Source organism: Falco biarmicus, chromosome 8, assembly GCF_023638135.1.
Source record: "Falco biarmicus isolate bFalBia1 chromosome 8, bFalBia1.pri, whole genome shotgun sequence".
NCBI lineage: Eukaryota > Metazoa > Chordata > Aves > Falconiformes > Falconidae > Falco > Falco biarmicus.
The window spans coordinates 1,071,275-1,286,052 of record NC_079295.1 but is presented as its reverse complement, the minus strand read 5'-3'; the positions used below and the strand labels follow the sequence as shown (position 1 = coordinate 1,286,052).

At 41.4% G+C, this 214,778-nt stretch overlaps 10 protein-coding genes across 48 annotated transcripts; 6 read left to right on the top strand and 4 right to left on the bottom strand.

Moving 5' to 3' along the window:
* Window positions 1-17,400: 17,400 nt before the first annotated feature.
* On the top strand, window positions 17,401-27,744 carry BZW1 (basic leucine zipper and W2 domains 1). Of its 2 annotated transcripts, XM_056349730.1 has the most exons (12): window positions 17,401-17,541; window positions 17,913-17,986; window positions 20,148-20,324; window positions 22,698-22,792; window positions 23,046-23,111; window positions 23,390-23,525; window positions 24,110-24,219; window positions 24,339-24,509; window positions 24,847-24,993; window positions 25,292-25,430; window positions 26,279-26,401; window positions 26,622-27,744. In XM_056349730.1, the coding sequence occupies exons 2-12, from the start codon at window positions 17,923-17,925 to the stop codon at window positions 26,651-26,653; spliced, it is 1,260 nt and encodes a 419-aa protein (XP_056205705.1). In that variant the 5' UTR covers window positions 17,401-17,541; window positions 17,913-17,922; the 3' UTR covers window positions 26,654-27,744. The 2 variants fall into 2 exon arrangements, with proteins under 2 accessions (XP_056205705.1, XP_056205706.1); XM_056349731.1 differs by lacking the exons at window positions 17,401-17,541; window positions 17,913-17,986 and having other exon boundaries at window positions 20,247-20,324; window positions 22,698-22,703.
* Window positions 27,745-28,055: 311 nt separating this feature from the next.
* On the bottom strand, window positions 28,056-38,248 carry CLK1 (CDC like kinase 1). 3 transcript variants are annotated; one of them, XM_056349716.1, is made up of 13 exons: window positions 38,106-38,248; window positions 33,376-33,530; window positions 33,004-33,199; window positions 31,773-31,863; window positions 31,266-31,332; window positions 30,355-30,471; window positions 30,053-30,219; window positions 29,883-29,977; window positions 29,663-29,792; window positions 29,448-29,530; window positions 28,787-28,866; window positions 28,478-28,568; window positions 28,056-28,376 (listed from the first exon to the last, which is right to left on the bottom strand). In XM_056349716.1, exons 2-13 carry the CDS (start codon window positions 33,528-33,530, stop codon window positions 28,164-28,166), a joined length of 1,485 nt encoding a protein of 494 aa, XP_056205691.1. In that variant the 5' UTR covers window positions 38,106-38,248; the 3' UTR covers window positions 28,056-28,163. The 3 variants fall into 3 exon arrangements, with proteins under 3 accessions (XP_056205691.1, XP_056205690.1, XP_056205692.1); XM_056349715.1 differs by lacking the exon at window positions 38,106-38,248 and adding an exon at window positions 34,241-34,350; XM_056349717.1 differs by lacking the exon at window positions 38,106-38,248 and adding an exon at window positions 34,295-34,316.
* Window positions 38,249-38,392: 144 nt separating this feature from the next.
* PPIL3 (peptidylprolyl isomerase like 3) lies at window positions 38,393-44,708 on the bottom strand. Of its 3 annotated transcripts, XM_056349738.1 has the most exons (8): window positions 44,634-44,697; window positions 44,227-44,288; window positions 43,842-43,889; window positions 42,566-42,640; window positions 41,685-41,778; window positions 40,953-41,020; window positions 40,374-40,492; window positions 38,393-38,803 (listed from the first exon to the last, which is right to left on the bottom strand). In XM_056349738.1, exons 3-8 carry the CDS (start codon window positions 43,842-43,844, stop codon window positions 38,677-38,679), a joined length of 486 nt encoding a protein of 161 aa, XP_056205713.1. In that variant the 5' UTR covers window positions 43,845-43,889; window positions 44,227-44,288; window positions 44,634-44,697; the 3' UTR covers window positions 38,393-38,676. The 3 variants fall into 3 exon arrangements, with proteins under 3 accessions (XP_056205713.1, XP_056205715.1, XP_056205714.1); XM_056349740.1 differs by lacking the exon at window positions 44,227-44,288 and having other exon boundaries at window positions 44,634-44,708; XM_056349739.1 differs by lacking the exon at window positions 44,634-44,697 and having other exon boundaries at window positions 44,227-44,401.
* A 166-nt stretch (window positions 44,709-44,874) lies between these two features.
* Window positions 44,875-55,635, top strand: NIF3L1 (NGG1 interacting factor 3 like 1). Of its 5 annotated transcripts, none has more exons than XM_056349735.1 (6): window positions 44,875-45,422; window positions 46,147-46,312; window positions 46,760-46,886; window positions 47,263-47,401; window positions 48,741-48,824; window positions 55,469-55,635. In XM_056349735.1, the coding sequence occupies exons 1-6, from the start codon at window positions 44,999-45,001 to the stop codon at window positions 55,531-55,533; spliced, it is 1,005 nt and encodes a 334-aa protein (XP_056205710.1). In that variant the 5' UTR covers window positions 44,875-44,998; the 3' UTR covers window positions 55,534-55,635. The 5 variants fall into 5 exon arrangements, with proteins under 5 accessions (XP_056205710.1, XP_056205708.1, XP_056205709.1 ...); XM_056349733.1 differs by lacking the exon at window positions 55,469-55,635 and adding an exon at window positions 54,600-55,199; XM_056349734.1 differs by lacking the exon at window positions 55,469-55,635 and adding an exon at window positions 51,804-51,948.
* Window positions 55,636-56,332: 697 nt separating this feature from the next.
* On the bottom strand, window positions 56,333-130,016 carry LOC130154051 (hyccin 2). 9 transcript variants are annotated; one of them, XM_056349700.1, is made up of 26 exons: window positions 129,974-130,016; window positions 129,401-129,444; window positions 108,628-108,729; window positions 106,400-106,478; window positions 105,239-105,340; window positions 99,561-99,740; window positions 97,495-97,575; window positions 96,735-96,850; window positions 95,868-95,963; window positions 94,003-94,119; window positions 93,216-93,303; window positions 87,546-87,705; window positions 71,560-71,646; window positions 70,151-70,240; window positions 69,350-69,381; window positions 68,045-68,102; window positions 66,985-67,169; window positions 66,270-66,368; window positions 64,542-64,651; window positions 62,904-63,036; window positions 62,391-62,487; window positions 60,102-60,248; window positions 59,337-59,508; window positions 58,941-59,002; window positions 58,111-58,229; window positions 56,333-57,472 (listed from the first exon to the last, which is right to left on the bottom strand). In XM_056349700.1, the coding sequence occupies exons 4-26, from the start codon at window positions 106,448-106,450 to the stop codon at window positions 57,386-57,388; spliced, it is 2,469 nt and encodes an 822-aa protein (XP_056205675.1). In that variant the 5' UTR covers window positions 106,451-106,478; window positions 108,628-108,729; window positions 129,401-129,444; window positions 129,974-130,016; the 3' UTR covers window positions 56,333-57,385. The 9 variants fall into 9 exon arrangements, 8 of the variants coding, with proteins under 8 accessions (XP_056205675.1, XP_056205677.1, XP_056205678.1 ...); XM_056349702.1 differs by having other exon boundaries at window positions 129,351-129,444; window positions 129,974-130,013; XM_056349703.1 differs by lacking the exon at window positions 129,401-129,444 and having other exon boundaries at window positions 129,974-130,004.
* An 88-nt stretch (window positions 130,017-130,104) lies between these two features.
* On the top strand, window positions 130,105-134,769 carry NDUFB3 (NADH:ubiquinone oxidoreductase subunit B3). Of its 2 annotated transcripts, none has more exons than XM_056349741.1 (3): window positions 130,105-130,365; window positions 131,764-131,899; window positions 134,513-134,769. In XM_056349741.1, exons 2-3 carry the CDS (start codon window positions 131,766-131,768, stop codon window positions 134,667-134,669), a joined length of 291 nt encoding a protein of 96 aa, XP_056205716.1. In that variant the 5' UTR covers window positions 130,105-130,365; window positions 131,764-131,765; the 3' UTR covers window positions 134,670-134,769. The 2 variants fall into 2 exon arrangements, with proteins under 2 accessions (XP_056205716.1, XP_056205717.1); XM_056349742.1 differs by lacking the exon at window positions 130,105-130,365 and adding an exon at window positions 130,534-130,709.
* Window positions 134,770-140,739: 5,970 nt separating this feature from the next.
* CFLAR (CASP8 and FADD like apoptosis regulator) lies at window positions 140,740-161,047 on the top strand. 6 transcript variants are annotated; one of them, XM_056349720.1, is made up of 12 exons: window positions 140,740-141,216; window positions 141,747-142,153; window positions 144,090-144,234; window positions 147,110-147,541; window positions 148,381-148,486; window positions 148,922-149,057; window positions 149,229-149,326; window positions 150,390-150,441; window positions 151,192-151,241; window positions 152,422-152,500; window positions 156,896-157,409; window positions 158,218-160,660. In XM_056349720.1, the coding sequence occupies exons 4-12, from the start codon at window positions 147,246-147,248 to the stop codon at window positions 158,354-158,356; spliced, it is 1,470 nt and encodes a 489-aa protein (XP_056205695.1). In that variant the 5' UTR covers window positions 140,740-141,216; window positions 141,747-142,153; window positions 144,090-144,234; window positions 147,110-147,245; the 3' UTR covers window positions 158,357-160,660. The 6 variants fall into 6 exon arrangements, with proteins under 6 accessions (XP_056205695.1, XP_056205696.1, XP_056205693.1 ...); XM_056349721.1 differs by lacking the exon at window positions 141,747-142,153 and having other exon boundaries at window positions 151,195-151,241; window positions 158,218-161,047; XM_056349718.1 differs by lacking the exon at window positions 141,747-142,153.
* Window positions 161,048-161,203: 156 nt separating this feature from the next.
* LOC130154053 (caspase-10-like) lies at window positions 161,204-174,636 on the top strand. Of its 6 annotated transcripts, XM_056349711.1 has the most exons (11): window positions 161,595-163,145; window positions 164,976-165,102; window positions 165,448-165,787; window positions 165,931-166,030; window positions 166,598-166,733; window positions 167,527-167,612; window positions 168,835-168,871; window positions 170,068-170,156; window positions 171,588-171,699; window positions 172,453-172,957; window positions 173,482-174,636. In XM_056349711.1, exons 2-11 carry the CDS (start codon window positions 165,036-165,038, stop codon window positions 173,642-173,644), a joined length of 1,635 nt encoding a protein of 544 aa, XP_056205686.1. In that variant the 5' UTR covers window positions 161,595-163,145; window positions 164,976-165,035; the 3' UTR covers window positions 173,645-174,636. The 6 variants fall into 6 exon arrangements, with proteins under 6 accessions (XP_056205685.1, XP_056205684.1, XP_056205687.1 ...); XM_056349710.1 differs by lacking the exons at window positions 161,595-163,145; window positions 164,976-165,102 and adding an exon at window positions 161,204-161,515 and having other exon boundaries at window positions 170,068-170,138; XM_056349709.1 differs by lacking the exons at window positions 161,595-163,145; window positions 164,976-165,102 and adding an exon at window positions 161,204-161,515.
* A 1,116-nt stretch (window positions 174,637-175,752) lies between these two features.
* On the top strand, window positions 175,753-198,310 carry CASP8 (caspase 8). 7 transcript variants are annotated; one of them, XM_056349728.1, is made up of 9 exons: window positions 175,753-176,614; window positions 177,610-177,644; window positions 179,500-179,829; window positions 180,058-180,163; window positions 181,194-181,332; window positions 182,784-182,872; window positions 183,480-183,591; window positions 184,605-185,094; window positions 185,856-186,797. In XM_056349728.1, exons 3-9 carry the CDS (start codon window positions 179,519-179,521, stop codon window positions 186,004-186,006), a joined length of 1,398 nt encoding a protein of 465 aa, XP_056205703.1. In that variant the 5' UTR covers window positions 175,753-176,614; window positions 177,610-177,644; window positions 179,500-179,518; the 3' UTR covers window positions 186,007-186,797. The 7 variants fall into 7 exon arrangements, 6 of the variants coding, with proteins under 6 accessions (XP_056205703.1, XP_056205701.1, XP_056205702.1 ...); XM_056349726.1 differs by having other exon boundaries at window positions 175,753-176,693; XM_056349729.1 differs by lacking the exon at window positions 177,610-177,644 and having other exon boundaries at window positions 175,756-176,693; window positions 185,856-185,986; window positions 186,635-186,797.
* A 1,375-nt stretch (window positions 198,311-199,685) lies between these two features.
* Window positions 199,686-210,731, bottom strand: LOC130154295 (casein kinase I-like). 5 transcript variants are annotated; one of them, XM_056350271.1, is made up of 6 exons: window positions 202,632-203,105; window positions 201,334-201,397; window positions 201,050-201,076; window positions 200,603-200,678; window positions 200,289-200,437; window positions 199,686-199,811 (listed from the first exon to the last, which is right to left on the bottom strand). In XM_056350271.1, the coding sequence occupies exons 1-6, from the start codon at window positions 202,661-202,663 to the stop codon at window positions 199,803-199,805; spliced, it is 357 nt and encodes a 118-aa protein (XP_056206246.1). In that variant the 5' UTR covers window positions 202,664-203,105; the 3' UTR covers window positions 199,686-199,802. The 5 variants fall into 5 exon arrangements, 3 of the variants coding, with proteins under 3 accessions (XP_056206246.1, XP_056206244.1, XP_056206245.1); XR_008823677.1 differs by lacking the exons at window positions 199,686-199,811; window positions 202,632-203,105 and adding an exon at window positions 210,441-210,731 and having other exon boundaries at window positions 199,849-200,437; XR_008823678.1 differs by lacking the exon at window positions 199,686-199,811 and having other exon boundaries at window positions 199,849-200,437; window positions 202,921-203,116.
* Window positions 210,732-214,778: the final 4,047 nt, after the last annotated feature.

The window sequence follows — 214,778 nt, the reverse complement described above, 5'->3', positions numbered from 1 at the left end:
GACACAAACCGCAGCTGTATGCTCCACCAGGCTCAGGGCAGAAATCATTCATGTAGTTACATAGCTATATATCTCTACAAGCGTGCAGACACCTATTAGACACTAGATAACCATGTTTATCTTTCCTATTCTCCTTCACAATACCTAGCTGTTCTCTCATCTCCTGTTAGGTCAAATATTCTCCAGCTTCCTCTCCTATATCTCTCTTCAGACATTCTCTATCCTCCTCTTTTTTGCTTGTTAATTGCAACAAGGCAAAGGTTGTGTGTAGCTGGGTGACCATGACCTGATTTATGTTACAATCAACTGAACACTGAATACAGGAAAAAAGGCATGGGAGACATAAGGCAAACATCACTAAGGTGGTTGAAGATAATTATAATAAATCCTGTAATACTTTTGAGTCATGGCCCAAAGTTTCCCAGCCGTGAGAAGAGACCAAAGGCATCCCGCCCCTGGCTCTGCTGCAGATCTTTGTTTAAGGCTTTTGAGTTTTGTATACTTTTGTGAATTAATTCACAGTGGTCACTCAGATTCATGTAACACATCCTATCAAAGTCTTCACACTTGTGTCCCTGTGCTAATAATGAAAATCAATAGCAACTCGGTTCTGTAGCAACATATGATGGACAGAATCAACATCTGTTAATAAGCCAGAAAAAAAAAGAATAGTATTTGTAGTATTACTTTGTTTAGCAAGCTAGCAGCCTAATTTACTAAGCAAGTTAAAAGCGTGTACTATTCTTACAGAAGAGATTAGAGAAGCAAAAATCTGTTATGCTGCATTCCAGAACTCAGCCTGAGAATTACAGTCTGCTGTGAGTTCTGCGTTACAATCATTTGACACATGTTGGGGTTGCGATTGTGAAAGCTGCCCGTTTACAATTTTCATTGACATTATCACAGCTAGTTGTTTTAAAAGCAACCCTTGAGCTTCCTGATGTTCGACTTGTTGCAAAATATTCTGAAGCCAATCAATCAAGTTAGTATTACAGTTAGTGACTCTCTAGGACCCTGCAAGACTGTGGCAAGACTCCCGCATCCTGACTGCCTTAATAGCCATTCCTTCATTTGCAAACAGCTGTCCCTGGGATACCTTGCCTGAGTCACAGAATCGGCACAGTTATTTTCTCCAGCCACCTGCTCATAGTTAACAGCAATTCCCCGATTAAGGTTTTCAATCAAGGCCACTGCACTTAGCTCGCAAAAATCAGATAACCACATCATGCACTGTGTCGGAGTTAGTACCACACAAAGCAAAGACTTCCAATAGTCATGCAGTGTGAGTGTATAAGGCTCTGCCATCACTTCAAGAAGGGACATAGCAAATGTGCTATGAATCCTCCCTTCCCGCACTGCTTTGTTTAACTCTTTAACAGCCTCGTATTGCACGGGCTGCCACTCTGCAGGTTGATTTGTCTGACAAAATACTGAACATGCCATAGCGACTCCCAAAACCCATCACTTAAGTGTTTCCCACTTGCATTCCTGCCACCAATCCCTCAGACTCCCTTTCACCCTCCCCCAAAATACAATCAATGCATCAGGAGAGACAAGGGGGTGGGGGAAAGGTCTAGCTCCTTTTCCAGATCTATAGGACCTGGATCAAAAGGTTTATCAGTGTCAATAAAATCATTGTCCGAGTTGTCCTGTTCCCGTGCTTGGTCCTGTGTTGTGAGGGTCGCTGCAATCAGTGGCAGAAGCTTTGGGGGCAGAGGAGGTGTGGACGGAATCGCCATCGCTGACGGTGTCTTGAGAAGAGTCGCGCTGTCGGTGGAATTTACAGCCTCCTCTAGTTCAGTGCTTACACTGTTGGCAGAATTTACGGCTTCCTCTGGTTTAGCACCATTAGTAGAATTAGTCCACGCTTGGCAAAGAGTAGTCAGAATTTGCCACCAAGGTGCTAAATGCATTCCCGACGCAGAGTCCCCCTCCGCGGCAGCATCATACAATTGTCTGCTGACCGCTTTAATTTCTTTCAAAGTCTCTAAAGTTTCTTGACTGCTCGCCTGTCTCAATGAGTACAGGTTTCTAAAGCTTCTTAAAATTTCTCCAAATATTTAAAATCTCTAAGGTTTCTTGGCTGCTCACCTGTCTCGATGAATACAGGTGTTATCCGCGGGGTTTAGGTTGTTCGCCTGGTCCAGACAGCAAGACGATCGTTCAGCCAAGCCGTCTCCTCCGGAACGCAGCCCTCTTCCACGAGCTGTCTTTTTTATCGACCAGTTCCGTCCTTATTCTTCCAAGGCTTCGGAACACCACCATAGGGGTCACCATTTGAGGAGATTGAGGCACAGACTCCTGCATCTGATTAGAAGACCCTTTATGAGTCCATATACGTCTCTTTCTGGGGACGAAGCCTGATTCCCCGTTACGGATTTCCCACAGCTCACCTCTCAACTCCAGAGGGATTTCAGGCCGGCTCCTGCTTCCTTTCAGCAGATCATTCAAAGTTCTGTGGGATTCGCTGCATGTCGCTCAGATAGGCGATTCGAGAGCCCTTCACGTCAGATCCTTAAACGCATCACGTCGGGGTCACCAATTTGCGGCGAATGAAGAGATGGGACGCTGCTTGATGCAAGCAAATGTTGATTATATTATATAAATATATATATTTATATATTTTTATATATATTTATATATATATTATATATAAAACATTATATACGTTTCTACCTTCTACATGTTAGACACTGATTGGTTAAATCTTAAGCGTGAACTACACAGATTGGTTATCTTCTAAGACGCATCATTTAAACAATAGGTACTGATTAGTCTATCTTATCTTAGCATCAATCTTTATTCTAAGATTAGGGGGTTTCTTTCTACTTGACTTTCGTGAATAACAAAGTTCCTTATCAGCACTATCCGTTCCCTTATCTTGCTGTAAGTCCCTCTTTTGTCCTTCGGGTTGGCATCTCCACTGCTATGGCTCAAGAGTCTGCTGTTAACTTGTTCCTTTGTTCCCAGGGCTTATGCCCTACAAGTCCTAACACGTCTCAGTTCATCAGGCTAACAGTGCTCAGACTCTCGTCCTTGAGGCCTTGCCCTACAGCTACTGACACATTAATGTGCACTGTACAGAAACACCTGAACTAGCGATGGTTGAGAACTTTCTACTCATTTTCTTCATGAAACAAGTGTTTCTATAACTATCCACCCTCGGCACTCCCATTCTGTGTGTGTGTAAGCTTAAACACCTAAAATAAATACCAGGTTCTGTTTGGAGGCCTAGTACTCTGAAAACTAGATCTTGGACTGCCCAAATCTCATATTGCATCTGGTTCTTTCTCTTCTTAGTCCTTTGAACCTGTATCGTACGTATAACATGTGAAATACTACAGAAGTGCTGTGGTTGGCAGGACCTATTCGGGATTTTGCCTGTGGGCCCTAGAGACTGGCATCACTTCAGTGCTTGCATTGTGGTAGCTCTCAGGCATACGTTAGGGGCTAAACCATGAAAGAAGTAGCATATCTGCTTAGAATCATTTTCTTTCCTTCTAATGGGGATTGGTAGAAGATTGGGGACTGATTATGCCCTGCAGGCCTACACTGGCGCTAAATGAAATACAGAGACCTTTGCTGTGAAAACAGCAAATGAAACAAAAGACATGCATATACAAAAATTGAGACTTTTGAAAGACATATACATATAAATTAAGTCTCCTTTTAAAAAAAAAAAAGGCTGGCTGTAATAAAGCATTTAAAGGTTAATGATCTTGTTTCTTGGATGTGCATCCACAGAAATAGATAAGAATCTAGAATCCCAAATCAAGATTTGGCATTTCTCTCTCTAAGAACATTGTAAATCTAGAGTGTGGTCATCTTCTAATGGCACCCACACAGGTCAGGGTTTAGAGCTGTCATGGCACGGGGATAATCAGAAGGAAATTTTAAATGTGAGTGTAGTAATAATCTTGATGCTGTTAAAACTTCATCACTCAGCAGGAAAAAAAATATAGAGAGTTTAGGTAAGTGCCAAGCTAAAATGAGAAGCACTGCTCCACAGCTTAGCATTTGATACCCCACAGAAGTAGATAATGTTGCATGCCCTGGGTTTTAGCTTCAGGAATGCCTATGTATTCTAAATTCATCAGTTACTGGATAATATAAAAAGCCCAGGCCTGGCAGTTGTTGCTCAAACCCAGAAGTCCCCCTCGCAGTTAAGTGCCTTATTTGTTAGGTTACAGCAGGGGTCCTCAGACTTTTTATCCAGGGCGCCGGCGCGGATGCAGTGGCAGTCAGTCATCTGCGGCTGCTTGGTTCCCCCCCACCCCAGCCCCCGGCGGGGGGGCACGGGGGGGTTCTGTAAATACGGGGGGCGGATTTCAATCCGTATCCAGCCCGCGGGCCGTAGTTTGAGGACCCCTGGGTTACAGGGTTAAAGTCAGAGGGGTTCAAATTGTTTCCATATGATTTCTGCTCACCAGAGAAGAGTTGGGGTGGGGAGCAGGAGTAGAAAGTTTGGTGCATTAGCATCTCAACATGCATTAATAGCTGAGAAACAGCATACATCATGCTGGCTCCTCCCCATCTACTTAATTTGATGCTCAGTCTGAAAACAAATACTGTGGAGCAAAGCAAATTCAGTTGACCTTCAGGAACATACAGGGTTTCACTAATTTCTCTTGATGTGTAAAGCTTTATTTTTCAGACCTTAATGCAACAGCATGGCTTGTCCCCAACAATCAGATGAACTTGTCTTTTTTGATTGGCAGCAAGGTAAGTTTTTCAATGCCTGCCTTTTTTTTTTATTTTATTTTATTTCTCCCCCCTCCCCCCGAACAGCAGTGCTTAGATGTTTTCTGTTCATATTCAGAAAAGCTGTTATTCTGGAACAACAGTTAATTAATGGATAATCACTTCTTGTCTTTGATCGTCCTTATAGCATCCTGCTTTTCTACCACAGTTTTTACATAGTCGTATCTATGATATTTATATATCACAGAACTTTTAGAATTATAATTAGTTATCTGTATATACTATATATACATATATATATATACTATCTGTATATACTATACTAGTATACTTCTAAAGTTGATGTAGTTGGAGTAAATACTTCACTAGTAAAAGAATATGCTGCTTACAAGTACAATTTCAGTAATTCACCAGAAGTAGTAGTTAATTTTTTTCTGTTCTTGATGCCAAAAGCTCACATTTCATACTCTTCATGGTCCAAGTGCAGGGGTTTGTATGCTTGCATATCCTTCTCCCCATATCTTTATGCTTAATCTGAGCATTTCCAGATTAGCTGGAGTAAATATCCTTTGTTTCCTCCTCCACGGACCTTTATGACAAAGCTATTTAACACCACAGTTCTTCACACCTCAAAGACATCGTCCTGCCAGCTCCTGCCTTCTCCCTATATGCTCACTGCATGGTGCTGCTGTCACCACTGTGGAAGGGGTTGGTAGCATAAAACCCAGGGTTCATCCAGTTCATGTGAGAGTAAAGTGGACTGTGTAGGGCTGTAAGATAATGAGGTTTTCCTGTCCTATGTCTGTAATGAAGCTGGGATCTGTAAGAAGGTGCTGTGTGTCTATGCAATGTAGAGTCTCTGAAGGGATTCTAGAAACTCTGAATTTTGTCTGATCTTTTTAGATGAACAGGTGTTTTTAGGAATTAATACAGCAATTGCTGGGTGGTAATTGGCTGAGTATGGAGCATAGAAGATACTCCTTCTAATGTACTACCATGTAGGGAGCACATCACAATCTCCACAGCACAGGGCTACCCAACCATATGCCGTGTAGGATGTCAGCTTTCAGAAGGGGATGAGGAAGAACAAAAAGCATCAGTTTCATTTAGTCACCAGCATGGCATCTGGACGTCTCATTGAGGACAACATACTGCATAGGTTGTAGTAAGGGATGAGTGACTCCAGGTGGCAACCAGACTTGAGGTATCAAATTAGACTAGTTTTCTCTGTATGCCAGAGATTTTCCTTGGACTAGGTCAGCTCTTTACTTCCTCCCTTCTGGCTTGTCCATGAAAAGCACAGTCTGACCACATAGATTTAAGAATGTTTTCTAAACGTCCTCTTTTTTTTCCCCTCAATATTATTTTGCAATAATATTCTGGTCTGTGCTGAAGCCCTGGTTAGGGAGACGTTCTTTGTTCTGTCCTTTGTGGTTAGAAATATTTAACATATGACTGATGTCTAAACTGAAAGTCTTGGGCCTTATTCTGTTCTCATATCAAAGAATTAGGATCATGAGGCTCTAAACTGGAGTGAGTATTATGCTTTAACTACGTGATTGCTCTGAGCATGTTCCTCATGAATGGTCATAGTGGGATAGTTAAAAATATTGCTACTGGCCTACAGCTGGTAGGTGACATACCTGAAGATGTTCATTCAGAAAGCCAGTGGAGCCATACCCTGGATTCAGGGCCTGTTCTGTTTTGTTCTAGGAAAGGCTGGACAAGTGCATGGCTCCCAGCGTGGCTTCTGCACCCCTGGAATGGTGATGTTCATATATGCTTTACTGAGAAACCATCTGGAACCTTCCACGGAGCAGATAATTTCTGCTCTGGATGGCAGGTTTCAGACAGTAGATTGTAAAAGGTATAATAAAGGGATACATGTTCGATTGCCAAGGTCATAAGTATGATTTGACTTAAAAGAGCAGTAGATGATGTTCCAAAGTGGTATTTTGTCATAGCTGTAGTGGTTTAAAGACATCCTAAAATCACAGAAAGGTCATTCACACTGGAGACTTCGTATGGTTTATATCAGGTAATTTGTGCCGTTGCACAGGATACAGGCCAATTATAGACAGCTGCACATCTTTTGCTAGGGTAGGCCAGTATTTTCAAGTGCATTTCTTGTTTTGGGACAGTTGGTAGTATCTGAAAAGGCTGAGCCTGCTTGAAGTACCTACCGGCAATCTAGCTTCATTTGGAAATTCTTTTTGGTTAAGCCTTCAGAAGATTTGGCTTTTTTAGTTTTAAGTGTGCTGTTGCGACGGAGGGAAGACACAGTCGCTCAATATGAGTGATCAGCAGACTTCCTTTATTGTACCTTACAGTCACCTTTTATGCCTTGTTATAATTAGCTCATACACATTACAAAAGTTAAGCTCATTATTGGTTAGTTGCCTAAACGCCAAGCCCGCCCCTAGTGTCTCTTCTGTAGTTTTCTGTTCCCACCTGCAACATTCTTTTCCCACCGCGATCTTCCTGTTACTGTGTAACAAGGACAGCCAAAGACAGTGTATTTTTGCTTTACTTCAGATAAGCTGAGAGCGATGTGCATTTTTGTCCAGCCAGCTGGACTATGTCTATGAGACCTTTTTCAGCTAGCCAGTTATCCACAGTGTGCTGGGCACTTACAACTGCCACTAGCTTTAGGGTTACACGTACCCTTGCAATGCACTTAAGAATCCTTTGCATCACTTCCAAAGACTTGATCCATACACTACTGAAGTAATTTTGTGTTTCTGTCCTTGGATTCTTTAGTATGCAAAGGGAACTCACTCCTAGGGGCCCTATGGTTTAAGAGGCCTCCTGGAGCAACTTGAAATGACTGAACAAATCTGCTTTTGAACAGGAAGAATCAAAACATTAATTTACAAATAAATCGCAAAGCTGCCTTATTGCTCTTATAAAGTAGAATATGACTTCTTTAGAAGCCAACATGTTGCCAGCTCAGAGGAATTGGACAGTGTTGCTTCCATCAGGAAGAATGTGTGTGTTCATCTTCTACAGGAGGTCAGGTAAGTTATGTTAGTGGGGTGGGTGGGTGGGTGGTGTCCGTTATCTCCTGTTTGCATTATAACATTTGTAGAAAAGGATCATCTTGAACTATGGCAGCAGCTGCTTTCCTGTGCTTGGGCATTTAGCCCAGACTGAACTCCATGCTCTGTGCTCTTGATGCTGCAGAAAGGTAGCACAAGTGTATCTGCATTGTTGTGTAGTCAGAATGCAGAGAGGTTTGACCTATTTATTGACATTTTCCAGTGAGAGTGTGAATCTCAGTATTGAACATTTAAGTCTACTTTGTATTCTAAAATCATAAGTCTGGCAAAGCTTCCACAGTTATTATGTATAAGGGTATACATGGCAACTCCAGTACACATAAGGACTTCAGAAAGGTCCTCCATTCCCTGTGTACATCTCAGAACTTGTTGTCTTCATCCACCTGCAAGAAGAGGCCATAGTGCCCCAATATGACTCCCATCTTGCTTCATGATGAGGAATCGAACTCCTTGGACAAATTTGCTCTGACTGAAAAACTTCAAGGAGCCTCTAAACTGGAGGAAAACTTGTTTGACAGTGAGTAACCTTAGAGCCCCAAGGAGGGTAACTGGATGTGTGTGTACATGTGTATTATCTCAGCCCCTTTAAGAACTGGAAATTACTGGCCACTTGATGCCAAAGTTGTTTGAAGCATGGATCTGGCAATGCAGCAGTTGCCAGTTACAGAACAGCACTTACTTTGGATGCTTTCTTATTTCACTTTCACGGATTTGCATTTCTCATAGTTGCTTTCATCCAATAGCTGGTGCCTAAATATTGTGAAGATCTAGGGAGACCCAGAATTTTTTGCCATTTCATCAACAGAGTCAGTCAGCAGACTAGGTCATTCAGAGCCAGATCTTACCATTACCATGCCATGATCTGTTCAGGGAGAGCAGAGATAATGACTGTTTGGGGAAGGGATAAGAGACTTCAAACTAGGATAGGTCAGTCTCTTTTCCTAGTCTATATACTTGAGACCTTTGCTATCTGGTCTGATATGTTTTTGATTCTGAAAATAAATCAGTAAGGCAGAAAAAACTAACCAGTACTGGTAACACAGAATATCCAGTCTCCTTTCATGTAAGCTCCTGAAAGCTCAGAAGATGCATAGCCTCACAAGAGGCCTCAGCAGAAAAAAGACATCTGTAAACAAGTAGAAAAAGCTAATTTTTATGTTGCACTGTCACCATTCAGTTCTTGCAGTGCTTATGCAAGGGTAGAGAGGCTCTCCTTAAGCAGAAAAGAAGTCTTTCTGATCAGCTGGACTGCTAAGTTCTTTGTTGTCATGTTAAACTCTCTGTCAGAAAGCTCCTTAACAGGCAGAGTTTATGAAAAGAACATAACTATAGCATCCAGCACTGCATTTTGACACAGTATACATTTTACCCGATGTGGCTGCTACACATCTGCTATGACCAGTTTCAGGAAATACTGCAAGATCTTTCTTCAGGCTTGATGCATTTCAAGCAAAGGCTTGACAGTCATTAGTATGACTGTCTGTTGTCTTTAGAGTAGTTTGTGGATAGGTATAACAGAACTAAATATGAAAAATCAATTTGGGCAAGTTGAATTTTCTAATGCAACTCGGCCTATGCTGTCTAAACTCAATGTCACCTGATGAAAGAATCTCATCTGTTGACGAAGACTTGCAACTTAATTCTGAAAATATGTGTTCTCCTTCCTGCCCCCTGCCCCCCCCCCCCCTTTTTTTTTTGCGGATTCTTTCAGGTCTTTACAATCCAGAAGAATTCCCACCTGCGGATCCAACACAGGAATTTACATTTCCTCCTGAACTAATGCATGACTGAGTTTCTGCAGATGTTTAAAATATGTCTTTGTTAAGCTGAAAGATAAGCTGAAAAGATTAGTTTTAGTCAAACATAATGAGGCATTTCAATGTGGATAAACTATATGTTGTCAATGAGGCATTTCAACGTGGATAAACTGTATGTTGTCATTACAACAAATAGCTCATATTTTCAAAAAAAAAAATGGTTTGCCTATCCAGAACCAAAACTGTTTCCAGACTTCTCCCAAAAGAAATTCTTACTCAGAACCATTTCATTTTGGACCATATTTTTTGTGAAATACAGTATTTTCTTTGAAAGTTCCCCAATGAGCTTCTCCGTCTTTTCTGTCTTGTAATTCTCTGCTGGATTCAAGTGACCACAGGACCCATTGTTTCCTTCCAACTGGTACATAGACCCTGGCAACCTGGGAATGGACTTACACATGGGAAATGCTGCAGGTCCACAGGAAAGGCAAATGACTTGAAGAGGAAGGAAGAAGAGGGTTTATTGCAGTAGTTATTGGAGAGTCACAGAAGGACAGATGGTAACTTGAAAGGAAGACGCTGGCAGTGCCCATGATCTGCAGAGAGGCAAGAGAAGAGACCTGTGAAAATGGTAGTGCAGGATTTACCCAGAACAGACTGAGCAGAATCCAAGCAGGCAGGCCAGGCTGTTTTTTTTCAACAGCTTCTTGCAAAATTGTTTGCACTCCTTTTGCAAATGCTCGTAGGCACTTCTTGCTGCTATTACACAATCATCCCAGAGGCACAAAAGTTAATTTGAGTTCTGGGAAAGCATGGCATGGTTCTTTGATTTGTTACTGCATTACAGAATGCTGTTTGCAGCAAGGCAGTTGGCTTTGTAAACATTTGTCATAGAGTACAGTTTACTTGTATAATGATTGCATCTCGGTGCAGAACACACATAGTAAGGCATAAGCTCCTTTATGAAATCACAAAGTGGAATGCAGATTTGCCTTTCTGCTACTTGACCTGCCTTTGAGAAACTCATGCTCTAAGAATGCAAGTATTAAATGGATAGTTTGCAACTTTTATACTTGCATTAAAGATCTTGGCTAAACTGCTGCTGGCTCAAAAAGCTGTTCAGCCGGGAAGGAGATGCTGTCATCTGCTTTACATGTTCCAATGTCTGGAACTGCCAGGAGGAGTGAACAACTTCTGCAGGCTACACAAGGTCTTTAACATGACCTTGATTGGTTATGCTGAGCTTGTTCAAATCCCATTGGAGTCTGCTTCAAGTTATGAGTAGATTTAAGCGGGATGGACATTAAGCTCTCTGTTTAGAAATCAAACCTGCTTGGTGAATATGCTTAAATGTCTGGAGTGCTGGAAAAAACATGTGAAATGCAGCTGTGAAGGTATCTAGGCAGTAATGCTTAGTGATGGATTCTTCTATTACAGGAAGGGTACTAACACCACTAAAATAAGACTGATCCCTCGAACACATAGCTCTTTTTTTTTTGTGTTTCAGGCATGTCTTTTACCTGAAAGGCCAGTCCACAGTTGCAACAGTTCTCTGGCTTGTCCGCTGGTCTGTTGCATTGCCTGCAAAGACAGATGTTTCTCAGTGATTGCTTTTGCATATTTTGAAACCATGATTCTACATGGCACTTGTTAAATACAAGAACAACATACATGGTATTCTCAGGATAAAAGGATATATTCAGTCTTGTAAGACAGGAGGTGCCTGAAAAACACTTTGATTAAACAAAAATTTCAATACCGACCAACCGTCCCAAGGACACAATATTTCTGAACAGATTATTCCTTGCAGACAAATGGGAAAGTAGGTGCTTTAATTTTTAAAAACATTTTACATATTGTAGAAACTAGTCTGGGTCTAGTATAGTGGATACATGACACACAGAAAATGAGGATAAAGTGATCCTCCCCGATTCCTACACTTCTTGTTTTCTGTCACATACACAGTGAAATTTTGACATCCTGATTTCCCACAAAGTCCAGTCACTTTGCTTTATTGTTTACATCATATACGAAGGGAGTCTTCCAGTATCATCAGAGCAGGAGCAAGGAAAATATAAGACTGATCTTCTCCTACCGCTCATTTAGAATGTCTCTTACTAAGTCATTTAGTTTGTTCTTGTCTCAGCTTCTTGAGCAATAATATAGCCCTATTAGCCTATGTGGGAAATCTTTATTTTGATAGATTTCCTGGTCTTTCAGGTGCATATGCACTCCTTGTCCTCAGGGTGATGTGCAGCATCGGGCTGCCCTGACACAGCTGAAACAGGGGCATAGCTTTCAGCTATGCAAGAGCTCAGCAGAATTTAGTTAAATTGTCAGTGGTCCTCAGTACAAATAAATGGATTAACCTACTGCAGTATCTCTGTGATAGTTCAAGCCTTAAAGATATTATTTGCAAAGCTACAGTATGAAACAGAGAGGTGGTTGGCATGTGAAAGTTTGTTCAGTAGAAGATTTCAAGTAAAAAAAAATTCACATTTCATCAAGAATTTTCACCCATATTTTTGTTTTGTTGCAAAATTGAAAAAGTTTTAAAATCAAACTTTTGCTGCTTCTTACCAGTTTTCCATCAAAAACTTTCAGCGTCAGCCAAGAATTTGTGGTGTTCTCCTTTCAGAGACTAAGAAGATATGTTTTACAGAGAACTCTTTACTCAGTAAAAGACGAACCAAAACATAAATGTTGGAAGATTTTCATGGTCCCTGATAATAGTGTTTCAAGTTAATGTGAATTATCAGCAACTCAGCAACAGAAAGCTGTATTTTCATTAAGTATGTCTGAAATGCTTTTAATTCCAGGCTGTCTTTGAAGTAATAGAGGGGGTCTCTATTTATTTAAATTGATGGGAATTTAATTAGCAAAAACCTGGATGAAACCATTTTTTAGTCTACTCAACACTGGCCAGAATATTATTTTACCTGTCTCTTTAGGAAGATGTGCAAGAAGGAATTAGAGTGATCCCTGAATACATTCCTGATTTCAGATATGTTTTCTCTGAAGTAGACAGGCTAGCTATAAGATCCAGAAGACTTTAGCTCTCCTTTGTCTGCTGTCATTCCACTTTGTGAACTAGTCATTTTGTCCCTTTTACCTCTCTTTTTCTTGATTTTTATGTTTTTCCTATTAATTTAGTGCAGTCTTTCCACAGAAGAGACTGCCATTTACTAGAGACATGAATGGTATCTAATGCAGTATATTTCTCAGACCTCTGTCAGGACACCTTGGTGCCAATATAGTACAAATTCTAAAAATGGAATTAGCCCTTTATAATGTGTCCCAAAAATATTGTCATAAAATTTAGATGGTTTCCACATGGATTTTATGATCACAAAATATCCTCAGAAAGTGGTTTGGTTAAAGCTTTCTGTAATTACTGTTCTGGCTTGAGGATAACCTGTTCCTGTTCTGCAGGATGTTGGCCCAGGACAGTCTCCGGACAATCCTGTGGGCTGTCCTGTCAAGCACCAGTCTGGAATTAAGCATGCCACTGGTGAGTTAGTTTACATGGATGACATTTGTCCAGTGGATGGAGAACTTTCACTGGCTGTGGTCACCGTGCAAAGAGTATGTAAGTAAGAAAAAACATAAGAGCATAAATACATTAGCAAGTATTTTCTATTCTTACTGTCTGGTTTGGCCATATTAGGGGGTATGTATTACAAATGAGGTAAGAATTTCTTTACTGTGTGCTTTCAGTAGTGTCAGGTATGGACAGAACAGTCTACATTAATGCCTTCACCCCTTTTAGTACAAAGAATGTACTGGAACTAGAATTTAAAGAGCTGTTTTATGCCATGCACACACTGATGCTTATGCCTCCATTTATTTTTCCTCGGTATGATAATCAAAACTTTTCCACTTTCTTCTCTGTGTAGATATCTGAGGTGAGAATACAAAGTGGCTTATGTTTCTGTCCTAAAGTTCAATAAATGACCTGTACTAGAGATATTGTACCATGTACTATACTTATTTATGTGCATGTACTACTTTCTAGATCAATTGATGCATCAGAAGCCCTTCAAGTGCCAGGAGGAGTTGATGTAGTGACAGCAAGAGATGTTCCAGGGGAAGATGGCAAGGATGAGCAAGCATATGCAGAAGATAAGGTATTTCTTGCTCCTGGAAGAGTGTCTGGACCTTTTGCTTGAGTTATTTACAAAAATGGAAACTGAGTTTGCAAGTATCATCTTACTGCAATGAAATGAAAATAAATGCAAGAGCTATTAATGCAGTGCCAGGCAGGCAGGGCTGAACAGAATTATCATTCCCTAGTGAGAGAGAAAGGAAAAGCTGTTCTAACTTAGGGTTTAAATGAATTATCCATGATTCCTTAAGGGCTGATAAATGACTGATTGTCATGGATTCTGAGAAGGTACAAAATAGCCATGGCATCTGAGATTTTCAAAGGTGAGACAAACAAAATCAGAACTGCCCAGTTGGAACAAATATGAAATTAATTGTCAGATTATACACTAGAATATGGCAATGGGAGACAACACTGTTTCTTGTTGAGCATCAACAGAGCTAAGAAATTTGTAGGATCTGTGCAGCCAGCATGACCGTACAGAATGTCCCAGGCCTCAGGCTGTATCCCTTGCAAATGATACTGTTGTGCGGTATTTGCATCGGGGCAGAAATAATTCCTTATGTGTTGCTCTTACCTCTCCATTTCTTCTTGTCTGAGTTTCCTTCATTTCTCAGTACAGACAAGGAAAGCAATCTGTGCCAGATGGGGTTTTACTTGACCAGTATCTGGCCACCTCAGGATGAACACAGGGGAAATGTTCGTGACGACTGATGTCAGCAGCATTTCTAATGCCAGAAATGTTGCAGCAGATGAAAGATGCTATTAAATGACTTCTCATCTAATAAAGGTAACTCTGCACTGGGATATTATTTTTGGGGAAACAGACTATAAGCAGATTCTATTTCCACAATATGCTCTCTGTACAGGAACTTAACTGTTCCTGTGGTTTTTTCTTTGGGTAATACACTGGTGTGTTGCAGGTGATTTGTGTTGGTCAGGTAATTGTGCTGTGGTTGCAGAGTCAGGCAAAATGGAGGGCTGAAAAGGTGAAGATTGTATATGAAGATCTAGAGCCAATTATGACCATTAAGGTAACAATCGGTCCCTTCTTCCTTGTCTGATAGAACTCTTAAGTCACCCCACTCACTGTTTACCTGCTTTTACAGAGCTGGTCATCTTACTACCTCCAAGTTTTACTCTAGTTTTAACCTGTAAGGGTAGCGTAACTAAGCGAATGCTGGCTTGGGTGATTGCACCATTGCAAATGCCTGTAGTCCTGGCAAGAACAGGCAGCGGAAGGTAAGCAGCCTCACTGGAGATACGGCTTTACTTTAAGATGACCAATTGAATAAGACAGAGGGATCAAATGCAAGCTAACCAGTTATGCCTGGATGACAGAATTTCTCAGGTAAAAGCTAAGGTTCTTTTCAAGGCTTCAAATGTAATCTCTCATACCTCTTGTATGTATAGATAAGGAATGCTTATTAACTTTTCTAAACAGATATATTCAGCGATCAGGTTTTCAAAGCATGCCTACTGAAAAAAAGAAATACCGGAATTGTTGTGTTCCCCATATTGTGAGTGGCTGATGCAGATCACTTAGAATACCATGTAAGAACGCCAAAGGGCACTTCTCCTTGCTTTCTTCTGAAAAATTACAATTTAGCTGAGAGGTGTGACAACCTCTCTGCTAGGCCAGACAAGACAAAAGAAAAGATTCACATCCAAGGCAGTGGTTTATGGGGATAAAAAAAGAAATGGGGCTAGGGATGACCTTAATTCAAAAGTCGTGGTTATGCAGGTGACCCCACTTTCTCCTCCTGAAGCACAGTGACTTGCTCTCTTTATACACCTGATAACTGGTCAAGAGCTTTAGTCAAAGGAACATTATACTTAACACCTGGTGGAAATTTGGCAGCTGTGTAAGGTCTAGAGAGAAGCTTACAATCTCTAGGTTAGCTTAGTGGTTTGCCCTTTTGGGGAGCAAAGAACTGAGTTGCGATTGCATCACTTGTCCTGTGTCAGCGTGGAGGGTATAATATTGCACGTTCTCGTATTCAGTCCGATAGACATCACTGGTTACGTGCTGTGTGAGAGTTTGGCACCGTTTATTTTTTAGACAGTAGTTAAAGGACCTATGCTGTCTGCTAATAGACAGACTGCTCTACAGCCTGAAGATAGGATAAGGGCTGTTATTATCATTGCTAGTGAAAGAACTTGTGTTTTAACGGCAGAAGAGAAGGCCTGCACTTCTGGACCCAAGGAACTTTATCCTATGTCAGATGTGAGCAGCTTTTAACTGACAATTCTGTCTGTGCAGACAACGATACTGAAGTATTTATAAGGTTATCATCAGGATCTGAGGAAAGAAGGAATTACTACAACTGTAATAGCAAATCTAGGAGCTAACGGCACAGCAGGTATGGTATTGACAAAGGTGTGAGATTAAAACTGTGAAGCCTCATGAACTTTTATAACTTCCCCAAATAAGAGAAAAAGACACCTAGTAAACATACGGAAGCTCCGACAGTTACTGAAAACCAGGTTTATTTGCAGGAATGCACAAATGAAAGAAGGGTCAAATGTGCCTTTTGGAGTGATCTTTTAATATATATTGTGTATATATATGTGTACAGCACCTAACACAAAGGCTAATCAAGATGATAATAAAACCCAGACATTCTGGGCATAAATTTAACAGAGTCATAATGTTGATGATGTCTCCGATATACATATCAAGTAAATTGTACAAAACGGCTTGTCAAATCTGAATCTGGAATAATCTAATCCATTTGAAAGTGAGAACAGGGTCTGGGCTGGCAGATTTTCTGCCCGTTACTCTGTATTTAAATGAACAAGAATGGCTTGACAGCAGCTTTGTCTAAAGCTGTTCTGTGAGTCTGATTGTTCAAAACTTAATCGATTAAGACATCAGCCCTTCAAAAACAGCCGGTTTACTTCGGCAGGAAGCTGTACAGCTCTCACTAAGTAGCGATGATCGGGGAAGGGATGTAACGTATTGACCGGCGAGTTCCCCTCCAAAAGCCGTGTTTCCTTGCTGAACGAGTGATTCTGAGGCGGGGAGTGAAACCCTACAATACCGAGGCCAGGAGCCACGCTCCCTTCGGTGTCGGCGGGGCCCAGCTCCCACCCCGGATACGGAGCGCGGCCGGCGGTCAGTGCGCCCGGGGCCCGCAGCGCCCGCCTCGGGGAGGCGGGGACGGGCGGCGCCGCTCCCCCGAGCGCCGGGGTGCAGGGGGCCCGGCCGGTCGCGCTTCGCCCGGGCACATCTCACCGCCCGGCGGCGGCGGCAAGCACCTGGCCGGCCCTACCGCGCCGCGGCGGCCTGCGCTAGGGCGGGCGCCGGGAACGCCTTTCCCCTCCGGAGCGGCCTGCGTTCCGTCGCCCGGCTTTTGTGCCCGGGCGGGGCTGAACTCGAGCCCCGCTGAGGGGCTGCGCGCAGCGGGACGGTCCGCGGGCAACCGGCAGCGGCCACAGCACCCCACGCCCCGCCGGAGCAGCGGAGCGGAGCTGGGGTCGCCCCGCCGCCGCCAGAGGGCGCCGCGCTCCCCCGCCGGGTGCACCCACGGGCACCGCCGGCGCGGGGGGGGGCGCCAGGCGGCTACTGGCCCGTGAGGGTAGATGACGAACGCGCCCGCCGGCGGGGAGGCGGATCGGCCGGGCAGCCCCGCCGGCGGGGAGGGGGAGCGCCTCGCCGTGGGCCCGCAGCGCGGGGCCGGCCGCGGGGAGCAAGCGGCACCGGGGAGGGCCGGCCTCCTTCCCCGGCCCCTTTCCCCTCTGTCCTCACGGGCGGGTTGGTGCGTCCCGGGCGGGGCGGAGCGCGCCCTCCCGTCTTCCTCTCGCGTTGGTTCCGCCCGCAGAGCTCTCGTCGTCGCCGCTGCCGCCGCTCCCCGCCGCTGCTCGCGCCCGTCTCCGCTCCGGGCCGCTCGGGCGTTTTCTCTCTGCCTTAAAGTCGGTGAGGAGACGGGCCCCGGGCGGGGGGCGGCTGCGGCGCGCCGCCGGCGGGAGGCGGGGGCTGGCGCGGCCGGATGGGGCCGGCTGCCGCCGGGCCGGGCCTAAGGGCTGCGGCGCGGTCGGGGCGGCGGGGCGCGCTCCCCACCTTCCCCTGCGCGGTCGCGGGGCGCGGCGGCTCCGCGCTGTGCCCGGGCTGGGAGGTGCCGCCGCCGCCCGGGGAGGCCCGTGGCGTTACGGGGGACCGGGACGGGGCGGGCGCCCCCCGCCAGCCGAGCTGTGCCGCGGGGAAGATGGAGGCCGGGGAAGGGGGAGGCCGCGCGGCGGGCGGGCTCCGTCGCCAGCGCCCTGAGGCGTGTTCCTGCTTCCTCGCAGGGTGTCTTTTATGAATAATCAAAAGCCGCAGAAGCCGACGCTATCGGGCCAGCGTTTTAAAACCAGAAAAAGAGGTAAGCGATGGGCGGCGCGCGCCTGCGGCCCCGAGCGCCCTCGGTTTCTGTCGCTAGGCAAGCCGAGGCCTGTATGCTCCCCTGAATCTTTTACCGGAGACCGTGCTAATTGCAAGGGCTTGAGGCTAACTCTGGGTGCCAGAACGTTCTCTGCACTAATAAAAAGTATTTAGCAGTAAGAATTGTAGCTGAATTTACGGTGGTAACCTTGGCCTAATAGATGGTCACGCTAGCACTGTACCGAGTGTGCGCAGCCTGGAGGCAGAAGCTTTTAGTAGCCCCGATGTACGGGCAGCTCCAGCACAGGCTTGTCGCAGGTTAGTACTTGGATCTAAGGAGTATCTAACCTGGTAAGAATTTCAGCCTTAGCCACTGGGTAAAAGTTATATTGTGCCCTTAACGCTCTAAGAATACCTGATTTGAATTTAAAAAACCCTCACAAAACAAGAAACCAAAACCCCACATACCCACCCACTCCTCCATCCGTACAAACAAAAAAAACCCCTTAGTGTGGGATGTGCAAGTGCCTAGCTCTGTATGCACACAGTTATTCCTGTAAGAAGAGTTAATGACTGAAGAGGTGTGATGAGTAATTTGGTTTAGTATCGTGGTGGTGCTTTTCTTAAAGCTAAAGAGGAAGTAGGGACAGCTCTTTACAGTTCTGTTTAACACTGTTTTACTAATATGCTAGCAGTTTTCCAGCTCAAAACTGACAGCATTAAGGATGGCGTACATACCAAATGACTAATGAAGTTGTACAGCAGTACATGTACGTGTTTACCTGCAGAACCTATTATAATGTTAAAGCACAACCACCCTGAGAAACTGTTGAGAGAGTTGGATTTAGTCTGTCCAGCCAATTAAATGTTAGTGTCTCTCTTCTCTGTTTTTGTTTGTTTAAACATTTAACCATAGTTTGGCTTCCAAGCAGCTCTGTGGTAACAGTGAGCTTTGTGGATCTGTCCTGGAAGATAACTGATCGAGTATTTCCAGACTTCCCCCCTTTACCAGCTTGTTGGTACTTGCATTGAGTGTAGTTCCTTACGGAAAGGTTGCTAGCAGATGCTAACCAAGCTGGCTAGGCAATTGTAGACAGCACTCAAAGTAAGGTCAGCAGCCGAGTGCTGTTTCTTTGGAAGTCTTTCTTCTCGTGGCTTACATAGTCCAAGGACAGACTGAGATGAGTGAAGCTGAGGACCTCTTCTATTTAAGGCTTTCTGTTAGTTACATGGGTGGATTTGTTGCGTATTAACTATGCCTTACCTATAGTGAAAACAAGGCTATGAACAACTGATACATCTCAAATGTGAAGAAACGTGTTCTGCTTTAACAACAACAAAGGATGCTAAACAGATCTGTAGTTAATAGTCCATCACTTCATATTTATCTAAAAATAAGAAGTTGGCTCAGATTTCTACTTTTCTTCCAGGCACTTGAGGAAAATCAATTCTTTCAAGCTCATTTTACTCTGTATTTTGAGGAGGGGGTGGTCTTCATAGCCAGAAAGCAAGTAGTGTTGGTTAGCTGTAACATGATGATGGTGTGCAGCCTTTTGGTCAGAATATTTCATCCAAAACAGGGAGAGGCCCAAAGGGCTGGAAAAGGTACATGATTAATGGAGTCAAATGTACAAAACTGTAGGGGCAGGTATTAAGAATTGCCTTCTAGCAATGTAGCTCGGCCTCTGTTTTTGGAGGGAAGGAGTGATCTGACATGTGAACGGGGGTATAAAAATCGAACTGAGAAGTCAGATAAGCTTTATTAGAGCCAACCAATGATCATCACAAACAACTGTTCTCGGTGAAAGTACAGTTAAAAATTCGATTGGAGGTAACTAACAAATGGTTTAGCTTTTGATAGCCTTTCTTCAAGCCTTGAGTGAATAGGGGAGTGAAAGCAGGAAAACTTCTTAATGAATTTCAATGGCCCATATAGCTGTTTCAGCTACACTGTTAAGCCACTGTTTGTGCTCGTTAATACCAGTTGTCAGGCTCGTCAGGGCAAGTTTGGTTTAGGTTGGGGTAGTTTTTGGGGTGGGTTTTTTTTTTTTTTTTGGTTTTGGATGGGGTGTTCTTGGGTTTTTTAGAAGTGAGATTGAAATTACAAACTTTAAAAACTAAACAGCTGTTTATGGCAACTTAATTCAACACTGTCTTTACAGATGAAAAAGAGAGGTTTGACCCTACTCAGTTCCAGGACTGTATTATTCAAGGTTTAACTGAAACTGGCACTGACTTGGAGGCAGTAGCAAAGTTTCTTGATGCTTCTGGTGCAAAACTTGACTATCGCCGCTATGCAGAAACGCTTTTTGACATCCTGGTGGCTGGTGGAATGCTGGGTAAGTCCTGTTGATGGGGTTGCTGTCAGCTTTTATTCACTTGACTCTACAAAAGCTCACTGTTTTCTTTCAGTGCAAATACTCCGCTAAAGAGCCCATTGAGCATGTAGAACAGGGTTTAACTTATCTGTGGTAAAACTACCTGACCATCTTGGTGACTGACTGAGCATTCAGATTCCTGTAAGGAATACTCTGGTGTAGTTTTGCTTGAGTCAGTTTGCATTCTTCGAAGTGTAGACTGTACATATTGGGCTTAAAGGAAAATATATTGGATTTTAGTTTTGTGGTTTTGTTTTTTTTTTTTTTTAAACCAGGAGTGGAGCTTGACTCTGTAGTCAGGTTCACTTCTGCTGATGTGAAATGGCCGAGTGCTTGTTTGAGGTGTGAGATCTGTGGTTGGAAGACCAGCAGAGTTGCCCTGAAAGAATCTGACATGATCCTGTGCTTTGTGCACCCTGCCCTGTTATTTTGGAAAGCAGTATTGTTTACAGAAGAATTGGATGCGCTTAGTCTTAGAAATGCTATTACAAATCCTTTGTTGTTGACAATAGTGAAATTGTGGGCTCTAGCAGATATGGGGGAGAGAGAAATGAGAGGGCGGTTGAGTCGGCAGAAAACCGAGGAAGTGAAATGTGTGGTGGAAAGTCTTGTAAACTCACATGCCCGCTGTGTGTAAAGAGCAAAGAGTGGAACAGATGCTCACCAACCAAGTAAGAAGCAGATGAAACTAAACAAGGTAGAAAAGTAAAAAAAAAAAAAAAAAAAAAGTGGTACTTCTAGATTTTAGATTTATACTTTACATTTCCTGCTTGACTAAATGCTGTTTAGTGAGAAGTGGTTCAGATGGCAGGGACCCATTTAAAATGAGGCTGTGAAGAGGACCCTCTGTGGTGTTCGCCTGGACTGGGAGAGGTCTGTCTCAGATTGTAACATTTGTTAGGCAGTAGTTGGGGGTGAGGACTTTAAATGAGAAATTTAGCAGTTGTAGAAGGTTTTCTGTAACCTAGCAGAAATAGAATTCAAATTACCTAAATGCCTGGGGGGAGGAGAGGAAATACCTGACTGTGGGCCACAGTCAGGCTGTGAATGGCAGTTCTGTAGTGGGGGTGGCTGGCTTGGGAGGGTGCATCTGTTGCCTGTTGAGGAGGTTCTTGCACTGATACCATAGAAATGGCAGGGGACTTGCTCAAACAAATGCTGGAAAAGAAGGCTTTCAACATGGTTTAACTTACGTGCCTGCTTATCCCAAAGCTGTGTATTGGAACAGTGTTATGCAGACTGAAGTTAGCTGTGATGTTCCTTTTGGCAAGAGTCTCTTTTGCTGAGCTGGTAGTACAAGTAAGTAAACTTGTCTGACACGTGGAGCATTAGTACTTGAAACTGTCAATGTACAAGTCATTACAATCTGTGGGTTTACATTCAAGAGTCTTAAAGCAGTGCAGACTGTGTTAGGAAGTGTTCCTTCTAGGAGTGAGGCTGAGAAAAAGGGAAAAATGCAATGCTGCACTAATGGAGATACAGAGATCCTTTACTCCATTCCCTGACTGTAACAAGGTAACAAGTAGCTAAGTAACTAGCTTTGATCTTCAGACAAGGCCAAAATAAAAACTGGCATCCTGTTGCCTTACCACCTTTTAATATTATTGCCATTAATGCTTATCTCTATCTTTAAGTTGCATTTCTGGCTAATATATAACAAAAGGATCTCCCTTACGTGTAGAATGGCATAGAAATTGGTGATGAGATATTCTGACGCTGGAGTTGGTGACTTGAATTTACCCAAGTTAGTGAAGTAGCCTGGCTACCAGTCAAATGCTTGCATTAAACTAAAGAAGAATGGTGAAATAGCATTTTCTAATTAGCAGCTAAAAAGCTGAAGTGTCTTTCAGGACTAAAGTTTCAAGCTCATCTCTGGGGCACTGAATTTTGAACATGCATGTCTACATGTTTCATCTCTTGTTGTGACTTACTGTTTAAAATACACCTACTAACAAAGCAGCACTATTGCAGCAGGCACTAAAAGGACACTTGCTAGGATTGAGCAGCTTCAGTGGCTTCCTTTAAAAGGGAAGAGGAGCTCATACAGTCATGTTAACTTAATCCATACCTTATACAAGATGTGTTGCCAATCCACTCTAGCAGTAAGTAGGGGAGGCAGGATATTTAAATGTTCATGTCTAAGCTGCTGATTCAAAAGTTCCACTACAGCAGTGGAGCAGATGGAAATGTAGGGTTGTCTTCAGTGATCCAGTCATTCAGTTCACCGCGAAAGGACGATGCATTGCATGTTACAGGTACTGGGATTGTTAATGTGAGGAGCACTCAGTACTCTCACTGGGGAGTAATGCCACTAATGCTGAAACCCTTCTTTAGCCCCAGGTGGTACCCTGGCTGATGACATGACACGCACAAACGTCTGTGTATTTGCAGCACAGGAAGACCTAGAAACCATGCAAGCGTTTGCTCAGGTTAGTTCTGAAATAAGTACTATTTAACTTAAACTCTTCGGTGGTCAAAAATGAAATGTTTGTGTAGTTGGAAGTTTAGATAAAAGTAATGTATGGCTTTAAGCAGCTTACTAGAAGAGGTAGAGTAGCACTGTTGCAAGCTAAAGGTGCTCTAAAGAGTTCACACCAACTTTACTGAACTTGATTTTTTAAAAAAAATTTCTAATGAAATGATAGTTCAGAGCAAAAAATAATATAGTCTGTATCTTTTTAGGTTTTTAACAAGCTAATCAGGCGTTACAAGTACCTGGAGAAAGGCTTTGAAGATGAAGTCAAAAAGGTATGGAGTAGGTTCTTAGCAGCAGACAAAACAAACCTTGAAGTTCTGCTAGTTAATCACTCTGTACAGAAGAATTATATAATACAGTGGGTTATCAAAATACAACGCTTTTAAGGTTGTTAATGGAACAGCAGCTAGCTTGTATGATTAGTGGAGAAGACTACTGTGAACTAGTGCTTCTGCTAGTTGAATAGCTTGCCTGAAAGAAAAGTGTCTTAACATGGAGGCAGTAGCCAGTTTAGTGAGAGGAGGGTGGTTCCTCTTACTTCCTCTTGCAGTTGCTGCTGTTCCTGAAAGGGTTCTCAGAGTCTGAGCGGAACAAGCTGGCCATGCTGACAGGTATTCTGCTAGCCAATGGGACACTCAATGCATCGATTCTCAACAGTCTTTACAACGAGAACTTGGTTAAAGAAGGTAAGTGTTGCCCAGCTCCTCCTTTAGGGAAGGATGGTGGGGGACAGAACTGTGACAAGCGGGTGGAAGATGTGGTGACAGTACATTCTTGCAGCTCAGTAGCTTCATCTCGTGATAGTTACTACAGGATTAGCAGAAGTAAACGTTTTGCCTTGCGGCCTGGAAGGTCTTGCTAAGACTTCAGAGAACTAGCCATTTCCAGAAAGCCTGCGCGTAGGGCTTCTCTGCGTGACACTGGGGGCTGCCATCACTGGCCTTGCCCAGCAGGTACCGTATTTTGGAGAGGTGCCTTGCAGGATGCAGAAGGCGTGTCATGTCTTCAGGCTCCTGCCTAAATTACAGCAAGGAGAGTTGAATTTATTGCCAGGAAGCCTTCGTGATGCTGAGTGGTGGGAAAAGTCCAATGTGCCGGAGTCTGCAGTATCCTCAGGTGGAGGTACCGCAGCTTGTGTCGGGGCTGCCTCTGAGCACAGCTGCTGCTGCTTTGAGCAGGGGTGTGACAAACTAGGTGCCCGGTGCTCTGAGGCCTTATGATTCCCGTTGCTTTGAATTTCAGTAATAATAGTACTGTTCCTGTTACACAGGTGTTTCTGCAGCTTTCGCAGTCAAGCTGTTCAAATCATGGATAAATGAGAAAGATATTAATGCAGTGGCTGTCAGTCTTCGTAAAGTAAACATGGATAACAGGCTGATGGTGAGTACCACCAAAAGCGCTGATTTACTACTTAAGCCAGTTTAGTAAATGGCATTTACCAGGAAAGTACTCAACATGTGTTTCTTTTGTGAAAGAGTTGGTGTAAACTTTGTTTTCAGGAACTCTTCCCAGCCAACAAACAAAGTGTTGAACACTTCTCCAAGTACTTCACTGAAGCAGGACTAAAAGAACTTTCCGAGTATGTTCGAAACCAACAAACCATAGGGGCTCGGAAAGAGCTGCAGAAAGAACTTCAGGAGCAGATGTCACGGGGCGATCCGTTCAAGGATGTAAGTACTTGTAACAAGATGGAGGTGCTTTTTTTTTTTCTTTTTTTCTGTAGGAATTTGTCTCAAATCATCTGAAATACAATAGCATTTAATACTAATCTGAAGATACATGCCTAATTAAATACTGAACTTAAACACTGAGCTCTCCCTAAGAAGTAAAGTTATGATCAAGGTGTTTCGCTATTGGCTTCATAGTCTTAATGTCGTGAATCCTACTGTATGATCACAGGGGTTGTTTGTGGTTCTGAAGGCTTCTGGGTTACTCTTAGAACAAAGTTTTAATTTGGCTTTGTGTTGTATGTGGTCTGTGTGCTGACTCTTTGGTTCTAACTGCCAGATAATCTTGTACGTGAAGGAGGAGATGAAGAAAAACAACATCTCGGAACAAACTGTGGTAGCCATAATCTGGTCGAGTGTGATGAGCACAGTGGAATGGAACAAAAAGGAGGAGCTGGTAGCAGAGCAAGCCATTAAGCACTTGAAGGTATTGTAACTTGAGTGAGGACTTCAGCACCTGTTGGGTAGGGCTCGGGCTTTCCTCTTGTCGCCAGCTCCCTTTCTGAATGAGTTTGAACATACAGCCCCCCTCACACAGAGACAGCATTAGACAGGGACTACTACTCCTTGTAACGGTGGTATTTATAGTCCATGTTACTGAGGCGAAAGCGGTGTGACTTCTGCAGGGGCGCTCTGAGGGGGGGCAGGCATTGCTACATGAAGCCAGTTTAGGCAGGTGATAAATGTGGTGCTCTGTGTGCGCCAACCTGTCCTTCCTGTTACAGCAATACAGCCCTCTACTCGCTGCCTTTACTACCCAAGGTCAGTCAGAGCTGACTCTTCTGTTGAAGATTCAGGAGTATTGTTATGACAACATTCACTTCATGAAGGCCTTCCAGAAAATAGTGGTGCTCTTCTATAAAGGTAACTTCTGTGTGGGGTTCTGTGGGGTTGCTCTTGTTTGGTCGGGGTTTTTTAAAGCCTGTATTTGCAGAAGGCTTCAGTCCTGCTAAGACCTTTAGGGAAGGTCAGTGCTACACCATTGCACTTCATGGGCTGAAGAATTTTCTACCTCTGGTTTGCAGAGGTGGAGCAGTGGAACACAAAGGTGGATGCAGCTGTCCTTGGCACGTGGGGAAGCACTCCTTTAGACAAGGGTGCTGCCTGTCTCTAGGCTTTAAGAGTTGGGGTAGATCAAAGCTGAACTCGGGTTTTAGAGGCTCTTTGGCCAATCACATAGGGAAAGACGCATGACAGTGTGTTCTTCTTAGTGCGCTCTCTGAACATTGACTGTAAATAGCCAGAGATGGTGGCCACCAAGGTATTGTGGGGTGCTCTAGGCTCTCTTAAATGGCTGTTATAAGGTGTTGGGGCAAAACATGCTGTATGCCGGTGGGAACATCAGGAAACATGTTAAACTGAAGATCATGTTGTACTTGTAAAACTAACCTAAAATGCTTCCTGTGGTGTACTTTGGGCTTCAGAGAATTTGCATCTGTCCTTAACTGTTGCCTGAAGCTTTCCTTACGAGCGTGTTGCTGCAAATGGCTACAAAATACTCGAGCCTGTTAGGGGGCAGTGCTCGGGAAACCCCCAGCAGCCACTCTGAAATGGGTGCCGATTGTATGGGTGCAGGTGTGTCCAGCCGTACCCAGGGAAGGAGCTTGCGGTGCTGCTTCCAGGGGAGGAAGCAGAGGCTGCCAGTCAGGGGCTCTCACCAGCTGGCATTCAGTGGTGCGCTGTGTTAATTCTGCTCTTGGGACATATTACAGCTGAAGTTCTGAGTGAAGAACCCATCCTGAAGTGGTATAAAGATGCACATCTTGCAAAAGGAAAGAGTGTCTTTCTGGAGCAAATGAAGAAGTTTGTTGAATGGCTCAAAAATGCTGAAGAAGGTAAGCAGCAGCTCAGTTTACAAGCTCATTTTGGGAACCTCTGTGTGCTGATGCTTTGTTTTGGGCATGCAGGGTGGGAACTGCCCCTCTGGACTGGGGGGTGGTATCCCCCGCCCCATGCATTGACAGTAGGCGTTGTGCAGGGCAGCAGCTGAGCTGGGGGGGGGGCTGCGGGGGGCTGGGCTGCTGGCTGCCAGTTCCAACCGTCTCTCTGTTCCAGAGTCAGAGTCTGAAGCTGAAGAGGGCGACTGACCTGCAAAGCACTGTCCTCAGTAAAGCAAACAGGAGCTGTAGATAGTGTCATGTCTCACGTGTCCTTCTGATTCTTACATCCTACCTCCCTGTATCAAGCATGATATAAGGGCTCTCATGGCAATTTACATTAACCGTTTTCTATAGTTACTGAAATACTGGGTTTAGTTTTTAAAACTATGTCTTACGTAGCTTACAGGAGCCATTATAGATTTGACTCTTAGTCTGCATTTTGTCCTTTCAGTTATATTCTACCTCCTGTATTTTCTACTGTAATAATGTAATTTAAGGCCTTCCACAAGAAGATTAATTTTACCCTTTGGGTTTTCTATCTATTATTTCAGTAGACATGATATGGTGAATGAGATTTATGGCAGTTCTGTTTGCAAATTAAAACTGTAAAAAGCCTCTGAAGTGAAGAGGCCATGGCTTGTGTGCTAACTTGCTGTGATGCTTGTCTGTGCCACTCGCTCCCAATAACCCCATCCATCGGTGGTTGTCCGTCTCCCCAAGGACTTCATCTCTTACCCTGCTTCCAGCATAAAGCAGTCCTCTCTTCCTCCATTCCAGCTGCCCAGCGAGGCAGCTGCCCTGCTCTAGGGAGCTCTGTGTCCTACCGGAGAGAAGCTGTTCTGGTGGCAGCAAATGGCAATGATGGTGGGGGACAAGGGAGGCATGTCCGAGCCTGCCTTACAGCCAGGGGCAGTTGCGCCACCGCTCTCCTGGAGAGTTCCAGCAGTGCTGCTCCGCAGGCAGCCGCCCAGCAGCTCGCGGGCTGAGCAGCTTGCTTGTGACAGGGCTAGGTGCGTGCTGCTGGGGGCAAGGCAGGCACAATGCCCCCCTCTCCCTGAACTTTACAGGCTCCTTCATGCTGGTAGTTGACACGTCAAACCAAACTGTTTATCTACCCTGAAACTTTTAAGTTCTTAACTGAAATTCTCAGGACAGCTCATAATTCAAGGATAATTCATAATTTGGTAAAAGTAAAGAATATACTGTTGTAAGCTAGTAAATAAGCATTAACTGAATGATGGTAACCAGAATATGCCTACTAAAATTAAAAAAAAAAAAAAACAAAAACAAAACACACCCCCCCCCCTTGTGATCACAGTGCAATCTGTTCAGTACTACAGTGATCTTCCTTACTTTGTACCTTATTTTTAACCAAATAAAGGCCATCTTTACCCATTAAGGGCTGTGTCTGTTCTCTCACCCAAAAAGGAAGCATCAGCGACACTTAAAAGGGTGTTTGCTATTCCAGTGACAGTTGAATAAAACACAATTGGTAACACTTCCTTGCTGGTAAGTAGGCGTGTTTTCTAGAGGGTGCTCTTTTTCTTCTTTACAAGTGCACATATGCTGAGATCTGTGTTTGCTGAGCAAATGTAACCAGGTGCATCACTACCTTTTTCTTAAATAAGTTTTATGCCAGCAGCTGGATTTAACTTCAGTATCCAAAGAGTTACAATACAAAATAAGGCTCTTACAAAATAAGTGCACAATAAATATTTTAACACTTTTTGTGTTTCTTTGGTGTGCTGACATCTGTGTCAGCCTGTTCCGCTGCAGGAGACAGCGCCCTTTTTCGCTGTTTCAGGGGGGAGAAGAAAGGATGTTTCAGGGCTTCTTCAAGAGTGATGCGCTTGGCTGGATCATACTCAAGCATCTTCTGAATGAGGTCAAAGAGGTTCTCGTGGTCAGAATCATGGCAGGTCATTAATTCCTTCATGAAGAAAACAACAAAATGCATTTATTTTTTAATTTTACCTTTAACTGCACCTAAAGCTCCTCTTCCCCAAAAGCATTTTCCTTCTGTCAGCCTACCTTCAGTGGCTTACAGCGCCTTGCGACGTATCTGCCAGCAGAGCTGTGCTCATCCCAGTCCAGCCGGTCATGACGGAAATACTTGCGTTTCCTTAAACAGACCACAGTTTGTTACTCAGAGATTCTGTTCTGTCCCTTCAATAGAAGTTTATTAGCATGTTCCTTCACAGCTTGGGAACGCTCCTCAAGAGTGGACAGCTTGTTAAATAAAGCAAAAGGATGAATCTGAGCTTATTAAACTTAAAAAATGTGCTACTAAACCAAATCTGAGAGTATTTATAGCAGTCCAGTATGGAAAACCATAATTACCTGGTTTTCTTTATCATATGATTTGGCAAGGGCCCCAGTATTTGCTCCATCATTGCCAGGTGTTCTTTGCTGTCATGGGTCTGCAGGGAAATCAAGACAAAGTTGTAGTAACTTCTAACAGTGAGCAACCACCACACCCTGGCCTTGCTTCATTTTTGACTGTACTCTGCAAAGAGTAATCAATTTCAGATCAAGGAAAGAAGAGAGGCTGTAGTCATCAGTTCCTGAAATAAGTTACAACATACTGGAGGTTTTTTTCCCTTGGCCCTACCTTTTCTTTCTTTGCTAATAAATTTTGAGTTGCAGCAATACGGTCAAGATGACCAAATTCAGGTATTTTGAGTAGTGTTTGCTGGTGGTGACAGATAAAGCTGCATCTGTTACTAGTGTGTAAATTACTGTAAGTTACAAATGCTAACGGGGTGATCCTTCCTGTCAAGCTGCTGCCAAAATGTTTACTGAAATGAACCTGTAGGCACCTGCTGAGAAAGTTCCTTTGGGCCTGCGTCTTCTGTTCTCTTCAACTCAGCATTACAGAGAAATGCAGCTGAATTTCCTGCACAGACCATTCCCCTTAGTCCCCCCCCTCTCCATAGCAGATTTTCACCAACCTGAGGAGCATTACACATGCTGTGTCATTTTGAGGTTCACTGTTACCTACTGGAAATACTGTGAATCCCAGGTAGTACTCTATGAGGATGCATCCTATGCTCCAGACATCGCATGGCTGTGACCATCCCAGTGCTGTGAAAAAGATCCATGTTTGTACTAGACTGCGAACAGTTCAAGCAAGACGCACAACACTTCTGTGGCACGCTTCAATGGCACACAAAAGCATCTCGGGTGAAAAGATCAGCCTAAGAGGCTGCTACTGACCTAGGATCACTTCAGGAGCTCTGTAATGTCTTGTAGACACCAAGGTGCTGTGATACTCGTCATCGTACGTTGCGCTCCCGAAGTCCACAACTTTGATGTCTGGATTTTTTAGTGTGCGTTCATCGCATTTCTGAAATGAAACGCAGTAAGATAGATGCAAGTGACCAAATACACCCAGATAGTGGCTGAGGGGGAGGTGGGGAAGAGGACAGCAATTTACCAGTTTGGGGTTATACTCTTCTACGTAGTCAGATTTCACAAATAAAATGTTTTCTGGTTTGAGATCTGTATGTGTCAGCTTGTTCAAATGCAAAACTGCGAGGTAACAAGAGAAGAGTTAGCCAGTTCCACAAAGCGCATTTAACAAAGCAAGGAAAGAAACATACTTACAGTTCACAGATTTGCAGATCTGATACGCCATCTGTCTAATGTGGTCCAGCCGAAACGGCAGAAAGCCATTCTCTTTAATAAAGTCATAGGTGCTGAGCCCCAGTAGCTCAAAAACAATGCAAACATGTCCATAGTACTCAAACCATTCTAACATCTGGACACAGCGACTGCAAAAGCAGGAAAATGCATGAATTGCAACAGGAAGTTGCATAATGCTGAGCTACGTACGACACACGTTACAGAAGGCGATGTCACAGAACTTCTAAAGCCAAAACAAAGTACAGTCAGCTTTATACACTTACTACGTATTGTTGGGATCAGATGCATTTAAATGTGCCAGTACTTGTATTTCTGCATGAGCGGCTTCGGAGTACCTATCAACATTTTTTACAATTTTCACAGCTACATGTCTGCCTTCCCTGCAAAGACAGGTTTCAACAGTCATTAGAACAATGAGTAGTTTTAACTAATGATGTTCAGTAATCACTATATACATTGTTTAAAAGGGCAGCAACCTTACCAGGAAAAGGTCGGGGGGGTGTTTTAAGTACATACTGATGTGATATAACCAAGGTTCGTCAATGCACAAACAGAACTAAAATTTAATCTTTACATTTTTGAAAACATACTTGATGATACCTTATATATATTAGTATTACTCTCACAGGTTAAAAGCCCCATTTACCTCCCCTTTCTATTTACATGTACTGGGCTAATACTGGAGTAACTTCCACACCTCCACACCTCACAGCACAACACGACTGTCAAAAATGACAAGCCGCCTTCAGCCGCTCCAGCAGCACAAACTGAGGTGTCGGATACCCTGTGCAGTGACTACAAAGACAGCCTAGCTTCACACCGTTCTGCACGCAGTGAAACTGCCGTCCAGCACGAAATCCCTTTATTTGCAATATAGTTGCTGCTAGAACCCAAATGGCACAGCACCGTCAGAGATACTTTTAAGGCAAGCCACGGGAGGTCAAGAGACTGTACTGACTGTACAGACTGGGGGTGGTACAGACCCCAGGACCGCCCAGTGTTGGGGGTGCAGCTTCACCCCACGCTGTCTAGGCCACCCCCTCCCCATCAGCCCTTGACCTCTACCAGGCCAGGGGGCACCTGCAAAACCTGATACAATCCAAAAGCACTTCATGAACAACACTATGGTAGCAGCGGTAAGAAGAGTTACACGTGTTTTTAATTAAAGACTTACATTTTGTGATCAATGCATTCCACTACTTTTCCAAAAGCTCCTTCACCCAAAGTAGCAACGATCTCATCTATAAAGACAAGAACTCTCAGTCACAGAAGCTGTGAAGTTACTCAGGTATTTTTTTTTAAAAAAAGCAAACAAACAAAACCAAAACAAACAAAAAGATGAAGGACTATCACTGAAGCTATTCTAGACTGTGCTGCTTTAACTTGTCAATGTCTAGTTTGAGAGGTGTTGCTGGACAACTCTCATCAAGGTACATTTACAGGCATCTCGTTCTAGTAGGTTCATTAACTTCATTTACTACTTGGGGGGGGCAGGGGGGCAGGGCGAGGGAAAAAGAAAAAAGGAGTATGTTTAAGTTCTACAGAAGAAGAGTAACAATCCCCACCCCCAAACAAAACAAGTCAAGACAGAAAGAAAAGACTTCCAAAGCCCCCTCACATCTTATGCTAAAAGAACTTATTCTATCTGAAAAGTTAATAGATTTTGAAAAATATTCTATACATCTTGCACTTAGTACGTCTCCACTCTGACAGATCAGGTGACCCTCCTCATCATCCTCTACACTCCTGGATCTTTTCCTTCGATGACTCTTCTGGAACGGCACCAAGATCGTCCAGCCAATCAATAAACCCGAGTGAATTCAGGTCAGAATACGAAATTCATTCAGCGGGGAGATATTCAGGCATTCAGATACACGCCAGGCCACAAACAGTTGGCAGGAGCAATTTCAAATTCAGTCCCCGGAAATTCACAGGGCACATAGTTTATGTTACAGGAGAAAAACATGGCAAGGAACAGATTTTCAGATGAGATACTCAAAAGTGGCAAGGCAACAAAAAAATTACAACACAATTGTTTTTCTTTTAGAAGATTGGTTCACTGTATTTTACTCTAGGATTTCAGTGCCCGTATTTTCTTTTTTTAAAGCAAAAGGATTTAATAATTATCTTTTTTATATGTATGTATGTATGTATATATATAAAATAGCCTTGTGGCCAAATTAAAATACCCACGTTAAGTAATTGAGATTACATCATTGGTCGGAGTATTTCATACAAATCTTTTTTTTAAAAAATCATAAACAGCTTATACATTTACTTTAGGCTGTCTAAGCCAAAGGTCTTAAAACTATAAACCCTATCTTCAGCTTTTTTAAGAGTTAACATATATTTAACAAAGATCAGAAAAAATGCCCTGTTAGTGGGCAGGTATCATACATAACTGATTCCACAGATTTTTTCAGTGATACTTAACACATCTTACTGTATAAATAAAAAAAATAAGAATAGTAAGAACCTGACACTACCTCCTTGCTATTTCAGTGATACTTAGTCAAAAGCCGGTTTAAAAACTTGTGCTTGAATTTTTCAAGTAGGGCTGAAATAAATGCTTCTTGTAAGAAAAATTTTGAAAGCATCAAAGTGATGCCTGTATTTCAAGTACTCCAATTGATGGTTACGATCGATTGATCTGCTCAAATACACCCAATGAACGTATCGCAAGGCTATGTTCTGTGGTACCACAAGCATACCCGCCAACTACGTTTTCACTGAAGGAAATGAAATCCTAGCATAAAGAATTTATCTACTAGCACTAGCTAAAGGAATAAACTATCAATATTATTGACAGAATACCCCAAACCCCCACACTCAATTACTACCACCCAGATAAGAAACTATCTTCTTAAAATAATAATTAAAAAAATTTCCTAAATTAAAATTGGTCACACCACCTGTGAACGATGATGATGACAGGTAGTGTGATGTGTCTTGTATTTCATTTTGTAACTACTCGTCCCACTACGACCTGATGATTTGCTACTGTGATGCCCCATATCGCATCCTTGATTGTACTCGTTTCTGTATTCTTCAACATAGCGTCGTTCACGATGGTCTCTCTCATTTATAGATTTGGTTTCTGAACGTGTACTAGAAACAAAGGACCAAATAAACTTTATTAAAATAATCCTAGTACCCCTATAAGACGGCTTTTTGTTTTAAGCTGTAAGACACCTCCGAATACATTATCAGATGACCTGATGAGAATAACAGAAATCTTAAAAACATGTGTTTGCTGGCATCAGAAATCAAAAAGTTATAGTTACCTGTCAGGAAGCTGGGGAAGATCCTGTTTGCAGTGCCTGTTCTCCTGTGCACGACTGACCGATCTCCGACCCGTATCGGCACTATTGCACCTTCTGTGGTCCGGGCTCTCCCTGTTACCCCAGCCGGGATAGACAGTTCGCCTGGAATGCCGCATCTGTGACAAGGATGTTTTGCTCTTTGAATTATACCCCACAGACAAACGGTTCATTTTCAAAGCCATTAGTTGACAAATTGACACTACAACGAAGGCTGCGTTTTTCCTCAAATACCCGATTGTCGCTTTTCCTCTGCTCGTTCCACCACGCTATTTTTTACACCGCGAGCTTCTCCAGCTCGGTTCCCGCCAAGGGCGCACGGGTCAGCAGCCCGCTCCGTACCGAGGGCCTCACAGCCGCCGCGCCCGGCGCCCCGCGCTCCCGCCTCGTACGGCCCCCGGCCCCGCCCCGTGCGGCGGCCAGCGCCAGGCCGCGGGGCTCCCGCGCGCCCCGCCCCGCCCCGCCCCGCATCTCGCTCCGCAAGGCACGTAACGTGCTGCGCGCGCCCCCGGGGGCGCCTCCCAGCCCCGCGCCGATCGCAGCTGCTGGGCGCTCCCGTTCCCGCACGCCCCCCGCCCCCCGCCGCAGCCGCGAAGCCATTTTCTCCCCGCGCGCAGCAAGGCGCAGGCAGAGAACATGGCGGCCGCCCGGCGGCAGGAGCGCCCCGGCCGCGCCGCCCGCCTGCTCCGGCGGCGACGGGACGGGACGAGCCGCCGGCCGCCCCCCACCGGCGGCAGAGAGCGCTCGTGCCCCCGCACCGGGCGGCGCCCCTCGCCCCGCTCCGCTCGGCCCGGCGGCACGGGGCCGCAACAAGCGCGCGGCGCCCCACCTCCACCTCCGCGCCCGGAGGCCGCCGCCGCCGGCCCCGACCGCCGCCCCTCACCCCGCAACCCGCCACAAAATGGCGTTGCCAGGAACGTTCTGGAGCGCGCTGTCGCGTCACAGAGGCGCGTCCGCGGCGTCACCGGGAGGGCGGGGCCGCCAGCGCAGCGCAGCCCTGCCCGCGCCCTGGGGCCCAGCCCTCGGCAGCGGCACCGCACGGCCCTCGCCCCCGGCGCGGCTGCCCCAGCGGGCTGCGCGGGGCTGGGCTGTGTCGGGGGCCAGACGCCGGCCCGCCGTGCCGCCGCTGTTCGCCCTGGGGGATGGAGCACCTCACCCCGTGCTTCCCCGCAGGAGCGGCGAGAGGCTTCCAAAGCACGTAGTCGGCTGTAAATCAATAGAGCTTTAAAGGGCCACATGTGACTAAATTTCTTTGTAAATCACCGGCATTAAAAAAATCCAAATGGTTGAATGCCATTTGTCGTGTCATCTCATGTCCTGCCCTCCTGTGTTTTTTCCCCCATGTCTTGTATCTTTTACTAGCTCCCAGTCATGTTTTCAGATCTAAAACAGAACATAAATAAAACCAGACTAAACGCGACTCTTCAACCAAGCGCACATGTTACCAAAACCTCGGAATGAAGAACTTATCGACCCCAATGTGATGTAGATAAGCAGACACTTCTTTATTGACGGCCGGGTGCGTGAGCGAGTCCTCTCAACACACACCAAGCTTCAAAATCAGACACCATATATAGAACTTATTCACGCATATTCAATTAAGTATTCATGCATAATCATAGTATTTCCCGAAAATCATTAACATACTCTCCTCCCATATCCGATTCTGCGCAGTAAAGGTTAGAAAGGTCCGGAAATGGGTCTGGGGTACGATTTGGGTAGGTGGTATGTGAGTCGGTGGTCGCGATCTCCCCCTGCCGGAATTACCTGCCACTAAAGTTCACGATTTCTTGGCAGGTAACCACAAGCTGTGCCAGTCGACTCTCCCCAGTTCCCATTAATCCTATATTCTGACATTTCAATACACTTCCTACATACGGAAGACTAGTTAACTACAGAGAAACCTTTCAAACCCTAAATTTATTACCTAAGTTTTAAACACTGATTCTAGCCCCTTCTTCTGGCCTTGGTACGGGACTGTACAAAGGATTTCATAATAGCTTTTACTGTGCAACTATAAGTTTCATTAAAATGTTTCTTATCCCTCTATATTTCTATTAAAAATGATTTTATAAAATCAAATAAATTCAATCAATCTTAACTTATTAGCAATCTGTAACACACAGACCAGCCTTCTACACCCACAGAATGAAGAAAAACCAAGCTGCGGACCCTCCCGCAACACTACCGCCCTGCTGCTCACCACCCTGTCGCAGCTGCCCGTGCCACGCCACAGCCACCAGCCACCAGCTCACTCAGATGCAGCTCGAGCCTGCCAGCTGCCTCCAGGCTGTCACCTCTGCCGCCAGCACCACACATTATGCCTGAAGGTCGGCTCCCCAAAAACCCACAGTAAGCAAACATCTCACGTGCACTCCAATTCATGTGGGAAAAGAGCACCCAAGGGTACAGCAGTTCTGAAACACTGCAACAGCCTATACACATCAGTTCCCCCTACAACCCAATGATTTTTTTTTTATTCTGGGAAGGATTAAACCTACTGAAACACTTCCATCCCTGATGAATGACCCTCCTCTCTCTTTGTGCTGTTTTTAAAATCTGTTTCGCCACCTGGCCCTCTGATCAATGTACCTACATTACAACTGCAAGTTTGACACTGCCCATAGATAACGCACCATTATTTTCTTTTTGCCCATTGCTCTCCAGTTGAGATCAAGTACTGCTCCCACCAAAATGTATTTCAAACACTAGCCTTACCTATGTTTTTTCTAATGCCTGCAGAGGTCCGAGAATCTAGAACATACATGACGAGACCCTCCATCGCAGTCATAACGCAGGATTGTTGTGTTAACGTACACAGTTTTCTTTGCATGGGTAGATTTATTTTGCCAGCTCACCTTGTGGCTCTAGTGTTTGTGATAAAGGGCCAAACTGATGGAAGCAAACAGAGGATTTCACCAAGCACAAGCCAACACCACCAAGAGCAGTACTCTGCAACACTTTTGCTACTGGAAGGATTATACACATCACCAGAACTACCTTGCATGTATGCTGTACCCAGTGACTGCCCACAAAAAAAATCACATACTTGTGCAGCTGGGTTACTTCCTACTCTGTTTTGCTTTCTCTTCAACAAGGGCGTGGGACCAACCCCACCATTATTTTTCCTGTTGTATTCCAGGTTGTCAAGGAGATCCTGGGAGAGGTTCAGAGCCACAAACAGGAAAATAGGCATAACAATTTTTAGAAGTTGGGATGTAATCCTGTCCCATAAGATCACTCTCCTTTCATTACACAGCCTTAGATAAAAAAAGAAAGCATCTAAATTTAATGTGTCCTCCAGAGAGCAAATTGCATGGTGTCCCTGTATTTCACACATTGTATGTAATAACCTTCTTTTTGTAGAGAGGAAAAACCCAAATAGACCTGAAACTGTTCCCAGTTCAGTGCTAGATGTCAACATTTAAAAGTATTGGTTCCTTTGCATTGTAGGACAGTTTCCAGTATGTCCTTCTGCACAGAAGTGTCAATGTAACAGTTAAACACGCAGTTGCATGTTTCCGTCTACTTGCTCATTCCACTGGTTATATGGAATAGACAGAAAGCACAGAGATCAAGTAGTTAAATCCTTTACTTAACTGACTGAAGTATTATGGTAAAATGTATTAAGTTTGGAGCAAGGGCTGGGAGCTTTCAGCAACACTCCACGCAGAACACAGAAACTTTGTCCCAGAGAGAGTACTAACTAACTGCTCACTAAAGCCTCAGTAACCTGTACCCGGCGTACCTTCGCCCTTCTCTTGCAAATAAGTTCCCCTCTTTATTTTAAGCAGCGAAGTCTCAAGATGGGAAATATTTGTCTAAAGCAGACGGCAAGTCAGCTGGACCTGGACCTCCCCAGGATTACAAGGCATATATATGAGAACGGACTTCGCTAAGTGATGTTGACAGAGTCCAGAGAGGATTGGGGGAAGAAGTCCAGAATGGTATGAGGTGGATGCAGGAACTGTGGGTACTCTCTCCTGTTTGTCTCTCTCAGGCACAGTTGGGACTAGAAACATATCCTCTCATCTCTACGTATTGTAGTCAAAGTGAACCTCTGTGAAAACGCATAGATTTTTTCCTGCCTTACGAATATAAACTGATACCCAAATGCATTTTTTTCTTAAATTTGCAACAAAGAGAACATTCTTCTTTTCCCAGTACACCCAAAGTGGAGAACGGCTTTTTTGAAGTGTACAAATCACTCTGTTTTCCCTGCCTATGCCAGTTTATTTTATGCTTAGACTTGAGCATAGGATCACACACGTGTATGTAGATATACACGCACGCATTACGTATGCATGCATTCTATTCTTCCTTTTGACCGGTCAATAATCGGTATCTCTGTACCTCCTTGCAAGCTTTCTTATTTGAGTCCAACGATATCTGGTCTCAAACAAAGACCAAACAACGTACCTCTCTCGTTTGTTCAACATCATCGTGGCCACAGTATCTTTTATTATTTTGGGTACACCAGGATATTCTTGATTAGAAGTCTGACCACAGTCTTTTTGTCACTACTTTTTGGTGTGTTTACCCCCTATTGTTTGTGCAATAAAGTGATGAAAAACAACTTACAGTAAAACCATGGTTACCTGGTCTTGATCAACAGCTATGTTAAAGACACAAACACTTACTCTTTCATACCAAAAGCACTGCACCAGCGGCAGAAGCGAGTGTTTCTGACATACCTTTCGGGAAGGCTGAAGAGGTTACCATTCCACCACAGCAGTACAAGAGCAAGCACTCCTCTAAACATGGTCTTTAATCCTCTAGGAGAGAAAGGTTTCATCTATCTATGACACTGCTCCTCTCACCTAGGGGAAAAAATTGTATATCATACTTGGTTTTCTAAAAAAACCCAGGAAAGTAAGGAAGGTTAGGATTTACATGAGAAAGTTCCAGAAAACTGGTAGTATGAAATTGTAGCAAAGGACATTGTTTCAACACAGTATCACTAAGACAGATAAGGCAGAAAAAGATTTGCCAAAACATATGTATTTCTGACTCTCTTCTTATTTTACAAGTATAAAAAACAATGTTAAAAAACCCAAATCCTGGAAGATGCTCTGGAAAAACTGGCTTGTAAAGCACAAGACTCCTCTGTGACAGCTCCCAAACAATGCCAACACCTGAAAATCCTGCATTCAGTGAGCGAAGATATGATCCGGCTCAAGCAATCCTTCTTAACGACACTTTAAACCCCACACCCCAGCAGTTGGTCTGACCAGTCTCTAAAGAATGTGCTGAGGCACTCTGTGGCTACAGAGCAAAAGGGTTGGCATGAATTGTAATATCTTTAATGTGAACATCATTAAGAGGTCGGTAGGTTTTCTCATTCACAGGCAGCTTCTCCAGCTCATCCAGGGTCTCCAAGCCATCAATAACTCTGGAAGAAAAGCAGAAGTGCTAGGAATCTCCTAATAACGACGTAAATTTCACAACTGAGATAGTTCAAAGCTCTTTACCGTTAAGTATCATAGAACGAAGACTTTGCAAGCAAATGATACAAATAAGACAGCCAAAACAATATATACGGTATATAACATGTTTTCAAAGGAAATATTAAGCATCCATTCCAGATTCTGATAGAAAGTACAAATAATTCCCCCTGACCTGACAATACCGTATTTTATACCAGCCATAGCTGTATAAAGACCCTGGCTGCACTTCCTGGCAGGCAGGGCTGACCAGCCATAGGATAGGTGAGATTGTAATTTCTAACCTTCTGACTCAAAGGCAAGACTGGACAGAATAAGTAGTAACTGTGTAAATCTAATGGCACAAACATGTTTAGGCTTTCGGATTTCCTATTCAGGTGGAAGAAGTGGCAAGAGAGATTGTTCTAATGAACCTCTCACTTTTTGTTTAAATAACTAGCTCTGGTAAAACTTGGCAGTTTATTCCCCAGTAACGGACTTGGCAGAAAACATCTGCTGTTCACTGTTCAACTCAGTCACATTCATCAACTCTTTGAATCTAGGATGCCGGGTCGTGGGCCAGAAGGGGCTGCACATGCCATTCTGCTGATTCTGCAACTGAAGCAGGAGTATCTTAAACTGCCACAGAAAAACTGGCAAAGTGCAACTGTCAGAGCCTCTACTCTTTTCTAATAAACATGTCCTAAGAGCCTCCTTTCTATCATATTTGTAAACTAACTCAGAAATGAAAGGCACATCTATACTTAGATGCCTATAAACAATACAATTGCTAGAAAATAGTATTTTCACATTTCGATAGTTTCCTTTGAATATTTAACTTAAAGGCGACTTTTTCTCAGCAGATTCACTTCTACACTAGAGAATTCTTAACAACAAAGTGAAAGAAATTACCATGATTCTGAGATAGAAAAAGCAGCATCCGAAAGACTCAAAATTTAAAACATTTGCTTTAAGGATGATATATTTATTATCAGCAGTAACATAAGAGTGTTTTAAAATACGTGTATTAAACAACTTCATCTGATTTTATAAACTGTCAGTCCCATGAGTTTTATCTGACCAGCAGGAAGGTCCACCCAAACAGAAGCATGACCATGTCAGCACCGCACCCATCTCCATATCCAGTCCCAAATCAGATTCTTGCTTTTCGGTAAATCCTACAACTGTGTATCCAGCTATTCTGGAGTTTGCTTAAAATCGGGCTGCATCTGTTTGGGCATGGATGAAAAGGCAAGCTGGAATAACTGGGCGGGGGGATAAAAAAAGACAGAAAACAGCTCCATTCCTGAGGTGTGACTTTTGCCCGTTTCCACTGAATTCCCCACTAAGAAAAAAGGAGCAGCATTTTGGAGCACCTAATTCTGGTGACAGTGCAAGAGCATACATTTACATATACGCATCCAATATTTTAAAGCGTTTTAGAACCAGAAGCTTCTAAATTTGCATTGCATGAGCCCTGAAATATTCAGATCCCTCATACACCAACACTAAAAGGAGGCACGCAGCTGGATCACTTACTTTCCAAACACAGTGTACTTCATGTCTAGGTGCGGTTGCTTGCCATAAGTGATGAAGAACTGCGATCCATTGGTATTCGGACCATTGTTTGCCATTGAAACTACCCCACGGACACTGTGCTGAAAGAGGGGGAAAAACCTCAACCTGAATACACATCTGTGAAAGCAGGACTTTAAACTGTACAAAGTGCTCTGTGACTTAGTACTCTGCCTCAATACCATTATTAAGAACAGATCTTGGTTGCTAATACCTTCCATCACAGTCCATAACTAGCTCCACAGAATTGCTCTTACAGTGAAAAATTACTTCTTTGCCTTCTTCAGTGCATGAAAAATACTTTGTTAAAAATTCTTTCTACTTCAGTTCTCAGTGATGAAAAGCCTCAAACCTAACTTGCCAAGTACAGAAATGCCTGCTCCTATTTGAATAATAATCTTTCTGTCCCTTTACTGCAGCATTATACTTTGCTCACAATTACAAAAGAGATATTCGATACAGTACAGCACAATGCTGGTTTTCTCCAACCTGTAAAGAAAATTCATATGAAAACATAACTGCATACTGAGAGCACAGAAATACCTTTAGGTATTCACTGAATTCATCTTCAAACTTCTTGCCCCAGATGCTGTTACCTCCTTTCCCAGTGCCTGACAAAGAAGTACCACAACAGCTTACTGATTTTTGGACTGAAAAAATCCAGAGATTATGTAGTGTGGCAACATTTTACAACAAAGACCCCAGACAGCCTGTAATTTGTTTGAGGCAGGGACTGGGTTCTCATGTCTTGATACCGAGCAGAGACATAACTCTCTATAAGGTACACCTATTAGGTAGTGTAACAAAACATGACATATCCTCAAATTAAATTCAATACAAGTACAAACAGACACACAGCTGAATAAGATTCTCTCCCAAACAGCTGCCACTGTCTGGGACATTTTCCCCAAATGCTTCAGAGGGAGTGTAGCCTTTCCAGGCAGAAACCAGAGAAACCACAGTAGAAACTGCTACCTGTTCAACAGCTGCTAAGTCAGCAGAACCATTTTACTTAGTGGAAACAGCTGGAAAAACTAAAATTTGCAGAATGCTTTACTGCTGCATGAACTAGGGTAACAGCTGCTCTTCTGCAAGCTCACCACAGAAAACTAATCTCATCACAAAAAACTCTATCAACAATTTCTTTATTTTATTTTTACTTTATTTACGTTTGGGTTTAATATTCAAACTTATAATTTCTTTCTATTTCTATTATATTTATATACTATTTTTACGGACATTTTTCTACAGAGAGTCCTGGAGAGAAGAATTTACCTAATGGATCCCCTGTCTGAACCATGAAGCCTTTTATATTCCGGTGAAATACGCATCCATTGTAGTAGTTACTAGCACAAAGAGCCAGGAAATTCTAAGGAAATGAAGCAAACCATATTAACAAACAATTCAGAAACAGTACCCTTTTACTAAAACGACAGCATCGGCAAGACGAAGACTAACCCTTTTGCCTCTACATTGCACTGTGAGCATGTGAACTCCACAGAGTATTGCCACAAAATAGTCATAAATTATAGTTAATATGCTCCTTTGACACCATCACAGAGACAAAGGATTTTAAATAAAGCTTACAGCACAAAATTGTCTGACATGAGGAACAAACAAGAAGCCTGAGACATGCTCAGAAGTATCACGTCCAGTCAACATTTTTATTTTGTAAATGTAAATTTTTAATCAATAACTTCATGACTCAGCTTTCTTAGTTAAAAAGTAAATTATTTCAATTTAAGCTTAAGTTTACTGCAGAAAGGAAAAACTGGGGCCTCTGACAAACTGGGAGTGATTCTTACTCTTTTAAATTAAAATCAAATCTCTGTGCGTGTGAGCAAACCCAGGGACATCTAGGAATCCCAGGCCATGTGCCACATTTCTCCTTAGGGGCAAAGGACACTTTGGGAGATGCTGGAACCTGGAGAGAAGTGGCCCCTAACCCTATCTGGTGAGAAACAGGCTGCAGAGCTCTAGGCAGTGTGACAGCGCACAAGCTCCCCAAGCAGAACAGGCACTGTACCAGCTTAACATTAGCATTCCATTATGTGAAAAGAGGAATTGCAAAAGCCACTTCACCCCCTCTGTAGTCTTCACTATTTCTACTCCTTTGTTTCAACGTGAGGCAATACTGCTCCTGTTACTTGACTTACTTCACAAGTCTTTGGTGTACGCTCACAGAACAGTTCAATTTTAATATCTCCTACATCCGTATGCAGTGTGACAGCCTGAGCAGAAGGCAGAAAATAATAAACAAATCAGCAATGATATGCTAACAGAATCAGTTTTATTTCCCAGTCCCACCACGAACATAAGGAAGTTCCCACCATATATAACCACTGTTTCAATACATGGCCATAGGCAAGGCTACTGTCACAACCCTTCCACATATCCTGTGAAATCACCAGAAAGCTCTTGGTTTCATTTAGTTTCAGGACATACAAAGTTTGCTATGGTAATGCAGCAGCTCTGTTTCACACTGTTACACTCCAGAGAGACATTATTCATTTTCAAACTGGACCTACTCAGCCACTTAACTGCAAAGTTGAAGAACCAAGGCTGTATCTGTTTTAGACGACGGCGTGGTGCGCATACCTCACTGGTTTACAACCAGAGGAACAACTGATGCGTGTTACTTGCCTGCTGCCTTTTGAGTGGCAAGGCCAGTTCTGAATGGCACCATACATAATCTGCCTTCACAAACAAGCAAATCTACAAAATCACACACTTCTCTTAAGAACGTATAAATAACCTCCATAAAATTTAAAACTGTAGTTACCCAGCCACCTAAGCAAATCTCTCTCTGTAGGCCAAATATGTCACAGTGCTCCCACGAAAAGTGCTACGTTGCACAAAAACAATTACTGTGAGGCTATACTGGGGATGACTGTATCAGAAAACTAATCAAAATCAGCATCGCATTGATACTGGCATACTGTTCCGTAAGTATACAACTGAAGAAGAGAAGATAGTTGGCTGCGGTGTCCATGAGGATGCTATAAAAGGTGTATGCACGGTTTAAGACACACGGTCTTATCCCTGTTTCCCGATCTGCTAAACTTTCAGAAGCTTGCAAGCATAGGTTACATACACTCAAGCAGAGCTATCTGCTTGCAACTTGAATAATGCTTCTGTGGTAAAAGAATCCAAACTAGATTACGAAATATTTGTCAAGGCAGGATTAAAATTTAGGATCTCAGAACTGAAAGTGTAATTGTATTTTTGACTGATGTAAATGACCTATTTTCCTTTTCAAGGTATCTTGTTAGAAGTTTGAAATGAAAACCTAAACATTTCGTTACAAAGTCTTCACAGCAGAGTAAAACGTGTAACCGTTTGAGATGCAAAGCAGCTATTCACTTTCCATTTCAGTGAATTCTTTCCATTTCAGAAGGGATGAAAATATATAAAAAGGGTTACTGTTCTCACCATGACTGCTTATCAAAAAGCTGAGGTAGATTTGTACACAGCAATTTCCTGCAAAGAAAACATATGAAATTTGTTGGGGTTTTTTCCACAAATTTCCAAATCTTTTCAAAATCTGTTTCTAAAATATTTGTGCGGTTACATGCTTTTGCACCACACAGTTTTACAGTGCCACCCAAGTGACTGCAGATAAAGGTTTCACTCACCTTATCCAACTATGCAGCACGTAAATAACTTGGAAGAGCAAAACAGCTTACAGAAAGGGAGTGGTGACAAAAACCACCATCTTCCCAAGATGAACGGTTATACTAAGCAGTTACAACTTTTCCAAATATTATGGTTTTATAAATGACGGAAATTAACAGGCAAAAAACCCACACGCCCATACCTCCACAGAAGCGAGATCCGGAACCACCTTCTGACAGCTGCCTGCCTGCAACAGCCAGGCACCTGCATCCATGCGCAGAATTAAACTTTTTTTATCTTAGCAACGTTCTCAAGCAAAGCATTCACGCTGAGGAAAACAGAATCGCGGCTGTGTGGGATTGCACAGCGGTACACGCTAGCCCCCTCGCTAGCACCGCCGCCCTCATTCGCGCCCGGGCTGGGCCAGGCCCCTCACTGAAGCCGGGGAAGCCGCCAGCGCCGGCCCGGCCCCGCCCGCTCGAGCGCCCCAGGGGCCGCCTGCGCTCGCTGCCGCCCGCCCGCTCCCGGCAGCCCGGGACCCGCCGCTCCGCCGCGACTTCCACCCCCAACCCCACGGCTGTCGAGCGTGCGCCCCGCCCGCGTACAGACCTGCCGAGGCAGCGGCCTAGCCCCGCCACCGGCCTCGCCCCGCCACCGCGAGGCAGCGCTCCCGCGCCGGCAGGAAGAGGCGGGGCGGCCGCCCCAGCACCGCTCGCGCGGCGGAAGCGGCGCGGCCGCGCGCGGCTCCGCCTTCAGCCCCCGGCGCAGGGCGAGCGCGGCCCGGCCCCGCGGAGGCGCGCGCTTCTCCGGCGGGATCCGGCGGGCGAGGCTGAAGCCGCGTACGGCCCGAGCGGGAGCGCCGGCAGCGCCCCGGGGGAGGCCGGGCCGCGCTCCCCGCCCTGGGCGGGCGGCGCTTCAGCCGGTGAACGCCCGGGCTCGTTCCCGCCTGCTGCCGGCCCCCGGCGGAGTGCCGCATGCTGCGGGGCGCCCGCCGGCCTCTCTGCTGCGTCCGCGCCTGGGGCCGCCTGCCCTCGCGCTCCCTCATGGACCTCGGGGAGCTCGTTACAGCCCTGAACGACTTCGCGTCCCTCTCGCTGGCCGAAAGCTGGGACAACGTGGGGCTGCTGGTGGAACCGAGCCCTCCCCACGCGGTGAGCACCCTTTTCCTCACTAACGATCTCACCGAAGCGGTGATGGAGGAGGCAGTGCAGAAGAAGGCAGACCTCGTTCTTTCCTACCACCCTCCTATATTCGCGCCGCTCAAGCGAGTGACGTGGAAGACCTGGAAGGAACGGCTGGTGGTGCGAGCTCTGGAGCACAGGATCGGGATTTACTCTCCACACACAGCGTACGATGCCGTACCTCACGGAGTCAATAACTGGCTAACGAAGGGACTCGGTGAGATTCTGTTAAACAAACAAAAAAGGTTAAAATTATTCTTAAGTATGTGCTATTTTATGTGGGGACCTTCCCTCATTTCCCTTTCTTCCAGCTTTTACACTTAACGATTTCAGGGCTTTTTCTCTGCCCCCCTCCGTACTTCTAAGTACCCCACAAACACGTCTTTAGGGAATTTATCTTGGCGAGGCATACCGGACACAAACACTAGAGGACAGTTCCAGATGCATGACTGTACAATTGGCTGTAGTCAGAACCGGTGCAGCATATTTATTGGGCATCTTGGATGCAAACTTTAGGCACCTAAGTCACCACCTTTAATTTCTAAAGGGCAAGATCTCATTGTTTGCAAAGGACTTAAGGTATCTGAAAAGCTTTTAGGTTCTTACCCTGTATTGTGGCTCATAAATGAAAACAGCGATGTCTTTTCCAGCCTGATTTACAAACCAGACGCTATTTTGGTTTCATACAATTCTTAGGATAAAACGGATGGCGTTAAGAATGACAAATGTTATGTATCCATCAGCTTCTTTGCTATTTTAGTCTATTTTAGACTGTGCCTAATGGAGACAACAGAGCAGCAAGTCCTCAGTCCTGATAAGGGAAAATGGATTCAAGTGCAGCATTTGCATCTTTTTGTTGCATCTCTTTAGGATATGTGCTAAATCAGTATTAGGACACTTACCAAGCTTTATAAAACTGCAGTCTTGTACTTTTTTCTCAGGTGCCTGTACTTCCGTCCCACTGCATCCATCAATGGCGCCAAGCTATCCAGCTGAGGGCAGTCACCGGGTAGAATTCTGCACAGACAACACTGAGCATCTGGACATGGTGCTGGCCAAAATCAAAGACATCCAAGAGATCTTCTGTCTCACCACTCTCCCTGCCAGGTATCTGCTTCACTCTCTTAATGTTGGATTCTTTCTGTCATTTGACACACTAAGTCGCTGGAATGGTATTTTACTGTTGCAGTCACTTTATTTCTCTGTGTGTTGCTGTTGTTTCTTTTCAGCAACAGATCTAGAAATGCAGGGAATAATCATCCCTTTCTGATCAGTCTTTGTCATACTAAATGGTAACAGGAACTCAGTACAGCATCACGTAGATTAGGGGTAGTAAGGAAGAGTATTAACAGGAAATTTGATGAGGACAGTGGAGTTAAATTCCCCTAGGTTCCTTTCCTCCAAGAACCTAGACTAGACTAGGCTATTACAATGCTTTCTTTTTTCTTTCTCTGTGGTAGAATAGCCACTGGGATGGAATAACTTTGTTTATATTAATACAATGCTGAAATTTTATCTAGTTTCTTAGGAAGCACCAAGCATATCTTTCCTCAGGGTTGATGGTGAGGAGCAAACACGAGTCAGTTTGAATTGCTCTCAGAAAGCACTGTTGGAGGTGGTGGCATTATTGTCCCAGAACAGCCTTCTTTATCGCAAGACCGAGATTCTCCTATTACAAAAGGTAATATAATCATATATTACATCCAGTGAATGTATTGCGTGTGTGACCCAAGTGCCCCAAATGCTGGAATCCAGTAGTCAGTAGCATCACAGGTTTTCTATGCTACCCCATCAGTGCTCTGAAATACTGGCCTGTGGGGATTTGAAGCCACGCACCTTTTCCAGAACAATGCAGCAAATAGCTGTGTGGCCTGTACTAACTTTTGAATCAATTCCAATAGCTAGTATACTTAGTATGTTATATTCGAGATGTATTTTTTTTGTAAAGTTCAGAGCCATTCCTGAATGCCCAGCATACTCATCTTTGTACAGTATGAAAAACAATGCAAACTTCTGGGGTCAGCTTTCTCACAGTAATTTTAAATTTTTTTTTTCAGCCTCTTCTTCCCCATAATGGTATGGGACGTCTGTGCACACTGAGCGAGCCAGTCTCCTTGTCAGACATAATTGAGCGTATCAAAAGCCACCTAAAATTACCCCACATCCGCTTAGCCGTGGGAGCGAGCAAGACACTAGGTAAACAGGCCTTCAAGTGAGACTGTCCATTAGAACTAGTATTCCAGGAAGCCAAGGGGCGTGAGTGGGTACATGAGTGTGTGAAATACTGCTGCCTTGGATGTGTTTACTTCCAGGTAGTGTGAAGCACTGTTAAGAAACAGCATTTTAGAATTTACATGATAAAATCACGCAAAAAGAATCTCATCTTTATTTTTAACTGGAAGTTCTATATTATGCTGGTTATCACTGCGGAGCAGGGAGAGCGTAAGTTGAATATGAGACGTACTTTTTCATAATTTGTGTAACGACTAAGATTCCCCCACCAGATATCAGACACAAATGCGTACCATTTCACTGTACACTCCCTTTTGCAACTGAATGTTAAATTTCAAAGCATCTTAAAACAGTAAGACACTTCATGGTATCCTTATGAACATACAACTAGACATGTTTTGATGCAAGAGAAATAGTGGCAAGGAAGGTGAACTATCCTAGTACAAACAGTGGGTCACTAGTAAAACGTGGAACAAGCATCCTCTTATGCCTGTTACCTATCCTAATGTCCAGGAAGCACAACTATTAGTATTTTTGAGAGCAAATGTTGAGAACTCTTCAGAGCTTATGAGACAGAAGTCTTTTTAGAAGCCTCTGACACTATCAGTTGCACTAAAAAAACCCCCAAACTATTTTGAAGCCTCTCATTGTGGTGCAGGATTGTAGTGGTGTGACTCCACTTAAATTATCAGCAGTAATTACATGGCAATATACTGTAAAACCTTAACAGATATTTGAAACTCTGTTGTGTGTCCCCTCACTAGTGAAGTAATATATATGAAGAATTAAATTTCCTGTCACCATCGCATGTGTAATAGCTTAGAATCAGCAATAATAGCAAATGGGCAGATTTTTAATGGCATGGACCAGCTCTCAGCTTGCACCAGGACTGGCCACTTGAGAGCTAAAAGTTAGGAACTAGTGTATCTCAGAGGCAAAACACTGCCTTAAGTGGCATCATTAGTTGGAAAACTGGAACATGAGGGTCCTGGAAAGAGTAGCAGCCTATTAAAGGGTTCAGAAACCTAAGTTAACACCTCACCAGGAGTGACTACCTAGCAGCCAGCCTCTGTGCTGTCGTTTTCTGCAAACCTTCTACCCCTTGAAGAAAAAAAATCTACACGTCTATTTTTGTTATAGGCCTATGACTCTTTCAAACTGACAGATGTGTCTTTTCCTCCAGCAAATTTACACTGAGCCTAAAATCAAGGTAGTAGTTACTGCAAAACAATTTAACAGCAATACTGACACGAGGGCTGAGCACAGGGAAGGGAGTTTAACTGTGGCACCTTGCATCCTGCAGAATCACCAGTGAGGAAAGCTGCTCTGTGTGCTGGTTCTGGGAGCAGCATCCTGAAGGGAACAGAAGCTGACCTCTATCTCACAGGTAAAATACTATGTCGCTGTTTTGTTACCTTTATAAAAATAGTCACTAGGGGGAAAAAAAAGCAGGAGGGGGGGAGAAAGGAGAAAAAAAAAAAAAAAAAGTTGACTGGCTGTTGAAAGATTTGGCCAGAAAGAATTACCTGCCATCATCGAGAAACAAGCAGTTAGTTATTGGAATGATAAAAGAGTAACATTACAGTAGAGAGAACGTGGATCGATGGCTGCATGGCATAGTGAAGGTTATTTGAATGAAAGCATGGCTATACGTGCATTATTCCAGCACAAAATCGGTGTTGATGGCAGGCTATCGCAACCTTCAGTGTGTTTCTCTTTTGGCGAGATAAGAGTTCAGTTCCCTACAGAATTCCTTCATGGAAAATGGAATATAATGTAGTCTACAGAATCTTCCAAAGGAATGCCATGGTGTATCTGACCAAGGAGACACTTGGTTCATTATCCTCTTTCCTGACAATGGGACAGCTACTCCTTACAGCTTGCCAACAATGTGAAGGCTGCCTTGCATTCTGTAATACTTAATTCAGGCAAGTTCTTTGGTAAGGCATGCCCCATCTCCCCCTTGCATACAGCCCTGCAGAGCTGACCCTCAGACAGCTTCTTCGCAAGGCTTCCCAACTGCTATCCTCCGTCACAGCAATGCACGACACCCACGGTCTGCTTCCAAACCACTGCATACTCTTTATTTCCTGCCCAAAGTGGTAGAATCTACCACTATTTGAGGGCAAGGAATTTCTGAGGTTTTGTCTCAAGTTACACATGGGACGTCAGCTGGATGTCCTTCAAGGGGAACGGGAGCAGAAGCATTACATATTCTTATACCAAGCAGATGGTGTTGCATTCTCCCTTATGGGAGATAATCCTGTTACGTCTTCCCAGCTTGTAGCTAAGGTTCTGCATACGTTACAAAAAAACCTGGTTACCTAAACTGTACTGTTGGCGATCTACATGGCGTTTCTTTCTCAAAATGGCAGGAGAGATGTCCCACCATGATGTTCTGGATGCAGTTGCCAATGGGATAAGTGTTATTCTGTGTGAGCACAGCAACACTGAGCGAGGCTTCTTGTCAGAGTTGCGTGACATGCTAGCTGTCCACCTACAGAACAAAATCAACATAATCGTGTCTGAGAAGGATAGAGATCCCCTCCAGGTAGCATAGGAAACAAAAACAGTGGGGAGAGAATTCTGTCAAGAATTTCATGGTATCTTGCACAGACCTATCCAACTGCAAGCTTAATAGAGATGCTCTGAACTGGATCAGTACAGAATGATTGTATTGTATGTTCCCTCAAAGTCTGGGATATGTTTTGTCATCTGCCAGATAAATAAATGCTTGTTTTGGGCTACAGAGGGCCGATGTACTCAATTACTGGGCTGCGCTTAAATAAGTTACTGCGTCTTGTTAGATGACTTCTCTTCTAACAAGAATTTTTGTTAGATAAATTCAGTAACCGTGATACTCAAGGATTGGTTTGGGTAAAATATAAAATCTCGATTTATCTCCAGATTTAAGCTTACACAGCAGTTCCACCTACTGCAGTTATGTTGAATCACGTCCGTACAAGTCACTGATATTTTAGCTAATAAACCTCCTGATAACAGTTTATGAAAGGGTGTGGAGCATCCATTTGCCTTAACAGTTTTATTAAAGACACCACTGGTATGCAAATAGAGACCACAATTCAGGTACTCGGTTCTAGTACTCAACTGCACAATCTACCATTAATGCAGCTTTATGGCTTGTTAATAGAGGGACTCTCAATTAAATAAAAGCTTTGGAAGGTTAAAACTCAAAACAAAGCTGTAAATGAATTTAATGTGCTTTTATTACTTTCCTTTTTAAAACAGTTTATATAACTATGACTCAATTACAGGATTACTGAAACTGAACAAGTAGCATTTTCATCACTGGTAATGCCCGGGGTTTATTTTCTTGTGGGTTGTTTTTTTAATAAAAAAACCCAACATACCACGTCTGGATTATGTGCACACCAGAGTATTTGAACAAAATTAAAATATATCCATGGCAAATTGGTAGAGAACTTGGCACCATCCTTTTCAGTTAATAAAACTGGCTCAACAAGCAATGTCTCCACCACATAATTGCCAATGTCTTGTTCCACTTACATTTAAGTGGAAAGAGAAGACTGCGGTATTACCAGAAGCTACTGAGGCTATCACAGCCTATAATGGCCACCGTTCTTAGCGGTACCATGAAGACCTCTCAGTAAGCTGAGGAACAGGAAGTAGAAGGAAATTTCTTCTTTCCCCAGTAAAGGATTGTAGAAGCGACCCCTCCAAATCAAACAGTTCTGTGTTGCTACAGAAGACATTACCCTGCTACTGCTTTAGTACATACACAGAATTCAAGACACAGAAAATGAATGCATAGATGGGGTAAATGAAATTGGGATAAAATCCTTTTCACACACACACACACCGCCCCCTGGAATCAATTCACAGTCGTTCTCTTTAGCTTGCACCACAGAATCGGCAGCAGCCAAAAAATTATTCAAACTTAACCTTCTCTTAGCAGATGTGTGGTCTCCCCTGCAGCCCTCCTCTTGGCCTGTCTGGGCATCTGGTAGTCTGCTGTTAGTGGCTGACTCTGGACTCAGGATGATTAGAGCACTTCATTAAAGTAAATTTCACATCTAGAAAACCAGATCCAGTTGCACTGAAAACGCACCATGGTATCACTGGTTATAAACACATTAGGCGGTGTCTTCCACACGTACTCAGAATGTAATTTAAACCAACATCTTGAGTTTCACAAGAACTGGGGAAAGTCAAAGGACTGCAAAATAGGATATGGCTGCTGCTTAGCTAGAATACTTTTAAAATTTTTTCCAGAACACATCTTTTTCAAGTGGCAGAGTGTTGGGGTCTGCAGACAAATTAGTTGACTTCAAAGACTTAGCCGTGTGCCGTTAAGACAGCCACAAATTGTCAGGTATGTAAACAGGGTGTGAAGAATCAGAACTTAGAACCGAACCGCAGCATACGGGCACCTACAGCAACAGCAAACAAAAACCTCTCAGGGTCTGACACCTGCACTGTCTAAGATATATAAATAGTTTGTATAATCAATAAAGGCCATTTTGTCCGAACCCAGCCACGCAGACGTAGTGTTTCCTTTCAGTCCGCCTCGACTTGCGTCACCACATTTGGTGACCCCCACATGCCTGTATGATCCCAGTAAGGGGTATCAAAAAGAGATTGTGAGACGGTGCCGATGTGACCCCGGTAAGGGGTGTCAGGAGCGATCCCGAGACCGTGACCGGCGGGTTGCTGGGGAGGCGGAGCCTGGTGAAGCGGAGGAGCGCAGCGAGCGGCTGCCAGATCCCGGGAGAACTGACACCGGTAAGGTGAGCCACCAGGGACAGCACGGGGAGTAAGTTATCTAAAGAAGATACCATGGTGCTATCTATGTGGAAATTAGTACTAGAGAAGCGTGGAATTACTTTAGATGGGCTTCGGTTAAAAAATATGTTATTGTGGGCCAAAACACATGGAGTGGAAATGTCCCCCGCGACTGCTCTTGGTGTGTCGACCTGGGACAATTTAGGATCAACACTGTCAGAAGCTCTGGAGAAAGGGGGCAAAAAGGCGTCAGGGCTTTTGCCTACATGGGGACTGCTTAGACATGTTGTAGGGAGCTTCAAAAATCCACAAGACGCAAATGGGGGCTTGCAAAATCAGCAAAATGTGACTGGGGGCTTGCAAAATCAGCAAAATGCGAGTGGAGAGTTGCAGAGTCCACAAGACGCGAGTGGGAGCTTAAAAAGTCAGCAAAATGCGAATGAGGGTACATCGTTCAAACCTCCCCTGTATCCCCCTCCAGAATACAGACAGGAGGATGAGGGGGTGGGGGAGGGGGAGAGTCCGTGTCCCTTAGCAGGCGCCACTCCCCAATGCCCCGAATCCCCTAAATCTCTCCGACTGTATCGACTTACACTCGATACCGATTCCAGTTCCGAGGACGGCAGGCAGAAACCTCGGCGGACCGAGCCCAGCCCCCCTGACCCCCCCAACGTTTGTGCCAGCCCACACTCCTGCCTCCCGCGGCCGCTCCCGCCCCGCGCCCGCCCCCTCGGCTCCGGGTGGAAATGCCGAAAACCCGGACTCGGGTCCAGCTACGCCACCGTTATCAGTCCCAGGCAGTGAAGAAGCTGGAGGTGGTAAAAATCCAGTTTCCAGTGGTACAGTAATGACGCGCGACCCTCGCCGATTTTGGCAGGCTGAGAGGTGGGGCTTTAAGAGACGGGAACTGGGATTTAGTAGAGCAGATAGGCGGAGCGCTCCTTGATCCTCCTAGCCTTCCACCGATGCACCGCACACATATCCTGTTGTATTGGGAGATGCGGCTGCTGGTAATCCTCACCTTCACACACCGTTTGCTTGGAAAGTAGTACAGGACTTGCAAAAAACTGTTTCGCAGTACAGGGTGACTGTGTTCTGTCACGCGGAAAAGCCGTCTATAATCTACTGTATTACAGCGGTTGAAATGTATTTTGCTGTTAAAACAAACAAACAAAAAACCCAAAACAAACCCAAAACAGAACAAACCACACCCTGCCCCCCCAAAAAAAAAAAAGGGAATTGTAGAATTGTACAGAACAACAGAACAGAGACAGTGGGTTGGTTTGACATTGATGATGTGCAGTTTTGGCCTTGCTTTGAATGATGTGCAGCTGAGATGCTGCAGCAAAGAGTTAAATAACTTTAAGGGAGTATGAGAAGAAACTAGGATGAGACAGAAACAAAGGAGGAATGTGATCTCGCCTCTAGAAGATAAGGAAATGGCATGAACAGTAGAGAGTAGCCTAGAGTGAACAGCACCAAGGGAAGTGTTGCATGAATTTGACTGATCACTCTAACTCTATTCATGAGCAGCTCGCTGAGTTAAGAAAAAATGTACAGGCCATAAAGATTGAGAACGGGTTAACAGACTGGCTACAGAGTTTAGGAATTACTGGATGGTTAAAAGATTTGTTTCTGCACAGGACAACGGTATTAATTGCCACTGTAATCTTTTTAATGATATTGATCTGTGTGTGGAATTGCTTTATAAGAATTATGAACAGAATAATAAAAGGGGTCTGGATCGCTCAAAAACAAAAAGGGGGATTTGTGGAATGGCTGGAAGACAACGGACATATTATGAGCAATGCAGACCAAGTAACTGCTGTAATAGCAGGCCGAAGCTGTAACAAGCTGCAGGTGTTGTGAAGGACATACGCAAGGCCAAGGGAGACAAACAAACTGTATTCGCAGAGAGGTAAGAGAGTTGGACAGAAAGATGAGAAAAAACAGGATGCCTGCACAAGGGGGGAGCAGCGGGTAGGCACCACACCGGGACCAACCTTAGGGGAGATGGGAGTGTGTGAACGAGTAGTTTTAACTGATCACCTTTTAAATAACAAAGTCTGCTTAGCGTGTGTATTTTTAGCTGGGGGTATAAATTGGTGTGAGTCTATTAATAAAGTGGCACTAACTTTAAAAAAAAAAAAAGGGGGGGGGGGGAATGAAGGGAATGACCCCAGAGGCACGATTAGAGAAAACATGTTATGTTTTGAACTTTCTGAAAATCTCTGCTGACCATACGGTGCCTCCCATTGTCCAACATTTTGTGTCAATTGGTGACAGCAGCAAAAGCATGAAGGTGTCTTAGTACGCATAAAAGACCCTCCTACCGGGCATTGGTCGGGACCGCATGAATTATTAACTTGGGGGAGAGGTGATGCTTGTGTTTCTACAGATGAAGGTCCACAATGGATGCCTGCTCGCTGTGTGCGGCCTGAGCTTAGCGTGCCGGATCGTGGGAGCGCTGCTGCCGCCAGTCAACCCAACAACTGATGTGTGGCCTCCTTACTGAACCAGTCCTTGTTTGGTGTGCCCTTCCTTGAAACTGACTTGCAGAAATTGTTGCAAGAAAGTGAATGTATGTGGGGAATGAAGAATCTTACTAAAAGCCTTGATATTTGGGATAATTGATTACCTCTGTATAATGTTAATCCAAAAGTTGATATCGTTTGCAATTTGAATGTCGATAATTGTCTTTCTGTAGATGCTAATGTAGTAGGAGGCTATGATGGGACCATGACACCTGCATAAATCAACACGTGGTAATGATGGAGTTGATTTATGGAACTGATGGGAACGTATTGCAGTGCTTCTTCTCTTATTCGAACTAACAGCAGGGAAAGCATTACAAAGTCAAATCACCTTGTTTGGTAGGCAGTTAAGAATGTGAGTCAAATTTGCCACCATTACATACAAAACAGAGCAACTATTGGCTTTTTGTTGTTGGTTCAAGGACACGGCTGTGAGGATTTGGATGGTATGTGCTGCGTGGATTTTAGGCGCCCCATTGCAGCAACATGTTACCAAAACCTGAGGAAATCTCAGCCTTTTTGGCATCCATTCACTCAATTGGCAGTATTGTTTGTTTGCTATTACCTTGGTTGCTGTCATGTTTGCAAGGGCCCTGCAGAACATGGCAAACCTGGTACTAGCTGTTCAAAAACAAAAAGGGGGAATTGTTAGGGTCTGCAGACAAATTAGTTGACTTCAAAGACTTAGCCGTGTACCTTTAAGACAGCCACAAATTGTCAGGTATGTAAACAGGGTGTGAAGAATCGGAACTTAGAACCGAACCGCAGCATACAGGCACCTACAGCAACAGCAAATAGCAAGCAAGAAGGACACAAAAACCTCTCAGGGTCTGACACCTGCACTGTCTAAGATATATAAATAGTTTGTATAAACAATAAAGGCCATTTTGTCCAAACCCAGCCACGCAGACATAGTGTTTCTTTTCAGTCCGCCTCGACTTGCGTCACCACAGCAGAGTTCTTGAACTCTACACCTAACTTGGAGAACTCAAGAAAGACACAATGCCTTGATCTGTTTTAGTGATTGTGGTGGTAGCCTAAGTGGCAATAGGCAGGATCTGATGCATTTTGCAAAGTTTCAGAATTGCAGCCTGTAAAATGCAGATGCCACCAGAAGAGAATGTTAGTTGGAAAAAGTTCTGTGGGAGGAATCTGGAGAGTACTGCTGGCATGTACCAGTTTCCCCCATCAGGCTCTCCCACAAAGCTAGTTAGGTCCTATATTTGAAAGGTCAACTTGTCAACGGGCTAAGCAGATACCCTGTCTTTTCAAAACAAACAAAGGTCAGGCTGTAAACCTCTGTTGCTTCTCTCAGCGAGTGAGACCAGGTAACTATTATTCCATGTGATGTTTTGTTTCTCTTCAAAAGCTATATACTGGTATTAAAATGCAGGCAAACTATTTTTAATTTTTATACCTTATAAGAAACAATATAAAATACTTTTCAAACTAATAAGTTACTTTATTAACATGTTAGTAAAATCTTCTGCAAACCACATGAGGATCTGTACAGGTATTTGACATAGTAATGAAAGTGCCACAAGGATCTCTTATCTTCCTATAGCATAAAAAGGTTGTGGAAGACCAGACAAGCTAATGAAAATTAATAAAGTACTTTATTTATTATTGATTTGAACTATTACAACATTGAGCTGTAACACAGCTACCGAATATTAGACACAGAGTCCCTGAAGTCTGGCTGGCAGACTACAGTTGACGGAACTACAGGCCTTACCCCCACATACCTGAGAAAAAAAGTGAAGAAAAGCTGTCACACTTCAGCAGTCTCCCAACCTCTAAGGGCTTAAAAAAAGGGAGAGCTTATTAAGTGGCATTTAAGGCCTCCTCCAGGATCAGTGGACACTCCTGATGTAAAAAATACATATATACACTCAAGCTTTTAAAAAAATAAACCAAAAAACCTCACAGCCTCTTCATAGTCCTGGATGGCAGCTTGGAAAGTAGATAAAAGAAGCCCTCACCAACAGGTAATGACTTGAGTCTACCACAGTTTTGAGTATCTGGATCTTGTTATAAAAGGATCTGGGTTTGGGGCAAGTCCTTCCGTTCTACTGAGAGTTTAGTAAGTTACCCACAGCATCCCAAACCCACTAGTATTCTTCTCTCGTGCAGTCAAGGCAGGTCTCTCAGCATTATAAATCTTGGCTTCTTCATACACTGGAAGCTAGTCTTGTCTAACTGGCAGAGGAGTACTGGAAAGCACTCAGCTGAGAAAAGCTGCACCACAAGTACAAACTAAAGCTCTGACCATCTAGTGATTTGCACTTCCCAAGTAAACTGCTCCAATCAAACTGTCATGTCTGGTGGGGCAGAGAGCAGAAGGCACGATCTTACCAAGTTTGGTTTTCTGGCTTTTAAGGTTGGCTGCATAGATTATGAAGAAGGCAGCATCTGAGCTAAGAAACAAAGCAGACAAACCTGACTACAGAGCAACAGATGCCTCGCTTACAGAAGTCATCATTCCAAACTACCTGAAGCAGCTGAACAATGAGCATCATTCATTACCATTGTTACATTTCAGTAAGTAGTCCAGCAGCCTTGGGGCTGGAGGGAGAGAGATCTGAGTATAGGCCCCTCTCCAGCAGCCCTTGAGAGCAGTTGCTGTAGATGCTTTGAGAACAGAGACACGTTATACATCTTCATCCTCTTTCTCCAAGAAGTCGGTCAAGGTACTGTCATCTACAGGAATTAGTAAGTATTCCACACCATCAGCTCCCTGAGGACAGACATGCATACACATTCTGTTAACACCAGAGCACAGTGCAACGCAAGCCACTAGACAGCACTGCAATGCTAACATTTGCGGTCTGGGTGAGAGCTGGCTGGCATTCAGAAGGACTACATTGCCAAAAACCAGGAATATTTCACTAGAGCAACACGAAATGCACAAATACCAAGAAGAGTCAGTGTATGTGAAGTCTTCTGGTGGGCTATGCTAGTCTGACACCACACAGCTCCTCAGCATAGTGCTCCCACATCTGCTTCCATACTGCATTATTAGGGCTTAGCCCGCATTCTGCTCTTGTGCAAACACAGGTGACTACTGGAAGCAGACTGGCAGGCTCCAGAGTCTGTTACTTCTCAAGGTCTTCAGGAAGAAGAGACCTGCAGGTTGCAGAGTGACCAAAGCACACTGCGTTTTTACAGCCCCCTATGCACGTAAAGGGTGTTGAGAAATCAGAGGCATGGAAAGACCTGCAATTAACAGAATTTCAGCCTCTTGCTAGTTTCTAGGTGCTTCAACCAACATAGCCTTGCTGTGAGCTGTGAGTCTTGGGGATACTTAGCAGCAAGTAAGCATCTTTTTTGTTTAAGGTGGCTAATACCCAGAATTACCTTCTTCCCCCAACTCACCCGCTTGGTCCGGATGAGCTTGTGGTCCCTGAACTCTGTCAGCTGTGCCCTGAGTGTCAGGTCACTGTTCACAAGGAAAGCCTCTCGACACTGCTGGTAGAAGTCTTGGAAAGACAGCCCTGGGCATAGGAAAAGGCGAGAGCAAGAAAGAGAAGTGGTAAGATTGTCAGATTTTTCCAGGTCTAACAACATGTATCATCTCCACCTACAAACCTTGCTTTGGCTTAGACCACAGTGGCTACAGTAACATCACTTCTTTCAAGTACACAGCCAAGCTAATATTTCAGTAATTAATGCCAAACAGCTGAACTAACATTCCACTCACCCTGTCTGCCTAACGGAATTTCAATAGCACTTTAAATGCACTTCCCAGCATGGTTCCTCTCAATTTCTAACTCCTCTATCTTACTTCCAACTTTCTTTACCATTAACGTGTTATTCATACCCCCTGCAACACCTGTTTAGAGACAGTGACAGGATATTCCACACATATCCTAGACAGCAGGGACACATCAGAAGTCACTTGGGAGCAGCATGGGAACAGAATCTCCTGTCTTTCCCTGGTCCTTTAAGTGCTAGTCATGAAAATTCATATTCTTCCTTATTTTAATTTTTTAACTCCGCAGTCCCCCATGAATGGTGTCAGTCATGTCTAAACATCAAAGGAGACAACAGGAAGGCGAGGTCCTTCAGAACCAGCCTGCCTATTGACTTCCTGTCCGTCAGACAGTACCTCTACAAAGACAGTCTATGCTACTGAAGCCAGTGCTGCTGTGACCAAGCTGGCAATGGCAAACACCCCACACAGATGAGAAAAAGTAGGTACATACCTGGATAAGATGTGTTGTCCTTGTTCTCCAGCTGGTACCGAGCAAGCAGTCTGAATATCCCCCTAAGCGAGAGGAGGAAGACAGGGGAAAATGAACAGGAAAAAAAGAAACAGAAAACAAACCAAACCCCAAACTGAAAAAAACCCCACCATTAGGAAGTATTGATTTTTCCCTCAAGCACAAAGTTCCGGTCGTGAATCTCATCACTGGACAAGGCTTGCTATCCAAACACTGTTAATTTCAAGTAACCAATCAATTGGAATCCAGGTCCTACCATCTCCATCTTGAACACTGTTGTCAGAAAACAGGAATTGCTTCCTGCTAGGTGTAGACCAGAGTAACCCATTAAGAACTGGATCCTCAGCAAGTGCTGCTATGAAGTTTTAACAGTCTTACCTAGCATTGAGAGTGAGACTGCGCAGGACATGCGTTAGGGAGCTCAAAGCCAAAGATCCGGACTGTTGTCCTAAAAGTGAGTTCTCATAAGATGTTTCTTCCACGTAAGGATTAAATGTGGTTGTTTCATACCAAAGCCAGTTGTAGAGCCTTAGCTTTGCCTGATCCCACACTAGACAGAGGGAAAAGAAGAGCAGACAGAATTGGGAGATTCAGCTCTTCTAAGGTGTTAAATAACCAACATTAAAATGTGCTTAGTTCTACTGTAGGATTGGGGAAACAAGATATGCTTGTGAAATTCACAGTACATACAGCCACATACTTGCAGTTCAAGGAAGACAAATTCTGTGCAACAAAACATTTACATGCATCCCTTTTTCATACCAGCTTCATGGATATACTCTAAATCCTTCCAGAGTCAGTTGTGTGCAAAGCATTTCTGGCTAATAAACAGAACTGTTTAGATGCAATGACAGACATAACATTCAATCTCCATTTCAGTAAGCCCCTAAATCGAAGGGTGCCAGAAGCTTGGAGTCTATTTGTATATTATGATCAGTGACTGGTAGTTCTTAGTATCTATGGTTTTGGTTCAACACAGCCAGAGCCCCAGCTGGGCCTTCTAGCTGCTACCACCACACACACATTACCAGATCTGTTTTGCACAGTAACGGTACTAATACATGAGCTTATGAAACATGCTCAACAGCCCAAAGTAAAACACAGATTTTTCTCTCTTTGCTACATCGGCCCAAGGGGACTCACTGAGAGGAGCATTGATGTGATCGATAGAAGCAATGAGGTAAACACCAGGCAGAGAGGATAACTGTGCAAGGATCTGCTGACTTCTTTCTCCTCTCAACATCTGGCTGTCCAGGTTATGAATGAGCACATAGAGCTCTAAAGATGCATCTGCAAGATCAGAAAAAAACAGCAGAGAACCAATCAAAGAAACTGCACACAAAGTGGTTTTCCATTCCCAGTGCAGCCTAGAACAAGCTTATTCCATCAAGCCCCATATTAATCACTCCAGTATCAAATCACTTTCCCTGTACAGCTTACTTTGATGTCTATCCCACACGTAAGTGTTTCTGAGCACCTGAAAGGCTTTTTCTCAATTCACTATATTGCATTTCTCATCACAGTTACAGTTCTTTTTGCAGTTTAAGCTTTTCTCTTGTAATCCACTGTCCACTTGCTCATAGCTTTACCAGGAATTGCCGTTTTAGCTATGACTTTTAGTCCTGCAATTCAAGGTCACTGAAATGTATTTTAGGATGAAAATCTTAAACAGTTTGTTCAGCTTCTTTTCAGTTACATGACTAAGATCCTTAAGTTCCTCCTCACACAATGAAAATGCATTTTCTATTCAGGGTTGGATCCAAAGCATACCAACTTCATTGGAAATCTTTCCCACTCATTCCTCAAAGGAAGTTACGAAGACTTAGCTTGGATAATGAAAATGGTAGATGTTAAAATTTCCAGCTAACTCATTGCTGCTCTACTTATCCCTTGGAACAGCTATTTCCTGAATCCAAAAACAAATCTGGAATGGTAGCCAGTTTTTGTGCGAATGAATACATACTTGGCTGCCAATGGAAACCAGAGGTTCTTCAGACTCCCAGTCAGATCAGCTGTACTACGCAAGACTGATTTGTGTAGATTCAGGTGGGTACAGCCGTTAATCAGTCTTTTTCATTTATTCACACCAGAAACACTCATAAGGTAATGATGGAAAACAGAACATAAACACCAATGCCATGCACAATTTGTGGCAATTTGTGTACAGTTACACAAGTGGTAAAGGGATATTCAAAAAGAATCCAGCAAGCATTCCATGTGCCACACACACCTGTTTAATTTTGCTTTTGAACCCAGTTCTAACCTGCTTGTTTGACACTGCTGTCCTTTATTTCGTCCTAACGTATGTGCATATATCAAGACGCTCAATACGAGTTATGCATCTTGCTCAACTTTATTAGTTTCTAACACTACTTATATAGAACCGATACACATGCATATTCGTAAAGCAGAAATATAATTGGTTATTAGTCTCTAAACACGCGCGGTTCTCACACCCCTAATTATCATGACTAAAATAAGCATTCTATCCATGTAGCTAATTGTGTTGCTGTGCTTCAGCCTTGTAGTTTGTTACTCCCTATTTTCCTATACTGGGCCCTATCTTTCTTGGCCCTGCACCTGCTTTCCCAGCAGCTGTAGCTTGTTACAGCCACGGCCTGTTGGCATAACATTACTTGGTCTCAGGATTCAAGAATAGCTCAAGGCTACCTTTCTTGCTAACTTCAGCACAGCAACTTCAGTACAATTCTGATTACAGGCCTATTCTAATACCAGGCCTGGATTGTGCAGATCTTCAGAGATTCTAAGGCCATGCTTCTGCAGCCATTCTTCTACACATACATTAAGTTTAAATGGCCATTTCACCGAACCATGTACATTTAAGCCTTAATCCAGCCTATACTGAAATTTATGGAAACAATCCTCAGGCCACGATCTTCCAGGAGGAGCTTAAAGGACTTGGAATCTGTCAGCAACTGTCATGCCAATCGTTTGAGAGTTCTTTGTTCTGTTGATTTCAGTGAGGTTTGTATCAGGTCCTCAAGGAGCCACTAAGAACCATCCCGCATATAGCTGGAGTTTACCTATGCTGTCTTCCAGGGAATGCATGGCTACAGAAACACCATGTGAAAAAAGTCCAAAAGCACTATGCTAAGTGCAAGAGAGATGAGCATTTCAGTTTGCCAAAAGGTTCAGGAACCTCTGTCTTGTTAGAACACTCATGTCTTCCTCAGTCTCCTTCTAGTGTGTGAAATAGTGACTGAGGTTAACAGCTTGGGATCACGTACACATATATTCCTAGTGCATATATATATTTTCATATGCGGTATAAATTACAAGCAAGAAAGTACACTAGTATAATAAACTATGAAACTAACTGCACACATGAAAGCTATGAGGAAAGATTATGTCCAAGCTCTCCTAACAGTAAGCGGACTCTAATGTTTTTATGTGTAAAGTTAGTCGTTTTACCTTCTTTAAACCTTTTATGGATGAATTCAAGTTGGCCAAGGGGGCTGCGGAAGCTCCCTATATGGTCCAGTACCTCCTCTGTGATGGAGTTGAGAATCTGAAAAAGAAGACAGCAGACCCTTCTGAGGGGCTCTGGCACTGAAGGACCTAGTGCAGAAAATCTGAAACTGAACCCTTGGCTGTCATGAGGGAGTTAACTGATTTTTACCATCAAATCCCCAAAACCGTCAACACAAACCAAAAATTTCTACCCTTTTTCAAAACAGTGACATAAAATAACAAATAAGGCTTTAGACTATATCTATTAGCAATGGGAATTACTGCAATTCCTTTGAAAATACACGGGCTAATTTATTTAAACTTTTAAAGGAGAGACAGGAACTGCTCTTCATTCAAGAGTCTGCTGCTATAGGATGCGGCAGGTTTCCTTAACATTTTGCACTGCAAGACTTCAGAGGTATCTGTAGTGCAGAATGATCAGATAAACCCATAAGCTTTTTTCCCCACACTTACAGATCTCACAGTGATGCTGGGGAAGTATCCATTAACCACAAGGTGAGCAGAATCCTGGAGCACAGAGGTACGAAACTTCTCTAACAAATCACGCTTTGAACCCAGTCCATAAAGAATGATATTGAAACCCAAGCTGCAGAAAAGTGAGCAAATGTACTTTTATGATTCAGTGTAACTCCCTTTTTGTGTTCATACGTTCATTAAGCAAAACAATCCACTGCAATCTTGCCTGTAAAAATTTCATGTTTCATCAATACCAGGCTTACTTTCAGCTCACAGCTGACAAATAAGTTTAGCCGCAAGGAATCTGAAATATGGATGTGGCACACGCATCCTAGTAAAAGCGTTTTAGCAGTCTGGAGGCCCATGAATTTAGCAAAACATCTAGGGACAAAAATGGTGTAGTCCAAGAATATGAGACTAGATCTGCAACTTCAGATAATGAAGAGAGTAGCCAGCGTTCATGTTCACCCCCTCACCAGTGACTAGATTAAATGTTTACCATGGGTCAAAGCAGTTAAAAGGAAAAAAAGTAAGCCTTCACAGTGGTTTTGTACTCTGATCCACAGGCACAATTTCAAAACAAAATTATTCTCATGTCTCTTTCTTATCCTAACTGTTGCACAGAGAAAGAGGCAGGAAAGCATAAAGAGAACATGGTAGGGAATCACAAAGCTTTATTTTTGAGAAGCAAGAAAAGCATCATCTTGACCAGAAAGAAGAACGTCAGGTCACTCAAATAGCACTGGGCAAGGGTAAGGTGTTCAAGAACTGTCACTGACTTCAGTCGCCTACAGATTTGTTCCTTCTACCCTGCCACATACATCTCTAACCACTTGCCCACATCACTGGGTCATGGCTAACTCCTCTTGCAGCTCTTCAACTTGCAAAGCTAATGTCTTTTTCATATACTCTGTCACGCTCCATGGACCTGAAATTTCTTTATATTCCACTCCCTCGCAAAGCCTCGGAGGGCCTTTCTCCTCGTCAACATCTACACTTGACTTCAGAGTTGGTGGCCTGCCTTCTCTAAGGCACTTCAGAATCTTGCAGTTCTCTATAGTTCCCCATTTGCTCTCCTGGATGCTTACTCTTTTCGCCTTTCTACGAAGATACACACAAACCCCAATAAAAGTTACACTGCTAACGTTTCCAACAGCAGTAAGGTTTCTTCGTGCCTAGGTCATTAGGTACTGTAGGCATTCAAAGTTAACAGCTACGACACTGGGGATAGCCACATACTGAAGAAATTGGCGGTGGGCTACTCACTGCCAACTACACTGCTGTAAGCAAAACAGATTGTTCACAAAAGACAAAGGACATTCTCATCGTTCACATTCCCCGTTTTCTTGTTATTCATGTTCCCTGTTTGCGACTGCCCTTCTAGCTTCGTTTGCATAGGCACAGAAAAACTAGCCAGGCAGAATGCAACTTCATCTCATTGCAGGCATTCAGTTCACAGTCAGCCAGGTATGATTTGATGCACAGGAAACATTGCGCTAAATTAATGCCACCTAATTTTAAACTTAAGTAATCAACCAAAGAAAAAAAACAAAGTCGCTCCTTAACATGATGTTGTGGACATGAGGGTAGTGTCTGTTTACTAGGCTTCTTCAATGACTCTCACTGGATACTTACTGTAATTGCAGCATCCACTTGGAAAACAGGGATTCATGTTGCTGGCTTAGCTTTTTCATTTCAGCAGCATAGGCAAGGGGAGCTTTTTTCAAAAGGTCATGCAGTGTTTTCTGTGTTGAGAAAGAGATAAGAGAACAGCTGAGAAAAAGCAAGACATTCACCTGGAGTCCTTACAAATATCCCTCTAGTATGCTCTCCAGCTAGGAAGCAGAATAGATTTCACTGCTGGTGCACTCACTTTGTGTTTTTTTCCCATGAAGACCCCTCTAAGCACAGTTTTGCTACTGGAGAAAAAAGCAGAGATTAAGTAACCTTGTTATGGGCAACTGCAGCCAGACTAGGGCTAGAAATGGCATCACACTGTGTTTTATCTCTTCCTGCCAAGTATGGGAAAACCACTACTGAAATAACGAACACACTAAGAGCTTACACAGCACCAAGCACTGTACCAGGAAGATACCAACATCACAGCCCTGCTCACAGGAGCAAGTGCTGCAATCACCGTGCTTAGCAATGGCTCAGGTGTTTGTCACTGCAAAAGAATGCTCACAAGCATCATCTTAAAAAAGAAATACAGCAGAAAAGAAATAATTTGCAGCTGACACCTAAATGTAGTAGTATTTCAAAAGCATCAAGAATCAGAAGATTAATTCAGCTTTAAAGATATGCTGGGATGTTGATGTTTAAACTGCACAGTAATGCATGACAAATGGCATCACGTCTACACTGGCCTCCCTGGCTCTTCAATTTTAACAGCTTTGCTTTCCACTCCCTTGCAGAAGATGACAGTTTACTCTGGAAAGCACACAGGCAACTGCAATGTATCAGACAAACATAAAGCACCAAGAGACAACATTTCTTTGGAGCCAGCAGTAGATTTAATACTGAAAGCCTTGATTTCCTTCCAGAGCTGTTATGAAAGAACTTGTTAAGAATCCAGATGTTTTTCTGGGTAGCAATTCCAGACAACAGCAGGCATCAGGCAATCTGCATATACGCCACCTTTCAAAACACAGATGGGTGCAAAAAGCAGTGATAGACATGAGAGCTCCAAGTATTTTACATGCTTCCCCAGCACCTGTCCTTGTGTACATGTCTCTGGAGGGTGCAACTGCTCACTTTGAGCTGTCTTCTAGAAAAGGTATACAGGAAAAAAAACAAATATGATCACCACAATTAGACCACTCCTGTCTCCTAGGAACTGGAAGAGGACAAAGTGCATTTCACAAACTAGGTGACAACATTTAGAGCTGTCCTAGTCCTGCACGTGGCTTGACCCAGTAATGCTCAGATGAAAAGGGCTCTCTCTATTTCCTGTACACATAAATAGCCAAGACAGCTTGTAATTCCCCTAAGCCTTTCTTTGACAAAAATGCTGGTTTGGTGGTAATTTTTTAAGGCAGGTCTCTACAACTCGACTTCTCCCTCTTTTCCTCCCCCAAAAGCAAACTTCAACCTGTTCTGGTAACTGCAGCTTTCAACGATCTGCTTACCTGATACCTTCTCCCTGCATTTTCCCTACTGTTGGAGGTTCAAACAACTGGGCACTGTCCCTGCTCAGAGCAGCAGAAAACTTAATGCTCAAAATGCTACCTAAATCAGCATCGCCACCAAGTATGTAATCAACAGAAAGAAAGTGAAAATAACAACATCAGGAAATTTTGAAGAAAATTTCTTCATCAAAGAATCAAAAACTCCAAGAGTTGTATACTTCACTGTGAGGCGTACCTGATTCAGTCTTCTTGTCTGCAACTTCTGCAGTGTTCGGTTCGAAGTGAGCACCTTGGAACTACTGTGAGCTTCAAAGTATTCCTCCACCAGATTGCTCTAAAAAGGGACAGCAAGATCAGCCACACTCCTCCTGCTGTCCAGTTACCCCTCTCCCTTTGCACCCACAAACATATCTGAAGATGGCTGATATGAGACATAGAGCAAGGCTCAACAGAAAGTCAGAAGATATTTGCAAAAATGGCTTCTACAGAAGCATTCTGCCAAAGTTAACCTAGTCAAATGGTTCTTTCCTTAAGACAGGAGACAGAAAAGAGATTCTGAGAGAGCAAAACATAGCAATAATTCTAAGGGGGTGCAGGGATCCCTGGTGCTGGAAGGAAACCAGACAATGCAGCTGAACACCAAGACGGAGAGTGCATGCTTCTTTTGGTGCTACAGGAGTCAATTTCTTCATCCTTTCTCAATACCAGGTCTCCTGCTTCATGGACATCTTAGAATTTCTGGAGCTGCTGAGGACACAGACTGGATTAGCCCACATGATGCCTGTCCAACAGGAATTGCCCCGAGGTACAGCAAAAGCCAAGCCAGCTGGTTTGATTTGAAATGAGTCTCGCAGATCTTCCCCATAGTTAGGTGTGGTCAGTGACAACCTACTGTCATGATGTATCCCATCATTCTTGCTAGCTCAGGGGTGTATTTTCTGCACACTCACCATCTTTTCCTCCTTAATTTTTTTGGCTAGGGTGTTTCTGGGAGGAGATGTAGCTGCAGCTGCAGCTTTGGCTGGGGTCTTTTGACCTGATAAAACAGTGCTGACTTCTTGCTGGTCTTCCTCATCATCCTCCTCTGAGCAGGAAGCAGAATATTCACTCTCACTTTCTAAACAGGAATCTGGAGCTAGAGCGTAAATTTAAGGTTAAGCTAGTAACCACACCTTCTACAGAACACATTTTTCACCATCTTGCTCTCTCACATACATTCTCTAGATGTTTTTCAAGCATATGATTCCTAAATGTATCTCACAGAAAAGTAAAATCAATGCTTAAGAGGACCACAGACACGCATAGCTATTCCTTTCCCAGTTCTAGGCTCAGGAACTACAGTTTAATAAAGCTTGCTCCTTGATACCAACTAAGAAACATATCCTACCATAAAAAGTGACTAAAAATGGACAGTGGAATTCCCTGTTTCTCTTAGCATCTCTATGTCAGTTTTCCCAAACACCAATTGTGCAAGCCAAGTATCTTTTGGGTCATACTGCAAAAAAAGGTTTTGTAAGACTTCTGTTAGCAACGTTGATTGAAAAGCACAGACAGAATCTGGCTCAGTCTCAGTGTCTCAACATAAAAGAAGAAACAGAACACAAAATGCCATACACTGATCTGCATTCGACGTGAGCCAACCAGTTATTGGAAATACTTTACCATGAATGTCCCAGCCATCATCAAAAAGTTTTATGCCTTGGTTCAAGCAATTGGGCCAGACTTAAGTGTCAGTATAGGTTAAGATTACTGAAAGTTTTGTCTCTTTTGATCACGTTACTGAAGTTTAACAACTTGGTGCTTCTAACCCTTCCACTCCTTATATAAGCAGGAATCTGTTGTAGGGAAAAGGACTACACAGACCTAAGGACATTTCTGCACTCTGCGGGATGAATCAGATTACTTCAGTCAGATTGCCTACTACAGGCAGAAGCCCACCAGCAGAAACACTCTCCTCTGAACACAGCGTCTCACTGACTGTGGAAGCTGACTGCAAAGGTTGACCTTTACCTGCTAGCCTCTTTCTGAGTCTGTAAGGTGTGGTCGACAGAAATTCTTTCTTTTTACTCTGTAACAGCAAAGAAAAAACATACATTAGAAGAAGAAACACATATATCCTCAAAACAGCCTTCTGCCAAGCAAAAAGTAGAATCAGGTTACATTTCCAAGCTCTTTCAGCCACAAGAAACTGGGAAAGCAGAGGCAGTAAGCATGGAGACCTCTTGTTTTGCCTTTTAGAGCTAGAGGGGGGCAGGATCAAGTTCCAAAAGGGGCTTAATTCTTTCAACTAATGTCCCGAGAGGGAGGGTAGAAAATCATGAAATCTCCAAACAAGATGCCAATCTTGGCCACTCAGGAAGAGTCAAACTGAAGCAATGACAAACTGAAAATGCTTTGGCTCCCCAGAGCAGTCATCTTCCACATCACACTGTCTACTCAAAGCAATTTGGAAGTTCACTATAAGAACAACTACTGGAATGACAGAAGACCACTCAGAATAAGTACAGCAAAGGGAAGCCAGGCTGCCTGGGCTCATCAAGCTGTACTGGTGTATCTTCCTTACATATGTGTAAGGCACACACCTGACTTGGACACCAGATCAAGTCTGCAATACTTGGGAAACACTTTTGTTAATCCTGCCAAAAGAGATGTGAAATCATCAAGGAGTGAACACAGCATCCCCAAACAGCATCTCTTACAGGCATACCTCATCCTGGAAAAGCTGTGCACACATTTCTAGTATGAAATGGCTTTTCATGGGTTTTAGAAAGCCAACTGTTTCACAGCACCCCCTTTATAAGCACCACAACTGGCAATTCTGGACTGTATCTCTCTGTAGCATCACAAGAGACAACATCAAGTTACAACCCCCCATTATCACAGATTATTTTTTACAAGCCAATGCTAAAGTAAAAAACCAACCAGCACCACAGTTCTTGAATTCCTGTTCTAACAGCACTCCTTATGATTAAGGCTGTTTCCTCCTTCGATGAGACACAGAAAGCTATGAGTTTAACTGATTTGTGTGATGCATGGAATTAGTCTCCACCTGTGCTAATTAAGCTGTCAAACCCACTATTTGCCCACTGACTCTAAATCCCACAGGCTTGATTAATGGTAGCTCTGGTTCTCACTTGATTTACTCCTGCCTGGTCAGATTAAGAGAGACATATGTATTGCAAATGAGGCTTTGCAAGGTCCTTCCTTTCCAGAACTGTAGTTAATGGCTAGTTCCAAGTTTTAAAAGTGGGGGGTGGGGGTGGGTGCGTGTGGATGTGTCAAAAAACCGCCAAGCAAAGCAGAGACATTACTTACCCTCTGCTGCACTTTGTTTGAACCTGAGCGTTCTGCAAAGCAAGAAAAAGCATCGTTCAAAGTACTGCACATTTTCAACAGTGGCACAAGATGGTCCACTAGAAAAACAGGCATTCACTATTCAAAGGTACACTGCACTAGAATAACAACTCCCTGGGTGTTAATCCTATGAGGGAAGCCTCTAGTTTTGCACAGGTAGGCAAGGAGAGCACAATGACAGTCGATGTCATTGCCACAAAAGGCAGCTTTTAATTCTGGTCACAGCTTTGGGAGGCCATCAGCAGGAGGGAAAAGGCTGAAAAAATGAGCTAACACCCTCTCCCTGAGCACATCTGACCATTGCTGAAGTGCAGAGTAGCATGCTCTTGCCAATGTTGACCTGCATTGACTCCTCCCACCTGTATTTCTCCCTACAGCATTGGGTGCTTGAATATTATTATATAAATAGCCTGAATTTACACATGAACATCCACACAATCCTATCCATTTGGTGCTGCTCAGCACATCATCCCAGCTCATAACTCTCTCAAGTGCAAGCACTTCCATTGAGCGCGGAGGAAATCATGGAGGAAAACAGGAAAGTTCCTGTTTTCTCATCTGTTCCTGGGCAGAATAAAAGATCTCATGCCAGGCAAACCAGAGGCCATGCACACAAAGCAGTTCAGTCTACAAGGTTAAGCTGACTAGAATACTGAAGCATGACAGAAGCAGGCACTCAAGCATCCACTCCACCACCCAAACAGAAACATAACGCCCCGCCATTCACTCAGCTTCAGTTCCCCAAAGCATCACAGGACTTACTGCTGCTTTGAGGAGTTTTGGCTGTCTTCTCAGGGCACTTGAAGTGATCAGGTGCAACACTCTGTCCTGGTGTCTGAGCTAATTCAGAGGCTGTAGGAAATAGGGTCAAGGGAACAAGGGAAGAAGTTTCGTATACCAGGTATAAAACATCCAGCTCTGGCTAGCCAGCCATGGAGCCATGCACCTGAAACACTAAGTATTAATTTCCTAGCTATTTCAGGAAGTGGACCAGACACTTCCATTTTTTTTTTCCTAACTCTAATGGTGAATGTATTCCTCAATAAAGTTTTCAAAGCCTGAACTCCTCAGTTAATTCGTTTTACAAGTATAGCTGAGGCAATGGCAGAGCACGCTTTGCTTCCTGGGAGAACACTTCAAATCAGAGCAATGGTTGGTCATGCTCACTTAGTCCTTTAAAATTGCTCAAGTGGACATAGTAGAGCATCAGGTATAGCAAACACACCAGTTCCCCAGGAGGTGTGTTTTGGTATTCTATTTACCTCTTTTTACTACTTAACAGCACAAGCTGAAGTGGAATCACTGATCTGAATATGGAAGACCTCCATATCCTGCTAAAAGTCCCTCAAGAAAACCAGCCTTCCACTGTATGACTTGTCTCAGTTTTCAAACTGAATCACAGCTCTGGGAAGGAGCACCAGTGAAACCCACCCTGCTGCAGGAGGAGGTATAAGAAACACTTAACTTCCCAAGACACAGAAGGCCAGAGAAGTAAAGAGGTACAGAAACCAATTTCTCTATAGCGAGCGACACAGAAGGATGACTCCTCTCCCTTGGATCATCCTTTGTAGGATATATCAGTAGCTGTGACAGCTAAACACTAATGAAGTTCAGATGATGCTGGGCACACAAAGATTCATTCGAGTGAAGCAAAACATAGAGGCAGGAGGGCTCAAGAGCTCTTATTTGAACCACTACAGCTAACAGAACTCTCCAGAACTGCCCCTTTCTGCTTGCTTCTCCTAAATTCACAGTTAGCCTAGCAAGCACAGTCACAACTTTGCGAAGGAGAAATCCCCTGACATGCAAAGGTAATACTTACCGCCTTTTTTTGACTCTTTGCTCCATAATGAGCTATTCTCACATACTTTTAAGTTACACAAGTAAAACTTCTGCCAGCCTTTGGCACTTCCATGCAGACTTTCTCCCAGCATTAAGAAACTCTCTTACATGTTAGTTTGTTATCCGTATTGCTTACCCCCATCAAGCCTTTGCTTTGTCCTAGCCCTGTACTTTGTTTCTGAGGAAGGCTGATTCAGAGGCAGATAAAAGCTACTGAAATACTGCAAACATATCTTTCGAATAAACAGAAGTCACAAATCACATTAATAGAGCACTCAAGAAGAGACCATAGCCACAGCAAGAATGAAAGAAAAAAGGGGAAAACATACCCAGCTCTGCCATTTTGCTGGAGCATTTCGGGGTCTGGAATGAGTAAACTTCCCCACCGCTTACACCTGAGCCGTTTCCCACCGGATCTGTGAAAAGAAGCGTTACTTGTAGCTATTTGAAAAGCACTGGTATGTTCCCAACCCAAGGAAGAGGGAATGCAACATTTCACTATTTGGCTCAAAGCACTCTTCATCTTGCAGGTGTTAGAAAATAAACATCACAATGAAACCCTAGAATCATTATTCTCTCCTCTACCTGTTACCGCAAGCACAGCCAGAGCTGGTCAGCCCTGAGATGCAATTTCATCAACACTGTACAACCTCAGCGCTGCAAGAATCTCCTGAAGTGACAGCTGTGTTAGGTTTTCCCACGCCAATACCTTGGGCACATGTTCCAAGAGCAGCAACATAGTTCTCCTCTGCCAGGATCTCCTGAGCTTCGTCATCTGAAATATTCTCAAGCTTCTTCGCAAATCTCTTCACACTGACTGCCAGTTGAGCCTTGTCCTTCCGTACTTTAATACCTGGGATTGCAATAGAAGCTTTAACCGCCCCCCACTTTGTTATTTCTATCTCAGTAGTACACAGACACCCCATTCAGCGGCCAAGTTCCATTTGTGCAAATCACTGAACAAACACGAAGTGAGAAAAGATGTCTCGCTAACGACGGCCAGCTGACCCCACAGCCGTTCGGCCCTCCCTCACCGCCGAAGCCGGCCCCTCGGTTCTGCCGAGGGTGCGCACACGCACCGGCTCCCGCGGTCTGGGAGCAGCGGCAGCGCCCCGCGCAGCAGGCATCGAGCGGCGTGCAGGCGGCGGCGGGCGGCGTTCGGCCTCCGCAGCGACGGGGAGCGAGCGGCACAGACCGCGCGCAACCGCCCGCGCGCCGCGGCGGGGGCAGGGCCGCACCTCGGGGGAGGCAGCCGGCGGCCAGCGAGGGCCCGGCCCGCCGGGGCCCGCCTCGGGCGCTGCAGAGGGGGTCCCTGCGCGGGGGGCGCCGGGGCGGACGCTGCCCCAGGCCGGCCGTACCTGCGTCGTCAGCAATGTGGCTCAGCACCGCCTCGTCGGGGACGAACTTTACCTCCAGGGCGCCGCTGACCTTCCCCTCCGGCTGGCTCATGGCGGGCGCCCCGCCAGCGCCCGCGGCTCCCTCACGTATCACACACCGCCAGGGGGCGCTGCCGTTGGCGCGCGCGCGCGCGCGCACGAACAGACGGAACCGCCCGCCTCCTCACCGCGCCGCCCCCTCGTACCCGGGCCCGAGCCTCGGGCTCCTACAGCCCCACGCCGCGCCGCCGGCTCGCCGCGGGCTCCCGGGCACCCTCTGCGCCAGTGCGGGGCGGCAGCGGGGTCACGCGCCGGAGGCAAGCATCTCCGTCGCCCTCCCCGATGGCGAGCGGGAGAAGGAGGTGACGACGACGACGCGGAGCCTTGAGTGACGTGTACCCCCGCCAATCCGCGACCCTGTTTTCTGCCCCACCGCCCGAAGTGGGAGCGGCGAGGGGGCGGGACTTCCGCTGCCAGTGAGGCGCGCCCACGCCGGGAGGGCGCCCGCGGTTGCCGTGGCGACACTAGGCCGCCGCGAGCACCGCGCCGGAGCCGCCCGCCCCGCCCCTCGCGCTACCCCCGCCTCCCGCCCACGCACCCTGACGCTGCGCCGCGCCTTGCACGCCCCATCGGCGTAAGGCAGCGTGTAAAACAAACCCCAAAACCAAACTCGGTGATTTGCTTTTCTGTTTAGAAACAGCACAATATTTATTTAACATCTTTATATATTTATATTCTTTCTTCTGCATTGCAGATTGTGTCGAGTTTTATACATCTCTATTTACAACGATTTAAAATAATCATCTTTCATCTCTGGCAGGTATTTACAGAGTCAATAGTAACTACATTTCACATTTCAACAAGTCAACAGCGTTAACCAGCTCGGCAAGACGGTCCAGCTAATGGCTTACATGCACCAGTAACGCCACCTCCAGCACCTGCCGCCTCCGCCCCCAGGGCGGACCCGCCCCACGGCAGCGCGCGGGCCGCCGCCCCTTACCCCCCCGGCCGGCCCCCGCGGCGGGCCGCTCGCCGCCGGCGCTCTCCGGCGGCAGAGGTAACGGCACACAATGCTGGCGCAGTGAAAATCCTCAGAAACCTTAGTTCAGAGAAACAAACCTGGTATGACAGAAAAAAGTAAGAAAATAATCTCTCGACCGTTGCGGAGTGTTTCTTTTTGCTAGTAAAACTGACGGCATATCCTGTATTCTTACAAGGACGAAAACTGATCAAAAAATTCATTGTAAAGTACAGGAACCACAAATTTTAAAAAATGCAGCATGGGGTACCTCAATTTAGTTGTTGGGGTTTGTTGTGGGTTTTTTTTAATAGCAAATAAAAGCTACCATAGTAAATCTAGGAGCATCTGATTTTATAATTAAAAACCTTTATTAGCTTTTTCCTGGAATCTTCAATACGGAAGCAATACTAAATGACTCCATTTTATTCAATCATGTGGTACTTTTCCCATAAATAACCAGCTAGCAATAGCTATCCCAGAAGTGTTCACTATCTGCAAGAAACCTATAAGAAGTCTTGTTTCAAAGTAACGGTTGAACACTGACACACAGACACAGACACCCCAGGTACAAGGAATCTATTAACACTTCAACAAGGTGGGTTTATCCTGAGTGATCATTAACTCACATCTACTGTATACGTGAAGCCACAAAGTTTTTACTACTTGCATTTCTCATAACCTAGTAACACAAAAGTCTAGCACAATAACAAAGCCCGAACAGAAAGAACAGCGTCAATAGCCAGTACTTCTGTCACTCCTGAGTCCTCCTCATTTTAGAACAGACAGTAAATGGTTGCTTCATTCACACTGCTTTTCGTTTCGTGATCAGTTCGGGGGAGGATGAAGACACACACAGGCAGGATCCCATCTGTATGGAAGTCTCCTTGACAAAGCACCACGGAGTCACTTTACTAGGGGGATAACTCCTGAACAGAAGTCTCCCCTGAACATTTCACGCTCTAAAACCAAAAACCTGTGTGAACTCTAAACCCCGTTTTAATGAGTGATTAATCGTCAGAAAGCAAAGACACTCCACTCTAAATTGCTTACATCTCACTGACTGTAAAACACTGGGAGCTCACAACCAAGGAACTGGTTAATACAACTTGATCTCATCGTTTTGCTCATCATGCACAAGCTAAAATATAGGACAAGGTTTTACTGTACAGACACAAAGTTTTACTATACATCTGTTCCCATCAACAGCTCCTCACAGGAATAGCTTAATAATCCTTTGTGAAAGGAGGGACAATTTATGGACCCATTTTAAATTCATTTGGTCCCTCAGATGCTACCTTTGGCAAAATCTGATGAACACATTGAAAAAAACCCAACACCTCCCCCCCCCCCCCCCCCCAAAAAAAAACCCAAAAAGCCCATCAACCAAAGAAACACATGGGGGGGGGGGGGCGCAGCCTAGAGGAAAACTAATAAAAGAATGGAAGCAAAAATTGTTAATTTTTTTACCCCACTAAATCTCAAATGCAGACAAATGGGTCAGATTTTTACTAAATCTATTTCTGGAAGCTGTAAGGTATCCTTAAGACTTCTACAGCTTGCTTCTGAACTTTTAAAAGTCACAGTCCTTGACACTTGCCAAAATTACTAGGCAAGTTTATCTGAAATGGCCAGCTGTTTTGTTTTGAAACCTTGTTCCAAGATTTGTTTTATTTTAAATAAAATTTTGTAATGACTATGTGGAAGTCCTCAAACGTATTGGTCCTGCAAAATCCACTTATTACTTGTTTTCTGGAACCACTGACAAACCAAGTCTCGCTCACAGCTCTCCATCATCCTTCCACCACTGCGTCAGAGGCAGGTGAGGTTTTGGCTCTTCAGCTGGTCATGACATGCAAATTTTGACACACTGATACATGTATTCACCAACACAAACACCCATGTCATGATCTGTTACCCTGAATGACCTATATAGAAAAGCTTTCCACAGCAAAGTTTATCCAAGTGCCAGTGGGAAAACAAACTAAAAAAAAAAAATCACGAGAGATTAAGGCCCATATGCTAGAAACAAACGGCATTTAAAATACTGGAGAAAATATAAAATATTGAACAATTTGATATAACCAAGAATGCAATGCAAGTACAGAGGATCTGGCTTCTTTGCTTACCATGCTTGGAACTGAGTGGTATTTTTCCAATTTAGTCCTGCAATTACTGCAAACAAAAAATTTAAATAAAAAAGGGGCATGTTTACTTTTCTGATGCAAACTATTCCTAGGCTGTAAATGGTTTTTACAAATGAGACCTAGCTAATGGCTTTAATGCTATATAATATTAAACACGCCAAGGTAGCAGTATCTTTGGCAATGAGAACCGCAGAATTTAAGGATGATATTATTAGATTTACTAATATCAGAAACATCTTTTTCCTTTTGTGTGCAGTATGTACATTTCATTCAAACATATTCCATTATATTTTCCACACCTCCTCCAGGATTATGAGTACAATACCTCATCTGCCTCCAGGATTATGACTACAATACCTTATCTGTACTGCTTGATTTTTATGATTTTACTCAAAAGGTTACTTCTTGGTTCTTCTCACTTAGTCTTCAACTTAATTTTGTAAGCCAAGATAAACAAAAATTTCTGGTTTGTGACTGAAGTTACAATGCTGAACACTTAAGAGAGAGCCACTGGTTCATCATAAAATAGGACAAGTTCAAACTCTCAGGTTAAAATACAGCCATAGCATAGAATTATCTATTCAAAAATTAATTTTCCAAAATATAATTCTCTGAACATGTTATACATTAAATATTGAGGACAATTTCCCTGGAGTGAAAATTTTTCAAATACTAATAATCTTCATTAAAGGAGTAAAACAAACTACATTCTATCTGGAGATGAAAAGGGGTTAGAGTTGGGGTCATCTTACTACAGAGTATCTTTACCACCACCAAGATGCAGGTTTCTCCTTTAATCTTGAAAAATATGTTCATATTTACATACAGTATACACACAGTTGAGGCAACTGATTGTCAACACGTGACAAATGTACCTCCCCACACACAAGTAAACCTCACATGGTGAGAAAAAACCCTGTCCCAGTAAACTCCAGTATTCATAAGTAGTGCAAATAAATACTTCATCAGAAAACTATTTTCTTCTCACTATTTTGATGTTAAAACAGATACATTTAAATTACGTTAAAGCTAGCAGAAGTATGTTGGAAATGTTGTATTTAAGACCAACACACTTGCAAACTACAAATATCAGATCTAATGCTTACTGGCTGCAACATCATGTTCAGCATCACAGAACGAAGTATGCTGTTAAAGTTTTCCGAATTCACATCAGAAAGGGTGTTCAAAGAAATCTGCATTTAGAACAGACAGCTGACATACAAAGTCTCCAAATGAAAACTAAAAGGATAATACAGCAATTTAAACTTCCATCTTGCAACTCTCATTTAAATAGATATTTTTACTTCATGACTTTGCTGCCTGCAGGATGAAAAACTGGCTCACTGATCAAACAAAAGGCTGCTCACAATAAATCCCTGAAAAGGACAAACAAGTTGCAGTTAGCAATTCCAACATTTCCTATTTCTTAAAATTATAAAGCCCAACAAAACAGAGTTGCAAAATGGCAGCATATTGTGACGTGGTAAAAATTGTATCAAGGAATAATTCATTTATCCCTACTTAAACGTATATATACACACACACATCAAAACACAGTACCCACAGTTCCTCACCTAAGAATTACATGAATGTGCATGCATGTGCACATACACAGGAAAAAAACCATAGTGTTCGTGCCTTTCGACCTTTCTATTACAATGCTGCAGTTGCACTGAAATACTGCAGAAGTCTAAATCTAGCGCCTCGTGTCAAGTACCAAATGTTCTAAAACAAGACACAGCAGAGTGAATTCAGGATAAAGAGATTTTAAGTCTAAATATTTGTCACAGGCGTCAGAAAATTTAAGTATGTTTTGCACTTTGTTTAGTACTTAGCATAAATCAACAGAAAGCCTGCAGATTATTCCCTCAACCCACATCCCAGACACTTTTTAATTTTATTTCTGCCACCATACTTTGAAGTGTAATGAACTTTAGTGTGTAAAATTTTGCTACAATCTTAATGCACCTTGGCATAGTCTGAGACACATCTAGAAGCACTGATGATAAGACACGATACACAGCACTGGCAAAGCCTGTTACCACAGCTGGTTTGCAGTTATTTATGGTGACTCATTTTGTAAGATAGATGTTGAACAGTACTTGTCTGAAAAAATGACAAAACAAGCTCCCACAACCAAAACATTGCACTAAAAAAGTAATTGAGAAGTTAGAGATGTACCACATCCGCACATAGCAAAAACTCTCCCCCGCCCCCCCCCCCCCCCCCCCCAGTATGAAATCAAACTCTTTAAAAAGCCTTATATGTGGTAGGTACATATACACAAGAACCAACCAAAATACAATGGATGAAACAGTAACAAAAGGCACATCATCAAAATGAGAACTGTAAAAATATCTTAAAAAGGTAGTCTGAAGTTTTAACCAATTTGAATTTATGCACATACATTTTACTTCCCTAACTGAAGTCACTGAACTGTCTCACTCTCCTGAAACAGTTTAATAGTGCGGGACCCCACAGATAAGAGTGTTTAAAAATAAAAAACACAAAAAAAATTTTTAAAAATCAGATTACATAAAAAGGGGCTTAAAATCTGGCCTGATACCAATTTAAGTATCCTAAAACTTCTGAAGGAATGCTTATAAAGGCAAACGTAGAAAGTAGAGAACCTTGCTAATGAAGAACTCTACTTTTTAAAATACTATAATAAAGTCATTCTTAGCTGACACTCCTGACCTTTTCTTTCCCAAAGGTTTAAGCAAATTATTTGGTCCTTTTCAATCTACAGTGACAGCTCTTTAATAGAATTTCCTTTGTGATGTCTCTACAAAATATAAACTTTGTACTTTCAGCCACTACTTACCAATTGTCTCCACTAGCAAAACTTTAAAAAACAGAGTCCAGTCATATACAGCTTTTGACATTTTTACAGAAAATGTCTTTTAGCTTAATCTCAACTTTGCCGTAGTTCCATCTGCGTGTAACTGATGGTCCTTAAAAGATTAAATTCAGTTTAGAAACTGTATGGTTTTCTTTCCGATGATGATTCCATTTACTCTTCAATCGAATATCTGCATCAGTCCAGATACCACTTAATTCACTTCATGGATGTAAGATACAAAGACTAGACTACTAAAGTGACTCGTCGAACCACAAAAAAACCCCTTCAAATATTTCAATGAATTTTAACATAACTTTGGGAAAAAAGTTCTATTTGAAATAAAGAGATTCAAACCACCAAACTCCAAACCAGCTACCAGCTATGCAACACCATGTCATTGTCCTGAATTTCTTAAAGACTATCATTCAAAGATAGCCTGCTATTTATAACTGCTTATGTTTATCCTTCACAGTGACAACGAAACCAAAGTGCCCACATAAAAATAGTAACTCTTTCCTGTGCGTTTACAATCTGTAAACATCCAGGATATCATATAGAACTTAAGCACAGAGGATGAACTTTCCCGTTTTCCCTCTAACAATCCAAAAAGAGAGAGAGAGAGAGAGAGAGATGGAGAGAAAACGACATTTCCTTGCATAACCAGAAATGTGCCTCTAAGCAGTGTTCTTTAGCATCAGTACCAGTCAGTGGCCATACACCAGTCATACACATTCAAGGCTTGGCTCAATGCCACAAATTCTGAGTTTTCTAGAGTAGGGCCAATCCACTAAAATAAAGAGTTAAAAAACCCTCAATGGATTATATATATCAAGGCAATGAAGTGTGATCCTTCATGGAACAAGGACTGTCAGTACCCCTTTGCACAAACCATGCTTCCAGAAAAGCATCTCACATTGAAGCTTCAGTCTTTCTAATAAACTATTGTTGCTTTCCCCAAGACAGCCCCTTAAGAGTATGGTCTGTCTGGGCTGCAGGATTCTCCAAACGACTCCATGACTGAATTCAGGGATACTGAGAAAGCAGCGAGAGGGGTGGCGGTGTCCAACAGCCATGATACCATATAGAAAGCAGCCTGAGAAATACTCTACCTGAATACACCTTTCAATTCAGTGATCAGCACCTCACAAGAACAACAACAAAAGAGGAGCAGAGCTAGCATTAGTTCCTGGGAAAGTAGTGCTTCCCTCCCACTTACAAACCAAATTGCTTTAACAGCAGCGCGTGATCTAAATTTTAGTCTATGTCCAGAATGACCCTGTGTCCTGGAGAGGAAGACATGTAACATTATGTATGGCTACAACACCATTAGAAGTGCATTGTAACCTACATTATCCACTTCGAATCCTCTCTCTGAGGGGAAAACCCCAACTTGTTAATATGCATGTCTTGGTTGCTGAACATCACAAGATTCTGGGATGAGAGACTGGGGGCAGGCAAAAAAAACCAACTACTCTCATATTTTAACCGAAAAGAAAAAAAAAAAAAAAAAAAAAAAGTGCTGTAGGCAGCCAGGAGCAGCAACAACAATCCCCTCCCCAGAACTGATTGCACAAACTCAGAGAGGTCCAAAGTCACACTAGAATCTCTGAGGCACTCCTGGTTCTGAGAAAGAAAAGTCATGATCCAGTAGTCTTGCAGTACTGTACACTAAGAAAACAAACCCGTTTCTATTTCTTAACAAAGCCAAAGCATCTTCTCATAGGGATCACATTCACCATTTCCGCCGGTGTCTCCAGTCTCACAGTGTTGAAATGGGACTGATCAGCCTACGATGGATTGCACATCACCCAAGGAGAAAGGAAGGCATGGAAAAAGGCATACAGTACATTATATACTGCTTCACAACCATGTTTACGGGGGAAGGGGGGGGGGGGGAAGGATGAAGGTGAGGGAAGAATTATTGCTGTTTCAGTAATACAATATGATAGCCAAACCAAATCAAACAAGATCACAACAGTCAGTATTTTCACACTGCGGGAAGATGGCTCATGTTTTGCCTAAGGATGAACTTGCCTGGGGATTAAGGGGAAAGAAGGAGTCCCAAGGAAGGAAGTCAAAGTTACACCTGGGAAATCAGCTGCATATTGAAACTTGGAGATCGAGACTGTTTGGTTAGGGGAGCTCCTGGAGGAAGGAGATCTTTACCTTCCCCAGCTTGGCCTAGTCGGTCCTCCTGTAGGCTGATAGTTGAAAACCGATTGGTGTTGCCAGCTGCTAGATTGGTGACAGACTCCGAACCTGCTCCAACACTGGAGCCTGTCTGACTGCCATTCACGTAGTCAAATGATTTACTGGAGGAAGCACTGGCGGTCCTGATCAGGCTCAGACTGTTGGCTTTTGACACCGCCTGCCCAGCAGGCAAGCTGAGGTGTTTCTTAGTAGGTGTCATCTCAATTATGTCTGCACCAAGGTCAGTGGATTGGTGCACGTACTGCTTCCGAGCTACTGAATCGCGAGGGCTCTCATTAGATTTTGCTGTACAAGAGGTTTCTTTATCCTTAGCAGAACGCCCACTTGCCGTTTTCCTTAAGCTGCTCTTCTGGGACACAGATGGTAGAGGTTTGGTCCCAATTGGCTGGCTGCTGAGGGAAGCTCCTGATGAAAATCCTTCATCAGCATCATTAAGGGTCACAGATTCCTCTCTTCCATTTATACCTTCAGTATCTATTAAGAAACAACCAAAAAAAAGCCCAAACCAATCAGAACACACAGTAAGCATTCCAGCTGCATGAAGATGATGTGCACAGAATGTTAAACCTCGTTTGCTAATCCACCCGGTTTCCACTTGCTTAAAAACTTCTGATTCTCAGCCAATGATCTTCCCATCATATTTAACGCAATAGTGGAATCTAACAATAAGTACTCCCTGAGCTTGATTTGCCTTTCTTCTACATAACTTTTATCAGCCAGAATATCTCCCAAACTTTGTCTATAAACAAGAAAAATTAGGCCCCATTTGGTTAATTTGTTTCAATTCTGTTGGCAGGTACTGGTGCCCATTCTCCTCCTACACATGGTTTTTCAGAAAAAGTTAAGGGGAAAAAAAAAAAAAGGCTTTCAGACTATTTTTTATCCTATTTTGAGGCAAGACCTAAGCATGTTCAGGATCTCTTCCAATCAGAGTAAGTTCCAGCAAGTGCTTGGTAAGCTTCAGAATTAGGCTACTTCCTAGGCCAGCAATCACAACACTGCCACAAGAGAGAAAAGGCTTCTGTTGTGTGTAGCTGGCACTTCAAACAATGTGACTGTATTTTCTGTTGCAGATTAACCTAATTCCTAGATGTCTCTCCTCCAGAGCTCAATCCTCCCTGCATTTCCAGCAATCCTATCCAGGTACTTCCACCATATTTCCTTTTATCTCAGCGTCTAGATTTTTCAGAGAAAAAACCCCAACCATTTCATTAAGAGAAATTTAACCTCTGAAACACTTCATGTTGTAGAAGAGGCACTGTGTTTTTGACTTGGAATCTCAAATAGAAAAAAACCTGACAAACTGCTTTCTTAAATCCTTGTTTTCAGGCCTATAATATGGTTAGGGTTGTAACAGACTTTTTTCTTCTTCTTCTTTTTTTTTTAATCTTTCTCCAGTACTTTTTCTAAGCTCTAGGTACTCAAAAAAAGTTATCATTTTAGTAGAAAACTGAACAGCATTCAAATTTCAATGGAGCTTGAGTTTTTGCTCCATATATCTAATTTCAGTGGGAAAAGGCCATAAAGTTTAACAACGCTACCAAAAAAGGAGACATCCAGGCTGTAAGAATTTTGTTTTTCTTTATAAGAGCGGTGGATTAATTGCTGGGTAAAAGCTGATTATTTGAGAGAAATCTGCAAAGCCTGTGGGTCTGTCCCAGCTAAAGCCACTGTACTGCTCCACCGGCAGTTCGTTCAACCCAGCTTTCCACCAACCAAACATGTTTAAATCTCTTGTGGAATGGGAAAAAAGTGGTGGCAAGGATCTAAGAGATTCTAACATCTGAGCGGAAGCTCATCCTTTCATGCTCATTGTTAGCAGAGCACTAAGGAACATATTACATCATGACAAGCAGAACAAACACAAAGCTTTCAGTGTTGCCACCTCTGTGTAGCAGGAATATAGCCTGATCTGACTTCACGTTTCTGAAGCGTAAAGCAAAAAGAAAAATTTACAGGGAGTTTTTATTGTTCTGTTTTAAACTTACTACTTCTTTTCAGGACAGGCCTTGGAATTATCATTACTGTGTATCAGCCTACAAAGGATGTTTAGCCATCTCCAAATCAAAACCACTCTCAGGCCTCTCTCAGAACAATGCAATGTGAGATTATTCTGTATTTTTGTATTGTTCTTTTTGACTCATCAGTCTCCCTGAAGCAGAAAGGTAATATAGTTCACATTACTGCACTTCCCTGGTAAAGACTGTAGCCTTAGAAAAAGAAGCTTCCTAGGTTTCAAGGAAGGGCTGTTATTAAAATCAGAGTGTGTTACTTGCTTTAACTTCCTGTAACCGTATTTGAAATACATACACTTTCCCTCTCTTCTGCCCACCCCATTTGGTCAATGTAGGCCTTCCATCTTCTCATTGAGACATAAGTGTATTTCCTCACACTAGACAGCCATACATTTTATTCACAACCCACCACATCTCCATTCCCTCCGCCCCCAACCTTCCCACACATAATCAAAGATGCTAATAAAAACATGACGTAACTGGAACATACTGAAAAGCAAGAGCACTTTTTCAATAAACCAACATTTATGTTTCTTTATATAATCATGCAAAGCTGGATGAAAGCATGTTTGGTTACAAGCAGCAATAGCAGCAGCTGAAGTCCCCTCTCAAGCCCTTCTTAATTCAAACAAAAGATGTGTCTTGCAAGTATGTCTCTCCAGACAATACTGCTAAGCTTTTTATTATTACAAGAACATTAGTTGTCTTCAAAGTTTATGTTAAAACGCTGCGGAGTAATAGGATGCTAAAACAGATATTCCTATTCAGGGACAGCGAAGCAAGAGAGTCATGCTGAAAAAGTGGCATTTTATCCACAGAATTTAATGGCAAGACTGAGAGGGGTTGTTGCAAGCTTTTGGATGCTGCAACTATACAGAGGCCTAAGCAGCTCAGCAGTGCTCAAAAATTAAGAAGATAGAGAAGACAACATGCAAGAGAATTTCTGTTTAGTCAGACCTATATACCTATAGGAGTTCTCAGTGGGACTGATTTCAGCAAACATTCTTTTCCCAACACACATTCTTCCTCCTCTAAAAACTGCCCTCAGAAACAAAAAATATTTGAGTCCTTACATATTCTGTTTTGGGGGAAAACCAGAATGAAGTCATAAAGCTTTCTCCCTGTAATAGACCAGTAACACAATTAAAAAAGAAAACTAAAACTAGAAACCTACTCCTCCCAAGCACTCTTCTACTGTAAGGTCAGAAGTGAAAGAGACAGTGCAACCTGACAGAAACCGTACAATTGCACTACAGCGTGTATTCAGGACTCTCACTGTTCCTTGTCAGCGTAAGTCTGTCCCCAAGTAATTATTTATGCCTGTATGTGATTAATCCAGTAGACATGGATACAGGATCCTCGACTAACACAAAATGGCGCACATAACCACAGCTGCTACCACCCAAGTGGAAATCTTTGTAAAGCATTACTGAGTCATGCTTGAAATGTCTTTTTCTACTTATTGGCTCAAAACACCGATCTGAAGAAAGAGGTTTATACCACTTTTTAAAGTTACTTTTATTCTGTTTATCCTTCCCATACTTGAAGGTTGAAAAGTCACTAGAAATGATCAGTCTCTCATAGTATTTGGTATCAAAAATATATTTGTGAGAGAGAATTTGCTAGCTGAAACTTTCTGTGAAATCAGCATCAGTAAAGTAATAGACCACTATGCATACACACACAACTCTATACTGATAATCAAGCCAAACTCCATTCCTTGGTCTTCTCTCAGATGCTGTCAACTGGCAGAATTCAGTTTGCCCAAGCATGTAATTATATATTGCTACTGTTACAGAAGTAAAGGGTATTCAACCCACTTCAACAGAAGTAAAGCATGTGGAGTGACGCCTTATCCAAAACCCATGCCAAATTATATAGATGTCTTAAAATCAATTAAGAGTAGGAGGCCAAATTTTATCAACTTTTTTCCCCCCTTCCTGTCTCTCCCAGAAGGTTCTCTGCAGCTGAGGACCTCTTCCATATCCTTCAGGTCATGCACATGCAAAGTTTAGTAAAATGGAGTAAGACCAACTGAACAAGTGAATATAGAAGACAGGACTCATTTACGGAGCATGCTCAAATTGAATATGCACCAAGAAGTACGTTATAAACCACACTAAACATTTTTATGCAACTATCTTCTACAGAAGGATGATGTCTTAATCACTGTTTGTTAGCAACTCTGATTAAGGGTAAGGATTCTGTGATAACACTACATTAAATCTCCAAATTCTCCTGATTATTGTTTCCAGAAGACCAAATCTGAAACCTATGTATGTCATATCCAAATGTGTAAATAAATCTCATTTATGATCAGCTGATATGCTTATAGAGGCTGGAAATACCAAAGGAATGTTCAGATAGAAAAGATGACTCAAGATAGGAGAATACTTGAAAATATGTTTAACTAAATTTACAAGAAATTGGTTCTCATCTCCAAGGAGAAATCATGATTCAAATTCAGTACTCAAAACCACATCTTTTATACAGTAAAGATGAGAAAATTAATAGATGAACTTAAGTGAAATAAATTTCTACCAGCTACTCTACCTGCCATTCTTGGCTGCAGAGCGACATACAAAGTCCTGCAGCATTTGTGGGGACAGCATGACTGAGAAAGAAAGCAGTAACTGTTTTTAAAGTTTTTAGAAACATGACAACTTGATTTCTTCTTGAAAACAACACGTGCTTTTTTGGTACTTGTCTTTAGAGCAGCCAACTCGTTCATATAAATGAGTTGTATGTGTATGAATTTTCAATTAAAGGATGACTGGCAAATAATATCAGCAGTTGTATATCTGTCTTAGATATGCTTGACTTTTAACGGGAACAGGAAACTTCATTCTTGGAAATTTAAAGACTGCAGAGTAACAAGACACTATTGTAACTAAGTTGTAGCCAATCAATTTATAGAGTCTGCTTTTCAGGACTAGATTCATATTAGTCTGGTGCATTTTTTCTGTCTGAATATTAAACATGCTCAGTAATAGAAAGTTTCCAAGCAATCCCAAAGCTCTTGGTTATTACCCCATCATTCGGGGGGGTGTTGTTTTTTTATTTCTTCCCTTTTTTGCCATGCCAAGCAGTCTTTCACCACACAAATGCAAGCCCCAGGCCAGCCCACATGATAACAAAAGGTAGTACCTGACCTGATGTTAAGTATATAGGGGATGCGTGTATTGCAAAGAGAAGCTAATACACCCTGGGATAGCGGAAACAGACACTAGAATGGAAAGAAGTTCTGCTTGGGGATAGGGAGCCAGGATCCTCCTCCAGCAACTGCCTCACTGACTTCTGCCTCCTCATCTCTGTCCTACCCTCTGTTGTGGCTGCTGCCAAGGTGGGCTCCGGGAAGCCATGCTCAGGGGTCCTGCGCATCGGCACCTCCCCCTCTTGCTCACGTTTGATCCCTAGGTCTGTGGAGCCGTGTTGGATCGGTGAGCCAGGTATGCTTGAGTCAGCCTCGTTTGAGAAGTCAAAGCCATCTGGGATTCAACATATAACATTTTAGTGCTTTTCTATTCCATTCTTGGCATTCCAACCCAGGCAGGGAAAATAGAATATTTACGTGGACATGGAACAGACACAAAACACTACCCATGCTTAGTTAAAAGTCGTGAGAACATCCACAGAGAGGGACAGGTGGGCTACACTGTAGACCAGACCAGTAAACAAATATAATGGCAACTATAGTGAAGACAAACATGACCCACAGTCCTGAAAACAGAAGACAGCTACTTGTCCTGGACATCCTAATTCAGCTGAAGACCAGAGGCCGTCAAATCCTTTTGTTCATGCGTCGGGGGGAGGGTGGGTGGTGTGGTGCACGCAGTGGAAGAGAGTACCATAGGAAAATATGCAATTCTTGTTTTCAGACTCTTTTACCCTCAGTTTAATTTTAGGTTATTCTACTTTTTACTTTCAGCCATTTATGCAGCTTGTTTTAGTCAATGTTTTGTACATGCAGCAACAAAGCTTTACAAGTATGACAAACTGATTTCAAAGCAAGCTTTTTGTTAACACCTACACTGAAGATGTTATCATATCAAGGTGAATATTTATTATATACTTTTCCTTCATAGTCAGGCACACTTCCATACAACCTAAGTACTCACAGAGGAAAAATATGGACTAATTCTAACCTATCCAAAGATATTTTATAACATGGCCCATCTCTAAATTGGGCCATATGGTGGTAGGAGTCTGATGTTCAGCTAGTCCCTCTCCCACTGCCTTCAGCAGCTTTAGGTATCTGGAACCCTATCAAGGTCTGGATAGTAACATTCATTCTCTGAGCTATTTATGATAGGAGGCAGTTGAGTTTTAATGTGTATTAAAGAAAGCACTCAAATTCTAAGCCAAACTATCTCTACAATGTCATGCCACGTTACATGGAGGAAAAAAAAAAAAAAAGCAGACTTATTCAACATTTTCCAGCTTTTCCATTTTCTCACCTACCTCATGGGTTATCACCAAATCAAAAACAAAACAAACACTCCAAATGTTCATGTTCATGCAATGCTCTGAAGATGTAAAATACTATACATAGTTATGGAGTATCACTTTTCAAAAAACAAACTAAAAAAAAAAACAACACAAACCCAACCAACTGTTCTGCAAACATTCAAACTCAAAGGCCAGATCACAGTGATGATGATGAATACAGTCCACTACAGTACTTGCTCTTGGCAGAGAAAGCTCACCTTCTCTTCTCCAGCGATGACGACGGATTGAAGCTGTTGTAATAGCAGTCCGAGAAATCCTCGGCACTGTCGGGGTAACTTCTACTTTTAGTACCTTCTGGCCTTCTTGTGATGCATCAGGAGCATCAAAGGGCAGTGAGTTCTTCATGGCATTTGCAACCTAAGATAAAAGTAAAATGCTGTACCTCTAACTGTCCTTGATTGCGCTAATGGCAATATTAGATCTCTGGCTGAATACAGAAAGGGAAATAACCAGGAATTGTTAATTATGCCAAATCCCCTCCAGACGGACGGCCCAATCCCCATGAATCACAGTTGATAACTCCATTGAAAAGTTCATCACAAACCTACTCCCAAAAATATAGCTGAATTGTCTCCCCCCCCTTTTTTTTTTTTTTTTGAAGTAATTTATTTTGTCCTATGTTTGCCACCTGTACCGACAGAGGTAACAACCTACACAGGAAGGTGTCCATCCAAAAGAGACTGCAAAACTACAAGAAAAATACCATTTATGTTTTATGACAAGAGTGTCATAAAACTAAGTCACAGGCCAAGCCAATGTGAACAGCATATAGCCTTGTGCATGGGGGAGACAGGGCCAGTTTCCAGCCCACCCTACCCCGTACTAACACACCCCCCGCACCAAAAAAAAAAAAAAAAAAAAAAAAAAAAAAAAAGCCACCACCAAAAAAAAAAAAAAAACCAACCAAAAAACTAACCAAGGGGGATTAGCCTGCAGGTACCTGCAAGATTTAAAAAATAAAAACTGCAACCTAGCCAACGAGCATAAAATTATTAAAATGCATTCATCTTTATTATATCTGATTTTTTATTGTAATAGCCTATTATAAAGTCAGAAGTTTTGCTTTGCAGCTTTGAGAAGAACAAGTGACTTCTTTTGGCTTTGATGTTTTAACTACTTCTTTAAATTTCCTATAAAATGCCGTTGTCAGATTAGAGGCTTGCTTTAAAAAAAAATAAATAATGAAAAGCAACTTTCAGTTAAATGTTTCATAGTTTACAACTAAACTGTTCAAAAAGTGAACTTGTGTACCAGCTCTTGAAAAGCAAGTTGAGTCTCTGTCATGTACAGTACTGAACAATAACAAAGTTGCTGCACAGAACATACGACTTAAAATGTAAAAAATAAAAAGTAAAAAAAAAATAAAAGGAATACACCATGATTTTCCAAAATCTTATAAATGTATACAACCAACCAGCAATAAAAATTAGACACATTTTAAATTTAACATCACAACTTCATAGGTCTGTTTCACAGACATCTGACTTCCTATATGCTCTTTACTCCCCCAGTAATGAAGACAGTAGTTAGAAGTGTCAGAGAGATTTAGACTTAAAACACCTACTGAAAACGTAACCTGCTAATCTCTAAAATTAGCAACAGTTCCCACCATAATTTGGGCAGGCTATTCTCTCCACTACAGTTTCCAAGAAACACTGTGAAAAGCAATTTTACATTGCCTTCTAACGGATTTTCTCTCGTATCACAAAAAACTTGATTCTGCAACTTGAGAGAACAGAGTTCACTATGTGGCAAGAGAAACATATTTACTTAAAAATACATGTGGTCTGCATGTCTTAAATCCATTCAGTCTACTTGTTAGCTCAAGGCAAAGGCATGTAAACCCTATTCTAAGCCACAGATAAAACTGTAAGGTTGACTGTTCTGTCCACTCAAATAAAATACAGATCTGCTTTAGAGTATGTATCTTTGCAAGATAATCCACTTTCCTGACAATGCATATATACATTTTTCTTCCTTTAAGACCATTTTCTTTTTCTAAGAACAGGCATTTTGTTTATTGTATAAAGACTTGTGGCTAGCTGATGGAGTAGTATCAACTGTTTAGCACATGATTACAATCAAGCACTTCCTAGGTTTATGCTCTAAGCAGCATTTTCGTATGTTCCCCTCAACCTAGTAACAGAACTACCACGCTTTTAAACCTCATCAATGTTGTCTTGATAGTCTTAGGTTGCCAGAGGACTTGGAAATGTAAAGGACAACCAACAAATTCCTTGAACTTCCAAAGCCCACAGATACCAAACCAGTTTAACTAATTAAGCTGTCTTTTGTTAGCATTCACAAAAACACAAACTACAAGAAATCTACTAAACCACTGGAACAGACCCTATTAGCAGAACTTCGTATCACTTGTCCTGTGAAGATCTCAGATAACATTTGATAAAAAGACTATATCAATGCATATGGCATGCCATAAAAGCTCCATGAATTAAAGGTGCTTATTCACATTACAATAAAGTAAAAGTGACTCTTCTACAAGTTATAGCAGGCAAATCACCCAGCAACCATGAGAAGAAATTAAACCATTTCAAACAGTAAAGCCACAGATCACAGCACATTAACTAAATCAAACACTTTCCATTACCTGAGGGGCTGGAATGGCTGCCACATAGCTGATCCTGATCTCCAGCTACTGTTGCAACCCTGTAACTCCCCATTAAACATCTTCTACACCACCTTCCTGTCTGACTTCTAACCAGCACAAAAGATTATTGGCACCATCACAGAAATGCTCCTTATCATTCTACCTTCCACTTGCCCAACACCAATTTACCCTTTGCTAGCCAATTCTCTCAGCCTCACTTGTATTCACACACAGGCCTTTTCCTACACCATCCTCTTGAAATGGTACAAACTGCATTCACCCTACCCTTGATCACGTTAAAGACTTCAGAAGATCATTTGCGCTGTACTGTGGCAAAGCAGATAGAAGTTCAACAATGGTTTGCCTTCCCACTGTCCACTCACTGGAGTTGCACCCTCTTTTGAATAGGTACCCTTCTCAGTATACAGGACTAAAAACTAAAAATTAGTAGGAAAAAGCTTCTGCAACAGGGCCAGAAAAGTGACAGAGCATTTCTGCTTGTTGAACCTTTTAACAGCTGGCCCTTTCTAACAGCACAAATTGCACTTCTCAGGACTGAGGAGAACCATATGGAGACAAAAATCAACACAACAGTCAAACTTTGAAACAACCTAAACAACCAGTTTGAGTCACAGCCCTTCTCCACCAGAAAAAAAAACAACCAACAAACCAACAACCTGCAACCCTTTGGGATGCAAAAAAGATTTCCTCACTGTGTCTAACCCAGCACAGCAGGAAAACAAACAGCACGATTCAGACTTGGCACGCCAAGTCTGCAACTATTGATGGCAAGGGAGGGCTGGTTTCAGGCCAGACATCCACTCTTGCCTACCCGAAAGGAGCTCTAACAAAAAGCATCCAACAAAACCAGCAAGTACATCAATAAAATACACTGGATAAAGGTGCTGTCACAACAGGGACTTGCTGATCCATACTTCTTGTGTACTAGGCTAAGGAAGCCTGTGCATCTCTGCACTGAAGACAAGGATTTCTGTCTGAAACAAGTGCAGAAGTTCAGAGAAAAAGACTGACCGGAATGGAGCTACTCCCCAGGTCCAGGCTAGCTTGGTAGCAACACTGAGTCTTGAGGATTAGTTTCCCTCTACAGAAACTCCCAGTTTTCATGTCTATGAAACCAATACACAGTGTTTGTTAATAGAGATACTTTTCCCAGGAAAAAAAAAAAAAACACCTTTCCCTTGCAGTCTCTGGGTAACAGTGAAACACTGCTTCTACATGACAGATATTTCATAGCTTTCTGATGCTGCTATTTCGGATTTTTTCTTCTTTTTAAGTCCACAGGCAATATAAACCTAATTAAACAAAAGCATGGATCTACCATAACGTCAAAAATATTTTTTCAAGAGATACACCCAAACACAGGGTCTGTGATGTTTCTCATTGTAATGCTGACTGATGGTATTCCTATAAATATACAAACACCTCGAGTACAGATATCTAAAAATAATTCTAATGTGGGGGTTTGCCTGAATATTAAATGGACTTCAAAGAATTTGCTGCTGTTAGGAAATCCTACGCTTACCTGGGATGCTGCAGAGACGGTATTTTATTTTGTGTCAGTATCGTTGAGTTTAAAATAAAAAAATTATAATACTGCTAAATAACATACAAGTCCTGGAAAATGCAACAAGGTGAAAGGACTCCAACCTTTAAAAAAGTCAAATCACTTGAATATGTAGCACAAGGCCAAGGACATGCAGCTCATTTTTTAATAAAGCTGACAATTTCTGAAAGCTGTTTTTTGAAAATTGTAGAGAAACATGAGAGGAAGCAAGGCAATGATCAGAGTATTAAAAAAACCCCACAGATGTGCCTGCACACATACGCATGAAAAAAACCCAAAAAACCAGATGTGACTGTATGCATATGCACAAAAAACCTGACAACTGGGGAAGAGGGAAAACTGGTGATGTCATCCCACCACTGACACCAGAGAGGCTGGGGGGAGTAGCTTTGGAAAAAAACTAAAGATATTCCAGATGATTCTTACAATTAGAAGTAATCTCTAAGGACAAATTGATTAAAAATGAACAAAAAGGACTGAAAATTGTCATATCATCAAGTTTCAGATCCTCCCACACACCTTTTAAATGTAGTAGTTTAATAGGGTGGCCCAATTCAGCAGGCTAAATATTTAATTTAAAGCTTTCAATCTGATACAGCGATGAGTCATTTCCAAAAAGAACTATTATAATAATTCAATGGGTACCAAGCATTTAAAATGCAGCAGTGTCAGAAAGCCTGCGGATAAATTTTATAGCCAATATTAATTCATCAAGAGAATAATTTTACGTAATTTATTGCAGAAGAGAGGGAGCTCTGACTGCCACATAAAAAGATTTTTCCCAATCCACTCCTTTCTCAGTTATGTAAAAAGCAGTGAAATTTTACTGCCATTAGTTCAAGAGAGCACTGAAGGCTTCTAGCCACAATTCTGATGCAGAAACCGAGACAAGCCTATTTTACTTTATTCTCCTTAATCTTCCCTCTTATTTTGATCCTGATTCCTACACCTGACAAAAAATAAAATCCCTCCAATCCTTTCTCTCTGTCAGCCTCCTCATCCTTCCCAATCACATCCACCTGCATCCAGCAGAGTTTCACTACTTTCCCCATTTCATTTCTCTCCTCTTATGATCAGAACAGCAAGTATAGTGGAAACTGAAGAAACCCCATTCAGTCAGAACTCCTCCTTTCTATTGCTGTTCCTCTGAAGAAGGTCAAGATTAAGACCTCTGTGACTTCGATCAATCAAAACCTGACATTGACTCTGTAGATGAAGCGCCTTTTCACTTTCAGCTCTGTCCTGTTGTTGCTTTTTCTCCTCTGTTACCAGTTAAACCACACAGCATATTCTCAGCCCTGCTGAAGGTCTAGAAGCGAAGAAAACACCTTTTTTGCAACCAAAGTCCTATGTCATATAACCCTCTGATTAAGCTTCTTTGAATAACTCATTGGTAGCTTATGCCAAAACAACAACATTTTGATCCGACTGTAATACATCAGAAAACCCTGGCTTTCAGCATCAATGAGTCCTAGGAGATCCCAACACCCTAGCTTAATATGCAAGCAGAAAAAAGCATGGTATAAACTGCTATGTTGAAACACCAGCTGTTAACAACCGCTTGCATTTGGAGTGCAGTAAATGGCCACAAATGCTTTCATTACCAGTCCACTTCAGAAACACATCCATACTCCTCTTAACTAAGACCACAAACTTCAATGGATTGTTTCTTACCAGCAGAGGCTGTGAGTAGAGTTCAAGCTGTGCTCTGTAAATTATGTCCTCCAGTACCTCCTGGCCAAGATCCCACTGACCATTATATCTAAAAAGTAAAGATACATATTTATCTTTCATATCTTATGAACTCAAACTTTTTTTCTGCCCAAATCCAACTCTTCACTTCTTTGCTTATGTAGAAAGTTTAACTGTATATACACCCCAGCCCCTTCACTTGTTTTAGAAGTATAGACAAAGCATTATTTTTTTACTAATCTTGTGGGTATAACAAAAAAGCTGCTCCCCGTCACCTTCAAGCAAGACCAAGTTGATGCCATAATCAGGACAAACTGAACGAATTTTTAAAATAGGGTCAAGATGTAAAGGTTAACACTACCCCCAGAACTGAATTTCCATCAGAAATTTATTTTTGCTACCTCAGAAGCTACTGACATTCAAGAGGTCTGCATTTCATTAGATTATCTTGGCATCCAAGCTCATTACACTTGTGAACAGAAGGTATCTGGTGGTAGTGGAAATTTGGGGAAAAAAAAGAAATGAGAAGCCCAACTCTCTTCAGCACCTGCTGCTGGCCCTTCTTCACCTAATTCAATGCTGACAAACATGTTTTCAAATTATCAGTTGGCCAAGTGAGCAAGTAACAGGAAATATACTAATCAAATTACAAGCTTGTGTTACGAGTTTAAATATTTTTTTCAATCATAAACCAACTAGCATTTATATTTTAAACCGTGTAAAACCAGACATTTCTCTTTATAAAAAAAAACCCAACACATCCACTTACATGGCATAATAGACACCTGTGAGCAGCTGCACCATGAAATCGGGGTCTAATACCACTCTACCGCAGCGTTCTTTCCAGCGTTTCTCATGCTGCCGTGGAAATCCACTCACACACAGCCTGAAAAAACAGAGCATTGTAACAGAACATTAACTCCACAAACACTACATATGTCTTTACATCACAGATATTTTAATTTTTAAAATATAAGTACACAACATCGAACATTCTTATGTTGCTCTCCCAGTCATGAAAGCAGTTTTATGGGATGTGGCTTGCTGATAATCCCATGTTATTCCCATATAGCCACCATTAATTCCATCTGTTTTCTTCAAATCATAACCCACTTCTGAAGAATAAGGGTGGCAAGATGTTCTCTACTGCCAGCCGCCAAGTAGCAGACTCTCCCCAAAATACAGTAACCAAAACCAACCTTCTTTAAAGGAAACATTTCAGTGGTATAAAAGAACTGTGACATCTCTAATCTAATGTATGACGACAGCATGCGATCACCTTTTACCTGAAACTGGGTAACACAGATACTGTATTCCTGAGAACCGCTCTCAGCTGCCCGCTGAAAAAAACTTTTGACCCTTGAAAAAAGGCCTGCCTTCCCATATACTGCATTGCACTGAGTCTCCACAAAACCCAGAATAGTTTATTCGTAACTTTAATATCTGTATCTATCATGGAAACAAAAAATGATCACTAATACATAATAGCTGCTGCACTGTTTCAAAAACAATATAAAAATCCCTTGCCTACAAAATGTTGTCTCTTCTCTACCCAAAGAATGGGTCTAATTTTCAGATGCAGGAAAACTGAACACATTTGGCAAATTTTGCATAGCTACAACTCAAGTGAAGATAATGGAAGCACAGCAACAAATAACCCATTCCCATTAGAAAATATAGGAAAAAAAATAGGCTATAATCTTAGCTGCATATCTGTGTTACTACAGAATATATGTTGTTAGAAGGTAGTTAATTTCTTCTTTGCTATGTAACCAAATTGCATGTAATGCTTTTCTTTCATGGCAGTATCACGCTGAAGCAAACAGGCTACAAATCATAACATTTAAAGACATTCCTCTGGGAGTAGCAGGAAAGAGAATTTATTTCATTTTAGACAAAAATGCTGGTAAAAACCAGGCATATGGGAATATCAGATATACTAGAGATTTTTCAGAACAAAAAGCAGGGATCTTTGCCAGCCAGAAGCTTCTAAGACTATTCAAGTAGAACGTTATATAAAGGGCACATATAAGACTTTGAGAAATCACAGTACTGAATTCTCCAGAATGTGGGATGTTATTATGGGGGGGGGGGCGCGGGGGAGAAAGGAAGGAAAAAACCCCACAAAAAAATCCCACCAAAAAAACCAAAGAAAAACCCAAACAAACCACTAAACCCCAGAACATTGTACAAGCACTTCATATAAACCATCCTCAGAAGCAAGACATTAATATTTGGATGTAAAGGAAAGTGGTGGTATTCCTGACAGGATTTTTTTAGCTAACCAAACTGAAAAATGTCTAAAAGACAGAAATAAAAAAAAAACAAACCAAAAAAAACCCCAAAACACACCAACCACAAATCAGTCTGAACAGCTTCAATTAATTTTCAAAAAAAATTGCCTCTTTTTTTCTTCTTTCCAAGTTACATAAAGTTATTTATCTATAACTAGAATGAAAGCCCACACAGCAGTAACATCACCCATGTGTTTTATCTGTATGCAAGCACAGGTTCAAATTTCCAATTAAACTGTACGAATGACCGGTGGTTCAATATTATAAGTTATTAAACACAACAAGTAAATTAATTCTTTCTTATTTAGAAGTCTAGATGCACCCTGCAAGAGTCTCTCACCTGGAACCCATCCTACAAAGTGATTGGTAAGAAGAGGCAGGCATATAGACAATAGCAGAATTGTAGCACAGCATAAGAAAGCTCAGCACCTCAAACCTGAAAAGAGATAAGAGCAAAATCTTGCATGGTTTAAGTTCTTCATATTTTATCAGAATTTAACACAATCTACAACTTGGTCTCAAAAAACACCCCACAGGAAAAATTTTAGAAGTAAACACATAAATCCCAAAATCCTCTTTCATTATAATTCACTAACTTGAAACAGGCTACTAAAGGTTCGGTATTAAACACTTAAGATTATTATTACTGAAATTTATTAGTATATCCAGGAACTATGGAGGAAATGGCATAATATTTGGACAAAGTTACAGAACTGGACAAGCCTGCAATGCATTCAAAATTATTTTATCAGTTTTCTCAGAGCTGGCTTTAGGTAAAGTTGGCAGTCACTAGAACAGCAGGGTAATTTCTCTCATCCTTAGTTCTGTCTGTCCACTCAACTGCATTCCCCTTTTCCTGTGGAAAAAGCAGTCACAGCCTCAGAGCCAAAGCTGAATTTTGTTACACTTTCAGGAGAATTTGAGTTGACAGACATAAACCCAAAGATATTCCTGATGGACACAGAAATGACAGAGAAGCTAGTCTCTGCTAAATTAACTAGCAAAAGAACATACAAAACTGGGACAAACAAGAAAAATACTATACCTCAAGATTACCAAGACTTCTACCAAGAACTACCAAGTTCTCCAGATTTATTTCCAAGCAGTCAATGGAAAGGACTGAATACTTCATATATTCAGTCTTAATGTTTAAGGACTTGTTAAATGCCTAGTGAAGCACATCCAGTATTAGAATACATCCACCTACCGGTTCTGTGCTGTGAAGGTTTCTCTTTGAGGATGAAGATCACTATAAACTACTCTGATGAGATCATGCTGACATAGAGCTCCTTCAGTTAAAGCCATGGATCCAATAGTAGAGGGCTACAAGTAGGTGCCAGAAGGAAGAAGGAAGGACAGGGGAGAAATCAAGTCATAAGTAAAAGGTCTCCAAAAACATTAAAACTCCTACCCACCCATGCCAAAAGACATGCTTGTCTTGTGATCTGTAAAAATTAAGATTATTCCAGAATACAGTAAATCTAAAAAGATTACCTAATTTCATTACTATAAACAGCTTCCACACTTAAAATAGACCAGGTGAGAGCAATTTTCAACTTTTATTCTTACATATCCATTTACAGTAAGTCTGTCCTAATTGCATAAACCTTTTGTGCAGCAACAGTAGAGAAAAAAAAACACAATACCAAGTTCAAACCATACTAAGGAGGAATTAGAAGAATGAAGGCTACTTTTATACTAACGAATAAAGAGGCAAAAAACCACACAGTTGCAACTACAACACAACTGAGCTCTGTTCAAAATGGGCACTGTCAGCAAAAACATTTCAACATTTACATTCCTTTTCTTCTACTAATGCTATTGAATTCGATTAGACTAATTGCAAGCTACTGACACTGAAAACTTACTGCAACAAGATGCATCTAAAATGGCCTGTTGTGTCAAATGGATCCAGTTTTCACTTCTCTAATAGATCCAATTCTAATTTACCACAGCAGCTCTCTTACCTCATGATATATGGAGGGTTTTGATAACGAAGGGATCGTGAAAGATAGAACTTTGTTGTTTCCGTCTTTGTCAGCAATTTCCTGCATTAAAAAAACCAGAACCAAAACCCAAAGAGAAGTAAGGAGACAGGACTCTGAATCATTTTCATCTCTTAAAAGGCGTTTAACAAATAAGAACAGGAAGCAGTCAGATGTCCTGATCTAGTAAGACTATTAACACCCCAAAGGTCTCTGCACCTTTGCAGAATATCAGCAAATTTGCATACCTATTTAAAAAGTGGAAAAGACCTCTATCACAGACTGTTTTGCAGTACTGGTCTGCAACATTTAAAAAACACAGCACTGGCTCCTTGATCAGTGTGACTTCATCAAAACCAAAACTGAACAAAAAGCTTTTCTAGCCCACCTTTATAACATTTATTTATAATAGAATTGCGTAGTAGAGCAAGTTTACACTTTAAGCCCAATTGATCTAGAAGCACGAGGGCTGATGAGTCACTTGCTGACAATGGGCAGTACTTCATAATAAATGCACCATAGAGAAAAAAGTGAAATCAAGCGGACTGGCAGAGTTTCTTCAGGCATTCTATCTGTAAGAAATACACAAAGTTTTTTCAAAAGACTTTTAAAGCAGTCAGATTTTATATTTGCTAGGCTACTAATAAGCAAACCCAGCAGTTTTTAAAGCAAATATACCAAGAGCAATTACAGACGACTGTACCAAAAAGGAATCTAAACCCCTGCCTTTTCACTTTGTACAGCAAATTTCCAAACAATGACCTCTAGTCATTCCAGTTTATGTGAAAACTCAGTCCAAGGTAGCACAGCACTCGTAGCAGGCTTTAGGGATCACAGCAGGAGGACTGTTGATAGGATTTAGCAGAATGCAAAAGGTTTATCCTCATCTTACACTTCTTAAGTGTTGAGACAATAACTTCACTCCTTCAGTCTCAGTATATGTGCAGAAAAAATATCAACAATTTGATCAAAGGGAAAAGTAAGTGGGAGCCACTGTCCATTTTGAGGCCCCTTTCTTCCCTAATCTGGAGAGAATGGAGAAATTGCTGTCCTTAAAGAACATAAATGACCAACATGACTTTCAAAGGAACTATAAAAGGACCTTTATGAGAAAGCCATCGACAAAGATAAACATGCTACTTCTTACAGAGTAAACTACCAAAAATCAGCAAGCAGTTTCCAATTTTTTTCCTAAAAGAACTGAATCTTCCAGTTAAGAGTTGATGTAGAGACACATAACAAGAATTATATTTTTTTTAACAATCAGTTTGATTGTTCTGTGTTTTCTCATGTGTAGAAACACGCAATTTAAAGGAGGGGTTTACTATGATAGTAAAGACAAGGACGATGTTTCAGTGTAATATGTTTTAAAGTCCTGTACACAAAAATCCCCATGAGAGAATGCCTATCTTGGCAGTATTGCTAAATTTATCAAACCACTCCATAACGTTACAAGAGTAACCATTTCCAGGCCAAGGTAAGGATATAAAAAACTACTTTTACATCCAACAGCCAAACTTCATGTACAGTTACTTTTACGTATTCTTAAAATCACAGTTCCACTCAAGACAACTGTGCCTCAAATGTACACATACATGCATCCAAGTTCTAACACGCAGAGTGGTTCAGCTTCAAATTACCCCGAAAAAGACATATTCAGAGCAAGCAGGGGGTGGGGTGGGGGGCAGTGACACATATTAACCAAGCATGTTGCCCTGACAATCATCTCCATAGAAAGCTGTACTTTTCAGCACTGAGGACTACTTAATTACCTTACAAACACAAGTTTATAACAGTTCAAGAAAGCCCATGAGCTGATCCTTTTCAAATGTTTGTCACAAAAAGATTATTATAAAAGAAGTATTTTTTGCAATACTTCTTACTAAATCTTCATTATCTTATGCTATCCTGCAGATTAAATATGATTTCATGTAAGCATATTACAATTTTAAATATGTTGTTCCAATAATTTACTTTATTCCTAGTGGTCAGTGACACAAAACCTCAGAGCAAAGCTTTCCTCAGCCATTCCCACTCATCTCACTCACCAAATTGTAAATGCCAAGTAGCAATGCTTCAATGCAGCCATTACTCTGCCTATCCCTGCTGGCAGTAAGACGCAGATATACCCAGATCAACTCTGGCAAAAACTGCAGTGTGAACCTCTTGAGCCGAACTTCAGAACTACGATAAAGTTCAAAGAGCTGGTGGCAAACAGGCTCCAGGAGCTGTGGAAAGGCAAAAAGGCTAATGAATTAAAGAGAGAACAAAATAGCAAATATAGGGGCTATATCATATAGCCACTGCAGGCAGTAAAAATTGCACTCCTCAATGGCAAGCAAGTGAATGAACCAAAGTGATAACTACATTCCTTTGAAGGACACCTGCAAGGACAGACCTGAGGGGCACTGGCATGCAGTATTGGGAAATGTGGCCTTACTATAGCCACCACCATCTTGTGCTTTGAGAACATTACTCTCCAAGACTGTCCGTACAAGATTCACTTTATACACAGGTACTAATTTAAGGCATGTGAGAGACACATGGCTTGAACTATGAGCACCATAAAACTTTAATGGTGCAGTTGTAAGGTTTATATTAGTACAAAGGTTAAAAATGAGCTGCTAATGACAAGTCTATTGACAGAAATAGGAATTAATTTCTTACCTACAGCTTTTTAGTCTCAAAACTGACAAGTATGCATTTGTTGATCACAATGCAAACTGATTTTTCTGTCTTGAGCTGCCCTTTGGGTTTCAGTACACGAATCAAAAAAGATCCTTTCCAAGTCGGTGTCATACAAGCATAAGAAAACCCCTGCCATTTTTAAGAGTCTACCATGTCAAACCAATAATTAAAATGCATCCACAGAACTGTTAAAACTGTTAATGAACAGGAAAAGAGAAGAAAAAGAACCCCATCAAACTGTCTCCCCTTTATTCATGACTAATCATATCAGAAACTAGAACAACTAAACAAAGTCAGAAATGGGGGAAAGGGGGGGGGGGGGGGGGGAGGCGTGGAATTCCAAGAGGAATTTTTATAAGGTCTGTGACCTATCTAGCCTTACATCTAAGCAAGTAGTAAGTAACACAATTAGTATTACACTCCAGGAAATGGGATGATCTGACCTAAGGTAAATACTTGTAGGATTCAACATCCAAAAAGATGGAGGCATCCGTGTAACCTAAAGCTTCTATACTCCTATAGAAGAGTTACAGAGTTAGAGGCCAGAACCTTAAGTAGGTCTTCTTTCTAACCATACATGCTTTATGCAGCTCTCATATACATATATGATATTAAACATTGAAAATACATATATATAATTTTTTTTGAGCAATAAAAGCCCTACATTTGACCAACATAATAGCAGCTGTGCTGGTGAGACAAAAAGCCTTAAGTAGGAAATGCCCAGTGCAGAGCTGATCAGGTAAGGCATGTAAGACTCCTCTTTCAGTATGCATTCTCACTCACAGGTACACGAAGCTTAGGACTTTCATACCATTAGCAGTATGTTTCATAGACTTTGATGTATTCTTCTCTTATTAATTTGTCTGTTCACCAAAAATCTTGGTACCAAGAATTTCCTGTAGCATTCACTGTCACTCTTCTGCTGTGCTGTCTGAAGATGTACTTCAGTGGTTTGTTGTGAACCATCCCTCCTCTTAAAATTTTGGGAAGTCCCTTGTTATCATCAGAGGGACTGACATTTCTACAAGTGACTCGTTTGACTGTTTGATAAATGTGCAACGCCATGAATCTGTATTGACTGTACAACTTCACATACTTAGACTTAAGATATTTTACTCTAGTATATCACTAACGCAAAACACAAATTTGACAGAATTTTCTACCCATACACATAGCTGCCTTAAGAGAGCATCACCCAAGAAAGGGTGAACACGTTAGTTTCATTGCTAACACACAGTATTCTGTCCAATGAAGCACACCATTTTTAAACCACTGATTGCATAAGCCATAACATGACATCTACATAAAATAAAATTTTGCTATCAGACAAATCTCTTCTTATACAAGAGTCTGGTGTAAGTACCTTGTGTAACAAGGCTTCTGATTGACAGCCCAGCTACTTTAAGCTAAAATCCTGCTTTTACAGGAGAAGCAAAGAGACTCCACAAGAGAGGGAGGGAAGAAAGCTGACACTAACAATGTTGATACGAGAGAAGTCCATTCATTTGCAGCACACAGATTTTTACAAGCCATACAGCTAAAATACCTCACCACTTAATTTTTGTTTTGGGATCTAAATGAAATTAGAAGTCCACAAAGCTTCTATTGCAATCACTTTAATAAAACAACCCTAGGGCTTTCTCTATCAAGTTGAGCATATATTATCTACCTTATTTATTCCAGTATTTCATATATACACGGTACTTTATGTTCAAAAGATGCATAAGTATACTTTTTCTTAATTTTTACTTAGTAGAAACTCCTATCTAAAAGTGACACTAATTATTAAAGCCATCTGTTACAGTAAATGTTCAAATCCTCAGAGACAGAAATGTACTCTTATTTTATGAAAGGCCTAACACATTTCAGATGTTCAAATAAAAATAGTGTTTACTAAATAATTCCGAAATCACGGAATAAATTTGTAGGTTTTCTTTACAAGAAAATTAAGCATGATGCTAGCATAAAGAAGAAAGAGAAGAAATCTCTGAAAACAATAAATACAAGTGTATCTGCAAGGAGATAACACATGCAAGAAAAGCTAAACAAATATTATCAGAAACCAGATATATATAGCAGCATAGCAATAAAGAGTGTTTCTACTAGATCAGAGATGACAGCAGCCCAAAGCTGCTTCCTATTTGAAATCAGCTAGTCTAATTCAAGTCCCATTATAAACAGTGGGAAAAAATAATTTACTTCAGCATAAGTCAGATGAGACTCAATCAGAGCAGTTACTGAGTTTATTCTACTTTCTTCCAAATGAATATTTTAGAATATTAGTCTTCTAAGTGAAACCATGCTCCCTAGAAAGATACAAGATATATCCAGTCACTGGTGCTGCAACCATGTAAATAATCCTAATTCCTAGTAGTTGTCATATTAGTTGTGCAAAAGGTTTAACAACTGTAAAATTCTTAGGTGAAAACCTGAAAGTTTTTTGTGGCAACCACGCTTTTGGTGTGTTCAGAGCTTTAAGTCCATAAGAAAAAGCTGCCAACACGAAGGCACTACAACACAAATATTTTCAAATGCACAAACACCTAAGTTTTTCCTATCAAAGTATACTACGATTGCCTCCCACCTGAAAACACGAAACTTGACACTGTAAGAAAGAACAAATATCTTCCTTGCATCCTAGTTTTCTGGCTTTTCAGAGAACCAGCTTTTTCCAATTAGCTCTCTGAATATAAATATTGAGAAGGCACTGGATAAACAGAGGAAATGGAGCTTTTGTCACCAGTAGTGGGTATATCCATGAAGCAGCAGACACTACTTTAATTCCAAAGATCTTTCAGGCAAAAGTCAAAGGAAACTGAGTAGCACAGCAGCCAGCCCAAAAAATCCAAAGAAAAAAGTATTTTATAACGTATCTCTTTTCCAATAAATTGAAAACTTATATTAAACAGCATTCCTATTAGCATAACAATTACAAATTTAGCTTTTACTGGTTTAAATATACAGTAAGTGAGAATGATATAATTTGCAGACTTCATTTTTACACCTCACAGAGATGCAACTAGTCATGTTTTAAGGAAGCTGATGAATAGCTTTAGTTTGACTTATTTTACAAATTTGCCACATCTTGAAGTGAAATATAATGTATTATAATACGCAGGACAAAGAGTGGAAATGCTTGCCTTTTTGAAGAATTCAATTGTGGTAGAAAATAACGTGCTCATTTTAAGCTTAACTATAACATAATGGGTGAAATTAGTTATTATTTGAAGAGTAATGGGTTTGGGCAGTGCTTGGCATTGCAAAGGTGATGTCATTTTGTTTCAAGGCTGAGCTTTCCAAGTTAAACCTAAACCGACCAACATGAATATTCAGTATTTACATTTCAGTACTGTATTAGCTTAAAATCCATACAGTATTCATGTCTAAAACCATAAACCAACTCAAAAAATTGCAAAACTAAAAAAACCTAACAGTACTTCAAACAGCACTTTAGTTTAGAATTCAAATGATGCAAAAATCAATATATTATACAGTTAAATAAGCTGTTTATGAGCAAGATTAACTTTATGACTAAGTTGTACAAAAAAATTACTTGTCCATCAAGTTTAAGAATCCAGCAAGTAAATTTTGATAAGTCTACCACTTAAGCTTTATCTTCATAAGCTATCAGTTGTCCTTCTAACAAATAAACCCCTGTAAAGCGTATTTTTAAAACCTCTCAAGAGCCAAGTACTACCACAGGATTATGTAGAGTAATGAATTTACTATGGTTATACTCCTCACATGCAAATAAGTTTGGAGGACGTGCAACAAGGAAATACAAACTGCCTTAACAAGCAGAACCTGAAGTTAGTCATCTTTGAGTTTGGGATTGCTTATCTTATACCCGATATCACAATCAGGCCCAAACGGCAGAAGCAGTTCCAAAGAGCAGTATTTGGCAGGCTTCAGTGTACAGTAACATAAGATTACTGTCACACCCTTAAGAAGATACTCTTTTTGCAAATCTGGTTCTTTGCATCATTAAAAAAATAAATCAAATGCTTATTCTCAAAGCAAGGAAAGATTTTACATTTTCAGAAGTACACATACACAGATACATATATACTAAAAGACAATCGCAGCAATGGTGGCTTGAGGTTGGAGACATAATACCAATGGCTTCAGTACAAAGAAAATGGCCACTACGCAAGTTATTTGTTACACTGAAATGAAGTTGGCAGCTACAAAGCTTTATTTTTTTTAACTGCATGAGCATTATGCAATCTCCTTTAAGCTCAATCAAGCATTCAGCTTCCAAAAGCAGTACTTAGGAAAATTAAGAACTTACTTGCCATACAGTTGCCATTTAATTTATAAATACACAAGAGATCACAGATAAGAAATCAAGTATTTTGAAGCATTTTATCTAAAGTAGTTTACACAGCAGTGAATAGTATGCAGAAGTTGTATTTCACACACTTTCCCAGAAATGCTCATTGCAGAAGCCAACAGAATAGAAAGCTCAGTTTAACGTCATTTACAAAATTAATTATGTACAAGAGTAAGCTAAGTTTTCATTGCATATAATTATATTTTGAGGCCCCAGTCCTGCTCTTGTTTACAGCAGTGTAAACCGAATTACAGAAACATGATACTACTATAAGCAAAAGAAGATGTGGTTAATTTAAGAGGGTTTAATAAACTGACTCCATCTTCCACTGTAATAAGCTACCAGGTAAGAAGCACATTGATCTACTGAGTTTCACTGTAAGGCCTACTTTGCCTCTGTGATGACCTAAAGGTGGTTTAAAACATGCCAAATCCAGTGTAACAGTCAGCTGTGGCAAGTAAAATCTAGCAGACAGCATAAACTGTATTTTTGGGAGCAGACAGTGTTGTGTTTTATCAGAAAGGCATTAAAGTAACTGTCAAGAAACAGGAGAGTAAAAAGAGGTGATACCATGTTAGACTACATTAGAAAGAAGAATCAAAGACCCTTCCTCTCTCTCTCCACTTCTCAATTATGCTAGCTGTAGTTGTAGAGGTAGAAGACAGAAGAATATGAACAAAAATCTTTTTTAAAGTCTCCTACCTCATTATTTGGGTCTTGAATGATCTTATAAAGAGCTGGTACCAGTGTTTTTTTTCGGTGCAATGTAGCTGCATAGCTGGAAATTTGCGTTTCAGGTAATGCCTAAAGAAAAAGGGGGAAAAAAGGCAAAAAAAGCATTACCCTGATAAATCAATGCTTCCAAGTATTAAAGATCTCCACAAAAGGATTCAGTTTCATCTCAACAGCAAGAAAAATTCTTGAAGTTTAGTAAGTTTTCAGACTCAAAATCTATTCATTAAGTACAAGTTCTTCTCCAAATGAATAGCATTTGGGGACACTTTCAGGGTTAAATCAAAAAGCAGTTTCAGATTTATCTTTCATAAAATCACTTCCTCCAGCCTGACATGAGGACTCTCTTTCTTGATATTCTATTTAATAGGCATTTTTCAAAGTCTTTATCAAATCAACTGGAATTATTTAAGAGGTATGAATAATCTAGAATGAGCATGGACAGACTCAAGTCCCATCAAGCAACCACATTTGGGGATTTTGTATCCTTGGCTCCTCAAGAAATGTCCAACAATAGCTCATAATGGCTTACTGTGTATCACCAATTACACGAGGAATTACTAATTCTTAATTTAAGTAACAGAATTGTTTCATCAGTCATGAAATCCAGTTTTCTTGTTTATGCATTATCCTGTATTTTACTCATTGTTAATTATCAAAGGCAAAACAGCTTAAAATTACTCTGGATTCTTCAAGATAAAACAATTAATTTTTACCCCTCTATGGTCTGGATAAAAACAGAGCCAAATATTTTTCTTTAATATTTTTTCAACTCCAAATTTAAAAATAATAAACTTGCCCCATCAGAAATTGGGGCAGCATTATCCAGCTATCAGTTAAATTCTAACAGCTTGATCTACATAGAAATATACACTTTAAAAAAACACGTTGCTATAGCAGTGTTCTGCTCTATAATAATAAACAATAAACTATTAAAACCATGCATTGCATATTATGTACCAGCTGGCTCTTTTGCTGAGACCTTTGCATGCTTTATGCATTAGAAGAATTTGAGAGATCAGGTAATAGATACTTAAAGCGTTGATTATTGGATATTAAAAAAAAAAATAATAATCAATGGTCTGTGGCGTAAAGCCAATGGTATAGCTATCATTTGTCTTCTTAGCTGACCTTGAATTCTGACAGCCATTCTTCCACAACACCTCGTTCTGATCCCAACATTTTCTTACTTCCTTTGCTTCTCTCTTACCTTTATAAGAGACAGAATAAAAGAAATTAAATAAGAGTTCTAGCAGCAAAACTTAAGTTTTGTAAAATCCTATGCCAATGAACAGCTGTTACTATATAATTCTATTGGAAATATGTAATCAAACAAAAGGAAAAGTTGCATTTTGGACAACTGGTTCTATTTCCTAACAATGTTTAAACTGTTCTCTCAGACTTGCAGTGGAAAGTACTGCACATTAATAGAGGAGGAAAAAGGATGATTCAGTGCTTCAGGCCAAAATGTATATTATTAAAGAGAAACATATCATCTCATTCTTGCTCCCTTACCAAATATAGTACAAAGAAAAGACAAATGGAACAAAGTAAAGAGCATCATGGAGCAAACCATGTGAGAGATTGTAATGACAGTTCTAGATACAGCTTGGAGTCAAGCAGCTTCGTAGCACCTAAGTTATTAGAAATTCTAATAGCAGAACTTTACTCCTTAAACCTTGTTGTTAAAGAATTTTGAGGTGTCTCATTCCAACGGCAAAATTTAGCTCTTCTAGAAGTATGTTGGAATTCTCAGAAACAAAACAAAAAAACCACCAAACAAACATGCAAGGACAACTTGTTATTCATATTCTAACATCTTTTGAATTCTCATAAAATTAATTCTTAAGGGAACAGCAAAAATGTTATAAACACAAGGCATCACTAGATACTTTTGCTTGATGTTTAAATAGGTCTAAAGCAGTAAAGGGTCATTTTGTCTTTCTGCATGATCTCAGTACAGGTTGGCAATACCTGGAAGTCATTAAGATCCCAGAAAATTTTAGTTTGATGAAGTGAAATGAAACTGTAGCCTAATACTAGAGGCTAAGACCTAAGAATAGTGACTTGGAAAGGGATACATTGAGGAGACAGTAAAATATAAGAGCTGTTTGAAGCCATACTAGATATATGAAGACAGTGATTCTTAAAGCTAAGGTTTCAACAAAAGTTTATTTTTTACAGGACTGGAAGGTTAAAAGCTGCCTGAACAGAAACAAGAAACAGAAAATCTGTGAAGGGACATTGTATTTTAAGAGATACTTTGGTCACTTTTTTTTTTAAGAAGTTGATATTGCTATATAACAATTATATGCAACAAAGCTGCCACTACTGTCATGTATCTTTACCGCATTTTCCCTAAAACCTACAAATAGCCATCAGATTCAAAGCTTCCCCCCCCCCCCCCCTTGGTTTTTTTGTCCTTCATAACAGTTGAGTTTTTCTGAAGTTCTTTTAGCCTGGGAAGGGATGGGGCGGTGGGGGAAGAGAAACATTTCCACAGCCAGATGACAATAAGATGAAGACTGCTACAATCATCTTTAATCCTACAAACACTTATGCTCACCAACTTCATACAAGTAATGTCAAAAACACATTAAATGCTACTATTTTCAGAATTTGTTGTAAAATTTGTAAGATAAAGGCAGGTAAACATGAACTGAATTATTTAATTTCCACAATTTTCTTTCAGATACGTTTTGAAAATTGTTTAGACTCAACCAAAAATTAGAAGTTTGATATACAAGTTACATCATGAAAGTGCTATGATTAATGGCTTTTAAATAGCCAGGCTACATGACTGGGATCACCTACTCTGGTCTCAGAACACTGGTATTTAAGAACACATCAGTATCTGTTAAACAGAAAATGAAGTGAAATAAGATACAAAAATTGTGCTGGGAAGCTGTAAGTTCAATGTTAGCAATTTCATACGAAAAGGGCTACATACAGCTTTTCACATGGCTGTTGGCAGCAAGTCATTCAAAGAATATAAACTCCTGTGGGTAAGGAACTGTCTCAGATTTATAAAGTGTGTTTAAATACCCTAATAGGTATCAGAATCAGAAATAACATTAGATTAATTTAAATTCAACAAACACTTCGGTGACTTACTTCAGAAAAAGCGCTGACAAATAATTCTATAAAATAATACAACACAACTCAATAGACCCTAGTAAACAAAGATTTCCAAAACCATACTTTTCAATAGATAGGGAAACAGCTATCAGTCACCAGAATTAGACTGGATACAAGTTAATTTAAAACACCACAGGACATGCAACAGAAGAAGCTGAGATTTAGTTCACTTTGCCTTGAAAAAAAGTATTTTCTACAGAAAGTGCAACATTCAACTTTACCTCTTCAAAAAGTCAGTTTTCTAGAGGAGGAAGAGGAGGAGGAATGCAGCAGTTTTTCAATCTGGGATGCATTTGTCAAGCCTTCAAGTACTGCCCTGTTTTCTGAAAAGTGAAAAGAAATTCCGATGATCACAAAATAAAGAGGAATACAGTAAAGCAAACAGTAATATATTCTGACCTTACAAAATGAAGTTTATCAAATCCACTAAAGCTGGGTGGGTCCTTCTGTATCAAAGCAATTTGCCATTAAAAAAAAAAAAAAAAAAAAAAAAAGCTCAACAGTTTTGCAGTGGGGAGAAGGGAGAAATTGCCTTCATCCAAAAAGGCGGCTTTGTCACCTATGTGGAAAAACCTTACTTATTAATGGTGCATAGTACTACAAGCACCGTAGAAAGGAAAACTGAAGCACTATTTATTAATGAACAACAGTGCAAGAAAGATGTAAGATGAAAGAGTAGTATTTTTATAAAAATGTGAGCTGAATCAATACCCTGACTTTGAAGAACACATACCTCTTAAACAGAATATACTCAAGACTCTTCCTTACTATCATTGCTCTTAATACATGTTCCTTATAGAGCCAAAATTTCAATGTCATTGCAAAAATTATGTATTACACTGAAGTTCACCTTTGACTGCAGGATCCCTTCATGCTGAGCATGAGGTAAACAACACGCAAATGAGACCACTCTAGCTAAATTAGAGGATTTCAGTATCTAGAGCACTCTAATAGGAAATTGAAGTATATGAACAATGGGTGTTTTCCATTCCATACTGCTTATTAAATTAATTCCTCTTCCAAATTACTGAATTACTGAAAGGTGCCCCCTCTTTTTTTTTTTTTCCACCTCCTCTGCACTAACTAGAGATAGACTAACAGTAGGTACCATCCTTTTCAGGCTAAATTGCAAGTGAATGCTTTTATCGTGAGATGATATACACAAACCCATGTCCCTTACAAATTTCCTAAAATCAACTCTTTAAAAAAAAAAAAAAAAAAAAAAAAAAAAAAGCCAATTCCTTGCAGAAACCTTAAATACACTTCCGAATGAATGGAATTCAAATCCTCCATCCTCCTCTTCTTTCCCCGACAGTATTTATGAGGGGTTTGAAAAAATAAACAAATTCTACCCTACAGGCACACTGTAGCTGATTATGTACAGATTTTTAAACATGCACAGGAGACTTGAAAGATAAATATACATATGTATTTAACTTATTATCAGTTGTTCCTCATAATCATCAGGCACGCATCTTCAAGACATAGTATCAGATCATAAGAGCTGATTCAGGACTTCTAGAAGCTTCCCAAGTTTTACAACACGCTAGGAACACCCTTTACGTCCAGGCATGATACCTGATATACACTAGTCTCTAGAAACATCATGTGATCCCATCTAGCTCTATGTTATTATGCTTGCTACCTAGGTGTTCAGTTGTACCTAACCTGCTATCTCTAGCGTTAAAACCAAAGATACAGATCCTGGACGTTCAGAAGGTGGACCTTTCCAGAGCTGCATTAAGTTAGACTTTTTTTTTTTTTCTGCATAGGAACTAGAGTTATTTTAGCCCCAAAGCATGAATCACAGTTATATAGCAGCAAACCAGACAAGGGCATTTCTATTTCTGTACGGTTTTCCACACAAAAAAACCAAACACAAGCAGATGTGCAGAGACCTGGTTGGAGAATCTGACTGTAACAGTTCAAATTTTTTCATTCGTTTGTCAGTTTGCTTACAAACCAAATCTCAGGTCTTCTAGAACTAAATTTAAGTAGAGGGTAATTTTTTGAAAAACAATTTACACAGCATCACAAATGGGGCATAGGGGTTCAAACAGTTTTACACACAGAAAGTAGTAGATATCTGAGCAAACATCAGCTGTAACTCATGGCCAAAAATTCTCCTCTCCCCCAAATGATTACTTCAGCTCAGATGATCCTGTTAAAAACTGGAGGCAAGTGGCTGCTCTCCTCTAGCAATTATATCAATTTGAGATTACATCAACTCTGTATGAAGTTGACTAGTTCCTTGGAGAAACCTTGGAAGGGGGAATTAAGATTACGCTTAAAAACAAGCTAACAAAACCCCAAAAAAAGAACAACAAAAAACCCCATGCAAAACACAAATCCCCCTTCTCTTTACACTCCAGTGAACATCAATGTGTATGAAACTACAGCACAGCTCCAACAGGAAAGCAAAACATATTCGATAAAGCCACACTGAGCAAAGCACCAAATACTACTGTATATTTTAAGTAACAACAAGCATTCTTTGCCCTATAGCACTACAATTCAGAGCAAGACTGCAAGGAGAACACTAAGCAAGCTAACTGTCGCAGAGATAAGGAAAATCATGAGGCTATCAAGAAACACATGCATCAGGCCAGTAAAAACATAGTAGTCTGGAGAAAGAGAAGAATATGACAAATAAGTGAAATCACTGAATTGAAAAATTAGCAATTCTCCTGAGTCAGGATTTAGCCTGGCGTATCTAAAGAAATTACAAAACCACCAGGAATCACAAGAATGATTCAAGTGTCTTACTGTGAATGCTATACAGATGCCAATGTTCCTACAATGGTAAGTCAAAAATTTCAAGTGTCATAATGGCCTAACACCTAACCCACCTAAGAAATTAAGTTGTCTTACAGAAGGCTATTGCATGTTAGAGAAAGTCCACATAAAGCAGTTTGTCTAACAAGTCAACTCACATAAAGCTAACAACTGAACCTGTGCTTGTGTCAAAATTTGGGTGCAGGCTAATATTATAGTTAAGCCCATCTAGTGGCTAGCTACCATGAAAAAGAAAAAGGGACCTTCCCCTCCAGTATGCCATGTACTTCTCTCCCGATGTTTGTGCCATGCTCTGATGTTCAAGCAAGCCCTGTCTGGGGATGTTTTCCAGTATAAGTCAGCTTCAGAACCAAAGCCATACCTGCTGCCTAGGAAAGTAGCTACCTTGAGAACAACTGCTGAAGCACGGAGCTTATACTACGCCCTTTAAGAACAACACAAGAAAAACTCCATTGCACAGTGTTTTCTTACATATGGTACAGTAAGAGTTTAACAGTTCTACTTTGAACAAACACAAGATTTTTTGTTGAGGCTGCATGTGATTATCTCCAGAGTATGCAAAGGATTAGAATGCGGGGCACCTACACAGGAATCCTGTACTTTTTCATCCCTGAAGAAGAGAACAACATACAGTGCTTGTTGTGTATTTGTTAAAAGAGTGAGGGGAAGTGAGCTTTACATAACAGATCTCTTTGGGCCATCTCTACTGTACAATCTATCCATTTTCACTCAATGAAAATTCCAAGTGCAGCTTTGTGTGATTGTTTATATAAATACAGCTAGTTATTCTGATGCTTTCAGCACATTTTTGACAGGGTGTACATTAAAACAGGGTGTACATTAAAGACCAGTAATATGAACTATATCCCAGGAGGAAAAGGACCTTATCTACATGTCAGTTTGCACCACATTTACAGAAAAATATAAACACAAAATATTCATTTCTCCAATGCTATGTTTGCATTTTTCCCAGAAGGCTTTTTCAGATGTTAAAGCTTGATTTGCTCACGTGGCTTAAAAGAGATGTAGACACATAGCTCTGCTGTATCAATACAGAGGGAGCCCACACCTAGGGTAATCCAGCTAGGATTACTCTACTAGCTTCGTTTTAGGGCAAATCACCTCTCCCTTTCAAATTATCTGCCTGGATATTAACAACATTTTTAAGGACTCATACAAACAGGCAACATAGTCACGTCATGGTACACTAACTCAGCACTGACACCCTACACGAACACTTAACAAAAGCACAGCGAGCATCTTGGCCCGGTGCCTGGTGGCTGTGCCTGCCCACCATGCCCATGCTCCAAGCCTCCTGTCAGAGCAGGGAGCGCTGCCCTGTCCTGCATCCCACCAGCCAGGCTCCTCCCAACACACCCTGCCGCGTCTGTCGAAGAGGAACACAAGCACAAGAGCTGCATGACTGTCTCAGCCTGGCACACAGACTGTATTCTGGGATTTTCGCATGAGCGTCTGGTCTGTAAAGCACACCTTGTGCTTATGTTCATTTCCCTGGTTTGCTGTACCTTTGGGGAGAAGCAAAAACAATAAATCAAGCACCATGTGGGTGTATCTCTAAAATCAACTGGTTCAACTGCATTAAATCCTGTGCATACTTACTGAAGTGGCCTGAACTAAGAGCACTGAATTTCATTTCCAGAGTGTTCACTTCTCTCCCAAAGCAAATAAAATACAGAGAATATAAGTGATTTCTCATGTTTACTGTAAAAAGACTAGATTTTTTTTTTCTATTATGGCTCAAACATTCTTATAATCTATAGGGACTGTAACAGTTAAACTGAAATCTAGTTATTAGCAACAGTAATATTTAAATATACTAAAAATATTGTTACACATGGACTGATTGTTAGGATTCCTTAAATACCAAACAAGCAAGGAAGTTTAAATTCCCACTAACAGACAGAACAGAGAAGTTACAGTTGGGACCACAGTCACTCAACATTAAAATCAAATATAAAAATCAATTACTCAAAAGCTTCCCCAAAAAAGCATTTAAAATAAAAATAATTTAAAAAATTCTCCTAAACATACTCATTTGGCATAAAGTGGCAAAATGAGATATAAGGCTGTTAAATCATTAGACCTGGAATCTTTATGCTTAAAATTAATGCTACAATACTCTGTCCTCAAAGGAAGTCACAGTCTTGCATTGTGTACCTGCCAATTACAGTTGAGATCTAAACAGAATTTTACTAAGCAAAAACACTCTCCTAGCTCATGCTAATATGAGACAGCACTTCACAACTCTGACTTTCCAAATGCACTTAGAATGACAGTTTGGGGGGGATTGTGGCATGTAGTGATAGGATAATGGCTTTAAGCTGAGAGAAGGCAGATTCAGGTTAGATATAAGGAAGAAATTCTTCACGGTGAGGGTGGCAAGGCACTGGCACAGGCTGGCCAGAGCAGCTGTGGGTGCCCCGTCCCTGGGAGGGTTCAAGGCCAGGCTGGACGGGGCTGGGAGCACCCTGCTCTAGCAGAAGGTCTCCCTGCCCAGGGCAGGGGGTGGGACTAGGTGGTCTTTAAGGTTCCTTCCAACCCAAACCATTCTATGATTCAACTAGTTATAAAATACGTATAAACCTATACTTTTTACATGTATATGTAACGGAAGTTACAAACAGACTGAAATACCATGACCTTACATTCAAATGACAATCCTTTTATTCACTACCTAGAAATAGATTCCCATTTTAAAGATATCATTCATATAATTCACCATTCTCTGTATCATTGTCTTTGAAAATACCAGTCTGAAATAAAACTTACTACAGTAATATACTATCAAAACAGTGAAATGTAAAACTCTGAAAACTCATAGAATCATAGGATGGTTTGGGTTCAAAGGTCCCTTCCAACCCCCCCTGCCCTGGGCAGGGAGACCTTCCACTGGAGCAGGGTGCTCCCAAGGGACGGGGCACCCACAGCTGCTCTGGGCAGCCTGTGCCAGTGCCTCATTACCCTCTCCCTCCTTAACTGCTCAGTATATACAGCTTCATCCAGCTACTGTCAAACGACATGCTAGACCATATTAAACACCCATGGTATGTTCTGATTTCTACAGTGGAAAAAGGATTGACTCTTCAGCTAATCTAATCCCAAGAGAAAAATAAGACCTGCCTTGGGAATGTTCAATTTTGGTAGATGACTTCTTGTACTTATTTAAAAGTACATGTATTACAATACATGTTTCTTATAATAAACATATCACAAACTCCACTGTGATTCCCTTCTATCCATCTACAGAAACATATTATTCTATCACAGTCATATTTAATGAACACTTACATAAGCTCCCATTTTGGTAAGGACATAAAAAATGAATTAGAAAACCGCTGTCCTCAAAAAATCAGAACTACAACTGCAACTGGGCGTTAGAAACAGGTACAAGTATTTTGCCAGAACGCTCTTGGCTGCACAGCTCCACAGTACAGAGAAACAGAAACTTCTACAAGGTACAAAACTGACAGACAGAAAGAAACAAAACACTGTCTGGACAGTGATTAATTTACATCATCAGCTCAAGCAGAGCCTTCTTCCAATTCCAGTTCTTGGGTAATTTAATTGCAAGCTTAAGCAGCCAGACATGCATTCCAACATTAAAACATAAATGCTGACATATTCTATATGTGGGATTTAGGTTGCCAGCCTTATTAGACAAACTTTAGTCATGCAGAACAACTTGGGTAACATACTTCTTCCCTGCCCACTCTGGCTCACTAGTAATAACCAGTCTAAAAAAACCCTTTTTTTTTTTAGATACCAGCAACAAAGTTAGTTATGTGAAAATGATGGGAGAAAGCCTTACCACGGTGAAGTCAAACATGATTGACAAAACTCTCGTAAATTTTCATTATACCATATGTGCACAGTGAGCTCTCGTTCCTTATCGAAAAGGTCACATCCATTTCAGTTGCTGTCAAAAAAAGGTAAAAGACATAGCACATCTGCTCCAAAAAGCCTCCTCTAAGTCATTTTAAGCCTTAAATTATCTTCTGTGCCTTTTCAAGCATCAGAAAGGTCAGCTGACAAGCATTCTTTCTGCAATTACTACAGTGAAACTGTGCTTTGCAGATACAAAATTGCTGAAGACAAACAATTAGGGCAGTGTGAATGAAAATACAACACTGAAAATAGACACTAAAGAGTTTTGAAAAATATTTTACAGCTGATGTTTTCATTGTATTGCACAGAGAAGTTGTAGAGAGCTATAGAAGTCAGGTGACTAGAGAAAAATTTAAGTCCTGTTTGCCTCACAGTGTCTAAGAACTAGAATAAACCACAATTGTACACTTGTAGCTAAATTCTCCTGTTAGCAGTTCATGCAATGAATGAAACAGAAGAGTTAAGATGATCAAGAATGTGGAAGGAGACATTTATCTTCTGTATAGGAAAAAAGTACTCCTCTACTTTACTTACAGGATTTGGGAAACAATAAAGAAATTATCATGCAGCCCTAAATACAGCAAAACACATGTTATTTTTTCTATTCTAAAGACTCACCACACTTAAAAATATATATATACACACACACACACACAGAGACTAGCCATAGAAACGTTACCTTAGTCTCTCAGCACCAGTCTCCTTATAAACAACTTCATGTAGTCATCCTACACTAAACCTAAAACATTCTCTTGTCAGGATCCTGTGTGATAACCCACTCTAGTGTAAACAATAGTCTTGTCCTCCTTTTGCATCAGTTCATATGCAGGAACTCTTCCTATGCTAGTTTGTCTGCAACTCATTTCTTTACTTACAAAAACATTTCCATGCAAAGTACTTTCCATGTAACCCTACCTCTCCCAAACTCCTTGGTTCACAGTTTTCGTTTGTGAAGTAAATTAAATCTAGAAAGACTTAATTAAAGCTAGAAAATGCATAGTAAAAAATGGAGCATAAAACAAAACCAAACCAAAACAAATCTAACAGGAAACTAACACTTGCAAAAATCACAACTAAGGGACACTCAGTGCTAAGTACTAAAAATGAGCAGCAAGGAGTAATCTTGAAACAGAATTTGTGTGAGAAGAAAACCAAACCTACCAAACAAACCATCAAAAAAAAAAACCACCACACTACCAAAAGACCCTCAAGCACACACTATAGAACACAACTGCCTATGTTCTACTGAGAAAGATCGCTACCTTACCTGCAAAGGAAAGAAATGCATATGGGAACAGTTCTAGAAATACAAACTGTAGATTCTAAGCAGCTTCTCATTTTCAAGCTCTAAAATCGTCACTTGATAGAAATAAATGTCTGTTATATTATGAAAAAAGCCATTAAAAAAATTAAGTCCTCTATCAAATCCAGACTGATAGAACACCAGTATTACGTATTTCTCATTGCACTGTCTCCTACAACTGTAATTCACACAAAAGGTTAATTAATTAATTATGTAACCTAAATTTCCAAACTTCCTTTCTTCTACCCTAAATACTGCCAAAGAGCTGTAACCTAAAGGATCTTCTGCTGAAGTAATGAAATCATCATTCTAATTTTTCCAACTTCCAGACAGTAAAGCCTTCATCTCCGGAAAGTAAAGTCTAAGTTAATGAAACTGAGGTGACAGATTCCTGCCCCCCCTCCATACACTTACTTAAACATCCACAAACTCTTACATGCGTAGAATTTTCAAATTTATCTCAATGTACTTCAATTTCAGCTAAAATTGTGTCATATTGCTGATTTTTTTAAAATGTTACAGAAGAATACAAAGTTCCACTGTAAACTTACAAAATGCCAGTGTTAAAATTTAAAAAAAAATAATTATGAGCATTAGGATATATTCCTTTATTGCAAGATGCCATAGATTTCGTATGTGTGACTCAGATGCATCATTCACATTTAAGATGTATGGTTTTCAAGGATAAAGTTAATTCTGATTGATATTCTGGTCTTGCTTTTCCAATGCAAGTTCCTAGACTTAAAAAAGCAAATTGAACAATAAATACAGTTACAGGAATCATCACTGATCTCACCACTACTCATCAAGATGGCACAACTTCAGAACACATCTGTTCTGCTTGATCTAGTGTAGTACAGGGGGCAATCAAGCCCTGCACACAAAACATGAAAAGGACTCAAGCCACACACAGAGGCTACTTGCTATTCACAGGTAAAGCAAAGTAGCATCAGGAATCCAGAAACAAGATCTGCTTCAACTTACAGAGTCAAAACTGCTCGTACTATAGCTGCCTTTACTACTTCTGCCTGTCACTTTATGGGAAACAACTTGCCTTATTCCATGTTGTGCATCACAGCATTATTTCAGTATCAATCATTTTCAATCTCACACTTGCTTTCTGAAAGTTAGAAAGGGATTTTAAGAACTGCAATGAACAATCTCAGCAAATGAGAAGAAAACACTGTTATTTTATATTGAGATTAGACAGACCATGCAAGTCAAAATTTCTACACGTAAGAAATAACACATGATCTTGACCACCATAATTCTGTACAACACAGTTCACCAAGAGCTACCTTAACATCAGCTATCCATAGTTGACCCAATTGATTAAGGTAACTATGCTATAAAAACCTATGCTCATAACCAATCCTACTAACTTCACTAGGATTCCTCCAGAGCAAGAAGTTACATGGCCTTTGTTGGACCATCTCCTCTGCAGAAAACCAGCAAAGAAACAGTGCATCTAAAGAAAGCACAACCCTTTTTAATCACCTTTTTAGAAGCTCTCATGAAATTCTGAAATTCACCTTACCATATAACTGGCATTCTGTGGCCTATCACATGGAAGTATATGTTACTTCCCTGTGAAATAACTATGAGAATTAGAACATTAGTAAACTACTGTAACTACCACCCCAGGTTCCCCTTTTGTCTTGATATGAGTTTAATAATTAACCTTTTACTGTTGAATAGTTAAACACGGTGCATATAGTTTACACAGTCCTTATTCTGCTATTAAACCAATTTTAAAACAGAATAGGGACTGTCCAGTTTTAAGGAATAACTAGTTAATATTTTAGTGTAAAGTGGTGAATTTTTCATGCAATTTTAAGTAGTGAGGAGCACTAATTTACTAACATATGGGGGAATGTTTCTTGCAGGGATGGTGGTGGGGCTTTTTTTTACCTGAAATTTAAAGTCTTTTTCTGGGGCTAAACTTTGCACACTATCTCTTTAGGAATATAACGCAAACCTAGCACAAGTAACTTAAATGCACCATATCTTTTATGCACCCTGTTAGACAAGACCTTCCACAATCATTTTCAGTTATCTAAGCTACAGCTCAGTAAACCCACTCACCCACAAACAACAACAAAAACAAGAACAGCGTTCCGTAGGTATAGCAACTGAAATGCACAGCCCTGTATCCCCTCCCCAACAACACAGAAACAAGAGCAAGATGTTAAAACGCATACTACTTTTTTCATGCATATTTTATACTAATAGCCTGAACAAAATTCGAAGGTTTTTATCAAATACTGCCCTAATGTACCTTCAGAAAGCAGGAGTCTTTCACAACTACGAAGAATTACAGAATTAGCAGGCAGTACTGAAAAAATCCATGCAGATAGCTTCATGGGTACCCTTCCTCCAGTTTGTTTGGTGTGGAGGGAGGAACGGAATTATTTATACATGGTCAATTTTACAATGTTCTAGATTTTCTTACATACTTTCTTACACTCAACAAAACAACTGCAGAAATTCTCACCAAGGACTTCAGCCATAATCTCATCGTAAACAGAGAAACTCTGAGGTTTCATTTGTAATACTAAATAGTTTTCCTGCTATAAAAACAAACTTCAAAATCAGTTGGTAGAACGGCGTTTTTCCTTCCCTCAAGTCTCCCAAGTAAATTTACCTTTGGAAAAAGTTCAGAGATAGCCTTATATGCAAATATGTCAAAGCCTTACATTAATGCTTTTTGCAATATTCATCTTCTTCAGCAAATACTATATATTATGTCAAACTGAAATAGATCCACATGAATTATACTAAATATAAATGGCTTCCTTACTCTTTTACAGGTAAGTCACATTGCCCATCTAAGTAACAGTTATGATCTTATACTTTTTCCTTATATTGGCAATACAGCAAGTTCAGTTCATTCTCTTCAAACACATTATCAAAATTTTTTAATCAAAACCTGAGTTCAATTAAACAGCCTGTTAAAAGCATCACTCTCCCTATGTAATTGTGCTGATAGGAATCAGCAGCATTTACCAAAGTTCAAGCACCAGGCACCTGAAATTGTTAGATTACACATTTTTGATGTAAGGAATATATTTATCTAATGCCTTTCATACAGCATGCTTCACAAAACACGTGCGATCCTTCAAGAGCAACTTAGAAGGTTTAGAAATATGGAGGTTATTGGAATGCAGACAGCGGACCTACAGAGAGAGCACTGAGTAACTTCTCAAAAAGTAGGGCTGATCAGGTATAAAGCCAAAACAAAACAAACCCCAAAACCACCACAACAACAAAACACCAGCAAACCAAAACCAATCCAAATGTCCACATGTGACTACTTCTGTACACGAGAAAACTTTTCTGAACAAAACACAAATCCAGACCTAACACCCTGGTACTTGCAATTATGTGCAGATTTGCAAGTTAAGATGCTTATGCAATAATTGTTTCTTATCAGTGAGCAGCAGGAGTTTCATACTCGAGACGAAATCCTCATGCTTTTTGCCTTATCTGCCAGCTATCCAATTGGCACACTGAAAAGACTTTTGTAACCAGATTTTAACAAATTTGTTTCCTAGTCAGTTCTGTTTTATTTTAATAACTAAAAAATTTTGTAACTTCATTCTCCTGCAATAAAAAGTAAATGCTAATAAAAACCTTTTTCCATAGATGTGATGCATATGCTTAAACATGCAGAATTTACTTATAGCAACATTATGCATTTCAGAAAGCTATAAAGTCTGCATTCACAAAGAGATAATTATCACAATCTATTCAAAGTCAACACACATTACTAAAGCAGAATGGCAAAATGCCCCAATAGTTCATAGAAATAGCAATAAAGTAACTGCTACTGGAATTCTGCACAAAGTCAGTATATGCAGGAAAAATACTCTATCAAAAGCTACGCATTGGCATATGAATTTGAAATACCTCAAAACTTGATAAAGCTGAAAACTCTTTTAATGGTGATTAAGGTACCCTCATCAGCATGATAGTGTTAATTTAAGATCTGTTTCCTCCTCTCTCACAAGACCAAAAATTTATTAACAAAATAATTTATCAAATACAGTCTCTGGTAAGTTACAGTCACAGAAGTATCATCAGTAGAGAAAAGCAGATGACCATCATACCCATGCACATCTCCACCACCCAAATGTGGTAATGTTCCTACAAAGTGTTTCAGTAAAATGACAAGCAGCAGTGCTGAAGAAGCTCTCTCCTAGCAGCTGGCAAAAAACCCCAACAAAACTCCCACACCCCCACTGACCAACAGATCATTTTAAAGCTTTCTGCATTTATTAGATGAAATTAGAGGCAGCCCACTCTTTACTTCAGTTTCCTTGAACTTCCTCTTACTTGTCTTATGAGCCCAGTGTTCTCCTTTAGCATGGACCAATACCTGCAAGTCTGAGAAAAAGGGCACAAAGGAAATAAAAAACAACCTTTGAACATTTGGTTAATTATACATTGCTAAATAAAGGGGGTGGGGGGAACAACACACAAAACACCCTGTGACAATCAGCACAATACTTGATTACACAATTTCAGCAACATCAATGCCAATCAGTATTGGCTGCTAACCCCTAACTCAGTCTGCAGTCCTTAATCCAATTAAGACTGTGCACAACAAATGTGCAATACCACTCTTGCGCATTTATTTTTCTGCCTTAACATCATGAGTTTTATGCAATTTAAATATTTAAGTAGCTAGGGGAAAAAAGAGTAAAGTCATGAACAAAGTTAATTTATAAACATTATTATGGAATTTATTAGAGCATCTTCAACCATTTTCCTAAAAATTCCAGTTTGGGAATTAAGTTTGGGCTAACTTGCCAAGCTAAAAAATGGACATGAAACGCTAACATTTTAATTTCAGTTAAAAAGGGCAATTAGCCCTTTTTTTTCAGTTTTGCAACGTAAACTGTAAAAATTAAGTGCTAGAAACCATAGTAGACTTCTAGCTAACTGAAAGGAATTAACCTATAAAGATGAAAAAAGCAAAGCATGTACTCTCTCACAAAGTTTAGTGCAGTGCTTGATAGAACACAAGGTATGTGTGTATAATGCATCTGCCATTTGAATGATTTAAACACCCAGATGCTTCAAAAACATTTTTCCATGGTTGAAGTGACTGTAACAATCTACTAAAGTTTCATTTCTGTATGTACAAAGAATGACTGCATACGTATTTTCACCACTGATGCAGAAAACGTGCACATTCTGTGATGGTCAGTTATTCTCACTAGGACTACTATAAATCTTAAAAGAACTACAATGCATATCCCAAGACCACTCAGCACCTGCACAAGCAAAAGGGCATCTCAGTTATTTCTGCAATTGGTCCCTTGGAGACTTGTCAACAATAAGCTGCGCCTAGACTGTTCACATTCCAGCAATTGGCTGGATGGACCAGGCAAATATTCAGCGCAAATTATTTAAAAATTTTTATTTGCTGTCTCAAGTTCTAACGCTGATTATGGTGAGGAGAAAGAAAATCTTGTTCTCTCCTTCTCTCCCAAACAAAAAAAAAGAAAGCTAGGAAGTTCTTTTATTCCCCAGATAATGAGAGGCTTCCCAAACTCACCTGGCATTTACAGTAACCTGGGTGAAGGCAAAGTTGAAAAGTCACAGCACATGAAACAAGCCTTGGCAGGTGCACAGATGTAAGCAAACAGAAGAGGTAGTAGCCTGCTACTAGCCATCCTGTTCACTAGAGAATCATGAAATGCATGTGACAGTTATGATTTAAAGGAAGGACTGCTGTCACAGAATGTCTATGAAAATAAAGAGCACAGAAATAGAGCTTATGAATGCTTAGCTTAAATGAGTTCGCTATTTTAGGTATTCCTTTCCTACTTATATTCAACTTAGCCTCCAGCTCAGGATTCCCATCTCTGTACTTCCATAGGTAACACTGAACTGTTTAAGAGATGTTTCATTAAGCTCTTGCTACTCTGACATGGCAAGAATCATGCTGCAAGTTGCTTATGTGAAGTAAGCTACTAGAATGGCTCAGGTGAAGTCCGACTAAAACACCACTTTGTTCTGTGATCTTCCCAAGAAATTGCCACAAATACGGTTTAATAACTTCCAGAAACTTAAGGATGTTACTATTTGAAACTATTGCACAGGTGCAACGTTGAAGACAGACTATCAGGTATGGTGGCTTGTCAGTTACATAATTATCAAATAGAGGGGACGCATAATTAACAATCTAGAAGCAGCTCTGGAACCTCAGCAATTTTGTCTAAGGCCTGCTCTATGGTAAGAAGAGGAAACAAGCAGCTAAAAAAAAATATTTAAAATCCATGCACATAAGGAGCTAGTCATTTTTCCATTCCACATCCAAACCCCCTTCACTCTCCTCTGTGCCCGTATTTAGCTCACATCTCTATGCTGTTCTGGCTCAACCGACCATCTTTAAGAAAAAAAAGAAAAAAGAAAAAAGCAATGGAAAGTTCTCCACCGTCACACACAGAGAAACATGAGCTTTTACTAGGATAAAGTCTTTGTCAGCATGCCTTAAATTTCTATGTACAAGGGCACATTATTATAACTTAAACTCCTCCATTCTTGTGGAATTTCACTACAGTAAATGGACTTTAACCAACGATCTATCTCACTGCTGTTACTAAAATATAAGACTTGAAAAAAATATTAACACCCTCTTTTACTCTTATACTATCACTGTTGTACGAAGACAGACTTGTACTGTCAAGACTGGGTTCAACTACAAACACATTAGTTCTGTCTACTTGAAGTACACATACATATTTTAGCAAAGCAACATGGTTATAACAGAAGCCTGGAAATTCAGACTTTATCCCGAATTCTGCAGAATATAAATCTTAGCACTGACTTTGCTGCCTAAACTCCCAAATTACCAAACTCTGATTTAGTGTTTAACTATACGTTAAACAAGTACATACACAAAGTTTAGGTCAAGCTGACCCACCCTCTCCAGTCATCAGAACTGATGAATTAACAGACTTCTAATCAAGGGAGTCAACCTTGGGAAACAAAGAACAGATAACGATAAGAACACCATTACCTAAATTATGCAGAAAGAAGCCTTCAAGTGAGAAAGTTCTGGCTGCAAGAGAAGACAAGCTGATAAGGTGTTGCAATCCACAGAAAATTAGTTCAAAGCAGGAGAAAGATAATTGTGGTAACGGGATATCAAAACCTCCAACTCAAACAATAACCAACCTATGCGAATAAAAAGGAAATAAATGAAGCCATGAAGGAAAAAAACCCATACAGATTTTACACATATTTCACCTCATTATCTTTCAACCCAATAGCTTCTCAGCTAAATAATCGTTAAAAATCAGATCATTCTTTTAAACTTTCTCACTATCTTTCCAGATAGATGTAGAATAATTCCCCCACCGAAAATGGGTCCAGGAAAGACAGAAGAGGGAAGACCCTAAATATGATTACATTTTAAAGCTCAAACTACTAAACATAGAGAATAGAAATGGAAAAAAATCCCAGAAGTATCAACATTGCCCTGCATGATTCAGCAAACTGCAGTCATGTAGCCTGCACAAATGTCCACGTCATACATTTAACTTAAATATTCACAGGAACAGTAACGTATAACTATTTAAAGAATCCATTAACCATATACAAACGCAGACACTAATATGGAAGATCTAACCTGATCAGTTTTCTGAAGAATCACAGTAAGTAAAACAAAAACATAGCAAGATTGGCTAAATTATGGAGATTACACACAAGAACACAGACGACTTATTTCTGGATTGCAAAATTCACTGCTAGTCTAACATGTGTATAATTTATACAATATAAAATGAGATGTCATTAATTAATCTGTCCTGTAGAAAAATAATGCAGATTATGCAGAAAGCAGGAATTCCTGAAATAGTGTTTTAAACAGGTTTGAATGCTCCAACTATCACCATCAGATCCTGTGCTGAACAGTATTATGCAGCCAGGGAACTTGGCATTTTCAAAGTAATGGTATTCAGTATTGAGAGAAAAATAAACAAATAGTTACCACTTTGCAATAATTATTCACTTGACATTTTGTGTCACTACCCTAGTGGGATCTCCTTCCAAATGTCTCTGGCTCTCTATTTTCACACAAAAAGAAGTTAAGAATTTTGAACCATAAAATCCGTATTGCTCTACAGAACCACACTAGGAGGTGAAAGTGGCAGATCTGACATAGACAGCGGGCAGCAGGGGCAAGCTGGACTGTCTGCAGAAGAACAGAAAACAATCAAGACCAAAAAGGTCACTTGACAATGATAGGTCTGTCTTTTACAAATCATCTGAATTGTGATTATGAATAAAATACCTGCTGAAGTAGATAACCATAAGTCATTTTTATTCCCATGAACATTTTCAAATAGAATCCATAGCATGGGAAACACAGGATCTCAGAGGAAAAGGGTATCTCACAGTGACAGAGTAATGTTGCTGTGGAGTTCAGCCTAGTCCTTCATCAGGGTACATGAGATCCAAATTACGCTACACTGGCATTAAATGAAAAGACACAGATTATAGTTTAAAAGTAGCAACACAGTTTGTTAGACAAATATGTTATATGTTCCATGACCACATAATGTATTATTCTTAAAACACTATAAATGAAAATAAATGTCACACATTAAACATCTGTAGCACACCACCTCTATCTTCTTTGGCTCTACGGAAAGCAGAATATAAAAGAGTCTGTGCCCAAATTCATTATATTTGACAAAAAACCTAACACTAACACAAGAATGACTAATGGCCACACAGCAGTTTCCCTTGCAATACAAAACTTTTACTATGATTGACAGCCTGCAGTATGTGTTGGAACAGTTTGCAAACTCTATACTATTTTACCAAGCTCCTGATCAAGGCTTACATGTTCTCCTCTCTGTGGTATTGCTGGCAATACAGAATTTTGTTTTACAGTAGGGTTTTACTAGATAACTATATTTTATTTCATCAGAAGTGCCCCTCTACCTCTTGACCTTATATTTCTAGTTTAGAAACTGCAGTCCGAGTACAAAATACAAAAAAGGAGACCAAGTCACGCTATACATCTGTCCTGTGGCTAAAGCTTTTTCTTAAAAAAAAGTTGTATTATTTGTTTTGTTATTAGAACCATGAATTATCCAAGCCAAGGCGCAGAGAGAAAAATTCAACCAGCTTGCTGGTTTAGCTACACTTAGTTAAACAAACATGAACTCAGAATACTTTCTTACTCTTAAAAAAAACTTTGCACCCATCTGGACACATAGTGAAATGTAAGAAATTCCATTTAAATGTAAGAAAAAACTTGTTCAGCATGAGGGCGTTTGAACATTAGAACAATTACTCAGTGAGGTTGCAAAGTCTCCATCTTTGAATATGCTCAAAATCTAACTGGACAACATCTCAAGGTGCCTGCTCTAGTTGGCCCTGCTTTGAGCAAAGGGGTTAGATCACCAGAGGTCCCTTTCAACCTCAACCATCCCGCAATTCAGGTTTTCTTAAATGTCTACTTTTGCCAAAGATGATGACAAAAAAAAGGTTCAAGAAGAAACAGATCATTGGGATAATACCTGACACCTGCAAATCTTTCTTAAAAGTCATCATCTCTATTTTTTAGTTTTACAGCCTACATGAAACATGTGAACAATTTACACAACCCAGAAACTAATGTTTTCTTGAAAACAACTCTGCATGAAATTTTAGCTACTACAAGCAAATAACTGCAAAGGAAACACTGTGGAAAACAGCATTAAATAAGAATTACTTCTCACAACTATTCTATTTAGAAATGAAAATAACTGACTGAAGTAGCAAGTCAAACTGTACTACTGATGACTATCTCTGCTCAAATGAATTTCCTGTGAGAAGAGTCACAGAACTTCTTAAAGGACCATTCCTATGGCACAGATGTCCTTCACTAGGAGTCAGCTGGAGAAGCCTCCAGTTTCCCTTCCTGATACTAGTTCATATCTTAATGTAAGGGAACAAGCATAAGGAAAATTAATGGAAGCTAAAATTAGTTTTCTGTCCAGACAAGTGTTTGAGTGAACACATCACCCTGGTCTTTAAAGATTCTAAACTCCTGTAAAACTGCTCAGGAAGGAGCCAAACAACTCTGTCCCTCCTCATACAGAAAACAAGGAGTATCACAGGAAGTTTGCAGGTAACAGGCTCAAAAACAGAACAGAGGCATGATTTATTCACACAGCACATAAAGCATGGTGCTTATTGCCAAAAAACACGGCAGATGCAAAAACCATACACAGGCTCAAAGGCTTTTAAAAATTAAGTATAGCCATGCAATAAAAATCCATCCAAAACATCATCCCCACTGAGAGACTGGGAGAGCTGACCTAAGGAGTAACCCTATACGCTTGCCTAGAAGAGAGTGTAATAATAAAGCACCTGCTGTCAAATACTGCTTAGCTGTGGGAAATAAGCAGGACTTGAAACAATGGTCCTGTCACCTACCAGGATCCAAGAGCTTTAGGCTTCAAGAGAGAATTGCAGATTAGCCCAGTATGGCTGTTCCTGTGAAAAACATGTCTTTGCACTGCCCCAAAAAACAAAACCCCAAACCAAACAGAAACAGTAAACTAAGATGACTGCTCCAGCACATCACTTCTACAAAATAGAGGTGAAACTATCCATATAATATAATATCCATATAATAAAATATCCATATACTATCCATAAAATATTTAGCTCCCTAATGCTGCCTGAGAAGATAATCTGCTTCTCCACCTTTCATAGCCTTTTTTTTAAAACCATGCAAAGAAACCAATGTGGACTAAAGACAGATCTTTCCCATCATTACTGTAATTTAAGCAGGACTGACTTTTTTATTTAAATGACAAAAGGCTTCCAATGACTTATAAATGGCTACTAATACAAAGCTGGAAGAAAAGTAACCTACAATTTCTGGAAAAAAAAGATGCAGTATTTCAGTATTTCAAATATGTATTAAGATATTGAGCCAAGAAACAAGCAAACAACCAGCCCCAAAATCACACCAAACCCAAAACAACCCCACAACCCTTTCCTGTAATCTCAAACCTGAAAATAGTTCACGTAACTGTCAGTCACACAGCTCCCTACTCCAAAAAACAATCATGAAGAGCATACCACTATAAATACAGTTCAACACTAGAAAGGATATTATATACGCTGGCACAGAAGAGCAGTACCTATAATGCATCTCACAATCTGATAATCCAAAACGCTTATCAACAAATTTCTGGAAACATGGGCTTCTCAAAGCTGTTCAAGAAAATCCTGCCACCTTCCTCTAACCTAGCAACATAAGCAGGAATCCCAGCAAATCATAACTAGGATGGCTAGATACAGACTAGCATAACTGTACCCTTGAACACTTAATCTTTTCAGTAATTATCACCACTATTAATAGTACAAAAAAAACCCCAACCAAACGCAGCAATTGAATAAACCACAAAAAGTACTTATTATTTGTACACGGAGCCACAATGACCTTCCCTTCCTAAAGGGCATACCACATTTTTTACACAAGATACAAAATTAATTTTCTTTACGTTTGTTCTTTCTGCATACTATTCATTTCTTCAGACTGACACTGTCATTATGGTGAAGTTTCCATCTCAAAAAACAGGTTGCAGCAAGACTGTAAGCCCCCTCGAAATTATGCAGACTCACTTATTTGGTGAAGATACAGCTTCAAAAAGCTTCCTATATTCCCAAAACATCACATCCCTCATATCTGCAGTCTTGTTTTTAAAAGAAAGAGTATGGTCCATGCTGAAAGACAAGGAAATTTAGGAAGCAAAACATTAAGCAGCCTCACGGTAGAGTGAGTCTATCAACTGCACACAGTTTTTCCTACTTGGTAGTTTTGACGTACTTGGCAGGGGGGAAAACAGCTACCCAAAACCTTGCTAAAACTTGAAAGCAATAGCATATTTGGAAACAAATCCTGCCAAGTGCACTCTTCTGCTACAAATCTGTTTGACTGCAGTAGGTCACACAAAGTCCATATTCTGTGATCAGAACTGAATGCTCATGTTGACAGACTCAGCAATTCCAGTAAAGTATGGCTTCATGCATAAATAATCAAGGCATGCTTCCAAGCACCACAAAGAAAAGAAAACAAACAACAACCAAAAAAAGTAAACCCAGGACTTTATATTTGTCCTTCAAAAAACAAAACCAAGGTGTCTGGTACCAAACACATCCATGGGTCCCCAATTTTTTTTTTTTCTGAGGAAAATAGAAACAACCTTCAGCAACACCAGACTCTGAACGCATACCCATTAACTTTCAGTCACAATAAGAAAGAAGAAATACTTCACAGGTATCTATCTGACAGAACTTCATCCTCTATAGGACAGAGATTTAGGCACCTCACAAATAAAGAAGCCCTCCTGCAATTCCACCCTGCATACATTACAGAAACAAAGGTGTCTCCCCTCAACCTGACACTGCATCTGCAGAGAAGACACTGCTCTGAGTCTTGCAGACTATCTCACAGTGAAAAACACTGACTGCTGAAACCAGACAGAGGCAGTCTGGATTAAACAGATGGCACTCCATTTAGAACAGTTTCACTGTTAGCAACATGATAATGGCATTCCTCCTGGAACTCTTCTCATGCGCTCCCTATAAAAAAGCCCTGAAAACCAGAAGCAGCTTTACATCAGGGTATTAAAATAAAAAAAGGCACTACAGCCTGTCCTAAAAATCTGTCAGCATAACGCCATAACCCAGTGTTTTTTTCTCATTCTTGTAAGAGATCTAAGAATTCAAGCCTTCATAACTCACTGAGCAGTTAACTTTTACCAGTCTCTTTTCGGGTGAAGGGGACCACGTACTCAACCTTGAGGAACAGAAAAAATAATTACCCAGACACCAACGCAATCGACCCTTCACAATTACACAGCCACACCAGGAGAAACGCCGACCCCCCCGCGGCAGGTACTCCACGGCCCCAAGCACCTGGCTCGCGCAAATCGCGGCTGCCCGTAGGACTCCGAACTGCCGCTCACCGTGCAGCGCCGTTCCAGGGTCCCGGGGCGCCCCTCCGCCGCGCCTGCGGAAACAAACAGCGAGGCCCTTTTACGATGTGTCCGCTGAACGCCAGCGAGCTGCTCCCGGTGCCCGTCGGGCCTGCCAGCACCTCCGGCTCCCCCCACGGCTTCTTCCCCGCGGGAGGCAAGCCCCGCGACAGGCAACGGGAGGGCACTGCCCCGGGCCCCGCCGCCGCTCCGCCGCTCCTCGCCGCCAGGGCCGGGGCCGCGCGGGGCCGGGGATTACATAACGGCTAGGTACGGGATGCTGCCCCCACCCGCCCCTCCGCGGCGCCGGGAGAGCCGCCGGCCGGGGTGTGGGGGAAGGGGAGGCCGAGCGGCAGCGGCGGCGAGGGCGGGAGGAGGTAGCGGCGACTCGCGCCCCCGCACACGCAGACCCTGCGGGATTCCGTCCCTGCTCGCGCACCCGGCAACGACCGGCGGGCAGCAGCCCACCAGCGAAAGCGGGAGCGCTTGGTGTCGGCCTAGGCCCCGCCCGCCGCCGCCACCCAACGGCTCCGGTACCGACTGCTATTGCCGCCGCCCCCTCACCCTTGTCTCCTCTGCTGCCACCTCCAGCCACTGCCAACCCCACAGCTCAACAACGCACCCGCCCATTGGGCCGCTCCCGCCCCCAACAAGCCCCGCGCTGATTGGCCACTTTCTCCTCCGCCTCTCCCTCCTCCTACCGTCCCCAGCTTCCCCGCCAGAGCTGGCGGTATCGCTCCGTGTGCGGGACCTGCTTGCCTGGCGACAGGAGGGCAGTGAGCCGCGGAGGGCTGGGGGGCGCACGCGCTGCCTTCCGCAAGCCAGCGGGAGCAACCGGAACGGAAGCTGCCTGGAACCCTCGTGGCTGGCTACGCTTCCTGGAGCGGCCGGTCCCTAGCGAGACTTCCGCTTCCGGGTGGCCGCTGCGTCCTGAAGGAGGGTCACGGAGCGGGCAGGTGTGGTGGGTCTGTCGGCGGGAGGGGCGGGGGCCGGGCGTCCTCTGGGACTCGTCGGCGCCGTTGCCCACCCTGGGAGCGCCTATGTGCGGGCTGGGCTCGGGAGGGGAGGGGGTGGTGGGGATGGTCGCCGCTCCGGCGGGTGCTGCTGAGCGTTTCTCCGCGCGCCGTTAGCCGAGCTTGCGCGCGCCCCGCCTTCCCCGCGGCCTCGGAGTGCCCTTTCGGCCCTTCTTTTGCCGGTCGCGCTGGCGGAGGGTTCTCGGCTGGTGCTGCAGGGCAGCCCGCTGGTCCTGACCCGCGGGCGCCAGTGTGCATGTGCGCATAAGCGCCTTTCTTGTAGGAAGGTAAGTACTGGTAGGAGAGAGGCCTTGGGGTTTTATGGTAAGGCTGTAGACCGGGGTGTGGGTTTGGGTAATGACCGCATTAGAGTTCTTCAGGTTTGCTTCTGCAAGAGAATCCTCTTTGCTGGCCTCTGCAGCTTGAGGTCTTCCAGAGTTACAGGCTTCAAAGCTGTGTTCTTTGCACCATTGCATTCCAGTCAATTCTTCTAAAAGTTAAGGACTTTAAATCTCTTCTTTGCTACCAGATATGTGTTAAAGTGGGAAAACTTGGCTCAAAGTCTCAGCAGCTTTGTGAAAATAGAGAATTAAAAGCCATCATGATTTTCTTCCAGTCACTCCTGATCTCACTGAAAATGCTCGCCTTCCCGCCTGCCTTGATCACTGTTTTTAATAAGAACCTTAACATTTTCATAGTTCTTTCAAGAGTGTATCTAAATAACGCCTATGTTTCCCAGCCTCATGAAATGAGTAGTAAGGTGCATCTCCTTGTCCACTCATCTGCCTTGTACCTGTTTATCGCTACAGTTATGTTTGACTGAATAGGAGGCAACTTAAAAGGAGCTGTGGAGCTAAGTCTTTGTTTTTCATTTTTTTCTTCAGAGCTTCGTCATCATAGTTCTGCCATACCTAAATCAGAAATTTCAAAACTGGACTGTGAGCTTTTTGAGCTACTTTGAAAAGCCTGCAAGTTGACGGGCTCTGATGTTGTTAAAGTGCATTTATAGACATTGGAAACAATTGCTTTTCTGGCACAAAAAAATTACGTAACTGCTCATTAATGTAATGGTGGTGGTGACTTAAAACACAGTAATGCTTAAGTCTGCACGGTTTGCCTGTTGTGCTTAATCACCAGCTTCTGAAATGCAGCACAAAGTCTCTTAGCTCTTTGTTCTGCATTGTACTGTGTACAATGGAGAAGATGCTTCATGTGAAGTGTTATGTACTCTGGAATACCTCTTGTAACCTCCCTGTTTTTCCTGTACAGGGTATTGTTCTCTGCAAGTGTGTGAAAATAAGCTGATACTGTCCAAGAAATAAAAAAACTCTTTTCCTGTAGGTATGGGGCATGGAAATGAACATGGCCATGGCAAAATGGAACTCCCTGACTACAGGCAATGGAAGATAGAGGGTACTCCACTAGAGGAAGTCCAAGAGAGGCTAGCTAAACGGGGTCTTAGGGATCCGTGGGCTCGGTAAGTCCAAGAGCCTCAGAAACAGTCTGGATATCTCATCTTGTAGCATCAACCAGGCCTTGTCATTGCAGATTATTCTTTCTTCAATGAAACTAGTGAAAATGCATCTGGAATATACTAGACAGATTTTCAGTTAAGTCTTTGTTTACTTTTTTGCATGGAGGTCATGCCTTGCATTGCCTTGACCAGTCTTCGCATTTTGTAAGGCACTCTTGCACTTTGTGATGTTTGTGCCAGATCTGTTTCAGCATGAATGACCAATACCTCATCCACCAAAACACATAAGTAATATTACAAATTGACACATAAGTAAGCCTACCCCTTCTCAGGGAAGAGATTGTGTGCTCAGATCTTGCTGAAGTTGCTGGAACTTACATTGACTTTGAGAGCAGGAATAGCATTCCTCATATACAACAGGAGGCCTTTACTTGAAAAGAAGAAATGTACTAGCATACAATGTGGATTTTGATTCAACAGAGCATTTAATTTTGCTAAGCAGTGAATGATATAATGGAAGATAAGGTGAATGACATAATGGAAGATCAGATTTTTACCTCTTCAGTTGTCCCACTCAACAATGAAGAACACCACCTCTTTCTTCAGCTAGAGCAAATCTGGATCATTTAGGCAGATGTTAAAACAGGGCTTAAAGTATTTCTCCCACATAGTGAGTTGTGTAATACTTTGCTCAAGTAGTCTTTAATCTTGGGGAATAAAAACGCTAAATGATTTGTGCTGTGTAGTCTGGTTCTTCTGTAAGGGAAAAGCTGTATGAGGAAACTGTTCCAGAGGCCTTCATAGAAAAGGCTCTACTTCAAATAACTACAAGAAAAATGTAAGAGTAACCTGTTAAAAAGTTGTTAACGTGCTATAACCTCTAGGTGGCTTTGGGTTTCACAGCACTTTTTCCCCTCCTTTGAAGCAGTTTTAAGGCTGTAAGCATGGAGTAAAACAGTTTTGATGATGACAAGAAGCATTTGACGTATGAGTCCTTAGGATTATCGTTACTGTTAAACTTTACAGGCCTGTGGCACATTTATTTTGCTTCTGTTTCTGTGGAGTGCAAGCCGTGTTAGCTTTTCTTGTTTTTCCCCTTTGCTTCAGACAAAATTGTTTACAGCAAGCAATAGGCTTATTCCCATTTTTAAAAAGGACACAGTTTAATATCACAAATTTAAACTAACCTTTTAGTGCATACAATTCCAAGTTCAGGTAGTGCTGGAAAACAGCAAACTGGAAAAGAGCTTGTTTAGTATTTTTTGCCCCTCCTAGATGAAAAAAATTAACAATTTTCTGGTGAAAGAAGGGGATTGAGCCAATTATTTGAGCAGTTGAAATAAGGAACAAAACCAAGCTCTTTAAGCATGAGATGATTCCTCCTGAACTTTCAAAATTTTATGTAAGGTAATACTTCAGTTCCGTAGAACAAGTATCAAGACAGTCTTTCTTAACAAAGGAGAAATTAAAGTATCAAGTTATTTGCTTCAGTAACCAGGAAGAAGATTCCATTGTTAATACCTTGCACTAGAATTCTTGAAAAACTAAACCTCTCTAGGGCTTCCCTCTTTGGTGTGTTAAGTTCCTTTTAACAGGGGATCAGCTTTCCACCTTTGTAGCAAATGCACATTAATGTACATATTCAATACAGCTCAAGTTGTGTGAGAGATGTCGTATTTGGAAACCTAAGCTTTTATCAATTAGCACCCTATACTAGCATCTAGAAGATGCTTTTCTGTGCCAATATGCCTTCATTGTGAGTCACAGAAACCACCTGCAGAAGGGGATTATCTATAAACATAAATACCTGACACCCCTCCTGGTTTAAAAAAAAATCTTCTCCTGAAATAACGATTCTGAATTTATTGCTTATTTCTGTGCAAATGTTTTTTTTCCTTCTCTTAAGGACTTTAAATTCTTAGAAGAAACATACTGTAGCTACCTGTAGAGATTACACTGGTTGTGCTACACATAAATACAGTCAGTTATAGCAATGGCTAACATTTCACTAATAACATAGGTTGAAAGCAGTAAGGCAAAACAATATAAATATTCTGTAAATTTTTAGCTAAACACAATCCTCTCAGCTTTTTTTTTTTAATTGGTTTTAGTAGGTTTTTCTGACCCTAATATAGTTACATGTCATATTGTAAAACAGAAAGTGGGATGAGTTTTCTATGGCTGGAAAAACTTACCCTTTTAAGATCTAACTATGCTAGGTACTGTCTAGCACAGTGACTAGCCTTTGTAGTTACTCCATCCCGTGCATATGGTAGCGGGTTTTGATTTTGTTTCAGAGTGTGAACAGAAGACAACAATTACATAGGTTAGGGGAGGTGATTCTGCTACTATAGTTATGTTGTTGCCTAGTATTACTTGTGTCTCAAATTATATACACAAAGGGTTAGAGTTAGTATCACAAACTTCACTTGTGGCAACTCCTGTTACTTAAATGATACTGAAGTGATAGAAATGTTACAGTCTCAATGTATATCTAGCTGAAATACCTTCATCTTCCCCCTGCCCCCACCTCCCCAAACAAGAAGTTCCTGTTAATGTTTATCACAGTGGCTCCGCTGATCTTGTTTTATTCTTTTTGTTTTGTTTTTCTTCTAGTAATGAAGCCTGGAGATACATGGGTGGCTTTGCAAAACCTGTCACCTTAACAGAAGTCTTTACTAGGGGACTCAAGTGGGGATTTGCAGCTTTTGTCATAGCTCTTGGCATCGAATACACACTATTTCCTCCAAAGAAGAATGGAGGCCATCACTGAAGATCAAATATGACTACTTACTAATTAGTAAGCTGAAACATAGATAAGCCTGCTCACTCTGTACTTACATGCATATTAAAGTCTATCACAGGCAAAAACATGTTTCTTTGATTTTATTATACTTTTGTGGAAGGATCAAAACACATAGCCAGAGCAATTTACCTGACTTCAGTCTGGGGGGGAAAAAAAAAACAAAACAAGACAGACATAGGCTCTTGGGTTTACTGTACCATCCTTAAAAGAACAGGGGAACCTGTCAGCCCAGCTTTTTCAAGCTCTGCCAACATTCTATTAAATGAAAGTGTGAAGTGTGTTGCTTTTAAGAGAAATTGTATTAATTACACATTTGATAATTATTATTTGCTAGTAAGTGGTAATGAATGACTTGTCATTCTTAAAAGTACGGTTTGTTACTATTCACTCTTGCATCTCTAAATAAAAAGAACTATTACCTTACAGCTTTAAAAAGTATCCAAAACTGGTCCAAAGTGTATGAAAACAGCAAAGTTTATAATCATATTGAAGATTTAATTATTTTGGTGCATAGCGTCTGCCAAATTAATCTGCTGCATAATATCCACAAATTAAAAAGTACATTGCTGCCACATTTACTAGCAAAGTAGAATGTTTCACTCAGCAATAACTACCTAATCCTAATATGACTTCCAATATACTTGAATGTAACATGAAAAGAGAAAGAACAATCGTTTTTTTCTTTGTCCTAGTGTACTGAGTTGTAAATTTGTAGTCGTACAATTTATTTATTTTTTGCCCATAGTCTCTTCTAATAATTTGTTTCAGATTTTCTAATTTTTCCTTAAATTATCTAACAGCTTCTGGATTGAGGACTATAGTAGAAAAGGGCCTGTTGGCAGTGTACATCCTCTGCAGTGCTAGTGATTAGAATTGATCTAATACCCTATTGTAAATTTTATATACCATTAGCGACATAAGCTAAGGAGGGTATGCTGTCTCATTTTTCAGTGCAAGCAACAGGATATCTGTGACACTAAACAGAAAAACAAAATTAGACAATTGAGAAACTGTAAATGCCACTAGGCAATTACATAAGTGTACTTCCACAGTGAAGAAACTGGAAAGTTTAAATATTAATCAGGTCACAAATTGCAGGTTTACAAAAAACTTGAAGGTCCTACCAAAATACGTCTAAAATAATATACATATATATTCATATACAACCTTTTGGAGTGAGATTATAACAGCTTTATTTTCAGAGCCAGTAACAATCCGTTGTGGGAGTGTAGCTGTACTGTTCCATGGAGTTTGTCATCTCCGTATGGCATTGCTCAAGGCACTGTTCACAGGGCAAGCATTTTTCTCCTAAACTTTTCTTGCCTAATTCTTTCTCAAGCATCCCTATCCAGTTGCATCATTCCCTGAAAAGCAAAATCAAGAGCCTGCTGCAGAAGGTCTGTTGCACAAAACATTTCTGTGCTGTCCCTTGGGCCCCTCCGCCCAGAATGCACATATTCAAAGGCTGGCATTCACTGCCTGTTTTCTATCTGGGTCCAAGAGTAAACCTCTTGGATAACTGAATTTTAGATGGTTGTTCAGAAAAACAACACAGCTAGCATTACATGCAGGATTGGTGAATCCTGCAGTTGAGATACTTGCTTCTTACTTTAGCTGCTCTTTAATTTTAATTTAGTGTGTGGTACTTGTGTGCCAGCAGGCTGCTCCTTCCTCCCTCTCCACCCCTCAGCTCCAACTCTGTTGCAGCTGTCCCAGAAGCATAAGCCTTAAAAAAACCCCAACCAAACCAAAACACCAAAAACTTTTAAGCAGTAGTTCCTATCCCATTCAGTTTCCTGTTGGAAGTTTGTTTCCTTGTTCTTCTGTATGTACACATTGTGGTTTAACTCCAGCCAGCAACAAAGTACCACGCAGCTGCCCACTTTGCCTGCTCCTGCCCCAGTGGGGAGGAGGCTCAGGAACAAGGTGAAACTTGTGGGTTGAGATAAGAACAGTTTAATAATAAAATAGATACAAATAAAATAAAATAGTAACAACAACAATCGTAATGAAGAGAAAGAGAGGAATAAAACCCAGAGGGAAAGAACCCCAAGTGATGCACAAGACAGTTGCTCACCCCCAGCGATCAGCCCCTCCCAGCCAACTCCCCCCTAACCCTGTTTATATACCCAGCACGATGTTCTGTGGCATGGAACAGCCCTTCGGCTAGTTTGGGTCAGCTGTCCTGGCCTTACTCTGTCCTGCCTTCACTCCATCCCGGCTTCTTGTGCACTGGCCCAGCATGGGAAGCTGAAGAGTCCTTGACTTAGAGTAAGCACTACTTGGCAACAACTAAAACAGTGTGTTATCAACATTAATCTCGTACTAAACCCAAAACACAGCACTGCAGCAGCTACTAAGAAAATTAACACTAGCTGAAGGGATATTCATACATTATTTTATTTTCAAGGACTAGCAGATGAACACAGATTTAAAAGTTACTGTATTCATATTTTAAGCATACATAACCTTGGTATGTTGCTTATTTAGACCAATGCAAAATACATACAAAGGTAGTTTGGCTGCTGCATTCCTCAATGACTTTTAAAAACAGATCACTTTGTTTACCAAGACTTTATTGTATATGGAGAACATTAAGACAATCAAAATGTTGTGTCTTCTACTTTCAGCCAGTTTCCAGAAGTTACATGCAAGCAAGTAATCTCAATTAAATTTAATTTCCACACTGGCTCTACTTTAAAGATTTAAAAATCAAATTAATGCATAAGTGCTGCCCTGTATAGGGATGATCATAAGCATCAGCCCTACCAACATTCTACATAAGCAAATATACTGGGCATATTCACTGTTACACTGGACTAGTTTAGGCAAAATTCATTAATTTATGAATTAAGGTAGTATCATTCAATAGCTAAATAGCCAGATGGCAGCCACTGCCCTAAACAACTGCCTTAATTTATGATAAACATATTTTGCCAATATTGTGGAATATAAAAATGTCTCATCATATATACAATACTAAAAAGATTTTTATTTCACAGGTAGTGTAATACTAATCCTGCCTGGGGGTGGAGTATTTCCTGTGTATTAAAATAAAGTACCAAATCTGACTTCACCATAACCATAGCAATGGCTGTCCCTATGTTAAAACACCCTTTCTACCAGCACAGCTATTTTACAGTGCAAACAACAGGGTCACAAACAGCAGCGGCACTGGCAGGTGAGGAACACACGTGACTGTAACACCACAGTGCTCTGTGTATCTTAAGCTCTGAAAAACAGAACTGATGATGCTCCATTTTCTGAAATCCAGGTGGAAATCCCATCTCCACCAGCAGTCAAAGATCTGCTCACCTGGAAAGATACTTGTGATTTATCTGTTGGTTTTGCCAATACTGAAACAAAAATGTGACTCAACATCACTTTGATGATACTGTTAAGCAGGTATTGTTTATTAGCAGCGCTGGGGTCGCACTGGGGATTTTCCACTCTAAGTGCTCCCACAATCTGGCAAACTTCTAAAGACTATATACCATAAGGATATACATATTCACAAGATTTCTGAGAACTCATTTACATATATATGAGATTTCCTGAGATCATTAACATATGCAAATGTATGGTCCGCATGCGCAGTCACAGTTGTATTCCCTGGTGGTATTTGGGCAGTAGTCAGGGTCTTCAGATGAAGACTTGTAGTATTCTTCACTGCGCCCACCGATTGACCTTTACTTCGGTGCAAACTCCGTTCTGGGATCAGTACACCGTATCTTTCCAGGCTATTGTGATACTATTCTCTTGTAAGTTTCTTATCTTTAAGGTCCCACGTATCCATAATGGAATAGCTGTTCTCATGATGTGAGGCAGTTCCAGTTTAAATAGCAGATTATAACTGTGAGTTTGTGTTTTTAGCTTGCCTTGAAATCTCTCCTGAAAACCTTCTGACAAAAAGCCTCTTTTTTGAGCTCTCAAACTAGGAGCTTCTATCCTGCAATTAGGTCTTTGCCAGATCAGCGTTTATTAGATAGGCTTTTTACATCAATGCATTTTTTACATGCAGCTAACTGAAGTTAAGAATGTTTGCTTCAAGGGGTTTTACAAGGAGCGTGCATAGGACCCCTGTTTGTCTTCCAATTGAGTTTCTTGATTTCATCATGGGTATCAAAACACTCAGGGACTGATTCAAACTGTTTTACATGTATGACAGGGCACTAATTTCACAGATGCTCTGTATGTTCTCTACTCCCAGCTGCAGGCCAATAGGAATCTGGAAATCTGAAGTCAAATAATCATTTTACCATTGTTCCACTGGAGGAGAAAAACTCTCAAAAATGGTCTCTTCCCTTAGTGACTTAGCCATTTAAAAAATAATAATAATAAAAGCAACACCAAGATGTAACTAATTAAACTCGTGACACCATTTATATATACAGATAGAATGCACTCACACAGACCATACCAAGTCTGATTTTGAAACATACAGCATAAATACAAGTTCATAGTATTTTAGGAGGCATAAATCCTTAAAAGATTTTTTTTGTTTTACATAACTCTACAAAATTAAATAGATCAAACCTGTTATGAAAACAAATGAAAAGAAGTATGTCCAAGCTGGAGATTTATACCCAAAGCCTGCTAAATTGAAATATATAGGACCAGCTCTTTTCAGTCGTATCTGATCTTAAGTGTTATGCCCTATGTGCTATATTTACACTGATTTACAGTTCCAGTTTACATGACAACGTATCAATGAAGACAAAGTAGTATTTTAACTTCAAAAAGGGGGGGGGGGGGGAATGAAAAAAACTTGCATACAACTCATTAATGCAACCATACAAATGTGAAAACTCTTTAATAAGAATATAAAAATTAGATAAATTACGGAAAAGTGGAGTAAGTAAACAAAAGAGTATTTTGGAAGCTTAAGTAATGACAGTGTTAAATTGGTAGATCATTCATAGAATCATTTTCGAAAAAAAAAAACCCCATTCTTTCATAAGCCTGCAGCCATACCATCTCCTTAAAATCTCTATTAGCCTGTACAAGTCTTTAGGTGTTTGTACAGAACAGATCCATGGTCCAAGTGTGCATATTAATTCACAACAGGCAGCTGGTTTCCTTTTGAATCAGCACCGATCCAATGCTATGTCTTAATAGCAGCGACACCGCGATACCCTTGAATGACTGATTTTAAAGTGAGAGCCTGATCATACAATTTCAGTAAGAACCCTGGTATTTTTTCAGAACAGCGCAGTTGCTTGGTACTTCACAAAATTGTAGTCTGGGTGATGACTTTCTGCCTCCATGTTCCCTGCAGTTCCAAAGCGAGTGTGACTCTGCACAACAGCGTGCTATCCTAGAGTACTGTGCTTCCACTCCTGTATTTTTAGCAGCATAAAAACTGACTGTATTGTAAATGCTTTGAAATCCATTGAGCTGGGAGTTAAATATAATGTGTCTTAATTTCACCACACATGGAGGTGGCTTTTGTCTATTTCAGCAGATAAAACATCCCAGTATTTTAGATTTTAGGCCTTCAAGAAAGCAGGTCCATCCACCATAACCAGCACCTCAGAACAAGTCATTCATGAAAGTTGCTGGGATTATAGCAAGGGAATGACAACACCCAGTTTACAGGGACAAGGCATTACTTAAAATTTATCGAAGATTATACAATAACGGGAAGCATGCAAGTTTCACACACCTGTACAACATTATCCTCACTATGAACAAACCCAGCGATAGAGCAAGACGCGAACCAAGGGCTTACTTCTGTTCAAGCTCCCACCAAAACACAGGCCCGCACCAACCCCGAGCCTGTAACTGCTCACTGATCAACGGTCTGTTAACACTGAACGGCTACCGAGAACAACACAAAGTTCCTTCGTCTGCCCTCATACCAGCAGCCAGTAAAAATGCAGAGTCCCGTAAACATCTACACACGCACTGAACTGAAGCCCACCCTGCTATCGGCCCCTTCTCCTCACGGCGCTGCCAGGACCCCGGCGAGTCGGAAGCCATTTCATACGCAACCGACAGCCAGAGGCAGCAGCGGGAAGCGGCGCGCGGGAGGAGACGTCCCTTCCGCCACAGCCCCACCGCCATCTTATGAGGCAGGGACCGGGGCAGCCTTGCTCGCGCCGCTTGCGAGTTTCACCTCCGGAAATAGACTGTAAAACAACACGCAAAGCATAATGCTTCCCTCGCCTCACCCCAAACACCTAACGGCCGGACTCACGATAAAATCGTGAGGGTTAGCGAACGTGGCTCGGCAGATGCAGCGATGGTAAGGCGGCCAGTTCCCTCGTCCTTCAGCGAGGGAAGACGTCTGCCTTGAACAGCGCTGCTGCCGACACGTAGAGGCGGCTCAGGTTGCTCTGATAGCTGTAAGAGCTACGAGCGCAAAGCGCTCCGCGCGTCTCACAAACGGAAAGAGAAGAAGAAGCGATACTCGAAACCACGCCCGGAGCCTGTTGCCAGGCCGGTACCACCCCCTTTCCGCCCCGCTCCCAGCGCCGGACGTGGCCCTGCTGCTGTAGATGAGACGTTCACGGTGCGTTACACTTTTTCTTCTTCCTTTCCCTCACGCCTCTCTTCCCAGCCTGCGCCTTCAGTATAGGTGCCCCAACACTCCGTGCGCCGGGACCGAGTCGTCTTCCCTGTCTAGGCCCGGTCCTCGCCGGGGGCGGAGAGCCGGCGCGTCCGGCGCTGCTGGCGCCTGAGCTTGACCTTCCTCGTGAGGAGGAACGGAACCCGACGCAGCCCGCCCGCCCGAAACTATTTTATCTTGCAGCGCGGAGGTTCCTCGTGCTTCGTTTTCCGAGTGTGATTTAAAATGGCGTGGTTAATTGTATGGAAATCTACATAAATTCCCTACGGTAAAACCAGTTGTAGTTTGGTTTATTGTATTAGGAGGACTGGGGTGTGAAATTCGTGCGTCTCTAAAAAATTAGCGTGGTCGCTACTAGTTTACACCGAGAACGAACTATTTAAGCCTAATACGGTAATGAGGAATGTGTAAGTTATTGAGGGATTTCCCTGTTTTCCCTAAGTATTTCGTACCAAATCCTCTTTCTTTTATAGGGAAGCGTGAAAATTCTGGAGCATGCTCCAAGTAATTCAGCACTTTGGAAAATGCCAGATGATACAGACTCAAAATGCAGTTACCTCTGGTTTCACCACCTCTACCTCTTCAAGCAAAGCAGAGCAGAGGAAGCACAAAAGGCAGCTAGTGCCTCCTGTAGCAAAGTAACCTACCTAACTCTCTCCCTTTAGCGCAGGGGCTTCCACGTGAGCTGATCTTGTGAAACAAATATCATATTCCAAATCAGATTACACCCACTGATGTTATATCCTGGTTTTGCTGCTGCAGAGATTGTTGTGAAACGTTAAAGAAACAAATTCTGTCAGGAATGACAGACACTAATTGTAGACCATGTCTGGAGCGTGAAATGTTTCCTTGCTTCTATTGAAATATCTTCCCTCTTAATGTGAGTCCTCATATGTTGACTTAACATTTTTAATACGGGACACTTCTCTTTTACCTTGTTAATCACATTGGTATTTGTATATTGTGCAACGTTTGTGTTGCAATCATGGGAACAAGGTTTCATGCATGGTATTAAACAATGGAGAGTAAAATCACTTGAGCCTTGTAGGCGCATACCAGTTTCCACCTGTTAACTGCCAGCAAGGAGTTAACTGGAGCCTTGTGCGTCATTGTGTGTGGATTTTTAGTATGTTGTTATTTCTTGCTCCTTGGGGAAGGAAAAGGGGGGGATCTATCCCTGATTTTGGTTGTGTTCTGTATGGACTGGGGGTGGTGTGAAATAGTTAAAAAATAGGAGTATAATCCATTTTATTAGCTTCGCAGAAGCTAATGAACATACAGATGTTTTTCTACCTGTTTGAGTGTAGAATGGAGATGATATGTGGTCTGGAATAAATATGCTTGCTGATATTCTCAGGTGTTTACCTTAAAAAAAAATATTCTTTTTGTGAACCTTGCTTACAGTGTAATTACCTGGGGTTGAAAGTCAGGGCAGACTTAGACAAAAATGCCTGTGATAGAGGTGGTTTTCCTGTGCAGTATGTGACAAATTTCGCCAGCTTTAAAATCTTAGTTTGTTCAGTATAATCTGAAAGTTAAATAAACCCAGAAACTTGTATTTAAATGCACTCACTTTGGTACTATCTGCTTGACATGTGTTTTCTTTCCAGTGTATTTTGGGGACAGGAGGACAGATGAGTCACCCTAGAATTGGTGATTTTCTTACCAGAGACCCTAAAACTATTTCCCAGAAGAGCCCTTCCTCTGTGAAAATTTGGGGTGATAGTGAGCTAAAATAGCCAGACTTTCAGAAAATTCTCCCCTCACCAGTCACTTTCCCCCAGCATGCCAGGGGTTTTTCTTGTTCTTTGAATGCGGGAGGAAAAGAGATATCATTGTTTGTGTGTGGGCCTGCCCCTTTCTTTTGCTCTGCATTGAATGTTACTGAGGTGATCTTGCAGTATCCTTTCACCTGTCAGTGGTGGTTATCGTGTTAGACTTCACCTACTTGGAATAATTCTGGGTTTCTTCTAAATCGGGATTGTAAATGAGAATGTGTAGCACTTTAGGTTTCTTTTTTTCAACCATCTTCATGCTCCTTAAGCTTTGCATTGAAATCTTTACTCAATGCATGAAACACTGAACTGAAGAGGAAAATCTTGAGTGTTTTCTTGCAGCAATACTGGCAAATTGCACATGCATGTGAACGCACAAACTATTGGGGCAGTTTCATCTCTGATGACTGTGAACCTTTTTCTTTCCTCTGAAGAAGATAATCTGTGTTTCTTTCCTTCCTTGTAAAGAAATCATATTCAGTAACTTTTCCTTGCAGGGCCCAGGTAACCTAAAATGAAAGCCAGGCTGCTGAGTTTTACCTTGTCACAGGTTTTCTCTTTTTTTTTTTTTTTTAATTGTTGCAGCTATGATAACTGTATGATGTTTGCAAAACTGGTCATATGAGGTGAAAGGGTGAAGTATGATGCCATTCACCTTTCATAGTGAAGTGGATCTGGCTCAGATGTATGCAGATGGGAATGTATCGGGCTTGCGCTAGCAGCGTGACATTTCCTGCTATCAAAATACAGTGACATAGTTTTTGGATGCAAAGTTATAAACTGTTTTAGTTTATACTGAATACTTACTTCATGTTGCTCTTACTCATTCACTCTGGGGGAATGAATGTTACTGACATCACTATATGTGCACAGTTGTTTTTCCTTTAATTTGGACCATCATTCCTGGTTCAGTAGACCAGTGGAAGTGGAATCATACAGAAGAATGCATAGATCCTAGGTCATTTTTCCTTCCCCCCCCCCGCCCCCAAATTAGGAAGTAGCCCCCAGTAGTAATTTGTGATGTTGTTATTTGTCCAACAGAAAACAAGCTGATGTAATCAGCTTTGCCTATGGACCATCATCGGAAAATGCTGGATGGAACCAGTGTGTACTGGATCTGGATCAGTGATTTAGCAATGGTCAGATGCCAGTCTTCCAATGTTCTTGTGGACAGACTTGCATACAGGTAAGGGAGTTTCAGCACTGGAAGTATTGATCAGCATTTTTTTATAATGAATGTGTGTTTTATGTTATATAAGGAAGTTCGCAAAATAAATAATTTGTATGTGTTTTTTAAAGGCAGATTATTTTTAAGATAACATATAAATAGTAATTTTGCGTGTCTCAAATGTTACCTCTGTAGGAGATTCCTCCCTATCACACACGCATAGCTTTTTTTTTTTTTAAACTAGTTTTAAAAGATAACATAAAAATCAACTAAAGTAGTTTAAAAAAAAAAAAAGTTTATCTGAAATTTCTGAAAATGGCCAAAAGCTGTTAAATTCCCATCTCCCTTTAGAGTGAGTCATAAATATGACTTCCTCAAGCTCTTTTGAAAGTCCCATTGGTGTGTACCTGGGAAGTGTTGTCATACGAGACAGCGTTTTGTGCCTCCTTCTTGACTGCATTATTCAGGAAAAGTTTTTGTCTTTCTGCAGAATTCTTCCTAATGTTTGATGCTAGATTGCAAATAAGAAGTTTGCAATAAATATGCTTTTCCTCTTGATAGAAAACAGTAGAAAATGCATTCCAGTTCATGAAGTGTTCCTCTGCTTATTAGAGGCCTGAACATTTTCCCACCCTGCCCCTTCCACCCAAGCTGTACAAGTGGTAGTATTACAAGTCCATGTGTGAACTAGAACAGGTTCAAAAGAACAAGTATTTTGCCTACCCAGTTTGTTTTTGTTGGAAACAAAACTTGTCAGCTTGCTGTATTAAAAATACTGTGGTCCCAGCTCTTTGAAAGAAGCAGCTTCTACTGATGTTTCATTTCTGTTTGTGAGTTTCTTTGCTATTGGTACTATTTACATTAGGGTTAAATGCTGTTGTATTTAGAGCAAACAGTGCATTTAATTCTCTGAAGTTCCTAAATGGTGTGATGTGATAAGAGAAAAAAACGTGTTTGTGCCTGACCCTTTTGGGTTCTGAAGAACAGAACTGTATCAGAGAGGACTGGCTTTGCTTTTTTCTGGTTGTGTGCTGTAGCAGGAGTATTATAATTGTGTGTTTTCTTTAGGTATTTAGCATAGTCTGTTTAGAACTGTTGAGTGCTCTGTGCTTCTGAAAATGAGCCAAAGTGGCCTCAGTGCCATTTTGAGGATTCTGTGGCATATACATTAGGTATCATTTACACTGTGGTATGGAAGTGCAGGAGTACTTGAGTAATGCTTGCATCTTCTAATGTGGTGGCTTTATGATACTCTACAGCTTGCCCTTCCTTACCTCCCCCTTCTATTTTTCTTCTGAAGGTGGGACATTGAGGTCATAGCAGCTACTTGTGTTCTAACGCCCTAGTGATTCAGATACTATCAGCAAGATTAACAGTGCTTGTTTTTTTGTTGTTTTTTTTTTTAAGACTGATGACTTGCCATTGTGAGGAGAAAGCCACTGCAGTCTTTGACACCATAGAAAATAGGGCTCACTGGGATAGATGTAGATAAAGGAGACTTTGCCTTAGGAATTTAAATTTGATAGCTCTGTTTTAGTCGGCGTTGGAACCCAATCCATGGATTTAATCAAATCCAACTTTTACTCCCTTTCTGAGGAAAGGCAGGTGGATGTATAGAGTTATTTTAAATTTAAACAGCATTGGAATGGGGGGGCGGATGGAGAAGCTTGTAGATGAGTTTATCTTCTCTCCTTAATGCATGGACACTGTGTGACATTGTTGATTGTAACTTCAGGAATGTGTAACAAAGGCAGAAAATGCTTTAAACAATGTTATCCAGATGCTAGAATCTTTCAGTGTATGAGGCTTTGAAGTCAAATTGGCGTTTGCTTTTCAGAATGGTTTAAACATAGCTATGCAGTATAGTGACTGCATTCCTTGTAAAAGGGCTGAGAGGCTAAGATTTGTCTTGAGGCTGCTCATTTCACCTTTCTCCATGTAGGTAATTGGGATCAGAGAAGGTTAGATTGAATTTTGATATTGGTGGCAGTGGAAATTGAGCATAGCACCCTACTTATTTTGTTAATCAAAAGGGTAGGGTTTTTCCTAGGTTTGAATTTTTATTTCAGTTTTCAGTATGGTGAAACATGAATGTCACATGAAAAAAGGGCAGTCTTTGGCTTATCTGTACCTTCAGAGTTAAACAGTTTGCATACTTAAGGCTGGAAATTTTTGTTTGTGTGGTTCTTCAGTGTTTTTGCACATGGAGAGTGTGTGTTGGGAATCTTTAAAACTCCAATAACTCATTCAGATTGGAATCACTTTAAATTATGTTAGTAAGTAAGAAAATCCACACATTCCTGAATTTATAGATAATTAACATTTTAAAATATTACATATTGTGAATATTTATTTTGACTGCATTTAAGGCAAAGTGCCTGCCTGATAGCACTGGTTTTATAGGGGGTGTGTGTGAGTTAATTGTTTTGTCTACAATGTGCTACGCTGCTACTTAACCCCCAAAACTCTTCCTGAAAAATACCTTGAGACTTCTAGGGGAGAAAAGGTGGTGGTGAGCAGAGGGGTGGAGGGCTGCTGGGAAGAGGTATGATCTTTAGACTGAAATTGCTGTGGAATTTAACTCTTACTTCCAGAAGCACTTGAAATATTACTCATCAGCAAGCTGATGACTTTTGTTTCACTTCCCACGGAATTTACAGACTTGTGTTAAGGTAATTTTACTTTAAAAAGAACTTCATTTTTTTCATATCAGTATGACCTACCAAGTACTTTTTGTTCTATAATGAACAGCTGGGAGAACCCCATGAGAACAGCAGGTATGTGTAGACTACATTAGTGTTTTAGTTGTGAGTGAGGTATATCAGATAGGAGAGTTAACTGTGAACTTGTGCAGCAGATCACTGATTTAGTACCTTTTAATTCTTTCCCACAGAACTGCTTATATAAAAATGCATCTAGTTAAGAATGAACGCCAGAAAAGTGCTGTGATAGACACGGGCTTCATGTTGTGTTGGCTTTCTGTTTAAAAAACAGTAGGCTGGCAATTTTTAAGGCACAGCAACAAAGTGATGACCAGGTGCCAAGTGCCAGCTGCCCTTATTTACCAGATTGAACAAGAATTGGATAAAGAAGAAGAAGAGATGATGGTTTTCCTATGCCGAGACCTTGCTCCTGATTTGGCCACTGGCAACCTTAGAGAGGTCTTGGTGGCTTTGAATGAGAGGGAGAAGTTGTCTTTCCTTGGCTTGTCTGAACTGTTGTACAGAGTTAAGAGGTTTGACTTGCTGAGGAGGATTTTGAAGACTGAGAAAGGAACAGTGGAAGCTAACCTTGCGAGGAGTCTCAGATTTGTCCCTGATTACAGGTAATATGTCTATTTCAGATTTCATGGCTACTCTGTTTTGTTCAAAATGGGTGCGGGTTGGTTTTGGTTTTTTTGGGAGGGGTTTTGTTGCTTTCTTAAATGGGCCTTGAAGGTAAAAGGAAAGCAGAAAATGGCATTGTCTTGAGTTACAGTGAGAAGAATATGTCTAGTTTAGTCCCTAAAATAAGACTTAGCTTCTTCCGTGTCATGGCATTAGAAGCATCTGTCTTTAAGGAGTTTGTGTATGTTAATCCTTAAAACCAGTGATGTTTGTACAGTTCTAGATTAGCAGATAGAAATGACATTTTAGAGGAACATTAGTTAGAGATACTTTCTTTCCTAGTTTGCTTTGGGCACGTAGCCTTGTGGTATAGCTTTTCTCAGAGGACCTGCCCCTTACTACTTTTCCCTTTGTAGTTTTAAGAGGCTTAAATTAAGAAGCTCCAGTTATTTTCTTTGAGAGTCTTCAGAAAGAAATATATTTACTGATATGAAAGATTTCCCAGTGTTAACTTCTCACTGAAATAAAACCCCTGTAACAACTAGGTAAAAAAGTTAGATGGATTTTCTGTCTCATTCTCTCACTTCATCTCTATAGAAATATTAAGGAGACTTCTGTTTTCCTAGCAGTGGTTATTACATGGCCAGTCTGAGTAACACAGGTGCTGATTAGGAAGAAGTAGGTATTTTGTAATTGGATCTTGGAGCAGGGTAGGTGTTTTTCCTGTTGTTTATTTGGGGATGGTACATTAAGACTGGAACATGGGAGATGGGTTGTTGGGCAAGAGTGGGATTTTGCTGAAAGCCAATCCTTCAGAAACATCTCAGTTTTATTTCAGGGTACTAATGGTAGAGATTAATGAGAATCTGGAAAAAGAAGAAGTGGGTTCTCTTGTTTTTCTACTCAGAGATTATGCACCTCGTATGAAAATGGCAAAAGATAAGGTATGTTTGTCTGCTGGTCTTCTCTGGAGCAATAAGAGATTAAAGTAAAAAGGGAAGTAGCTAGACAGCAAAAGAGGGGAGACAGTACTGCAAGGGGTAGTGAGGCAGGAGTAGACAGAAGTCAGAGAGAAGGAGTAGTGGCTTCTATTTCAACTTTTGTTTTCTAATTCAAGGAAAGAAGGATGAGAAACAGTGAGAGGGAACTGTGAAGACTTGCTGTAGTGAATGGTATTGGCATGAACCTCACAAGCAGAAGCAATTAAAAAAATATATCTTCAGTATTACTGATCTGAAAGTTCATATATGAAGGATCTCAAACCAATAATCATACGAAATATTGCTTTATGACCTCCCCACATTATTTTCTGGATTGCTTTGTTACTGATGGAGAAGAAATTACTGATATGACAGCTTGGTTTTCTGTTGCTATTCTAGAGTTTTCTAGCTCTTGTGATTGACCTGGAGAAACTAAATTTGGTGACTCCTAATCAACTGGATTTGATAGAAAATTGTTTTCAGAATATTCACAGGATAGACCTGATCAGGAAGATTCAGAAGTACAAACATGAAGGTAAGATGCTATTTTTGCACCAGTTACTCTTTATAGCAAGGATCAGATATGCTTTTACTGAAGATAAAATTGAGTTACAAGTTTGAGAATTTGCATGCTTTACAGATTTAGGTTTTTAAACTGTTGATACATCATGGTGTATTTCTCTGTGTGTTTCTGTTAAATTTTCAGCTTTAATGCCCTCCGTTCATACTCAGCCAGTATATGTAAATGCACTTCAGGCATCTCTCCCTAATCTCACTCTGATTGATCCTCCTTATAGTTCAGGGGTAAGTATACAATAAATCAGACAGATCCTTTATTTCTAAATATCACCAGACATTGAAAGGGGATTCATCTTTGCAGAGCTTAAGGAATGAGAGATCGCTAATAAGTAAAATACTACTTGGTTTATTTCTCTTATTCTTGTTACTTGCTAGGTTTAGGGTCTGGTTTAAATCTTCTGACTTAGAGAAATCCCCTTTAAAGAACATACAAATTCTGTATCTCCAAAGTACTTTCTGCTACTCTGGGAAGTGAACAGACTTGCTTTGACTGTTCTTTGGAAAACATCTTTGTTGTTTGTAGTTCTGGACTTTGCAGCAAAAGTAGCTTTCTAACTTTGGCAGCTGAAGGTTATGGCTTTTTAAGGAGAGCTTTTCAGTTGTGGGGTTTTCTTGTGCGGTTTGTTTTAATCTCATTTTAACAAAGATATTTCAGTATGTGAAAGGTCCATCAAATCCTACTGCATGCAGTATTCTCTATATTTGGGTTAGGTCTGATATTGTAATAGTATGAACTTACTTAAAGTTTTTAGCCTTGCTAAATGAATTTGATTATTTCTGTCACGTGTTCGGTAAATATGTGTGTATAAAGCTTCCATACAAGACACTGGTGATGTGGCTTTGTTAGTTAAAACAAATTGCAAGAGCTTTGTTTTCCGGACTACTGATAGGAAAGAGTTTGCATCAAGTTTCCATATTATGTTAATAGTGTTAAAAATTCCTTTTTAATTCAGTGAAAGTTCCTTCCTGCTACTCTATAGGAAATAAAATTTACATCTTCAGAGGTTTTTTGTTTTACTCCATTAGGGAATAAGCTGTTCTTTGCTGTTCGTGGCAAGCTGGTAATTTTTTTCTGAGGAGGAATAGTTTTGAGTTTTCTGTGTTTGTGGTTTTGGCAGGATTCTTGTTTTACTTGTTATTTTCTAATTTAATTAGCTGATAGATGTACATCTAAAATATGTAATCCTTTTTATAGAGGAAGAAAAATACTGTTGTGTTGTATTTTGGAACACATGATTATTAATTCTGGAAGGAGAGAGGGGAAAATAGACCTTTTTCTTCATTTTAGATCCAGAATGTGAACAAAGAAAACTCACAAAATGGACAAAGTCTTACTCTGGGTAAGAGCATTTTCTCTGAGTGTTGATAATCTAAAAGAGCCAAATGATGAATTTCATTATATCAAAAGGACTGTTGTTTGATAGTTGTGTTTGTCTAATCCAGCTGTTAGCACCAGGAGCAGAGAGTATTTGGTACTTCTGAAAACTGAGCATTGGCGTATTGTTTGCTGTTGTATTTGCTTTGCTTGTGCTGCCAGATCTTAAAGCTTTATTGAAATTTTTGGGGGCTTCCACTGTCACAACTTATAAACAGAATAAATAGTTTATTAATAAAATCATGGAAATGGTTGACTAGCTGGCTCTGGAGGCCCATGTAGTGCAGCTGTGCCCATTAAGTCTTGCAAGGGAAGTTCCTTTGTCAGTTCAGTGGTGAACTTGCCACCAGGTCAATGAGGAAGTTGTCCAGTGAGTACCAGGTTATTACCATGTGTGTTGTGTTCTTTCTAGAAACCCAAAATAACTCTCACATGTGGTGATTTTTAAAAGAGTAGATGGCTGAATTCTGTCAGCGTAGGAGAGATTGTTTGTTTATTCTAGTCACAATCAATGTAGAATGCAATCCAAATATCATTTTAGAGGTGAAAATTTGGGGGGGGGGGGTTTGGACTTCAATAGGATACATAGACACTAAGATGTCCAGGTGAGTAAGAACTTGGTTGAACTGGAGCGGTTCCTCTTTAACTGATCTGGCATCAGAGAAATGTCACTGGTTCCTACATTCAAGATTACTTCTGTGTGTTTTTACTGCAGCAGAACCAGTCCACATGTCCGTTCAGGAATCAGGATCAGTGTCCCATAAGGTATGTGCTTGTGCTTATGTATGCGTGTAAATATAAAAAAAACCTTCTGCAGGTATTTACCTTAGTTATCTTTGTGTTTCATTTTGAGATTTCCTGTAGTTGCATGCAAACAGAACAGTGTGTATGTCCATATCTTCCTCAGCCATAAACAGGTTCTATGAATTACTTTTGAAGAACATATTTTTAATATAAAATATCTGCTGTAACTCGGAAGCAGCAGTGTGCAAAATGCACATGCATGTGGTGTACACGGCGAACTTGTGTATTTATTGGTGGAGGCTAAGTCAAAACCTGTTGGAAGTCAGACCTCTTGTCATTGGCATTAGAAATTGTGGGGTTTCTTTGCATGCAGTAAATTTTGTCCTTTATTCTCTTCCTGTCCCTGACTCTTCAGGTAGAAGACAGACATGCTTTGGGTATTAATAATAAGAATGGACACAAGCTCCCCTATAGGCCAGGAACCAGGGAGTTACCTATAGCCGATTAATTGTAATCTTTTTGAAGGGGAGAGGAATTGTGATAAAGTCATTACAGATTATTTAGGAACAAGGAGGTTGTTCCATTAAACAAAAGAATTAAATGTTCTGATGGGCAGTGCTTGCTTGCTCACCTGAAGAACACACTTCTCTACATTTATTGTGTTGGCAATATGAAGCTTGTAGCTCCCAACATCTCAGCTGCAGTTACACATAAAGAAATCAGTTTGGAAGTACTATAGAAGGATCATTGCTGTCATAGTCCAGGTCTTTAAAAAGCCCCTTCACCCCATAAAACTGCTTTCTTTGCTTTTGTTTTGAGGGTTTTTTTTACACATTTGAATATCTGTCCAGAGTTGAGGTTCAGTCTCAAACTTGCTTCTCATTTCTGGTACAGTCTTAGCCTTTGTTTAAAGGATCATTATGGTAGTAAGATTGCATAACAAGGATGCAAAAATTAAACCTGTACTAGAAATAGGGAGAAAAAAGTCATTAGTCCATGTATTCTGATTTTTTGGTTTTGTTTCTGTTGTGCAGATATGACATACTACATACCAGTAGACAGACTTCACCTAGCTACTCTACATTCTGTTGTTTTTTTCATAATTGAATAGGTCTGAGGTGGTTATATTTGAGAAAAGAATCAAGTCTGTAAGTTAAGAGAATGACATATTAACTCAGAATTTGTCCTTCATGTTCCTCAGGTGTTTGATGATCAGTACAGAATGCAAAGTCAACCTTTAGGAGTATGCCTGATAATAGACTGTATTGGCAATGACACGGGTAAGTCTCTGGAATTTCAAGTTCCTTATCTTGTTAATCTCTGATAACTGGAACAATTTAGTATAAAGAATATGATGTGCATTTACCAGACAGACTAGGGTAGTGTTGGTCCCAGTCAGTTGGTCTATCAGTTCTAGTCAGTCTTATAAAGCCAGCTGTCCTAACTATTGCAAACAATTTTGGTTTGTTCTTTGGTGCAGAATCTTTGAATGAACAAACTTGGAAGGGGGTGGCCTGAATTTTGGGCAGGAGAAAAAGGAGACCAACAGAATAGTTAATCTACAGTCATACAGCAGATTATTGGCAGAGGTGGTAAAGACAGTGTTTCCTAACAGCTAATAAAAGCAAAACTGTTGTGGATTTGAAATGAAATCATATCGGACACCATAGATTTTGAATAGCTGAATGCACATGGTCCTTTATCAATAATGTGTGTAGGCCTCTGTCACGTCTGACAGTCTAACTAAATCATCACCATAGCTTTATAGGGAAAGGTATTCTCTTTGTTTCCTCTTGGTTTAGTTAAAAAACCCCACGACTCAACAACCAGCAACAAAAAGCAAAAAAAAACCAGTTTGCACATAGAATTCAAGGTAGTCGGTGCCATGGTTAAAATGTGGGGGTTTCCTGATTGCCTTTGTAGAATACAGAAAAACCCACGCCACTCTAATCATTGTAATAGGAGGCTAAAAACAAAAATGTTTGGGTTTTTTTTTTAATTTAAAAAAATTTAAAAAATAGTACTGCAGACAGTTCTGTAATAGGCTAGTAGGTGTAAGGGAAGAAGAGGGTTTGTGGGCATATCTTTTCTCATAACTAATGGTCCAACAGATGGACCAACTTAGAATTACAGATGTAGTTGTTGAAGAGCAATGGATGTAGAGCACAGACCATAAAATTTTTGTCTTTGCTTGACAGTAGTATTTTAAGTAAATGATATAAAACAAGACACTTAGTTTACCATTAGGGTAACAGAAACTAGAACTGATTCACAATCCTGCTGTGCATGGAGAAGAGCGACTAGGAAGGCACTTAACTCCGTTACATGCAACAGGGAGGCATCCTTGGGATCTGATTTTGGTCTGTCCTGCCAAGGTTATTGATGACCTCTGGTCAAAAAAAACCCCAACCCAAAAAGCCAAAGATAAAACAAGGATGCAATTGCTGGATGTAGAAATCAATTTGTTCAATCTGAAGCACTTGTTCATTTCTGCTCTTACACCCCATACCCCACCACCACCACTCCCTGAAATACTGACTTTGCCCCAAGAGGAAGGTAAGACAGCCTGGCAAGAAGTGAAAGACTGGGGAGTTGGGGCAGCTCTTGGGATCAAACATCCTGCTCTGTTCTGTTGCCTGCTGCTTTACTTTCCTGTTCTTTTCTCTTTCATGGTAGCTTTAGAGAACAAATGACCCTTCTGGTGCAAGAAACTTACTATGCAGCCTTAATCTGGAAGGTAGCATGATCATCTGTTCTAGTACCAAAATAATTACTTGCTACTTGGAGTTCTGTTTCTTAAAAGCAAATGCAAAAAGGGTTGCTGGAGAAATTTCAGTGTGGACAGCTAAAGAAAGCATGAGGTGTGAAAATAGCCTTGTTTACTTAAAAAACCTCTTTAAATTTCCTTGCCTCTAATGGGATATGGCATGTGCTGACCTGATGTATCGAACAAGAGTGGTTTACTCTGTCAGGTCTGAGTTTTCTAAATTAAACAGTATAAAAGCAAGTAAGGCCCATACACTAGAGAAAATGGGAACTAAAGAAGGAACTGCTATGTCAGTTCATAGTCAGATACATAAATTTAGATCTTCCCTTTCTTAGAAGGCACAAATTTTTTGCACTGGCAATATACTTTGTCGTAATAATTGCTACTAAATACAAAGATGTGCGTATAATAAATAATCAATGCATGTGCTCTTCATGAGCTGATATGGTCATTTCAGTACTTGTACAAGAACAGAAAGTGCAAACGTGATGGAGGGTGTCTGCTGACTGGAAAGGACAAGAAAGGGTTAAGTGTTTAGCAGTTGGCATGTTAGATGGCTCTGTTGCTGTTGTTCCAAACTTCCAAAGCAAGTCTTAGTGTGCCTCAGTCTCCATACACGTGTGCATTGGATACAGAAGCAATTAAAACTTGTAGTGTGTCTTAGATGTTTAATGTGACCAGCACATCAGCATTTTAACATGTTAGAAAGCCAGACTTTTACTAAAATACATTACTGTGCTAATGAGATTCAGGAGAGGCAAGACATACAACACTGCATTTTGTTAGAAAGGCATTCACTATTCTAAAGAGTCGTGCCACACTACTTCTGAAGTCTGAAAATACCAAAGAAAGAGAAGAGAGCAGGGAGAGCATTAGGAATTGTATCTGTGGTTAGATTCTGTAGAATGAGAAAACATTAGAATCTGTAGCTATCCTGTAATTTAATCTGAGGAAGTTGAACCAATGATAGGTACTGTAGGATCAAGGTTTACAACAATTAAAATGGCCAGTGTAAACAACGTGAATTCATCAGATGCTGATAAAACTAAAACTGAACTGCACCTTGCTGCTTTGTAAGTACAGTCTTGCTGTTTTGTAAATAGCTGCTTTTGACTTTTTAATTTGGAAGCCAATTCTTATCCTTATGTTGTAAACAATCAGGAGAAGAAAAAGGGTATTTTTTTATGTTGAGTGGAAGTGCTCAGTAGTCAGTGGAGGTTTGTTGGGAGCTAATTACTGTTGAAGAAACGTGTTTTCTAATTACAGGTTGCATCATTTGATGCTGCATTTTGTCTTGCCCTAAAATTGCTGTATCCAAAGTTTACCATGTGTAATTTCTGATTCATTGTTAAACCAAGGTATCAGCTCTAAGTTTTTTGGGTTTAATGTTTTGTAATTGTGGCACTTAGAGTGTGTGTATGGTCTAAGGTGATGCCAAGTTTTGTATCTTTGTGTGTGTATATGGTAGTGAGGTAAGTGAATTACAGAAAAAGCACTCTGGCTGTAACTCTCGTTTTTCCTCTGTACTACTGCCCTCTGATGGATGAAGTGCTTCATCGAGTGTGTTAACTGCTAAACGGTATTAATACTGCATCTTCCATCTGAATTTTGAGAGTATGTTTCAGTGCCTAAAATAGAGGGGATTTTCCTGTCTATTTAAAAAAAAAAAAAAAGGTCTGGAAAGTGTTTGTATTGTTTTACAAAATTTAATCAAACCAACAGAACTGGAATAAAACCCTATAGTTCCCATTTATCATCTTGCTATAGTATACAGTTTGTATCTACCCTGTATCTTGCTGAGAAAACTTACAACTTCTGTTCCCTGTTTTCACTATAGGCTTTTTGAGGAAAACAGTGTGGTAGTACACATCCTGCTTTGCTACCAGTTAGCTCTGAAATAGCCTGTGCTAATTAGGGATTGTTAAATTTTTGAAGCCAGGGAACAGTCTAGCTTTCTGTGCCTGTAAGGCATTTTACATAAACATGGCACTTGATATGTCCTGTCAGATCAGAAACCGTGCATGGGCAATGTGTATGTGGTTTGTACTAAAGATGCGATGCTACAAATGGGTCATAGTAGTAGCTTGTGGTTCTCTGAACACTTAAAAAATACCTGTGGCTTTAGCCACTATGTATCTGGCTTCACTCCCATATTAATAAACATCCAAAGTAGTTATTCAGAGCATAGCACATTTTCCTGCAGCACAGGTTAACACAAATGCAATAGAGTTAAATCTTGATTTTTGGTTATCTGCAGCTTTAATTTCTAACACATTTGAAAGCGTTCATTGTTCAGTTTACCCCCCAAAAAATGCTGTTGTCACAGTTAAAGACCCAATGTCCATTTTCCACCTGGAACTCACGACTTAAAGTCCATTTTATATAATATGAAGCATAAATGACTGCAGCAGGTTCCTTTTTGACTGATGAAAGGGAGACTGTGTGTTTCCTGTGCAGTTCTGTATATGTATAGTGACCATTCAGAGTAATTCAGAGACAAGCTTAAAGGTGAAACAGAATTCCCGTGCTATCCAGATCACTACCATTTCAGGAACATTCCATGTGAAGCATTTCCTAATGTTTTCTCTTGCCTAGTATTTTAAACCCTAGGAACTTGGGATACTGGCTCTGAATGAAAGCATACAAGTGTCTTGGAGTTTGGAACAGATCACATGCCAAATAATAGTATCTTGCTATCGTGAAACGTATCAGTCATATTAAACACAGCATGCATAGAGCACTATAAATATGTAATGTACTGTGATCGACATCAAGTACTCCCTATTTTTTAATTGTGATAAAATAAACATCTTACTTCCAGTAGCAAAATATTGTAAATATTGTAATTCAAGATAGCTGAGATTGAGTCCTGATGTGCTCTGACTTAATTACATCTTGCTTTTTTCAGATGTGTTGGAAGAGACCTTCAGAGGCTTAGGCTATGATGTTCGTTGTCACAGATATTTAAATATTAACACCATGAATCAAACATTGCTTAAAGTTGCAAGGTTGCAGGAGCATAGAAGTTGTGACAGCTTCGTTTGCATATTGGTCAGCCATGGAAGTCCTCAGAGCATCTTCTGTACAGACCATACCTTTTCTGGATTCCCTTTGGAACAAATAAAGAAATATTTTACAGCAGACTCATGTCCTGAACTCCTAGGAAAACCAAAGCTTTTTTTTATTCAGACCTACATTGTGCCAGAAAATGAGCAAGAATGTACTAGTCTGTTGGAAGTAGATGGAAATGATGAGAAAGTCATTGCCAGTGCAAAAATCCCTTGGAAAGTCACTATCCCCCAAGTGGCAGATATCTTTTGGAGTCACTGCAAGGTGGATGTGTCTATACTAGAAAAATGTCCAAGTTCATCCTCATATTATCTACGTTGCTTGGCTGAGCTACTCCACAATCCTCATAAAAGGTAAATAAAAACAGGAAAAAAATAACCCTTTTCCTGTGACAGCCTGCTGTCCTAGAGAAAGAGAAACCTTAAGTTTCATCCTGTCTGGTCCTGAAAAGTGTCTCCGTGCTGTGTCATAGGTTAAAAGACAAGTATACCTGATCCTGGAACGATGGCACGGGAAGGTAATCTAAAGTAGGAGTGAAGCTTCTGATTCTGGAGAGTAAAATTTAAGTGTGTTATGGCACTGGTCTTGCAGAGTGAGAAGGGAAGAACCTGACCTGGGTTGAGAGGGAAGGATTTTGTCCTTTCTTCAGATCTAATTAACCCTCCACTCTGGGAGCCACTATGTTGCCAATTTGTAATCTTCAATTTAAACTATCAGAAAACTTTAGTCTATCTAAAGAGATTATCAAAAGGAATCTGAGCAAAAAATCACGTATGTTTGGATATATAACCAGGTATGTTTGGATAAATAACTTGCCAACAGAAGTTTTCTTTGTACGACTGATCTACCAGCAAGCTAGCAACTGTTTTTCAAGGTAGTTGCAGGGTTAATATTTAGTACCTTTTTACAGCTTCTAAAACCTTGTTGTGAAGTCACAGAGCATCGTGTTAGCTTAACCAATATTATAGTAATCTGGGTTATAACAGATTGTCTCCAAAATACATATTTAGCCTTGGGTTTTAGAGGTGTAACCTCTGCAATAAAGACTGAATTTTGAAACTTTTCTTCTTGCTGAATCTAAGGTTGTCTTCTCTCTTGTGAATTCTTAAATGGTGTCTTGCTTCATTCTCTAATAGAAAGCTTTTACTTTTGTTGCTGCAGGAAACTCTCTATATTAGATATCCATACGGAACTGAACAGGAAAGTCTATGAATGGAATCAGACCGCTGACCCCAGCCACCAATACTCACTTCTGCTCCAACACACGCTGAGGAAGAAACTTTTTCTTTCTCCCACTTAACAGCTGTTAGAAAGGACATGTTTGAAGTGGCTAACAAGAAACACTATGATTCAGACAGTTTCACACATACTTTTTACTTTATGCATTGTTATTGCATGTGTATCTAAAATGCCTATTGCTTCCAAACCTGTGGATTTAGAAGTGTTTTCGTGTGTTATTTCTGTTTTAATACAGAAGGCTCTGAAAGCTTGGATGAGAATGGCAGCTTTCATATAGCACTGCAACAGGTCTTACAACTAAGTACAACAGGTAAACAAGGTGGAAAGAGCGCTAAACTGTATAGCTGTTGGGTTTTCCAGGGGTTTGGGGGTTTATTGGTTGTTTTTTAGCATAACTATTAGCAGTGCAGTGATCTAGGTTCTTCTGTTGATACTTCAAATACAAGCCAGTGCAAATCACTAAAATCCACTGGGTGCTTTCCCCAGCACCTAGTAGTGGAAAATATGTCATGAAAGAGTGCCTAGCCAGCAAAGCTAGTTCTTCATTAACAAGTTCTAGTTTTCATGCCTCCACAGACTAGCAAAACAGGAGGAGGAGAGAGATGGTCTTTTAAATAGTTTGGATTCTGTCTGCCTGCCTCATTAAAGGTTGTGGTCCACCTAGAACCGTGTGTCGTCAGTACGTCCACTGCACACAAGGTTTATATGTTAATAAATGAGACAGTCTGCCATGTTTTGGGCTGTTTTCTGCTGATGCAAAAATGAGTCTGCCTGTGGCAGGGCCTTACAGTCATCTACCACACAGTTTTAAAGAGTGTAGGATTTTGGCAGATGTTTTATGGAAGCTGGAACATGATGCACACTTGTTGCACCAGGTATAGTTATAAAAGTGCACTTTATCGTATTTGAACCTAAATGTCATGGAGCAGCCACTGGCTTTTAAGACACCCCACCTTTGCTACTTTTTCTTATGAAAAAGGATAGGTCTTTATTAATTGATACTTTTTTTCAAGTTGTCCTTGATCTTCTTAAAAAAAGGTGAGTGAAAATTGTCTTAAATACAGAATTTTTTCTCCAGTGGAGCAGATGCCTAACATGAAGAGTTCAGGTAACCTGCTTGTTGTATACAGCATAACCTGGACGAGTGGTATTGAAATTTATTATCACTGAATTTATGGAATCCTAATTCCCTCCTAATGTAGGCCGCTTATAGACTTATAATACTCTTAATGCAGTCTCCTGTCCAGGAAAAAAATTTGAGGCCTTGGTGTGCCTTGCTTGGTTTCTGGTGTAGTTACGTCATAAGTCCTAGCATGTGTTTCATGCAAGCAGAAAGGAAAGGGGGTTTTACTAGTACGGGGTATGCTGGTTCCTCTAGCAAATGTACTGCAAAAAGATTTTTTTGCTAGTGTAGCTGCATTTGATTTGAACAAAAAGCATGTGTGCTTACATACATAACTTCACTAACAATGCTTTTCATTGTAGACCAAGTCTTAACAGGCAGCCAAGTTATTGATACTATACACTGTATACAATTATATTCATAATTATTAGGAGATTTTGGCCAGTAAACTCTGGTAGCAGTGACTTTTTTTTTTATTCCTTGATGCTATGCTGTACTACCTAGGTGTTGCCTTGACGTAATTTTTATTAACTTTTTTTTTTCAAACCAGGCTTCTTAAGTTTCATTCTGAAAAAAAAAAATAGTTTTAAAGTAGCTTTTATAACTGAAAGTAAAAATCACTTTTATTTGAAAAAAAATATGTATCAAAGTCTAAAAAGTGCTCAGGATTCCATCCTTGTTATGTGATGTAGACCCAGACCCTTCTTGGCTTGAGAGGTTCCTAGACTGCTGATCAATGAGGATTGTTAAGAGTATACAAAGAGGAGAAACCAACTGAACAAGTGTTACCTTATAGTCTTTAAATATCCATATAAAATGTTAAGATTAAAATGTATATTTATTCATATTAATGTACAATTTTGTATAATATATATAAAGTACATTTTATATCATGGTGATTAAATTTTCACTTGTTATCTTTTTTAATTTTATAAACAGTTTTATTTGCATATTAACTCTAGGAAGTTACATACACAGTTGTGATGAGAAGGTATTATTGCACAATTTAGGGAAACACTCATCTGTTGCAAGCCTATACATCCCATACTTTTCTCTTTCCACTTCATAAGCTGTAGTGTCATCTTTAATTAAAGTACATGCAAACTTTTTAATAGCTTTGAATTGGGAAATGCAACCCCAAATCTTTTGTTAAGCCATGGGTACGTATGTAATTTGTCTTACTGTAATTTTATGTAAGTCAGACATAAGAGAAAAATAAAAAATAATTCTTTGCGAAATTCAGACTATCTAAAAGCTTGTCTTCTATGAGCTTTAAAGTAAAAATACTAAATCCAGTATCATGGTGTTTTAGGTGTGGAAATCAATGCATCATAGCAGGACAGGGAGAGGGTGCAGGTCTTCCTTTCAGTTTCCTGTTTTCTAAGGCCCTGTTGAACTGGTCTTTTGCTTAAACTAGTGCCGTATCGCTTCTGGCTTTAAAAATACTTTGTGTCTTAAAATTGCCTTCATATGTATTCCACACACTCAAGTAGAGAACTTAATGCATTGCATTAACAGAAGGGTGTGTATTATATATGGTAGGTAATAAAAATAGCATTCGTTTCTAACCCTGAATATTTAATAACTGACTGTCTTAAAATAAAATAAAGCACAAGTGTAATTTTGAAACTACCTTGCTCATTTTTCATGGGGTAAGAAGGATTATAAAATGACAGATTTGGAGTCTCTATTAGAAGTTACTTCCTGTAGTGGCTGGTAAATGAAGCAAATGGTGAAACAAATATGTTTTCTGTGGTTGTAGAAATAAGATGCAATTCTTAGTTATCATATATATCTATGTGATGTTAATAAATGTGATTTTTTTCACAAATTAACTTCACTTTTTCCCATTTCCCTTACTAGCTTTTGCATGTGATGAGCACTTCCGCCTTATAGACAACCAAAAGCAGGCAGAATGGAGCCAAGAGGGGGCAGAGAGATAAGGGAAAGAAATATGGAAATTTCAAGGAGGAACAAGAAGGAGAATGGTAGGGAGAACAAAGAGAAGAACAAGTAGGGAAAAGAAGATCTGGAGGAAAAATACAGCATCATTACTGGAAGCAGAAAGAAGAAAACAGGAAAAAAGGGAGAAAGGAAGTAAGAGTAGTGGTTATTCTTACAGGGTTTAACAATGTGGTGGGGTTTCGTGGGTTTATTGTTTTGGGGCGTTTTGCGTGATGCTAAATACAACTATGTACTTAAAATATTAGCAATAGAATATATTCTGTTTGTGATAGTTTTGTGACAATGTAGGTTTTGGTTTGGAGGTTCTTCACCGTAGTGCTTGACACAGTGAGTAAAATCCATGTCCCCTTCCTTAAATGATGAAGAAATGCTGTTTTGAAAATTGTTGCGGTTTCTGTAAATTACCCTTGCAGTGAAAAAGGAAGGAAGTCTCTTAGTATCTTGCTGCTTGGCTCAGGAGTGATCAGAGCCTTCTAATGACCAGTGAGTGGAGGGGACATGCAGCATTCACGGATGTCAGATACCAATTTTCTGCACTCATGTCTTGACCCTCAGTAGATTCTAAACCATAGCAGAAGTCACTCTGTAATCATCCAAGCAGTATTTGTTGCCTTGACACCTCTTTGAAGAATGGTGTGTGGGTAGACTGATTCCCTGTGCTCACTGCACAGTAAGAAGTAGCACTGAAGTCAGTATTTAACATGCAGGAATTTTGTGATGCCAGTTGTCTGTCACTTCTGCCATAGCTTTTTGTGTCCCTCTGTACACATGGTAGGGACTGTCTGCGCTTGCTGTCCTGTGCACCTAAAATTTGAATCTGGAAAGTGACTGGATGCAGGGCATGGGTTGCATCAAGTTGTACATGTGTTGCAGATAGAAGGGTTGAATGATACCAGACTTCCATTCAGTAGCCAGAAGAGGAGGAAAAGAGTTCATTCTGGATCCATGAGTTTAGGGTGTCAGCACAGTAACATGAAAGAGACATGCTGGAGAAATTTCATGGTCATAGACTGCCAAAATGCCTGTTTTCAGAAGCAGCTGTTGAACAAGATAAAACAAGCCACTCCTCCTCTGCTTCTCAACTGACTGTGGTTGGAACAAGGCTGTGAAACACACTGCTCCTGGTACTGAATTTCAGTTTTGCCTTCTGATAAGAGAAATAAAAAATTCTTGTACTTCAGTACATGCTGTATATATATGGAAGAGGGAAAGGAGAACTGGCAGAATATAAATTACGGCTTTCAGCAGCTCAGGTGTACCAGTGAGGAAGGAGATTCTGTGGTGTTTTGCCCCAGGCTTTGTTGCTGATGGCTCTGTCACATCAGTCTAGTTTACTTTGTGCTGTTACGTGTGTATTACTGTGGTTGCCCGCTCGTTATCCAGAAGGTGGTAGGTTCAAGAGGAAGTCGCGGTGCTAACAGCTGCAGATGGAGCGTACTGTATGTCTGATGGCCCCTTTCAGCTCCGCGGGGCCCAGCCTCCCTCCGGGGGGCACCGCCGCGCTCCGCCGGAGCCCGCCTGCTGGCAGAGGCGGCGCGTTCCGCGGACGCGCCCACAAACCGACGTTCTGCCGCTTGCCGGGGCCGGGGGTGCCGCCTCCGTCCCGCAGGCCTCGGGCTGGCGGCGCACCGCCCTACGGGGGGGCCCGGCGCCGTGACACAGCGCTTGGGCTCGCGGCTGGGCGGGAAACAGCGGGAAGCGCTGAGCGCCGCCCGCGGAGCAGCTGCCGGGAGAGGGCGCGGGGCGGGAAGCCGTGTGAGAGGTAAGAAGGGGGGGCCTGGACCGGGGAGGGCACAAAGGAGGGCTGCGGCGCCGGAGCTCGGAGCCTAAACCCCGCTCCTCCCGGTACCGCGGGGCTGCGGGCTGTGCCTGGGCATTCCTTTGTGCTCCGTGTTTCTCCATTGTTCTTAAATATTTCGGCCTAGTAGTGCCCTGGTCAATAAAACTTTTCAGGAGGAAATAGTAATTTGATAATCTTATTTGCGTATTTCATGAGATTTTCCTTTTGTAAGGGTATATCGCAAAATATAAATGAGAGACGTTGATCCATCGCTGTTCTGCCCGCTAGCGTCCTGCCGGCTCTAGCGGTGCGTGCCCGTGAACCGCGGCGGGCTCGGGCCGCGGCTGTGTCCTGCGCCCCGCCTGTGTTTCTGCCGGGTGTTCGGCATCATCTGGTTTTACTGGGATGGGGATCGTCCGCCCCTTTTCCTTCTTTGCATTAGGACGCTGGTTTTTTGCCACGCTGTTTTATAAGTGGCCTATGAAGTGGTAGAGGGATATAAAGACGCTGCCGCAGTAAGGGGCTGCGGGTGGGCAGGATTCCCCTGCTTGGTGGTGCTGGGCGGCGGGGGGGAAGGAGGAGGTACGGGTACCTGGCAAACGCAGCACGTGTTGAGAGGCCTTGAAGGCTTTTCGAACTCAAGCTGGAAATATTTGGAGTGAACAAAGTTTTCCAAGAGTGGCAGCAACACAGTCTTGAGAACTATTTGAGAGGCAGATGAAGGAATTTGTGCCAGATCTTGCTTCAGTTTGATTTGCTGATGAAATGACTATGTACACCTGGTGTACACACAGATTGCCCCTAAATCTCCTAAAGCAATTATTTTTAAATTCATTTAGTTGAAATCAGCTCTAAGTGCTGGATTGTCATAATTTCAGTTTGAACCTGGATTACATAAGCTTGTTAGTTTAGACAGGGTCAGTTTAACCTAAGTTATTCTGCTAAATTTAGTTGATCAAAGCATCTTGATAGGGCTTTAAAGTAGCTTTTAGCTCAATGAATTTAAAGTCTGATTTACTGTGAAGTGATATAATTTCTGTGTAGCTGACAGGCTGAGGTCTGAAGCTTTTTGATAGCAGCTCACATGAAGAGGATGTCATGGCACGTGGGATTTAGTATGAGAAGGAATGTGAAGAACGATTACTAAGCTATGGGAGAGTAAGTTTGAATACAGGAAAAAGCAATCTGACTTTTTTTGTTTTTGCAAAGGCTCTGACTTGTGACCTGGGGACAGGACACAATTCAGGATTCCTGAGTTCTGTCAAACCTCGTTTCCTAAGTGGGCATCTGGATTTGGGGATTATATTTTCTGTCTGCCCCTGAACACAAAAACGCAACAGTCTCTTCTCTGTGCCGCCATGTGCTGTGATATCCTCTGTGGTTTATCTGCTGAGCTGTGCTCCCAGATGCTTCAAAGGCTTCAGGTTTGGAGGTTCTGTCCCTACTCCCCTGATTTTCCCCTGTGCTCTCTCATGTAGAAAGCTTTGCTGCTTCCAGCTGCTCTAAACAAAAGATTAAAGACCTACCTGCCCATTTGGGCAGAAGGCACTGAAGCACCTTTTTACCTATATAACCTTCCACAGGCAGAAAAGAACTGCCTAGGCTATGCGGAAGTTTATGTAGTGGAAGGGTGATCAGTCTCCATTAAACTTCAGTTAAGACTGAGTTGCTTGTGCAGACCCTATTTAGGCTGAGCGCTATTACGTTTTAGTTGACATTTACTTACAAGGGAGGCTTTAGGTTTTTCCTATGCCAAATATGAAACATAGTCTGGTAGCAAGATATGACTGGGAGTGGATGGGTATTCCACAGCTTCAGCTTCGTTGTGAGGCTTGTGACAAAGGAACACCACCTTGCTACAGCCAGAGAAGAATGAGCCCTTGGACTGCAAATCAAGGGATATGTGTGAACCACTGTGCTCTCTCCACTGAAAGTTGTGGTAAGTTACTGCAGGGACTCGTCCCACCTACAATGGAGAGAAGAAAAGATCTGAATGTTTGAAAGACACAGAAGAACTTAGGGACCTCTTGAGGTCATCTAGCCCCATTTTCTGCGCAGACAGGGCTAACTTCAAATTTAGACTGGGTTGTTCAGAGCTTCTGCCAAATCTGGGCTTTGTTGTAGTCTTGTGTTTGGAGAAGGAAGTAAGTTTTGAATTTATTTAAAAGGAAACTCCTCTTTGCAGAGAATTCAGGGCTTCCAAATATCTGTTGGGTGTAATCTTATTACAAAGACTGTTGTATTGAAGATTCAAGTGTTACTAGCATTTGCTTTCTGCTTTCAGGCAGAGAGACTGTTGGTTCCAGCAACATGGAGGAAGTTGTCAGCTTGAAGTTCCGTCAGCAGCTTCTGTTCATTGATGAAAATCTGGTGGCTGAAGATGTAGCAGCTTTAAAATTTCTCTGTACTGATTTGCTTCCCTTCAAAAAACTAGAAAGTGTGAAGTCAGCAGTGGACATCTTTCAGCTTCTCATGGCTGAAGAATATCTGAATAAGGAAGATACTTTCCTGCTAGCTGAACTCTTATACAGAATTAAATGTCACTCCTTGCTCAAGAAACTTGGTTATACCAAAGAGAAAGTGCAAGAATGTCTGCATGAGAAGGGAAGAGTGTCTCCGTACAGGTAAGCTTGCAGTGTGGTTCTGTTCTTTCCATTACTGCCATCTATGCCATACTGTTTCCCTTTCCATTTTTAAATTCTCAAATTGCTTTTAGTTTGTACATGATCTTCTGTTCTGCTTTTATCTCGCTGTATCTCTGTTACAGGCAGATGCTGTATGAATTGTCAGAGAACATTACCAATGAGATGTTGAAGCACATCATATTCCTACTGCAAAACTGTCTTCCAAAGCGACGGATAATTTATGTATGTGAGGAGAGAGCCAAATATGTATATGGGAGGGGAAACAGGAGGGAAAGTGGGAAAAGTATTTGGCAGAATAGGGCATAATTGCAACTAGACTAGTCAGTATTTATAAGACGAGCAAGGAGGAAGCTGTTGACAGATAAGTGTGGAATTTGGTGCTTTGTGCCAAGGTCAATCGCTGACAGTCCACGGTCTTGCATTAGGTCATAAAAGGGTGACAAATAAAATCTTTCCCCTGCTTGAGCTGTGTGTAAAGGAGATTCACGTCCATATATGTCATTGGTTCCATTTTACAGCAATAAAGCCTTCTCAAGGCCTAAAGCCATTAATATGGTTTGGGTGAATCTGTTTAATTAAACAAGACCCTACCAAATTATAACGCAAACATGGAGCTTTCCGTGGAGCCACATTTCCACCTCCCACAGTGATGTGAAATTGACTGTTTGAATCTTGTTGGGAGGAAGCAAAGCATATAATGACATGATTGTTTGAGACAGACAGGGCTGAGACAGGTTTTCAGTTCCAATGAAAAATAACTGTATTTTACCCTCTCCTTTTGGCTGCCAGTCTGCTCTGGATTTGCTGATTTTATTGGAAAAACAGGGCCTTTTAACTGAAAACAATGTACAGATGCTGGAGGAGGTCTGTATGAATGTTTCACCTGATCTCCTGGAAACAGTAAACTGCTACAAAAGGACAAAAGGTGAGAAATTCAGAGTCAGGGAGTAGGTTCACTGAAATGCAAGAAGCACTAGAAGGGTCTGGGTAACACTGCCTCAGGTTTCCGTGTGTGCATTGCTGGAACAGGAGCTGGAGTGGTATCACTCATCTTCACACACAAATTTGGCATTAACAGTCCCTACCTTGCATTACTTCCGAGCTGAATTCCAGTAGGGACATGCTGGCATACCTGAGGCCACAAAGAGCAGTCCAGCACATACAGAACAGGGTGGGAAACTGAAAATCTATTTATAGTTATGTTGCACTTCTCCATTTCCCCATGAGTAGTATTGAGATGATGATGACTGTCCTGTAAAAGGCACTTTGTGGTGTATGAATGTACAGTATGACAAGGCAGTTGCCTGCTAAAAAACTGGAGAGGCAAACTGTGCATGTGTCCCCAATACATGGTATGTTTTATTACTAAATGTGTGATTCACGTAATCAAGGGTTATAATGCAGTTTGTAATTTCCCTTCATCTAACGCCCTATGGGGTGACTATAAGCATACTGGGGGAAAACAGTTCTATTTCCATTTATTTAAGCACTGGGAAACAGACTCTGGGAAGTAAAAAGCTACATCTCCCCAGTAGGTGCAAGGGCACTCAGTGTTTCGTGAGTTCCATTCCCCCATGCTTTTTGAGTGTGTTTCGAAGTTGCTTTCTGTTTTAATACATCTTTCAGTAGGTATAGATCCACATTTGCCTAATGTGCAGATTGATACTGGCTTAACTAAAAGGCACTTGGCTTCTCATTTTGTCTCTTTCTGCTCTTAGTGCCTCTGCCTCAGCAGAACACTCTGCCAGTCAAGGAATCTTCACTGTTTCACACTGGAGACATCAGAGTATTCACTTCCCCACAGGTACACTGGAGTACATACTGCCAGCTTGGGTTTTAGTGGTCTGGGGGGTTGTATTTGTTCAGCATGTAAGGAATAGAGCTGCATATAGTATTAAACAGTGGTTTATTAAAAGTATTACTATTGGTCATGTGCAACTGTGGGGAAAAAAATCATGTTAGGAAGAGAGATGAGCAAAAAAGCTAGACAGGTGTCTTCTAGAGAATGGATCAGTCACTGCTGATCTGTTCAGTCTGATCAACACTAAATCACCTCTGAAGGCTAACGCTATACTTTGATGATCAGTTCAAACTGCTGCTGCTAAAGGAGGTGTCCGATTTGCTCAACGTACCGTACTAGTCCTTGATCAGTTAAACTCCTGCAGCTGCATGATGAATCAGATTGGGAAACTTACCAGGGCTGTAATGGATTTCCTTTTTGAGGAAGAGGGGAGGAAGGTAGGGAGTCTTAACCCAGTTCTGAATGAGGAAAACCAGTGATCTTTCTAAGGATACTTCCCTTAAGTGAAGCTCTAGTAGACAAGAGCTTAGGAAAATGAGCTATTTAGTATCAGAAGGGTTTGCATTACTGCTGCTTTGAGCTATTTTTGCTATATGTGTCCAGAGGGTTTGGGGAAGCCGTCATGCATTGGCACTTGGTGCAGTAAGAAAATTAATGTAGTTTTATTAAGCAAACATATTTAAAAGAATTTTAGAAAAAGACTTAGAGACTGTTTCCATAACCCTGATGATTATGTTTGATTTTCTCTTTAAAATTATGAGAGGTTATAAACATTTTCCATGCTCTGTAATAAACCATTGACACTTACTGCTAGAAGATACCTCTTAGGCAGGACTAGAATCACTTAGTTACAATGATTCATGCTCAAATAATTGGCTAACCAAGAGGATTGATACGGGACTGTGTTGAGACCTTTATTTTCTTTGTAGTGACTGCCTACCCCTATAGTGATAGGATCATTTGGAAGTGTAAGAAAATTCTGTGCTGTTTCCCTTTATCCTTGAGAGAAAATAGAGTTGTTTCCAGCTCTGTAAGATTTGCTCTAAGTGAGGAATTCCTTTGTAGTTTCACTATTAAATGCTTTGCTGCTCTTAGGAATTCAGTATTTTTCCTACACACTACTTAAAGAGCTTTGTATTAAGGCTATATTGCTAAAAATAACTATGAAAACTTATTTTATATAATAGTGATATTTAACATGGTGTTCCTCCTCCTCAAAAAATAGGAGACCTCGATCAAATCAGTCAGTTCTAATATCAATGGTAAGAATTTCTGATAATGTGTTTGGTTATTATTACCTTTATGTTTAATGTTGCATTCCTTTACTTTCTCTAGAAAATTTCTACCATTTGGTTTAATGCAATGGACTTACCTTGTTGTCTTCTTGGAAGGGTCTTTTGCTTTCTGCACAAATAGATTTGAAGGATTTTTGCTCTTACATAAAAGAGGCAAGAGAAAACTGGTAAATCATGTGTACTTTGTCGGGCATTTACTAGCAACTACTCAATGTGCTTTCTGGGAAGTGAAGTAAGGGCTGGTCCTATTAGAAGCAAAAAGGTTATTTCTTTCCTGAAAAAGAAAAACAAGTTTTCTGTTTAAATATCCCTGGGAGGACAAGAGAATGAGACACCATGACTGTTTATAAAACTGATGGGTTTAATTTTTGGGGTGCAGGATTTTACCTCTGACTTCTTTTGCTGTATAGATCGTGATGTTGAAGAGCCAGGGAGTGTTGCATGGTAGAGATGGATGTTTTGAATGCTTTAAATAGTGTATGATTCGTACAAAAGGAGACAAGCATTTTAGGGCATTCAGAAGGAGAAGTAAATAAAGCAGCAATAAATAAAGTTACATTTTGGATCTGTTTTCAGAGTTACATCTCTGAAAAGATTCTGTAAAAATAACAGTGGTTAGTTTGCATCCACCTTGTATGACTCTCTCAAATAGACCAGTTGCAAAGTACAGCAGTACAACATCTGTCAGCTCTCTTCCTCTTCTAAGCTCTGTTGGTGCAGCCTTGCTCTGAAAGTTTGTCTGAGAGTTTTCAGTGACTCAGGAACAAAACAAAACAAAAAAATCTTTAATGGGAGCTTCAGTAGTAACATTGGAAATCCTTGTAATACAGTTTATTTCTAAGCAGATTTCCAAATGAAAAAATCATTTGAACGTTTCAGGTAGAACCTAATCTTGTACCATGGATATCTTTGTTCCACAATACCAATACAAATAAAAGCCTTGCCTTTTTCATGAAAATATGTATAATAAAAATAACTGGAGACATGTTCAAAATAGATCCTTTGACTATGATGATGCTATCTCATATGGAGTAATTACTCCTTTTAATGAAAACAGGATTTAAAATACAAAAAGTGCTGCATTGAAGTTAAGCTCCTTTTCGTTACGTCCTCCAGTACTAGATTTCTCGTCATAAATATCTATGCTTGGGTTTTTTTTCTAGATAACAAAGCAACTAATCTTACACAAGGCTTCTCTGAAATGAACCTGGAGCTGCCAGAAGAATTCAGCAATGTAGAAAATGAATCCAAGGTTTGGGACAATCTCTTAAATCCTTCTTGTTGAATACCTGGGTGTGTGGGGTCTTCATCCCTGTAATGACATTTATCATACAAGGACATGTGAGATGCCTGCGCGTCTCATAAAGTTTTTTGAGTTGTCTGATCAACTGGAGCTTTTCAGAGAACATTTTAACCCTTGATGTTATCCACACATCATTGTATCTTCTTATCTTCCTGATACAGGCAAACTGTTTGGCATTCTCTTAAGTTATGTATTTTCGAGACGGCAGCAGAATGTGCAAGACACAAACAGTTTCACAGTTCTCTCTGGATCTGGCTTAGAAAAAGGTTCAGGCCATCTTGAAATTTGATCAGGGGTAGCATGCAAAGACCTCGTGAGGATAAAAGGTGGCAAGAGTTTTTGAGTAAGCTGTTGCAGGCATGTAACAATCTTTCTCAATAAACCAGAGGTCTTGGTACAGGAGAAAAGATCCATTTTGTGAGTTCCCTTCTTAGAAGCTTTATGTGCACTTTTTAACCTTGTGCAGCAGTGTAACCACTGGGTTCTCCCTCTGGCTGTTTCCTTCTGATGAGCATGGATATTGAGGGAGCAATTTCCTGCATTTGTTTATAACTATTTAACTTCTTGATGTTCTGTGCTGTAATATATCTTGGTATCACCTGATGTTCAGGCTGGTGTATCAGAAATACTTCTTACTGCTGTTGAAGGGGCTTGGAGTGCTGCCTTCGGTTTGTTCTCCTAAAATGCACAAAAGCAGGTGTTTGTTGCTTTTCTCTAGTGAGCAGAAAGGAACTGGAGTGGTGGGAGTTTTTGATTTCAACCCAAGGTTGGACTTGAAGAGATGGTACTTGAAATTTTGGTGACTTTTCAGTTTTTAAAACGTTCTTTCCTAACAGTGGGAGGTAACTTTTAAGTCTTAGCAAAACTGGTAGTGCGGGCAGGTTTACACACTTCTGAGATCTCTGTTCTGCTTGCATTACTTTCCAGTGGATCTCTGTGAACCACCTGCTCCAGGTATTCATCAGCACTCTTGAAAAAAAAACAACTCAGATGTCTAGCATCCTGTAGTTTCATTGTCAACCCTCTGCCATCTGAAGTTAAAATATTGTTGTGACATTGGAAACAGCTGGGGACTTCTGTCCCTATCACCAATTCAGATTGTGCAGTTTGGCTGCTGAGTCCTTCCTTTTGCATACAGATGACCAACCCAGCTGCTAAACCTGTCCTCTGCAGTATGATAGTATGGTGACAGTGTGCTTGAGGCTTCATCCATGTCTTTTCACACAGGGAGGCAACCATTGAGTTCCAGCTTTCCAAAAGTCACTCACAGTCTTAGGTACCTCTAATTTTTTGATGCCAATTTTGAGACATGTTAAGGAAATCCAAGTAAGTTGAATAAATTCATTGAGGCTGTAATCTTTTTTCCTCTCCTTTCTACAGAAGATGAAAAGCTACAAAATGGATGGACCACACAGAGGATTTTGTCTTATTATTAATAATGTTAACTTTGATAGGTCTCTTCAGGAGAGGAAGGGTTCTTGCAAAGATGCTGGTAAGTTACTGAAGTCAGTTTTTTGAAGGATTAGTCTCTCTGTTTACCCATGTGAGTTGATTGTCTAGTATTGCTCTATATATTGTGCATATTTTAGGTAGTTAATACTCTTAAAGAGTAAAATGTTTGGGATGTGTTATATTATGTTATTTGTGTCTCCTAGGGGAGGAAGGATTAAAGGATGAGTAACCACTGAGTTTCTGATGCAGTTGGATCATTCTTGGATCCTTTTAAGAATCTCTTTACTAAGCCTTTATCTATATAGCTATAATGAAGAACAAAAAGTAAACCATCATTCTACATGATATAATGCAAAATTCCATAACCAAGCAACTCTGTGCATACTTCTTGTTTTATTCTGTTCATTCTCTTTATCTCGTGTGTGAAACTCTAATCGTCAAAACTGCAACTGGAAAATAATAATATGAGGAAGGTTTTGAAAGATCTAATCTGAAACTTGGGGTGGGGAGGATTCCGCGAGTTTTCAGGTGTCATTTGTGAGCTCACTCTGTGTGTCATCATACATTGTGAAATGTCACTGTATTTTCTGAAACTTGTCTACAAAAACTGAGGAACTCCTATGTTTGAGCTGATGCTACCTTTTTTTATTCCAGTTAACCTTTAGTTGATACTAGTATGAGGATGAATCTGCAGAAGTGTCAGGCTGTGAGGTCTTTCAGATTAGCTTGCATGGTGACTTCATGAAATGTTTTTCTACTGCATCATTTTTTTTCTTTTATATTTTAATTACAGGGGAACTGGAGCAAGTATTCACATGGCTTGGTCTGGACGTGAGGACTTACACTGACCTGACATCTTGGGAGATTAAAGATCTGATGCGAACTTGGCAGCGTTTGCAAGATCACAAAGACAGGGACTGTTTTATATGTTGTATTCTATCTCATGGAGAGTCAGGAGCGATCTACGGGAAAGATGAGGAACTTGTATCAATCCGCATGATCATGTCCCACTTCACGGCTAAACAATGTCCACAACTGGCTGAAAAGCCCAAACTCTTCTTTATCCAAGCTTGCCAGGGAAAGGAGATACAGTGTCCTGTCTATGTTGAAGCTGATGCAAGAATTCCCGATTTGTCTTCCATGCAACAGAGTGTTTCTCCTTCTGAAAGTATTCCCGAAGAGGCTGATTTCCTCCTAGGCATGGCCACAATTGATGGATATGTCTCTTTCCGGCACATTCAGCAGGGTGCTTGGTATATTCAGGCCCTGTGCAGCAAGCTACAGTTGTTGGTACCAAGGTAAGTACTTTGCTTAGCTCTTCCATGAAAAAACGGGAGGAACTTGCCCCCTCCTTTTTTTCCAAAGGCAAATTCACATAGGAACCCTAACCATCTTCTGAGGTGGACAAAAAAACCAAAACGTTAAACTGATGATTTGTTTGCTTGCCACTGATAAATTTACCTTAACACTGCTAGTACCATAGAGATAATCTGGACAATGCAAAGTTTATTGTAAAAAAACCTCAGAACCTCCTATCTGTATTCTCTAAGGCAGAACAATCTGTTTCTTGAGTGGATTGAGGTAAAAATACTCTTTTCCGTTATTTTTTGCTGGTTGAATCAAGCAAGACAGAGTAAAAAAAGGTCTTTTGTATTTAATGTGACTGAAATGAGAACAAAAGAGAAATTTGGAGAAAAAGATGTGGGTTTTGTGTTTTGAATATTTATACCGTATCTTCTAGATTATCTGGGAAGTGTTAAATGGAGTGCCATCTGCTCATTAATAAGTAATTTTTGTATTTTTGCTCTTCTTCTGGCTGCAGGGGTGAAGATATTTTGTCAATTCTTACAGAAGTTAATGAAGATGTGGGCAGACGTGTTGACCGCTTGGGGACAAAGAAGCAGATGCCCCAACCGGCATATACCTTAAGGAGAAAATTAATATTCCCGATACCTAGAAACCCTCCTCCTTCACAGCAACATTGAGGTTTTTAAAATACATCCTTTTACCAGCACATCTCATTTAAATGCAGTTTACCACACTACCTGTTTTAAAGCAGTTAGCCAGAATCCTGAGGAACCTAGCTTCAAGGCAAGGGCTCATAAATATCTTGGACAAACAAAACTGTGAAACTGGAAAAGACTGAATTAAACAATCCATGTGCCAGCTGTTTACATCGTCTATATATTTTGAGTTATCAGGGTTGGGAGAAGAATGCTTTTATTGTTTTAAAACTGTTTTGTACCTGCACAGACTGCAGATACAGAAGTGTTTTTCTGACAGCATAAGGGTTACATGTAGCCTTCCATATCTAAACCAGGATTGTTAATGGTCTGCTTTAGGCCCATCATGTTTTATTTTGCAAGCTAAAACTGTTAAATCCTGCCCCTAATCCACTAGCAATGTTCATAGAGGAAGACAAAGGTGGGGACAAAGGGGAGAAGCTTAAGTAGTGAGTGGAAGAGGATTTATTCCATCTTTGATTTAAATTACATTTAACTTAATGGGGAAACAGTTAACTATTGACATTAGTAATTTGTTCCACAGTGCACACTGAGACTGTCTAGTGGCTAACATAAACCTTGTTCAGAACAATGAGATCTTTCAAAAACTGAGTCAAGCCAAAATGCTGCATAGTATTCCCTCTGTGAAACCTTGTGAACTGTCATTTCCCCATCACTTCCGGAAATAGAAGTTATGATGGAAGATTTGCACACTATGAAATATGGCATTCAGCAGTGTATCTGTATAGGTTTATCAGATTGATTAACTTTGTTAAGTATTAAATTTTTGGATTATTGTTTCTTGCTTTAAGACCCAATAGGTAGCCATATGGGAAACAAGGCTTCTTGTTGATTAAGCTTCTAACAGAGCATTTTGTGAGTTAACTGAAATAATGTCATGTTTTTTATGAGCATTTACTATGTCTGTCTGTCCTTCCTGTTTGTGACTGCATTAAATTCATACCTCTTTTTAAGAGCTTGGTGAGATAAAAATTATGTGCTAGTGTAAGGTTTATCTGTGTTTCTGACTGGCCCCTGCACCTTGTCGGGCTCCATGAATCACCGGGGTTTTAACTGCCTCAGGGTTTAAGCTGAAGTGAAACTTATTTTGTTTCAGCAAAACACTGATTGTTATGTATGATTACTAGCCACAGGTTAGAGTGACAGTTTGGAAGGATACTGCCTTAATGCAGTTTTTAGCTTGCGCTATCCAGGATTTTTAGGAGGGGGGTTTTGCATCATGCAGAACATTGAAATGCAGCAAGTTTGCCAAAACATAATGGTGAACTTTTATCGTGATGGAATTCATGGTCGCGTGATCTTGTTGCATTTTGAGTCTTCTGAGTTGGTATGGCTGCCACACTTGAAGTTACATTTGTGCCACAGATAGAAAATGTTGTGTCTGTTAGTAGCATATATAACACACTTTAATAGAATGGTGGAATTTCTGGCTCGCAATTACTGTTCAGGCTTGGTGCACCTTTGTTTTGTATGTTTATGTAACAATTGAATTTTTGTCAGTACAGGGAAACACCTGACAAAAATTTTGACCTTGTTTTGCAGGATCTTGTTTTCATTAAGTTTAGTAGACAGAGCACATCATCCTGTTAACTTGCTTTCTCTGTTAGAGACTTCTGCCTGGGTAGTCTCCAGTTAAATCATAGGTAGGTAAAGGCAGTCAGAAGAGTTTAAGCTGACTCCTGCTTTGAGTTCCCTGGGGAGAGGGGTCCACACTTGTGAGGTATAAAAGACCGGTGAAGCCTCCCTCGCTCATAAAAAGGTTTGTTCAAACACAGTTTACCATAATTTATACTATTCAGTGTGAATATTTCACTTGTGTGGAGGGCTGTGTGTGGAGGGCTGCACGCTGTATCACTTGGGTGCAGGCAGTGGTACTCTCAGCACAAGCCCGAAGGCAGGGTAGGCTTAGTACTGCTAGCCACAGCTACCATTCAGCAAGGTGGCTGGATGTTTCTGCGTGATCTCCCGCGGTGTACTGTAAGCAGTTTTAAAGTCTTGGGGGAGGGTGGGTGGTTTTTATACAACTTAAATATTCATTGTTCCTTGCTGTCCACGCTGTACACCTTCCGTGTAAGTCTAGTAATACAGAGCTGTACCGGAAAGAAATTGGCCTAAAACAAGCAAACAAAAGAAACGTGGTTGTTTTCTGTTGAGGCTTACTGGTGGCATACAGAAGCATATGCACACGTGCATGCTCTCCACCTACGGAATTAAAGAAGGGCTATGATTTGTGCAACCCTTGTTTAGACAGATTTAAGCAGAATTAGTGTAAAAAGAGTCTTTCTGTTGGGGAAGTTGGTATCTTGGGAAGATCATGATCTTCAAGTGGGATTTCTAACATCCACCAGTCTCTGGTGTCCCTTCCCTCCCAACTGTCACCATTTTGTGCAGGAGCTGGGTATCCTGCCTTGTGCCAGTAGAAGCCACAGCCACTACGTTTGCTGAGTAGTTGGTAGCCTCAGCCTTTTCACTTCTTCCAGACCAGCCTTTCTGAGAGATTAATTTTTTGCTGGCTGCTGAACAAGGTCACTGAGACAGTTCTAGAGGAAGCCAGAGGGCAAAACCAGGGTGCCGGAGAACTAAGGGCAATTGGAGAGACTGTAAGTTAACAAAAGGACGGGAACATTTTGGGGGAGGGTGAGAGAGGAAGAAATAGGAAGTGGAACAGTAAAGACAAAGAACAGTGCCAGGAGGGCTGGTCCTTGAAACTGCTGCATGATGGGAACGGGAGGAGCTAAGCTGGGCTGGGTCTCCTCCGGAAGCGTTTTTCACCGGGGCCTTGGTTCAGTTAGGACACAGAGGAACTGATGGGTGCAGTGAGTGAGAGGTGCCGAGGCATGGGATGACGTGGAGGCAGAACTATTTGGGGCCTGAAGATCAGATAGTGCTTGCTCCCAGCCTTTTGATAAAAGGACAACTCGTGCCAGTGCCGTAAGTCAGGCACGTTTTCTGAGCTGATAACTAGCGTGTGCCTTTTGGAAGGAATTTGTATGCCTCGTTCTATCAAAGGGTATGTTACGATTTTGAGTTTTTAAAGGTAGATAGGTTGAAATCAACGAACGATTGTTTTCATTGCAAAATTTTAACAAATTTTAGCTCTTCCAACTCTCTGTAACGCTGGCTTCACAAGCTTCAGAGAGTGTGGTAGCTGTACCGATTGCTGATCATGTGGTTCATGCCGCAGGGAGGGTGCTGGTGACCAACAGATCATACTGTGAACCTTACCATTGAAGGCAAAGTTCTACACTTTAAAGAGGGTGAAAATGCCAGAAGTTAATTACTGCTTAAATTCTCTTGTGAACGGGGAAGTTCTATCACTTAAATAATTTCAGAGGAATGTTTAGCCTTTCAGTTCCCTGTATTCACTGACCACTGCTGCTGAATTTGGTGCTGGTAGCTGACTTTTGATTTTAGTTCAGTAAATAACCTTACATGAAAATGCATGTTAAAAATAGGCTAGGGTGAGTTGGAGAGGGTCTTCAGAGAAAGGATGTAAGTCATGGAGAGTCTGATGACACAGCTGGACAATGGTACTGAGATATTTTTAAAAAAGGGGAGATAAAATTAATTGATTTACCGTTCCCTCACTGCCTTTTAATTAGGATGTATATATGGGAACAAATGTACTGGGCTGTGCTGTATGCTAGAAAGTTCTGGCTATGCTGCTTACTGTGTCCGCTTAAAACAAAAGTGAAACCTGGGTTATTTTTGTGGCTTGTTCACTGATTTTTCTCACAAGCACTGTAATGATTCATTTCCTAAAGCTGGAACCATGATAGGTGGAGTAGGGAACTTCTGCTTTATGACCACAGCTTATTACTTTTCTGTAACATACATTTTGTAAGTCATGTGACAATATAGACCATAGTACAAAAGGCCATACTTATCCTGGAACTTGGAGACTATGGCTGTCTCACTTTTTTCAGAGTGGTCCCAGCAGTCCTCCAGCCTGTCTTCCCATGTAAGTGTTGTAAAATTATAATTATTATCATTATTATTACTATTAAACAGTTGCTTGTTGTATCAGTTGTGTCTTTAATTTAGTGAAGTGGGAGAAAAAGACAGAAGCCGTTAAATATTCTTTTAGTGTGCTCCCTGTGTTTGCAGACAGGCTTAAATATAGTGTGTTAGGTCGCAAATCTGTTCTAATTGCAGTAATTTTGTGGGTTTGAAACTTAAACTCTTTGAGAAATAAAACCAAAAATTCCCTTTACAGGATATACTGTTATAAGCACATGCCTTGTATCTTAAACAAAAGGCATGGTTTATGTGAGAAGGAAGATAACTTCCTAACTAGCTACCAAGAAAGTATTCTCTTTCCTGTGTGGGTACAGAAATATTCAGTCAGATCCAAGATCATCGAATTGTGAGGTTAAGCACATATGATTAATTCAGATACCAGTGGTTTTGTGGTTATATGGGCTGAATGGTATACAGATTCCAGTCTGTTTAAAAATTAAGTTTGAATGGATTTAAAGAAAACAGTATTTGGGGGCAGAGCATGAATCGTATATGCTGCATCACAATGCATGTTTTGCTGTTTTATCAGGTTTTTTGCTAGACAAAGGTTTAAGGTTCAGTTGTATGTTCACTCTTGCTAACTAACAGAATGCTGACCAAGGGCATGCCACAAAAAACTGCTTTGCTGTAGAGTGGTCCTTGGAGGAGAGGGGAGTACAATTGTCTGCTAATCCCGCCGCCGCTGCCCCCCCCCAATATTTACAGTAGTACTGATTCAGTTAGTCAGCTGAGCTGCCTTGGAGTTATTAGCCCTGGTATCAGAACATTTGCAGTAGCAGTAACATTGAAATGCGTTGCCTAATATTCCAGTAGTGTAGGAATAATTTGTTTGCGTTTGCTGTCTGTAACTTTTCTGTCTCCCAGTGACTTCAATGGGACAAGAGACCTCAACTAGATGCATTTCTGTAGAGTTTCTCTTCAGAGATTCCTAGGTGTCTTAGATCTAAGGCAGAGAGAATAAAGTTGCAGATGCTTCACTTACCAGAGGGGCAGTGGAGGCATGTCTTATAAATGTCAAGGTGAGATAGTTAGAAGGCTTGCACTTGGTATTTTCTAACTTCCTCTTGTGCTCAAAAATTGGATCCACAAAGCTGATGGAGGAAGTGGTGTGGAAGGGAGGTGGTATTTGATGCTCAGTGAAACAGAGATAGTTTGACAAGAATTGTGGCCTTTTTAAAAGGGTTGACATGATCTATGTGGGATTTGAATAATACAGATTGATTGAGAGCTGGAAACTGAGTTTTACTTGATGCAGCTAATCCAGAACAGGAAGAGGTGCTTTGGCTGTAATGGCCAAGGTCAGAAGCAGTGCATAAGGAAGGGAGAAGCTAGATAGCCTAGAAGATTCATACTCAAGTGTATCCTATCTTTGTTAAGGTGTGAAACCTGGCAGTCTCATTTACTACATAGTCTCTATTTCAGACTGGCAAGTGGCTCTTGCTCCCAAATGGGATCAAACCTCAACCAAACAAAACCAAACTAAAACAGCAGCATGCTGTCAGGATTGCGCATCCTGTACGTAGGTACTTTCAGCTGTCTAGGCACACCATAGGAAGCAAGAACAGTCTGTGACTTTGTGAAATTCACTTAGTATAGAGTTTTTTATTTTCCTTGTTAAGTCTCAGGAACTGAAAGAGCAAAGCATCAGAGCTATGGTAGCAGGGCCGCCTTTCTCTGCTGAAGTGATTTTGATTGCATATATTTATTTTGGACCATTCTACATAATATGATGCCTTTTATAATCATGTTGTTGCTCTGCTGTTGCTGACCAATGAGATCAACTTCTGTTTGTTTAGATCCAAATCCTGATGTGAAATGAGTAAAGACTTCCACAAACTCCTTTTTGCCATTTCTGAGGCTTTGATCACAGATGAACTGGAAGCTCTGAAGTTCCTCAGCCTGGAGCACATCCCCATGAGGAAGCTGGAAGCCATCCGGGAGCCCAAAGCCTTCTTCGAAGTGCTGCAGGAGAAAGACATGATGGAGGCGGGGAACCTGTCCTTCCTGAAGGAGCTGCTCTACCGGATCAATCGGATTGACCTCCTGGGTGTCCACCTGGACTCCAGCCGAGCGGAGATGGAGAGGGAGCTTCAGATCCCGGGCAGGGCACGGGTGTCGGCCTACAGGTGAGCACAGAAGCAGTAAACCTTTGCAAAATATACAACAGTACTGTTGTGTACTGTCTTGTTTTCTGTCTGCGCTGTTGTCTTATGAATATCCCAGCACAATTGTATTTATTACAGCATGCCTACATCCCATTGTGAAGTTTTACATTTTGCAGTTCAGCTGTGTAATTGTGGTGTTTTCTTCTCATAAACTTTCTTAATTGGTCTTTCCCTAACCTTTATTCCCAGGCAACTGCTATATGAAATTGCAGAGGACTTGACTCCGGAAGATGTCAAGAGCGTGAAGTTCCTGCTCCAAAAACAAATACCAAAGAACAAGCTCCAGGATAATGCTGTATGCAAAGTGATCTTGCTAAGTTTCTTGCAAGGCTAGTTCAGAATCCGCTAGTTCTTCTAAGAAAGGAGTAAAGAGAAAGCAGCCTGTTCACAAAAATCTGTTGAAAGAATTGTGATGTTAGCTGATAGCTGCTGTGTGAAAGAATGGACTCCTCTTTTTTTTTTTTTTTTCTTTTTCCTCATTGTATCTTTTCTCTAGCATTTTTTGCTGTCCTGTTTCTATTTCTCCTCCACCACCTGTCTCTCTAATCTTTTCATCTTGCAAAATCCGTTCATGCTCTTCCTTTCGTCTTTGCTTGGCATTTATAAGACATCTGTACATATGCTGTATCTAGGAAGAGTGATGTTTGCTGGAGGAAAAACAGTGTTTTGGAGTCAGAAATTCAAGTTCTAATGTGAGTTCAACCAAATTTTTGTGTGTCATTGGTTAAATTTTATTTTTTATTGTAATTTGGGGTAACAGCATTTTGTTAATTCCCCCACAAAAGTATTAAGAGTTTTGATAAGCTAATTTAATACTAGTAAATAATGAACAGTGTTCTAAAAATGCTTGGTATTATTAAGAAGCTTCCTTAAAAGTCCTGTTTGTATTGTAGCACCTGTAGGAAAATTAGCAGATTTACCTCCAAGTTGTTGGACTACTGAACTTTACAAAACAAAATTAGATCTGAACACCTTTTCTGTAGTAGAAAATGTAAAATGGCACAGCTAAATGACTTAACAGCACTTAAGATCTGAACACAGAGGCACAACAGGATGCCATGCTGTTATTCACATCAGTGCTTTGCACTGCTGAAACAAAGCAGGATAACTTAGCCGCAGCCAATTTCTAATGATCCTGTCTTAGCCTTAGTGATACTGTGTCCTGACCCTTGTCTTAATGAGGTTTGGAGGAAAAAGAAATAGATCTGTAGCTGGTCAGTCTCTGTGAATGAGTATGTTGTCTTCTGCTCTGTCCAGAAGTGCTTGATGCTGCAATTACTGAAGGTCACGGTATGACTGTGTGTTATGTGGTTTTGTTTTACCAGTCAATGTTGAAGGTCTTCCTGGAAATGGAAAGAAACGGGATAATTAAAGAAGATGACCTGGCAGTGCTGAAAGATACATTAAAGGGATTTAGAGCTGATCTAAAGAAAAAAATCGATACCTATGAAGAAAAAAGAAAAGGTAAATTATTTAATCTGTTGTTCAAGAGTAGAGCTAGGTTTTTTGTGATTTTTCTGGCTTTATTCTTGGCAGTTTAGGAGTCCAGAGGTGAAAGAGAGACCTTACAGTATCCTAGGATAGGCAGAGTGGCTCTTAATACCTGTGGTTTTTGAAGTTTTCTGCTACTTCATTATCCCATCGTACCTTCTTGTGTCTCTCTTTGAAATACGTTCTGTGCCTTGCAAATGGTTTGCTTCTCCCTCCTCTTTTTTGCCTTACATGCAATGTTTCTCTTCAGGAAACAGTGCAGTGCTGGTTTTGGACCAGCATAGGTTTTCAGTCGCTGAAAGAGACTGAAAGTGACAGTTGCCTTGGGGAAACTTGTATTGGGAGGTTGTCACCCTTGTTTTCTGTTAGCCAGACTGTTTGCTCCTAGTCAAAGGAAGCCTCCTTGGAGACTAGGTACTTGGTTAAAGTGTAACCATTAACTTTCTGTACCAGACATGAAATTTCAAGTACATCAGTATATCTGGGCTGTTGCAGCTGAGGTGGTGACTTCTGACACCACAGCTGGGCCTTCATCTTTGTGAAACAGGGTATGTCAAGCAACAACTGAGGCCTATTAAATTTTTCCGCAGAACATTCTTTTGGATGACTCGGGACATATGTGTCTTAGACACATCAATACAGCCCATGTGGTTTCCTGCAGAAATACTCACTAGTTTCCCCAGCATATGCTTGTGTCTCTAAAACAGCAGAAGAAAATTGCCGAGGGTGGCTAGTGTAAGCAAGCCCTGTGTCAGGGGAATGGCTTTTTAGTAGTATTGTTACTATTTTGTCCCCCTTGATAAGTAGCAAAAGAGCATGTCCTATAGATCTTATTGCCCTGACAATTACATTCCATTTAAACACATCGGTGTAACTTGTAAAAAGGGTAGTGTGATTATTTCCTTGGGTAGAATCATGGATTTGATCATTTCTTCACTTATTTCAGACAGTTGTATTCAAAGATGTGTTTTGTCGCTTTGAGGAGATCTTCCATTATGCTGGTATGCTGCATCCTCGGTGTGTCCACCCAAATGGTAGAGTTCTGTGGAGAAGCAATGGCCTCAGAAGTAAATGAACTAGCTGTAGTGTACCACGGTAAAAAAATGGGTCTCCTTTTCCACTTATGTATTCCATAGTGGAGGTGCTATTGGCTTGCCTGGGGTGACAGCTCACATTCAGCCTTTTATTATCTGGATCTTGCCACCAGTGAAAGAGCAGAGAAGAAATGGAGCACAACTTCAATAACCAGCAGTCTGTGAAACTGGAACCCTGCTTAGCCCAGCTCCACCAAATGATGGTGTCTCAGTGATGTGGAAACCACCCTCTACCCCACTCTTGTACTGTTTTTCTGAGTGTTGAAACAGGCACAGTGGAGGATTTATCTTTTTAGTCCTAAAATGTTCTGTTTGTCTTCTCCCTCTTAGAAAATGATTCTAAGGAAAAATTCCACCACCCAGTATCTGCGTCTGTGCATGCAGCAGAACAAGGAGCAGAGGGGGAGACACCACACCTGGTGAGAAATACCTCAAGATCCCCTTTAAAGTATTTCTCCAACTCCTGGAAGGGAGGAGCATAAACTCTTAAAGACTAAGCAGGTGGAAGAGCTGAAAGGGAGGGGTTCTGGCTTTATATGTAGGCCTTGGAACAATGCCTGTTTCCAAAACAAGAGCAAACGTTGTTCCTTTGTGAGGACCTGGCAAGAAATGAAGGAGTACTTTTGTGTGAAGAAAACCAGTCTTAATGATAATGGAGTCGGGGACATTAAAGTCCTGGTCAGGATACTCCTGGACAGATGGAAAGGGAATCACAGAATCTACTACCTCATGCTCGGAGGGAATGTTTTTCCTCTGCACATGCAAATTTGCATTTCTGGATGCTCGCTTCCTCCCATGCTGAAATCATATCCTAACCACAGAGAGAGAGGAGGAGGGATTCAGGGAGACAAAGCAGATTCCTCTCCCCTGTAGCTAGCTTGTATACTTACACTTTTCTTTTCTGGTTTCTTGGCCCTCATGCTTTTTTTTTGTGCTTGGACATGAAGGACCAACAACCCGTGTATAGCATCTTTCTCTTTTGGATGCATGGCACTGCTTTCTTATCAGCTTGCTTTCTTTCTACAGGTTGTGGAATCATATAAAATGAAAAATAACCCCCATGGTTACTGTGTGATTCTTAACAACTACATTTTTAAAAATCCATCAGAAGCCAGAGAAGGAACAGTGAAAGATGGAGGTAAGTACTTAATCCAATTACTGGTTTGTTTTTTTCTCTGAAAAAATTATCTAATCTTTCTGGTGAAGAAGAATCATGTCCACTTAAGCTTAGGTCTCTTATTCCCTTAAATTCTCTTTAATTCTCAAATAAATGCTACTGCTTTATCATTTTCCTTAAAGCCTGTCTTTCTGCAAGAGTCACTTTTAAGATAAGCAAGAGTGTATCTTAAATAAAAATTAAAACCTGTTTCATGAAAGCACACATCACTGATCTTTTAACTTCATCCAGCCCGTCTGCTGGCTGCTTGCTTCCCAGCTACTCTCTCACCACCCACACAATTAAGCCAGCATTTGCAAAAAGTCAGCATAGCATTTGTTAGCGGGTTACCCTGCCTTCCTTCTTGCTGCATTGATCATTGTCACAGAATGATGGACCTACTTCATTTAAGAGTGGCAGAATTTGTCATTCTAAAAAAGGTACCTGCTTTAACTTGCTAAGTGATGTTCTTAAGCAGGGGTCCTCAGACTTTTTATCCAGGGCGCCGGCGCGGATGCAGTGGCAGGCAGTCATCTGCGGCTGCTTGGTTCCCCGCCCCCAGCCCCCGGTGGGGGGGCACGGGGGGGTTCTGTAAATACGGGGGGCGGATTGAGGACCCTGGGGAGCCGTATCCAGCCCACGGGCCGTAGTTTGAGGACCCCTGCTCTTAAGCATCTGAGGTTACTATGCAACGCATAGTTAAAGCTTGCTTTAACACAGTAAGCTTCACTAATTTGTACCGATGAATCAGATAATCTGAAACCTGTTTTTGTTTTAGATAGCATGATGCTTAACCCAGTTGCGTTTAAAAAAAAGTGAAACTAGGCATTTGTGATTTGCTAATTACATTTGGCGGGCTATGAGTCAGTCAGGTGAGTTTATTGGTGGGATTTGAACACTTCTGATAGTATCTGATCTACCACACGGACTGATATTTTAGCATCTTCCTTGTCACTGTCTACGTTTAACCAAGTGCCTTCTGACTTCTTTTCCAGAGGCAGTGAAGAGGGTCTTCAAGTGGCTTCAGTTTGAGACAGTTGAGCACATGGATCTAGAAGCAAAGCAAATGTACGCAAAAGTTGAAGAATACAGCAAAAAAGATCATAGTAACATGGACTGTTTTGTTTGCTTCATTTTTTCCCATGGTGAAAAAGACAAAATAAAAGGTGTTGATCATCAGTTTGTAAATATTAGAGATTTAGTCTCCTGCTTCAGTGGATCAAATTGTCCGTCTCTTGCTGGCAAACCCAAGCTGTTTTTCATCCAGGCTTGCCAAGGCTCTGCAGGTCATCCAGCTGTCACAGTAAAAGAAGACTTTTCTAGCCATCTTGAGGTGGATGCTACCCCTATGATTTCCATTCCTGATCAGGCTGATATTCTCATTGGCATGGCTACAGTGGAAGACTACGAGTGCTACCGCTGTACAAAGACTGGCAGCATTTACGTTCAGTGCCTCTGTGACAAAATGGAGTTGCTGTGCCCACTGTAAGTACTATTTTAAATCCATGTACATTTGGAGTATTGCAGATACACATGCTTAAGCATGCTGTGCTTGAAACACGAGTGTTTTGCATTTGTGGTATATGATGCTTTTCACCTGGAGAACAGTGCAGATTCGACATTGTTATTCTACAGATGAACCAAAGTACAAGTGACTTTCCCTAGTTTTCCTGTGGCAGAACCAGGGTTGTAATGCTGGAACATTACATATAAACAAGTGTGTGTATGTGTGTGCATGCATTTGAACAGTTTTTTGACTGGTAAATGGTTTTATTTTCCGGTGACACCTAATCAGAGGCCAATTTGTTGAGTGATTACACAGACAAAAATATCAGTGTTCTTTAGTCATAACTTGTATTGTTGCCTCCCTCCCATCTCCATCATAATCTTGATTCAGAAAACAGAATTTCTCTTCAGACATGACTTTTTCATGGTGTCGAGAAGAGGGTGTGGGGAATGCATAGGTTTAGTTCTGTTTCATCTTAGTGTGCTCTTCTGACTGTAACCAAAGCAGGGAACTGCATTTGCTGGTAAAGTGATGCTACATGGAGGTTTCGGTTTTTTCCACCAAACACAGTGAGTTCTGTGGTTGCACAACGGAGTATGCAATTTCAGTGACAGGCAGGGTGAGGGGAAGATACTAGCCTTCCCTGAGATACCACTTGATTGGAGCAAACAGGTCAGCTTCTTGGCCTAGCTGCAAGTACCATGTATCTCAATGTAACTTTTCTTCATTTTTATTCAAGCCGCAAGGATCTCATAACAATCCTGACAGAAGTGAACAAGGAAGTGGGAGGAAGAGTGTTAAATGGATGGAAGCAGATGCCAAAGATAACATCAACCCTACGGAAGCAATTGATCTTCCAAATTTCACAATGTCAGTCAACTGAAAAGTAGAAAAATATACACTCAGTTAGGAATCGCATTTGGAATGGGCTTCCACAGGAAGAGAATTTGCAAGAGGAATTATCTGGAGCTGTGTAGTTAGCCTGGCTCCTCCAAGGGGGCATGGGACCTAAGTTGTCCCATTCCCGAGTTTAAACAGACTCCTGTCACCTGGATCTGTAGCAGTCTGGTAAGGCCGTGGAGGAGTACGGGTCTGGCTTTCTGCCCTGCAGAAGCAGTGGAGTCTGTTCAGTCTGGGTTTCAAGTGAGGAAGCACTTCCAAGTAGTATGATTTTTAAGAGTTTCTGGAAATACCAATGGAAGTTCCGTTTCTGTCCAAGTTGTTTTAAGTTCCTGGAATCTGAAGAAAAGAACAGATACATTGGGAATACTAGATCTCTTCACTGGGGGCATGTGTAAGATTGTAACAGATTTACCCAGAGGTGGGTCATTGGCTGTCTCTGGAAGCTGTATAATTTTTCATGGAAAATAACGTCCCTGTCCAGAAGGACAGAAAAAAAGATATGATAATATTTCCTCCAAATATTTGGCTTACTTTATTTTTTTAATTAACTTGGCTAAACAGCACTGCTGTTTAGGCTTTTAAATAGTAAGGGTTCTATTTGTGTTTTTTTCTCAGAGCTCTTAGGGGACAGCCTGTTTTGAATGGCTCTTGACTGCTGGAAGGAAGGTCCCACTTCATTAGACCCTCTGCTCTGAGATGCCTTCTCCTCCTGGCGACTGACTCTAGTTCCTGTGGACTCTTGTTTCTGTTGTAATAAACAGTCTTGGTTTTCATATTACCTTTGTGTTTGGTGTGTTTCTCTTTTAGCTGAGCTGGCTGAGGGGCAGTCAGCATGACGAGTGCTTTTACTTCAGTAGCAGAAGTTATTTTGCTCTCATTGAAATACTCAATGGCAGCCACCCTGAGGGGCAGCATATCGATATCCCTCCATTAGCAGCTGGACAGATGGGAGGAAAGAGTCAGGTGAAGTTCAGGACTTTCATGATAGTGGCAGCTGGTGTGTTGCATTAAAGAGGATGGAGTAATTTAGCAGAAAATACACACACACACCCGCCTTCCAACTCTCCTCACTGAGGTGGGAGATTAGGTGTGGCTAGGTTTAAATTCTAAGCTATGTCCAATTTACCACTGTCAGTCCAGTCGCATTTAATATATATATATATTACACTACCATGGGCCTGGATACACTGATAGCAGTTTGCACTGCCAGTCCAGCCGTGCTCATGAACTAGCATGGCCACACTCTAGGGTATGGTCACCTTCCATGAGAAACTGAGGACCAGCTCCTTAACAGGGCAGTTGTATTTGTGTAACAGATACACGGCTTTTTGGATTGCCAGTGATAGTGACTGTCTGCAAAAAGGCATGTGCAAATAAAATGTTATAAAGTGTAATACATGTGGAAAAGTTACAAACAATGCAGCCTGGCTACAAATATTAAAAAGTAACTCTCGAGAGATATTTCTAAGTCTCCCAATGAAGCACTTGGTTTCAGTCTCACCCAAGGCGTCCCGAGGGGGGGAGAAGCAAGGCTCAGCCCGCCGGCTGATCCCAGGAGTCTGTCTCGGTGGCATTTTCCCTTCACTTGCTCTTGGTGGTGTCTTCCCCACTTGTCCCCCTCATTCATCACTTTTTATGCTTCTCTTTACTCTCAGGTGGAGCTTGAGTGACTCTAGTCATACATTCCTTTATTATCATTGGTGCAAAGTTCTCTCGCTTTCATTTAAAGGTAGAGTTCATTTTAAATTTACTGGGCATGCTCCCCGAGCGGGGGGATTCACTCTCTTCGGGGGGCCCATTTGAGTAGGAGGTCGCGATCTCCCACTACCACAATTATTTTACCCTAGCATCCTTTAATTTTATCTCTTCAGCAGTTTGTTTTCTTTTAGCAGTTAGCACATCCTTGTTAGAAGGTTCTGAAGTGCTGAGCGGGCCGAGTTCCCAACCTTCTCTCGCAGATAGTGAGGCTCTTGGTCTTCGCCACAGCTGTTGGCCCAGCACCAGCTATCTTCTCATATATTTTACAGCTGCTATGCTGCTTGTCGGCTGTATGGTACCATTGCATTCCCAGTCCTGCAGGGAGCACAGCAGAGCCTGGCCGTGGTGTCTCCACTCTGCTCCACCCTCCACTGCTCCTCTAGGATAGCAGGTTGTGTGCCTTAGGGAACTGTGGTGATGTAGATTTCGTGCATGCCAACCGTCCTGAAGGCGATAGCTCTATTTTACCCCCAAAACACTTTCTGTAATACTACACTTCTGTTAGGACCCAATTTTTCTCTAATTCCCCCCCCCGCCCCCCCCCCAAGGTGATTTTCCCACATAGTGCCAGTGAGGCTGTTCCTACCTTGCATCCTTGGCAATGTGTAGATGGTGTGTGGGATTCTAACAGCTACATTCCTTTTGAGTTCATAATAAGATAAGGGATGGATTTGAGACACTTTGTAAATTCTGCTTTTTTTATTTGGTGTTTCTTTGAAATGCATGTCTAGCTATGAAGCAGGGGTTCTTTATTCAACCTACTTGTATTCTTGAAGCAAAACATTTTTTTTTCCTAATTCTATACGTTGTGTTGGGAGTTGCATTTTTCTCCCCTCACCCTTTTTCACCTTCCAGGTAAAAGGGAGAATGCCCATTCGTAGAATCACAGCTCTGTTCACACAGGTTTCATAAATAAAAATAGACGTTACCAGCACTATGTAAACAAGAGTGCTGTTTGTGGCAGAAGCTACCAGAAGGTGTTACCAGGTGTGATACAGTTCTGTTGGTTAACCATTGAAGGAACTGTGGCAACAATTTATTCACATTTTTATGATGTTTTCATAAATGAGACCCCGATATGAAGTTAGTAATTAGATTTGTGAATGTTGATTTATGATAAGGAAATAGAGCTTAAATGAAATAACTGCTTCCTGTGGGAGAAACTTGCTGGAAGGTGGCAGCTGCTCCAATAGTGAAATTGTGAATCTACATTTCAGGTTTTTTCATATTTCTCTGTGTCAGAGTTCAGTACTCTCAGAGGAAGCTTGCAGATATTCCACATGAAGGGGAACTGGATATCAAAATCACTTATTTGTTATATGTGTTGCTAGGTGGGATTTTGATTTAGTAGAGTGATACAGCAACATACTGAAATTACAACACAAGCGTAATGTAGCAACTGCAATATACAGCTGAATCACAATACAAACATGATTCTCATTACCTGTCTGTGTGCGCACCATCATGACACTGAGCATCCCCAGTCATGATGGAATGTGTGGGTTGAAGCCAGCTCAAACCCATTGCTCTTTTCAGGGTTTAAATGTTTTATCAGTTATCCAGTTGTTACACTTTTATGCTGGGCTCAGCCATGTATGCACTCCCCCCATGTTGGTCTGGCTAGCCCAGGAAGACGTTATTCTTTGTTAATTGGGGTACCTGATGATTCAAAGGTACAGCTGTCTTCTGTAAAACTAAGGTTACCCTCTGGTCTCCCTGATGCTGAAGTAACTTGAGCTTTCCTTACAATATATTCTTCCCTGAGACTGTTGGGTTTTTGCCCTCCTCTGAGCTGTCCTTCACTGTTGAGGTGTGCTGGTCAGTCACACCCTGTCATTAAATCGGCACGGTATTTTGTTCCACCTGTTAAAATCAGGCCACCTCCATAGCTATCACGATTGCCTGTGGATGAAGACCTACTAGAAGCGAGAGAAAACGCCACCAAGATCCTCTAAAGGACTGGAAGAAGTAGCGGTACTGTGAGTTTGTGTGTGGCTCATGCAGCGGTCAAGGAAGGAGAAAATATCCTTTCAGTTTTATGGTTCTGAGCAAAGTATACCAACATGTACCTGCAGCAAGGTGGCTGGTGTGTTCTCGCATACCTTTGTGGCTCTCCCACAGAACCGAGAGGGAAGAAGGAAGGAGGATCTGCAGTTCTCTGACTCGGTTTTTCCTCTGTAGCCCAACTCAGAGAGTGGTGAGGGGTGATTGCCTTTCCTCTCTGAAGGCCTTCGGCTACAGGCGTTTGCCTGCCCTCCCTGTTCTTCAGCTCCTGGCTGGGAGGCCAAACACTTCAGCACAACAGTCCTGGCCCTCAATTCTGTGGTTTGTTTTCAGTGAGCAGAACAAATACCACCAGAAAGTGGAGTCAGAAGGTGAGTAGGAAAGTAAAGTTGGTGAGTCACAGTCCTGCAGGCTTAAGCTAAAAGCAGGCAAGATTAAAGTGCTGCTGTTTGAAAAGCAAAATGCTTAGAACAGTTGGGAGGATTGTTAGCCGCAGAGGTGGAAATGATATTACTCAGTGGCATGAACCCCTGCCTGGTCATTTGTATTTGTTTGTTTAGCATCCGTTCCCACAGAGCTGTGTACACCTGCTTTCCATGGGAAGTTTGTAATTCTCTCCACCGTAATGGTTTTAGGGTGACCTGTTAATGTGCTGCTCTTGGTTGGGGCGGGTTAGCGGTATGTGTGAGGAGCCTGCCTGTGTTCAGATTTCTGCCAGCTTCTCCCATTGTACAGGCTGCTATGAGTATGTGTTTTCTCACCACCTATATAAGGGTTCACTCTTAGTTGTCAAAGTGGTGCAAAATCTGGGCACTGTGGAGTTTTGATTAGTTGAACTGTTGCCTGTGTCTGTGATCTATAAGGTCTCCTGCAGGAAATCTTGAAGCCCAGGGAGAGTGGAAACAAAATACACACCGTTCAGGAGGTGAAGCTATGCGGCAGGGAGTCCAGAGTGAGATTTTTCTCAGGAGATGTTGGGTGTTCAGCCCTTGCTGGTTACCCTTTATATCCTGACCCCTAACTAACATGGGCACATTCTCCCTGAAATTATTCAGATCTGCCTCTCTTCAGCTAGAGATATGTAAAATTACGAGTGGAGAATGGCATGTTTGATCTGCAATGACTTCTGTGCAATGTGCTTAAAAAATATAGTTGACATCTTTGGGAATTCCCAGATACTAATTTCTGTGTGTCCTTGCTGTAATTGTGCCTTTGCTTGTCACACTCTCTGTTCTGTTGCTGACAACTGCAGGAGTTCCCGAGGACCCAGACGTGGCTGGCTCTCGTGGGTGCCAACTGTAATACATTTCTAGCTGGGTGGAACATTGCTCTGGACATGTCTTCTGAGCTTGGCTTGAGTCTTTTTCATTGGTTTTGTATTCATGTAGCCCCTGTGTGTTTAGGCCTGATCGGTCCAGGCATACCAGTGCAGAGTGAAGGATCCGTATTTCATTCAATTTACTGGGAAGAGCTTATTTTAAACATGACTTGAGGGCACATTAGCTCATGGACCTTGAAAAAGGGACTTGTAGCGTTCAGATTATGTCTACCTTTAACCCAATTTGCCACACATGCAGTAATCTAATCTCTCATGTAGGGTTTTGAACACAGATAAGCCACTTCTGCGGTGTCAACGTGAAGACTTCTGCCTGGTCGCTTGTCAAACTGGTTTTCACTGGTTTTTGGAGGGAAGGGACTCTGGTTTTAAACAGTGCCTAGCGAGAGCACTGTTCCTGTTTGGAGAGTACGGATGCTCTGAGGGCTGCTCTCCGGCCCAAGGTGAGCACTAAGGTGTTCAGCAGGGTGAAGTGCCAGCTGGTAGGATCCATTCCCCGCTCCCTCCAGCCGCCGTGGGTGCCACCTCTAGTGAGCTGCACCAGAAGGGGAGACCGGAGGCTGCTGCGGGCCGGCTCCTGCTGCCGGGGGGCCTGGGGGGGCGGTGCTGCCGCACGGCCTGCCAGCAGCCGGAGGGCGAGCCAGCGGGCTTGTGAGCTTCTTGCTGTTTGCATTAAAATGGCGACGACGTGTGAGTGCTTTTAAGGTAGATGAAGGGGACTGCCGGAAAAGCCCGGGCGGGGGGAGGCCTTTGGCCCTGCACTAGCAGGTTGGGCGTTCCCGGGAACGGACCCAAGAGTCGGCAGTGCCTCACAGCCGCGAGCGGGGGGGCCCTAAAATGCGCCCGCGAGATGCGCCGTTTTTCAGTCGTGCTCCCGGTTTTTGGCTGGGCTTCCGTCTCGCTCAGGCGGCGCTGCAGCAAGCGCTGCAGCTGCCGGGGCCCAGGCGCCGCCTCCCGCCCGCCCAGCGCGACGGGGAACCCCCCATCCTGGCCTGGCCGCGGGCCGGCCGCGCCGCGGGGCCATGGAGCTGCAGCGGCGGCGGCTGCTGGCGGTCAGCGAGGAGCTGGGTGAGGCCGAGCTGGCGGCTCTGAAGTTCCTCAGCCTGGAGCACATCCCCATGAGGAAGCTGGAAGCCATCCGGGAGCCCAAAGCCTTCTTCGAAGTGCTGCAGGAGAAAGACATGATGGAGGCGGGGAACCTGTCCTTCCTGAAGGAGCTGCTCTACCGGATCAATCGGATTGACCTCCTGGGTGTCCACCTGGACTCCAGCCGAGCGGAGATGGAGAGGGAGCTTCAGATCCCGGGCAGGGCACGGGTGTCGGCCTACAGGTGAGCGGCGGGCGGGCGGCCCGGGCCCCCGCGCTCTGCGGCCGGCTGTCTGGGCGCCGGGCCGCGGCTTGGAAGCGCGCAGGCAGCCTCCAGGGGGCTCGGGCTCGGGCGCGGGCCGAGCTGGAGTTTCGGCCCGGCGGGAGGGAGGAAGCTGAGGCCGTGCCTTGCCGAACTGAGGAGCCCCGAAGGCCTCGGGGCCCCTCACGGTCAACCTTCGTTCTCAACTCCGGAGAGTCTCGGCATGGTTTTAATTTTAGGAAACCTTGAGATACTTCTAACTGCAGTGGAAAATGGTTTCACTTCAGGCTGTCTTGGGACTAATGGCCCCCCATTTAAAAGGAAAAGAAAGGGGATATGTGCGGGAGGGACGGGCCACGACACGATCTGACAGAGGAGGTGTTCAGTAGTGTGGCGTTAAGTTGTGCTGAGGGAGGCGCGCTGAAACAGCATCCTGCACTTCTCTTACTAGGTACCTGCTCTTCCAGCTATCAGAAGACATCACTGAAAATGAACTGAAGTCTTTCAAGTTTCTTTTGGGGAACGAATTGCCAAAATGCAGGCTAAACCCGAAGACTGTAAGAATTTATTTAACCCCCCCCCTTTTTTTTTTTTAACGACTATTATAGTCTATAGGGGCATTTGGGTTGCATTTGGGAATGTTTGGCGTTTGGGAATGAGTGTCACTCTTCTTATGGTGTCATTCATTTTTTGGTGAAAATACTATAAGGAAAAGGGTGCACCTGGAAAGGGGCATTCCGGTGCATGTGGGACTTGCCTGTGCTAGTGTTATCCGTAGGTTTTGCAGCAGTGTCACAGCCCAGAGAGCATGGGCCAGCCCCACACCAGGTGCAGAGGCCTTCATGTGCAAGCACTGTATAGGACTTGGGGGACTCAGTGGTTCTGATCAGTGGAAGACTGATGAGCACATTTACTCATCTTGCCCAGCTGTTTTTCTTTTGACTGCTTTCTAAGCCATTATCAAACACAGAAAGTCGCCCACTGTGGCTATTAGTTTGTGCTTTTGTTCTTTTCATTTCCAAACTCAGAGAATACAGATCTAAGCAGCACATCCTTATCCAGGCCAAGGTCCAAGAGCTTGGAGTTTACAAAGTCTTGCGGGAGATCCAGCTGCTCTTCAGCTATCTGCTGGGTGCTTTGTTCTGTCTAATGAAAACTCTTGTAGCGTTTTCTCTCTTTTCTTACAGGAGAGACTGTGACCATCTAGTGGTAGCTATTCTAATAAATCCTTGGGGTGACCACTGCGCTCAGCCACTCAGTCATGGGCTCCTGTCCCTTGAGTCCCCTTTTGCCTCAGAGAAATCTCTATACCGTATTTGCACACTTATACCCATTTTCACCATCGCTCAAGATGGTTGCTCCAGTGATTCTTGTGTTTCAGTTAAGTGTGAAAGATAGCCACTGGAAGTCAAATGAATGAAAGCAATCATTAAAAATGACATTATATATTCCTGTATGATCACCTCTAGATCTCTTGGATTAGATCTTACTAGGTCTCAGCATCTTTGAGCTGCAGAAGGGAAACGAGTGTGTTTCGAGAACTGACAGTACTTGCAGGTTTTGTTGAACTAGGTTTAATTGGCTCAGCTGAGGTCTCAACTGAGCAACCAGTCAGCTGCGCTGACTCTGACGGTCGCATGTGCTGTCAGCACATTAAAGCTTAGGCGTATGCACACATGCTGCAGTTTCCCTCCCGGTCGCAGCACGGAGGTGCCCTAAGAGCAAACTACCTTTCTTTCTGATTACCCAGACAATGCTCGACATTTTCACCGAGATGGAGAAGAAAGGGCTATTGGGAGAAGAAAACCTAAGTATCCTGAAGAGTCTCTGTGCAGAAATTAACATCGTCCTGTTGAAGAGAATTGAAGAGTATGAATTAAACGTATTTGGTAAACCAAACCAAACAAGCCTCTTTCCCGTAGTAACTCTTGTAGTGGCACATAGGTATCATACAGGACTAATAATGAATGCTTTTCAGGTGAAGAAGAGATGCTTATCACAGAGGAACAGAGGGGTAGCACAGGAGGCCCCAAAGGTAATTGAAACACTGCGGGGGGGAAAAAATATTTGGATTTTTCACTCTTCACCTTTTGGACTCTCCACACCACTTGCATCTCACTTCTTTACACAGCACTTCTCTATAAAAGTGATCAAGTATTCAGTTACTTACTAACTGATCACAATACATTTTGCTCCCTTCTGGTTATTTGGTGGTTTATAGCTAACAGGAATAGCTGTTCAACCACAATTCAGTGTTTTCAGAGAACAGTTCTAACCCCAGGGGGTACTTGTGGAGATGGAGAATAAGAACAGAGGTGCTCTGCTTTCTCTAGTGCTACATTCTGTATTTAAATCTTTTTGTCTGTATTCAGCCCATGCCAGATGGCTGGCGCCATCTGTGGCACCCGATTCTCCTGGCAGCTGGAATGAATCTTCCCAGGTAAGTCGGTTTGTTTATTAGAAACATCATCATTTTGTCTTAGAAGGGATCATCCTCTGTGAGGTGAACAGTTATTTATAAGCCCAACTGTTAAAAGCACTGTCTAGAAGAAGAAAAATTTGCCACTGTAACATCCTTTATTCTGAAGTTAAGTCACAGGCAGCAGCTGCTGCAATGTTAAAACTTCAGAAACGTTTGCAAGGGTAGCAAGATAGGCCAATTTTTATTATACCAGGAAATACACAGTTGGCACCATGGCTGGGTGTGGAGAAGTTGCTGAACGCAACACGGTGTGGATCTGGGGTGGGGTGCTGTTGTGCTGTGCACGGATTCCCAAAGGCAGTGGGGCAGTGCATTGCCAGGCCCTGGGAGCAAAGCTGTGTAGGGAGAGCTGCCTAAGGAGAAAGCCAGCTCCCTCATTATCCTGCTGTGCCACTTGCAAAGGCTGAGAAGCACCTGGAGGAGACTGCAGGAGAAAAGAAACCAATAGTGTTTCTTTTCAACAGCTTGAAGCTTACAAAATGACTAGCCGACCCCGTGGAGTGTGCTTGATCCTGAATAATCACGATTTTTCAAAAGCCAGGGAAGCACTGCCAGAACCCAAAACCATGAAGGATCGGAATGGGACAGATGTGGATGCAGGTACAGTGAACATTAAAGACGAGTTTGCATCTCTTCAAAAACAGAAAACTCATTTCTTTTTCTGTACTAAAGGTCTGAATTTCAAACTTCCCTTTCTAGGGTACTTTTGTTGTAGTGGGTGAGTAGGCTCTGTTTCCTGTGTTGACAATCTCTAATCAACTGATCAGGTTCTTACTGATTAGAACAATTCACTAGCATTCTGCTGTTTTACTGAGTTTACTGCAACCTTAAGCAGCAACCTCAGTCTGGACTTCACAAGCTAGGCTAGCTTTATATCAGCCTTATGCATACTACTTGTAAAATATGCAGAATCAGAAATAGATTTTCTACTGAACCGGAACAGGGTGTTAGTTGTTTAACATCCAACTTAAAAAAAAAATTTAAAAAAAAGGGTGGGGTGAGGGTGGGTCAGGGAGGACACTGGAATTTAGGGACTCTGTTACCTTGCTATTCAGGGTCCCTGATTTTAGCAGGCTGTCCTACAGCAGGAGCAGCATAGCTCCTTGCAGGTTCTAGGGTCTGTGAAATGCCTGTATTTACATTATCTATGCCAAGAGATAAAATCCGATAACGGACCTTCCTTGATTTAATCGAACAACTTAATTCAAGATTCAGTGCAAGGTTTCCTTCCCTTCCTCTGTGGGTACTACCCAAATGGGTAGTGCCCCCTCTCCTCTTGGGTAAAGCAACCGCACTGTTCAACACCTTTTGTGAGATGAAGGGACTAGCTGTGAAGTGGGTGGGGGAAAGAAATACAGTTCTCTTAAGAGAGGCAATACCAAACAGCAAGATTGCAAGGAAGCCTATTAATGAGAGCGAAGGGAACTCAGCAGAGATACCATTAGTGATTAGACTACTAGATTATTTTCAGAGCAGGAATGTAACTATCTGGATAGTGGCATAGCAGGATTTGAAAAGAATAAGATCGTTTAGAAATGCAATTTGCAATTGCAGAGTCCGCAACTTTCATATAATGAAATGGCTCCAATTCCTCTTCTGTTTACTTCCCAGCGGCTCTGAGAAGAGTCTTTAGCAAGCTTCAGTTCACAATAGCGGAACATAGAGACCTCACCGCAGAGGAAATCCGTAAGACTGTGAACATCTACCAGCGCGAAGACCACAAGGACAAAGACTGTTTTGTTTGCTGTATCCTGTCTCATGGGAAAAGAGGCATTATATATGGCGTTGATGGGCAGGAAGTACCTATCCAGGAACTGACCACTTCTTTCACTGGGCAGAATTGCCACTCACTCGCAGGAAAACCAAAAGTTTTTTTTGTTCAGGCCTGCCAAGGTGATGCTTGCCAGAAAGGTGTAACCATTGAAACAGATTCTGGAGAGCAAGATTGTTCTGTAGAAACAAATGCAAGATTTCAACTTGACTGCATCCCTGCAGAGGCAGACTTCCTCCTGGGCATGGCTACCCTGCAAGATTATGTTTCCTACAGAAGCCCAAGGCAGGGGACCTGGTACATACAGGCATTGTGCCAGCACTTGGAGTACAGCTGTCCTCGGTAACTTTGATTCCATAAGCTGCTTTTTGGCAACGCCTGTATTTTCCTTCTGAATGACAGGAGTTTGATTTGGGTGCAGAGGTAGATGATACGCAGTGAGACTGCTTGCTCAGAATGAAAACATTAGTGTGGGACAGAGCAACACCATGCAGATTGTTCAGAGCACCTTTGCTAACTACTTTGAAGCCTGTTCCAAACAGGAGCCATTAGCACTGAGTGTAGATCAAGATACATGAGAATATGGTAATTTTTCTGATGTTAACTGCCTCCCTAATACAAAACATGTGTGTGTTTTCACAGAGGAGAAGATATTCTCACCATCCTGACAGCAGTGAATCGAGAGGTGAGCAGAAAGAGTTGCAAGCCGAATGCAGAGAAGCAGATGCCACAGCCCAGTTTCACACTGAGGAAAAAGCTCATCTTTCCTGTCAACTAAATGGAGGGAACCTGCATGGCAGAGGGAGCTGCAGCAGTCTGGAACTGGCTGGTATCAGCTAAGAAATTGGGAAGATGTAACAGACATTTGGTGTCTGCTCTTGCCACAAGAGCAAACATTTTTATCGAAAATAGAGCTGAGGAGCAAAAGCCTTAAGAAATCTGTGTTAATGTGTGTGACACTTTATACTTGAAAGCATCTCTGAACTGGTCTCCAATTTGTGGTTTGCTAGCTAAAATACGCTCTGTTTCCTCTATCAGCAGTACTGCATTGCAGTTGCTTTAGTAAGGTATTGTTCCAGTGCAGATTTAAAAGACCACTGTTAACAAAGCCTTGTGTATTTAATGCCCAACTAACTTTTGCAAAGTAAAGACAGGGGGGATGCCACAAATTTTATAGGATATAATCAGCTCACATCAGTATGGTTTGTAGTAACAGATGTCCCCATCACTTAAAACTATTCATTTTTAGCATCTTGGTACACCTCAAGGAAAAGACAAGCACTTGTCCTCTGTTGCCCTCAGCAGAATGTGGCTGCAACTTGCATTTCAGAGTATCCTTTACACAGGATAGTCTTAATGAAAATCAGTTGCTCAGGTACTGCTTCGTGATTGAAGATGTCCAGTTGCTGTGTGGAATCAGACTCCACAATCTTACCAGATTGTAAAGTAGGTATGTTTTTTCAGCGCTGGGCAGCAGCAGGGGTAGTCCCACCAAAGCCATGCATGCCAGGGGCAACAACTTGGCTCAATTTATATAATCAAATGTTGCACATACATAAGATTTCCAAATACACCTATACATATTCATAACCTCGCCCTGCTTCATATTAAAATTCGTTCCAAGAAGTAATTTCCGTAAGTCCCTCCCAACTGCGCTTGCGTAGTGCCTGGTGGTGGTGGTTGGGTTGGGGGTCCTGGGGATGAAGGCTTGGTAGTCTCCCTCACTATGAACTTTTTACTTTCTCTCTTCATGCAGACTCAGTTGTTCCTTGGTCTTGTTCCAAACTATAGAGTTGGTTTTAGCTAGTTCTCATCACAAACTGTCCTTCAGGAGGAGCTGTAGACTCCTTGCTTCAGTTAATTTACACAATAGTTAGTAAAACAAAGCATTATTTATCAACAACAATCTAGGTAATCGTTAAGCAATTAGACCTACTAAAACTTATTTAACACCTTCCCTCACCGTTACCCTGTGTTCACTTACTTTGCTGATCTTTGAGACTTGAGTCTCAGTTCTAAGCACAGTAAAAGAAGTCATCACTAGGTAGGTACCCAGCTCCTTAAAAACGTTTTTCTATGGCCCTCTGTGATGAGTGTGCACACAGAAGGGGGAGTTTTAAGGAGCCCTGAGTAGAAACTAAAGCTTTGTTAGTTTCTCTGGTTTGTTTTGAATGAGGTGCTCGCTCTGTTACATCCTTGTTACGGCTTTCAGCATAGGTGATTATTTAACTAAACAGACAGATCTTTACTGGAATGATTTTAACAGCCCAAGGCCTTCCCTGGACTCCTGTGCTGAATACTTTTTCTCTATTTGGTACCAGTTGTGTGTCCCCAAAGGTAAGGGCAGAGGGATTACAGACTGTGAGAATTACTAGAGTCCTAACAAGTAGCAGACGCAGCAAGCAGAGACAGAAATGGGCAAATATGTGCTTCCAGATTCTAGGAGAAATTTTCCAAGATAGCTGATGGTCGTTTAGCGGTTCATTGTGAAACCCTCCGGAGCGGTCGTGCTGAGCCCTGGCGCTGCGCCTGCGCGGTGGCGCGTACCCAGTCGGCGCTGCCCGCCGTATATAACGGCACCGCGATCCCGCGCTGCCTGCGGGGCGGTGCCGCGGCGCCCGCTGCTGCCTCCCGGTACGGAGGCGCCGCTGCCGTCCCCCGAGCACGCTGCCAGAGCGCACTGGGCACGGGAGTACGGAATTACAGCACGGCTGCAGCCCCGGGACAAACGCAGCCGTGTTTCGTAATACGCATACCTAGGCACAGACCCGCCCCGAGGCCTCAAACCGGGTCTGCGCATGCGCTGCCCTCAGCGTGCCAGAGGGCCTCCCGCGCATGCGCAACAGCAGGTTGCGTAATACACATGCGTATCCCGAAAACCCGCCCTTTGGCGTCAGGCCGATGGAGCGCTGCTGCCACCTAGCGAAAACAAATGGGCACTGCAGCCAATCTCTCTAACATAGACTGCAAAGTTTATTATAGGAATGGAATCAATAATGGAATTCTTCCCAAGGCCCATTAAGAAGTTGTCTGGCTTCACATCTCGGTGGATGAAGTTCTTAGAGTGAATGTATTCAATTCAATTCAACTAGTCTAGATAAAGAGAAAAAAAAATCACTCAAGAGAGACATTTTTTTCCTTACAAAACCACTAGCAACATTGTCTTAACGATAAAAGAGGCAATGAAATTTTTTATTGTAAAATGTAAGGGCATTAGAGAGAACATAATTCGATAGACAATACATAAACCTCTCCAGCTCTTTCCCCATGTCTATTTTACATTTGTTTCCAAAAACTTTCTCGGGTGAGTTTCTTCTGTCTTTGAGCAGTGCAACAGATGGTTTGCAAACAGCACAAGTCTGGTTTCTAAAAATCAATTAAGACTTTGTAATCACTTTAGATGGGGCACTTTGTATTTAAGAGAAACAAAACCAATTTTGAGTCTTTTCTTTAATGATACAGGCCTATTCACCTCTAAATTACAGAAACAACGTATTTGGTTCTGATCTCTCCAGGAATTTTAATATTCCAACATACTGCGCCATCAAGATCAACAAAGCAGTTTCCTACCATTTGGTCAGTGAGTAATAGGACTGTCTCGAGACTAAATTTCCTTGAACAAAACCTGAAGAGATCTTCAAGACTCGGTCCAAACGGCTCCATCACCATTACATTGTAGTCCCCTTCAGCTCCACACCACTTAATTGTGGGAACACACACTAGAGAAAAAGAAACAGTTTATTCAGTATAACAATTTGATTTATATACAAATCTTCAAGGCTTCTAAGATGAATTCTAAGAGGGTCATGACTGTGAATGTTTGTACTTACAGTGAAGCTCAATATTCTATGCACCTTCAGCCAAGAAAAAGGTGAAAAACTCACCATCGCCGAACATTTCATCATCTGTAAGCTGCCCATTCTTAGCATAAAGGACTCCAAATTTAAAATTCACAGGTCCCTGACAAATAAAACCAAATATTATAGGATAAATAGACAATCAAACAAAAGACCTAAAATAATGTTTCCTCTAAGGACTTTTATATACATCTTTTGTATATGTCCTACACACAGGAATATACACTTCATACCAGCTCCATGACATGCTCAAGTAGCAGATACCTAGTAATTTACTTTTGATCATAGATTATGAATTTTATGATATACGAAGTTGATCATCTATTAACATGATATATTATGCCAGTGCTTAAAATAATTTTTGATCTCATATGTTGCACAGAAATGCTACATTTTTTTTCTGCAATAAGCAATTGATATCTAAGTTGTTATAAGTCACTAAGTAAGTGCTAGGAGTGAAAAGTTTACATTTACCTCTTGCTCTTCAAGAGCCAACAAATCCTGTAAACAAAAAAATATCTTTAGCACACTGGTACTGAAGACAGCACAAACCCCCCTGTAATGTACTCGTATATTTGTTTAATTTCGAAGTAGCCAGTTAACTGATAAAGACAGCTTATTTTGTAGCTGTAACCCTACTCATCATTATTATCCTGCTACCGAAAGAAACAAACCACTAGCATTTATACATAATGACTTATTTTTCCAGAAAATAATAATAAGCCACAACGAAACAAAAAAAAGAAGTCACCTCCTACCTTTTGTAGCTCAGGATGAAAAATTTCCCTCGGGCTCTTCCCAAATTTGTCAAGACTCACAGCACTGAAATGCAAACGAAATACTGCTTTATAGGAGAGCAAGTATACGTTTCAACATTAAACTGTTAACTGGTTGTAGTTAGAACCGATTTAAAAAAGAATTGTTCAAAGAGCCTTGCTTATGTGGAATTTTTTGTGGAAGAGCCATTTATTTCCCACAATACTAACCTCTAAGACTTCCTAAACTTCTTTTGGATTTTAAAAACAGAAAAAAACTAGGACCCTGCATGGAGATCAGGTTTAAATGTACTGTATTTACTTATAAAGCACAGAATTTTATTCCATCATCCTTCACTTTGGCTTTATACATAATCGTTGTGAGCATTTTAGGAAGACTCAATAACCTATTCTATTTCATAAGCTTCTATCTCTTTTAAAATAATTCAAGGCATGTCAAATGAAAAATGAGCCGTTCAGCATCAAGCTCACACCCCAAAGATCCACAAGCAAGATCAGCTGCCTCAATCAACAGAAATACCTAATTTATAGCATTTCTTCCTAACTCATGTTTCTACATGACTATTATTTTTGCCCATTTTTTCCCTAGCATGAATTTCTGGAGCTGTGCAGCATGCCATGGGGTGCCAAATGCAGTCTGTCTGAGGCACACTGAGCTGACATAGAGGTCACATCTGATGCACCTTTCCATCATTGCTTATGCTAGGCCACCATGCGGACAGGATTTCCCATAGTTCCCTTTGAAAGCAATTAAAATGCTAAAATTAATTTACAAAAAAGCAGGTTTATCATGTAACTGAAATTCTTTGAGATAGTCTGTACCTAGACTCATGCTGGCTGTGAACAGGGTGAAACGGCAAAGGACTATCAACCAGGCCCAAGGGAAGGCTCAAAGGCTGTAAGAACTAAAGAATAGTCAGGGAAGGGATCTTAGTCCAAGCCCAAGTGGGCAAAAGGAGATGACATTAGTCCTGCTGCCTGCAGGTGTGTGGGAAAATCACCTTGAGGGGGGGGGAATTTGAGAAAATTGCATCCTAACAGAAGCGTAGTATTATGGAAAGCTTTTTTAGGGTAAAATACAGCTATGGCCTTCAGGATGGTTGGCATGCACAGAATCCATATCACTAGAGTTCCCTAAGCAACACCTCTTGGCAGCTCAGCACACGCTGATAGCAGTGACGGAGGATGCGAATAAGGCAAAAAGCAAACCCCTCAAAGCCCAGAACCATTTTCAGGAACACAGGAGTTAAGCCTAAAATTGGTTGAAAGCTGCCTCCTACCTCTTCCCCCGCCACCTTTCCCCCTTCAACATCAGCACATTTCCTTGTGATCCCTTTTCACAAAAAGACTGAGGCCTGTGGTATCAGCTTGGTATTGAAGCACCACGATGCGCCTGATGGCTACATGCTCTCTTAGAAGGCTGACAGCTTCTCCGCACACAACAGCCGAGGCTTCCAGTCTCTCTGGCCTTGCCATGCCCTGTGAAACGTGAGGAAGGCAAAGACCGATAACATCTCGGCGGGTCAGGAGGAAGTCAAGTTGCACTACATTTAGAGCCCAACGCATTACCCAAAGGAATTACCACAACTGAACAAGAGGCAGGAACGATCGGTAGACAGGCAGATAACATGCACGGCAGTAATAGTCAGACTTAAGTCTTAGGGTTAAGTCTTTAAGTTAAGTCTTAACATTAAATCTTAAGGTTGAGTCTTAGGCTTAAGTCTTAGGGATAAGTCTTAAGGCTAATAATTTAGGTTAAGTCTTCAGGTTGAGTCTTAGGGTTAGTTCTTTAGGTTAAGACTTATGGTTAAGTCTCAAGGTTAAGTCTTAGGGATAAGTCTTAATGTTAAGTCTTAGGGTTAAGTCTTAGAGGTTAGAATCTTAGGGTTAAGTCCTAAGGTTGGGTTTTAGGGTTAAGTCTTAGGGTTAAATCTTAGGGTTAAGTCTTTAGGTTAAGGCTTAAGGTTAAGTCTTAAGGTTGAGTCTCTAGGATTAGACTTAAGGTTAAGTTTTAGGGTTAAGTCTTAAGGTTAATTCTTAAGGTTGAGTCTTAGGGTTAAGTCTTAAGGTTAAGTTTATAGTTAAGTCTTAAGGTTGAGTCTTAGGGTTAAGTCATAGGGTTAAGTCTTAGTGTTAGGTCTTTTGGTTAAGCCTTAGAGGTAAGTTAAAACATTAAGTCTTAGGGTTAAGTCCTCAGTTTAAGTCTTAAGGATAAGTCTTAAAGCAGAGTCTTAAGGTTAAGACTTAGGGTTAAGTCTTAAGGTTGAGTCTTAGGGTTAAGTCTTAGGGTGAAATCTTAGGGTGAAGTCCTAAGGTTAAGTCTTAAGGTTCAGTTCTAAGAGTTAAGTCTTATGGTTAAGTCTTAAGGTTGAGTCTTAAGGTTGAGTCTTTGAATTAAGTCCTAGGGTTAAGTCTTAGAGTTAAGTCTTAAGGTTAAGTCTTGAGGTTGAGTCTTAGGGTTAAGTCTTAAGGTTAAGTCTCAGGGATATGTCTTAGGGATAAGTCTTTAGGTTAAGTCTTAAGGTTAAGTATTAAGGTTGAGTCTTAAGGTCAAGTCTCAAGGTTGAGTCTTAGAGATAAGCCTTAAGGTTGAGTCTTAGGGTTAGGTTTTTGGGATAAGTCTTAAGGTTAAGTCTTAGGGTTAATCTTTAGGTTAAGTCTTAAAGGTAGAGTCTTAAGGTTGAGTCTTAGGGTGAACAATTAGGGTTAAGTCTTACAGTAAAGTCTTACATTTAAGACATTGGATTAAGTCTCAAGGTTAAGTCTTAGGTTTAAGTCCTTAGTTTAAGTCTTAAGGTTAAGTCTTAAAGCTGAGTCTTAAAGATTAAGTCTTAGGGTTAAGTCTTAACGTTGAGCTTTAGGGTTAAGTCTTAGGGTTATGTTTTAGAGTTAAGTCTTAGGGCTAAGTCTTAGGTTAAGTTGAAAGGTTGAATCTTAGGGTAAAGTCTTAGGGATAAGTCCTATGTTTAAGTCTTAAGGGTAAGTCTCAAGGTTAAGTCTTAGAATAAAGTCCTAGGGTTATGGCCTTAGTTTAAGTCTTAAGGTTAAGTATTAAAGTTGTGTCTTAGGGTTAAGTCTTAGAATTAAGTTTTAGGGTTAGGTCTTAAGGTTAAAACTTATGGTTAAGTCTCAACGTTAAGTCTTAGGGATAAGCCTTAAGGTTAAGTCTTAAGGTTAGGTCTTTGGGTTAAGTCTTAAGGTTAAGTCTTAGGGATAAGCCTTAAGGTTAAGTCTTTAGGTTAAGTTTTAGTATTAGGTCATAGGGTTAAGTCGTAGAGTTAAGTCTTAAGGTTAAGGCTTAATGTTGTGTATTAGGGTTAATCTTTAAGTTAAGTCTTTTAAGTTGAGTCTTAGGGTGAAGTCTTAGGGTTAAGTGTTACAGTTAAGACATTGGATTAAATCTCAAGGTTAAGTCTTAAGGCTGAGCCTTAGGGTTGAGTCTTAGGGTTAAGTCTTAGAGGTTGAGTTTTAGGGTTAGGTCTTAAGGTTGAGTCTTAGGGCTAAGTCTTAGGGTTAAGTCTTTAGGTTAAGTCTTAGAATAAAGTCCTAGGGTTAAGGCCTTAGTTTAAGTCTTAAAGTTAAGTATTAAAGTTGAGTCTTAGGGTTAAGTCTTAAGGTTGAGTCTTAGGGTAAAGTCTTAGGATTAGGTCTTAAGGTTAAGACTTATGGTTAAGTCTCAACGTTAAGTCTTAGGGATAAACCATAAGGTTAAATCTTAGGGTTAAGTCTTAGGGTTAGGTCTTTGGGTTAAGTCTGAAGGTTAATTCTTAGGGTTAATCTTTAGGTTAAGTCTTAAGGTAGAGTCTTAAGGTTGAGACTTAGGGAGAAGTCTTAGGGTTAAGTCTTACAGTTAACTTTTAAAGTTGAGTCATTTTATTAAGTCTCAAGGTTAAGTCTTATGTTTAAGTCCTTAGTTTAACTCTTAAGGTTAAGTCTTAAAACTGAGTCTTGAGATTAAGTCTTAGGGTTAAGTCTTAACATTGAGTCTTAGGGTTAAGTCTTAGGGATATGCTTTAAAGTTAATTCTTAGGGTTAAATCTTAAGGTTGAGCCTTAGCATTAAGTCTTAGGGTTAAGTCTTAAGGTTGAGCCTTAAGGTTAAGTCTTAAGGTTAAGTCTTAGGGTTAATCGTTAGGTTAAGTCTTAAAGATAGAGTCTTAAGGTTGAGTCTTAGGGTGAACAATTAGGATTAAGTTTTACAGTTAAGTCTTAAATTTAAGACATTGGATTAAGTCTCAAGGTTAAGTCTTAGGGTTTAGTCTTAGGTTTAAGTCCTTAGTTTAACTCTTAAGGTTAATTCTTTAAGCTGAGTCTTAAAGGTTAAGTCTTAGGGTTAAGTCTTAATGTTGAGTCTTCGGGTTAAGTCTTAGGGTTATGTTTTAGAGTTAAGTCCTAGGGTTAATTCTTAGGTTTAAGTCTTTAGACTAAAACTTAGGGTTAAGTCTTAAGGTAGAGTCTCTAGGGTTAAGTCTTAGCACTAATCCTTAAGGTTAAGTCTTAGGGTTTAGTCTTATGTTTAAGTCCTTAGTTTAACTCTTAAGGTTAAGTCTTTAAGCTGAGTCTTAAAGTCTTGGGGTTAAGTCTTAACGTTGAGTCTTTGGGTTAAGTCTTCTGGTTAAGTCTTTGGGTTAAAGTCTTAGGGTTATGTTTTATAGTTATATCTTAGGGTTAATTCTTAGGGTTAAGTTTTAGGTTTAAGTCTTTAGATTAAGATTTAGGGTTAAGTCTTAAGGTTAAGACTTAAGGTTGAGTCTTAGGGTTAAGTCTTAGAGATAATCCTTAAGGTTAAGTCTTAATGTTGTGTCTTAGGGTTAATCTTTAGGTTAGGTCTTAAGGTAGAGTCTTAAGGTGGAGTCTTAGTGTGAAGTCTTAGGGTTAAGTCTTACAGTTAAGTCTAAAAGTTAAGACATTGGATTAAGTCTCAAGGTTAAGTCTTAGGGTTCAGTCTCAGGTTTAAGTCCTTAGTTTAACTCTTAAGGTTAAGTCTTAAAGCTGAGTCTTAAGATTAAGTCTTAGGGTTAAATCTTAGGGTTATGTTTTAGAGTTAAGTCTTAGGGTTAAGTCTTAGGTTTAAGTCTTTAGATTAAGACTTAGGGCTAATTCTTAAGGTTGAGTCTTAGGGTTAAGTCTTAGAGGTTGAGTCTTAGGGCTAAGTCGCAAGGGTTTAGTCTTTAGGTTGTCTTAAGGTTGAGTCTTCGAATAAAGTCCTACTGTTAAGGCCCTAGTTTACGTCTTAAGGTTAAGTATTAAAGTTGAGTCTTAGGGTTAAGTTTTAAGGCTGAGTCTTAGGGTTAAGTCTTAGGATTAAGTTTTAGGCTTAGGTCTTAAGGTTAAGACTTATGGTTAAGTCTCAAAATTAAGTCTTAGGATAAGCCTTAAGGTTAAATCTTAGGGTTATGTCTTTGGGTTAAGTCTCAAGGTTGTCTTAGGGTTAATCTTTAGGTAAAGTCTTAGGGTAGAGTCTTAAGTTTAAGTCTTAGGGTGTTAAGTCTGACAGTTAAGTCATTGGATGAAGTCTCAAGGTTAAGTCTCAATGATAAACCTTAGGGTTAAGTCTTAGGGTTAAGTCTTACAGTTAAGTCTTAAAGTTAAGTCATTGGATTAAGTCTCAATGTTAAGTCTTAGGTTTAAGTCCTTAGTTTAACTATTAAGGTTAAGTCTTAAAGCTGCAAGTCTTAGGGTTAAGTCTTAACATTGAGTCTTAGGGTTAAGTCTTAGGTTTAAGTCTTTAGATTAAGACTTAGGGTTAAGTCTTAAGTTTAAGTCTTAGGGTTGAGTCTAAAGGTTGGTTCTTAGGGTTAAGTCTTAGGGATAAGTCTTAAGGTTACATCTTAGGGTTAAATCTCAAGGTTATATATTAGAGTTAAGTCTTAGGGTTAATTTTTAGGGTTAAGTCTTAGGTTTAAGTATTTAGATTAAGACTTAAGGTTACGTATTAAGGTTAATTCTTAAGGTTGAGTCTTAGGGTATGTCTTAGTATTGAGTCTTGGGGTTAAGTCTTAAGTTTGTGTCTTAGCGTTAAGTCTTAGGGCTAAATCTTAGGGTTAGGTCTTAAGGTTAAAACTTATGGTTAATTCTATGGGGTTAATCTATAGGTTAAGTCTTAAGGTAGAGTCTTAAGGTTGAGTCTTAGGGTGAAGTCCTAGAGTTAAGTCTTACAGTTAAGTGTTAAAGTTAAGTCATTGGATTAAGTCTCAAGGTTAAACTTTAGGATTAAGTCTTAGGGTTACATCTTAAAGTTAAGTCTTAGGGTTAAGTCTTACAGTTAAGTATTTAGGTTAAGTCATTGCATTAAGTCTCAAGGTTAAGTCTTAGGTTTAAGTCCTTAGTTTAACTCTTACGGTTAAGTCTTAAAGCTGAGTCTTAGATTAAGTCTTAGGGTTAAATTTTAATGTTGAGTCTTCGGGTTAAGTCTTAGGATTAAGTTTTAGGATTAAGTCTTTGGTTTATGTTTTAGAGTTAAGTCTTAAAGTTAATTCTTAGGGTTAAGTCTTAGTTTTAAGTCTTTAGATTAAGACTTAGGGTTAAGTCTTAAAGTTAAGTCTTAAGGTAGAGTCTTAAGGTAGAGTCTTAAGGTTGAGTCTTAGGGTGAAGTCTTAGGGTTAAGTCTTACAGTTAAATCTTAAAGTTAAGTCATTGGATTAAGTCTCTACGTTAAGTCTTAGGGTTATGCTTTATAGTTAAGTCTTAGGGTTAATTCTTTGGGTTAAGTTTTAGGTTTAAGTCTTTAGATTAGGACTTAGGGTTAAGTCTTAAGGTTAAGTCTTAGGGTTAGTTCTTTAAGGTTGAGTCTTAGGGTTAAGTCTTAGGGCTAAATCGTAGGGTTAAGTCTTTAGGTTAAGTCTTAAGGTTGAGTCTTAGGGTTAGGTCTTAGGGTTAAGTCTTTGGGTAAAGCCTTAAAGGTTGAGCCGTAGGGTTCAGTCTTAGGGTTAAGTCTTAGGGTTCAGTCTAAGGGTTAAGTCTTAAGGTTAAGTGTTAGGGTTAAGTCTTAGGGTTACATCTTAGGGTTAAGTCTTAGGTTTAAGACTTATGATTAAGTCTAAAGGGTTAAATTGAAGGGTTAAGACTTAGAGCTAAGTCTTACTTTCAGGTCTTAGGGTTAACTCTTAGCGTTAAGTCTTATGGATAGGTCTAAATGGTTAGGTCTTAGGGTTAATTCTTAAGATTAAGTCTTAGGGTTAGATCTTTAGGTTAGGTCTTAGGGTTTAGTCTTAGGGTTAAATCTTAGGGTTAAGTCTTAAGGTTGAGTCTTAGGGATAAGTCTTAGGGTTAAGTCCTATGGTTAAGTCTTAAGGTTAAGTATTAAGGTTAAGTCTTAGGGTAAATCTTAGGACTAAGTCTTAGGGTTAGGTTTTAGGGTTAGGTCTTAGCGTTTGTTTTAGGGTTAGGTTTTAGGGTTAAGTCTTAGGGCTAAAGCTTAAGGTTAAGTCTTAGGGTTAAGCCTCAGGGTTAAGTCTTAGGGTTCAGTCTTAAGGTTAGGTAATTAGCTTCGGTATTAGGGTTAAGTCTCAAGGTTACGTCTAAAGGTTGAGTCTTTAGGGTTCAGTATTATGGTTAAGTCTTTGGGTTAGGTCTTATGGTTAAGTCTTAAGGTTAAGTATTAAGATTATGTCTTTGGGTTAATTCCTCGGGTTAAGTCTTAGGGTTATGTCTTAGGGTTAAGTCTTAGGGTTAAGTCTTATGCTTAGGTCATTTTGTTATGTCTTAGTGTTATTTCTTAGAGTTAAGTCTTAGGTGTAATTCTTAGGGTTAAGTCTTAAGGTTAAATCTTCACTTAAGTCTTAAGGTTAAGTATTATTACCAGGAACAGAGGTATATTTCTCAATATCTTGCAACTTGGTCTTCTGCAATATTAATCAATAGATAGATAATCAGGCAGACAGAAAAATTACGCAATAGCTGCCGTAAATGATTCAGAGATTTGTTTCCATCAGGGTAGGTTGAAGAACTTCCTACAGTAGTTTTCTACTTCCTCATGCTGCCAAGAACTCTGTCGTGTTTGCCATCACTGCTACCAGTTGCTCTTTTCCTTGCTTCTTTGGGCAACTTTGGAGTCTTTGCTGTGGAAAAAGGCTCGTGTGATGAAATTTAGCACTTAGGAATACTTCATGGTTTGCTGGCTCTTCAGCAGGGGTTTCCTTCCTCCACTCCCTGCCCAGCTCCACCCCTGTTCTCTTCATTCCTCTGTCCCTCTCCTGTCCCTCTCCTGCCACCACACCGCCCCATCTCACCCCCCTCTGCTGCTCGAAATATTAAGGGAACTAGACCTGTATTGAAAAAAGTGGGGTTTCTCTTTCCTCTCCTGAGGATTTACCACCCAGAGCAGGCTCAGGTTCTGATCCTGCCAACTGCTCCCCAGCGCCTGGATGCTTGCTCTGGGAAACAAGGACAGCTGCTCTAATTCTTTTGCAGGCACAATCTTTGTTTAAGTTCTAGTTGAAATGAAATGAACAGCTGTCATCAGTCCCACCTGTGGCACAGAGAGACACCTGTGTTTCATGCACATGCCTGCACAGAAACACACGCAGAGGGAAAAAAGACCAGAACTGCTTTGTGCAAGGAAGTACGTAAACTCTCCCTATCAGCATTGCTGCTTTGAGCAATTGAATTGTTCTACAGTCAACTGACAAGCCGACACGCTGCCCATCAAATGAGAACCAGAATGTATGCCATTTGCAAGATGGGGCAGCAATAAGCTTTCAACCACTGTCCTGCAAGATCATGTCAAGCAAGGTGGTGTATTCATGGATTTTCTCCTCTGCAAAGCCATGAAGAAAACATGAACCGCACTCCCCAAAGGCAAAGGAGCAAACTGAGGGAGAGCAGCTCATCGGCGCCTTTCAGAGCTTCAACAGTCTGGAGAAATGGGAAAAAACCCCATACAAAGAGAAACAGCAGCCAAGAAGCACTTTTATAAAATGCATGCTGGGGCCTGTTCCAGACCTCAGAATGACTTTCAATATTGCTTTGCATGACTATTAGACCAAGGCCTAAAGTGGAGTGATAGCTTCTGCTTGCCGGGGCATGAGAAGATCACTCAAATGAGCGACACAGTAACAAGTGAACACCAAAGGCAACAGCGGAGCTTACCATTTCCCTCCACTGGCGACCGGCTGTGCAGTAAACCAGCTTAACCAGCCTCCCTAAGGATGGCTCTAAAGTCACTGAAAAGGAAAAAAAGAAGGTAAGTGCTTAGCCTGGAATGTAAAGGCACCATCTTGGCTCCCAGGCAGGTGGCACAGATGGCCCAGCAGGGTCATGTCCCCACGTTCCAGGAAAGATAAAAAAAGTGCAGGACGTGTTTGTGGGGTGGGTTTGATGCGTCCTTTCCGTTTGGTGAAAGCCTGAGGAAGGATGTACCCCACGGTAGGACCGGTGGCACTTTAGACCTGAGGTTAAAAAGATGCTGCACATCAGTGACACTGCCCAAGCTGCTTTCACCACCAAACAATAAAAGATTTGCCTTCTCCAGTATGGTGGGAATGACGCCATAAAGTCGGTCATGGAGAGAAACCCTCTAAGCCTTGCTTGCAAGTTTCAGAAGGCAGGCATTCTTTATGGCAGTGCTGGGAGCACGGGGGAATGTTTCCTCTGAGCGTGCTCACCCAGTTACTCGAGGGCACGCGCTATGGACAGCAGAGCACTTGCACACTCATAGCGCATTACACATGCATTTTCAGTCAGGCACAGGATGGGTTACAAGTTTCTTGCTTTAATACAAATGAGCACACACCCTCAGACAGCACTGCTGAGGTTTTTTACTAGCTCCCCATGCTCCCCAAGCGGGGCCTTGCCCTCTCTCGGGGGGGTATCTGAGTCAGAGGTCGCGATCTCCCCCCACAACAATTACCTCTGCCCGACTTCCAACCAACATTCTGCGGATGGCAGCACTCTATCGGCTTGTCTCCTCCTGTGGCCACAACGTCCTCACCCAGAGGCTCTTTCTGCATCACTGAAGAGAATGGAGTTCTTTTCCCCATCCATTCTTTATTCCCCATCCTTCCCAAGGCTGACTCCCTGGATGAGAGGTCCCTTAATTCGTCACTTCTAACAGCTTTAGAGAGTCAGCTTGGCCTAACCTTTGTGCGCAGGTGTGTTTAACGTAGAGCTAAACACCAAATCAGTGTGGTAACTGGGGAGCTCAGACATCTTGTCCCTTTGCCGAGCCAGCAGCCTTCCCTTAACAGAATCCCTGGACATAAACGTATATACAGTGGAATCTATACGGTGGCATCAAACGTCCGCCCAGACACCACATCCGTCCCTAAAATCCTTCCCCCCAAACAACCCTGAAAGACTTCCCTTGACCCCCTCCTCCACCCTGGCTGTTCCTGAAGTCATCCCCCACCTCCACCTCCCCGCCCTGTCCCTAAAACCTTTTCCCCCAGACCCTGGTCCAGCCCTCCCCCACCCTCGGCCCGTCCCTAAAATCCTTCCCCCAACCCCCCGGTTCTTCCCTAAAGGCCTCCATCAACCCCCCGTCCGTCCCTAAAACCCTTCCCCCAGGCCCCCCAATCTGTTCTCTAAATAACACACACACCCTCAACCCCCCCCACGCCCCCACCCCCGGTTTATCAATACACACACACACACCTCCCCCCACCCCCCCACCCCCCCCACACCCACTCCCACAAACACACATCCTTGCCCCACCCCCACACACCCCGCTCCATCCCTAAACACCTTCATCCATTCCCACCCGTCCGTCCCTAAACCCCTTCCCCCCGCCCCCTCCCCTGCCCCCGTCCCTCTGTCCCTGGCACGGCCCAACTGCCCAGCACCACCAGACCACTCTGGCCCAAACACCGTAAGGCAATGGTTCCCACCTGCCAACAGCAAGTCGAGGAACTTTTTTTTTTCCTAAATAGAAAGAGTTTTACTTCGTACACTGCCGACTACGCCGAATTATGTTTTGCTGACTGACTGGATACACAGCAAAGCTGAACTCCAGATCAAATGTAATCAAATCTATCAAATATATCAAATAATGGAATATATCAATTGCAGTTTCTTGTATTACAATAAAAGAAAACAGCATGCAATATGATAAAAGGAACCAGTAGCAGTTACTGTGAGCAATATGATAAAAGAGCAACAGAAGCGAAGCATCCAATTGTTATTCCAAAGTGTTAACATGCCTAAGGAAAGGAGACATCACCAATTCCCACCCCAATTCCCTTCGGCTGGGAGCCCCCTTGCAGCTGGTGCCAGGAGTCTCTCGGGAACTGGGAAATTCCCCTGGAGAAGGTGCCAGGAAGGAATTCTCTTGCTGCTTCCCACCGTGCATGGTAGCCATGTGAGGCACAGCGCAAGGGTTCTGCTCCCTGCTTTCTGTGGTGAGAAAATTGACACAGCACTTTAGAACTCATACAGAAGCAAAAAACATGGCTTGGGAAAGTGCAGGGCTGCTCCCCTGGAGAGGGTTCCAGGCAGGAATTCTCTTGCTGCTTCTCACCCTGCCCTGGCAGCCATGTGAGGCACAGCACAAATGTGCTGCTCCCTGCTTCCTGTGGTGAGAAAATTGACACAGCGCATTTGCAATCATACACAGACCCCCAAAGTCACCTTGAAAAAGTAAAAGTGCTGCACAGCTCCCCTGGAGAAGGTGCCAGGAAGGAATTCTCTTGCTGCTTCTCACCCTGCCTGGGCAGCCATGTGAGTCACAGCACAAAAGTTCTGCTCCCTGCTTTCTGTGGTGAGAAAATTGACCAAAACCTTCTGCACTCATGCAGAACCAGAGCTCTCTTTGTGAAAGTGCAGCACTGTTCCCCTGGAGAAGGTGCCAGGCAGGAATTCTCTTGCTGCTTCTCACCCTGCCCTGGCAGCCATGTGAGGCACAGCACTAAAGTGCTGCTCCCTGCTTTCTGTGGTGAGAAAATTGACCCATCATGATTGCACTCGTAGAAAGACAAAAAAACACTCCTTGGGAAAGTGCAGCAGTGTGATGTATGAATTCACTAAGCCTTGTAGTTAAAATATAACGAATATAAGAAATATATCGTCATGAAGCTAGTAGTTGCACAACAAAAGCTGCTGTGAAATTCTCTGTACAGCCCTGTACCAAGCTAAGAACTTATATTTACTCAAAGAATGTAGGTATGGTAATTAGGTCATGTAACCATAGTCTGAAAGAAATAATTAATGAAATAATTAATGAAAGGAGTCTGTTTCTCTTTCTTTAACTTCCTCTAACAAGGGGCCTGTTTATAAGTTATCTAGAGGGAGTGACTAAAAGAAACAAGCAGAAGAAACAAATGGTCGACAAGGACATAAATTAAATCAATCTGGCGACCCAGATGGGACACCTCTCTGCCAGGCTGTAGGACCCGCTGGGGATAGGACTCCCTAGGGTACCCCCGGGATTTCCCAGAGGGACTCCTTGACTCAACGGATCACTGTGGTGGCAGACAAGGACCCCATTGCTGTAAGTGACGGTATTCTTTATTTTGGTTTGTTTGTTTGTTTGGTAGACTGGTCATTTGGAACTGCCCGTAAGTCAAAAGTTAAACTTCTGCAGGGTGGTGTATACTTTTGTGGCTAGCACCTTAAGTATACGTTTGGTTTTGTTGGCATTCAATTGCTGTTTGGTTGGCATTTAATTGCTGTTTGGTTGGCATTCAATTGCCGTTTGGAGCCTGGCAAGTTCACCTATAGGGCTCGTTTGGTACGGTCTCGCTTATTACGGTTTTCTGACTTATTGGGTGTGGAAATTTGACTCTGATTATCGTTAGTGTGATTTCGGCTATATTCTTGGTAATTTTGCTTATTACGGTTTTCTGACTTACTGAGTGTGGACATTTGACTCTATTGTTAGTGTGATTTTGGCTATATTCTTGGTAATCTGGCTTTTTACGGTTTTCTGGGTCTGGGACTTCATCTAGACATGCAGTAGCCATTTTTTTTATCACACAAATGATCCGTGTATGCCTTTGAACATGCACATGCGCAATTTTAAAGCCCCACGGAATGTGTTGGAAAAATCTGTAAAGACCGCGCATGCGAAATCCCTATAGTCTAGCCATGATAGTGACGCATGTAATAAAAAAGGAATGTGTTAAGAAACTATAGTGTTTATAGTTCATTTAAATAATATTGGTTTTTATTATTAAGTGAAACATATAGCTGTAAGTGTTGGTTTTAGGTTTTGTTTTTGTAGGTTATTATTATATGTATTACCCAACCCTTTGGATTTATTTTGAAACCGTGTGTTTGACGCAAAGTAACTTCAATGAACCATTTGACAATCAGTAAAAAACAAATAACAACTTAGTAGCAAACATGAACTAGAAATTGAATAACAGAATAACAGTCCAGCAAAGTCTCATGTAATGTGAAAACAGACTTCTTCACTCGTGAATCCAGTATTTCTCTTCACGAAGTGATGAACAGAAAAGAACAAGCCACTTGGATCCACTATTCAAGAGTAAA

Bases quoted from the DNA above. Each gene is read 5' to 3' on its own strand.
- BZW1 (XM_056349730.1), top strand. From the start codon at position 17,923: ATGAATAATCAAAAGCCGCAGAAGCCGACGCTATCGGGCCAGCGTTTT. The intron at 24,510-24,846 runs GTAAGTACTTGT...TCTAACTGCCAG, and splicing joins GGGGCGATCCGTTCAAGGAT to ATAATCTTGTACGTGAAGGA. The intron at 24,994-25,291 runs GTATTGTAACTT...TTCCTGTTACAG, and splicing joins AAGCCATTAAGCACTTGAAG to CAATACAGCCCTCTACTCGC.
- CLK1 (XM_056349716.1), bottom strand. From the start codon at position 33,530: ATGCGGCATTCCAGGCGAACTGTCTATCCCGGCTGGGGTAACAGGGAG. The intron at 33,200-33,375 runs GTAACTATAACT...CTTTGTTTCTAG, and splicing joins CTTCCCCAGCTTCCTGACAG to TACACGTTCAGAAACCAAAT. The intron at 30,220-30,354 runs GTAAGTGTATAA...CTGCTTTTGCAG, and splicing joins TCTGATCCCAACAATACGTA to TCGCTGTGTCCAGATGTTAG.
- PPIL3 (XM_056349740.1), bottom strand. The intron at 41,021-41,684 runs GTAAATTCTTCT...CTTCTTTGTCAG, and splicing joins TCAGACAGGGGATCCATTAG to GCACTGGGAAAGGAGGTAAC. The intron at 40,493-40,952 runs GTATTTCTGTGC...CCCCTCTTTCAG, and splicing joins AATTCAGTGAATACCTAAAG to CACAGTGTCCGTGGGGTAGT.
- NIF3L1 (XM_056349732.1), top strand. From the start codon at position 44,999: ATGCTGCGGGGCGCCCGCCGGCCTCTCTGCTGCGTCCGCGCCTGGGGC. The intron at 47,402-48,740 runs GTAAACAGGCCT...TGCATCCTGCAG, and splicing joins GGGAGCGAGCAAGACACTAG to AATCACCAGTGAGGAAAGCT. The intron at 48,825-49,812 runs GTAAAATACTAT...TCAAAATGGCAG, and splicing joins AGCTGACCTCTATCTCACAG to GAGAGATGTCCCACCATGAT.
- LOC130154051 (XM_056349700.1), bottom strand. From the start codon at position 106,450: ATGTTGGGATCAGAACGAGGTGTTGTGGAAGAATGGCTGTCAGAATTC. The intron at 99,741-105,238 runs GTAGGAGACTTT...GCCTTTCCACAG, and splicing joins TTCAAGACCCAAATAATGAG to CTCCTGGAGCCTGTTTGCCA. The intron at 97,576-99,560 runs GTGAGTGAGATG...TTTTTAATGCAG, and splicing joins TACTTGGCATTTACAATTTG to GAAATTGCTGACAAAGACGG.
- NDUFB3 (XM_056349741.1), top strand. From the start codon at position 131,766: ATGGGGCATGGAAATGAACATGGCCATGGCAAAATGGAACTCCCTGAC. The intron at 131,900-134,512 runs GTAAGTCCAAGA...TTTTTCTTCTAG, and splicing joins CTTAGGGATCCGTGGGCTCG to TAATGAAGCCTGGAGATACA.
- CFLAR (XM_056349718.1), top strand. From the start codon at position 147,246: ATGACCAGGTGCCAAGTGCCAGCTGCCCTTATTTACCAGATTGAACAA. The intron at 149,327-150,389 runs GTAAGTATACAA...TCTTCATTTTAG, and splicing joins ATCCTCCTTATAGTTCAGGG to ATCCAGAATGTGAACAAAGA. The intron at 152,501-156,895 runs GTAAGTCTCTGG...TGCTTTTTTCAG, and splicing joins CTGTATTGGCAATGACACGG to ATGTGTTGGAAGAGACCTTC.
- LOC130154053 (XM_056349709.1), top strand. From the start codon at position 161,404: ATGGTAGGGAGAACAAAGAGAAGAACAAGTAGGGAAAAGAAGATCTGG. The intron at 165,788-165,930 runs GTAAGCTTGCAG...TCTCTGTTACAG, and splicing joins GGAAGAGTGTCTCCGTACAG to GCAGATGCTGTATGAATTGT. The intron at 168,872-170,067 runs GTAAGAATTTCT...TTTTTTTTCTAG, and splicing joins AGTCAGTTCTAATATCAATG to ATAACAAAGCAACTAATCTT.
- CASP8 (XM_056349724.1), top strand. From the start codon at position 192,140: ATGGAGCTGCAGCGGCGGCGGCTGCTGGCGGTCAGCGAGGAGCTGGGT. The intron at 194,501-194,837 runs GTAATTGAAACA...GTCTGTATTCAG, and splicing joins TAGCACAGGAGGCCCCAAAG to CCCATGCCAGATGGCTGGCG. The intron at 195,548-196,558 runs GTACAGTGAACA...TTTACTTCCCAG, and splicing joins TGGGACAGATGTGGATGCAG to CGGCTCTGAGAAGAGTCTTT.
- LOC130154295 (XM_056350269.1), bottom strand. From the start codon at position 202,663: ATGTTGAAGGGGGAAAGGTGGCGGGGGAAGAG. The intron at 201,398-202,631 runs GTAGGAGGCAGC...TTTGCATTTCAG, and splicing joins GAAAGGTGGCGGGGGAAGAG to TGCTGTGAGTCTTGACAAAT. The intron at 200,679-201,049 runs GTAAATGTAAAC...TTTATTTGTCAG, and splicing joins TGGCTCTTGAAGAGCAAGAG to GGACCTGTGAATTTTAAATT.